We start from the raw sequence: 288,358 nt of genomic DNA on the forward strand, positions 1-288,358 counted from the left end.
AATCTGGACATAGTCTCCAGTGCTCGCAGCAACCGTAACACAGTCCCAGCTTACACTACACTCCGGTGACTGACATCAGTAACATCACCGCTTATCACAGTGATGAGTGTTGATGTCAGTAACATCATCTGCTTATTACCATGATAAGCTCTGACATTAATGATACCATTGCTCATCATAGTTGCAAGGTCTCAAGTATCTGATTGCTGCTCAAAATCTATGGAGCCTTGTTCTGAGGCTGCATAGCCTTTCATCTATATAATCGTCGTGGCAACCGCTGGACTATGTTGGAGCTGGAAATTTTTGTTTTCTAATAAGTTTGTGAACAAGGGATAGTGTCTTGTTTTTATTTATCTCTTCTTATGTCTTTCAAGTTTCCGATCCTGGACTACGTTGGAATCCTGGACTATGGCGGACCTGCTTATATTTGTTTTTTTATAAAGTGGTGAATGAGGGGAGGGAAAGTGTTGGAGAGCGTTTTCTTTTCAATAAAGTATTTTTTTGTTGTGCATTTTTTCTTTTTGGATTACTGGGTTACTAATGGGGGTGTCTCATAGACAGCTCTCTATTACTAACACCAGGGCTTGTTGTCAGCTGTGTTTTTGTTTGTTGTGTTTTTTTCCTAATTGTGAACGCACCAGGGCAATCGGGAAGAGCCGAGACGAAACGCAAGAATTGGCGCATCTAATCTAATGCTCCACTTCTGGGGCAATTGCGAGCTCATATTTTTAGGCTGTGTATAGCCCAATAACCATGGCCATTCCCAGCCTGATAATAGCTCTCAGCTGTCTACTTTACCTTTTTTTCCAGTATGCGTCACATGGACTGCACACATGTTTTTTGTACGCACGTGTGAAGAATCCTTAAGAAGCATTTTCATTGCCTGGTAATCAGGAATTCGCATACTCATTTCCAAATTATCAAATGTTTTCTTCTTTTATCAGGTGAAATAATGTTTTAGCATACTTGAAAATTATTCTCGGCAGCACATTAACGAGATGTGCCACCATGAACAATAATATTCCATGTGCACAGAATGATTATTTAAACAGGGTCTTAAGCAATTTTTTGTAACAGTTTAGTGGTGCAGTTCAATCATTATATAGTGGTAGATGTATACTGGTACCATTCATAATAATGGTCTTTGTATAGAATGTTTTGTTGAGAAGTACTAGTATGGTAATATTTTTTACTGTGTATCATGTGGAGGTACAAATTCAGCCTTGTATATTGGTATTATTAGTAATAATAATCTTTGTATAATGTGTTTTGTTGGGAGCAGTACGTGGTATTATTAGTTCGGGTATAGCAAATCTTTTAAAAACCTAGGATTGGTTTTGCCCAAGTGCATATAGAATGATTGCAAATGGGTAAAATTAGAATTTTCCTGGGAAATTCAATTTACAGAGAAGTTATTCTCTGTGAAATTAAAGGCCCTTATTAATCTTTTAGAACCCAAAGCATAATAAACATAAGATGTAAAAGAAAAAGAAAACTTATGCTCAGCTTACCTTTCACCTCTGCTGAGTTTCTTCTCCTCACCATCACCTGTATAATTGATGGAGGTCTGGATTCTTCATGCAAGACGAGGACATCTGCCTCTAATTAGGCCAGGTCAATTCTGCACAAGTGCATGAAAGATCAAGATGTCCCAACTTGTGTGTGATCTTGTATGCATACTCGGTTCTGTCCGACCCTTATCAGAGCTAAAAGTCTTGGCCTAGGCCTGAACATTTTTGAGCTTAAAGCAATGATAAGAAGAAGTGACAAGTACAGAACGAGTGATGGTGAGAAGCAGAGGGGTCGGAGAAATGAGCAGTCAGGTTAAGATTTTTTATCCTTTTGATGTCACTTTACAGTATAGAAAAATGGCAACTTTTGGCTGCCAATTTGCTTAACCAATGCAGAAATTAATTACAATAATTTTGCAATATGGCAAATTCAAGGTTTTATAATATTTGAGTAAAATTCAATTGTACTTGAATTTATTTGCTCATATCTACCAATGGGAAAAGATGTATATGTATAATTGTATAATTTACTAAACATTAAAATGCATATTAATTTTCTGGCTGAGAAATAAGTATTAAAAATAAATAAAACAAAATTAATTTATAGTTAGATGAAAAAAAATTAATTAGGTTTATTTATGTACAAGGATCAGGATCTTTATAAAATCAAATTTACTATATATTACTAGAGAAAAGAATTATTCACAGATTTAGTGTATAAAATAATTGTATTCATTTGAGAAAAGGAGTGAGACTTCCTAAGAAGCCCAGAAAATGGCTTAAAATGATTCCTTGCCGTCTCTGGAGCCTCTTTTCAGAGACTAAACATGAATGACGGGACAGAAGCTGTTTATTATCAGTAAGCGATACGGGTGCATCGTCCTCTTCTAATAAGTGGCGTATTATTTGTCTGTGTTATAGTTCTACAAACTGGGAGACGTTGACGGAGGGCGTTCTAGTGTTCACTCGATTACCTGGGTCCCACGTGGCATTGTTAAAGAGCTGTAGTAATAACAGTCCTGTCTGATGTAATTCGGAACATTACCCGCACTGGGAACGCCAACCTGTAACTTATCACATGAGTGACAAACCTAATGTTTTGTTTTCCAGTGCAGAGGTTAACACACAACAGATGAGCAATTAAGATTTCTTTTGAGAAGATTAGATCTTTCATGAGGGGAGTGGGTCAAGGTAGGGGAACTGGTTAAGATAAAAATGGTAGGTGTATGGGTTGTCTTGACTTGTCAGCCCCGGCTGCTTGGGAAATATGGAATGCCTTTGACTCAGTTGAGGTTTAATCATACTTAGGGGCTTTTGGAGCCATAAGACCTTGAGGAACATACCTGCTTTTTTCTGTTTATTCTCTTCTAAAATCAAGATGGATGTTGCATATTCAAGACATAAGAAAAAATTAAAACAAAAAAAAACACATTTTAATGAATAAATCCCCCCAAACCCACTGAATATTGGAATTAAATGGATTGGCCTCAAGCTAAGCTGCAATTACAGAAACAGAAAAGAGTGATACTGTTTCTGGGATAAGGGGGAACAGACTGTTGTTTTTAATCCTTGAGAACCATTTTAACGACTGGAAAATTAGTTCAAGGTTTCAAATAAATATAAATGAAATGGATTAGCATTAAAGAATAAAAAAGAGCCAAGGCAGACTGTGTGCGGTTACAGGGATCGCAACCATGACCAGGCCTTGGGGTGCAAGAGGCCCGTTGGTCTCAGCCTCTGCTGCAGCTGGACGTACGTCCAAGACCGCACATCCAACTGAAATGCATTGCGGTGCAGAGACCTGTTGAATCCCTGCACTGTGATACATGCTGCCGGCTAAAAAGAAGCCATCCCCATGACTGAGGCAGCGCATGACAATGACGTCATGTGTTGCCATAGAATAGACACTGATGAAAGTGGAGGAGGACAGTGCGCGACATGGGAGCCGTTGAGGTGGTGACTACAGTATATATCAGAAGGGGGACAGTATATACTATGAGGGGACCAGAAGAAGAACATATATATACCAGGAGGGGGGCAGTATATACCAGGATGAGCCCAAGAGAGGAACATTTATACCAGGAGGGGGAGAGGATTAAGGACATATATATCAAAAGGGTGTTACGGTTGCTGTGGCACTGGAGTCTATGTCCAGATTTCTTGCTACTGCACATGTGCGAGCACTGGAGACTAAGTCCAGATTTCTTGCTACTGCACATGTGCAAGCGCTGGAGACTAAGTCCTATCTTGGAGCCATTGCACATGTGCGGGTGACATCATCGCTGACACGGGGTCACATGTCTCTGACACCTTCTATGCTGATTGGCTGCTGGTAATGTGCTTGTGACACGTGGTCACATGTCTCTGACACCTTCTATGCCGATTGGTCACTGGTCATGTGCTTGGGACGCTTTGCTCGGTGATAGGCCAGCGTGACGTCATTCCTGTCGTTCTGGCAGCGGATTGGCTCTGGTGTCCTCCATCTTGGATGAGGCACAGAGTCTATATAAGACCCTGACGCACACCGCACGGCGCTCAGTCCTCTTGGTTCATGCATGAGAGTAGACGCTCTGTGCACGTTCCTCTAGGCATCTCTCTGTCTATGCTAGGTGAGCGCTACCGGCAGGGTAGCGTTCTTATACCTTACAGCTTCGGCTGCAGTCCGTATCCTTACCTGTTAGGGGAGCAGACATAGGCAGGTGCCTGAGGCACATGGTCTGGCTGGGCCTTGTGATTCTACTCGTAGGTGGACGTTGCCGCTAGGGTAACGTTCCTTATACTGCGTCTGGCAGTTGTTCGTATCCTCGCACACTAGGGGAGCGAACAGAGGTAGGAGCTTTGTGCGGCTTATGCTGCTGTCCATCTCTTTTGCACCACTAGAAGAGCGGACCTATGCAGGTGCCATATCTAGTGGTTCGTGTCCTCGCACACTAGGGGAGCGAACAGAGGTAGGAGCTTTGTGCGACTTACGCTGCTGTTCGTCTCTTTTGCACCACTAGAAGAGCGGACCTAGGCAGGTGCCATATCTAGTGGTTCGTGTCCTCGCACACTAGTGGAGCGAACGCAGGTAGGAGCTTTGTGCGGCTTACGCTGCTGTCCGTTTCCTGGCACCACTAGAGGAACGGACCTAGGTAGGTGCCATTTCACACTCACTGCCTTTGTCTCTGTGATTATTAACAGAGACCATTCCACACACCCTCCAAGTAAGGGATGAATTGCCTTATTTACTAATTATATTCCTCTGTGAGTTTAACAGAGGTATTGCACCCTGACATAGTCTGCAGCAGAGTCTTTGCATGGTGGACCCTGACTATCTGTTACTCCTTTAGGTTTTATTATCAGACAGCCCCCTGTAACAAAGGGGCCCAGGATCAAGGACATATATACCAGGATATCAGATATATTTATCAGGATGCGGGACAAATTTACTACGAAGTAGTCCAGGATAGGGGACATGAACCAGGTTGGGGGACTGCCAGTAAGGAGCCCAGGTTGGGTTACATTAGAACAGGATAGGGGACATTACTTCATATTGGCGGGAGGACAACTCATATGTCTTTATTGGATTTAGAACACTAAATGTATACATGCATATACATACATCTGACAAACATGGGGGAGGGCCCCCAATGCAAAATTGCTTCACTTGATATTAAGTAGGTATGGTTAAGAAATATAGTGACATAGGAAAATTAGAAAGATGCAGTAATAGGAAGGAAAAACACCATATGAAATACTTTTCAATTTTATCATATGTATGTGGGAAATGGCTTCCTAATTTTCAAATATAGGAATCAGAATGAATCATTGGTGAATAACATCAATTTTCACAAATAAGTCCAGGACTCCTGGACGAAGCACGCCTGTTGAGAAATGCGCGTCAGTGTGAGGGGGTCACCGCACCACTTTTGGCATTGGATCAGCTGCTTGTTGGTAATATTGGTTGATCTTTGTATGATCATTATTTTTTCTATCTTTTTATACATATGGATAATTGATTTTGTCACATACAATTTTATAACAGGCAACGTTTTCCTCTGCCATGTATAGTTTATGTAAACTGGATGTAACTTATTGAATACTATTATAGATTGTGATATCTGTTTTGTGGGTGCTGGCTCCCCATATCAATACCATCCATCATTTGGGGTGGTCCATTCGGGTTTTATGTGTTTATTAATTTTTATTTAATAAATAAAGCATTATTGAATATTTGAAATCGGCTTGCTTGTTGTTAATCGGTGTTGCTATCGTTTATGCATATAGCTTTCCATACTAGTTGTGGTAATGGTGTTAATTGTTTAATAAATTTGCAAAAATGTCTACATTTCAGTTTTTTTCTGTCAAGATGGGGAGCAGAGTGCACATTAATAAGAACAAAATTAACTTTTTTGAATTTTCCAAATGGCTGCAATGAAACAAGGAGCAAAAAATGTAAAGGGCCTGAATACTTTCTGTACCCACTCTATGTGTGGTGCACAGTGCCTGGCTTACAGCCTATTGATATTGCCCATACTATTATATCAGACAGGCTGCCCAGCCAAGAGCTGTATCTAGGCTTTCCAGCTCCCGGGGCAAGAATTCAGTTTGGTGCCCCCCCCCGGGCAGTTTGGGTGGTAGTCATGTGTCCAATAATTCATACGTGATTTGCACACCTAAGCGGGCTTCACACGGCATGATCTATCATGCGATTGCACGAGCGATCGTACCCGCCCCCGTCGTTTGTGCGTCACGGGCAATTAGTTGTGTGTGGCACACAAAGTCTTTAAACCGCCATCACATGTACTTACCCGCTGAGCGACCTCGCTGTGGGCGGCAAACATCCTCTTCCTGAAGGGGGAGGGACTTTCAGCGTCACAGCGACGTCACACAGCGGCCGGCTAATAGAAGCAGAGGGGCGGAGATGAGCGGGACGTAAACATCCAGCCCACCTCCTTCCTTTCGCATTGCCAGCGGGAGCCGTGGGACGCAGGTAAGCTGTATTCATCATTCCCGGGGTGTCACACGGAGAGATGTGTGCTATACCGGGTATGATGAACAACCGACTCTAAGTAGAATAAACGATTTTTTAAAAATGATCGACCTGTACACGATTCGCGATTCATAACCGATTTGCGATTGTTTACAGACACTCATAGGTGTCACACAAGACGACGTCGCAAGCGATGCCAGATGTGCGTCACGAAAACCGTGACCCCAGCGACATATCGCACAATAGATCGTCTCGTGTGACGCCCGCACTAGTCAGTATGACAAATAAACATTTACATTCAGGTACCTTTTAGATGACATTGTCTCTGAATCGTTTCTTTCTATTCTTCATCTTGTCCTGACGCCATGATGACTTTTCATATTCACATCTTGTCTCTGCAGATTTCCATCTTCTCCAGTCTTCTGCAGCACATCCCATCACAATGCCCCTAAAAATAGCAGAACAATTATAATACTTCTATTTAAAAAAAATATCTGCCCTACACTGCACCCCAGAATAAATAATGGCCCCTCAGTGTGTACTCTGCACAAAATATGATCCACAGTGTCCATCTTATGATACCTGCCCCACACACTACGCTCACCTTTCCATACTGAGACCACTCTTCACATCGTCCTTTACACTGTGTCCTCCTATACTGCCCAGTCTTTATACTGTGCTCTCTCATCACACACCCATCCTCACTATGGCCTCATACTTTTCCCACAAGCTATTCCCTCTACATACTGCCCCACCTACCACTACCCAGTCTCTATTCCGTGCCCTTACATTTTTCTCATCCCTAACTGTCTCCTCACTCCCTCCTTTGTGTCCATATACTTTTCCCCCCTCACTCCCCATACCATGTCACTCTTTATTCTGTGTCCTCAAAATTTCTTTCACGTTTGCTCTACATTCCCCCAATCGCTCCACATACGATGTCTGTATACATTCCCCCCTCACCCTCGCTCCCTATACCATGTCTGTATACATCACCTCTCACTCTCTCTCTCCCCATACATCACCCCTCACCCCCTATACTATGTCTGTATATATCACCCCCTATACTATGTCTGTATACATCACCCCTCACTCACTATACTATGTCTGTATACATTACCCCTCACCCTCTCTCCCTATGCTATGTCTGTACACATCACCCCTCATCCTCTCTCTCCCCATACTGTGTCTAAAGATACTTCCCCTTCCCCCCTTCCTCTGTTCACACCATACTGTGTCCACAGATAGTACTCTCCCCCATACTGTGTCTATAGATACTGCCCCCTACCCACCCTCTGTCCCCCCTCATAGTGTGTTCACAGATAGTTCCCTTTTCCCACCCTCTCTCCCCCATGCTGTGTATATAGATACTGCCCCTTCCCCACCCTGTCTCACCATATTGTGTCCACAGATAGTTCCCTCTCCCCATTCTCTCTCCTCCACACTGTGTCTACAAATACTACCCCCTCCCCACCCTCTGCCCCCCATAGTGTTTCCACAGATAGTTCCCTCTCCCCACCCTCTGTCTCCCCATTTTGTGTCCATAGATACCTCGCCCCCTCACCACATACTGTTCCTCCTCCGTGTCTTCAGCTCCACACTGGAGCACTTATCACTGACGCTCTCTGCCGCTTCTGCACTACTGCCCTGACTTCCGGGTCAGCAGTGTCATCAGCTGACCTGATCACATTACAGACATAGCTATGACATGGAAGTTAGGGCTGCAGGCACCGCTCAATTGTCCTCGCGTCTGATAGATACAAGCAGGGTCGGACTGGGGTGTGAGGGGCCCACCAGGATAATTGACTCTAGGTGCTCACACTATAACTACCGTAAACGTTTTTATTACTTGTTCATTTTCGGCTTCTCTCAGTATAACATGCGCCTTTTGGCAAACTATACAGTGTGTAGAACAGACCTGTATTGTGCCTGTGTAAGGGGTGGGCAGACCCCTTACAAGGAGGTGCAGTTTCCCCCTGAAGATACCTCACTCTGGGGTAGTTACTGTTGATGTTATTAATAAACATGATTTTACTGTGCAGTGGGGTTTCCCCTAGAGCCCGGGTGGGACGGCTGTCCCCATAGAAACAGGGCAGGAGAGAGGAGGAGCCGGCAGCTTAGAGAGAGAAGTGTGTGTGTGTTGAAGTCAGTTGATTCGGGACAGGGGAGAAGGAACATCCAGGGGCAGAGTGTGGAGCTGAGTGGGCAGAAAGAAAGAAAGAAAGAAGGGAAGAAGAGAAGAAGTGTCCTCAAGGGTGAAGCAGAATTGGTGTGGGTCCAGTCTGTGTTTGCTGGAGTGGGAGTCTAGGTGAAGTGGAGTAGCCGGGCACATCCCCACTAGAGGAGACAACAAGGAAAGATTTCCCCGGACAGGAATTGTGACCGTGCGCTACAAAATCCGTGCATTGAGCTGTCTGTGAAACTCTGTGCAATAAAGATGTCGTCTGGTTTATCTGATCCCTGCCTGAAGAGTCTTCCTGTGGCTGAAAGTATGCTCTTTTCCACCACACTCTGCCCCACAGAACAATCCCCTGTCCCAGTAGTGACGGCGGAGCCGGGAGTTGGCCTGAGAGAAAAGGGGGCCACGACTACAAGCCCCAAGGCACCCCCGGCACCCCGTTATATGTGGCGTAGTCGGCAGGATCCGGATTATATGCAAGGGGTCCCGATCCAAGAAGATGGAGACCAAGTGGTGCCTAGGGCACAGGATCCGGATTATTGGCGAAGGGTCCCGATCCCATGGTGGGAAGAAGAAGTGGTGCCTAAGGCGTTGGACCGGGCACAAGATGGCGGCAAGATGGCCGTCGTCTTCACGAGTACAGCGAGCGCGCGAAGAATTGGCGCCAAACGAAAGACCCTGAGTTGGCCGGCAAAGAAAAAGAAGTACAGAGTACGCCGTCCAAAGAGGGGAGGTGCTGGCCCTAAGATGTTACTGAAAACATGTGGAGAGGGTGGCAGTACAGAGAAAAAAAAGAGTCGCCTATGCTGGGTCGATTTAATGTGTGAGACTGGGGGTGGAGCGTATACAAGAGCGGGAAAAGAAGGCCCGCCTCCACCTTCCCCACCATCTCCACCGTCCCCGGCGCCATTACAGGAAGGTCTGCAAGAGATCGGATGGGAAGAGTGTCAGTACCAGAGACGTACACCTTAGAGACCGGTGCTGGCTGAGATTTCCCGGCCGAGAAACACGCTGGTGCCAGAAGTCATGACAGGACTGAGTGCTGACACAGACAAGGGGACACCGGCGGTGTTAGTGATCCACCAGAGTATGGTCACACACCCGGTGATCCTCGTGGGTAGTCCCCGTCCGTCCCGTTCAGCGACCCTGTCACCCCCGTCGGGGGTTGAAGAGGCAAAACCGGAGACAGAGGCGCCAGAACCACCAGTCAACTACGAACCGTTCCGGAGGCTGCGCCGCTTGCCAGGTCAGTCCCTTTCCGATTATGTGAGGGCTCAGCGGGCCGAATGGCAGCGCGCTTACCATCCCGAGTGACCCGTAACGACCGGAGGTGATGGACATGTTCGTGTTGAAGACCGGTGTTGTTAAGGAGCCGGAAAAGTTCCACAGTTTGCAACCATGTTTAAGTTACCGAGCCCGGAAGGAGCCTGATGCTGGACTGAGCCAGGGGCTCCCTCCGTGATGTTAAGGAAGACTTTATTGTTTGTCCTCCTATCTACAAAGACCGGGAGTGCTGTGAAAGCCTCCGGGCAGAAGACCAGCAAAGACCGGGAGTGCCTGCTGAAGGCCTCCGGGCACACTGCCTACAAAGACCGGGAGCTCCCAGGAGGGACTCCGGGCGCAGAACTTGGGCGCTCAGTGGTTGACTTTGTTTATGAAGGTTTTAAAGTTTTATCCAAAGTTTGCCTTGCTGCTAAATTGTGTTTTACAGGTTCAAGCCTTGCCAGGAGGCTTAGGCTTAAAGAGGGGAGGAATGTAAGGGGTGGGCAGACCTCTTACAAGGAGGTGCAGTTTCCCCCTGAAGATACCTCACTCTGGGGTAGTTACTGTTGATGTTATTAATAAACATGTTTTTACTGTGCAGTGGGGTTTCCCCTAGAGCCCGGGTGGGACGGCTGTCCCCATAGAAACAGGGCAGGAGAGAGGAGGAGCCGGCAGCTTAGAGAGAGAAGTGTGTGTGTGTTGAAGTCAGTTGATTCTGGGACGGGGGAGAAGGAACAGCCAGGGGCAGAGTGTGGAGCTGAGTGGGCAGAAAGAAAGAAAGAAAGAAGGGAAGAAGAGAAGAAGTGTCCTCAAGGGTGAAGCAGAATTGGTGTGGGTCCAGTCTGTGTTAGCCGGAGTGGGAGCCTAGGTGAAGTGGAGTAGCCAGGCACATCCCCACTAGAGAAGACAACAAGGAAAGATTTCCCCGGACAGGAATTGTGACCGTGCGCTACAAAATCCGTGCATTGAGCTGTCTGTGAAACTCTGTGCAATAAAGATGTCGTCTGGTTTATCTGATCCCTGCCTGAAGAGTCTTCCTGTGGCTGAAAGTATGCTCTTTTCCACCACACTCTGCCCCACAGAACAATCCCCTGTCCCAGTAGTGACGGCGGAGCCGGGGGTTGGCCTGAGAGAAAAGGGGGCCACGACTACAAGCCCCGAGGCACCCCCGGCACCCCGTTACACCTGCATATATCACAGGATTTCTTGTAGCATTTTATTTATTGTTGTTAATAATGGAATCTATTATATACAGTCAGACGCAGTTTTTCTTACACATGGACATTCCTTGTCCTAGGAAAACCACCGAGTCCATCAGCCAAACAATATTCAAAGAGAAGCAAAATGTTATCCAGCATCTTCACATGTAAAAGATTACTAACAATAATCCACCTCTGCCCCATCTATCTGGGAAATCCCCTATTAGGCCCTGTGCGCACACTGCGTTTTTTGCTGCAGAAAAGCTGCAGAATTTGTTCATAACCTTTCTGCAGTCCTTCTCCAGCAAAATCTATGAGCAAATCAAAATGGTGTGTGCAATGCATTTTTTTTTCTCTCCAGGTTTTGCTGCAGAATTTCTGTAGCAACAAGCAGCATATCATTAAATTTCCGCAGGTACCTGCGTTTTTGCCATTAAATAATGGTTAAAAACCGCAGAGACCAACCCACGGAAAAAACGCGGCAAATCTGCACTAAAAGTGCAAGGAACCGTGGCAAATCTGCACCAAAAACGCAACAAACCGTGGCAAATCCGCATGCAGTTTTTGGTGTGGAATTTTGCCAGAGGGTGAGGAATTTTCTTAAGAAAATGCCATTTTCCATTGCGCACAGGGCTTAAGAGTCAATATGTGGTGGTGTGACGCATTACCCTCCATACACTCTTCCATGTGGAGACTGGTGAATTCTCTTCTCTTTCCACCTTCAGACATTACATAATTATCAGGTAATGATCGGCCCCCAGTGTCTGTACTGGATGTGGACAGTCATTCTGTGGGGACAGAGGCCTAGAAAAGCCGCACTATGGTTTCCAAACTAGTCTATAGCGAGCTTTACACTCTACGAGATCGCTACAGCGATCTTGTTGGGGTCACGGATTTTGTGACGCACATCCGGCCGCTGTAGCAATGCCGTTGCGTGTGACACCTATGAGCGATTTTGCATCGTCGCAAAAACGTGCAAAATCGCTCATCGGTGACATGGGGGGTCCATTCTCAAATATCGTTACTGCAGCAGTTATGAAGTTGTTCCTCGTTCCTGCGGCAGCACACATCACTCCGTGTGACACCGCAGGAACGAGGAAGCTCTCCTTACCTGCCTCGCAGCCACAATGCGGAAGGAAGGAGGTGGGCGGGATGTTCGTCCCACTCATCTCCGCCCCTCCGGTTCTATTAGGCGGCGGTTCAGTGACGCTGCTGTGACGTCGCTGTGACACTGAACGAACCACCCCCTTAGAAAGGAGGCGGTTCGCCGGTCACAGCGACGTCGCAGTGAAGGCAAGTCCATGTGACGGGTCCGGGCGATGTTGTGCAACACGGGCAGCGGTTTGCCCGTGTCGCACAACCGATGGGGCGGATACGCACGTTGGCGATATCGGTACCGATATCGCAGTGTGTAAAGCGGCCTTAAATTGTTGGATAAACCCTTTACTAGTCCTGTGTATTCTGAAAATACTGTTCTATAGGCAGATCATGTATTTTCTTTTTTATATTTATTTATATTGAGGCCCCTCCTGTACTATCATCACATATAGAGGCCCCCCTGAAGAGTAATTACGGTACATATAGCCTAAGATGCTGACACTGGGGGTACAGGATAATAACACTGGGGGTACAGGATAATGACACTGACACTGGGGGTACAGGATAATGACACTGACACTAGGGGTACAGGATAATGACACTGACACTGAGGGTACAGGATAATGATACTGACACTGGGGGTACAGGATAATGACACTGGCACTGGGGGTACAGGATAATGACACTGACACTGGGGGTTCAGGATAATGACCCTGACACTGGGGATAAAGGATAATGGCACTGACACTGGGGGTACAGGGTAATGACACTGACACTGGGGGGTACAGGATAATGACACTGGCACTGGGGGTACAGGATAATGACACTGACACTGGGAATACAGGATAATGACACTGACACTGGGGGTGCAGGATAATGACACTGACACTGGGGGTACAGGATAATGATACTGACACTGGGGGTACAGGATAATGACACTGACACTGGGGGTACAGGATTACTCTGGCACTCGGCTGTTCACCTCAGCACCCAGCTTTTCTATATTCTGATAGCCAGCTTTCCCATGATCAAATCAAATCTTTATTTTTATATAGCGCTAACATATTCTGCAGCGCTTCAGAGAATGGGAAAGCTGGGAGCTGGGGAGCTGAAGACAAGATGGATATCAGAACATAGGAAAGCTAGGTGATGAGAAAGAGAACCTCTTTCTCTCAGCTCAGCACCCAGCTTTCCCAATCCCATCCCATGCTGTGACTGCTGCTATTCCTCTTTCCCTAATCCCTACTGATATATGGTTACTGTGTGGACTTCACTCATGTCACAAAGCAGGGACTTGTGCACACACCCTGCACCCCCCAAATCACACACACTCAACATCCCCAAATCACACACACCCAACATCCCCAAATCACACACACTCTGCACCCCCCAAATCACACACACCCTGCACCCCCAAATCACACACACCCTGCACCCCCCAAATCACACACTCAACATCCCCAAATCACACACACCCAAAATCCCCAAATCACACACACTCGGCACCACCAAATCACACACACCCTGCACCCTCCAAATCACGCACACCCAGCACCCTCATGCACTGCATATCTCAGACAGACTGGCTGTACCCCAAATTACCCCTCTCTCAAACACACTGAAACTCCATGTCCCCCACACACACACAGTATCCCTTAACTGCCCTCTGTCACAGTCTGGCCCCTCATAAGCCACTCACCCAGTGCACACACACCCCCTTCCCCCAGCACCCCTCATCTCTCATTACCGGTGAAAAGCAAGATTTTTCACAAAAGCAAGATTACAATATTTCCTTACTTTCATTACCGGCCCCGGGCACATCTCCTTCAGCAGCTCCGGACGGCTCCTCCCACACGGTCACATGGGCATGAGTCACCGCAGGTCCTGCTGCTCCACCACTGAATGCATTTTCTTCTTTTCGGAAGCAGCCTGTGTTCTGCCCCTGCCGCACTGCAGCTCATGAGCTCCAGGTCAGGACCGCCCCCTCCCCCTGTAGCTCCGGCAGCCTGCAGGACCCCCGCCGGGTGTATTAAAATGACCATCGGGACGTGTATGTAGCAGTCAGATTATGTCATAATCTGACTGCTACATGCAGTGTCATCACCTGCGGCAGCGGCTCGACGGTCTAAGGAGCCACGCGCTGCACTTCCTCTGAGTCCCGGCTGTCAGCGTGACAGCCGAGACTCAGAATAGCATGCGGCCACTACTGGGGCGGCAACACACAGCCGCCGAGGAGACTCAGAACGCTGCATCAGGTGGCTCAACAGCGCCCCCCTGACAGTTGCGCCCGGGGCAGATGCCCCGCCAGCCCCCCTAGATACGCCCCTGGCCCAGCCTTATATAAGTCCACCCTACAGGACAGTCACTCCAAGTTACCAAGCCAGCACTAAAGTTTCTGGCTGCATTCTGCAGAAAAATGGAAAAATGTGTAATGAAAAGTTGAAAAATATATATGAAATACCTGAGGTATTGTTTAATATTTTAGTCAAAATATGCAACCTTGCAACCCATGTCGAGTGTCCTCTTTGTGTTATGCGTCTCAACCCTAAATTCAAAAACAATTCACAGATATAGACAAGAAATAAAAAAAATCACATAAAAAAAGGCTGCCTTCCTTACCAACACCAATTCACAATTCGAAAGAACTACAAGATTCAGTAGGCCTTCATGATAAAGGTGGGCACATCACAGGTGCAAAATACTGATGAACCAACCACTCACAACCCTACCATCCATCTTCAGTCAACTTAATTTAGAGCCTACATGCTATCTTAAAGGGGTCATCCATATAAAAAAAAAAAATCATCTATCTAAATGTATATTTGATGGAAGTCTCAAAGGATTCTGAGAGGGAGAGTGGGATAGAAAGTAAAGATTGGGGGGTGATCCGCTTTGGATTTGTAGTGTTAATTCTGTGTTAAAAGTCTATAGGAGTAGTGGTCAAACTTGCTCACCACCACTCCATTTCATACAGGGGACTTTGAGTTCCTCCATTCTTGAGATCCACATGGGTGCTAGCAGTCAGATCATACATTTATCACTTATATGGGTCTTTAAACAGAACCCTGTGTATGGGCTGGAGTGGTGCGTAGTGCCTAATGCTGGAATATTAAATATATGCCCCACCTTGGTATCCTGCATGTACCGTAATTTTAATATGAGTGCTACATTGGATAAATCTTTGATAATCCTCAACTGGGCCCTGGCTTTGGTGCAACTCTTCTAACCTGGAAGGCAAAATTATGGAGCAAGAGCCTCCATATGTGTAATTTATCAGCAAATATTCAGAAAAGAGTTGTCACAGAATCTTACGTGTTGTTAAGTGTGCATCTGTGTCACAAGAGGTCCCTTGTCAGCTATTAGCAAACTGTTTCCAGCAGTAAGATAGTAAAAGTAGTTATTTTACTTTTCCCAAAGGAAATTGTTGAACAACACTAACATCACATGTGCCCCTGACAGGGTTTAACCTTTTCATAGCAAGAGCAAAATACACCAGGTCATTTCAGAAAGGTCCCAGTCACTCGGAAGCATCTGTAGAGATTGAGCAAGCAAAATCTGGAAACAATTAGGTGGTAAAATGTTAAATAGGAACTGATCTAAGAACTAATATTCATGTGGAAATACTGGGACCAAGTAAATATCCACAGTACATACCTAATAGCAGGAAACAAAAATATATACATGTAGTGATGATTCTCGAGGGTACTGTGTAAAGTCTGAAGTGAACCTATCACCAATGGTCAACAAGGCTGACATCTAGTGGAGGACATTGGGTCAGTGAAGAAGAAAAGTTCTAAGTTACAGATTGATTCTGCTTGGGAAACTTTCACTTTTTGTTGTTAAGCACAGTTCTACTTTTGAACATTATTTTATATTTTAAGCCTACAGATTATATAAAAATATACTTAGTGCATTAAGCAAAGTGTGCAATTACATTGGCCAATAATCATGAATGAGCGTTCTCAGGAACACTTGTTTCCTGATATTCGTCCACTGTAAACAGCCTGAGAATTACCGACAATGTAGCAAAACTTTCATTCATTGGGTGAAATAATTTTTAGGGTTGCCTAAAAATGATCATAAGTAGCGGAACTTGTCCTGTCCTAAAAATCCACGTTTTCAGTCATGTAAACTATTCCAAATGATTTAATATTTACACCAGCCCATAGACAGTATCCCGATGAATAAAAAGTATGCAATATGAGTAATATAATATCATTTTTGGCAACAATCTTTTTGCTTGGAGAATCCCACAAACTAACCACAAAATTTGGCAACGTTTATGCAAATCACAGACAAGGGTGTTTCGGGGCATTTTTGGGCACACCTGGGTAGGCCTTTGGGTGGGTCTTAAATGTTGGAAAGAATTAAAAAAAACTCACATTCTATTGATGCTCAAAGCACAAGTGCTGTGGCACACCTTGGTAATATAGGCAAAATCAAAGTCAACAGGAAGGTTCTAACTTATGTGTATGGGTATAACGCTGTAGAATTTTGACACTAAAAACTAATTGTCTCACTATGCAACGCAAGGAGTCCAGACCATATGTTAAAAAATCCAAAGTAATGATCCATGGAATATCTGGTTCACATTTCACATTCTAGATCATGATCCGATTGGTTGAAGAAAAATTCCAATGATATAACATATACAGTGTACATTAAACACGCAAAATGCCATCTAAAAATATCACTGAGCTAATGATTGAGACATACTATGAACAGTAGGAAACTTCTCTTAGGTAAAGGCCACTGGCAGAGCAAGTCCCAGAAAGCACCAAACCACCATTATTGAATCCAGACATAGTTAATTGAAATGGCATGTTTCCCAATAGCTGCATTCACGTGCTACCTATGTCTGCAGACTGGAAGCGCTTCATGAATAATGTCTACTCTGAAAAACAGGAAGCTACACGTAATTTTACATAATAAGGGCAGACAGTTCAATAGACATCTAGGTGACTCTTCTAATGAAACATGGCAAGGCTCACAGTATCCCATTATAACAAGGTTTCAAAGCAGTATGCAAAGCAAATGGCACAGGTTAATAATACAATTTCATATGTTAGGTTCAGTTCACATTAGCATTTATTGTGGACACTTATAGTATCGTATAGTCAGCAGTGTAATTTTTTTTCTGGCAAAATTTACCCCTAAAGGGCACCTTAAAGATTATATGATTTATAACTACTGATTGTTAAGACCTCATGTGGTGAGTTGGATTTTCTAAGCTGTAAAGCAGGGTGAGCAGCATGGTCAGAGGCGATGGTGCAGTTATGTGGTTGTGGATAGATGACACATGGATCAGCAGAGACATGAACTGCATGATATGCAGAACAGCATACAAACAATAGGGCAGGTAGAACCAAATGAAGCTGAGTCAGAGACTCAGGAGTACCGAAGCAGTAACAGTAATTGTAACTGTTTAGGAAACAGGTATATTCCAACAGGGATGCAGTCAATAACAGGAATATAAAAATGTATATGCAGTCTTGTCTAATCCTGCATGGCAATGGTTAATAGCAGCAAACTACATCTTGTAACAAATAAATGGTTAACCACAGGATAGCAGTGAAGTATATTGAGACACTTGAAGAGATGCATTGCCTTGACTGCAGAGTCTAGCTGTAAACAACGCTTAAAAACAGTTGTAAGAAGTTGGTAACTTGTTTTCCGAGTGATAGATGTTGACAAGACATAGTAAAATTGACTGATCTTGAAAATAATGCTGGTTATTGGTTGGAACCTAGAGGTAGAAGAGGAGATGATGGACTTCTGCTTGCAGCTGAGCCAAGTGAAGTAGTACCAAACTCCTGACAAACTTGAGGCAACTATGGACAATGCTGCATATTATCCTAGCACCTAGCCTCTGTTTGCGCAGACATTTTATGAGGAGGTTGATGCTGTTAGAGAAGTTTGCCAGGTTACCTGAGAAACCCGGCATGGACCACTAAAATAGGAAGGTGGGTATAGGAGAAGGAAGCAAGGCTAAATGCTGGAGCCTTGACAAGTAACACCCATATGTAAATTAATCCACATAGTCCTCATAGACCCCATAGAGATGTCAGGAAGCTAATGTGAATGAGTTCTACTGAAATATGACTACTGTCATTTTTATACAATTTATGTACAGTACATGAACAGTGTTTCATGCATTTGTTCATAATACACAATAGTGAATGGGATATGAGCTAACTGACATCAGACAACACAGTGTAAGGGACTGGATCAAACCTAACACATCTATAAACCAGTCGTAAATCCAGAGTGTCTTACACAGCCACACTCATTACAAGGTATATACACACACGAGGTATATAGAAAAAAAAAATGACCTCATTCACAATCAGCAGCTGGAACATCCAAGGCCTGAGCACCTCGGCCTTTGGATGTAAAACAAATGACCCCAACTTTATTCAAAGACTGAAAAATATAGACATTCAGATCCTCCTGGAAACATGGACCAAAGCTGAAAACGAATCTCTGTTGCCAATCGAATACAGGGAACTCTCTGTCCCTGCCCTGAAAAATAAAAACATCAAACAAGGCCGCTGCTCAGGAGGAATATTAATCTGGTATGAAGAAGAGCTCCACCAGTACATCAAACCAATGAAGAGAGGAGGCAGCCACATATGGATCAGAATCAGCAGCTCCATCCTCACCTCTCAGTCCGATGTCTACCTCTGCACCACCTATATACCACCGCCAGAGTCCCCCTACTTCAATCCAGACAGCTTTGAGATCTTACAAGAAGAATCCACCCATTATCAGGCCCTGGGCAAAGTTCTCATCTTTGGAGACCTCAATGCAAGAACAGGGAGAGAAAAAGACTTTCTGACCAGAGATGGAAAGCAGAGCACCCTCTACAACCGACCTCCATCCTATAAATGGTCCAAGACATCAGAAATAAAATATAAAGAGGCTCCCAACAGACTGGAAATACAGGAGATGCTCCACAACTTCTACAGCTACAAGTACAAGTCAAACCCAGAAGGAGTGAACCAACTCCAAAAGACCTCAACAAAATATTCCACACCATGGCCAAATTGTCCGACCTCAAGGAAGTCAACTACAAGAGGCCAAAAGAAAAGAAGATCAACGGTTGGTTTGACAAAGAGTGTAAAGCCATTCAAAAGACCCTGACAACAGCCTCAAACAATAAACACATAGACCCCAACAACCCAGACCAGAGGGAAGCCTATGACACCATACAAAGGCAGTACAAAACAATCCTCAGGAGGAAGAAGCAGAGCTACATCTCTACCAGACTTAGCCAACTCCAAGACGCCCTCCAAGACAACTCCTTCTGGGAAATATGGAACCACATGGACACGAAGAGCAAGAAAAAGAATGACACCCATATCCAAAATGGCAACATCTGGCTCCAGTACTTCCGAGACCTCTACAAAGACATCCCAAAAGAAGGACTAAGCCAAGAGCAGGAAAACATAACATCAAAACTAAAGGCAATGGAGGAGAAAATCAAAAATTTCCAAAACCCACTGGACACACCAATTACATTACAGGAAGTTGCAGAGAAAATCACTTCCATAAAGTGTAAAAAATCTAGTGGTCTGGATGGAATCACCCCAGAGATGCTGAAGTACAGCCCACCAGAAATTCAAGCTGCAATACTTAAACTGTTCAACATTGTGCTGAGTGCTGGTTACTTCCCTCGTACCTGGAACCAAGGACTCATTACACCGATCCACAAGAGTGGGGATAGGTATAACTGTTACATCTCGTGGCTCTCCTGAGGCAAGGACTGAGGCAGTCTCCCATTCCTTGCCTGCCACGAGCACTCCTACTCAGCAGCGCCGAAGGTCTGCCAGACTGCGCAGTGTGCAGGAGATACCTTCTCAGAGAGGCAGCAGAAGGGTGACACCTAGTGGTTCTCCTGTTACAAGGAGTGAAGCGGTCTCCCATTCCTGGCCTGCCGCAGACTCTCCTGCTCAGCGGCCCCGAAGGTCTGCGAGGCTGCGCAATGTGCAGAGGTTTACTGCTCAGGGAAGCAGTGAGATTCCCGTTATCTCTCCACATTGTGAGACCGAGGATCCCGCCTCTATTTCCCAGAGGCAGGAGGGTGAGCATGTGCAATGCGTGGTGGGTCCTGATTCGCTCACTGACGTCACACGGCTTGATGACAAGGCTGGTGACGTGGTGAATCCTGACTGGCCAGGCTGGGACGTCGTGGACCCTGATTGGGTCAAGTCCGTCATCTCCGCCTCGCGCCCGCCCTCGGGTGGAGCTGCACCTCCTTAAAAGCTCCCCATGCCATCATGGCGGCGCGCGACCGTCCTTCTATGTTTGGATGTCTGGCAGCGTGCTGCCACGCCACTGCTCAGGCATTACTGTCTCTTGTGGGCTTGGCCCTTGCTGCTCTGGCAGTACCTCGTTTGCAGGCCGTGTTCCTGCCTTGCTGCTCCGGCAGTACCCTTGTCAACAGGCCGTGTTCCTGTCCCAGGTGAGCTCCTCAAGTCTCCATTGGACTCACCTGGTTATTGAAAGCACACGTGCGTGGGCACCTCTGTGCTACCCTCGTGCCATATTCTCGTGACTTCCACTGGCACACGTTCGTGGGCACCTCTGTGATTCCCCGTGCAACAGGTACACCGAGCCGTGAGATCTGTGCCATACAACCCTCACGGGTTAGGGCAGATCGGTGTACATAGATCGTCTGTGACATTCCAGACGATCGCTAGCAGCAACCCGCTCACTCTTCACCCACCATAGCGGCGGTCCCTTACACCGCACAGTGAACCTTGACCGGCGGAAGCAGTCCATTTCCCATCTTGGCACGCTTCCCCGGGTCCCCCTCGTAACATTACGGTCGCGCCAAAGGTCTGGCTATGGCTGAAGAGCAGCAGCAGTTGCTGCGTTATGTGCAGCAGTTGGAGTCACGATTGGCAGCAGTGGAGCAGTCTTCCTCCGATAAGACTACTCTGACGACAGTCGCCACCCAGGCGGCTACCCAGGCTGTGCTATTGGGCGGAAGGTCTCCTCGCCTTGCGCTTCCAGAGCGCTTTAGCGGCAACAGCTCTGAGTGCCGTGGTTTTAGAAACCAGGTTACCACCTACTTAGAGCTGTCCGCGACTCTTTACGCTACCGAGAAGGCGAAGGTAGCCTTCGTCCAGTCCCTGCTCACAGGGAGAGCGCTGAAGTGGTCCACGCCGTTGTGGGAGCGCGGAGATCGTGTGGTGAATAACTTAGCAGCTTATCTTGGGGCCATGAGAATGGTGTTCCTCGGGCCTCAAGTCACCCACGATTCCGCGCTGCGCCTCCTACGACTTCGGCAAGGGTCTGCTTCAGTCGGGGACTTTGCTGTACACTTTAGGACACTGGCCGCAGAGCTGGACTGGCCGGATAAGGTCCTTGTCCCTGTGTTTTGGGAGGGCCTGGCAGGGTTTGTCAAAGACGCACTGGCCACACGTGAGGTGCCTGCCACTTTAGAGTCCTTGATTCAGGTTGCCTCTCGCATAGACATCCGCCAGGCGGAGCGAAGGCTCGAGGTCTCTTCAGCACCCACGTCTTCTCGGCCTAAAAAGCGTCTGACTCCCATCTTCCATCAGACAGGTTCCCCAGCCAGTCCTGTAGGCGACTCCGTGGAGTCAATGGAGGTGTCCAAGGTGGTCTGCTCTGCCCCAGGTTCTCGGTCTTGTGTCATCTGCTTTTCCTGTGGGCAGAGGGGACACATAGCTACCCTATGTCCCAAACCGTCGGGAAAAGACAGCGTCTAGTTTCTATCAGAGGGGGGACTCTAGACGCTACTTCTCCCTCTAGGTTGACTATCAGCGCCCAGTTGCAGTTCGGCACTACTCTCTTCTCTGCCCTGGCTTGCTTGGACTCAGGCGCTGAAGGCAATTTCATCTCGACCTCCCTGGCAACCCGATACTCAGTTCCCCTGGTTCTGTTGCCCAAGCCACTCAGGGTCCGGGTAGTCGACGGGTCCATACTACTCGATCCTATCACCCAGATCACCATCCCTCTCAGGATGGATGTACCATCGGGACACCATGAGCAGGTGTCCTTCCTGGTGCTTCCAGGGGGGACGGATGAGATCCTACTGGGCCTTCCCTGGTTGAGACAGCATGCTCCTATACTCAACTGGGCAACAGGGGAGATCTCATCCTGGGCAGGATCCTGTAGAGAGCACCTCGTGACTACCGAACCACCCGCTACCATTAGGTCGGTTGGGTCCTCAGGGAATACTGAGGGGCCGGGTTTACCGACACCTTATGAGGCCTACAGGGATGTCTTTTCCAAAAGGGCCGCAGATACTCTTCCTCCCCACCGGCCATATGATTGCCGAATAGACCTGAAGCCAGGCTCCGAGCCCCCTAGGGGCAGAGTGTATCCACTCTCTGCTCCAGAGACGGAGGCTATGTCCAAATATATTCAGGACAGCCTGGCGAAGGGGTTCATTCGCAAGTCTATTTCACCGGCTGGTGCAGGGTTCTTTTTTGTGCAGAAGAAGGAAGGGGATCTGCGCCCCTGTATCGATTACAGGGGATTAAATGCAATCACAATCAAGAACAAATACCCTTTGCCCCTCATTACTGAGCTATTTGATCGATTCCGCGGGGCAAAGGTCTTCACAAAGCTGGATCTACGCGGGGCGTATAATCTAGTGCGAGTCCGAAAGGGCGATGAGTGGAAGACCGCCTTTAACACCAGGGACGGTCACTACGAGTATCTAGTAATGCCCTTCGGACTCTGCAATGCCCCCGCCGTATTTCAAGACTTTGTGAATGACATTTTCCGGGATCTGTATCTTTCCGTGGTTGCATACCTGGATGACATTCTTATCTTCTCCCCCGATCTTACCACCCATCGGAGGGATGTCATCCGAGTACTTAAGAGGCTCCGCACCCATTCGTTATATGCTAAGCTGGAAAAGTGCGTTTTTGAACAGGAATCCTTGCCGTTCCTGGGGTACATAGTGTCCAGTCAGGGGTTAGCAATGGATCCGGGGAAGTTGGAGACAGTGATGAACTGGCCTGAGCCCCGCTCGCTGAAGGCGATCCAGCGATTCTTGGGGTTTATCAATTATTATCGCCAGTTCATTCCCAACTTCTCGACGGTGGCAGCACCCATCATTGCCCTTACCCGCAAGGGCGCTAATCCCAAAGCATGGACACGGGAAACGGTAGAGGCATTTCACACTCTCAAAACTCACTTCTCCAGAGCTCCCATCCTTCATCGTCCAGACATCTCCAAACCCTTCCTACTGGAGGTAGACGCCTCTTCGGTCGGTGCAGGTGCAGTCCTGTACCAGAAAAACGAACGAGGAAGGAAACATCCATGTTTCTTTTTCTCCAAGACCTTTTCTCCGGCCGAGAGGAACTACTCCATAGGGGATAGGGAGTTACTGGCGATGAAACTAGCATTCCAGGAATGGCGGCATCTCCTGGAGGGTGCGAAGCATCCATTTGAGGTTTTTTCTGACCACAAAAACGTCACATACCTCCAGACAGCACAACGCCTGAACCCAAGGCAGGCCCGTTGGTCTTTATTCTTCTCCCGGTTCCGCTTTACTATCCGCCACCTGGCCAGTGAGAAGAACGTACGGGCCGATGCCTTGTCACGTTGTATGGTTGTGTTGGAGGAGGATGAGGAGGAGCCTCGTCTTATACTACCCCCGGACAGCTTGAGGATGGTCACTCCCACTTCTTTGGACCAGGTGCCACCTGGCAAAACCCTCGTTCCCCCTGAACTACGGAACGAGGTGCTATCGTGGGCCCATGCCTCCAAGGTCGGGGGTCACTTCGGGGTCAAAAGGACCAGAGACCTGGTGACCAGGCATTATTGGTGGCCGAGACTACCCCAGGACATACAGGAATATGTGGGAGCCTGTATGTCGTGTGCTCGGAATAAGCCGTCCCGGCAGAGACCGGCAGGTCTTCTTCACCCACTGCCAGTACCGGATCGTCCCTGGGAAGTGGTGGGGATGGACTTCCTGGGAGATCTGCCCAAGTCAGCAGGGCACAGGGTCGTATGGGTCATCACGGACCACTTCTCTAAAATGGTCCACTTGGTGCCTCTCCCACGACTCCCGACGTCACGTGCTCTCGCCACCTTGTTCATTCGGCATGTATTTAGGTTGCATGGCATGCCTGACAAGGTGGTGAGCGACCGGGGTCCCCAGTTCGCGTCTCGCTTCTGGAGAGAGCTCAGTAAGCTCCTGCAGATAGAGCTGAACATCTCCTCCGCATACCATCCCGAGACCAATGGACTAGTGGAGAGGACTAATCAGACCTTGGTAACTTACCTCCGCCATTTTATATCCGCGCACCACGACAACTGGGCTAACCTCCTTCCTTGGGCCGAATTTGCCATTAACAATTCGGTCCATGAATCCTCTGGCCAGACTCCGTTCCTACTCAATAACGGACAACATCCCAGAATCCCGGTTCCGATGCCCATTACGTCACCCGATACTAGAGTGGAGGATTGGGCGACCAAGGCCCGGGAGATCTGGGATGACACCCAAGAGGCTCTTAAAAGGGCTAAAGACCGGATGGTGACAACGGCTGATGTTCGCCGCCGCCCTGCACCATCCTTCGCCCCTGGTGACCTAGTATGGCTGTCCTCTAAGAATGTTAACCTACGGGTACAGGCAGCCAAATTCGCCCCTAGGTATCTGGGTCCGTTTAAAGTACTACAGCAGGTAAACCCAGTGGCATATCGACTCCAGCTCCCTCCACGCTGGGCTATAGCCAACACCTTTCACGTGTCCCTCCTGAAACCCGTACAACTTAATAAATTCTCGGGGTCCCTGCCGGCTCAAACCGACTCCCCGTCCGACGACCCTGAGGTGGCAAAACTTGTGGAGACAAAAGTCATACAGGGCAAGAGGTACTACCTCGTGGAGTGGGCCGGTCGTGGTCCGGAGCATAGATCCTGGGAGTTGGAGGATCATATCCGCGTCCCGGGTTTGATAGCGGCCTTCGAGCACGGACAGGGGGGGGCCTAGACAGGGGGGTAATGTTACATCTCGTGGCTCTCCTGAGGCAAGGACTGAGACAGTCTCCCATTCCTTGCCTGCCACGAGCACTCCTACTCAGCAGCGCCGAAGGTCTGCCAGACTGCGCAGTATGCAGGAGATACCTTCTCAGAGAGGCAGCAGAAGGGTGACACCTAGTGGTTCTCCTGTTACAAGGAGTGAAGCGGTCTCCCATTCCTGGCCTGCCGCAGACTCTCCTGCTCAGCGGCCCCGAAGGTCTGCGAGGCTGCGCAATGTGCAGAGGTTTACTGCTCAGGGAATCAGTGAGATTCCCGTTATCTCTCCACATTGTGAGACCGAGGATCCCGCCTCTATTTCCCAGAGGCAGGAGGGTGAGCATGTGCAATGCGTGGTGGGTCCTGATTCGCTCACTGACGTCACACGGCTTGATGACAAGGCTGGTGACGTGGTGAATCCTGACTGGCCAGGCTGGGACATCGTGGACCCTGATTGGGTCAAGTCCGTCATCTCCGCCTCGCGCCCGCCCTCGGGTGGAGCTGCACCTCCTTAAAAGCTCCCCCTGCCATCATGGCGGCGCGCGACTGTCCTTCTATGTTTGGATGTCTGGCAGCGTGCTGCCACGCCACTGCTCAGGCATTACTGTCTCTTGTGGGCTTGGCCCTTGCTGCTCTGGCAGTACCTCGTTTGCAGGCCGTGTTCCTGCCTTGCTGCTCCGGCAGTACCCTTGTCAACAGGCCGTGTTCCTGTCCCAGGTGAGCTCCTCAAGTCTCCATTGGACTCACCTGGTTATTGAAAGCACGCGTGCGTGGGCACCTCTGTGCTACCCTCGTGCCATATTCTCGTGACTTCCACTGGCACACGTGCGTGGGCACCTCTGTGCTTCCCCATGCAACAGGTACACCGAGCCGTGAGATCTGTGCCATACAACCCTCACGGGTTAGGGCAGATCGGTGTACATAGATCGTCTGTGACATTCCAGACGATCGCTAGCAGCAACCCGCTCACTCTTCACCCACCATAGCGGCGGTCCCTTACACCGCACAGTGGACCTTGACCGGCGGAAGCAGTCCATTTCCCATCTTGGCACGCTTCCCCGGGTCCCCCTCGTAACATATGACCCTGCCAACTACAGAGGCATATGTGTCAGCAGTAACTTGGGAAAACTGTTCAACAGCATCCTAAACAAAATGATTATCAGTTTCCTTGCCGAGCAAAATGTCCTGAGCAAAAGCCAAGCAGGGTTCGTGCCAAACAACCACACCACGGACCACATCTACACCCTGCACAGTCTCATTCAGAGCCACGTCCACAATACAAAGCATGGGAAGATATACGCCTGCTTTGTAGACTTTAAAAAGGCCTTTGACTCAGTGTGGTACTCGGGCTTGTTCTTGAAATTGCTGGAGAGCGGAATAGGAGAAAAGACCTACGATGTCATCAAAAGCTCCTACACTGAGAACCTCTGCAGCGTGAGTGTGAATGGTAGAAGAACGGCCTATTTCCATTAGAGCCGAGGAGTCAGACAGGGCTGCAGCCTAAGTCCAACGCTCTTCAATATCTACATCAATGAGCTGGCTACTGCTCTGGAATCTTCATCTGTTCCAGGTCTCACACTCCATGATGCCCAGGTGAAATTATTGCTCTATGCAGATGACTTACTGCTGCTGTCACCAACCGAGAAAGGCCTCCAAGACAACCTACAAATCTAGGAGAAATTTAGCTCCACATGGGCACTACCGATCAACCTAAAGAAAACCAACATCATGGTGTTCCAGAAGAGAAAAAGGAGATTTGACCAGCATCCACCATTTGTCCTAAACAACTGCACTCTTACAGGAACAGACAAATACACATATTTGGGCCTGGAAATTCACCAGTCAGGGAGCTTCAAACAAGCCATAGAGATCCTGAAATACAAGGGCTCCAAGACCTTCTATGCCATCCGAAGGAAACTCTATCATCTAGCCTCCAGTGAGAGTCTGGCTAAAAATCTTCGATTCCATCATCGCCCCAATCCTCCTGTACCCAGATTGGTCAAGGTGGGATTCCAGCCCAACAGAAATATTCCACCTAGAAATCTGTAAGCACCTTCTCCAGGTCCATCGAAGCACGTCCAACAGTGCCTGTCGAGCCGAGCTGGGCAGATTCCCTCTACACCTAGCAGCTCTGAAGAGGTCATCATCATTTCAGGCTCATCTACAGAGTAGCAATCCAAACTCCCATCACCACAAAGCTCTGATACATATACGTGGGCCAGAAGAACCAGAACTCCTGGCACAGCTCTCCCAAACCCAACTGGACAAAATGACCAATCACACCAGCCTGACAAAAAACAGAATCAGGTAGATGGTAGACGAGGGCCAGGAGAGGTATGTCAATGACTGGAGGACCGACATCAACACCTCAAAGAAACTGACCACGTACCAGAGTCTACAGAGAGACTACAGACTGGCCCCATATCTGGAAAAACTCCCAGATCTCAGGGAACGCAGAACCCTGAGCCGATATAGACTCAGTGCCCACAGTCTAGCCATTGAATAGAGGATGAAACCCACTTCCTGCTACACAGCACCAAGTACTCAGCAGTGAGGGACACTCACTTCAGGAGACTCTCCCATCTCCTCCCGGATTTCAGCTCCATGAAGGAGGAAGAGAAAACATATATCCTGCTTGGGGAAGAAGAGAGCGCAGTGGAGATAGCAGCGCGGTATGTGAGCGAATGTCATAGACTTCGACAAAGAGAACTATGATAAGCCATGGACTTCCATAGCCCCCAACGTCCCCACCCTAGATGTGCCCCATCCATCCTTCTTACAGTCCCCACCCTGGATATGCCCCATCATAAGCCATGGACTTCCATAGCTCTCACCCTAGATGTGCCCCCACAGTCCCCACCCTGGATGTGCCCCATCCATCCTTCCTGCAATCCCCACCCTGGATATGCCCCATCATAAGCCATGAACTTACATAGCTCCCACCCTAGATGTGTCCCCACCCTGGATGTGCCCCATACATCCTTCCTATAGTCCCCACCCACCATCCCCACAGTCCCAGTCCCTAATGTACACTTGCTTTGGGAAAACTAATTTGTATTTGGTCCTGCCAATAAAGCTTATTTGATTTGATTTGATTTGTAAGGGCAGGTGGTTTTCAATGCACAGTTTAGATTGCTACCGCATCAGGTAACACCTGATTGTTAGGGTTTCTAAGTGTCGGGCCATCACAATCTGATATTCATGTCCTAACGTAAGATAGGTCTTTAACACCTTATGTGCTTGATTGTCTCATTTACTGGGCTGTGGGTATGAAAGATCATTCTGTCATATTGTCAGCTGCACATTCTTCATTTACACCAAGCAATGTAATGTACAATAACAATCATTTTTACCGTGGCAAAACTATCGAATGAAGTGAAGATCGAACATTTTTTTTGATCGTCGGGTGGTTGATGACATGGTTATGTGGAGTGGTATTTTTAATAAAGTGGTCGGACATTTGTCAAACATCAGCTCATCTAAATATGCCTTTAACCCCTTCATGGCCGGCCGATTTTTTGCTTTCCGTTTTTTTTTTCGCCATTCTCTTCTGAGAGGCGTAACTTTTTTTTATTTTTCAGTCAATATGGTCATGGCTGGATCCAGCGGTGGCCGCGAGTAACCTTAGTGACAGCTCAGCTGATCGCGCTACTCACCTCAGTTGCCGCGTTGAGGTGACAGGAGTGGCAGTGTCTTCTGCTGCTCCAGTCACCTTCATGCAGCAGTGAATAGGATAACTGAAGTGAGCACTAATATATATATATTATGAGTGCAAGCCAAAAAATACATACTATATAAGAATAAGGCTGCACATCAAACTTAGATAATAGTATAATGCCTCAAGCATATGGAAAAATATTGGAACATACAATGAAAAATGCTACTTGCTAATTTGAACATGTGAATAATGAATCGCATACCTGCCATGAATATTAGGAAAAAGGAGATATTTAGCAATCGCATTGATCAATGTAACTGAGCCCCAAGACCTCGTCAAGGTATATCTCTATAGGTATACCTGCAATGATTAATCTAAGATTTAGTGGCAGCTATGGGGTGCCATTAACTCTATATTACCCCGATTGCCACCGCACCAGGGCAAATCGGGAAGAGCCGGGTACAATCCCAGAACTGTTGCATCTATTGTATGCGGCAATTCTGGGCGGCTGCTGACTGATATTGTTAGGCTGGGGGGCTCCCCATAACGTGGAGCTCCCCATCCTGAGAGTACCAGCCTTCAGCCGTATGGCTTTATCTGGCTGGTTTTAAAATTGGGGGGGACCGTACGCCTTTTTTTTTAATTATTTAATTATTTATTTCACTGCACAGTATAGACACGCCCACCGGCTGCTGTGATTGGGTGCAGTGAGACACCTGTCACTCAGCGTGGGGGCGTGTCTAATTGCAATAAATCATAGGCACCGGTGGGCGGGGAAAGCAGGGAATACGAGATTGAATAATGAGCGGCCGGCTTTTTCAAAATAGTAAAAGCCGCCGGAGCAGTGTGAACGCCGTGCAGCGCCGCGCCGGTGATCGGGGATGGGTGAGTATGAGAAAGGGGGGTAGACTGACTGAGATGGACAGAGAGAGAGGGACAGAGATAGTGACCGAACGACAAAAGCAGCATGCTGCGATTTTTTTTCTCAGTCCGATCTGGACTGAGAAAAAAAAATCGCAAATGCGAGCCGAATCATTCACTAACATGTGTCCGATTCCAATGCGAGATTTTCTCGCATTGCTCTACTGTGAGAAACTCGCAAGGGAGAAGCCGGCCTGAAAGTTGTATTTGCAAAATCGTATGAGGGATGTCACACGTTTCAATTGACTAGGTACGTGCAACAAAACGTTCAATTCTAGACAAAGATACAATGTGTTTGCGATCACCGTTTTTGCGTTCAATCTTGATCGCACGTAGGTGTCACACGCAAATACGTCACGAACGATGCCGGATGTGCGTCACTTACAACTTGACCCCAACGACGGATTGTAAGATATATTGCAACGTGTAAAGCGGGCTTAAGAAAACTTAGTTTGGCATTTTGATTTTTTTCTTGTTACATCGTTTACCAAATGGGTTAACTCTTTCCCAAAACATTGTGTAATATGGTGACCAGTGCCCTACTCCCCCTAGAGTAATGTTGTGACTTATGGTATTGCATTGTTTTCTAATGTATGGTATTCTCCTGTGATACGGCTGGCTGCCACCAGGTGTTACTGGTTCCCGGGTCCCTTAGGCTATGTGCCTACGGGAGCTTGCATCTGCGGATTTTGCCGCGGAAAACCTGCAGATTTTTCTGGATTTTCCAGATAAATCCAAAGGTTTTAGCATGTACAGTCACTCCCCATGTTATCCTATGGGACATGGGGAGTGCTGTGTCCACGCTGCGGAAAGTGCGTCTGCCGAACATGCTGCAGATTTCTGCATCCGCAGGTATAATTGCATGTCAATTATTCAAGCGGAATTACCTGCGGATGTCCCGGCCCTCCGCTATGGAGATAGAGGCCGGGACGTCCGCAGGTAAGCTGCATGAATGTCCGCATGTTTCCCGCAGCTATTCCGCTGTAATCTTGCAGCTAAAAATAGCTGCGGACGCCGGCGGGCAGCAACAGGTAACATGCGCTCGTACCTGCAGATACATCCGCAGGTATGAGCGCCCGTGGGCACATAGCCTTAGCATACCTCCCAACCGTCCCGGATACAGCGGGACTATCACGCTTTGCAGAGTTTATCCCGTTGCCACAGGCGGGAGGTTCGTATCCCATGGCTCCGCCCACCCACTCTCTCTCCGCCTCGCTGCTTTTCCCTCCTACCATCCTAACACGTGTCTTGAGCATTACAGAGCAGAGCGCGCTAGTCTCTGTGCTGTTGCTGCTAAGGTAATGAATGTCCCCAGCGCTGATTCTCTCCCTCCCCCCCTTCTCCCCTCCGGTCCGGAGCCTGCGCTCCTCTAGCTGTTTCTCTGACTCCCATGTGTTTGTGTCCTGATCTATCGTGTGTGCAGTGTTTGCCTCTCAATGCTGCAGGCACACGGTAGATCAGGACATTGGGGAGAAGACAGTGTGTACTTACCACTTGTTCCCTCTCCTGCAGGTGCACAGCACTGGCCGGTAATATGCAAAGATAAAAGCATTTCCAATGCTTCTATCAGCTACCGACCACATGATCTCCTGCCTGGCAGAGCTGCTGCATCTTAGGCTAAGTTCACACCTCCGGTTTTGCAGAGCCGGCCAATCCAGCTCTAAAACCTATGCAACGGATGCGGCGACAAAACCGCATCCTTTGCATAAGTTTTTTACATGCGGCCCGTCCGGTTTTTGCCGCTTGCAGCAGGCTACTGAGCATGAGAAGTGGAAAAAACCGCATGCGGCGTCCATAGGCATGCATTGCAAATCGCGCCGAATCGGCGTGATGCGGCGTGATGCGTTTTTTTTTGCTGGACAAAAAAACATGCCAGGCACTGTTCCATCCGGCCGCCGCATCGGCTAAATCTGCCGCACAATACGGCACTAATGTAAGTCTATGCAGGAAAAACCGCAACCGGCGGCAAAAAAACTAGTTGCGTTTTTCCTGCAGAGCGCCGTATTGTGCCACATGGCAAAAACCGGATGTGTGAAAGCAGTCTTAGGTGAAGTTCACACATAAGTTTTTTCCAATCAGGCACAATCCGGTTTGTGCCTGATGCAACGGATCCGTCTCAGATTGTGAAAAAACTGATGCGACGGATCCATTTTTTTGTTTTTTTTTGTTATGCTGAGAGAGAGACAGAGACCCCACCATCACTGCACAAATACCGGCACTACCTCACACGCATCATCACCGCACACTCCTGCACTACCCAGCACGCATCATCACCGCACAGGCAGGCACTACCTCACACGCATCATCACCGCACACGCCAGCACTACCCAGCACGCATCATCACCGCACAGGCAGGCACTACCTCACATGCATCATCACCGCACACCCCAGGACTACCCAGCACGCATCATCACCGCACAGGCAGGCACTACCTCACACACATCATCACCGCACACGCCAGCACTACCCAGCACGCGTCATCACCGCACAGGCAGGCACTACCTCATACACATCATCACCGCACACGCCAGCACTACCCAGCACGCATGCTCACCGCAAAGGCAGGCACTACCTCACACGCATCATCACAGCACACGCCAGCACTACCCAGCACGCATCATCACCGCACAGGCAGGCACTACCTCACACGCATCATCACCGCACACGCCAGCACTACCCAGCACGCATCATCACCGCACAGGCAGGCACTACCTCACACACATCATCACCGCACACTCCAGCACTACCCAGCACGCATCATCACCGCACAGGCAGGCACTACATCACACACATCATCACCGCACACACCAGCACTACCCAGCACGCATCATCACCGCACAGGCAGGCACTACCTCACACGCATCATCACCGCACACGCCAGTACTACCTAGCACGCATTCTCACCGCAAAGGCAGGCACTACCTCACAGGCATCATCACCGCACATGCCGGCACTACCCAGCACGCAACATCACCGCACAGGCAGGCACTACCTCACACACATCATCACCGCACACGCCAGCACTACCCAGCACGCATCATCACCGCACAGGCAGGCACTACCTCACACACATCATCACCGCACACGCCAGCACTACCCAGCACGCATGCTCACCGCAAAGGCAGGCACTACCTCACACGCATCATCACAGCACACGCCAGCACTACCCAGCACGCATCATCACCGCACAGGCAGGCACTACCTCACACGCATCATCACCGCACACGCCAGCACTACCCAGCACGCATCATCACCGCACAGGCAGGCACTACCTCACACGCATCATCACCGCACACGCCAGTACTACCTAGCACGCATCCTCACCGCAAAGGCAGGCACTACCTCACAGGCATCATCACCGCACACGCCGGCACTACCCAGCACGCATCATCACCGCACAGGCAGGCACTACCTCACACGCATCATCACAGCACACGCCAGCACTACCCAGCACGCATCATCACCGCACAGGCAGGCACTACCTCACACACATCATCACCGCACACCCCTGCACTACCGCACGCATTATCACCGCACACGCCGGCACTACCCTGCATGCATCTTCACCGCACACAACCCGGCATTACCTCAGTGACGTCACCGCTGACAGCGTGACTCCCTTCAGTTGCTGCGTGGAGCTGATAGAGAGAGGCGGTGTTCTACTGCCGTTCCTGTCAGCTTCATGTAGTAGAGCTGAGAGCGTCGCGGGATCTCTGTGGATTACGTCGGACCTGGAGGGGTATTTGCTGATTTTAATAAAATGGTGAAAGAGGGTTTTTTTTGTCTTTTATTCCAAATAAAGGATTTTTTTGGGTGTATGTGTTTATTTACTTTCACTTACAGGTTAATCATTGGGGGTGTCTCATAGACGCCTGCCATGATTAACCCCTTATTACCCCAATTGCCACCGCACCAGGGCAATTCGGGAAGAGCCGGGTAGAGTCCCGGGACTGTCGCATCTAATGGATGCGGCAATTCCGGGCGGCTGCTGGCTGATATTTTAGGCTGGGGGGCTCCCCATAACGTAGAGCTCCCCATCCTGAGAATACCAGCCTTCAGCCGTGTGGCTTTATCTTGGCTGGTATCAGTATTGGGGGGGAACCGCATGCCGTTTTTCTTGTAATTATTTATTTATTTTACTGCACAATATAGACCCGCCCACCGGCGGCTGTGATTGGTTGCAGTAAGACAGCTGTCACTCAGCGTGGGGGCGTGTCTGCCTGCAACTAATCATAGACGCCGGTGTGCAGGGAAAGCAGGGAATACGAGATTGAATAATGAGCGGCCGGCATTTTCAAATCAGGAGAAGCCGTCGGAGCAGTGTGACAACCGTGCAGCGCCGCGCCGGTGATCGGTGAGTGGGTGAGATTGAGTGAATGAGTCAGTGAGTCAGTCAGTCAGTGAGTGAGAGAGTTTGAGAGAGAGTGAGTGATTGATTGATTTTCTGACAAGCAATGAATTTATATCACTTCTGGGCATGCTCAGAAGTAAAAACCGGATACGGTACATGCTTCCGGCATTTGAAGCATGACACCGTATCCGGCTCGCATAGACTTTCATTATGCACCATGCCGCACCCGGCGCTAGGCATTGTTTTGCCGCTGGCAAAAAACGTTCCTCTCTGCGTCCTGTGCGGCCGCCGGAGTGACGATTTTTGCCGCATCAGGCAAAACCAGGATCAAACGCAAGTACATGCGGCACAATCCGGCGCTAATAAAAGTCTATGAGGAAAAACCACACCAGATGCGTTTTTCCCGCAAGGCGCCGGATTGTGCCGCACAGCAAAAACCTGATGTGTGAACATACCCTTAGCTGCCCACCCTGTTCAGCTCTCCTCCTAGGTCCTAGCTGTCTGCACACCCTGTTCAGCCCTCCTCCTGGGTCCTAGCTGCCTGCACACCCTGTTCAGCTCTTCTCCTGGGTCCTAGCTGCCTGCACACCCTGTTCAGCTCTCCTCCTGGGTCCTAGCTGCCTGCACACCCTGTTCAGCCCTCCTCCTGGGTCCTAGCTGCCTGCACACCCTGTTCAGCTCTCCTCCTGGGTCCTAGCTGCCTGCACACCCTGTTCAGCTCTCCTCCTGGGTCCTAGCTGCCTGCACATCCTGTTCAGCTCTCCTCCTGGGTCCTAGCTGCCTGCAAACCCTGTGCAGCTCTCCTCCTGGGTCCTAGCTGCCTGCACACCCTGTTCTGCTCTTCTCCTGGGTCCTAGCTGCCTGCACACCCTGTTCAGCTCTTCTCCTGGGTCCTAGCTGCCTGCACACCCTGTTCAGCTCTCCTCCTGGGTCCTAGCTACCTGCACACCCTGTTCAGCCCTCCTCCTGGGTCCTAGCTGCCTGCACACCCTGTTCAGCTCTCCTCCTGGGTCCTAGCTGCCTGCACACCCTGTTCAGCTCTCCTTTTGGGTCCTAGCTGCCTGCACACCCTGTTCAGCTCTCCTCCTGGGTCCTAGCTGCCTGCACACCCTGTTCACCTTTCCTCCTAGGTCCTAGCTACCTGTACACCCTGTTCAGCCCTCCTCCTGGGTCCTAGCTGCCTGCACACCCTGTTCAGCTCTCCTCCTGGGTCCTAGCTGCCTGCACACCCTGTTCAGCTCTCCTTTTGGGTCCTAGCTGCCTGCACACCCTGTTCAGCTCTCCTCCTGGGTCCTAGCTGCCTGCACACCCTGTTCAGCTCTCCTCCTGGGTCCTAGCTGCCTGCACACCCTGTTCACCTTTCCTCCTGGGTCCTAGCTGCCTGCACACCCTGTTCAGCTCTCCTCCTGGGTCCTAGTCGCCTGCACACCCTGTAGTTTACTCCCTGCCTGTTCTGCACATTGCTGATCTGTGGTGACTCAGAGCGATCACGGACAGCTTCTGCAGTTTCAGTTTGCTGGATGGGTGTAGATGGGGAGTGGATATGGGTGTGGCAGTTTGTAAAATGGGTGTGGTTAGGGGTGTGGCCTAAAAATTGCCGCTGCCGTTGCGTGCCGCAAACTTTGTCCCTCTTTCCCTTCTTTGAAAGTTGGGAGGTATGCCTTAGTGTGAGGGGAGGGATAGGGAGTGACAGGGCAGCAGGGAGTTAATTGTGAGAATGGCTAATTGACACAGGAGGAGATATAGGAGAAGGAACTTCCTGGTTTAGCAGATAGGGAGATGCTGTGCAAGTGTAAGGAATTAGAAAGAGTCCAGGAGGGACAGCAGTGCAGATGTGAGCACAGAAAGTTGGAGGTGACAGGGACAGAACCTAAGGAGTGAAGGAAGCCCAAACCTTCACCATCCCGTGGTCCCTGCTACAGAAGCAGGAAGAGAGAAAGAGAGAAGAGCAAAGAGACAGAAAGTGGGATCTAAGTCCATGAATGCTCCTACCTGAGGCGTCATCTGTCGGTACCTGAGGGAAAGCAGTTGTGGCGGTAAGGCAAGTGGTCTACCCGTCCATTAGCCGAGTGTCCCACCACCATGCTGGGAGAGTGGGTCCGAAGAGGAAGGGTCAGTCACCCCACCATCAAAACAAGAAAGCCTGCGGAGACACCATCACATGTTTCTCAACGCTGGCAGGAAACTAGCCAGGTCTTTTACCGGGAAGGAACAACCACAGGAAGGGCAGTCTCCAGTCAAGGAGACCACCTATGCCAAACATGGTATCCATCCACAGACAGCTGTTTCGGGGTATTTGCCCCTCATCAGTGTGAAGTAGGAAACTGGCTAGTGGTAGCAATGCCTAGAAGAAGACTACATAAGCAAGGATGGTTGACCTTAGGGAGATCAACATCCAACACAGCGGACACACCATCCCGGTGAAAAACCTGGCTAGTTTCCTGCCAGCGTTGAGAAACGTGATGGTGTCTCCGCAGGCTTTCTTGTTGCCTGCTGCTCCTCCAAAGTGCAACCTCACGTGGACACTGTCCGGTGCAGACTGCCTATTGTTTGTCAGATGGCTCCTAACTTCCCCCTGTGGGTGCCCCACCTTCCGGGTCCTTGGCTAGTGGGCATGAGGTCCCATGTCTCGTGATGGCTGCACCAGCACCTACCCTAGCCCAGTCCCAGTGACAGAACTCCTGTGTTATGTGTTGGTTGTGGTTGTGGTTGTTACCAGCGACGACCTCCTCCCATATCCAAGATGAATACTGCGCCTTAAGTTTCGCTGAAGCTACAGGGGTGCCACATTACTAATGCCGCTCCAGTACCGCGACGCCATATTGTGACTCTAACTTCTGACTGGCTAGAAGTCAGAAGTTACATCTTAACCTCCCAATGCATTTCTATGAGAGCCAGAATGAGACTCTCATAGAGATTTAGTGAGTTGTGATCTTTGGCATGCTTCAGCAGACACTGCAGCTGACAGCAGGACACAAATCAAAAGAGACCAACTGGAGCAATAGAAGGTGAGGCAGCAGGAAGGGAAGTATAAAGGTCCAGTCACACTAAGCAACTTACCAGCGATCCCAACAACGATAGGGATCGCTGGTAAGTTGCTAGGAGGTTGCTGGTGAGATGTCACACTGCGACGCTCCAGCGATCCCACCAGCAACCTGACCTGGCGGGGATCGCTGGAGCGTCTCTGAGCTCACCAGCAACCAGTGACCAGCCCCCAGCGCCGCGTGGAAGATGCTGCGCTTGGTAACTAAGGTAAATATTGGGTAACCAACACGATATTTACCTTGGTTACCAGCGCACGGAGCTACACGTGCAGAGAGCAGGGAGCAGCGCACACTGAGCGCTGGCTCCCTGCTCTCCTAGTTACAGCACACATCGGGTTAATTACCCGATGTGTGCTGCAGCTACATGTGCACAGAGCAGGGAGCAGCGCACACCGCTTAGCGCTGGCTCCTTGCTCTCCTAGTTACAGCACACATCGGGTTAATTACCCGATGTGTACTGCAGCTAAATGTGCACAGAGCAGGGAGCAGCGCACACTGCTTAGCGCTGGCTCCCTGCTCTCCTAGCTACAGCACACATCGGGTTAATTAACCCGATGTGTCCTGCAGCTACATGTGCACAGAGCAGGAGCCGGCACTGACAGTGAGAGCGGTGGAGGCTGGTAACAAAGGTAAATATCGGGTAACCAAAGACAGGGCTTCTTGGTTACCCGATGTTTTCTGTGGTTACCAGCCTCCGCAGAAGCCGGCTCCTGCTGCCTGCACATTTAGTTGTTGCTGTCTCGCCGTCACACACAGCGATCTGTGCTTCACAGCGGGACAGCAACAACTAAAAAATGGCCCAGGACATCCAGCAACAACCAACGACCTCACAGCAGGGGCCAGGTTGTTGCTGGATGTCACACACAGCAACATCGCTAGCAACGTCACAAAAGTTGTTCGTTAGCAGCGATGTTGCTTAGTGTGACGGGGCCTTAAGACAGGAGTCACATGACTTAGATTTAAAGCACCACTCCAGCAGTGTAATAAAAAGAAAAGCTGGAGTGGTGCTTTAAATGGAAGTATACTCATGACTACAAAACAGGAGAGGGCTTGGGTATTCTGGTTACAAGTAAGCTGAGCAGCAGCACTCAATGTCAGGCAGCAGCTGCCTAAAACAAGATTTTAGGTGTATAAAAAGAGAGAGAAAATCTTGTGATCCCAATGTATTGTTACCTCTCTAAGATTCACCTGTAAGGCCGCATATAGAATATGGGATGCAGTTTTGGACTTCATATTTTAAACAGGATATTTGGGATATATTAGAGTTAGTTCATAGGTGGGCAACTAGATTATTAAAAGGGATGGAAGGTCTCTCATATGATGAGAGGTTGGAAAAGTTGGATTTGTTTGGCTTAGAAAAAAGACGTCTCAGAGGAGATCTCATTTGTATGTATAAATTAAATACATGTGTGGTCAATATAAAGGACTGGCACATGATTTATTCCTTCCAAAGACAATACTGAGAACCATAGGGCACACACTATGGGTGGAAAAAATTAGATTCAAGCAGCTAAATAGTAAAGGGTTTTTTACTGTTAGAGCAGTCAAACTATAGAATGCTCTACCCCAAGAGGTAGTAATGGTAAAGGCAGACAGTATAACAGCTTTTAAGAAAGGGCTGGATGATTTTGTCAGCAAACATATCATTGTGGCTTATAGACTATTGTCATGCTCGTCGGGCGACCATGATTTTAGTGGACCTACTGGGTTACAGCACACAGAATACCCAGAGGGGCTTGACTGTGGAACCTACCTTGGCTTCTCCAGAGCCTCTAATGGTGAGGTTGTTGTGATTCAGATGTGAGACTGGGTGCTACTCGGGAAGACTGATGCTGCGACAGCTGGCCACAGGGGTATGAACACTGGCAGTCTCTAATGCTGGGAACAGTAGCAGCAACTCTAGATGGAGATTCATCCAGGATGGATAGATCATGGATGGGGCAGCAGCAACCGATATGGACATTTGCGGCAGTGGGTATCATAGTAGGCAGCCAGCATAGACACTAATGTGACGCCCTGGCAAAACCAGATAGTCACAGATAGGCCCCCGCATAGCACCATCCCTTACCTAGGTTACATACAGCCGACCTGAAACCCTAGTCACCCCCCTCAGGGAAAGATAGGCACACCAGTGGGTGGGACCAGGCAGTAGGGAACGCCCACCTAGGGGTCTAGACAGCCCGGGGTGGGAGAAAAACAGTTGGTCTGCGACAGATGAAGTGTGACGTTCAAGTTGAGAGGAGTGGAAGCTGGGGCTAGGTGTAGCTCCAGCTGGAGGAGATGCTCAAGTTGAACGGTGCCAGGGTTGGAGCCCTGGTGCCTTTGGCTAGGTGGCAGACAGTGGTCTCCGTCAGAAGGAGACAGGAAGATGGATCGGCAAATCTGAGGTGGACCAGGACAGGGTTGTAGCCTGCCGGTACCAACACAGGAGAACTGACCCGGAAACCGTAGCACAGAGGGGGTACTCGGGCCCTGAAGCCAGGACCGGAACCAACGGCCTAGCTAATTAACCGATTGAGGGCAGGATTATAGGTTCTGTCCCAGCCAAAGTCCCAAAAGCAGACAACCACCCACAGAGAGGGATAAGGCCACCGCCAGGGCCCATAGATCCCAAGGGTCAGCGTCAGTGGGCACGGCTCCTTAGGCCCACAACCAGCCAGGAGCGGACTCCTGAGTTCCAGACCAGACAGTCCACATCACACAGAACTAGTGCAGAGGAAAAGGACAGCGACCATCAGCCCGGGTGGGGGACCAGAATGCAACCGGCCGCGGCGGCCAGCCACCAGCACCTTGGTTTACCAAAAGACTCATGTGATTCATTTACTGTGAGTAACCAAACATCCCCTCACACATCCGGGCGCACCGGCCCTTGCCATCGCCATACGCTGCACAGAGACACTGGTCCCCGGGGCAACCATTCCTACCCACGGAGGGGTTAACATCCAGCTGCCACTACATCTCCCCCGGGTGTCACACAACAGCAGCGGTGGTGTCCCACTTCACCACGGTGGCGTCACGGACTTAATACGGCTAAGCCCGTACATCTATGTCCCTTTTTATTTGGTGTGTCCGCGTGACCCCCGGGTCCGGAGGATCCTCTCGAGCAGCGGCGGCTGCTGGCACGGGGGCGGCACACTAACAGCAGCAAATGTCGTGGTAGCTGGCTGATGTGGGTGGTTGAAGCAGCACAGGATTATAATGCACTGAAACACAGATACAACAGCAGCAGAATTCAGCATACAGCATATAGATAGCAGCAGCGGCAGCAGCACTGGGGTCCTGAGAACTAGCAATGTATAGGACTTGTTGCCCAGGTACTTCCCTTAAGGGGAAAGTGCATTAAATATCTGCAACCTCTCAGTTGAGTTGAGAAGTCCCTTCCGAGTCAGAGCATACTGGCCATTTAAGAAAAGAGGCGTGTCCACGCTCACACTCTTTGGGCATTTCCAGGAGGCCTGTGTGGCATGTGCAGGTCCCAGGAGACAGCACCATGGACAGGACACAGGGCAATCACCGCAGGACAGGTGGACAGCAAGAGAGTACCAATGTCCACGCCGGGGGAGGGATGGAGGACAGTGCGGAGATGCCGGTATGGGCGTTACAATTATTTAGAGACAAAAAAATATATAATGATGGAGAAAGGTTGAATTGGATGGACCTAAGGCGGGCTTTGCACACTACGACATCGGTAACAATGTGTTACCGACGCTGCAGCGATAGTCCCCGCCCACGTTGCAGGTGCAATATCTTGTGATTGCTGCCGAAGCAAACATTATCGCTACGGCAGCTTCACATGCAATCACCTGCCCTGCGACGTCGCTCTGGCCGGCGAACCGCCTTCTTCCTAAGGGGGTGGGTCGTGCGGCGTCACAACGATGTCACACGGCAGGCGGCCAATAGAAGCAGAGGAGCGGAGATGAGCGATACGTAAACATCCCGCCCCCCTCCTTCCTTCTGCAGAGCCGGCGTGAGACGCGGTGACGCAGGTAGGAGATGTTCCTCGCTCCTGCGGCTTCTCACACAGCAATGTGTGCTGCCGCAGGAACGAGGAACAACATCGTACCTGTCACTGCTGCCAAATTATGGAAATGTCGGACCCTACACCGGTGATACGATAATGACGCTTTTGCGCTCGTTAATTGTATCAAAAAGGATTTACACAATACGATATCGACTGCGACGCCGGATGTGCGTCACTTTCATGTTTAATCTCTTTTTCGATTTGACCCCACCGATATCGCACCTGTGATGTTGTAGTGTGCAAAGCCCGCCTAAGTCTGTTTTCAACCTATGTAAATTTGTACAATAGGGAAAATAAATATTTAATACACTGCCGAGGTTGCAAGTTTTCTCACCTAAAAAGAATGGAGAGGTCAGTACATTTTATTGTAGGTACACTTTAACTGTGACAGACAAAATTAAAAAAAACCCCAGAAAATCCCATTGTATGATTTTTAAATAATTAACTTGCACTTTATTGCATACAATTAGCATTTGATACAATAGAAAAACAGAACTTAATATTTGATACAGAAAACTTTGTTTGCAATTACAGAGGTGAGACATTTCCTGTACTTTTTGACCAACTTTGCACACACTACAGCAGGGATTTTGGCCCACTCCTCCACACAGATCTTCTAGAGATCTATCAAGAGCCAGGGCTGTCGTTGAGCAACATTGAGTTTCAGCTCTCTCCAAAGATTTCCTATTGGATTCAGGTCTGGAGGCTGTCTAGGCCACTCCAGGGCCTTGGAATGCTTCTTACGGAGCCACTCCTTAGTTGCCCAGGATGTGTGGTTTGGATGATTGTCACATTGGAAGACCCAGCCATGACCCATTTTCAATTCTGTTGCCGAGGGAAGGACATTTTTGGCCAAAATTACACAATATATGACCCCATCCATTCTCACTTTAATATGGTGCAATCATCCTGTCCCCTTTGCAGAAAATTACCTCAAAGTATGATGTTTCCACCCACTGTGCTTCACAGTTGAGATGGTGTTCTTGGGGTTGTACTCATTCTTCCTGTAAACATAGAGGATGGTGTTGTTACCAAAAAGTTCTATTTTGGTCTCATCTGACCACATGACCTTCTCCCATGCCTCCTTTAGATCCTCCAGATAGTCATTGCCAAACTTCAAATGGGCCTGGACATGTGCTTGTGTGGTGCCCCTGAGGCTACAATCGTCATCTCCTTTAAGATGTAGTACTCATCCCGGGTAATGAGAGGTTAATCGCTGGTGTTTCTCAAATTCACACACCACAAACAGGTTTTTTCCCACCGGGGGGATGGCCTGGGTCACTAGACAACCACAGCGGGGGAGGGCACCACTTGGGGAAAAGGGAAGGAGCATCTTCACAGCAAGCCCTGGGCACAGCTTGGGGGGAGACACACACCTGCGACCTCGGTCCAATCTTGTTTTACTTCACACTTCTGGGAGCGCCATAGGACCCGTGGCTTGGAGCATCCAGCTCAATCCGGGTTCTCTACCGCTACACAATGTTCCAGGGTCTGCGGTGAGTGCAGGAAACACCCACCACCCGTTCCATATACCATATACACTGGGATTGGAGGGACCCTGACCAGAAGGGACTCACAGTGGGAACACCGGCGGTGACCTTGGGGCCATGAAACCGGGTGAAAGGGCCACCCCGTGACATCCCCCAGACCAAACATCACCAGGTCCGGTGACAAGTTATTAACCCCTTGCCCCATGGGTGCTACACAAGCATGAGCAGTGTGGTTTTGCGTGCCCTGCAAAATGTGAATCCATGATGGTTTAGGTTGTTACTAACGGTAATCTTTGAGACTGTGGTCCAAGCTTTCTTCAGGTCATTGACCAGGTCCTCCCATGCAGTTTTGGGCTGATTCCTGACCTTTCTCAGAATTATCCTTACCCCAAGAGGCGACATCTTGTCTGGAGCCCCACACTGAGAAACACTGATAGTCATCTTGTGTTTCTTGCATTTTCTAACATTTAAGCCAACAACTGTTGCCTTCTCACCAAGCTGCTTACCTATTGTCCTGTAGCCTATGATAGCCTTGTGCAGGTCTACAATTTTCTCTGGTGTCCTTAGGCAGCTCTTTAGTCTTGGCCATGGTGGAGAGGTTGATGTGTGATTGATTGAGTGTGTGGACAGCTGTCTTTTATACAGGTAAAAAGCTTTAAAATGTCTCATAATTGGTGCACAACTCAAGACTGTGCTCCAATAAAATGTGCAAAGCTGGGACAGGACAATAATGGGTATACAAAGGAAAAGTCTTTGCCTCAATTAATTTTTACACCACTGCTCTAGTCAACACTGTCCATCACTGTACTGTAGGATACTCCAATGGTCACAAGTTCTGATGCAGTAATATGGGCTAGCCAGAAGAGGCCCATTATATCCAGCAGAGCATGACATTGAATGAGATCACTTGTCCACATAATATACAAATATGTGATCTGTAATATATGACCTGTAATATGTGACCTGTGTGTGGTGGATATATCCAATATACTGTAGCTATCATGCATTACCTCATTAATCTCCTCTGCTATGCAAAGGTACATACTTGATATTGTATAGGTAAGATGTTAGAGTGGTGAATCAACCCTTATCAGAAAAGCACTACGTTTTTAGATATGGTTGATCGATTTGGCTACATGGTGCATAACTTATGCTGACGAATTATTGAATGAACTGAACTTATTGCTCTTCCAATATAAATAATTAGAATGCTTAAAATTTCCAAAGATTGAAATGTATAAAGCAGCTTACTACTTATCTAAAACCTTCATGGAATCTGACACCATGTTGTATGCTAGTTTTTAATATTATAAGTATTTAAACCAACACTTCTCATAGTTTAGCTATAGATGGGAATCTTAGAACTGAAGTGAAATCTATATCATTGGGACCTTATTTTACCACTGCATTTGGCAAAGCTTGTTTAGAATCCCCATTGCTTTTATCCCACTGTTTGTATTACTTTCATACTTATTCTTTTTGCTGAACGCAGGGAGGTCATTGAAGGCAAAGTTGGAGAAACCCAAATTTCAGAACATTCCTAGCCAATGCTGAAAGTCAAATACTAGACTAGGGCATTGGATACTCCAGCTTGCTATCTTACAGTAATTATATCACTCCTCCAACTCAACAGCCCATGCTCTAAAGGCCCAGTCACACACAACGACTTACCAGCGATCCCGAAAACGATGCGACCTGATAGGAATCGCAGGTAAGTCGCTGGGAGGTCGCAGGTGAGATGTCAGCCAGTCAGATCTTACCAGCGATGCAGGAACAATACAGGTCGCAGTAGCAACCTGTATAATGATCTCAGCAGTCACTGTGACCCTGTCACACAGTGTCAAACACAGCGATGTGTCCTGCCTTGGGCTTCATTTACCTCACAAAACGCTCTATGTAGACTTGAGCCTATATTTGCAGACCTTTATCATTTGACACTGTTAGATAAGATCACACTGCCCTAAAGGCCCAGTCACATACCACGACTTAAGGGTGCTTCACACACAGCGAGCTCACTGCCGAGATCGCTGCTGAGTCACGCTTTTTGTGACGCAGCAGTGACCTCATTAGCGATCTCGCTGTGTGTGACAATGAGCAGCGATCTGGCCCCTGCTGCGAGATCGCTGCTCGTTACACACAGCCCTGGTTCGTTTTCTTCAAAGCCGCTCTCCCGCTGTGACACACAGATCGCTGTGTGTGACAGCGAGAGAGCGACAAATGAAGCGAGCAGGGAGCAGGAGCCGGCGTCTGACAGCTGAGGTAAGCTTGTAACCAAGATAAACATCGGGTAACCAAGGTGGTTACCCGATATTTACCTTAGTTACCAGCCTCTGCAGCTCTCACGCTGCCAGTGCTGCCGGCTCCGGCTCTCTGCACATGTAGCTGCTGTACACATCGGGTTAATTAACCCGATGTGTACTGTAGCTAGGAGAGCAAGGAGCCAGCGCTCAGTGTGCGCGGCTCCCTGCTCCCTGCACACACAGCTAAGCGGTGTGCGCCGGTAACTAATGTAAACATCGGGTAACCATACCCGATGTTTACCTTAGTTACCAGTCTCCGCAGCTTCCAGACGGCGGCTCCGTGCAAGCGCAGCGTCGCTTGCACGTCGCTGCTGGCTGGGGGCTGTTCACTGGTCGCTGGTGAGATCTGCCTGTTTGACAGCTCACCAGCGACCATGTAGCGATGCAGCAGCGATCCTGACCAGGTCAGATCGCTGGTCGGATCGCTGCTGCATCGCTAAGTGTGAAGGTACCTTTACCAGCGATCCCGACAACGATACGACCTGATAAGGATTGCTTGCAAGTCGCTGGGAGGTCGCTGGTGAGATGTCACACAGTCAGACATTACCAACGACGCAGTAACAATGAGCGACCTGTATAACGATCTCGGTGGGCGTTACTTGGGACCCTGTTATGAGGTTGTTGGTAGGCGTCAAACACAGCGATGTGTCCTGCCCAGCAGGACATCGCCTTTGAAGAAAATGGCCTGGACCATTCTGCAACGACTAGCGATCTCACAGCAGGGGCCTGATCGCTGGTAGGTGTCACACATAACAAGATCGCTAACGGGATCGGTACTGCGTCACAGAAACAGTGACTCAGCAGCGATCTCGCTAGCGATCTCGCTATGTGTGACGGTACCTTAAGGTAATGACAATTATGGTCTAAAGCAGCCTCTATAGTCAATGTGAACAAATGGAAGTAACATTGCATGATAAATAACATTTTTAAAAAGCTATATGGAAACTTTACCAAATCTTAACAACTTTGAAGAAGGTTTTGCTTGAAGGGGTTTTCCCATGAAAAAAGTAAATTTTAAAGTTAATTTTCATCAATAGATCTTGGAATAATAATAATTTCTACAATTGGATGTGTTTAAAAAAACTGTTCCTGTACTGAGATAATCTTATACAGTTAGGTCCAGAAATATTTGGACAGTGACACAAGTTTTGTTATTTTAGCTGTTTACAAAAACATGTTCAGAAATACAATTATATATATAATATGGGCTGAAAGTGCACACTCCCAGCTGCAATATGAGAGTTTTCACATCCAAATCGGAGAAAGGGTTTAGGAATCATAGCTCTGTAATGCATAGCCTCCTCTTTTTCAAGGGACCAAAAGTAATTGGACAATGGACTCTAAGGGCTGCAATTAACTCTGAAGGCGTTTTCCTCGTTAACCTGTAATCAATGAAGTAGTTAAAAGGTCTGGGGTTGATTACAGGTGTGTGGTTTTGCATTTGGAAGCTGTTGTTGTGACCAGACAACATGCGGTCTAAGGAACTCTCAATTGAGGTGAAGCAGAACATCCTGAGGCTGAAAAAAAAGAAAAAATCCATCAGAGAGATAGCAGACATGCTTGGAGTAGCAAAATCAACAGTCGGGTACATTCTGAGAAAAAAGGAATTGACTGGTGAGCTTGGGAACTCAAAAAGGCCTGGGCGTCCACGGATGACAACAGTGGTGGATGATCGCCGCATACTTTCTTTGGTGAAGAAGAACCCGTTCACAACATCAACTGAAGTCCAGAACACTCTCAGTGAAGTAGGTGTATCTGTCTCTAAGTCAACAGTAAAGAGAAGACTCCATGAAAGTAAATACAAAGGGTTCACATCTAGATGCAAACCATTCATCAATTCCAAAAATAGACAGGCCAGAGTTAAATTTGCTGAAAAACACCTCATGAAGCCAGCTCAGTTCTGGAAAAGTATTCTATGGACAGATGAGACAAAGATCAACCTGTACCAGAATGATTGGAAGAAAAAAGTTTGGAGAAGAAAGGGAATGGGACATGATCCAAGGCACACCACATCCTCTGTAAAACATGGTGGAGGCAACGTGATGGCATGGGCATGCATGGCTTTCAATGGCACTGGGTCACTTGTGTTTATTGATGACATAACAGCAGACAAGAGTAGCCGGATGAATTCTGAAGTGTACCGGGATATACTTTCAGCCCAGATTCAGCTAAATGCCGCAAAGTTGATCGGACGGCGATTCATAGTACAGATGGACAATGACCCCAAGCATACAGCCAAAGCTACCCAGGAGTTCATGAGTGCAAAAAAGTGGAACATTCTGCAATGGCCAAGTCAATCACCAGATCTTAACCCAATTGAGCATGCATTTCACTTGCTCAAATCCAGACTTAAGACGGAAAGACCCACAAACAAGCAAGACCTGAAGGCTGCGGCTGTAAAGGCCTGGCAAAGCATTAAGAAGGAGGAAACCCAGCGTTTGGTGATGTCCATGGGTTCCAGACTTAAGGCAGTGATTGCCTCCAAAGGATTCGCAACAAAATATTGAAAATAAAAATATTTTGTTTGGGTTTGGTTTATTTGTCCAATTACTTTTGACCTCCTAAAATGTGGAGTGTTTGTAAAGAAATGTCTACAATTCCTACAATTTCTATCAGATATTTTTGTTCAAACCTTCAAATTAAACGTTACAATCTGCACTTGAATTCTGTTGTAGAGATTTCATTTGAAATCCAATGTGGTGGCATGCAGAGCCCAACTCGCGAAAATTGTGTCACTGTCCAAATATTTCTGGACCTAACTGTATATGTGCTCTGCTATGTGCTGTGTAATGGCTGTGTCTGACCGTACAGGGATATTTTCTGATCATACCACAGCTACTGGGCTGAGATAATCTTATATATGTCTCTTCTATGTACTGTGTAATGGCCGTGTCTGAACGCACACCACATCTCCTGGGTGGGGGAGGAAGTAAAGGAGTATAAAGATATTACAGCAGGAGATCATAGCTGAGTTTTTTTATGAGGTAAAACATTTCCCTGCCTGATTTAAAAAAAAATGTTTTACCTCAAAGAAATAATTATTTGTGATGCTGTGCTATAATATCTGTATTCTCTCTTTTGCATCCTCCCCTGCCCAGGAGTTGTGGTATGATCAGACCATGTCTCTGTATGGTCAGACACGGCCATTACACAGTACATAGCAGGGACACATATATAAGATTATCTCAGCCCAGGAGATGTGGTATGATCAGACCATGTTCCTGTACGGTTAGACACAGCCATTACACAGTACAAAGCAGGGGCACACATACAAGATTATCTCAGCACAGGAACATTTTTTTTAATCGCATCCAATTGTGGAACTTATTATTATTCAGGGTTCTATTGATTAAAATTGTTATTATTTATTATTATAGCCTCATTTATTCAATGGTGCTTTACATGTGAAAAGGGGTATTAAAAATGAAATTAACTTTGTTTGTGGGAAACCCCTTTAAATGTTCATAGAGCTCTATCCTGATGTAAAATTACCAGTAGTACAGCCGATATGGTAACGTTTTACTGTATTCTTACCTTATTTTTTGCACTTGTGAATTAGAGTGTGATTGGATGGAGACTGCAGTAAATAAGGACAATGTCCTTAGAACACTTTGGAATATGTTAGTGTTGTATAAACTACAGAAATAATAAGGTAGACTGCAAATAGGCAAAGTCTTTCCCATTCTTCGTTTTTTAAAAAGCTCTAAAAAATGGATGGATCAACAAGACAGTTTGTAAAATATTCTTTATTTGTATTTTAAAACATGGTGTATCAAGCCATTTAAATAGAGGAACAGACAGTGAATCTAGCTGTCTAGAAAAGAGAGCCCCTGTCTAACTTCAAGTCCTTGTTGTACCTAACTGATGTTGGCTGTGAGGCAAAACCTCTGCCAGGCTATCATTTTCATGGCTATAGTTTTCAGTTATGACTGAGCTGTGGTTCAGATAACAGTATCCGTAGCCCTACTAGGTGCAGGTGCTTACTTCTGAAAGTCTCCCTAATTCCTGGTTTCCTTTCAGCACATGTCTGTCTCACACATTGCCACGTTGTTTTCATTTAGCCGGAAAAGGCCTCTCTTCAAGCCCAGACCCCTTAGTTCTGTATGGAGGGGCATATGTTTTTTTTACAAGCTCAAACAGCTGGCGTGTCTAGAAGAACCTCATGGGAAAGGATTGTAAAAGAGATAATGGTGGTTGAGTTATTGGGAGGAGAGCTGACATTGTATCATGCTGAGTTGAACTGAGGTCTATGACTCATTTGTTAACCCTCTCATTACTAAAGGAACCTTATGAATGTAAATTTCATTCTATTATTCTATTTTAACTAGATTGATTTGATTACCATGTTTCTTAATATATAGATTGTCAAATATCACAAATTTCATTGGACTTATTTTTTTGGGTTGAGCAAAATATTGGTGCTGCCCTCATTTGAGCATTCCATAATGCCCTCCTCTTCCTCTCCACGAATATCCTTGCTAGAGGCAAAGGAGGCCAATTGTAACCTGCATTTGGTGGTACTACTGACAGCTGATGCCGGTGGTGGTGGTGGTATGTCTGCTGCTAGCGGCTTCCACATTCTTACCTATTCTTACCCATGGTATGTTTTTTTCTTTTACACTACCCCATCCATTGCAACTTTTTCTTTTACCATACATCTTACACAGCACTATAAGTAACTTTTGACAATCTTTTCAATCCGAGTAACAAGATATGCTAGATAGGTACAGTAGGTACATTATACAGAAAGGAAAATGTGGCAGCAGGCCGTAGAAGAGGTATGACGTGTTTGGTTGTAAAATCAGGCTAGTAACAGGAGACATTCATGGTTAAATGTTTCTATTTATTTATACAAACATTTCTATTCAATAAAATTTTATGTTACAAATTATGTTATGAGAAATTCCAGGTAGGTAAACTGCAAAAAACTAGCACCTACAACAAGGTGCTGTATTGGTCTGACATGTATAGATGTAAAACAATTGACTGGTTAAACAATTGTGCCAAGAAAATTGTGCCAAGAAAAAACAATTGTTTGTGACACGCACACTTAGCGAACCAGATATTCACAGTTTAACATGTAAATTTTTAGATATTTTCGTTTCTTCTTTTTAGAAAAACAATTACCTTTTCCTTCACAAGAAATACACTAACAAAGTAGAGTTGCATGTCGAAAGCATGTGGAAAAACCCCCTGTGTATGGTATAAGCAAATGGATGGGCTAGTGGTTACCATCCAGTTATAAGATGAATTCACTTTGATATTATTAAGACTGTGTTTGTGTTTTAAGAGCTTGAAAGAGGTTTGATACAGTCCAAAGAGTCTTTAGAGTATTACATGTGTGTTGTCAGGAAAATGAAGGCCTCGTAGTATTGCGATTTGCGGAAAACTAATTCAATCATTTGTGATTGTGCAATCTGGTTAATTTGAGAATATTAAATCAACTCCATTGGTTATCCCTTTCAGGGCATCGTGCTTGAGAAACATCTCTACATTTACCTATTTCTGTCCATTTTGGAGAACTTAAAGAGAAACTGTCAGCAGGATTGTGTAATGTAAATACATGGCTGTAATGGTGCTGTAATACTGATTATATTGCTACCTTTGGTGAAGAAATCCGCTTTGCGGTTGTTAAGTAATCAACATTTGCAGTTTTATACTAATTAAGTCTTCTCCTCCCTGTCTGTGATTCCTCAGGCCCTGTGCCTGTGTCTGGTATGTGAATGACAGGTCACTGCTGAGATTTCAAACAAAGGAGGCAGGTCATTCAAAAGCTGGAGGTAGGGAGAGAGACTGAGGAATCACAGACATGGAGGAGAAATCCCATGCACTGTGCACTGAAATCTAATTAGCAGAAAACCTCAAATATTGATTTAAAGAAGAACCACAAAATGGATTGATTCACCAAATGTATCAATTTAATAAGCATGACAGCACCATTACAGCCATATCTTTCTTTTTCTCTACAAATTGGGCTGGCAATCTCTCTTTAAGGCCTACCAGATTTTGTGAACAGATTCACTGTACACTTTGAGTATTTTCCCCATCAATTATTTTTCTGTCAAAAGCTGCATATATATTTTCTTGTTATCTGGAGATGCTTTGGTGTGGATTACACCATTATGGGACCGGAACAATCCTATAATCACTCTCTACCCTCCTTCCTATCTGTCTATTGTAGAGTGTTTGATAAATCAGATTGTATTCAAACAGCCAAAAATTCTGCGCTGAGACATGTACTAAAGCTGGGTTCACACATAGCGACAGCGACAACGACGTCGCTGTTACGTCACCATTTTCTGTGACGTAACAGCGACCTTGTAAGTCACTGTTATGATCGCTGCTTAGCTGTCAAACACAGCAGAAGCAGCAGCAATCATAACGACATGCGTCGCTGTGCTACATGTGCAGAGAGCAGGGAGCCGCGCTTAGCGCTGGCTCCCTGCTCTCCTAGCTACAGTACACATCGGGTTAATTACCCGATGTGTACTGCAGCTACATGTGCAGAGAGCAGGGAGCCGCGCTTAGCGCTGGCTCCCTGGTCTCCTAGCTACAGTACACATCGGGTTCATTACCCGATGTGTACTGCAGCTACAGTGCCTACAAGTAGTATTCAACCCCCTGCAGATTTAGCTGGTTTGATAAGATGCAAATAAGTTAGAGCCTGCAAACTTCAAACAAGAGCAGGATTTATTAACAGATGCATAAATCTTACAAACCAACAAGTTATGTTGCTCAGTTAAATTTTTAATAAATTTTCAACATAAAAGTGTGTGTCAATTATTATTCAACCCCTAGGTTTAATATTTTGTGGAATAACCCTTGTTTGCAATAACAGCTAATAATCGTCTTTTATAAGACCTGATCAGGCCGGCACAGGTCTCTGGAGTTATCTTGGCCCACTCCTCCATGCAGATCTTCTCCAAGTTATCTAGGTTCTTTGGGTGTCTCATGTGGACTTTAATCTTGAGCTCCTTCCACAAGTTTTCAATTGGGAGACTGACTAGGCCACTGCAACACCTTGATTTTTTCCCTCTTGAACCAGGCCTTGGTTTTCTTGGCTGTGTGATTTGGGTCGTTGTCTTGTTGGAAGATGAAATGACGACCCATCTTAAGATCCTTGATGGAGGAGCGGAGGTTCTTGGCCAAAATCTCCAGGTAGGCCGTGCTATCCATCTTCCCATGGATGCGGACCAGATGGCCAGGCCCCTTGGCTGAGAAACAGCCCCACAGCATGATGCTGCCACCACCATGCTTGTCTGTAGGGATGGTATTCTTGGGGTGGTATGCAGTGCTATCCAGTCTCCAAACGTCACGTGTGTGGTTGGCAGCAAAGATCTCAATCTTGGTCTCATCAGACCAGAGAACCTTGAACCAGTCTGTCTCAGAGTCCTCCAAGTGATCATGAGCAAACTGTAAACGAGCCTTGACATGATGCTTTGAAAGTAAAGGTACCTTACGGGCTCGTCTGGAATGGAGACCATTGCGGTGGAGTACGTTACTTATGGTATTGACTGAAACCAATGTCCCCACTGCCATGAGATCTTCCCGGAGCTCCTTCCTTGTTGTCCTTGGGTTAGCCTTGACTCTTCGGACAAGCCTGGCCTCGGCACGGGAGGAAACTTTCAAAGGCTGTCCAGGCCGTGGAAGGCTAACAGTAGTTCCATAAGCCTTCCACTTCCGGATGATGCTCCCAACAGTAGAGACAGGTAGGCCCAACTCCTTGGAAAGGGTTTTGTACCCCTTGCCAGCCTTGTGACCCTCCACGATCTTGTCTCTGATGGCCTTGGAATGCTCCTTTGTCTTTCCCATGTTGACCATGTATGAGTGCTGTTCACAAGTTTGGGGAGGGTCCTAATTAGTCAGAAAAGGCTGGAAAAAGAGATAATTAATCCAAACATGTGAAGCTCATTGTTCTTTGTGCCTGAAATACTTCTTAATACTTTAGGGGAACCAAACAGAATTCTGGTGGTTTGAGGGGTTGAATAATAAATGACCCTCTGAATAAACTTTTCTCAATTTAAAAAAAAAAAAAAAATAATAAAAAATAACATTCTTTTTTGCTGCAGTGCATTTCACACTTCCAGGCTGATCTACAGTCCAAATGTCACAATGCCAAGTTAATTCCGAATGTGTAAACCTGCTAAATCTGCAGGGGGTTGAATACTACTTGTAGGCACTGTACATGTGCAGAGAGCAGGGAGCCGCGCTTAGCGCTGGCTACCTGCACTCTTTGCTACAGTACACATCTGGTTAATTACCCGATGTGTACTGCAGCTACATGTGCAGAGAGCAGGAGCCGGCACTGGGAGCGAGGGCGGACGCTGGTAACGAAGGTAAATATCGGGTAACCAGGGAAAGGTCTTCCCTTGGTTACCCGATGTTTATCCTGGTTACAGCTTACCGCAGCTGCCAGACGCCGGCTCCTGCTCCCTGCTCGCTTCATTTCGTCGCTCTCTCGCTGTCACACACAGCGATGTGTGCGTCACAGCGGGAGAGCGACGACCAAAAATTGAAGCTGGACATTCAGCAACGACCGGGGACCTCACAGCAGGGGCCAGGTCGTTGCTGGATGTCACACACAGCGACAGCGACGGGACGTCGCTGCAACGTCACAGAAAATGGTGACGTTGCAGCGACGTCGTTGTCGTCGTTGCTGTGTGTGACACCACCCTAACTGTGTAGCACTTTATGCCATCTGATTCAGTACCCTGCTTTTAGAATTGGCTTGAAACAATGACACTCTACTTGCTATTTCCACGACGGCCTATGTAGTAGGAAAAAAGATGAAGTTGCTGGTAGAGATTTTCTTTCCTCCCTTTATGATTTAATTTCTTTTGCAAACCAAGTAGACAAATTAGCATATATTCCGTAAAACACTGTAAATGTTGCTCCAGAACCTCTTATAATAAATTCATCAAATAGCACCAAAACAGGACTAATAATTATTCTAAAACTTAACCTTTAATTATTATGATTAAATATCACAAAACACATATACATAAAAGTGCTTTAGTGCTCCAATGTGCCCAAAAACTGTGCCAAAAATGGGAATGGACATACACCAGTCACACCTTGTCCACTGTGGACAATATATGGTGGAGTAATGGTGACAAACATTGACTTCACCCATACCTCACTAACTTAATGGGAGTTCACAAAAGGTTGTTACACTCAATGGTAAATACTCCCACCAATCAATAGCATCGATAATAAATTAGCAATACCAGCATCACATCCAAAAATACTGCAAGCAATTATAATATGCTCCAAGTGTAAGATTTATATACACAATCTATCACAATATCATATGTTACCAAGAGAAGCAATGGCTCATATTCAAAATGTTACCGCGTTATAGTGGTAGCTCTCAGTAAATAGGTAACATAAAACATGTTCAATCATAAGATCAATAAATCACAGTGGTGAGGTTGTTAAATGTGGAACGGTCCCACCCATCTGTTGATGTTCCATCTTATGAGGTCACCAGCTTACTGTGTCCAGGCTCCATGCATATCCAATATGGGTCTCTCATCCCTATGTTTATTACTGAGCCCTATGTCACCCGAACTCCTGCCCTTACAAGGGAAGGCCACAGCTGATCCTCAACTGGTTATACCCTCCTTAAACTCATAGACTTCCGTACACGTTTTGTCCCTTAGAACCTCTCAGGGGAACTTTGTATATACAGTAGAATGCAGGCCATAAAGAAAGGTAATCCAATCTACCCAGACAATAACTAGTTCAGCAATGAGTTGCCCGCCCAGTAGTAGGTACACTTATAATCATTACTTTCCCCAGGTGGGACTACTCACCATCATCTCCCCAATCAAATCTGACCAGGTGTATCATATTCCCATGCTTCCCGACATAGAAACTGGACGGCACCATATTGGCCACATTTCCTATTACCGTTTCCTCCCCCGATATTCGTCACATAGACTCCTTATCAATCTAAAAAGTGGGTGTGGCTCACAGTGTCAAACTGTCCCATATCTGTTTCCAAATCACATCCACTGTGCAGTTACCATGTCGCTATGTCAAAAAACCTCTAGCGGCTGCCGGTATGCATGTAGATCACAATCCACTATTGTGTGCGCTCTAAGCTGGAATGCACATGTCACTCCACTCCCATAATCCTGCAGTACGGACATGTGGCTACCATTTCAAGGCAACTACTCCAGAAAACATAGCGCCAACAACAACTTTGAGAAGTACTTTGCTACCATTAATAATGCATTTGCCTCCTATTACCGAAGATGGGATCACTGGAATAGTTTTATACAAGGTATTACATAAATAAATATTTATAACTACTTAAAAATCTTTTTATAACATGAATCCTTTTATTCAAACCTTCAGCCATGCTTTCTTGACAATATGCTTATATTCCTAGAATGGAAGCCTGCTAACATGGATGAGAATTGTATATGTACATTGTTCTTCCTTTTACCCACTCCCACTTCACCTTGTTTTTCCTTGCCTCCACCCTCCTCCCCTTTTTCATCCCCAATAAGGTATTTACTTTACCTCCCCCTCCCCTCTCCTTTCTCTTTTCCTATAACTATCCCCCCCAGATAAAAAAGTTTTATTCATACAATAGATCCCGACATGTATTCAAATAATGGTATGCTACTCATAATAATATCTTGATTGTGTGGATTTGATATGTTATTTTGTTAACCTTATTTTAATAAAAATATATGAAAACAGAAAATATAGCGCCTTCGGCATCTAACCTTATTGGTCTTGCCGACGTCCCACAATACATCACATCTTCCATAATCACATGGTGCATCAGACATCACGGCACACACCAATCACCACCCGCTACTGTGCCTGTCCAGGGTGCTGCCTGATCGTGTGCCTCATCCACTGCACATTACCAGGAATACAGATAATATGCGCTATAACAATACTCTTAGTTGCAGACAGGCAGAACATCAATTTACCTATGCCAAACCTGCAACTACATAAACAACTTTTGACAGTTGAGGAGAATTAACCGCTTATGCTTGCAGTATTTTTGGATGTGATACTGGTATTGCTAATCTATCATCGATACTGTTGATTGGTGGGAGTGCTTATCATTGACTGTAACAACCTTGGTGAACCCCATTAATTTGGTGAAGTAGGGGCGAAGGCAATGTTTATTGTCATCATTACTCCACCATATATTGTCCACAGTGGATGAGTTGTGACTGGTGTATGTCCATTCCAATTTTTAGCACACAGTTTTTTTGGCACATTGGAGCACTAAAGCACTTTATGTATATTGTTTTGTGATATTTAATCATAACAATTAAAGGTTACTTTTTGCAAACCAAGTAGACTTACATTTTCAAGAGCAGTCAAGAGAAAAAGCTTTAGATTTCCGTATCCCACATTCTAGAGTGTCTTCAAAATCTTCTCCCATAGTGGCTGATCTGAAACATATGGAAATCGGTCAGAAGAGATTATCATCGGCTGAAAGACATTGTTATTATTGTGGTGAACTGGATCATTCTTGCATAAAATGTCCCAAACTGAAGGCCACCCAGGGAAACTACAGATCCTAGGCAAGGAAGGAGTAATCACCTTGGAATTACCTTTATCCTCCTCTAAACACAAACTGCTCCTGAATATGTCTGTTTCCTTCAGTTACTATATGTTCTTGGGACAAGTGTAAGTTGATTCTGAAGCTGCAGAAAATTTTATTGACTTGTCTCTGGCCAAAGGGCTGAAAAATCCTAATGTTTCTTTGCTGATGCCTGTGAACCTAATATCCAACAAAAGGCTCCACAAATCCCAGTCTTTCTATCCAGTTCCGGATGCAGAAAGTGATGTATCAGATTAATGCACTAGACATTGAGGATATTTCTATTTAATTTCACCAATTTCAGAAGCAGTGGTACTTTTCCATGTTACGTGACTATGGCTACATGGTCTTGTCATTGATTGATCATCAGACTGACCAGATCGCCCAGTTGCAGATCATCTTGCTTTCGTAATGATCTCTAAGCTCTACCTCAACTGCTTTTTTTGAAACTCTATTCTGCTTCCATTATCTCCAATTTGCCTATTCATTACCAGGATTTCACAGATGTCTTTTCTCAGTAGGAGGCCAAGACACTACATTCTAATTGACCATTTGATTGCACCATTTTGCCTCTTCCAGATGTTGAACCACTTAAAGAGAGAGTTTATCTTGTATCTCTCCAAAGAGACTAAAGGTCCAGTCACACATAACGAGATCGTTAACGAGATCGTTACTATGTCACAGTTTCCGGATCGTTGTTAAATCATTGGAGAGATCGTTGGTGAGATGTCACACATTCATTTTCCCAACGACTTCAGTAATGATGCAGTCACACAGCAGCTATGTAACGATTCCGACCTCAAATAGGGGCGTTTGACGTTGTAAGCCACGTAGGCATGCATATGCGTCGCCTTTTCCACACCCCTCCGCTCTGATTGGTGGCCAATACTGCATTCTGATTAGGCGGCCAGCCTAGAAGGCAACTTTGTATCGCTTCATCCTTTGTCCCTTTTTGAGCCTTGCTTTGAGGATAGAACCTGCGACTCCACCCGGATTCATTCGTACTTTGTTCCCGGTTGCTTGCTTGCTTTTTGGATCGAAGCTGCATCTGCACCCGGATTCATCCCTCCTTTGTTCCCGTGTGTTTGCTTACTGCTCTGAGCGCCAACCAGTCGGTGCAGAGGGGGCGCGAAAAATGTTACGCAACTACACGCGTACACGTCACACTTTAAGTTCTCATCTAGGTCGTTGACGAGATCGTTTGTAGGTGTCAAACATACAGATCCATCCTGCCCAGCAGGACTCCAATGAGCGAAAAATGGCCCAGGACATTCAGCAACGACCAACGATCTCACAGCAGGGGGCGGATTGTTGGTACGTGTCAAACATAACGAGATCGCTGGTGAAGTCGTTGTTTTGTCACAGAAATTGTGACGTAGCAACGATGTCGTTAGTGATCTCATTATGTGTGAAGTGGCCTTAAGGCAATGTCCACTTACATTAAAGAGAATCTGTAAAGTGGATTCATCTGAAAATCTTAATCTGTGGCTGGTGCAGGCTCCTTCTTTGAGAAAAGAAAGATTGGTCTCAGAGACTGTGCATACACTATTGATGTCTGAATAAAATCATGCTCAACGATCTTTTATCATTGCCCATCATCTTTGAATTAGTTGACAGGATTAAAAGTACTATATTAGCCACCAAATTAGACCGGGGAGTTTAAAATCTAATCTACATTAAAAAGCGCAGTGAAACAATGAATGGAATAGGCTTTGCAAATTATTACCACCAGTTCATTAAAAACGACTTTCCATTGGTCACTCCTCTTACAAGGCTAACTTGGAAGGGTGCTAATTCTCTGTACTGGTCAGATTCCACTATTCAAGCCTTCAAATAACTTAACTCACTGCTGCTGTCCTACACCATCTTGATGTCAACAAACTATTTGTCCTTGAAGTGAATGCCTCTGTTATTTGTGTAGGAGCAGTTATCTCACAAAATTCCTCTGGATCAAGAAATCATCCCTGTGGATTTTTCTTCAGGAAGTTCTCTCTAGAACAAATTTATTCCATTGGTATTGTAACGTCTTAGTCATAAAATTAGATCTTGAGAAACTGCAACATCTACTTAAGGTTGCTAAATTCTCGGTGACATCTATACTGACCACAAAATCATGATGGTCACTGCTCTTCTCACATTTTGACTTCACCCTCATCTACTATCTAGTCGAGAAAAACTGAAGCACTGTCACTCTGTCTAGTAACTTTGATTCATGTGATACCTATGAAGATGCGCCCTCACATACAATTGAACCTGAATGTCCCCTTGCTTCCATTTCTTCTGGTAATTCTCCACCTAAAGGGCATTCTCTAGTTTCAAAAGTGCTTTCTTCCACAAAGTCTTATCTTGAGTACATTTTTCTCATCTATCCAATCACACTGAAGTTAAACATTTCTGCATTTGGCCCAAATGGAGACATAGAAAAAAATTATCATAGCATCTTACCCTCAGTGTGTTTAGTTCAAATACTCACATCAAGTGGCTCTTGGTCCTCTTCAGCCTCGTCACACTTTGTTACAGATCCTACTGAGGCACAAGGCTTCTCTTCTATCCTCCCCTCCTCGGTATGAAGAGGGGGTAGCTTGTGGGTACAGTATGAGGCCATAGCGAGGAGGGGGAGTGTGATGACAGGACACACTATAAAGGCTGGGTAGTATAAGGGGACATAGTATGAGAGGACAGTATGAAGAGTGGGCTCACTGTGGAAAGGAGGGCATAGAGGGCAAGTATGGAAATGGAGGGCAGTGTGGAGGACATGTACCATAAGAGGGAAAGCATGTGTCATATTTTGTGCAGAGAACACAGTGAGGGGCCATTATTTATTCTGGCGCAGTGTAGGGCAGATATTTTCATATAGGTGTATTCTAATCATTCTGCTATTTTTAAGGGTATGATGCTGAGATGTGCTGTAAAAGACAAGAGAAGATGGAAGTCTGCAGAGACGAGTTGTGGATGTGAAAAGTAGTAATAGCATCTGGACAAGAAGAAGAAAATAAAGAAAAAACTTCAATCCAAGACAATGGCATCTATAAGGTACCTGAATGTAAATGTTTATTTGTGATACTGACTAATTCTCATCATTAGGCCTTGGTCCCATTTGCGTATCACTTCAGATGCGATACCATCGGATGCGATATGCTAATAACCTTCAGTTCCCGTTCTGCTATGAGCATCAGCCGACTGTCATGCAGCTGTAATCCGATTTTGCGATCAGATCCCATCTGTGAAGAAGAGGGAGGGGGCTCTTTCTCCTTCTTCTCCGCTGCCTGTCTCGGCATACATTGCACTGCACTCTGATGACATCTGAGTGCAGTGCGATATTATACACTCTCCCATAGACTTGTATGGGTTCGAGTGATGAGAGACTCGCTGCAAAACACAGCATGCGGTGATTCTTTTCTCATGCCGATATTCCATGAGAAATTAATCGCAGATGGACACTGCCCTATAGTTTTACAGTGGTGCAAGTGCAGTCCAATATTTTATCAGATTGCACTCGTCCATGCAAAATGCAAGTAGAACCGAGGCCTTACTGTGGTTCCTGTATGGTCTGCAGTCTGATGATGACTGATAACTCCCAAGAAGTATCTCCTTACCATTGTTAAAAGGAATCTGTCACCAGATTTTTGCTCCCCGATCTGAGAGCAGCATAATGTAGAGACAGAGACCTTGATTCTAGTGATGTGTCACTTACCAAGCTGTTTGCCGTCATTTTAATAAAATACATTTTTCTCTGCTGCAGATATAGCAGTTGTACAAAGCTCATGGATATGTTGGACTACCTGTAACTAGCCAAGTAGTCCTCTTATGATAATCTCCTGTTGATTAAACAGTGATTTTATCAAAACTACACTAAGCAGCTCAGTAAGTCACACATCGCTGGAATCAGTGTCTCTGCCCCTATGTGACAGATTCCCTTTAAGAATGTACTGGACGTTGTTGGTTCATGCAATGCACATATACAGTATATGGGTCTGACCTGACATTACAATTGCTGTACTGCTTGATTCTGGTGATGTATTTCTGTATTGATGCTGTGTTTCTGAATTGATGGGGTTATATGGATGTATTTCTGTACTTCTGGTGGTCCTGATGATAAATTTCTTTACTGCTTGTGGTTCTTGTGATGAATTTCTGTATTTCTGATGAAGAAGTTCTATACAGCTGGTGATGGTGATGATGAATCTTTGCACTGCTGGTGGTTGTGATGCTGTATTTCTGTACTGATGGGGGATCTAATTGCGTATTTCTGTACCTCTGGTGGTTCTGGTGCTGTTATTAGTTCTGATGCTGTACACAAGTAACAATTCATAAATTTTAAGATTACTTTAACAATGATGATTGATAACCTATCTTTAGAATAAAGGCCGCTTTACATGCTACAATAAATCTTACGATGTGTCGGCGGGGTCACGTCGTAAGTGACGCACATCCGGCATCGTAAGTATGATTGTAGGATGTAAAACCTCCGTGCAATTGCGATTGAACAAAAATCCGTTCATTGCATGCACGTCCTTCATTCCTCAAAGATTGAATGTGCGGTTGTGCAATGTTCCCGAGGCAGCACACATAGCAGTGTGTGACACCCCAGGAACATTGAATGACAGCTTACCTCCGTCCGTGGCTCCCGCTGACAATGCGGAAGGAAGGAGGTGGGCGGGATGTTTACTTCCCGCTCATCTCCGCCCCTCCGCTTCTATTGGCCGGCTGCAGCGTGACGTCGATGTGACGCCGAACGTCCCTCCCACTCCAGGAAGTGGACGTTCACTGCCCACATCGAGGTCGTATGGACGGGTAAGTACGTGTGACGGGGGTTAATCATTTGTGCGGCACGTTAAACAAATTGAACATGCCACACATACGATGGGGGCATTGCAAATCGCATACGATATCGTATGTGAAATTGCAACGTATAAAGCAGGCTTAAGTCATGAATGTCTGATCTGCTGGGGTCCAGACCTCCGCTGATCAGCTGCTCTTGGTGCAGGTAGCAGGAAATGCTTTTTTCTGGGTCTACTCCGTCTTCTGATAATGTGAGCAGCTGGGTACTGCACATGTTCCTTATTGATTTCAATAGGAGGCTGCTGCCACTATCAGAAGATGGAGCAGATCCAGGACTGAACACTTACGGTCACCCGTTACTGCCACCGACACCTAGAACAGTGGGGGTGCCAGGTGCCGGACCCTGGAAAATAAAACATTGGTGATCTCTCCTAAGGATATGCCATCAATGTTAAAGTAGTGGATAACCTCTTTAATAAAGTATTGTGTTATCTGTCAAGTTAAGGGTTACTACGCTTTTATTTATGTTAGGAGCATTAAAGGGGTTGTCCAAGCTTGTGATAAGTCTGCAGTCACTCTATGTGTCACTCTATGTAATTGCAAACTTCTGAATTCTCACAATGCGCACACGGCACGCTGTCAGGATTCTCCGGTGCTGGCAGTTAGCGTGGGATGTCATGAAACCGCAAGTATGTAATTTACAAACACATGGTCACGTGCTGACCAGACATGCATGGCCTTTCTCACTTAAAATGAATTGTGTGAGGCTGGACAAGTCAAATCAGAATGTGGCCAGAAATATACAAATCACATACTTGAGCTCACATAACTGTCCACGCTAGCCACTGGCATCGGAGAATCCTAAAAGTGTGCAGAGTGTGCTGTGAGAATCAGAAGCATGCAGTCACCTAGTGTCACTGCAGACTTTCATCTCAAACCTGGGCAAGCCCTTTAATTATAAAATTCAGCAGTGTAACATGCCCAATCCTAACAGCATGTAATATACTCACTGTCAGGATCCAGCTCTGCTTGCTGGCTCCAGCAGTCAACACATGACCACTTCACTCATATGTAATTTTAATACTTGCATGTGAAAATTACAGTAGCTTTTCAGAGTGGCTTGTCATCACATGACAGCAAGTATGCAAATCAAATATGAATGAGTGGTCCCCTGACGACTACCCAAACCGCGTGGTGGGGGGGAACCAAACTGAATTCTTGCCCTGGGTGCTGGAAAGCCTAGATACACCTCTGCCTATAAGGTCAAGATGTCAATTGGAAGAGACCGTCACAGGATGACAATAGGGTTGGGGTAAAAATGTGAGTGGCCTTTTTGATGAGTGTGGCTTATTGGCTTATATAAAGACATAGCTAACCAACAGTGGACATTTCAGAGGAGTTCAACATGTTCTATTGAGCACTCAGGTATCAATAGTCCCTTATACAGTATTTCTTTGATGGTGGCTGATGTTTTACAACCTGGCTGCAGCTTATGCCGGCGTCACAAGGCACGATATATCGGGCGATATGTCGTCGGGGTCACGTCGTTAGAGACGCACATCCGGCATCGTTAGACATATCATACCGTGTGACACCTCGGAACGACTGTGAACGAGCATAAATACTCACCTTATCATTGCTCGTTGACACGTCATTCATTTTCAAAAAGTCGTTCCTCCTTCTGTGCTCCGGTTGTTCGTCGTTCCCGTGGCAGCACACATCGCTCTGTATGACACCCCAGGAATGACGAACACAGCTTACCTGCGTCCTGCCAGCAATGCGGAAGGAAGGAGGTGGGCGGGATGTTTACACCCCGCTCATCTCCGCTTCTATTGGCCGGCGACTGTGTGACGTCGCTGTGACGCCGAACGTCCCTCCCCCTTCAGGAAGAGTATGTTCGCCGCCCACAGCGAGGTCGTCCGGCAGGTAAGTACGTGTGACGGGGGTAAACGACTTTGTGCGCCACGGGCAACAAATTTTATTATTTATTTATTATTATTTATCGTCCCGTGTGACGCCCGCATTAGTTTGATCCTTAGTATAGGACACCCTATTATTTCCAAATGGTTTGACATTACAACTAGAGTTGAGCGCGGTTCGTGGTTCGTGGTTCTCCAGTTCGCGGCTCGAGTGATTTTTGGGCTGTTCGAGATCGAACTAGAACTCGAGCTTTTTGCTAAAAGCTTGATAGTTCTAGATACGTTCGAGAACGGTTCTAGCAGCAAAAAGCAGGGCTTTTTACAGCTACAGTGAGCAGGAGCCATCGCTGGCAGCCTGCCACAAGCTGGTAACCAAGATAAACATCGGGTATCCAAGCAAAGCGCTTTGGTTAGTAACCCGATGTTTATCTTAGTTACGTGCAGGAAGCCCACACTTTCCCGCTCAGCTCGCTCCACCCCCTCCTGCCCGCGGCATGTACACATACATACACATACACAAACACACACACACACACACATCCATCCCCCCCCCCCCCCCGCCCGCCCGCCCGCCCGCTCGCTCGCTCGGCTTACCTGCGGTGATGAAGTCCCGCCATCCCGACCTCAGCGCTGTCACTGTCTTCCATGGCCGCCGCTTGTCACATCACCTATCGCTTCCGACCCGAGACTGACACTGGCGGTGACGTCACGGACCTCTCGCGATACTTGATGTGAAGGCGCCGGTCATTGACCTCAGTGACAGGGGCTGTCAGTGTGCTGGAGATCAGCGCAGGTAATGTACCTCGCTGACAGCAGCACTTGTCATGCCCTGCAGTGACCTGGGCTGACCCATTGATGTTAGCTCAGGTCACTGCACTGCTCTCCCAGCCAATGGGGAACATCCTGCTCTTCATTGACTGGGACAGTGTGCATCGTCATGGCAACCCCTTGGATTACACCAGACCTGGATTTGTTTTTCAATCTAATAAATTGGTTAAAGAGGGAATGTTTTGGGCAGTGTTTTTTCAAATAAAAATGTGTTTGTCGTCTATTTTTTTTTTATTACTGACTGGGTTGGTGATGTCGGGTATCTGATAGACGCCTGACCTCACCAACCCCAGGGCTTGATGCCAGGTGACATTACACATCTGGTATTAACCCCTTCACGACCGGCCGATTTTTCGCTTTCCGTTTTTTTTTTTCGCCATTCTTTTTCTGAAAGACGTAACTTTTTTATTTTTCAGTCAATATGGTCATGTGAGGGCTCATTTTTTGCGGAACGAGCTGTACTTTTAAATGAAACCATCAGTTTTACCATATTGTGTACTAGAAAATGGCAAAAAAATTCCAAATGCTGAAAAATTGCAAAAAAAGTGCGATAGCACTATGGTTTTTGAGATATTTTATTCACTGTGTTCACTATATGGTAAAACTGATGTGTGGGTGTGATGCCTCAGGTCAGTGCGAGTTCGTAGACACCAAACATGTATAGGTTTACTTTTATATAAGGGGTTAAAAAAAAATCGGAAGTTTGTCCGAAAAAAGTGGCGCACGTTTTACGCCATATTCCGTGACCCGTAGCGTTCTCATTTTTCGGGATCTTAGGCTCAATGACGGCTTATTTTTTGCGTCTCGAGCTGACGTTTTTAACGGTACCATTTTTGCGCAGATGCTACGTTTTGATCGCCTCTTATTGCATTTTGCGCAAAAGTTGTGGCGACAAAAAAACGTCGTTTTGGCGTTTGGAATTTTTTTGCCGCTACGCCGTTTACTGATCAGATTAATTGATTTTATATTTTGATAGATCGGGCGTTTCTGAACGCGGCGATACCAAATGTGTGTATATTTTTTATTTTTTTAACCCTTTAATTTTCAATGGGGCGAATGGGGGGTGATTTGAACTTTTAGGTTTTTTTGTTTTTTTTTAATTTTTTAAAACTTATTTTTTTACTTTTTTTTTTTATTTTACTAGTCCCCCTAGGGGGCTATTGCGATTAGCATTCCGATCGCTCTGCAGTATCTGCTGATCACAGCTGGAAGGCTGTAAACAGCAGATACGCTGTCTTTCTCTTTTGCTGTGCCCCGGGCACAGCGAAAGTGAAACCAATTCATGTGTAGTACAGGAGTCATCACATGACCCTGTTCTACCATGACAACTATCGGGAGTCACGTGATCGCGTCACGTGACTTCCGGTTTCGGCGGTAAGTAAAACTTTACCGCGATTGCGCTTATAATGGCGCTGTCATGTATTGACAGCGCCATTATAAGGGGTTAATCGGCACGAGCAGATAACGATTCTGCTCGTGCCTAGCAGGCACACATCTCAGCTGTGAAAATCAGCTGAGATGTGTGCCGATCGCGGCATGCTGCCGCCGGAGGACCGCGGGCAGTAAGATTATGTCATTTAGGACGTAATTTTACGGCCCGCGGTCGTTAAGGGGTTAACCCCAAATATTACCCCGTTTGCCACCGCACCAGGGCGCGGGATGAGCTGGGGCGAAGCACCAGGATTGGCGCATCTAATGGATGCGCCACTTCTGGGGCGGCTGCGGCCTGCTATTTTTAGGCTGGGGAGATTCCAATAACCATGGACCTCCCTAGTCTGAGAATATCAGGCCCCAGCTGTCTGCTTTACCTTGGCTGGTGATCCAATTTTGGGGGACCCCTACGTGTTTTTTTTTTTAATTATTTATTTAATTTAAAATAACAGCGTGGGGTGCCCTCAGTTTTGGATTACCAGCCAAGGTGAGGTTGCCAGCTGTGGTCTGCAGGCTGCAGCCGTCTGCTTTACCCTAGCTGGCTACAAAACTAGGGGGAACCCTATGTCATTTTTTTTTCATTTTTTTGGCTAAATACAAAGCTAAGCACCCCTTAGTGCCACATGAAAGGTACCAAAGGGTGTTCCACTTTTTCTCCATTTTTTTCTCCACTTTCTCTCCACTTTTTCTCCACTTTTTCTCCATTTTTTTCTCCACTTATTCTCCACTTTTTCTCCTCTTATTCTCAACTTTTTCTCCACTTTTTCTCCACTTTTTCTCCTCTTATTCTCCACTTTTTCTCCACTTTTTCTCCACTTTTTCTCCATTTTTTTCTCCACTTTCTCCACTTTTTCTCCACTTTTTTCTCCACTTTTTCTCCTCTTATGCTCCACTTTTTCTCCTCTTAATCTCCACTTTTTCTCCACTTTTTCTCCACTTTTTCTCCACTTTTTTCTCCACTTTTTCTCCTCTTATGCTCCACTTTTTCTCCACTTTTTCTCCACTTTTTCTCCACTTTTTCTCCTCTTAATCTCCACTTTTTCTCCTCTTATGCTCCACTTTTTCTCCACTTTTTCTCCACTTTTTCTCCACTTTTTCTCCTCTTATGCTCCACTTTTTCTCCACTTTTTCTCCTCTTAATCTCCACTTTTTCTCCTCTTATGCTCCACTTTTTCTCCACTTTTTCTCCACTTTTTCTCCTCTTATGCTCCACTTTTTCTCCACTTTTTCTCCACTTTTTCTCCTCTTATGCTCCACTTTTTCTCCTCTTATTCTCAACTTTTTCTCCACTTTTTCTCCACTTTTTCTCCTCTTATTCTCCACTTTTTCTCCACTTTTTCTCCACTTTTTCTCCATTTTTTTCTCCACTTTCTCCACTTTTTCTCCACTTTTTTCTCCACTTTTTCTCCTCTTATGCTCCACTTTTTCTCCTCTTAATCTCCACTTTTTCTCCACTTTTTCTCCACTTTTTCTCCACTTTTTTCTCCACTTTTTCTCCTCTTATGCTCCACTTTTTCTCCACTTTTTCTCCACTTTTTCTCCACTTTTTCTCCACTTTTTCTCCTCTTAATCTCCACTTTTTCTCCTCTTATGCTCCACTTTTTCTCCACTTTTTCTCCACTTTTTCTCCACTTTTTCTCCACTTTTTCTCCTCTTATGCTCCACTTTTTCTCCACTTTTTCTCCTCTTAATCTCCACTTTTTCTCCTCTTATGCTCCACTTTTTCTCCACTTTTTCTCCACTTTTTCTCCTCTTATGCTCCACTTTTTCTCCACTTTTTCTCCACTTATTCTCCACTTTTTCTCCTCTTATTCTCAACTTTTTCTCCACTTTTTCTCCACTTTTTCTCCTCTTATTCTCCACTGTTTCTCCACTTTTTCTCCACTTTTTCTCCATTTTTTTCTCCACTTTCTCCACTTTTTCTCCACTTTTTTCTCCACTTTTTCTCCTCTTATGCTCCACTTTTTCTCCTCTTAATCTCCACTTTTTCTCCACTTTTTCTCCACTTTTTCTCCACTTTTTTCTCCACTTTTTCTCCTCTTATGCTCCACTTTTTCTCCACTTTTTCTCCACTTTTTCTCCACTTTTTCTCCACTTTTTCTCCTCTTAATCTCCACTTTTTCTCCTCTTATGCTCCACTTTTTCTCCACTTTTTCTCCACTTTTTCTCCACTTTTTTCTCCACTTTTTCTCCTCTTATGCTCCACTTTTTCTCCACTTTTTCTCCACTTTTTCTCCACTTTTTCTCCACGTTTTCTCCACGTTTTCTCCACTTTTTTCTCCACTTTTTCTCCTCTTATGCTCCACTTTTTCTCCACTTTTTCTCCACTTTTTCTCCTCTTAATCTCCACATTTTCTCCACTTTTTCTCCACTTTTTCTCCACTTTTTCTCCACTTTTTTCTCCACTTTTTCTCCACTTTTTCTCCTCTTATGCTCCACGTTTTCTCCACTTTTTTCTCCACTTTTTCTCCTCTTATGCTCCACTTTTTCTCCACTTTTTCTCCTCTTAATCTCCACTTTTTCTCCACTTTTTCTCCACTTTTTCTCCACTTTTTCTCCACTTTTTTCTCCACTTTTTCTCCACTTTTTCTCCTCTTATGCTCCACTTTTTCTCCACTTTTTCTCCTCTTATTCTCCACTTTTTCTCCACTTTTTCTCCACTTTTTCTCCATTTTTTTCTCCACTTTTTCTCCTCTTATGCTCCACTTTTTCTCCACTTTTTCTCCACTTTTTCTCCTCTTATTCTCCACTTTTTCTCCACTTTTTCTCCACTTTTTCTCCACTTTTTCTCCACTTTTTCTCCACTTTTTTCTCCACTTTTTCTCCACTTTTTCTCCTTTTATGCTCCACTTTTTCTCCACTTTTTCTCCACTTTTTCTCCACTTTTTCTCCTCTTATGCTCCACTTTTTCTCCACTTTTTCTCCACTTTTTCTCCTCTTATGCTCCACTTTTTCTCCACTTTTTCTCCACTTTTTTCTCCACTTTTTCTCCTCTTATGCTCCACTTTTTCTCCACTTTTTCTCCACTTTTTCTCCACTTTTTCTCCTCTTATGCTCCACTTTTTCTCCACTTTTTCTCCACTTTTTCTCCATTTTTTTCTCCACTTATTCTCCACTTTTTCTCCTCTTATTCTCCACTTTTTCTCCACTTTTTCTCCACTTTTTCTCCTCTTATTCTCCACTTTTTCTCCACTTTTTCTCCACTTTTTCTCCATTTTTTTCTCCACTTTCTCCACTTTTTCTCCACTTTTTTCTCCACTTTTTCTCCTCTTATGCTCCACTTTTTCTCCTCTTAATCTCCACTTTTTCTCCACTTTTTCTCTACTTTTTCTTAACTTTTTTCTCCACTTTTTCTCCTCTTATGCTCCACTTTTTCTCCACTTTTTCTCCACTTTTTCTCCACTTTTTCTCCACTTTTTCTCCTCTTAATCTCCACTTTTTCTCCTCTTATGCTCCACTTTTTCTCCACTTTTTCTCCACTTTTTCTCCACTTTTTCTCCACTTTTTCTCCTTTTATGCTCCACTTTTTCTCCACTTTTTCTCCTCTTAATCTCCACTTTTTCTCCTCTTATGCTCCACTTTTTCTCCACTTTTTCTCCACTTTTTCTCCTCTTATGCTCCACTTTTTCTCCACTTTTTCTCCACTTATTCTCCACTTTTTCTCCTCTTATTCTCAACTTTTTCTCCACTTTTTCTCCACTTTTTCTCCTCTTATTCTCCACTTTTTCTCCACTTTTTCTCCACTTTTTCTCCATTTTTTTCTCCATTTTCTCCACTTTTTCTCCACTTTTTTCTCCACTTTTTCTCCTCTTATGCTCCACTTTTTCTCCTCTTAATCTCCACTTTTTCTCCACTTTTTCTCCACTTTTTCTCCACTTTTTTCTCCACTTTTTCTCCTCTTATGCTCCACTTTTTCTCCACTTTTTCTCCACTTTTTCTCCACTTTTTCTCCACTTTTTCTCCTCTTAATCTCCACTTTTTCTCCTCTTATGCTCCACTTTTTCTCCACTTTTTCTCCACTTTTTCTCCACTTTTTTCTCCACTTTTTCTCCTCTTATGCTCCACTTTTTCTCCACTTTTTCTCCACTTTTTCTCCACTTTTTCTCCTCTTATTCTCCACTTTTTCTCCACTTTTTCTCCACTTTTTCTCCATTTTTTTCTCCACTTTCTCCACTTTTTCTCCACTTTTTTCTCCACTTTTTCTCCTCTTATGCTCCACTTTTTCTCCTCTTAATCTCCACTTTTTCTCCACTTTTTCTCCACTTTTTCTCCACTTTTTTCTCCACTTTTTCTCCTCTTATGCTCCACTTTTTCTCCACTTTTTCTCCACTTTTTCTCCACTTTTTCTCCTCTTAATCTCCACTTTTTCTCCTCTTATGCTCCACTTTTTCTCCACTTTTTCTCCACTTTTTCTCCACTTTTTCTCCACTTTTTCTCCTCTTATGCTCCACTTTTTCTCCACTTTTTCTCCTCTTAATCTCCACTTTTTCTCCTCTTATGCTCCACTTTTTCTCCACTTTTTCTCCACTTTTTCTCCTCTTATGCTCCACTTTTTCTCCACTTTTTCTCCACTTATTCTCCACTTTTTCTCCTCTTATTCTCAACTTTTTCTCCACTTTTTCTCCACTTTTTCTCCTCTTATTCTCCACTGTTTCTCCACTTTTTCTCCACTTTTTCTCCATTTGTTTCTCCACTTTCTCCACTTTTTCTCCACTTTTTTCTCCACTTTTTCTCCTCTTATGCTCCACTTTTTCTCCTCTTAATCTCCACTTTTTCTCCACTTTTTCTCCACTTTTTCTCCACTTTTTTCTCCACTTTTTCTCCTCTTATGCTCCACTTTTTCTCCACTTTTTCTCCACTTTTTCTCCACTTTTTCTCCACTTTTTCTCCTCTTAATCTCCACTTTTTCTCCTCTTATGCTCCACTTTTTCTCCACTTTTTCTCCACTTTTTCTCCACTTTTTTCTCCACTTTTTCTCCTCTTATGCTCCACTTTTTCTCCACTTTTTCTCCACTTTTTCTCCACTTTTTCTCCACGTTTTCTCCACGTTTTCTCCACTTTTTTCTCCACTTTTTCTCCTCTTATGCTCCACTTTTTCTCCACTTTTTCTCCACTTTTTCTCCTCTTAATCTCCACATTTTCTCCACTTTTTCTCCACTTTTTCTCCACTTTTTCTCCACTTTTTTCTCCACTTTTTCTCCACTTTTTCTCCTCTTATGCTCCACGTTTTCTCCACTTTTTTCTCCACTTTTTCTCCTCTTATGCTCCACTTTTTCTCCACTTTTTCTCCTCTTAATCTCCACTTTTTCTCCACTTTTTCTCCACTTTTTCTCCACTTTTTTCTCCACTTTTTCTCCTCTTATGCTCCACTTTTTCTCCACTTTTTCTCCACTTTTTCTCCACTTTTTCTCCACTTTTTCTCCTCTTAATCTCCACTTTTTCTCCTCTTATGCTCCACTTTTTCTCCACTTTTTCTCCACTTTTTCTCCACTTTTTTCTCCACTTTTTCTCCTCTTATGCTCCACTTTTTCTCCACTTTTACTCCACTTTTTCTCCACTTTTTCTCCACGTTTTCTCCACGTTTTCTCCACTTTTTTCTCCACTTTTTCTCCTCTTATGCTCCACTTTTTCTCCACTTTTTCTCCACTTTTTCTCCTCTTAATCTCCACATTTTCTCCACTTTTTCTCCACTTTTTCTCCACTTTTTCTCCACTTTTTTCTCCACTTTTTCTCCACTTTTTCTCCTCTTATGCTCCACGTTTTCTCCACTTTTTTCTCCACTTTTTCTCCTCTTATGCTCCACTTTTTCTCCACTTTTTCTCCTCTTAATCTCCACTTTTTCTCCACTTTTTCTCCACTTTTTCTCCACTTTTTCTCCACTTTTTTCTCCACTTTTTCTCCACTTTTTCTCCTCTTATGCTCCACTTTTTCTCCACTTTTTCTCCACTTTTTCTCCACTTTTTCTCCTCTTATGCTCCACTTTTTCTCCACTTTTTCTCCACTTTTTCTCCTCTTATGCTCCACTTTTTCTCCACTTTTTCTCCACTTTTTTCTCCACTTTTTCTCCTCTTATGCTCCACTTTTTCTCCACTTTTTCTCCACTTTTTCTCCACTTTTTCTCCTCTTATGCTCCACTTTTTCTCCACTTTTTCTCCACTTTTTCTCCATTTTTTTTCTCCACTTATTCTCCACTTTTTCTCCTCTTATTCTCCACTTTTTCTCCACTTTTTCTCCACTTTTTCTCCTCTTATTCTCCACTGTTTCTCCACTTTTTCTCCACTTTTTCTCCATTTGTTTCTCCACTTTCTCCACTTTTTCTCCACTTTTTTCTCCACTTTTTCTCCTCTTATGCTCCACTTTTTCTCCTCTTAATCTCCACTTTTTCTCCACTTTTTCTCCACTTTTTCTCCACTTTTTTCTCCACTTTTTCTCCTCTTATGCTCCACTTTTTCTCCACTTTTTCTCCACTTTTTCTCCACTTTTTCTCCACTTTTTCTCCTCTTAATCTCCACTTTTTCTCCTCTTATGCTCCACTTTTTCTCCACTTTTTCTCCACTTTTTCTCCACTTTTTTCTCCACTTTTTCTCCTCTTATGCTCCACTTTTTCTCCACTTTTTCTCCACTTTTTCTCCACTTTTTCTCCACGTTTTCTCCACGTTTTCTCCACTTTTTTCTCCACTTTTTCTCCTCTTATGCTCCACTTTTTCTCCACTTTTTCTCCACTTTTTCTCCTCTTAATCTCCACATTTTCTCCACTTTTTCTCCACTTTTTCTCCACTTTTTCTCCACTTTTTTCTCCACTTTTTCTCCACTTTTTCTCCTCTTATGCTCCACGTTTTCTCCACTTTTTTCTCCACTTTTTCTCCTCTTATGCTCCACTTTTTCTCCACTTTTTCTCCTCTTAATCTCCACTTTTTCTCCACTTTTTCTCCACTTTTTCTCCACTTTTTTCTCCACTTTTTCTCCTCTTATGCTCCACTTTTTCTCCACTTTTTCTCCACTTTTTCTCCACTTTTTCTCCACTTTTTCTCCTCTTAATCTCCACTTTTTCTCCTCTTATGCTCCACTTTTTCTCCACTTTTTCTCCACTTTTTCTCCACTTTTTTCTCCACTTTTTCTCCTCTTATGCTCCACTTTTTCTCCACTTTTACTCCACTTTTTCTCCACTTTTTCTCCACGTTTTCTCCACGTTTTCTCCACTTTTTTCTCCACTTTTTCTCCTCTTATGCTCCACTTTTTCTCCACTTTTTCTCCACTTTTTCTCCTCTTAATCTCCACATTTTCTCCACTTTTTCTCCACTTTTTCTCCACTTTTTCTCCACTTTTTTCTCCACTTTTTCTCCACTTTTTCTCCTCTTATGCTCCACGTTTTCTCCACTTTTTTCTCCACTTTTTCTCCTCTTATGCTCCACTTTTTCTCCACTTTTTCTCCTCTTAATCTCCACTTTTTCTCCACTTTTTCTCCACTTTTTCTCCACTTTTTCTCCACTTTTTTCTCCACTTTTTCTCCACTTTTTCTCCTCTTATGCTCCACTTTTTCTCCACTTTTTCTCCACTTTTTCTCCACTTTTTCTCCTCTTATGCTCCACTTTTTCTCCACTTTTTCTCCACTTTTTCTCCTCTTATGCTCCACTTTTTCTCCACTTTTTCTCCACTTTTTTCTCCACTTTTTCTCCTCTTATGCTCCACTTTTTCTCCACTTTTTCTCCACTTTTTCTCCACTTTTTCTCCTCTTATGCTCCACTTTTTCTCCACTTTTTCTCCACTTTTTCTCCATTTTTTTCTCCACTTATTCTCCACTTTTTCTCCTCTTATTCTCCACTTTTTCTCCACTTTTTCTCCACTTTTTCTCCTCTTATTCTCCACTTTTTCTCCACTTTTTCTCCACTTTTTCTCCATTTTTTTCTCCACTTTTTCTCCTCTTATGCTCCACTTTTTCTCCACTTTTTCTCCACTTTTTCTCCTCTTATTCTCCACTTTTTCTCCACTTTTTCTCCACTTTTTCTCCACTTTTTCTCCACTTTTTCTCCACTTTTTTCTCCACTTTTTCTCCACTTTTTCTCCTCTTATGCTCCACTTTTTCTCCACTTTTTCTCCACTTTTTCTCCACTTTTTCTCCTCTTATGCTCCACTTTTTCTCCACTTTTTCTCCACTTTTTCTCCTCTTATGCTCCACTTTTTCTCCACTTTTTCTCCACTTTTTTCTCCACTTTTTCTCCTCTTATGCTCCACTTTTTCTCCACTTTTTCTCCACTTTTTCTCCACTTTTTCTCCTCTTATGCTCCACTTTTTCTCCACTTTTTCTCCACTTTTTCTCCATTTTTTTCTCCACTTATTCTCCACTTTTTCTCCTCTTATTCTCCACTTTTTCTCCACTTTTTCTCCACTTTTTCTCCTCTTATTCTCCACTTTTTCTCCACTTTTTCTCCACTTTTTCTCCATTTTTTTCTCCACTTTCTCCACTTTTTCTCCACTTTTTTCTCCACTTTTTCTCCTCTTATGCTCCACTTTTTCTCCTCTTAATCTCCACTTTTTCTCCACTTTTTCTCCACTTTTTCTTAACTTTTTTCTCCACTTTTTCTCCTCTTATGCTCCACTTTTTCTCCACTTTTTCTCCACTTTTTCTCCACTTTTTCTCCACTTTTTCTCCTCTTAATCTCCACTTTTTCTCCTCTTATGCTCCACTTTTTCTCCACTTTTTCTCCACTTTTTCTCCACTTTTTCTCCACTTTTTCTCCTTTTATGCTCCACTTTTTCTCCACTTTTTCTCCTCTTAATCTCCACTTTTTCTCCTCTTATGCTCCACTTTTTCTCCACTTTTTCTCCACTTTTTCTCCTCTTATGCTCCACTTTTTCTCCACTTTTTCTCCACTTATTCTCCACTTTTTCTCCTCTTATTCTCAACTTTTTCTCCACTTTTTCTCCACTTTTTCTCCTCTTATTCTCCACTTTTTCTCCACTTTTTCTCCACTTTTTCTCCATTTTTTTCTCCATTTTCTCCACTTTTTCTCCACTTTTTTCTCCACTTTTTCTCCTCTTATGCTCCACTTTTTCTCCTCTTAATCTCCACTTTTTCTCCACTTTTTCTCCACTTTTTCTCCACTTTTTTCTCCACTTTTTCTCCTCTTATGCTCCACTTTTTCTCCACTTTTTCTCCACTTTTTCTCCACTTTTTCTCCACTTTTTCTCCTCTTAATCTCCACTTTTTCTCCTCTTATGCTCCACTTTTTCTCCACTTTTTCTCCACTTTTTCTCCACTTTTTTCTCCACTTTTTCTCCTCTTATGCTCCACTTTTTCTCCACTTTTTCTCCACTTTTTCTCCACTTTTTCTCCTCTTATTCTCCACTTTTTCTCCACTTTTTCTCCACTTTTTCTCCATTTTTTTCTCCACTTTCTCCACTTTTTCTCCACTTTTTTCTCCACTTTTTCTCCTCTTATGCTCCACTTTTTCTCCTCTTAATCTCCACTTTTTCTCCACTTTTTCTCCACTTTTTCTCCACTTTTTTCTCCACTTTTTCTCCTCTTATGCTCCACTTTTTCTCCACTTTTTCTCCACTTTTTCTCCACTTTTTCTCCTCTTAATCTCCACTTTTTCTCCTCTTATGCTCCACTTTTTCTCCACTTTTTCTCCACTTTTTCTCCACTTTTTCTCCACTTTTTCTCCTTTTATGCTCCACTTTTTCTCCACTTTTTCTCCTCTTAATCTCCACTTTTTCTCCTCTTATGCTCCACTTTTTCTCCACTTTTTCTCCACTTTTTCTCCTCTTATGCTCCACTTTTTCTCCACTTTTTCTCCACTTATTCTCCACTTTTTCTCCTCTTATTCTCAACTTTTTCTCCACTTTTTCTCCACTTTTTCTCCTCTTATTCTCCACTTTTTCTCCACTTTTTCTCCACTTTTTCTCCATTTTTTTCTCCACTTTCTCCACTTTTTCTCCACTTTTTTCTCCACTTTTTCTCCTCTTATGCTCCACTTTTTCTCCTCTTAATCTCCACTTTTTCTCCACTTTTTCTCCACTTTTTCTCCACTTTTTTCTCCACTTTTTCTCCTCTTATGCTCCACTTTTTCTCCACTTTTTCTCCACTTTTTCTCCACTTTTTCTCCACTTTTTCTCCTCTTAATCTCCACTTTTTCTCCTCTTATGCTCCACTTTTTCTCCACTTTTTCTCCACTTTTTCTCCACTTTTTTCTCCACTTTTTCTCCTCTTATGCTCCACTTTTTCTCCACTTTTTCTCCACTTTTTCTCCACTTTTTCTCCACGTTTTCTCCACGTTTTCTCCACTTTTTTCTCCACTTTTTCTCCTCTTATGCTCCACTTTTTCTCCACTTTTTCTCCACTTTTTCTCCTCTTAATCTCCACTTTTTCTCCACTTTTTCTCCACTTTTTCTCCACTTTTTCTCCACTTTTTCTCCACTTTTTTCTCCACTTTTTCTCCACTTTTTCTCCTCTTATGCTCCACGTTTTCTCCACGTTTTCTCCACTTTTTTCTCCACTTTTTCTCCTCTTATGCTCCACTTTTTCTCCACTTTTTCTCCTCTTAATCTCCACTTTTTCTCCACTTTTTCTCCACTTTTTCTCCACTTTTTCTCCACTTTTTCTCCACTTTTTTCTCCACTTTTTCTCCACTTTTTCTCCTCTTATGCTCCACTTTTTCTCCACTTTTTCTCCACTTTTTCTCCACTTTTTCTCCTCTTATGCTCCACTTTTTCTCCACTTTTTCTCCACTTTTTCTCCTCTTATGCTCCACTTTTTCTCCACTTTTTCTCCACTTTTTTCTCCACTTTTTCTCCTCTTATGCTCCACTTTTTCTCCACTTTTTCTCCACTTTTTCTCCACTTTTTCTCCTCTTATGCTCCACTTTTTCTCCACTTTTTCTCCACTTTTTCTCCATTTTTTTCTCCACTTATTCTCCACTTTTTCTCCTCTTATTCTCCACTTTTTCTCCACTTTTTTTCCACTTTTTCCTCCTCTTATTCTCCACTTTTTCTCCACTTTTTCTCCACTTTTTCTCCATTTTTTTCTCCACTTTCTCCACTTTTTCTCCACTTTTTTCTCCACTTTTTCTCCTCTTATGCTCCACTTTTTCTCCTCTTAATCTCCACTTTTTCTCCACTTTTTCTCCACTTTTTCTCCACTTTTTTCTCCACTTTTTCTCCTCTTATGCTCCACTTTTTCTCCACTTTTTCTCCACTTTTTCTCCACTTTTTCTCCACTTTTTCTCCTCTTAATCTCCACTTTTTCTCCTCTTATGCTCCACTTTTTCTCCACTTTTTCTCCACTTTTTCTCCACTTTTTCTCCACTTTTTCTCCTCTTATGCTCCACTTTTTCTCCACTTTTTCTCCTCTTAATCTCCACTTTTTCTCCTCTTATGCTCCACTTTTTCTCCACTTTTTCTCCACTTTTTCTCCTCTTATGCTCCACTTTTTCTCCACTTTTTCTCCACTTTTTCTCCTCTTATGCTCCACTTTTTCTCCACTTTTTCTCCACTTTTTTCTCCACTTTTTCTCCTCTTATGCTCCACTTTTTCTCCACTTTTTCTCCACTTTTTCTCCACTTATGCTCCACTTTTTCTCCACTTTTTCTCCACTTTTTTCTCCACTTTTTCTCCTCTTAATCTCCACTTTTTCTCCACTTTTTCTCCACTTTTTCTCCACTTTTTCTCCACTTTTTCTCCACTTTTTTCTCCACTTTTTCTCCACTTTTTCTCCTCTTATGTTCCACTTATTCTCCACTTTTTCTCCACTTTTTCTCTACTTTTTCTATGGTCGGTCTACCCATTAGCTCTGCCATGCATAGTGTAGCTCTACACCTACTGCACATGTTACTTTATGATTGACATCTCTTTCGTACCAGAGCTGTCTAAGCCTACTCTGACCCCATATTTGTCATTACTATATTGTCCTTGTACTGTATTATGACATTTGTATCATGTGTTTCATTTCTTGCTGTGTTGCAATTTTTTTGCTGCATCCCAATTGTACCTCTACATTGTTCGAGTTTATGTTATTGTTCTCTCACTCTTATGTGATACTGATTATTGTCATTTTTCATGATTACATGCAGATAAGTCCAATCTGACGAAGGCTCAGGCCGAAACGTCATTTGTAACTTGTTTTGGACAAAAACATATATGCTTATGAAAAAAAAAATTTCTTAATACGGACCAATAAAGAGTGATTTTGCATTACTATCCGTTGTGACTTACTGACTTAGTCTGGGAGATATAGAGTGCCGAGGTTACTCACTAATTTTATCTATTATTACCTCTGAGCACCTATATACCAGTGAGCAGAGCTTCCTCTACAGTAGTTCTCCTGATTAGGCATGCCCTTACCTCATGAGCAGGGCATTGCAGCTTTGGTAGCAACCATTACGACATGGACTCTGCTGCTGTGGACCCGGGGAGAGTGAGTGCAGATTCATTGCACCCACACTCCTCACATGAAGGGTCCGCACTCCTAGAAAATGGGGGATACGTTCCCTGAGTGTCTCCCCCCCATATTCTAGACGGTCCAGAGTCGTCGTGGGACCCCTTTATTTTTTTTCTTACAATAAATTGGTGAAAGAGGAAATGTTTTGGGGACTGTTTTTTCAAATAAATTTCTTTTGTCGATTTTTTGTTTTTGTTAGTACTGACAGTTTATGATGTTGGGTATCTAATAGACGCCATGACATCACAAACTGCTGGGCTTGATCTCAGGTGACTTTACAGCTAGTATCAACCCGATTTATTACCCCGTTTGCCACTGCACCAGGGCACGGGATGAGCTGGGGTGAAGCGCCAGGATTGGCGCATCTAGTGGATGCGCCACGTCTGGGGTGCCTGCGGCCTGCTATTTTTAGGCTGTGAAGGCCCAATAACTATGGACCTTCCCACCCTGAGAATACCAGACCACAGCTGTCCGCTTTACCTTGGCTGGTGATCCAATTTGGGGGGTCCCCTACTTTTATTGTTTAATTATTAATATTTATAAAATAATTATAAAAAAGAGCCTGAGGGGACCTCCACATTGGATCCCCAACCACGGTAAAGCTGCCAGCTGTGGTTTTCAGGCTACAGCCGTCTGCTTTACCCTAGCTGGCTATCAAAAATGGGGGGACCCAACGTAATTTTTTTTTTTTAACTATTTTTTAAATAGAAAAAATTAATGGGCTTCCCTGTATTTTGATTGCCAACCAAGGTAACGGCAGGCAGATGGGGGTGGCAACCCATAGCTGTCTGCTTTATCTGCGCTGAGAATCAAAAATACCGCGGAGCGCTACGTCATTTTTTTAAAAATTTATTTTTACAGCACTGTGATGTCCAGCAATCAAAATACAGGGAAGCCCATTTTATTTTTAGTTATTTAAATAAATAATTAAAAAAAATATATGTTAGCTCCCACTGCATTTTTTGTATTGCTAGCTAAGGGTAATCCAAGCAGCTACTGGCTGCTAACCCCCACTGCTTGGTGTTACCTTCACTGGCAATGGAAAATCCAGGGAAGCATTTTTTTTTTTTTTTGCCAAAAAGCTACAAAAAAAGGACGTGAGCTTCGCCATATTTTTGTATGCTAGCCAGGTATAGCAGGCAGGTGCTGGAAGAGTTGGATACAGCGCCAGAAGATGGCGCTTCTATGAAAATGCCATTTTCTGAGGTGGCTGCAGACTGCAATTCGCAGCAGTGGGGCCCAGAAAGCTCAGGCCAACCGGTGGTGCGGATTCCAATCCCAGCTGCCTAGTTGTACCTGGCTGGACACAAAAATGGGGCAAAGCCTACGTCATTTGTTTTCTAAATATTTCATGAAATTCATGAAATAATAAAAAAAGGGCTTCCCTTTATTTTTGGTTCCCAGCCGGGTACAAATAGGCAACTGGGGGTTGGGGGCAGCCGTACCTGCCTGCTGTACCTGGCTAGCATACAAAAATATGGCGAAGCCACATAATTTTTTCAGGGGGCAAAAAACTTCTGCATACAGTCCTGGATGGAGTATGCTGAGCCTTGTAGTTCTGCAGCTGCTGTCTGTCTGTATGGAGAAGAGCAGACAGCAGCTGCAGAACTACAAGGCTCAGCATACTCCATCCAGGACTGTATGCAGAAGTTTTTTGCCCACCAAAAAAATGACGTGGGCTTCGCCATATTTTTGTATGCTAGCCAGGTACAGCTGGCAGCCACGGGCTGCCTCCAACCCCCAGTTGCCTATTTGTACCCGGCTGGGAACCAAAAATATAGGGAAGCCCGTTTTTTTTAATTATTTCACTTATTTCATGAAATAATTAAAAAACAAATGACGTGGGCTTCGCCCTATTTTTGTGTCCAGCCGGGTACAACTAGGCAGCTGGGGATTGGAATCCGCAGCACAGGTTAGCCCGAGGTTTGTGGGCGCCTCTGCTGCGGATTTCAGTCCGCAGCCGTCCCAGAAAATGGCGCTCTCATAGAAGCGCCATCATCTGGCGCTGTATCCAACTCTTCCAACAGCCCTGGAGCCGGGTGGCTTGTTGGGTAATCATGAGTTAATACTGGCTTTGTTTTACTAGCCAGTATTAAGCCAGAGATTCTTAATGTCAGGCACGTTTGACCCGGCCATTAAGAATCTCCAATAAAGGGTTAAAAAAAGACACCACACAGAGAAAAAATACTTTAATAGAAATAAATACACAGACACATTAGAGACTCCATCTTTATTACCCCTGTCAGCCCTCCACGATCCTGCTCTTCTGTCTTCTTTCTTTCTAGTGTAGTAGTAGTGACGATTGTAGTGAGGGGCATCACTTGGGGCTGGGGAACCTCCATCCTAACTACAATGCTCACTACAATCGGGAAGCAGCGTGCAGCCTTCACTCCGTGAGTGATCACTGCTGGCTGCTAGCGGTAACGCTGACAGACGCGTTACCATAGCAACGGTGCTCCCGGAGCCGCGGTTAGCGGTGACGTCACCGCTAACTGCGTTGCTATGGCAACGGTGATCTCCGTTAATGACCGGCTGTGTCAGCCGGTCCCTAACGGAACGGGGAGTCGACCGTGTGCTAGAGCATGTCGCCGGTACACGGCGATACACATATGTGCACCGTGTACCGGAGAGATGCACTCGCAGGTCCTACATGACGTGTCATAGTCATGTGACCAGTCTGTAGCCAATGAGATAATAGCCACGTGACTGGTCACATGGCTATTTTGACGTCACGATAGGTCCTGCTTCTCTGCTGGCAGTGCAGGTCACCGGGAGGATTCAGCGATCATCGGATGGAATAGCGGCAGGAGACAGAGTGCAGAAGGGATCGCGAGGACCGGTAAGTGTTATGGCAATGTTTATTAACTGTTTGTGTACATTTATAATGCATTTTTATGTGTTTGTGATTGCCTCCCATTATAGCCTATACGTTCGAGTTCGGTTCGTCGAACGTTCGACGAACCGAACTCGAACGGGACCCCCGTTCGGCGAACCGGCCTCGAGCCGAACCGGGACCGGTTCGCTCATCTCTAATTACAACATAATTCATTTTGTGTTAAAAATAACTAAGCCCTATTATCAGCCCTCTATGGGATATAGGACATATAGAAATGACTGCAGATGGTTAACACACAGATCCTGTGACACAATCCACAATCGTGCTTTTCAGCCCCTACTTCTCTTTTAATACTTTTGAGATTTGTCAGGTTTCATTAATCATTAGCTTTGCTCTGCTGGAGGTTTTCTTTCAGGCTTCCTTACACACATGCGTTTTCTATTTTAATGTCACAAAATTCTCTTGAAAAGTATTCCTACTGACAGTGTTAGATGACCCTAGACAGTATTTAGCACATTTACACCAGGAAGCCTGACCACCTGTCATTTCTGCATACAAACTGAAGAAGAATGAGAAATCTCAGTGATATTCCCTCTAGATAAGGACTAGTCCTTTGTGTCTTGTGAGACTGCCAGCATTGTCCTCACTGTGAATGCAGTACTGTACTGCTGAAGAAGATTGTTGTTGATATAATTTGATAACTTTTAGCAGTAATTTTGATGGGTTGAAGGAGTTTTCTTATTTATAGAATAAAAATAAATCAATATTCTATAAAGAGTAACTTTGTAAAGAAATGTAATTAAAACACCACTCCACTTTTTTTTATGTCAGAGCTGGAGTGGTGCTTAAAGGCCCAGTCACACTAAACAACTTACCAGCGATCCCAACAACGATACAACCTGATAGGGATCGCTGGTAAGTTGCTAGGAGGTCGCTGGTGAGATGTCACACTTAAGCGACGCTCCAGCTATCCCACCAGCAACCTGACCTGGCAGGGATCGCTGGAGCGTCGCTACACGTGGAAGCATGCTGCGCTTGGTAACTAAGGTAAATATCGGGTAACCAACCCGATATTTACCTTGGTTACCAGCGCACACCGCTTAGCGCTGGCTCCCTGCACACCTAGCCACAGTACACATCGGGTTAATTACCCGATGTATACTCCAGCTACATGTGCAGGGAGCAGGAGCCGGCACTGACAGAAAGATAGCCCCGGACGCTGGTAACGAAGGTAAATATCGGGTAACCAAGGAAAGGGCTTCTTGGTTACCCGATATTTACATTGGTTACCAGCGTCCGCAGAAGCCGGCTCCCTGCTCACTGCACATTTAGTTTTTGCTCTGTCGCTGTCACACACAGCGATGTGTGCTTCACAGCGGGAGAGCAACAACTAAAAAATGGTCCAAGACATTCAGCAACAACCAGCGACCTCACAGCAGGGGCCAGGTTGTTGCTGGATGTCACACACAGCAACATCACTAGCAAGTTGTGCCTCAGCAGCGATGTTGCTAGCGATGTTGCTTAGTGTGACGGTACCTTAACACTAGAAGTCCCAGAGAGGGGTCATTTAACATTTCTACCCTTGGAACCCAGAGACGGGTGGAATGACCTGAAGGATTTTAGCTAACAGCCTATAATCACCGTCTTTTGTTCTGTAATTAAGGCCATTACTGTCGCACCACAGGAGGTTGTTGTTTTTCTTTGAGTTTAGCCATTTAGTTTCTAGTTAGTTCTATTCAGTTTATCATCAGTCATTTGACCCTCTTTCGGGACTTCAGGGGAGAGCTCAAAATTTCTGGGACTTCTAGTGTGAAATCTAAAGGGCACTTTACATGCTACGATATCGATATCACTAGCGAGCGTACCCGCCCCCATCGGTTGTGCGACACGGGCAAATCGCTGCCTGTGGCGCACAACACCGCTTACACCCGTCACACGGACTTGCCTTCCCTGTGACGTCGCTGTGGCCGGCGAACCGCCTCCATTCTAAGGGGGCGGTTCGTGCGGCGTCACAGCGACATCACACGGCAGCCGTCCAATAGAAGCGGAGGGGCGGAGACGAGCAGGTGGAATATCCCGCCCACCTCCTTCCTTCCTCATTGCTGGTGGACGCAGGTAAGGAGATGTTCGTCGTTCCTGCGGTGTCACACATAGCGATGTGTGATGCCGCAGGAACGACAAACAATCAGTGGAATGCACCACCAACGATATTATAAAAAGGAGCAACGTGTAAATGATCAACGATTTTTGCCATTTTTGCGATCGTTGCTCCTAGCTGTCACATGCTGCGATGTTGCTAACGACGCCGGATGTGCGTCACAAACACCGTGACCGTGACGATATATCGTTAGCGATGTCGCAGCGTGTAAAGCACCCTTAAGTCTCATGCCACTTTTCTTATACTTATCCCCCGGCGGCTTGACCTTTTTTCAGTGTTGCTACTGTCCTGTAGCGCCAACTTGTGCACATAACTTCTGACTGCCGGGAAGTCAGAAGTTACGTCACAATACAAGTCAATGAGGGCCAGAATGAGGCTATTGTGATGGTGGTATCCATTTTTAACACACTGGGTTTCTGTTGGTGTTTTAAACATAATGGGTTTGTGTTCAAATTTCTAAGAAGATACATCCTCTACACGCACTGACCTTCAAGCTACCACTCTGTCTATGACTTGGAAGCCTCTAAAGGCCCTGTTACACACAGAGATAGATCTGTGGCAGATCTGTGGCAGATCTGTGGCAGACCTGTGGCAGATCTGTGGTTGCAGGGAAATTGTGGACAATCAGTGCCAGGTTTGTGGCTGTGTACAAATGGAACAATATGTCCATGATTTCACTGCAACCACAGATCTGCCAAAGATTTATCTCTGTGTGTGACAGGGCCTTTAGTGAGAAGGAAAGCAATGTCCAGCTCTCATAGAAGGTTTGAGCCGCACATACAGCCCCCCCATGGCAGTATGGCAGCTCTTTCTGTTCCTGTATGCGTCAGGTTACCATAGTAACCCGCTGTGCACTTTTGAGGTCATGCTCCCAAGCCTTATAGTTCAGCACAGGTGACCCAGATGGCCTGGGTAATTGGCACACTTGCCACTAATTAGAATTGCTCTGGACGTTTCTGCACAAAATGTCCAGACCTAGTAACAGGGCCGCCACTAGGAATTTTAGGACCCTATACCGGCAAGATTTTCAGGCCCCCTTAAGACTCTGCCCAGGCTCCACCCCAGCCCCACCGCTACCCTTCAAATGCACTCTCACCGCCATTCTTGGAAAAAAGCGTATGTATGTATGTATGTATGTATGTATGTGTGTGTGTGTATGTATATGTATATGTATATATATATATATATATATATATTAATTATATATATATATATTAATTATATATAATTAGAGAGAGAGAGATACAGTATATATAAACACACGGTCATGGCCAAAAGTGTTAGAACTCTTGAAGCTCTTCCAGAAAATGAAGTATTTCCCTCAGAAAATTAATAATACACCCCCTATACTGCCCCTCTCCATAATATACCCTATATACCAACCCTCTCTATAATATCTCTTCCACATTGCCCCATAATATCCCCACACACACACTGCCCTATGTATCCCCTCACACACCCTGCTCCTCTGTATAATATACCCCCACAACCTGCTCCTCTGTATAATATACCCCCACACACACTGCTCCTCTGTATAATATCCCCCCATACACACTGTTCTTCTGTATAATATCCACCCACACACACATTGCCCCTCTGTATAATATCCTACTGGTATATATGTGTTCCTCCTGATATATATGCTCCCTTCCTGGTATATATGTCACCATCCTGGGCCCTACCTGTAAAGTATATCCCTATCCTTGTTTATTGTCCCCTTTCTAGCATATAAGTACTTCTCCTGGTATATATATCCCCATCCTGGTTTCTGTCTCCTTCCTGGTATATATGTCCTCTTCTTGATATATACACCGTGTGCAGAATTATTGGGCAAGTTGTATTTTAGAGGATTTTTTTTATTGATCAACAACTATGTTCTCATGTTCTCAATCAACCCAAAAGACTCATAAATATCAAAGCTTAATATTTTTAGAAGTTGGCTTAGTCTTGATGTCGTGGACGGGGAGGACGCCGCCACTGCTGGTCACTCACTAACGCTCAGGTCCGGCGCTGCAGCGGCTGCTACTCAGTGGCTCGAGCGGTGGGTCAGATCCGGGGACTCGAGTGGCGCTCTTCGCCCGTGAGTGAAAGGGGTGATTGGTTTGGGGGATTTAGTCTGTGACGCCACCCACGGGTCGTGGTGAAAATGGGCACCACCGCTGCTGGTGATGGGGATCCCGGGAGCGATGGTAGGGAGCAGCTGGGATGTTGTTTTCCCCCTCTGTGGGTAGGAGTCGGTGGTCCTGGGGCCCGGTGATGTGACGGGGAGGCAGGGTTGGTGAGGTGTAGGGTTGCAGGGACAGCGCGGCACGGTGCCAGATGGCACGGGTGTACTCACTCAGTAAGAGATGCACAAAGTCCTCGGTAAACCAAACGGCTGGATGTTCGGGTCCCGCAGCCGGCTTCAGTGTCTCTCCCCGGACAGGTGATAGTGGCTGTCTTTCCCTGCACCTTGATGTACTTGATTGACTACTATGGATCCCCAACAGTAGTCCGCTCCCCTGTGGATGGATGCCGGAGGAGCCCGTTTGCCCGCAGGCGCTGGCCCTTCGGTCTCTAACCTTAGATGGTAGCTGTATACCCTCACAGTGTGGGCTGTTGCCTTCTATCGGGTCTTTGGATGTTAGGAAACCCCTGGGGTTCCGGTCACACTCGGATTTGACTATTGTCGGCGGTTCCAAGCCTGGTTCGGGGTCCGATGGCCCTGCCTGTGTGTGCTGGCTTCACTTCGCTCCCCGGTCGGTACTGGCGGGCCAACGCCCGACCCCAGTCCTACGGTTCCACGTTGCTTCACCACTCATGCAGACGGCCACCACCGTCTGCCAACCTTGCTGTCAGTGCCTGGGCCACAAACCCAGACACCCAAGTGTTTGCTCCTCTCACTTCAAACTCCAACACTGAACTGTCACTTTTCCCACCTCCAGGCCTGTGAACTCCTCGGTGGGTGGGGCCAACCGCTTGGCTCCACCCCACCTGGTGTGGACATCAGACACTGGAGGGAGGCAAAGAGGGTTTTGTGTTTGGCTGGTGTCACTGTCTAATGGGGGTGGGGGTGTTTGTGTGTTATCTGTGACGACCTGGTTAGTCCAGGGCGCCACATTCCCCCTTGGTGAAATGCAGACCATCCACGGGCTGGCCGTCCATCACCGGTTTTATTTTTTTTTTTTTTTCCAAAAACTGTAAAAATATAAATAACACGTAAACATTTTAAACATACAAGCATTTTTGTTAGGACACTTAAACGTTGCACATATAAACAAAACATTTTTAATAATAACGGACGGACGGACGGGTGTCTTCCGCTCTCCCACCCAAGCAACCTAGCCCTGATGCTGCCCCTAAGAAGTGGGCAGCACCCCTTGACCCCAGTCCAGGTTCAGGCTGCACTAGCGGGAACGGGTATGGTTACTCGCACACGGCTGTCACTTCAGGGGACCCCACATCGAGGGGGACCCCTGACCCCCGGAGGATGGCCACCGGTCCTGGTGGTGGCCGGGCCCCAGCATGCTCTGCTGCGGGCCCTTCCTCCAATCAGCCTCTCCGGAGGCGGCAACGGTTTCCATCCCATAAAACTATTTACATGCCCACCAGTTTGTGGGTGGCCTGCCAGTTCTCGGCCATGTCAAAGAGTAGTCTCTCATGCAGGTGGTGAAACTCAGGAAGTCCCTCTGGGGACAACTTGCCGGCAACGGCCAGAATAATCAGGTAGACAATCAGATGAAGGTCACGGTTGATTAATGTCATTCATTCACATATTTACATACTTAACATATGATACCCCTAAATGGTAGTTTCCCTGTACCTAAGCGGGGGTTGGCCTAGGTAGGGGCATGTGGACCTTCTGGGCCCAATGCTATCAAGGGGACAGAAGAGACAGTCGACTCCTTTTCCCGTCTACTGTGTGGGGCCAGCGGAGACTCAGGGGGACTGGGTACAGGTGCAGCCCTGGGCATTGGTTCACTGGCGGTTACTTCCGTCTCCTTTTCCTCCACGGGTTGTGGGAACATTATTACCGGAATAAGCACCGCGCCATTCTGTGTAGGCCAGTTCATTGGGAAATCACCCATTACTGTGTGGATCACCTCTTTTTCTTTCTCCCCGGTTGATCTGGGGGTTGGAACTTCAGCTGCCACCTTCAACGGCGATGGGCACCACTTCAGTTGATCCCTGGACACCGTGGCCGAAGTCTTCCCCTGGTCACGACTAATCTGGTAGGCCTTCTCATTCTCCCATTTAGTGGGTTGTATGACATACGGGGTCTTTTCCCACTGGTCATCAAGCTTATGGGTTTTTCTTTTTCGTTTCAGCACTACATCTCCAGGTTTAAAGGGGCCAGCTGGAGCCCGCTTGTTGAAGTACTGTTCCTGCTGTTCCCAGCTCCGACACAGGTTCCTTTCTACGTACTCCTGGACCTGTCGGTACTGCGCTCTCCGCCGAATGTCCCATCCAGCAGTCGAAGGGAGGGCTTCTGGAGCTTCCAAGCCCATTTCTAGGTCCACCGGCAACCGGCCTGGCCAAGCTCTCATCAAATACGCTGATGTACATTTGCTAAAGCTAGAAGGGATGTTATTGTACATATCGACCAGGTCAGGCAGCTTTTCTGGCCACAGGTTCCGCTCTTCTAGCGGTAACGTCTTGATGAGACCCAGGACCAGATGGTTCATCTTTTCACACATGCCATTAGTCTGGGCATGGTAAGGCGTGGTCCGAATCTTCTTGCAGCCGTACAACTGGCAGAATTCTTGAAACACCTCCGCTTCAAAAGCCGTGCCCCGGTCGGTAAGCACCCTCTCTGGGTACCCGTGCGGTCGGCAGAAATAGGCCTGGAATGCTTTAACGGCGGTGCGGCCGGTCAAGTCCTTGACTGGGACAACCACCATGAACCTTGAATAGTGGTCTACAATGGTCAGGGCGTAGGTGTACCCACTTTGGCTAGGGGTGAGCTTCACGTGGTCGAGGGCGACCAACTCCAGCGGCTGATGAGTGATGATAGGGCGTAGAGGGGCCTTCTGGCTGGCCTCGTCCCTTCTTCTCAGTGCACAGGGACCACACTCTCGGCACCAGGCCTCCACAGACTCCCGCATCCCATTCCAATAGAACCGCTCTCTCAACAGCATCTCCAGCTTCTTCCACCCAAAGTGCCCGGCATCGTCATGGTAAGCCCGTAGAACTGTGGGCACACTAGCCTGAGGAACCACCAGCTGACGAACCTTCTCATGGGTCTTCGGGTTGATCAGTTCCCGATACAGTTTCCCTTGGCCCAGATGTAGCCGGGCTCGTTCTTTTCACAGCCGTTGGGCCTCAGGCAGAGCAGCAGGGTCCAGTCTAGTGGAACCTTTTTCAATCATGGCCTTGACCATTTGGACGGCAGGCGCTTGGTCTTGGGCTTCTTGCCATCCCTGACTGGGCAGCGGGGCCAGGTTCGCCTGCTGCTGCTTGACATGCAACTGCTTGACTGGTGGCCGGGGAAATGCAGGCAGCTCTATTTCTTCGAGATCATCGCCTTCCGGCCCCTCATCCGACAGGTGGGGCATCCAGGATAGCGTGTCCGTGTTGGTGTTCTTGCGGCCGGCTCGGTACTTGATCGTGAAGTCATAATTAGACAGCCTGGCCACCCACCGCTGCTCCAACGCGCCCAGCTTGGCCGTGTCCAGATGGGTTAGCAGATTATTGTCCGTATAGGCGGTGAACTTAGCTGCTGCGAGGTAATGGTGGAATCATTCAGTAATGGCCACACCAGGGCTAGCAACTCAAGCTTGAAGGAGCTGTAATTCTCAGGGTTCCTCTCCGTGGGCCGGAGTTTTCTGCTGGCATAGGCGATCACTTTTTCCCTTCCGTTCTGGACCTGGGACAGGACGGCTCCCAAGCCTACATTACTGGCATCGGTGTAGAGGATGAATGGGAGATTATAGTCGGCGTACGCCAGGATTTCTTCCCTGGTCAAGGCCGTCTTCAGCTGGCGAAAGGACTCTTCGTGCTTCTCTTCCCATGCCAATGGGGTTCCAGAGGGCCTGCCACCCTTGGTCTCTCCCCCGAGGAGGTCTTGCATGGGGGTGGCCATCTTCGTGTATCACTTAATGAAGTGACGATAGTAGCCCACCAGGCCCAGGAACTGTCTCACCTCCCTCACCGTGGTCGGCCTCAGCCAGTCCTGGATGGCAGTGATCTTCTCGGGATCTGGGGCGACGCCTTCCGCGCCCACCACGTGTCCGAGGTACTGCACCCTGGGTTTCAGTAGGTGGCACTTAGAGGGCTTCAATTTCATCCCATATTTGGCTAGGGACGCGAATATTTCAGCCAGATGTTCCAAATAGGCCTCGTACATCTGGGAGTACACGATCACATCGTCCAGGTTCAGTAGGACCGTTTCGAAGTTGAGATGTCCCAGGCAGCACTCCATGAGCCGTTGGAAGGTTCCAGGGGCATTGCACAGCCCGAACGGCATGCTGTTAAACTCGCAGAGTCGCATGGGAGTGGCGAATGCCGTCTTCTCACGGTCCTCTGGCGTGACCGCTACCTGCCAGTACCCGCTAGTGAGGTCGAGGGTAGAGAAGAAGTTAGCCAGTCTCAATGCAGCTAGCGACTCTTCTCATGGTGCCGTCCTTCTTCTTTACCAGCACCAGTGGGGCTGCCCAGGGACCACAACTATCACGAATGAACCCCGCCTCCTTCATGTTCCTCAACATGTCTTTAGCGCATTGATAGTGTGTTGGCGGAATTGGCCTATTCCTCTCTTTGATGGGTGGGTGTAGGCCTGTAGGGATATGGTGTTGAATCCCCTTAATCCTCCCGAAATCTAATGGGTGCTTGCTGAAAACCTGCTCATACTCTTGTACTACCCGGTATACCCCCTCTTTGTGATACGTGGGTGTAGTTTCAGTACCTACGTGTAGTTCCTGGCACCATCCCTCTAACTGTGCGGAGGGTGTATGGTTACTGGCAGGGGATGCCGAGGTAGGAGGGACAGCTTCGTGAATGGTGTGAGGGTCTAAGGTAAGCAACTTGGCGAGGGTAGCATAACGGGGGAGCCTGACTTCCTCCTCTCCACAATTCAGCACTCTCCCCTTTTTAACATCAACCACCCCTCTGGCCGCCATCACCGTGGGCCAGTGTTCAAAAGGCGTGTGTTCCACCATCGTCGGGTAGTCGCGCCCCTGGGGGCCTACTGCTGCCCTACACCAGATCATCATTTCACTTCGGGGTGGCACTACTAAGGGGGCCACATCCATCACCCTCACTCCACCAATCTCTCCGCCAGTCGAGCTCACTTGCTGCCGATACAGGAGGGCCCGGATCTCACGCTGCACAGCCTTCTGTCGGCCTCCTCCTGCTGTGGCGGCCAACTGCTGCAACAGATTCAGCACCTCACTCATACAATGCTCCATCACATTGGTCCCCAAGATGACTTTCAGGGTGCGATCACTGGGTTCATTCATTACCACAATCATCCCTTGATTCTTTAACGCCGCACGTCCCACAGTCAAGGATTACTTGCTTGTAGCCCACCTGGGTGAGCGGGAGTCCATTGGCTGCGATCAGGGTCAGGCTATCATCAGAAGGGGCAAGTTTGTCAGTGCCCCAATACTGCTGGTACAGTGTATATGGTATGGTGGTTACCTGTGATCCTGTGTCCAAGAGGGCCATGAGCGGGACGCCGTCCACTGCCAGGGGGATGATGGGGCGAGCACCGACGTACCGGTCTCGCCAATCGGGGGGGTCGTTGGTGTCTACTCCTGAGGATTGGCCCTTGGCCCCAGGGGTTGCTCGTTTAATGGGCACCGCCTAGAGTAGTGGCCAGGCTTGCTTCACCTGTAACAGATAGGAGGCCCATACCGTGAGTCATTGGTCCTTCGCCGCTGCATCGAGGGGACGTCCTCCAGGCTGTCGGCGAGCTGGATCCCTCCTGGGGGCTTGACCCTCGTCGGAAGCTGGAATGCGGTGAGGATCTTGGCTAGGTCTCCATCCATACGGCGGACTTGGGCCGCTAGTTCCTCCATCATCCCGATGGGTGCTGCAGGAGCCGGTAGAGCTGGGGGGGAGGCGCCACCGTGATAGGAGAGGTCTCAGCCGGCCACGGGGTCGCCTCAGGAGCGTCTGGCACTGGGGCCTGCAGTGCCTTGATGGCCCGCTCTTTCAGTACTGCAAAGTCCAGATTGGGGTGTTCTAAGGCCCACAGCCGCAGCTGCTTGCGGTCTTCCACGGACCCCAGCCCCTGCAGGAATTGCTCTACTGGCATATTATTACTATCCACATCATTGATAGTGTCCACCCGCTTCAGTCTACGGAGGGCCGTTTGCAGGCGCAGGGCATAGTCTCTTACATTGTCTGCAGGCTGCTGTCGGCACTGATAAAACTGCATCCTCAGCTCCGCTTCGGTGCGGGTCTCAAAAGCGATTTGTAGTTTTTCGAAAATGGTAGTCACCGAGGCCCGGTCCGCGTCGGTCCAGGTCTCCGCCTCCTGCTCAGCCGCGCCGGTTAGCTGCCCTAGCACTACCGCTGCCCATTGTCTATTAGCCAAGGGATATAAATCGAGGACCGGGCTAATCTTTTTCCGGAACACCTGCAAGCATCAGGCTTCCCATCATACTGCGGTAGCCAGGTAGTACCGGGCACATAGGGCAGGGAGAACGGCATCACCTGGGCGACCGCTGGGCCCGCAGCCCTCCCCGCTCATGCGGCCGGAGCAGGGGCTATCCCGTTTCCAACCATGGGTGCGGCGGCAGCTGCAACCGCCACTCCTCCAACAGCTCCGTCGGGCGTAGACATCTTTTTCTCGTCCCCCCTTGGTTCTCTTCAGCACTTCTGTTTGTTGGGGGTGGGGCTTTGCTTTTGCGCCTTCCCTGCTCGGAGAAGACGCTTGAGCGGGAGATTTTCGCGCCAAGATGGCGGCGCTTCAAAATTTTCGGCCGGACACTGCCGACGGAGATCACAAGGCGTACTTCTACTGATAAGTAGAGGGGTTCAATTCAATCCTGTTCGTGACGCCAAGTTGTCACGGGCGAGGAGGACGCCGCCGCTGCTGGTCGCTCGCCAACGCTCGGGTCCGGCGCTGCTGCGGCTGCTGCTCGGTGGCTCGAGCGGTGGGCCGGATCCGGGGACTCGAGTGGCGCTCCTCGCCCATGAGTGAAAGGGGTGATTGGTTTGGGGGATTTAGTCCGTGACGCCACCCACGGGTCGTGGTGAAGATGGGCACCACCGCTGCTGGTGATGGGGATCCCAGGAGCGATGGTAGGGAGCAGCTGGGATGTTGTTTTCCCCCTCTGTGGGTAGGGGTCGGAGGTCCCGGGACCCGGTGATGTGACGGGGAGGCAGGGTTGGTGAGGTGCAGGGTTGCAGGGACAGCGCGGTGCGGTGCCGGATGGCACGGGTGTACTCACTCAGTAAGAGATGCACAAAGTCCTCGGTAAACTAAACGGCTGGATGTTCGGGTCCCGCAGCCGGCTGCAGTGTCTCTCCCCGGACAGGTGATGGTGGCTGTCTTTCCCTGCACCTTGATGTACTTGATTGACTACTATGGATCCCCAACGGTAGTCCGCTCCCCGGTGGATGGATGCCGGAGGAGCCCGTTTGCCCACAGGCGCTGGCCCTTGGGTCTCTAGCTTTAGGTGGTAGCTGTATACCATCACGGTGGGCTGTTGCTTTCTATCGGGTCTTTGGTTGTTAGGAAACCCCTGGGGTTCCGGTCACATTCGGATTTGTCTATTGTCGGCGGCTCCAAGCCTGGTCGGGGTCCGATGACCCTGCCTGTGTGTGCTGGTTTCACTTCGCTCCCCGGTCGGTACCGGCGGGCCAACGCCCGACCCCAGTCCTACGGTTCCGCGTTGCTTCACCGCTCCTGCAGACGGCCACCACTGTCTGCCAACCTTGCTGTCAGTGCCTGGGCCACAAACCCAGACACCCAAGTGTTTGCTCCTCTCACTTCAAACTCCAACACCGAACTGTCACTTTTCCCGCCTCCAGGCCTGTGAACTCCTCGTTGGGTGGGGCCAACCGCTTGGCTCCGCCCCACCTGGTGTGGACATCAGACACTGGAGGGAGGCAACAAAGGTTTTGTGTTTGGCTGGTGTTACTGTCTAATGGGGTTGGGGTTGTTTGTGTGTTATCTGTGATGACCTGGCTAGTCCAGGGTGCCACATTGACGTTTTATCTTATGTCTCTTGTTGAAAGGTGGTCGTTTTTCAGCCTTCCTTACCTTGGCCATGTCCCTGAGTTTGGCACACCTTGTGCTTTTTGATACTCCAGTAACGTTGCAGCTCAGAAATATCCCCAAACTAGTGTCAAATGGCATCTTGGCAGCTTCACGCTTGATTATCCTCAATTTACGGGCAGTTATTTTGCACGTGTTTTGCCCAACAAGTTTCTTGCAACCCTGTTGGCTATTTGCCATGAAACACTTGATTGTTCGGTGATCATGCTTCAAAAGTTTGGCAATTTCAAGACGGCTGCATCCCTCTGCAAGACAAGATGAGCCACCCCCCCTAGTGTTCGAGTTTGGTTCGGTTCGTCAAACGGCGGGTGCGTTCATCGAACTTTCAATGAACGTTCGACGAACACCTTCAAACCCCATTGAAAACAATGGCAGGCAAACACAAATACATACAAACACATAGAAAACACCTTCAAAGGTGTCCAAAAGGTGACAAACAACTCACAAGACATCACAAACACATGGAAAAATGACAAGTACATATACTCATACTGAAAGAAAAGAGCTGGACAAGTAAAAGGAGGAGGAAACACAGATATAGGCATGTCATGCCCTTCTAAAATCATCTAAAACACAGCAAGTGGATGCCAACAAGAGTCTCCATTTTTTATCAAAATAGGGCCCCAGACACCACTTCAGTGGCATTAGTTGTCCCCAGTAGCAAACTTCAAATGTTGATTTGCATGAAGCACAATCAAAAATCCACAAGCCTTTACTCTCCCCAGGATGACACGGGGGTAGAAAAGTCCTTGCAGATCCAAGATTTGTTCATCTTGATGAACGTTAAGGGGGCTTTACACACTGCGACATCGCTAATGCGGAGTCGTTGGGGTCACGGAATTTGTGACGCACATCCGGCCGCATTAGCGATGTTGCTGCGTGTGACACCGATGAGCGATTTTGCATCGTTGCAAAAACGTGAAAAATCGCTCATCGGTGACATGGGGGTCCATTCTCGATTATCGTTACTGCAGCAGTAACGATGTAGTTCGTCGCTCCTGCGGCAGCACACATCGCTATGTGTGACGCCGCAGGAACGAGGAAGCTCTCCTTACCTGCCTCCCGGCCGCTATGCGGAAGGAAGGAGGTGGGCGGGATGTTCGTCCCGCTCATCTCCGCCCCTCCGCTTCTATTGGGCGGCGGTTCAGTGACGCTGCTGTGACGTCGCGGTGACGCTGAACGAACCGCCCCCTTAGAAAGGAGGCGATTCGTCGGTCACAGCGACGTCGCCGGGCAGGTAAGTATGTGTGACAGGTCTGGGCGATGTTGTGCGGCACGGGCAGCGATTTGCCCGTGTCGCACAACAGATGGGGGCGGGTACCCACACTAGCGATATCGGGACCGATATCGCAGTGTGTAAAGTAGCCTTTAGTCTGTCCACATTGTCACTGGACAGACGCGTGTGCTTATCTGTCAGCACACCCCCAGCAGCACTGAATACACGTTCCGAGAGAACGCTGGCTGCGGGATATGACAAGGTCTCCAAAGCGTAAGTGGTGAGCTCAGGCCATTTTTCCAGATTGGAAGCCCAAAATGAGGAAGGCTCCAGTTGCACAGTCATGGCATTGATGTTCACTTCGAGATACTCCTATATCATCCTCTCCAGGCGTTTACTGTGTGTAAGACTTCTTGTGTCTTGTGGCCTTGCAAAGGATGGTCTAAAAAATTCACGAAATGATTCAATGAAATTGCTGTTACCACCAGATACGGTGTTGCTGGTACGGTTTGAGTGATGACTCGACAGTCCCATTGTTGGCAAGTTAGAACTGTGAGATTCACTCTGTGCACCATTGGTGTTTAGTGGAAAAGCCGAGCTAAGATTGCGTAACAGCTTCTGCTGATACTCCTGCATATGTATGTCTCTTTCTATGGCAGGAATTATTTTGCCAAATTTTGACTTGTACCGGGGATCTAAGAGTGTGGCAACCCAGTAGTCAGCATTACTTCTAATTCTGACAATCCGAGGGTCATGTTGTAGGTAGTGCAGCAAGAAGGCGCTCATGTGTCCTGTGCATCCAGGAGGATCAAGTCCTTGCTGTGTTGGTGGCGGTGAGGGGAGAATCATGCTTTCTTCCTCTGCCCTCTGCCCCCAACCTCGCATAACAGAAATGTGTGATCAAAGTCTCCCTCATCTGCTGAGTCTTCCATGCCCATCACCAGTTCGTCCTCCATTTCTTCGTGTGCTCCTGCACCTTCCTCAACAGTTTGGCTGCTGTCATGCGCCCTTGTTAATCCCTCGCCCCCACCATCCCATGCCTGCTGCCTTGGTGCTGCTGACGGTCTGGACCTTAGAGATCTTGGTATCCCTTTCGCATATGACTGCTCCTGTACTTGCTTCCCTTCCTCTTGTCCCACCACCTGACTTCGAATACTGTTTAGAGTGTGCTCCAGCATGTAAATGACTGGAATTGTCATGCTGATAATAGCATCATCAGCGCTAAACATCTTCATCGCTATGTCGAAACTGTGCAGAAGGGTGCATAGGTCCTTGATCTGAGACCACTCCGGTAGCGTGATCTGCTCCACCTCTGGATCTCATTGGCCCAGGCTATACGTCATAACGTATTGCTCCAGGGGTCGGCGGTGCTGCCACAGTCGCTGCAACATGTGGAAAGTCGAATTCCAGTGTGTCGGCACGTCGCATTTCAGCTGGTGAACTGGCAGGCCAAAAGACTTCTGTAGCGATGCAAGTCATTCAGCTGCTGGGTGTGAACGGTGGAAGTGAGCACATAGTGACCGTGCCCTCTGCAGAAGCCCATGCTGGACAACAAGGTTCAACACGTGAGCCATACAAGGCACGTGTGTCACATTGCCCCGGTGAGTGCCGCACCGAGGTTTGAAGCATTGTCGCACACGGCCTTCCCTGGCTGCAGGTTGATTGGAGACAACCATTGCTGAAACTCGGGTCTCCAGAGCTGACGACAACTCGTCAGCTGTGTGACACATTTCCCAGAGATTTCAACGTAAAGACCGCCTGATGCCATTGAGCTCTGCTGCCAGCATAGTAAGGAGGTGTGCGGTATTCCTTGTGTGCAGTTACAACGTGGGTGGCCTGACCAGACAGGCTTTGGGCAGAGGTGGAGGACCCAGACGAGGTGCAAGAGGCAGAAGCAGTTGAGGCACTTCTACATACAGAGGATTGACGCACAACTCGTGGGGCCGGCAAGACTTGTACAGCAGACCCTTCTCCATCTCTCACCTTAGTTACCCACTGTCCAGTCAGCAACATGTAACTTCCCTGCCCATGCTTACTGGTCCAAGTATCTGTGGTGAAATGCATCCTGTTACACACAGAGTTTCTCAAGGAAGCATTGATGTTGTGTGCGACATGCTGGTGTAGAACAGGCACACCTTTCTTGGAGAAGTAGTGGCGACTGGGCATCTAGTACTGTGGCACTGCGATGGACATAAAGTCTCGAAAATCCTCTGTGTCAACCAGGCGGAAAGGCATAATTTCTGTCACCAACAGCCTGCAGATGCGGAAAGTCAACCTCTTAGCTTTGTCATGGCTAGGAGGGAATGGTCTTTTACTTGTTCACATCTGAGGGACCGAGGGCTGGCTGCTGTGCTGAGACGCCGTTGAGTAGGGTGTCCCTGGCAAACTGCTGGTTTGTGAGGAAGGTGCAGGCAGAGATAGAATGTTGGCTTCATCCAAAGGTGGTGCTCTCGATGTCTGAGAGAGCTCAACACCAGCAGCTGTTTCCACTTTCAAAACAACTGACGACCTGCCAATCACACTGCCTGTTGCGGGTAAAGAGGTGAAAGGTCTGCGTCGAAAAGCATGTGTGACTGCTGTCCCCCTAGTCACCGAGGATGAAGAGCGCGCAAATGCACTTGATGGGGCAGACGGTGGTTGGCCCGTGTTGCTAGGCCACATTGTAGCACAGTGAACTTCCAACTGCGACTTATGCTTCAGAACCATGTGACGGTTCATGGACGAAGGACTCAAACTAGTGAGTTTTTGGCCTCTACATAGAGATTGGTGACAAATCTTACAGATGACATGAGTTGGCTGATCCTTTGCGATGTCAAAAAAGGACCAGGCTAGGCAAGGCTTAGAGCCCATGTGACCTGCAGAGCTACCATCACTTCTGCTCAGAAGCAGAGTTGTGGATGAGGAAGCCGTTGTTGACGTGCTACCAGTACGCCCTCTCTGTCCAGGAAGGCGCAACCTAACCTCGTCGTTAGTAGCATCCTCCTCCACCTCCTCTACTGACCTCCTCGACTGCCTGACTGTGGTTTGACAGTAAGTGGGATTTACAACCTCATCATCACCCTGTGTGTTTGCACTCCCCTCGTCCTCAGAGCCAACCTCTTCCTGCCCTGACTGAATACTTAAGTTGTCATTCCAATCAGGTATCTGAGTCTCATCAGCTTGTTCCTCATTGTCTCCATCAAGAGGAGTTACAGTTTGGGAATGAGGGTCTACATTATGCTCAGAACCTTCTTCATCTGGGCCTGAATCCAACTCACAAAGCTTTTGGGCATTAGTGCAGATCATTTCTTTGTCTGGACTCACTACAGCTTTGGAGCAGACCTCTGATTCCCAGGCTATAGTGTGACTGAACAGCTCTGCAGACTCAACCATCTCTGTTACCCCATACTCTGCAGGGCGGGTGGAGACTTGAGAGCTGGTAGAAAGCAAGTGCGATTGGGGTGACAATTCAGAGGATTGGAGTCTTTGGGATGTTGAAGTTGAGGTGGAGGAGAGGCCACTTGATGGAGCACTTGAGATCCATTCAAGCATCTGGTGTTTTTGTGCCTCATCTATCTTTGGTAGCAATGGTCGTTTCCATAACAAAAAGATCATATCAGATTGTCCACGGAAAGTAGTAGACATCTTACTTTGGCTGGAAGATGGTCTTTCTTCAGCAGATGTTACTGTTGCTTTACCACCTACCCCATGGACACAATTTTTTTTTCCCTTTCCAACAAGCCTGTTCCCCTTTCCACCAGCATTCGGCCTTTTGCCACTCATTTTGTTTGTGAACAAATTGGACACTGTTTGTTACAGTTAAACATTGTCCAGCAGAAATGGAGAAGTGGGCTATGTTTGTGGAAAGCAGTGGTACGTCAATGAGTATCACACACACTGATACTATGCCCCAAAGAATTGCCTGCACTTTTTGCAGTTAAAAATTGGCTAGTAGAAATGGAGAGGTGGGGTAGCTTTTTTACAGCAGTGGTATGTCACTGACTATCACAGATACTGATACTATTCCCCAAAGAATTGCCTGGACTACCTGCAGTTATAAATTGGCTAGTAGAAATGGAGAGGTAGGGTAGCTTTCTTGACAGCAGGGGTACGTCACTGACTATTACACACACTGATACTATGCCCCAAAGAATTGCCTGAACTACCTGCAGTTAAAAATTGTCTAGCAGAAATGGAGAACTGGGCTATCTTTGTGGAAAGCAGTGGTACGTCACTGACTATTACACACGCTGATACTATGCCCCAAGGAATTGCCTGCACTTTTTGCAATTAAAAATTGTCTAGCAGAAATGGAGAACTGGGCTAGCTTTGCGGAAAGCAGTGGTACGTCACTGATTATCACACACGCTGATATTATGCCCCAAGGAATTGCCTGAGCTGATTTAGACAGACGTCGTGAAAAACCCTTGCACAGCACTGGCACAGACCTGCCTAGCAAAAGTGGCTATAAACTGCTCTAATCTAGCCCTGAAAAGGGCTGAAATTACAAGTAGTCCCTAATCCCTGACCGATGTGTAGATTGCACTGTATAAGTGTATAGCACCCACAGCAGCAGCAGCGGGAGCGGTGACTAACACACACCCGCAGCACTGAGATAATGGCGGTGATGGGGAAAATGGCCGGGTCTTATAGGGCAAGGACATGTGACATGCACAGCCAATGAAACATGCCCTTGCTTATCTGGCAAAAATCCACTTTGCTGTGTGTTTCTGTGATTGGCTGACAGCCTGGCTTACCCCACTGGACGCGCGGTTATCACTCAGCAGCACTGATCTAAACCCCGTCCCCCCAGCACACTATACGCTGAATTTTGATAATATCATTATTAACAGTGACTGACAGTATTACAGTTAAAAACCAGCTAGTAACTAGCTACGCTTTTGGTGATTGAACCGTTATCGAATGGTAACTCGAACGGTCGAATGTTAAGCAAATCGTTCGAGTTCGTCAAACGACTCAAACATCGCCCAAACAACTCGAATTTGAAATTGGCGAACGGTTCGATTCGAACACCGCTCATCTCTGCAAGACATCTCACAATTTTGGACTTTTCAGAGCCCGTCAAATCTTTCTTCTGACCCATTTTGCCAAAGGAAAGGAAGTTGCCTAATAATTAAGCACACCTTATATAGGGTGTTGATGTCATTACACCACATCCCTCCTCATTACAGACATGCACATCACCTGATTTACTTAATTGGTAGTTGGCTCTCAAGCCTATACAGCTTGGAGTAGGACAACATGTATTGAAAGTATCATGTGATCAAAATACTAATTTGCCTAATAATTCTCCACACAGTGTATTATAATGCAGCCCCATAAACCGCCATGTATAATGCACCCCTATAGTCCATGTATAAGGTGTCCTTCAAATTTTATAATGCATCCCCATAGACCTCCATGTATAATGCAGCCCTATATTCCTTCCTCATATGTATAATTCACCCTAAGGCCCTGTGCACACTAGAAAATGGAATTTTCTTAAGAAAATTACGGACTCTCTGAAAGATTACCGCACCCGCAGTAAAAAAGCGCTGAAATACGCACCCGAAAACCGCATGCAGTTTTACCGCAATTTGCCACGGTTTGCCACAGTTTTTCCGCGGGTTATTCCCTGCGGTTTTTGACCATTATCTATGGCAAAAACCGCAGGTACCTACGGAAAAGAAGTGACATGCAATTCTTTTTGCTGCAGAAAACATGCAGCAAAACCTGTTGGTGAAAAAAAAACGCAATGTGCGCACAGCATTTTTTTTTACCATAGGTTTTGCTGGAGAAGGACTGCAGCAAGGTTATAAACATTTTCTGCAGCTAATAATGCAGCAAAACCGCAGCAATTCTGCGGTAAAAACCGAAGCGTGCGCACAGGGCCTTATAGTCCATGTATAAGGTGTCCTTCATGTTTATTATTCAGCCCCATAGACCTCCATATATAATGCAGCCCCCTAGGCTTCCATGTATAATGCAGCCCCCTAGGCCTCCATATACAGTTAGGTCCAGAAATATTTGGACAGTGACACAAGTTTTGTTATTTTAGCGGTTTACAAAAACATGTTCAGAAATACAATTATATATATAATATTGGCTGAAGGTGCACACTCCCAGCTGCAATATGAGAGTTTTCACATCCAAATCGGAGAAAGGGTTTAGGAATCATAGCTGTGTAATGCATAGCCTCCTCTTTTTAAAGGGACCAAAAGTAATTGGACAAGGGACTCTAAGGGCTGCAATTAACTCTGAAGGCGTCTCCCTCGTTAACCTGTAATCAATGAAGTAGTTAAAAGGTCTGGGGTTGATTACAGGTGTGTGGTTTTGCATTTGGAAGCTGTTGCTGTGACCAGACAACATGCGGTCTAAGGAACTCTCAATTGAGGTGAAGCAGAACATCCTGAGGCTGAAAAAAAAGAAAAAATCCATCAGAGAGATAGCAGACATGCTTGGAGTAGCAAAATCAACAGTCGGGTACATTCTGACAAAAAAGGAATTGACTGGTGAGCTTGGGAACTCAAAAAGGCCTGGGCGTCCACGGATGACAACAGTGGTGGATGATCGCCGCATACTTTCTTTGGTGAAGAAGAACCCGTTCACAACATCAACTGAAGTCCAGAACACTCTCAGTGAAGTAGGTGTATCTGTCTCTAAGTCAACAGTAAAGAGAAGACTCCATGAAAGTAAATACAAAGGGTTCACATCTAGATGCAAACCATTCACCAATTCCAAAAATAGACAGGCCAGAGTTAAATTTGCTGAAAAACACCTCATGAAGCCAGCTCAGTTCTGGAAAAGTATTCTATGGACAGATGAGACAAAGATCAACCTGTACCAGAATGATGGGAAGAAAAAAGTTTGGAGAAGAAAGGGAACGGCACATGATCCAAGGCACACCACATCCTCTGTAAAACATGGTGGAGGCAACGTGATGGCATGGGCATGCATGGCTTTCAATGGCACTGGGTCACTTGTGTTTATTGATGACATAACAGCAGACAAGAGTAGCCGGATGAATTCTGAAGTGTACCGGGATATACTTTCAGCCCAGATTCAGCCAAATGCCACAAAGATGATCGGACGGCGCTTCATAGTACAGATGGACAATGACCCCAAGCATACAGCCAAAGCTACCCAGGAGTTCATGAGTGCAAAAAAGTGGAACATTCTGCAATGGCCAAGTCAATCACCAGATCTTAACCCAATTGAGCATGCATTTCACTTGCTCAAATCCAGACTTAAGACAGAAAGACCCACAAACAAGCAAGACCTGAAGGCTGCGGCTGTAAAGGCCTGGCAAAGCATTAAGAAGGAGGAAACCCAGCGTTTGGTGATGTCCATGGGTTCCAGACTTAAGGCAGTGATTGCCTCCAAAGGATGCGCAACAAAATATTGAAAATAAAAATATTTTGTTGGGGTTTGGTTTATATGTCCAATTACTTTTGACCTCTTAAAATGTGGAGTGTTTGTAAAGAAATGTGTACAATTCCTACAATTTCTATCAGATATTTTTGTTCAAGCCTTCAAATTAAACGTTACAATCTGCACTTGAATTCTGTTGTAGAGGTTTCATTTCAAATCCAATGTGGTGGCATGCAGAGCCCAACTCGCGAAAATTGTGTCACTGTCCAAATATTTCTGGACCTAACTGTATAATTCAGGCCCCTAGACCTTCTTATATAATGCAGCACCCCCAGGTTTCCATGTATAATGCAGCATTCCCAGGCCTCTATGTATAATGCAGCACCCCATGACTCCATGTATCACGCAGCCCCCCAGGCCTCCATGTATAATGCACCATCCCCAGGCCTCCATGTATAACCAGGCCTCCATGTATAATGAAGCCAGCCCCCCAGGCCTCCATGTAAAATGCAGCTAGACCCTCTGGCCTCCATGTATCATGCAGCCCCCCAGATCTCCATATATAATGCAGCACCCCAGGCCTCTATGTATAATGCATCACCCCAGGCCTCCATGTATCATGCAGCACCCCAGGTCTCCATGTATCATGCAGCCCCCAGGCCTCTGGACACTGTATACTCACTGATTTATAAAAAAAACAAACAAAAAAACCCCCAAACAAGTACTCACCTCTCTCTCCTCGTTCCACCGCTGCTCTGTGCTCACCTCTCTCCTCCGTTCCCCCACTGCTCTGTGCTCACCTCTCTCCTCGTTCCGCTGCTGCTCTTGTCAGCATCTTCCTGTCCTGTGCTCTGTGGTCTGCATGCCTCAGCACAGCAGTCACACAGGAGTGACGTCACCTCGCGGGTGCAATGGGAGAATGATGGAGCATGGAGCGGCACGGGCCACTCGATGCTTTATCATTGCTATGTGCTATCACGGGGAGGAGGGCCGGGTGTCAGTGTCGGCAGCACCGGGTCACATAGCAGCTGCGTGGTCTGTGCCAGAACAGCGCAGCTCCTCTCTCAGAGAAAGGAGCTGGCTGCTGATCTGCAGAGTGGCCGCGGGCCCCTAACATGCCGGGCCCGTTCGCAATGGCGACCTCTGTGACCGCTGTAGTTACACCCCTGAACAGCACCATGTGCCAAACAACAGACATGTGACACACCTCAGACATATCCAGGTGGGGTATGTGGATGGCCAGTCCCACCCATCTCTACAGCCATCCATGAATCTGGCCCTGTGAATACTATAACAAATCATGTGGCACTACAAGTACCAGAAGATTCACACCACCTCTGTGGCACATACCGGCCATTAACAATTCAGCCGGTTGCCATCTTACAATGTTTAAAAACAGCCAGGTAGATGTTTTACCTGACAGTAAGCAGCAGCTGTGATCCCATGTTGTCCTGTCCATATACTCTTTTGCTTCCTCCTTTAATCAGATGATGTAATATGTTCTTGCATGATCAGACACGGCCATTACACAGTACATAGCAGGGACACATTTAAAAGATTATCTCAGCACAGGAACATGATTTTTAACAGATTCAATTGTGGAACTTATTATTGTTTGCCCCTAGCTGCAGCAGCCTTTGTATACCATTCTCCCCCTGCAGGTTTTAAAAATACAATTGATATAACTAAAAATTGACTCAAAAAATCTAGTGTGAACCATTTAGATCTAAAGTGATTGTTAGGTCCAGGAGGTGGATCCACTGGACCGTGCACCCCACCGGAGGCCTGGGTGCACGGTTACCGGAACACTAATGAGGCAGGGGCGGGAACAGCGTCCCACAGGGGACGGGTAGGACAAAGTCCCCGGTGTCATAGAGTTCCTTAAGACAGTGCAGGCTACTGGTACAGGTGCCGGGAAGTAATGACAAGCAGTGGTACTGGTAACGGGACACGGCACAAGGGGACCTGAGCACCTAGCTCATAAGACTAAGCTTCAATACACGTTGATCAGGCCCCACCCACATGGAAAGGCCTGTCTTATATACCCAGCACAGCCCTATGTCATATCCTGCTTCAGGTGTGCTGGGCCCATAAGACCAGGAGACTGGGCGTGGCCCGGTCCTATACAGAAGCATGAGTCTAGGACTCAGAGTCAGACACATGAGACTGGAGACAGGACACAGGAGAGCACGAGCGGGAGCGGTAGCTGTGACCGGTGGACACGTGGACGGGATCAGTGGTCAAGGAGCGGTGCTGCGACGGCGAGACCGGACCAGTGGGTACAGAGCGGTGCAGCGACGGTGAGACTGGATCGGTGGGTACGGAGCGGTGTCGGGATGGTGCAATCGGATCAGTGGGTAAGGAGCACTGCTGGGACATCAGGAGCATGACAGTACCCCCTTCTTTATGCCCCCCTCCCCGCGGCCGGGACATGAAGTCGCTCAGGAGAGAAGCAGCAATGTGCTTCCGGGACAGCCAGGACTAGGCCTCAGGACCGCAACCCACCCAATCGACAAGGAAGGACTGCCTACCCCGTACTGTTTTCATGGCTACAATATCCCTTACCGGAGAACCCTGGTCAGCAGCAACGGGGAGAGGGAGAGTACTGGCAGCAGGAGAGGGGGAATCGTGGACGACCGGCTTGGCAGTACAGGTGGAGGACGACTGGCTCGGGTGTCTTGGACCGGGCACAGGACGGACAATTGGAGACAAAAGAGGCGACATCCTGAGGAAGAGATGGCCACCAATGGGCCCGAGCAATAGCACTCAGGGTGTCCTCCTGACTGGCGTGTTTAGTCATCTCCGATGAATGCCCCAACTGAAGGACCTCGGGTCTGTCAGACTCTGCAACGAAGGACCTCCCAGGAGGAGCCTGTGCCAGGGGGAACGTAGTCACCGGAACAACTTTATTGTGACCAATGCCAGATTGGTTCGTCCCATCTTCCGGATTTGGTGGTATCAAAGACTCTAATGCTAGGGACTGTGGAACGATGCTGGACTGCGTCATCTCTTCTTCTTCCAGCAGCTTGACAGAGTCAGGTGCCAGGGGCCGAGGAACGGGCTGTAGACAGTTATCATGGCACAAGGGACTCCAGCGAGTGATTGTGCCAGAGCGCCAACTGATGTCAGGGTCATGGAGTTGTAGCCAGGGCAGACCCAGCAGGAGCGCGGGAGCCATTCTCCGGATGACATACAAAGCAATAGTTTCAGTGTGCAGAGCACCACCACGGAGTCTCACGGGTTCGGTTTTATATAAGATGGGTTCGTATAATGGTTTTCCGTCCACGGAGGCGAACCAGAGGGGTTTAGCAAGCGGGATGACAGGTATCCGATAACGGTCCACTGTAGCTTGTAGGATGAAATTACCCGCTGCCCCCGAATCAATGTGAGCCTCTGCCGTGAACCGGGCCTTCTCAGTCGTTACCTGGACAGTCTGTATAACCGGGACTGAGGTGATTCCGGTACCGAGGATGGCAGTTCCCACCGTCCCTTGGACTTGGGGACTACCTGGTCTCTCAGGGCAAGAGCGAAGCAGGTGTGTACCGCTTCCACAATAGAAACACAGGCCCCGGGCAAGTCGCTCTGCTTGGCGTTGCTCAGCTTGGCTCAGTCGGTCGATTTGCATGGGTTCAGGAGTAGACTCACAGGGCGGCAGTGGCGGGGGAACGGTAGACCTCTGCGGAATGGAGATGTGACAGATTGGTCGTTTCTCCCGGGATACTTCCATGGTTTGCTCTTAAAAACTGAGATCAATCCGGGTGGCTAAAGATACCAAAGCATCCAAGGTACGGGGAACATCATGACTGGCTAATTCGTCCTTGATGCGACCGGAGAGACCTTCCCAAAAGGCCGCCGTCAAGGCCTCATTGTTCCAGCCCAGCTCAGAGGCGAGCGTGCGAAACTGGATGGCGTATTGGCCGACGGTCAGGGTCCCTTGGCGTAGCTGGAGGAGCGAAGAGGTCACTGTGGTAGTACGCCGGGTTCATCGAAGGTACTTCGGAAGGCTTGCAGGAATTCTTGGATGTCAGTGGTCAACGGATCCTCATTCTCCCACAGGGGGTTAATCCAGGCTAGAGCTTCGCCTTCCAAGTGGGACATCAGAAATGCCACTTTTGCTTGGTCCGAAACAAACAGGTGCGGGAGCAACTAGAAAATGCAGGGAGCACTGGTTGAAGAAGCCTCTGCAGGTCTTGGGATCTCCCACATGGCGAGGCGGTGCAACGAGGTGGAGTTGCGAGGCCGGGGAGACAACGGGTTCGGACGTAGTCGCTGTTCGCTGCGTCGACAGGGTCGAGGCGGCGGTCTGTAGCATAAACGGTGGTCCACAGACGTCAAGAAATTCAATATACGGGTCAGGGTCTTTCGCTGTCGCACCAGTTCCTGGCGCAGTTCGCCCAGTTCAGACGGTTGTGCTCCGGCGGAATCCATGGCCTGATCAAACTGTTAGGTCCAGGAGGTGGATCCACTGGACCGTGCACCCCACAGAAGGCCTGGGTGCACGGTAGCCGGAGCACTAACGGGGCAGGGGACGGGTAGAACAAAGTCACCGGGGTCACAGAGTTCCTTCAGACAGTGCAGGCTACTGGTACATGTGCCGGGAAATAATGACAAGCAGTGGTACTGGTAACAGGACACGGCACAGGGGGACCTAAGCACCTAGCTCACAAGACTAAGCTTCAAGGCACGTTGATCAGGCCCCGCCCACATGGAAAGGCCTGTCTTATATACCCAGCACAGCCCTATGTCCTATCCTGCTTCAGGTGTGCTGTGCCCATAAGACCAGGAGAGTGGGCGTGGCCCGGTCCTCTACAGAAGCATGAGTCTAGGACTCAGAGTCAGACACATGAGACTGGAGACAGGACACAGGAGAGCATGAGCGGGAGCAGTAGCCGTGACCGGTGGACACATGGACGGGATCAGTGGTCAAGGAGCGGTGCTGCGACGGTGAGACCGGACCACTGGGCACAGAGCGGTACAGCGACGGTGAGACCGGATCGGTGGATACGGAGCAGTGTCGGGATGGTGTGACCGGATCAATGGGTAAGGAGCGCTGCTGGGACATCGGGAGCGTGACAGATTAATTTAGGAAGGAATGTTGATACTTAGGTCCAGGTTGCAACCATATTGCATTAGTGATATTGCTGTAGGCATAGTTGCAGAAATCTTACCTCCACTTTCTATGTAAGCAAATAATTAAAAAAAACGACGTGGGCTTTGCCCAATTTTTGTGTCCTCCCGGGTACAACTAGGCACCTGAGGACTGGAATCTGCAGCACAGGGTGGTTCAAGCTTTCTGGGCCCCCCGCTGTGAATTGCAGTCCAGAGTCGCCCCAGAAAATGGTGCTTTTATAGAAGCGCCATCTTCAGGGGCTGTATCCAACTCTTCCAGCGGCCCTGGTGCTAGGCAGCATGCTGGGTAATAAGGGGTTAATACCAGCTTTGTTTTACCAGCTGGTATAAAGCCCTAGATTCTTAATGCCAGGCCAATTTTGACCTGACTATTAAGAATCTCCAATACAGGGTTAAAAAAAGACACCACACAGAGAAAAAATACTTTAATAGAAATAAATACACAGACATACTTAGGGAGTCTATCTTTATTACTCCCTCTCACCCCTCCACGATCCTGGTCTTCAACTCATCTAGCTCTGCTATATCGCAAAGCAATGGGGGAGGAAGAACGCTGCTGCTCCCCATGCGTCTAGTCACGCAATGAGTGAGCAGAGGCTGCAGGTTGGTAAGCGGTGACGTCACCGCTGCCTCCGTTGCCATAGTAACCTTATGAGCAGGATACTATAGCAACGGTGATCTCCGATCAACTGATCCCCAGCGCTGCTGTTCCCCGGCTGTAGCATTACAGTGTGTGGCAGCCAATCCCTGCATGTGGGCTGACTCTGCAAAGAAAGCCAACATTCAGGGAGGGGGAATTTAGCATGAGCCCGAGCATGTGCCCTAGCATCTCGCTGGTACACAGCACTCGCCGAGTATACCGAGAGTACTGACATGCTCAGGTGAGCACCAAGTACCGGCGAGCATGCTGACATTACAGGACCTTGAATGACATCATAGCCATGTGACCAGTTTGTAGCCAATGAGATCATACAACATTTACACGTGACTGGTCACATACTATGACATCATGGAAGGTACTTTGGTTACCTGGCGGCACAGCAATGATCATACTTGGAAGCAGAAGCGGCGGGAGACAGTCTGCAGGACGCGTCGCAGGACCTGTAAGTATAATGACAATGTTGATTATTAACTGTATTCTTTATTTTACTGCCCCCCACGGCCTTTTACTCAGCCCCCAGACCGCTTTGTAGGGTCCAGCAGACTGTTACTGGCATTTCCCATTGACTTGCTTTGGACTCGCTACTCGTAACTAGTGCTGAGCGGACCCGGGCTGTAAACGTCCAGATCCGCGCAGTTTCAGGGCTATCCCTGGGCCAGACCCGGACGTGGGATTCCGGCTGCACGATCCGGAATCGGCAATTAATAAAAATGAAAAAAAAAACAATAAATAAATGAGCGTTTCATACTTACCAGACTCTGTGTCATGGCGGCACTCTGCTTCCGGGTCACGCTTTCACTTCCTGTGCTGTGCATGCAATCACACAGCTTTCCGTGTTTTCCCCGCCCACCGGCCGTCCTCTCAGCTGTGATTGGTTCCTGGCTGACGCACCCCCAGCCTGTGACAGTCTCTGCCGCGGTCATCGCTTATCGCGGCTCAGTAATGGGCTGCACTCAGAGTGGGCAGCCGTGTTCTATAGCTGCTCACTCTGAAATGTAACAGAGCTGTATGTGTCGCCGCGGGACTTCTGTGGATTACGTTGGAGCTGCAGGGTTTCTTTGGGGCTTAATAAAGTGGTGAAGGAGGAGTGTTTTGTACTTTATTTCAAATGCAGGTATCTGATGGACACCGGCGCCATCACACAAACCTAGGGTTTAGCAGATGCTGCAGTATCGGACGGCTGCGGGCTGAGGATATACCAGCCCCCAGCCGGCGTTATCTTGGCTGGATGTGAAGATTAGGGTGGACCGCACGTCGTGTTTTTTTTTTTTTTTTACTTTCATCGGAATCACACGTGACTCTGGGCACAGATACAGCGCGACGGCTGGGGCTGCAGCCGCGCGCTATAGCTGTGCTGGCGAGTGTTTACCACCGTGACCGACAATGCACTGCTTTCCCCGCCCACCGGCCGTCCTGGTGCCTGTGATTGATTGCAGTTAGCTGATACGCTGCCACTCAGGATGGGGGCGTGTCTAGCTGCAACCATCACGCGCCGGTGGGCGGGGAAAACCATGAATATTGAATTGTTGGCTCCGGACGGTAACAGCATGACCCGGAGGGAGTGTGCCGCCATGACAGCGCCTCGGTCAGTATGCCGCACTCGCTCCTAGCCCCCTAGCCCCTCCACAAACGTTTTTACCCTCCGGATTCCGGTCCCCATTGACTTATATGGGCATCGGATTCCGGAGCGGATCAGACTTTTTTCTTATATCTGTCAGTGATCCGCAGGCCCCGGATCATTGGCCGTTCGATCAACTTTACTCGTAACGAGTACCCGAGTATTAGGACCTACTCGTTACGAGTATAGCAAGTTCGAGTATTTCACTACTCGCTCATCCCTATGTGTAATGTATAAGAACTGGGACTCAGTTTGTTGCATGTAAATTACTTATTTAAGCTCACAATGCAATTACCATGTACATTGTCTTGGGAAAAAACATACTTTTTTTTTATTAGCTTTTATATCTGGTATCCTCATCATGAGATATTTTGGAATTACAAAAAGAAGAAGACAATCGTTATATGGATAGGTAAGATGAAAACACACTCACTGTAATGTCCAACACGCCTCATGTTTTCTCCTAGACTTCTAGGATTTGGGGGATTTTGTTTCCTTGATGAACGATGTTTGAGGTAATAGTAAATCTTTATTTTCGACACATTGTAGTGATCTAGAGTCTGAAACCACCAGGCTTAGAAGTGACTAAATCTCTCATTTTTTGCAATAATTCATTTTTTTGTGTAAAGAAGATGTTACGGTGCAGCTGCCTTGTGTAGTCTATCTATCTATCTATCTTTCTATTTATCTCATATTACAGTTCATCATAAAAGTGAGTACACCCCTTGTCATGCCTTTATAACAATGCATATAATTTGTTTACTTTGTCTTATGATAAAGTTGTTTTACTTATCCAACAACACCATCTGTTGACAATGTTTTCTTACTGCAACTTGTTTATCACTTGTTTCATTAGTTACTGTGCAATGTAAATTGTCCCACCAAGGCTTCTGTAGTTTCCCATCAGCCTTTTGCACTGGCCCTGCCCCTTCTTCTTTAACAGCAGCCATCATAGCCCTATGGATGCTGACATACTTCACACTCATCTCTCTCTGGGTTTCAGCTCTTCGGTTTTGTTTACCTTTACATAGCACAGTCGGTGAGTTGTTATGATCCCCTTGTTAGAGCTCATCAAATTGTCTAATGTTGCTGCTCTGTTCTGCAAGTTAATATCAAGTATTATCCTGTCAATATAGCTATTGTGTATTCGCCATGTAGTGCATTTACACCGCATGTCCTGTATCAAATGGAATGCTACAGTATGTATCTCAGATATGTTGAATGTTGTACTAATTACTTTCATTTGTTTCTTGTAGTTTTACATTGATTTCCTCAATAAAAGTTGTAAAGGACCCCCTGTGTCCAAGTCAATGCATCGATGGAAAAGAGTTTAGCTGTCTGTCAACTCGTTCTTCTTAAGTACAGAATGAGGGTGTCAGAACAGTAAAATGTCTTCTATAAAATGGGGTTGAAGCATTGACGCCGACCTCTATCAGAGAGCAGTCAAGCCGCATACAGACACGATGTCAGATAGAGGATTTGAAGTTTATGGAACATGCTTGAATGTAAGCTCGTCAGCTTCAAGGAAGTCTGTGAGCAGCGCTGCAATTGCCGCTGCCAGGGCGAAGGCAGAAGCCACCAAAGTGAGAGCTGCCTTCGCTGAACAACAGTTGAAATTAAAGAAGTAAAAAGCTCGTCTAGAAGCTGACCTTGCGAAACTCACCATAGATACGTAAGCAGCAGCAGCAAAAGCTAAAGTACAGGCTTTAGAAGAAGCAGCATGCAGCGACAGTAAAAGCTTCAGCTTAAAGCTCGGACCCAAATTTAGTCATCATGATATCTCACAACACACTTCAGACTACGTGCTACAGCATAGACAACACTCTACATTCGGCTCCAAGAGAGAGACTAAATCATGCCATTCAGCCATCAACCTTCATTCCCCAATCATCCCACATAAAGGAAGAAGGTAATTCCATCCACCTACCACCATCAGTGCCACCTGCACCCAAGTTTGTAGATTCTTACTACACAGCGAACCCCCACAAGATAGAGGACCCCAACGGTGACTATCGTGGCAATGATGCATTTTACGGCAACAATAACTCACTGAGGCCTCATCATAGCAACATGTATCCGGACTACCCTCTCAGAAATCAAGAGCTACCAGCTTTCCTCAAGTTCTTTGAATGTTGTGAGTTACTCACAAAAGTCTCTTAAAGTTTAATGACTGTCCCAAAAGTTACAGGGCTTGGAGAGCATCCTTCAGAAACGCCACGGCTGGCCTAGACATCTCTGCCAATGAAGAGATCGATCTCTTGGTTAAGTGGCTAGGAAACGAATCGGTAGAACATGCAAAACGCATCAGAGATATCAGAATCCACAACCCGAGCAAAGGTTTGTGCTTATTATGGGAGAGACTTGACCAATGCTATGGCTCTTCAGAGAGAATAGAAGAATCCCTCTTCAAAAGGTTGGAAGACTTTCCCAAAACATCTAATAAGAGCTTTCACATGCTAAGAGAATTAAGCGATCTCTTGGTAGAACTCCAAGTCGCCAAGAAGGAATGTAACCTGCTAGGCCTCGCGTCCCTAGATAGAGCCAGAGACATTAAACCCATAGTAAGAAGTTACCTTAGTCTGCAAGATAAATGGTTGAACCAAGGTTCAGATTACAAACAGCGCCACAATGTGCCGTTTTCTCCATTCTACGTCTTTTTAGATTTTGTGCACCAGCAAGCCAAGATCAGGAATGATCCCAGCTTCGACCTTTCCACCATATATCCCATCAAACTATGAACAGGTAAGCCTGCTCTAGTCAGCAACCCCAGAGGCTCCCCTATCACCCTACACAAAACTAATATATCTGCTACAGATTCATCACGCAAGACCCACAGTACAACAAAACTCAAAGGGTCACTAACAATCGACCCAGAGAGTGTCCCCTATACAAAAGGCCTCACCCACTGCAAAAGTGCAAGAGTTTTAGGGGAAAATCTCTTAAAGACTGTAGAAACTTCCTCAAAGAGAACAACATATGGTACAGATGTTGCACATCTACATCCCACTTAGTTAGAGACTGCAAAGCCAATATCACTTTTTCGGAGTGTAACAGTCAAGAGCATAGCACAGCTCTACACCCAGAGCCAGCCCCACAGAACCCCTCGCACATAGGCCAACTTACAGAGCACAACAGGGAGGAGAAAGACAGTACACCTCCTGAACTGTCACCCCAGTGCACTCAAGTTTGTGGAGAAGATCTTAACAAATCCTGCTCAAAGATCTGTCCATTTACAGTTTACCCTATAGGCCACAGAGAAAAGGCGGTTAAACTCTATGCTATACTCGACCACCAGAGTAATAGATCACTCGCCATCTTGGCTTACTTCTCTTTGAAATCGAGGGACTTAGCTCCTCCTACTCACCGAAAACATGTACAGAAGTGAATGAAGAATCTGGGAGGAAGGTGACAGGTTATCAAATCGAATCTCTGGATGGGAAGAGAGTCTTACCCCTTCCTACAGTAATCGAGTGCAATTCCATCCCGAACAATATAGAAGAAATCCCCACTCCAGAAGCAGCACTACACCATCCACATTTGATAAATATAACGCATCTCATTCCCGCACTCAATTCTCAATCCAAGTTGGTCCTTTTTCTGGGGAGAGCCATCGTCAGAGTTCACAAGGTGAGGAAACAGATAAACGGTGGTCATAACTCGCCCTACACTCAGAAGCTAAATCAGGGAAGGGTAGTTATAGGGTACGTCTACATCGGAAATGCTCACAAGCCGAACAACGTCCACTCTCTCTACACAAACACATTGGAGCATGTAGAGAGAGTGACCATAGACTCTCTTCCCCTACAACGCAGTCTAGGGCTCAATTGGGACTTAAAGTCTGATACCTTCATGTTTCAGGTCAACCTAGAGAAAAGCCCCTTCACACGATGAGGAGTTCTATCCACATCAACAGTCTACATTACCCCCTCTGATTGGCTGCACCGGTGATAATTCAAGGTAAGACCTTGCTAAGAGAATTAATTGTAGACTCGGTTGATTGGGACATCCCACTTTCTCCTGGGAAAGAAGTTCCATTGGTAACCTGGAGCGACTCTCTAAAGACAAAGACATTATCTGACCTGCATATACACAGGCCATAAACGTGTATTTCCTCAGAGAAAGTTTTTGTACCGCCCTGAGAGGGGCCCGGCCGCTTCTTCCACTTGCTTGGGCCGAGCCGCTCGAGGTCCGTGCTCGGGTTGTCGGTAGCATGAGCGCCTCTGTACCGGGGGCCACGTTGCTCTGTTAAGGGGAGAGGTAGTGGGGTGGTGGGACGAGGCTTGTAGCCGGGAAAGGCCGCGCTGTCGTCCTACGGGTCGTGACGCCACCCACGGGTCGTGGTGACGGGATGCACCACTGCTGCGGCTGGAGTGAAGGGTGGGCTCATCCGGGATCAGTGTTGCCACCACAGCCTAGATGTTAGCCCCTCCATGGGTAGGGGCGGTGTGTCCCGGGGCCCGGTGGGAGAGGGGGGGCGCTGGAGATACTGAAGCGCTGGTGTTGTTGTCGGGGTGCAGGGTGCCGTGCTGTGGTGCAGTGTCGTGCCCGGATGGCACTGGTGTACTCACGATTAATTCACACTCAGTCACTGGTAAACCAAAGTTCGGGTATGGTCAGGTCCCGCAGCTGGCTGCTCGTGTCCCCTGTGAGGTTGATGGTGGCTCCTTTCCCCGTGCACCTCTGGTTGTGGTTTGTTCAGCTCCCTTGCCTGAGCAGTGGTAACCCACTCCCCGGCGTGGAGCTGCCGGAGGAGCCCTAAGTTGCCTGCAGGCGCTGGCCCGTCGGGTGTTTGGCCTTTTGCCTTCTTTCGGGACTTTTGGTGTGGATGAACCCGTGAGGTCCAGCCAGCAATCAGTCAATTTGCCTAAACTCAGTGGCTTCTAAGCTAGGACGGTGTCTGAGTACCCGGTTTCTGGTGCTGCGGTACATGGTTGACTCCCCGGTTCAGGGCCGGCGGGCTCCAACCCTGGCCCGGTCCCCACGGTTCCGCCGGTTGCTGTACCGGTACTCCTGCAGGCGGCCACCACCGTCTGCCTGCCTGACGTTTTCCAAGGGGCCCAGGCTCCAACCCGGGTCCCTGACAGTTTCTCTCCTTCTCGCCTCCTGTCACTGTCACACCCTACAACTGTTCCAAACTGTTCTCCACTGAACTGTTTGTATTTCCTGCCTCAGGCCAGTAGTCTCTTCGGTGGGCATGCCTTTCCGCCTGACTCCGCCCACCTGGTGTGCCCTACTGGCCCTGAGGGAGGCATCAGGTCTCCCTTTCGGGTGACTGGTGTGTGTCCTCACAGGGGGGTGGGGGTTTGTGTGTAAGTGGTAGGTGTTATTACCTGTGACCCCTGGGGTCCAGGGCGTCACATTTTCTCTAGTAAGCTGTGCGTATTCAGCGATGCCTCAGTTAAAGCCATAGCTGCAGTCGCCTACTTGAAAGCTATAGATAACTCAGGTAATGTCCACATAGAGTTTGTCATGGGAAAGGCCAAGTTGACTCCATGTCCCGAATCTACCATACCCAGACTAGAACTCTGCGCTGCTGTTCTTGCCATAGAACTGTAATATAAAAAAGCAAAAAAGAATATCATTACTTAGAGCAAGATGAAATTGTAGCTGTATATTGCTCAGGCCAAAAGACTACTACTACTCCAGCAGGATACTGCTAAACCCCCACTAAATGGAGGCATCACAGGTGCAGGAGGAGCAAATCACACTCACTTCCAAATATTGAGGAGGGGATTGCTGGATGGTAAAACTGCACACTAGGGGCTTGGATAGAGCACTGTTCACACTAGCAGACGCACAGTCACAAACCCGTAGCCTATTAGGTGACGCCCATACTATTAGATCAGGCGGGCTGCCAAGCCATATCCCCACTGCGTACTACATAGGGACAGAAACTCTGATAGCAAGGCCTAACAAAAAGGGGCCTAAACTGTAGTTTAACATGACAGGACCACTCAGAGCAGGCTTCGCCGTGGTCGACCAAAGAAGCTGAGTGCACGCGCTCAGCGTCATATCCATATGTTATCTTTTCAAATTATGGAAAAATTCTTTCGGTCTAATATAGCGCAATAAGGATATATGCTGATATTAATCTAATAAAACATCTAATAAGAGCTTTCACATGCTAAGAGAATTAAGCGATCTCTTGGTAGAACTCCAAGTCGCCAAGAAGGAATGTAACCTGCTAGGCCTCGCGTCCCTAGATAGAGCCAGAGACATTAAACCCATAGTAAGAAGTTACCTTAGTCTGCAAGATAAATGGTTGAACCAAGGTTCAGATTACAAACAGCGCCACAATGTGCCGTTTTCTCCATTCTACGTCTTTTTAGATTGTGTGCACCAGCAAGCCAAGATCAGGAATGATCCCAGCTTCGACCTTTCCACCATATATCCCATCAAACTATGAACAGGTAAGCCTGCTCTAGTCAGCAACCCCAGAGGCTCCCCTATCACCCTACACAAAACTAATATATCTGCTACAGATTCATCACGCAAGACCCACAGTACAACAAAACTCAAAGGGTCACTAACAATCGACCCAGAGAGTGTCCCCTATACAAAAGGCCTCACCCACTGCAAAAGTGCAAGAGTTTTAGGGGAAAATCTCTTAAAGACTGTAGAAACTTCCTCAAAGAGAACAACATATGGTACAGATGTTGCACATCTACATCCCACTTAGTTAGAGACTGCAAAGCCAATATCACTTTTTCGGAGTGTAACAGTCAAGAGCATAGCACAGCTCTACACCCAGAGCCAGCCCCACAGAACCCCTCGCACATAGGCCAACTTACAGAGCACAACAGGGAAGAGAAAGACAGTACACCTCCTGAACTGTCACCCCAGTGCACTCAAGTTTGTGGAGAAGATCTTAACAAATCCTGCTCAAAGATCTGTCCATTTACAGTTTACCCTATAGGCCACAGAGAAAAGGCGGTTAAACTCTATGCTATACTCGACCACCAGAGTAATAGATCACTCGCCATCTTGGCTTACTTCTCTTTGAAATCGAGGGACTTAGCTCCTCCTACTCACCGAAAACATGTACAGAAGTGAATGAAGAATCTGGGAGGAAGGTGACAGGTTATCAAATCGAATCTCTGGATGGGAAGAGAGTCTTACCCCTTCCTACAGTAATCGAGTGCAATTCCATCCCGAACAATATAGAAGAAATCCCCACTCCAGAAGCAGCACTACACCATCCACATTTGATAAATATAACGCATCTCATTCCCGCACTCAATTCTCAATCCAAGTTGGTCCTTTTTCTGGGGAGAGCCATCGTCAGAGTTCACAAGGTGAGGAAACAGATAAACGGTGGTCATAACTCGCCCTACACTCAGAAGCTAAATCAGGGAAGGGTAGTTATAGGGTACGTCTACATCGGAAATGCTCACAAGCCGAACAACGTCCACTCTCTCTACACAAACACATTGGAGCATGTAGAGAGAGTGACCATAGACTCTCTTCCCCTACAACGCAGTCTAGGGCTCAATTGGGACTTAAAGTCTGATACCTTCATGTTTCAGGTCAACCTAGAGAAAAGCCCCTTCACACGATGAGGAGTTCTATCCACATCAACAGTCTACATTACCCCCTCTGATTGGCTGCACCGGTGATAATTCAAGGTAAGACCTTGCTAAGAGAATTAATTGTAGACTCGGTTGATTGGGACATCCCACTTTCTCCTGGGAAAGAAGTTCCATTGGTAACCTGGAGCGACTCTCTAAAGACAAAGACATTATCTGACCTGCATATACACAGGCCATAAACGTGTATTTCCTCAGAGAAAGTTTTTGTACCGCCCTGAGAGGGGCCCGGCCGCTTCTTCCACTTGCTTGGGCCGAGCCGCTCGAGGTCCGTGCTCGGGTTGTCGGTAGCATGAGCGCCTCTGTACCGGGGGCCACGTTGCTCTGTTAAGGGGAGAGGTAGTGGGGTGGTGGGACGAGGCTTGTAGCCGGGAAAGGCCGCGCTGTCGTCCTACGGGTCGTGACGCCACCCACGGGTCGTGGTGACGGGATGCACCACTGCTGCGGCTGGAGTGAAGGGTGGGCTCATCCGGGATCAGTGTTGCCACCACAGCCTAGATGTTAGCCCCTCCATGGGTAGGGGCGGTGTGTCCCAGGGCCCGGTGGGAGAGGGGGGGCGCTGGAGATACTGAAGCGCTGGTGTTGTTGTCGGGGTGCAGGGTGCCGTGCTGTGGTGCAGTGTCGTGCCCGGATGGCACTGGTGTACTCACGATTAATTCACACTCAGTCACTGGTAAACCAAAGTTCGGGTATGGTCAGGTCCCGCAGCTGGCTGCTCGTGTCCCCTGTGAGGTTGATGGTGGCTCCTTTCCCCGTGCACCTCTGGTTGTGGTTTGTTCAGCTCCCTTGCCTGAGCAGTGGTAACCCACTCCCCGGCGTGGAGCTGCCGGAGGAGCCCTAAGTTGCCTGCAGGCGCTGGCCCGTCGGGTGTTTGGCCTTTTGCCTTCTTTCGGGACTTTTGGTGTGGATGAACCCGTGAGGTCCAGCCAGCAATCAGTCAATTTGCCTAAACTCAGTGGCTTCTAAGCTAGGACGGTGTCTGAGTACCCGGTTTCTGGTGCTGCGGTACATGGTTGACTCCCCGGTTCAGGGCCGGCGGGCTCCAACCCTGGCCCGGTCCCCACGGTTCCGCCGGTTGCTGTACCGGTACTCCTGCAGGCGGCCACCACCGTCTGCCTGCCTGACGTTTTCCAAGGGGCCCAGGCTCCAACCCGGGTCCCTGACAGTTTCTCTCCTTCTCGCCTCCTGTCACTGTCACACCCTACAACTGTTCCAAACTGTTCTCCACTGAACTGTTTGTATTTCCTGCCTCAGGCCAGTAGTCTCTTCGGTGGGCATGCCTTTCCGCCTGACTCCGCCCACCTGGTGTGCCCTACTGGCCCTGAGGGAGGCATCAGGTCTCCCTTTCGGGTGACTGGTGTGTGTCCTCACAGGGGGGTGGGGGTTTGTGTGTAAGTGGTAGGTGTTATTACCTGTGACCCCTGGGGTCCAGGGCGTCACATTTTCTCTAGTAAGCTGTGCGTATTCAGCGATGCCTCAGTTAAAGCCATAGCTGCAGTCGCCTACTTGAAAGCTATAGATAACTCAGGTAATGTCCACATAGAGTTTGTCATGGGAAAGGCCAAGTTGACTCCATGTCCCGAATCTACCATACCCAGACTAGAACTCTGCGCTGCTGTTCTTGCCATAGAACTGTAATATAAAAAAGCAAAAAAGAATATCATTACTTAGAGCAAGATGAAATTGTAGCTGTATATTGCTCAGGCCAAAAGACTACTACTACTCCAGCAGGATACTGCTAAACCCCCACTAAATGGAGGCATCACAGGTGCAGGAGGAGCAAATCACACTCACTTCCAAATATTGAGGAGGGGATTGCTGGATGGTAAAACTGCACACTAGGGGCTTGGATAGAGCACTGTTCACACTAGCAGACGCACAGTCACAAACCCGTAGCCTATTAGGTGACGCCCATACTATTAGATCAGGCGGGCTGCCAAGCCATATCCCCACTGCGTACTACATAGGGACAGAAACTCTGATAGCAAGGCCTAACAAAAAGGGGCCTAAACTGTAGTTTAACATGACAGGACCACTCAGAGCAGGCTTCGCCGTGGTCGACCAAAGAAGCTGAGTGCACGCGCTCAGCGTCATATCCATATGTTATCTTTTCAAATTATGGAAAAATTCTTTCGGTCTAATATAGCGCAATAAGGATATATGCTGATATTAATCTAATAAAACATCTAATAAGAGCTTTCACATGCTAAGAGAATTAAGCGATCTCTTGGTAGAACTCCAAGTCGCCAAGAAGGAATGTAACCTGCTAGGCCTCGCGTCCCTAGATAGAGCCAGAGACATTAAACCCATAGTAAGAAGTTACCTTAGTCTGCAAGATAAATGGTTGAACCAAGGTTCAGATTACAAACAGCGCCACAATGTGCCGTTTTCTCCATTCTACGTATTTTTAGATTGTGTGCACCAGCAAGCCAAGATCAGGAATGATCCCAGCTTCGACCTTTCCACCATATATCCCATCAAACTATGAACAGGTAAGCCTGCTCTAGTCAGCAACCCCAGAGGCTCCCCTATCACCCTACACAAAACTAATATATCTGCTACAGATTCATCACGCAAGACCCACAGTACAACAAAACTCAAAGGGTCACTAACAATCGACCCAGAGAGTGTCCCCTATACAAAAGGCCTCACCCACTGCAAAAGTGCAAGAGTTTTAGGGGAAAATCTCTTAAAGACTGTAGAAACTTCCTCAAAGAGAACAACATATGGTACAGATGTTGCACATCTACATCCCACTTAGTTAGAGACTGCAAAGCCAATATCACTTTTTCGGAGTGTAACAGTCAAGAGCATAGCACAGCTCTACACCCAGAGCCAGCCCCACAGAACCCCTCGCACATAGGCCAACTTACAGAGCACAACAGGGAGGAGAAAGACAGTACACCTCCTGAACTGTCACCCCAGTGCACTCAAGTTTGTGGAGAAGATCTTAACAAATCCTGCTCAAAGATCTGTCCATTTACAGTTTACCCTATAGGCCACAGAGAAAAGGCGGTTAAACTCTATGCTATACTCGACCACCAGAGTAATAGATCACTCGCCATCTTGGCTTACTTCTCTTTGAAATCGAGGGACTTAGCTCCTCCTACTCACCGAAAACATGTACAGAAGTGAATGAAGAATCTGGGAGGAAGGTGACAGGTTATCAAATCGAATCTCTGGATGGGAAGAGAGTCTTACCCCTTCCTACAGTAATCGAGTGCAATTCCATCCCGAACAATATAGAAGAAATCCCCACTCCAGAAGCAGCACTACACCATCCACATTTGATAAATATAACGCATCTCATTCCCGCACTCAATTCTCAATCCAAGTTGGTCCTTTTTCTGGGGAGAGCCATCGTCAGAGTTCACAAGGTGAGGAAACAGATAAACGGTGGTCATAACTCGCCCTACACTCAGAAGCTAAATCAGGGAAGGGTAGTTATAGGGTACGTCTACATCGGAAATGCTCACAAGCCGAACAACGTCCACTCTCTCTACACAAACACATTGGAGCATGTAGAGAGAGTGACCATAGACTCTCTTCCCCTACAACGCAGTCTAGGGCTCAATTGGGACTTAAAGTCTGATACCTTCATGTTTCAGGTCAACCTAGAGAAAAGCCCCTTCACACGATGAGGAGTTCTATCCACATCAACAGTCTACATTACCCCCTCTGATTGGCTGCACCGGTGATCATTCAAGGTAAGACCTTGCTAAGAGAATTAATTTGTAGACTCGGTTGATTGGGACATCCCACTTTCTCCTGGGAAAGAAGTTCCATTGGTAACCTGGAGCGACTCTCTAAAGACAAAGACATTATCTGACCTGCATATACACAGGCCATAAACGTGTATTTCCTCAGAGAAAGTTTTTGTACCGCCCTGAGAGGGGCCCGGCCGCTTCTTCCACTTGCTCGGGCCGAGCCGCTCGAGGTCCGTGCTCGGGTTGTCGGTAGCATGAGCGCCTCTGTACCGGGGGCCACGTTGCTCTGTTAAGGGGAGAGGTAGTGGGGTGGTGGGACGAGGCTTGTAGCCGGGAAAGGCCGCGCTGTCGTCCTACGGGTCGTGACGCCACCCACGGGTCGTGGTGACGGGATGCACCACTGCTGCGGCTGGAGTGAAGGGTGGGCTCGTCCGGGATCAGTGTTGCCACCACAGCCTAGATGTTAGCCCCTCCATGGGTAGGGGCGGTGTGTCCCGGGGCCCGGTGGGAGAGGGGGGGCGCTGGAGATACTGAAGCGCTGGTGTTGTTGTCGGGGTGCAGGGTGCCGTGCTGTGGTGCAGTGTCGTGCCCGGATGGCACTGGTGTACTCACGATTAATTCACACTCAGTCACTGGTAAACCAAAGTTCGGGTATGGTCAGGTCCCGCAGCTGGCTGCTCGTGTCCCCTGTGAGGTTGATGGTGGCTCCTTTCCCCGTGCACCTCTGGTTGTGGTTTGTTCAGCTCCCTTGCCTGAGCAGTGGTAACCCACTCCCCGGCGTGGAGCTGCCGGAGGAGCCCTAAGTTGCCTGCAGGCGCTGGCCCGTCGGGTGTTTGGCCTTTTGCCTTCTTTCGGGACTTTTGGTGTGGATGAACCCGTGAGGTCCAGCCAGCAATCAGTCAATTTGCCTAAACTCAGTGGCTTCTAAGCTAGGACGGTGTCTGAGTACCCGGTTTCTGGTGCTGCGGTACATGGTTGACTCCCCGGTTCAGGGCCGGCGGGCTCCAACCCTGGCCCGGTCCCCACGGTTCCGCCGGTTGCTGTACCGGTACTCCTGCAGGCGGCCACCACCGTCTGCCTGCCTGACGTTTTCCAAGGGGCCCAGGCTCCAACCCGGGTCCCTGACAGTTTCTCTCCTTCTCGCCTCCTGTCACTGTCACACCCTACAACTGTTCCAAACTGTTCTCCACTGAACTGTTTGTATTTCCTGCCTCAGGCCAGTAGTCTCTTCGGTGGGCATGCCTTTCCGCCTGACTCCGCCCACCTGGTGTGCCCTACTGGCCCTGAGGGAGGCATCAGGTCTCCCTTTCGGGTGACTGGTGTGTGTCCTCACAGGGGGGTGGGGGTTTGTGTGTAAGTGGTAGGTGTTATTACCTGTGACCCCTGGGGTCCAGGGCGTCACATTTTCTCTAGTAAGCTGTGCGTATTCAGCGATGCCTCAGTTAAAGCCATAGCTGCAGTCGCCTACTTGAAAGCTATAGATAACTCAGGTAATGTCCACATAGAGTTTGTCATGGGAAAGGCCAAGTTGACTCCATGTCCCGAATCTACCATACCCAGACTAGAACTCTGCGCTGCTGTTCTTGCCATAGAACTGTAATATAAAAAAGCAAAAAAGAATATCATTACTTAGAGCAAGATGAAATTGTAGCTGTATATTGCTCAGGCCAAAAGACTACTACTACTCCAGCAGGATACTGCTAAACCCCCACTAAATGGAGGCATCACAGGTGCAGGAGGAGCAAATCACACTCACTTCCAAATATTGAGGAGGGGATTGCTGGATGGTAAAACTGCACACTAGGGGCTTGGATAGAGCACTGTTCACACTAGCAGACGCACAGTCACAAACCCGTAGCCTATTAGGTGACGCCCATACTATTAGATCAGGCGGGCTGCCAAGCCATATCCCCACTGCGTACTACATAGGGACAGAAACTCTGATAGCAAGGACTAACAAAAAGGGGCCTAAACTGTAGTTTAACATGACAGGACCACTCAGAGCAGGCTTCGCCGTGGTCGACCAAAGAAGCTGAGTGCACGCGCTCAGCGTCATATCCATATGTTATCTTTTCAAATTATGGAAAAATTCTTTCGGTCTAATATAGCGCAATAAGGATATATGCTGATATTAATCTAATAAAACATCTAATAAGAGCTTTCACATGCTAAGAGAATTAAGCGATCTCTTGGTAGAACTCCAAGTCGCCAAGAAGGAATGTAACCTGCTAGGCCTCGCGTCCCTAGATAGAGCCAGAGACATTAAACCCATAGTAAGAAGTTACCTTAGTCTGCAAGATAAATGGTTGAACCAAGGTTCAGATTACAAACAGCGCCACAATGTGCCGTTTTCTCCATTCTACGTATTTTTAGATTGTGTGCACCAGCAAGCCAAGATCAGGAATGATCCCAGCTTCGACCTTTCCACCATATATCCCATCAAACTATGAACAGGTAAGCCTGCTCTAGTCAGCAACCCCAGAGGCTCCCCTATCACCCTACACAAAACTAATATATCTGCTACAGATTCATCACGCAAGACCCACAGTACAACAAAACTCAAAGGGTCACTAACAATCGACCCAGAGAGTGTCCCCTATACAAAAGGCCTCACCCACTGCAAAAGTGCAAGAGTTTTAGGGGAAAATCTCTTAAAGACTGTAGAAACTTCCTCAAAGAGAACAACATATGGTACAGATGTTGCACATCTACATCCCACTTAGTTAGAGACTGCAAAGCCAATATCACTTTTTCGGAGTGTAACAGTCAAGAGCATAGCACAGCTCTACACCCAGAGCCAGCCCCACAGAACCCCTCGCACATAGGCCAACTTACAGAGCACAACAGGGAGGAGAAAGACAGTACACCTCCTGAACTGTCACCCCAGTGCACTCAAGTTTGTGGAGAAGATCTTAACAAATCCTGCTCAAAGATCTGTCCATTTACAGTTTACCCTATAGGCCACAGAGAAAAGGCGGTTAAACTCTATGCTATACTCGACCACCAGAGTAATAGATCACTCGCCATCTTGGCTTACTTCTCTTTGAAATCGAGGGACTTAGCTCCTCCTACTCACCGAAAACATGTACAGAAGTGAATGAAGAATCTGGGAGGAAGGTGACAGGTTATCAAATCGAATCTCTGGATGGGAAGAGAGTCTTACCCCTTCCTACAGTAATCGAGTGCAATTCCATCCCGAACAATATAGAAGAAATCCCCACTCCAGAAGCAGCACTACACCATCCACATTTGATAAATATAACGCATCTCATTCCCGCACTCAATTCTCAATCCAAGTTGGTCCTTTTTCTGGGGAGAGCCATCGTCAGAGTTCACAAGGTGAGGAAACAGATAAACGGTGGTCATAACTCGCCCTACACTCAGAAGCTAAATCAGGGAAGGGTAGTTATAGGGTACGTCTACATCGGAAATGCTCACAAGCCGAACAACGTCCACTCTCTCTACACAAACACATTGGAGCATGTAGAGAGAGTGACCATAGACTCTCTTCCCCTACAACGCAGTCTAGGGCTCAATTGGGACTTAAAGTCTGATACCTTCATGTTTCAGGTCAACCTAGAGAAAAGCCCCTTCACACGATGAGGAGTTCTATCCACATCAACAGTCTACATTACCCCCTCTGATTGGCTGCACCGGTGATCATTCAAGGTAAGACCTTGCTAAGAGAATTAATTTGTAGACTCGGTTGATTGGGACATCCCACTTTCTCCTGGGAAAGAAGTTCCATTGGTAACCTGGAGCGACTCTCTAAAGACAAAGACATTATCTGACCTGCATATACACAGGCCATAAACGTGTATTTCCTCAGAGAAAGTTTTTGTACCGCCCTGAGAGGGGCCCGGCCGCTTCTTCCACTTGCTCGGGCCGAGCCGCTCGAGGTCCGTGCTCGGGTTGTCGGTAGCATGAGCGCCTCTGTACCGGGGGCCACGTTGCTCTGTTAAGGGGAGAGGTAGTGGGGTGGTGGGACGAGGCTTGTAGCCGGGAAAGGCCGCGCTGTCGTCCTACGGGTCGTGACGCCACCCACGGGTCGTGGTGACGGGATGCACCACTGCTGCGGCTGGAGTGAAGGGTGGGCTCGTCCGGGATCAGTGTTGCCACCACAGCCTAGATGTTAGCCCCTCCATGGGTAGGGGCGGTGTGTCCCGGGGCCCGGTGGGAGAGGGGGGGCGCTGGAGATACTGAAGCGCTGGTGTTGTTGTCGGGGTGCAGGGTGCCGTGCTGTGGTGCAGTGTCGTGCCCGGATGGCACTGGTGTACTCACGATTAATTCACACTCAGTCACTGGTAAACCAAAGTTCGGGTATGGTCAGGTCCCGCAGCTGGCTGCTCGTGTCCCCTGTGAGGTTGATGGTGGCTCCTTTCCCCGTGCACCTCTGGTTGTGGTTTGTTCAGCTCCCTTGCCTGAGCAGTGGTAACCCACTCCCCGGCGTGGAGCTGCCGGAGGAGCCCTAAGTTGCCTGCAGGCGCTGGCCCGTCGGGTGTTTGGCCTTTTGCCTTCTTTCGGGACTTTTGGTGTGGATGAACCCGTGAGGTCCAGCCAGCAATCAGTCAATTTGCCTAAACTCAGTGGCTTCTAAGCTAGGACGGTGTCTGAGTACCCGGTTTCTGGTGCTGCGGTACATGGTTGACTCCCCGGTTCAGGGCCGGCGGGCTCCAACCCTGGCCCGGTCCCCACGGTTCCGCCGGTTGCTGTACCGGTACTCCTGCAGGCGGCCACCACCGTCTGCCTGCCTGACGTTTTCCAAGGGGCCCAGGCTCCAACCCGGGTCCCTGACAGTTTCTCTCCTTCTCGCCTCCTGTCACTGTCACACCCTACAACTGTTCCAAACTGTTCTCCACTGAACTGTTTGTATTTCCTGCCTCAGGCCAGTAGTCTCTTCGGTGGGCATGCCTTTCCGCCTGACTCCGCCCACCTGGTGTGCCCTACTGGCCCTGAGGGAGGCATCAGGTCTCCCTTTCGGGTGACTGGTGTGTGTCCTCACAGGGGGGTGGGGGTTTGTGTGTAAGTGGTAGGTGTTATTACCTGTGACCCCTGGGGTCCAGGGCGTCACATTTTCTCTAGTAAGCTGTGCGTATTCAGCGATGCCTCAGTTAAAGCCATAGCTGCAGTCGCCTACTTGAAAGCTATAGATAACTCAGGTAATGTCCACATAGAGTTTGTCATGGGAAAGGCCAAGTTGACTCCATGTCCCGAATCTACCATACCCAGACTAGAACTCTGCGCTGCTGTTCTTGCCATAGAACTGTAATATAAAAAAGCAAAAAAGAATATCATTACTTAGAGCAAGATGAAATTGTAGCTGTATATTGCTCAGGCCAAAAGACTACTACTACTCCAGCAGGATACTGCTAAACCCCCACTAAATGGAGGCATCACAGGTGCAGGAGGAGCAAATCACACTCACTTCCAAATATTGAGGAGGGGATTGCTGGATGGTAAAACTGCACACTAGGGGCTTGGATAGAGCACTGTTCACACTAGCAGACGCACAGTCACAAACCCGTAGCCTATTAGGTGACGCCCATACTATTAGATCAGGCGGGCTGCCAAGCCATATCCCCACTGCGTACTACATAGGGACAGAAACTCTGATAGCAAGGCCTAACAAAAAGGGGCCTAAACTGTAGTTTAACATGACAGGACCACTCAGAGCAGGCTTCGCCGTGGTCGACCAAAGAAGCTGAGTGCACGCGCTCAGCGTCATATCCATATGTTATCTTTTCAAATTATGGAAAAATTCTTTCGGTCTAATATAGCGCAATAAGGATATATGCTGATATTAATCTAATAAAACATCTAATAAGAGCTTTCACATGCTAAGAGAATTAAGCGATCTCTTGGTAGAACTCCAAGTCGCCAAGAAGGAATGTAACCTGCTAGGCCTCGCGTCCCTAGATAGAGCCAGAGACATTAAACCCATAGTAAGAAGTTACCTTAGTCTGCAAGATAAATGGTTGAACCAAGGTTCAGATTACAAACAGCGCCACAATGTGCCGTTTTCTCCATTCTACGTATTTTTAGATTGTGTGCACCAGCAAGCCAAGATCAGGAATGATCCCAGCTTCGACCTTTCCACCATATATCCCATCAAACTATGAACAGGTAAGCCTGCTCTAGTCAGCAACCCCAGAGGCTCCCCTATCACCCTACACAAAACTAATATATCTGCTACAGATTCATCACGCAAGACCCACAGTACAACAAAACTCAAAGGGTCACTAACAATCGACCCAGAGAGTGTCCCCTATACAAAAGGCCTCACCCACTGCAAAAGTGCAAGAGTTTTAGGGGAAAATCTCTTAAAGACTGTAGAAACTTCCTCAAAGAGAACAACATATGGTACAGATGTTGCACATCTACATCCCACTTAGTTAGAGACTGCAAAGCCAATATCACTTTTTCGGAGTGTAACAGTCAAGAGCATAGCACAGCTCTACACCCAGAGCCAGCCCCACAGAACCCCTCGCACATAGGCCAACTTACAGAGCACAACAGGGAGGAGAAAGACAGTACACCTCCTGAACTGTCACCCCAGTGCACTCAAGTTTGTGGAGAAGATCTTAACAAATCCTGCTCAAAGATCTGTCCATTTACAGTTTACCCTATAGGCCACAGAGAAAAGGCGGTTAAACTCTATGCTATACTCGACCACCAGAGTAATAGATCACTCGCCATCTTGGCTTACTTCTCTTTGAAATCGAGGGACTTAGCTCCTCCTACTCACCGAAAACATGTACAGAAGTGAATGAAGAATCTGGGAGGAAGGTGACAGGTTATCAAATCGAATCTCTGGATGGGAAGAGAGTCTTACCCCTTCCTACAGTAATCGAGTGCAATTCCATCCCGAACAATATAGAAGAAATCCCCACTCCAGAAGCAGCACTACACCATCCACATTTGATAAATATAACGCATCTCATTCCCGCACTCAATTCTCAATCCAAGTTGGTCCTTTTTCTGGGGAGAGCCATCGTCAGAGTTCACAAGGTGAGGAAACAGATAAACGGTGGTCATAACTCGCCCTACACTCAGAAGCTAAATCAGGGAAGGGTAGTTATAGGGTACGTCTACATCGGAAATGCTCACAAGCCGAACAACGTCCACTCTCTCTACACAAACACATTGGAGCATGTAGAGAGAGTGACCATAGACTCTCTTCCCCTACAACGCAGTCTAGGGCTCAATTGGGACTTAAAGTCTGATACCTTCATGTTTCAGGTCAACCTAGAGAAAAGCCCCTTCACACGATGAGGAGTTCTATCCACATCAACAGTCTACATTACCCCCTCTGATTGGCTGCACCGGTGATCATTCAAGGTAAGACCTTGCTAAGAGAATTAATTTGTAGACTCGGTTGATTGGGACATCCCACTTTCTCCTGGGAAAGAAGTTCCATTGGTAACCTGGAGCGACTCTCTAAAGACAAAGACATTATCTGACCTGCATATACACAGGCCATAAACGTGTATTTCCTCAGAGAAAGTTTTTGTACCGCCCTGAGAGGGGCCCGGCCGCTTCTTCCACTTGCTCGGGCCGAGCCGCTCGAGGTCCGTGCTCGGGTTGTCGGTAGCATGAGCGCCTCTGTACCGGGGGCCACGTTGCTCTGTTAAGGGGAGAGGTAGTGGGGTGGTGGGACGAGGCTTGTAGCCGGGAAAGGCCGCGCTGTCGTCCTACGGGTCATGACGCCACCCACGGGTCGTGGTGACGGGATGCACCACTGCTGCGGCTGGAGTGAAGGGTGGGCTCGTCCGGGATCAGTGTTGCCACCACAGCCTAGATGTTAGCCCCTCCATGGGTAGGGGCGGTGTGTCCCGGGGCCCGGTGGGAGAGGGGGGGCGCTGGAGATACTGAAGCGCTGGTGTTGTTGTCGGGGTGCAGGGTGCCGTGCTGTGGTGCAGTGTCGTGCCCGGATGGCACTGGTGTACTCACGATTAATTCACACTCAGTCACTGGTAAACCAAAGTTCGGGTATGGTCAGGTCCCGCAGCTGGCTGCTCGTGTCCCCTGTGAGGTTGATGGTGGCTCCTTTCCCCGTGCACCTCTGGTTGTGGTTTGTTCAGCTCCCTTGCCTGAGCAGTGGTAACCCACTCCCCGGCGTGGAGCTGCCGGAGGAGCCCTAAGTTGCCTGCAGGCGCTGGCCCGTCGGGTGTTTGGCCTTTTGCCTTCTTTCGGGACTTTTGGTGTGGATGAACCCGTGAGGTCCAGCCAGCAATCAGTCAATTTGCCTAAACTCAGTGGCTTCTAAGCTAGGACGGTGTCTGAGTACCCGGTTTCTGGTGCTGCGGTACATGGTTGACTCCCCGGTTCAGGGCCGGCGGGCTCCAACCCTGGCCCGGTCCCCACGGTTCCGCCGGTTGCTGTACCGGTACTCCTGCAGGCGGCCACCACCGTCTGCCTGCCTGACGTTTTCCAAGGGGCCCAGGCTCCAACCCGGGTCCCTGACAGTTTCTCTCCTTCTCGCCTCCTGTCACTGTCACACCCTACAACTGTTCCAAACTGTTCTCCACTGAACTGTTTGTATTTCCTGCCTCAGGCCAGTAGTCTCTTCGGTGGGCATGCCTTTCCGCCTGACTCCGCCCACCTGGTGTGCCCTACTGGCCCTGAGGGAGGCATCAGGTCTCCCTTTCGGGTGACTGGTGTGTGTCCTCACAGGGGGGTGGGGGTTTGTGTGTAAGTGGTAGGTGTTATTACCTGTGACCCCTGGGGTCCAGGGCGTCACATTTTCTCTAGTAAGCTGTGCGTATTCAGCGATGCCTCAGTTAAAGCCATAGCTGCAGTCGCCTACTTGAAAGCTATAGATAACTCAGGTAATGTCCACATAGAGTTTGTCATGGGAAAGGCCAAGTTGACTCCATGTCCCGAATCTACCATACCCAGACTAGAACTCTGCGCTGCTGTTCTTGCCATAGAACTGTAATATAAAAAAGCAAAAAAGAATATCATTACTTAGAGCAAGATGAAATTGTAGCTGTATATTGCTCAGGCCAAAAGACTACTACTACTCCAGCAGGATACTGCTAAACCCCCACTAAATGGAGGCATCACAGGTGCAGGAGGAGCAAATCACACTCACTTCCAAATATTGAGGAGGGGATTGCTGGATGGTAAAACTGCACACTAGGGGCTTGGATAGAGCACTGTTCACACTAGCAGACGCACAGTCACAAACCCGTAGCCTATTAGGTGACGCCCATACTATTAGATCAGGCGGGCTGCCAAGCCATATCCCCACTGCGTACTACATAGGGACAGAAACTCTGATAGCAAGGCCTAACAAAAAGGGGCCTAAACTGTAGTTTAACATGACAGGACCACTCAGAGCAGGCTTCGCCGTGGTCGACCAAAGAAGCTGAGTGCACGCGCTCAGCGTCATATCCATATGTTATCTTTTCAAATTATGGAAAAATTCTTTCGGTCTAATATAGCGCAATAAGGATATATGCTGATATTAATCTAATAAAACATCTAATAAGAGCTTTCACATGCTAAGAGAATTAAGCGATCTCTTGGTAGAACTCCAAGTCGCCAAGAAGGAATGTAACCTGCTAGGCCTCGCGTCCCTAGATAGAGCCAGAGACATTAAACCCATAGTAAGAAGTTACCTTAGTCTGCAAGATAAATGGTTGAACCAAGGTTCAGATTACAAACAGCGCCACAATGTGCCGTTTTCTCCATTCTACGTATTTTTAGATTGTGTGCACCAGCAAGCCAAGATCAGGAATGATCCCAGCTTCGACCTTTCCACCATATATCCCATCAAACTATGAACAGGTAAGCCTGCTCTAGTCAGCAACCCCAGAGGCTCCCCTATCACCCTACACAAAACTAATATATCTGCTACAGATTCATCACGCAAGACCCACAGTACAACAAAACTCAAAGGGTCACTAACAATCGACCCAGAGAGTGTCCCCTATACAAAAGGCCTCACCCACTGCAAAAGTGCAAGAGTTTTAGGGGAAAATCTCTTAAAGACTGTAGAAACTTCCTCAAAGAGAACAACATATGGTACAGATGTTGCACATCTACATCCCACTTAGTTAGAGACTGCAAAGCCAATATCACTTTTTCGGAGTGTAACAGTCAAGAGCATAGCACAGCTCTACACCCAGAGCCAGCCCCACAGAACCCCTCGCACATAGGCCAACTTACAGAGCACAACAGGGAGGAGAAAGACAGTACACCTCCTGAACTGTCACCCCAGTGCACTCAAGTTTGTGGAGAAGATCTTAACAAATCCTGCTCAAAGATCTGTCCATTTACAGTTTACCCTATAGGCCACAGAGAAAAGGCGGTTAAACTCTATGCTATACTCGACCACCAGAGTAATAGATCACTCGCCATCTTGGCTTACTTCTCTTTGAAATCGAGGGACTTAGCTCCTCCTACTCACCGAAAACATGTACAGAAGTGAATGAAGAATCTGGGAGGAAGGTGACAGGTTATCAAATCGAATCTCTGGATGGGAAGAGAGTCTTACCCCTTCCTACAGTAATCGAGTGCAATTCCATCCCGAACAATATAGAAGAAATCCCCACTCCAGAAGCAGCACTACACCATCCACATTTGATAAATATAACGCATCTCATTCCCGCACTCAATTCTCAATCCAAGTTGGTCCTTTTTCTGGGGAGAGCCATCGTCAGAGTTCACAAGGTGAGGAAACAGATAAACGGTGGTCATAACTCGCCCTACACTCAGAAGCTAAATCAGGGAAGGGTAGTTATAGGGTACGTCTACATCGGAAATGCTCACAAGCCGAACAACGTCCACTCTCTCTACACAAACACATTGGAGCATGTAGAGAGAGTGACCATAGACTCTCTTCCCCTACAACGCAGTCTAGGGCTCAATTGGGACTTAAAGTCTGATACCTTCATGTTTCAGGTCAACCTAGAGAAAAGCCCCTTCACACGATGAGGAGTTCTATCCACATCAACAGTCTACATTACCCCCTCTGATTGGCTGCACCGGTGATCATTCAAGGTAAGACCTTGCTAAGAGAATTAATTTGTAGACTCGGTTGATTGGGACATCCCACTTTCTCCTGGGAAAGAAGTTCCATTGGTAACCTGGAGCGACTCTCTAAAGACAAAGACATTATCTGACCTGCATATACACAGGCCATAAACGTGTATTTCCTCAGAGAAAGTTTTTGTACCGCCCTGAGAGGGGCCCGGCCGCTTCTTCCACTTGCTCGGGCCGAGCCGCTCGAGGTCCGTGCTCGGGTTGTCGGTAGCATGAGCGCCTCTGTACCGGGGGCCACGTTGCTCTGTTAAGGGGAGAGGTAGTGGGGTGGTGGGACGAGGCTTGTAGCCGGGAAAGGCCGCGCTGTCGTCCTACGGGTCGTGACGCCACCCACGGGTCGTGGTGACGGGATGCACCACTGCTGCGGCTGGAGTGAAGGGTGGGCTCGTCCGGGATCAGTGTTGCCACCACAGCCTAGATGTTAGCCCCTCCATGGGTAGGGGCGGTGTGTCCCGGGGCCCGGTGGGAGAGGGGGGGCGCTGGAGATACTGAAGCGCTGGTGTTGTTGTCGGGGTGCAGGGTGCCGTGCTGTGGTGCAGTGTCGTGCCCGGATGGCACTGGTGTACTCACGATTAATTCACACTCAGTCACTGGTAAACCAAAGTTCGGGTATGGTCAGGTCCCGCAGCTGGCTGCTCGTGTCCCCTGTGAGGTTGATGGTGGCTCCTTTCCCCGTGCACCTCTGGTTGTGGTTTGTTCAGCTCCCTTGCCTGAGCAGTGGTAACCCACTCCCCGGCGTGGAGCTGCCGGAGGAGCCCTAAGTTGCCTGCAGGCGCTGGCCCGTCGGGTGTTTGGCCTTTTGCCTTCTTTCGGGACTTTTGGTGTGGATGAACCCGTGAGGTCCAGCCAGCAATCAGTCAATTTGCCTAAACTCAGTGGCTTCTAAGCTAGGACGGTGTCTGAGTACCCGGTTTCTGGTGCTGCGGTACATGGTTGACTCCCCGGTTCAGGGCCGGCGGGCTCCAACCCTGGCCCGGTCCCCACGGTTCCGCCGGTTGCTGTACCGGTACTCCTGCAGGCGGCCACCACCGTCTGCCTGCCTGACGTTTTCCAAGGGGCCCAGGCTCCAACCCGGGTCCCTGACAGTTTCTCTCCTTCTCGCCTCCTGTCACTGTCACACCCTACAACTGTTCCAAACTGTTCTCCACTGAACTGTTTGTATTTCCTGCCTCAGGCCAGTAGTCTCTTCGGTGGGCATGCCTTTCCGCCTGACTCCGCCCACCTGGTGTGCCCTACTGGCCCTGAGGGAGGCATCAGGTCTCCCTTTCGGGTGACTGGTGTGTGTCCTCACAGGGGGGTGGGGGTTTGTGTGTAAGTGGTAGGTGTTATTACCTGTGACCCCTGGGGTCCAGGGCGTCACATTTTCTCTAGTAAGCTGTGCGTATTCAGCGATGCCTCAGTTAAAGCCATAGCTGCAGTCGCCTACTTGAAAGCTATAGATAACTCAGGTAATGTCCACATAGAGTTTGTCATGGGAAAGGCCAAGTTGACTCCATGTCCCGAATCTACCATACCCAGACTAGAACTCTGCGCTACTGTTCTTGCCATAGAACTGTAATATAAAAAAGCAAAAAAGAATATCATTACTTAGAGCAAGATGAAATTGTAGCTGTATATTGCTCAGGCCAAAAGACTACTACTACTCCAGCAGGATACTGCTAAACCCCCACTAAATGGAGGCATCACAGGTGCAGGAGGAGCAAATCACACTCACTTCCAAATATTGAGGAGGGGATTGCTGGATGGTAAAACTGCACACTAGGGGCTTGGATAGAGCACTGTTCACACTAGCAGACGCACAGTCACAAACCCGTAGCCTATTAGGTGACGCCCATACTATTAGATCAGGCGGGCTGCCAAGCCATATCCCCACTGCGTACTACATAGGGACAGAAACTCTGATAGCAAGGCCTAACAAAAAGGGGCCTAAACTGTAGTTTAACATGACAGGACCACTCAGAGCAGGCTTCGCCGTGGTCGACCAAAGAAGCTGAGTGCACGCGCTCAGCGTCATATCCATATGTTATCTTTTCAAATTATGGAAAAATTCTTTCGGTCTAATATAGCGCAATAAGGATATATGCTGATATTAGTTATTTAAACTTTATTAATTAGGCGCTCCTATTATTACAACGCGTTTCAGCGGAATTGCTTTCATCAGGTAAAATAGGAGCGCCTAATTAATAAAGTTTAAATAACTAATATCAGCATATATCCTTATTGCGCTATATTAGACCGAAAGAATTTTTCCATATACCCCCTCCCTATTGGGAATCGGTAATAGCTGCAAAGGACCTGCTCACATATCAAAAAGTCCAGCTGGTAGCTGGAGGATTGAAGGGAAAAAAACCCTGAATTCCATGGTGCCGGTGGAAATCAGTAGCCGACAACGTTACCCCAAATCTGGACTCCTGAAGCCTGGACACAGGATCTGTTCGGAGGAACTCCAGTCTGATAAGCTGACACTGAAGTTGTGCGGGGGCGCACAACCAACAAAGGTGAGCAATTCTAATATTTTAAACGCTAAAAGGATTCCACGGGTGCTTCTCATAGTGCGCTTGTTTATCTATCTATCTTTTCAAATTAGACATCTCAGCGCTGCCAGCATTGCTGCAAATGTGGCGCCCCTGACCTGGTCAGGCACCACTGAGTACTGCACCCGTGCTGGGGACAGTACAATACAGGTAATCCAGAAGGCTGACTGGGGTGTGGAACACAGGCGCATAGTGATCAGGTCTCACACATGTACCCATGAGAGGACCCCTGGGGATCCCAGGAGGGGGCAAGCCTTCACCTTCACTGGAATAGTGGAGGGGGTAGAGCCTCCATCTCCTCTCAAGGGGTGTGGTGGAGAGTCTGGTTGCTAGGTGGCGTAGGCAAGAACAGGAGAGGAGGAGCAGTGAGTCAGTTAGAGCAGAGAACTCCATAGGGCTCAGTGAGGAGCAGACCTGTGGGGCTGTTGCTGTCTAACAGCGCCCGCGCAGTGGCTACAGACGGGGGAGAACGGTCAACTAGGAGTGCTGCCTGAAAGCCAGCTTCAGCTAGAGAGTGCAACGGAGTGGGAAGTAAGGAGACTGCTAGAGAGCACCAGGCCCAACCGGGCGGCAGATCCCGAAGCGGGGATAGATTCAACTTTCTTCTGCTAAACCTGCCGGTGTGGGGCTCTTAAAGCCCACACCACAACACTGCAAAAGCCGCAGCCACGTAACCGCAAGTTAGGGCCCATAGGTCATAGGAGGCAAGAGGCTGGAGTGGCCTGGTCCGGGGAACAAGCATACGGCGAACGAAGGGGAGAGAGGCTGCAGCATCTTCCCTGGGTGACCCCCATAGGGACTAAAAGTCGGGGTCACCCCAAACCACCAAGGGCTAAGGAAGGCGAGTCAGTAGTCACCCTCATAAAGTCAGCCTGAAGGATACCTGGTTCCCACCTGGTTCATCTCAGCTACGCCCGGGTTACTCACCCTGCCACCTGAAGTGAGTAAAAACCCTGAAAGACATCCTGCCTGTGTGGTCATTCTGCGACTTGTGGTACTACAAACCTACACAGGGCCCTGGGGCTTGCCTCACTCTCAGGAGGCTACTACATCTAACTGCACACACCATCAGCCCCAGGCGACCCTCAACCTGCAGTGGCGGTCCCTACTGGCCGCAATACTGAGAGTGGCGTCACGATCAAAACAGAAGATTTCCTACCAGTGACGGAGATCCAGCAACGTGGAGTCCCTGAAGGTAACGCACCGACACCGACACAACACCTGCGGGGCTTCACATCTGGCGTCACGAACAGGATAAGGACTAGACCTGTTCAGACAGGTGACCATGTGCCTAGGCGGTCCGCTTGAAAAATTGGAAGCGCCGCCATATTGCCACCATGAAAAGCGCGCTGAAAAACAACAGCAGCCCGCGCTGGAAGAAGTTACCGCCCACGAAGAGGTGTGGCTACCCAGAGATCCCCTGCAGAGTTCTGACCTTGCCAGCTATGAGAGTGGAAGCGTCGAGAAACGGCGGGACAGAAAGGGAGCCACAAGCCTGCTGCTGGGAGAGGAGCTGCTGAAAGAGGCAGAGCAGAAACTGGACAGCTTGTTACAGGAGGCAGCGAAGAGTCCACTGCTGGGAGATCGTGCAGAAGACGGCGCAGAAGAAATGGCGTCTGACCGCAGGAACCCAGAACCAGGCTCCGCTGCCTGGTGGTATCGGGAGCTGGCCCAGTTCTGTGACCGACTGGAGACCCGGGTCATAGAGCAGATCAGAGAAGAACGCACGGAGCTCCTGGAGATGGCTGCGGCGGTACGGACCTACGAGGAGGGAGCCGCGCGACGCCTGCCAGACCGAGTGGCGACGACGCAGACCCCGATGCTGCTACCGGTGGGTGAGTCCAGAGATGCCCCGGCCAGCGCAAGTGCCCCGACCCCTGCTGCCACGCCCGCGGTCCCAGAAGAGGCGCCCGGCGCGGCGACGCTGGACCAGGCCGCAGCCACGCTAGAAGCGGCCCGCCAAATCCAGGCTGCTGCAGCCATGCCCCGCCTGTCCCGCAGGGCTCCGACCACCACGGCAGTGCTCATCCGTGCTGCAGGTGTGACGCTGACCCAGGCTGCCACCCTGCTGAACCCGGTCCGCCAAGACCCCAACGCAGCAGCGACGCTCGTCCGCGCCGCAAGTGATATGCTGAACCAGGCCGCAGCCCCGCCGGGTGCGGCCCGCCAAGCTACGGTCACTGCAGCGACGCCCGGCTCAGCCTGCACGGACCCCATCGAGGCTGCGACGCTAAGTGAGACCGCGGCTGCAATGCCCAGTCCGGCCCGCCAAGAACCGGCCGCAGTGGTGATGCCCACTGAAACGCAAGCTGCAACCGCGATGCTAGACCAGGCCGCCGCCATACAGGGCGCGGCCCGCCAAGAAAAGACTACCTCATCATTTACCCCGGCCTGTAAGGCCAGAGCAGACACCGCTCCCCGGTCCACAGAGGTCCCTGATAGGCAGCCCACGGTGGGTGAAGACCCTGCATATTGGCAGATGAGGGCTGACATGGAGGCCAAATTTCCACAATGGTTGGTGAGCCAGTACATACCCCCTCCGCATACCCCAAAGAGTCTCCTGCTAACTCCTGCAGCAGCTACACCAAAGAGTCCCCCACCTGGGCCGGCTGAAGAGCATCCATCCCCAGCACTGCCACAGCCGGAGTGCCAAGAAGAACTAAGGGGGAGAGGAGGCCAGGAAGCAGAAGGGTTGACTCCGACTCCAGTGCCACCCGCAGCAGATGTGTATTCAGAGCCGGAAATGCTGCCATACTCCCGCTGGGATGAGGAAGACCTGACACCGTCTGCTGACGAAGATCAGCCCCAAGACCTCACCTGGGAGTTTGTGAGCTGCCCTCTACAGAACCCAGCCCGCAAGACACGGCGCCACAGAACACAGTGTGCTCCAGCCCCACAGTCTCCAGAGCAGAAGGAAGTCACCGCCAGAGACCTACAGGAGAAACGGTCCCTGAGAAGGGCCAAAAGCCAGGCTAGAGGACCCCTGTGTTATGGCGTAGTGGAAGACTTTAATCTGAGAAGCGGCTATGGATTTATTGTAGCACCTGGCATCAAAAAGGGAATATTTGTTAACAGGAGAGATGTCAGCGCACACCTGCCTAGAGGACACCCTGGCAGAAATCTGAAAATGGGAGATTCGGTACAGTTTACCATGCACCAGGTGAAAGGGGATTGTACGCGCTTGACGTAGCCTTATGTCCCAGCAAACCCTACAGCCATCCCATGCCACAAGAAAGACAAGAAAGACAAGAAAGACAAGAAAGACAAGAAAGACAAGAAAGACAAGAAAGACAAGAAAGACAAGAAAGACAAGACAGAGATAAAGAAACAGATACAGAAAAGGAATCAGATGCAGACCAAGAAAGGAAAGATAAAGACCCTACAGATGAAACAACCACAGACAAAGATCCTACAGATGAAACAACCACGGACGACGACGGAGAGCAAGAAAGTCACAGGTGCCGGTGCCCTACATGCCCACGCCCTGGTGAAACGGAGGAGTAGAGTAGAAAGAAGTAAAGAAATACAGCAAGTTACCAGTTGAAGTTTTGACAAGTTTTGTTTGCAACGTTTAAGAAATGCGCCCACAAAAACTATTGTGAGAAATAAACTTTAAGGCTATGAACTTGCTATAGCCACAAACTCTCGCAGTGTAAATAGTTACACCAGTGGCACCACCACCAGGGCCAGCCTGTTTAGGGGCTTGGCTCGTCTGCAACCAGGGGGGCCCGTCCGTAGAAAAGGGCCTTGGCTCACCTGCGACCAGAGAGCACGCCTGTTTATGGGGCCTTGGCTCACTACCACAAAGAGGGTACCTGGTCAGCACCAACTGTGGAGGCCGCCTCTGAATCCTGCCAGAAGAGGCTGACGGCGCGGATCCACCAGGCCAGGTATACCCTGAAACCACCAGCCCATGAAAGCCGCCTCTACATCCTGCCAGAAGTGGCTGAAGTCGCGGCCAACGGGAGAGGAAGATTGGAGGAAAGGTCTGGGGAAACGGATGGCCCAGACCTGGTTACCAACAGGACCGGTGACCTGCCTCCTGAGAGGGTTTTGGGTGGGTTAACGGACTTGTGGGTGGAGGGTGGTGATGTCTGATACCTGGTGCTTTTAAAAATGTTTTGCATGTTTTAATGTTTTATGCATTTTAAAATGTTGTCTTGCAGCCCGAGGACGTGCTGGTGATAACTAAGGGGGAATGTGGCGCCCCTGACCTGGTCAGGCACCACTGAGTACTGCACCCGTGCTGGGGACAGTACAATACAGGTAATCCAGAAGGCTGACTGGGGTGTGGAACACAGGCGCATAGTGATCAGGTCTCACACATGTACCCATGAGAGGACCCCTGGGGATCCCAGGAGGGGGCAAGCCTTCACCTTCACTGGAATAGTGGAGGGGGTAGAGCCTCCATCTCCTCTCAAGGGGTGTGGTGGAGAGTCTGGTTGCTAGGTGGCGTAGGCAAGAACAGGAGAGGAGGAGCAGTGAGTCAGTTAGAGCAGAGAACTCCATAGGGCTCAGTGAGGAGCAGACCTGTGGGGCTGTTGCTGTCTAACAGCGCCCGCGCAGTGGCTACAGACGGGGGAGAACGGTCAACTAGGAGTGCTGCCTGAAAGCCAGCTTCAGCTAGAGAGTGCAACGGAGTGGGAAGTAAGGAGACTGCTAGAGAGCACCAGGCCCAACCGGGCGGCAGATCCCGAAGCGGGGATAGATTCAACTTTCTTCTGCTAAACCTGCCGGTGTGGGGCTCTTAAAGCCCACACCACAACACTGCAAAAGCCGCAGCCACGTAACCGCAAGTTAGGGCCCATAGGTCATAGGAGGCAAGAGGCTGGAGTGGCCTGGTCCGGGGAACAAGCATACGGCGAACGAAGGGGAGAGAGGCTGCAGCATCTTCCCTGGGTGACCCCCATAGGGACTAAAAGTCGGGGTCACCCCAAACCACCAAGGGCTAAGGAAGGCGAGTCAGTAGTCACCCTCATAAAGTCAGCCTGAAGGATACCTGGTTCCCACCTGGTTCATCTCAGCTACGCCCGGGTTACTCACCCTGCCACCTGAAGTGAGTAAAAACCCTGAAAGACATCCTGCCTGTGTGGTCATTCTGCGACTTGTGGTACTACAAACCTACACAGGGCCCTGGGGCTTGCCTCACTCTCAGGAGGCTACTACATCTAACTGCACACACCATCAGCCCCAGGCGACCCTCAACCTGCAGTGGCGGTCCCTACTGGCCGCAATACTGAGAGTGGCGTCACGATCAAAACAGAAGATTTCCTACCAGTGACGGAGATCCAGCAACGTGGAGTCCCTGAAGGTAACGCACCGACACCGACACAACACCTGCGGGGCTTCACACAGAGGTTACAGGAGTGAGGGAGTCAGCCTTTCGGTGCTCAAACTATGTGCCGCACACTGCATTAACTTGGTCTGCATAGCTGTTGTTACAGTCCCAGAAGGAAGCCTCCTGTAAATGTGATGTACAAAAAAGCCCACATACAGTTTGCTGAAGACAAACAAACCCAGGACGTGGATTACTTCAACCAGGTCCAGTGGTTTCATGTGACCAAGATAAACTTATTTGTTTCAGATGGTGTCAGTGTGTGCGGCAGCAACCAGGTGAGGAGTACAAAGACAAGTGTGTGTTGCTTACCTACAAGCATGGTGGTGGGAGTGTCATGGTTTGGGGCTGCATGACTGCTGCCGGCTGTGGGGAGAATCAGTTCATTGAGTGAACAATGATTATTATCAGGTATACTCAAGCAGAGCATGACCAATTCCTTTTGGAAACTGGGCTTCAGGGCAGTAAACCAACATGATAATGACTGTAAACACACCTCCAAGAGAACCATTTCCCTGCTAAAGAAACTGAGGATAAAAGTGCTGGACAGGACAAACATGTCTCCAGATCTAAATCAAATTGAGCATCTGTGGAGTATCCTCAAACAAAAGTTGGAGGAGTGCATGGTCTAACATCCAACATCTCCATGACGTCATCATGCAGGAGTGGAAGAGGATTTCAGTGGCTTCTGTGAAGTTCTAGTGAATTCCATGCCCATGAGAGTTAAGGCAGCACTTGAAATTAATGGAGGCTACACAAAATATTCACAGTTTGGGCATAATTTGACCATTTTCAGTTAGGGGTGTTCTCACTTTTGTGGCCAGAGGTTTAGACATTACACCGTGTGCAGAATTATTAGGCAAGTTGTATTTTAGAGGATTTTTTTTATTACTGATCAACAGCTATGTTCTCAATCAACCCAAAACACTCATAAATATCAAAGCTTAATATTTTTGGAAGTTGGAGTTGTTTTTTTTAGATTTGGCTATCTTAGGAGCATATCTGTTTGTGCAGGTAACAATTACTGTGCAGAATTATTAGGCAACTTAATAAAAACCAAATATATTCCCATTTTACCTGTTTATTTTCACCAGGTAAACTAATATAATGGCACAAAATGTAGAAATAAACATTTCTGACATGCAAAAGCAAAACCTAAAAAATTAGTGACCAATATCCACCTTTCTTTATGATGACACTAAACAACCTACCAGCCATAGATTCTGTCAGTTGCTTGATCTGTTTACGATCAACATTGCCTGTTGCAGCCACCACAGCCTCCCAGACACTGTTCCGAGAGGTGTACTGTTTTCCCTCCCTGTAGATCTCACATTTTATGAGGGACCACAAGTTCTCTATGGGGTTCAGATCAGGTGAACAAGGGGGCCATGTCATTATTTTTTCATCTTTTAGACCTTTACTGGCCAGCCATGCTGTGGAGTAGTTGGATGCATGACGACTTCTTCCTGTATTACTGCTTGAAGAAGTTGTCTTCCAGAAACTGGCAGTAGGTCTGGGAGTTGAGCTTCACTCCATCCTCAACCCGAAAAGGTCCCACAAGTTCATCTTTGATGATACCAGCCCATACCAGTACCCCACTTCCACCTTGCTGGCGTCTGAGTCGGAGTGGAGCTCTCTGCCCTTTACTGATCTAGCCTCTGGCCCATCCATCTGGCCCATCCATCTGGCCCATCAAGAGTCACTCTCATTTCATGAGTCAATAAAACCTTTGAAAAATCAGTCTTTAGATATTTGTTGGCCCAGTCTTGACGTTTTATCTTATCTTATGTGTCATATTTCAGCCTTCCTTTCCTTGGCCATGTCCCTGAGTATGCACCTTGTGCTTTTTGATACTCCAGTAACATTGCAGCTCTGAAATATGGCCAAACTGGTGGCAAATGGAATCTTTGTACCTTCACGCTTGATTTTCCTCAATTCATAGGCAGTTATTTTGCACCTTTTTTGCCCAACATGCTTCTTGCGACCCTGTTGGCTATTTACCATGAAATGCTTGATTGTTCGGTGATCACGCTTCAAAGGTTTGGCAATTTCAAGGCGGCTGCATAGCTCTGCAAGACATCTCACAATTTTGGACTTTCAGAGCCCGTCAAATCTCTCTTCTGACCTATTTTGCCAAAGGAAAGGAAGTTGCCTAATAATTAAGCACACCGTATATAGGGTGTTGATGTCATTCCACCACACCCCTCCTCATTACAGAGATGCACATCACCTGATTTACTTAATTGGTAGTTGGCTCTCAAGCCTATACAGCTAGGAGTAGGACAACATGTATAAAAAGTATCATGTGATCAAAATACTCATTTGCCTAATAATTCTGCACACAGTGTAAAGCCACTGTGTTGAGTTAGGAGGGTTGAATGAAAAGTAATGACTCCACCTTTGTAACTTGACGTTCGATGGGAATATTTTAATAAGTCAAATGCAGACATAATCCTTAGAATATGCTATTTAATTACATATATTCGCTTTTCCACTTAATCACCAGACAATTGAATGCACTTCTGCCAATGAACAAGAGTTCTGAAGCTGTCACGGAAGAAGTCAGTAGTTTGTTTCCATAAGCAGCCTCTCAATGTTATTCCACCTTCTTCATTAGATACAACGATCATCCTTAATATATCTGTCAACGATTTGCATGTTTAAGCCAATGGTACCTGTCACAGGTCATCCAACTCTTTCTTTGTCACGTAAGTCAGACGTTCCCGCCTTACCATCTTAAAACTTACTGGCCCAACAACGCACAATGCTCACATCAACACAATCACCATAAACGGCTGGCATTCTATGATGAATTCCCTTTGGGGTGACATATTCTGCTGTCAAAAGTTCAATGACAGCACGTTGCTTAAATCGCGTTGATCGACCGTCCGTGCAGGGTTCCATTCTTTACACTGTCAGAACACAACCGTTCATTGCTAAGGCTTCTCGTAAACTGGAGCTTTACAGAAGAGTTTACTGAACAGTCCAGTACCTGCCACATATCAGTGCTGCCATTTACTGAGGAGTAACAAAGGAGGAGGCATTACTTTTCATTTAACTTTCATATTTAGAGGGCACACGAAATGTACACTGTAATACAAGCTGTACACTGACTACTTTACACTGTATCAAAGTATCATATTATCAGTGTTGACCCATGAAATGCTATAATAAAATATTTACAAACATGTAAGGGGTGTACTCACATGTGTGATATACTATATATCTATTTTGCATTTAAATTCATTTTCAGTGTTCGACTGGGATGCCAAGGGCCCACAGGTATTGTCAACATTGGAGGCCCACTGTTCAGCTACATGCAAATATTATATTATTCTCATTCACAAATTTATATGATAAATTGGGTAGTTCAAATCAGCTGACATGTGCGGGACTCACCGCCGGCTCATGGCAGCAGCTGGTGGTAATTACCCAGACATGAGTCATGACGTACCCAGTATGTCATGTGTCATAAGGAGTTTAACTGAATGATGAGATGCTGACTGTAACGTCCTGGAGGTAAATTCACGGGACCGTGCACCGGACTCCCCCAGAGAGGCAACCAAGAGCTAACCCCTATACTGGGACTGTCTAGTTACCTCACCAGAGGGCCTAAATGCACAGCAGCCGGAACACAGGGAGTACGGGTATGGGTCTTTCAGAGATTGGCACTGGAGATGATTAATAGTCCAACGAGAACCGGAGGCAAGACAGATGACAGGAACTGGGTACAGGTGCTGAGTAGTCACTGCCGACGGGGTCCGGATCCAGCGGGACGTGCAGGCTGGAGCATCCAGGTGTAGTCCAGGTGACGGGTTCAGGCTGACGGGAGATGGCGGGATCCTCAGCAAACAGTCTCCGGGACACTTCCTGGGTAATCGGCACTCTGGGACCAGGTCAGGACGGCAGACAAGCTCTGCGGAAGAGACAGGGTTAATCTGGGTACAAGGCACAGAGGGAGCTGAACACCGAGCTATGGGAACACATTGAACAGGCACCGCCCACAGGGAAAAGGAAGTCTTATATACCCTGTACCTGTAATTAGCCATATCCTGTTCCCGGGACGCTGGCCCTTTAAGAAGAGGTGAGTGAGTGCGTGCCCTAATGGGCATGCGTGAGGCCCGAGTGCCGGAGACCAGACCAGTAAGCAGCAGGGTACGTGAAGGAGATGCAGGGGAGCCAGAGGGAGTGTCCGGGGTCGCAGGGGAAAGCCAGGACTGGCTGAAGGAAGGCACAGAGGACGTACAGGAGGGGGAGTGAGAGGGACCGCCGCGGGCAGGAGAACCGGAGACCGGAGCAGTGAGTGACAGGCGGCGACGGGACACGGGGAGCGTGACAGTACCCCCTCCCTCACGCCCCCCTCCCTGCAATCAGGACAAGATGTCGTGCAGCAGAGGAGTGCCAATGTTCTCCTGGGGTTCCCATGACCGGTCTTCGGGACCGTAGCCCTCCCAATCAATAAGGAAGAACTGCTTACACTGCACTGTCTTCATGGTCACTATGTCTTTTACCACATACACATTGTCGTGAGCAATAGGAAGAGTACAAATATCAGAGGAGAAGGGACCATTGATGACTGGCTTGAGCAAGGAGACGTGGAAGGAGTTCGGGATCCGCATCTTGGCTGGGAGCTGCAGTTTGTATGAGACCTCATTGATCCGTTTGACGACCTTGAAAGGACCGATGTACCACGGGCCCAATTTGTAAGAAGGAATCTTCAACCATATGTATTTGGAGGAAAGCCATACCAAATCCCCAGGAGAGAAACGAGAAGGGTCAAGGCATCTCTTGTCCGCATGTTTTTTAATCTGGGCGGAAGCACGTTCAAGGGAGGTTTTAACAGTACTCCATATATTGGAGAAATCTTTGGACAGGGCATCTGCAGCGGGAACATCAGAAGTCGAGGATACCGGTAATGAAACAGAAGGCTGGAGACCGTAGACAACATAGAAGGGAGAACTGGAGGAGGATTCACTGACGTGATGATTATGGGAGAACTCAGCCCAAGGAAGTAGCGTGAACCAGTCATCATGATAGACATTGATGTAGTGTCGAAGGAAGAAAGTCAGGACCTGGTTGACACGTTCCACTTGGCCATTAGATTGGGGATTGTAGGCCGAGGAAAAGTCCAGAGACACACCCAGATGTTTACAGAGTGCCTTCCAGAAGCGCGAGGTGAACTCAGTTCCCCTGTTGGACACTATATGCAAGGGAAAGCCGTGCAGCCGGAAGATATGCTGAATGAAGGCATCGGCGAGTTCCTGGGCAGAGGGTAGGCCGACCAGGGGGACGAAATGAGCAATCTTAGAGAATCGGTCCACCACGACCCAAATGACCGTATATCCAGAAGATAACGGCAAGTCCGTGATAAAATCCATGGCAATGTGTTGCCATGGAATGGAGGGAATCGGCAGAGGCAGGAGACGGCCATAGGGCAGGTTTTTGGGTGTCTTGTACAGGGCACAAGATGGACAAGCGGAGACAAAAGAGATACACGGCCATCAATAGTGACGGACAATAGTGATCCACGTTTTCTTCTGAAGGGCATGTCCGGCCACTTTCGAAGAATGCCCCCATTGAAGGACTTTTAGTCTGTCGTTTTCTGGGACTAAAGTCTTCCCAGGAGGTATCTGTGCCAGAGTGACGGGAGCCACCAGGATGACCTTACTGGGACAGATGATGGACTAGTTCGTCTCTTCCTCTTTCTCTACCGGAACGAAGGACTGGGACAAGGCATCAGCCCGCACGTTCTTGTGCGCGGGCCGGAAATGTAGTTGGAAGTCAAACCGGGCAAAGAACAGGGACCAACGGGCTTGTTGCGGGTTAAGTTTTCGAGCGGATCGCAGGTACTTCAGGTTTTTATGGTCGGTGTAGATAATAACCGGGTATACCGCACCCTCCAACAGGAACCACCATTCCTCTAGAGCCAACTTGACAGCTAGGAGCTCCCGATCGCCAATGGTGTAGTTACTTTCCGGTGCCGAAAAGATTTTGGAGAAGAAGCCGCCAGGTGACCATCTTCCCGGTGGACGACTTCTGCATGAGCACGGCCCCGGCTCTTGAAGGGGAGGTGTCCACTTCCAAGGTGAATTGTCAGGTCAACTCCGGTCTGTGGAGAATGGGAGAGGAGGGAAACGCCCGTTTCAGGGAACAGAAGGCGGCGTCGGCCTCAGGTGACCAGTCTTTCGGGTTGGCCCCCTTCTTAGTCAAGGCAGAGAGGGGTGCCGTCAGAGCAGAGAAATGGGAAATGAACTGGCGATAATAATTGGCGAGGCCTAGGAAGCATTGGATGGCCTTCAATCCGAAGGGAGGAGGCCACTTAAGGATAGAAGACACCTTCTCGGGATCCATCTGCAGGCCCGTGTCGATAATCACGTAGCCAAGAAAGGGAAGGGACGACCGTTCAAACACACACTTTTCGTACTTGGCGTACAGACGGTTTTCCCTAAGCCTTTGCAGAACGAGCTGTACGTTTTTTCTGTGGGTCGGCAAGTCCGGGGAATAGACCAGGATATTGTCTAGATATACGACCACACAGACGTAGAGAAGATCCCTGAAAACATCTTCACCAGTTCCTGGAAGACAGCCAAGGCATTTCAGAGACCGAAGGGCATTCGTAGTGCCCGTCACGGGTGTTGAATGCCGTCTTCCATTCGTCTCCCAGGCTAATATGGACCAGGTTGTAAGCTCCGCGAAGGTCTAGCTTGGTAAAGATACAGGCCCCCCTGAGCCTGTCGAATAGCTCCGGGATCAGAGGTACAGGATATTTATGCTTTACGGTGATCTGGTTCAAGCCCTGGTAGTCGATGCAAGGGCATTTTGACGAAGAAAAACCCTGCTCACGCAGGAGACGAGAATCTCCTAATGAACCCCCTCGCCAGGTTGTCTGCAATGTAGTCAGACATGGCCTGAGTCTCGGCAGGGGACAAGGGATAGATCCATCCGCGAGGAGGGGTAGTGCCTGGCAGCAAGTCAATGGCACAGTCGTAGAGTCGATGTGGGGGTAACAGCTCTGCCTCCTTCTTGTTGAAAACGTCCGCAAACGACCAATATGAGGAAGGCAGTCCCGGTAGGGACTCCGGTGCCGAAGACTGATGGACGGGCCATACAGCCTGCAGACAGTTCTCGTGACAAGACGGGCCCCAACGGGTAATTTCTCCAGAACGCCAACTGACGACGGGTTCATGAACTTGTAACCAGGGTAGGCCCAGCAGGAGTGAGTGAGCCAGTTTCGGGAGGACATATAGAGCAATCTTTTAGGTATGCAGAGCGCCAATATGGAGTTCCACGGGTTTGGTAATAAACAACACGGGTTCGGATAGGGGTTTCCCATTCACGGAAGCGATCACAAGGGGTTTTGAAAGTGGGATGACAGGTACCCGGTATTTGTTCACCGTAGCCTGTTGGATAAAATTGCCCGCTTCCCCTGAATCAAGGTACGCCTCTGCCGTGAATAGGTCTCCTCCGACGTCACTTGGACGGTCAGCGTAACCGGGTCTGAGAGGGTTCCGGTACCGCTTCCACAGTAGAAGCACAGACCCTTGGCGAGCCGCTCTGCTCAGCGTTGCTCATCTTGTCCTAGACGATCTATTTGCATAGGTTCGGGAGTAGAGTTGCCGGGTGGCACTGACTGAGGTGCGGTGGACCTCTGCGACGTGTAGGCGTGACGTGTCGGTCGTCTCTCCCGGGATACTTCCTTGGACCGTTCCTGGAAATGGAGATCAATCCAAATTGCTAGAGAGACCAGACCATCCAAGGTAGGAGGAACATCACGACCGGCCAACTCGTCCTTGATGCGACCTGAGAGGCCCTCCCAGAAGGCTGCTGTCAATGTCTCATTCCATCCTAACTCAGAGGCAAGCGTACGGAACCGGATGGCATACTGGCCAACTGTTAGGGTTCCTTGGCGTAGCCGGAGGAGTGAAGAGGCGGCCGTGGTGGTGCGTCCCGGTTCATTAAAGGTGTTACGGAAGACCTCAAGGAATCCCCGGATGTCGGTAGTCACCGGATCTTCCTTCTCCCATAAGCGATTTATCCAGGCCAATGCTTCACCCTCCAGATGGGACATCAGAAAGGCCACCTTTGCTTGATCAGAGGCAAAGAGGTGTGGAAGCAACTTAAAATGCAGTGAGCATTGATTTAAGAAATCATTACATGTCTTGGGATCCCCGGGATACTGGGGCGGAGAAGCTAGGCGGAATCTAGAGGTTGAAGAGGAAGCCACTACGGAAGCCGCTGCCGTGTTCTGATCCGACAGGGATGTGGCTGTTGCTTGGAGATTATTCAGGCAGGTGTCCACTGATGACATAAAGGCCAGCATGCGAGATTGGGTCTTGCGTTGTCGTACCAGTTCTTCTTGTAATCCGGCCAAATGGGACGCTTGTGCTCCGGTGGAATCCATAGCCTGTACAAACTGTAACGTCCTGGAGGTGGATTCAGCGGACTCCCCCAGAGAGGCAACCACGAGCTAACCCTAATACAGGGACTGTCTGGTCACCCCACCAGAGGGCCTAAATGCATGGCAGCCGGAACACGGGGAGTACGGGGTACAGGTCCTTCAGAGATCGGCACTGGAGATGACTAATAGTCCAACGGGAACCGGAGGCAGGAGAGATGACGGGAACCGGGTACAGGTGCTGAGTAGCCACAGCCGACGGGGTCCGGATCCAGCGGGATATGCAGGCTGGAGCATCCAGGTGAAGTCCAGGTGACGGGTTCAGGCTGACGGGAGATGGCGGGATCCTCAGAAAACAGTCACCGGGACACTGCCTCGGTAATTGGCACTCTGGGACCAGGTCAGGACAGCAGATGGGCTCTGCGGAAGAGACAGGGTTAATCTGGGTACAAGGCACAGAAGGACCTGAACACCTAGCTATGGGAACACATTGAACAGGCACCGTCCACAGGGAAAAGGAAGTCTTATATACCCTGTGCCTGTAATTAGCCATATCCTGTTCCCGGGACGCTGGCTCTTTAAGAAGAGGTGAGTGAGTGCGTACCCTAATGCGCATGCGTGAGGCCCGAGTGCCGGAGACCAGAGCAGGAAGCGGCGGGGAAGGTGAAGGAGATGCAGGGGAGCCAGAGGGAGTGTCCGGGGTCGCAGGGGAATGCCGAGACCGGCTGCCGGAAGGCACAGAGGACATACAGGAGGGGGAGTGAGAGGGACCACCGCGGGCAGGAGAACCGGAGACTGGAGCGGTGAGTGACAGGTGGTAACGGGACCTGGGGAGCATGACACTGTCCTTGTCTCTACACAGTGATTCAAGTGTATTTTGCCGAATACTGCTCAAATAAAGAGGTAAGTGACTCATTCCTGCTCAGTGGATTAACTTGTTTCCCGGTGGACCAGGCTGAGCCTGTCTAGAGTGGCATGAGGCGGTAGTCGTGGTCAGAGTATTGATTTCGTATGTCCCAGCACGCTACATGAAATACCTGGTCCTGGCTTGATGTGTTGACTTTTACCATGTGGGTTGGGAATCCATCCAGGACCGGATGACAATTCACATTCACAAGGAGAACAACTATCCACAACCACAACTCTGAACTGAACAGTTTATTCTCTTGGACAACTTCAGGTCCCAGGCAGAGAGCACATACAATTATGGCCAAAAGTGTTATCATCCTTGAAATTGCATGCAATCATTATGGACTTGTTTGTCTGAAACATGTCTCCTGGAATTTATACATCAAATTTGGTGTATAAATTCCAGCACCAAATCTGCATCTCTTGTCAAAAAAAATATGGCTTTCTGCCATGATATGCAGGTCAAATTGAATCTTGTTGGTCAGTTTGGCTGCGGTCACCACTCACAGCTGCAGTTCAGTCAGTGTCTGCCTGAAACCGCAGCGGGTGGTCACGTTCTGTACTGAACCACATGCTGCAATTTCAGTATGTAGTAGAGCTGGGATCGTTGTGGGACCTTGTGTGGATTATGTTGTACCTGGTTGATTGGTGGGTTAATAATTTGGAAAAATAGGGTGGGTTTTTTGCATTTTATTTCAAACCAGCTGTAGTACCCAGCATTTCCCGGGATAGTAATTGTCTTTCTGTCTCTCTCCCACTCTCTCTCACTCAGTCTCTGTCTTTCTCTCTGTCTGTCTATCTCTATTTTTCTATCTGTCTCTGTTTGTCTGTCTCTCTGTCTCTTTGTCTGTCTCTCTATCTTTCTGTTTGTCTCTCTGTCTGTCTCTTTACCTGCCTCTTTACCTGCCTGTCTCTATCTGTCTATCTGTTTATCTCTGCCTTTCTGTCTCTCTGTCTCTGTCTGTTTATCTGTGTGTCTGTCTCTGTCTGTCTGTTTCTCTCTCTGTCTGTCTCTATATCTGCCTCTCTGTCTATCTTTCTCTCTCTTTTTCTGTCTGTCTTTGTCTGTCTCAGTGTGTTTGTGTCGCGGGCGGGGAGGACGCCGCCGCTGCTGCGCTCTCGCTAACGCTCGGGTCCGGCGCTGCTGTGGCTGCTGCTGCTCGGTGACTCGAGCGGCGCCCCTCACCCGTGAGTGAAAAGGGTGGTTGGTTCGGGGAAATTAGTCTGTGACGCCACCCACGGGTCATGGTGAAGATGGACACCACCGCTGCTGGTGACGGGGATCCCGGGAGCGATGGTAGGGAGCAGCTGGGATGTTGTTTTCCCCCTCTGTGGGTAGGGGTCGGTGGTCCCGGGGCCGATGATGTGACAGGGAGGCAGGGTTGGTGAGGTGCAGGGACAGTGCGGCACGGTGCCGGATGGCACGGGTGTACTCACTCAGTAAGAAATGTACAAAGTCCTCGGTAAACCAAACGGCTGGATGGACGGGTCCCGCAGCCGGCTGTCGTGTCTCTCCTGGACAGGTGATGGCGGCTGCCTTTCCCTGCACCTTGATGTTCTCAGTTGACTACTATGGATCCCCAACGGTGGTCCGCTCCCCGGTGTATGGGTACCGGAGGAGCCCGTTTGCCCGCAGGCGCTGGCCCTTGGGTCTCTAGCCTTAGGCGGTAGCTGTATACCCTCACGGTGTGGGGGGTTGCCTTCAATCGGGACTTTTGCTATTAGGAAACCCCTGGGGTTCCGGTCACATTTGGATTTGACTATTGTTGGCGGCTCCAAGCCTGGTCGGGGTCCAATGGCCCTGCCTGTGTGTGCTGGCTTCACTTCGCTCCCCGGTCGGTATCGGCGGGCAACACCCGACCACGATCCTACAGTTCCGCGTTGCTCCACCACTTCTGCAGACGGCCACCACCGTCTGCCAACCTTGCCGTCAGTGCCTGGGCCACAAACCCAGACACCCAAGTGCTCACTCCTCTCACTTCAAACTCCAAACTCTATCTATCACTTTTCCCGCCTCCAGGCCTGTGAACTCCTCGGTGGGTGGGGCCAACCGCTTGGCTCCGCCCCACCTGGTGTGGACATCAGACACTGGAGGAAGGCAACAAGGGTTTTGTGTTTGGCTGGTGTCCCTGTCTAAGGGGGTGGGGGTGTTTGTGTGTTATTTGTGACGACCTGGCTAGTCCAGGGTGCCACATTTGTCTCTGTGTGTCTGTCTGTCTCTCTGTCTCTTTCTTTGTCTGTCTTTGTCTGTCTATTCCTCTAGCTTTCTGTTTGTCTTTCTCTCTCTGTTTCTGTCTCTCTTTCCTTGTCTGTCTATGTCTGTCTGCCTGTCTTTGTCTCTGTCTGCATCTTTCCCTGTCTGTCTCTTTCCCTGTTTTTCTGTCTGTCTCTCTGTGTCTGCCTCTTTCTGTCTGTCTGTCCCTGTCTGTCTGTCCCTGTCTGTTTCTGTCTGTATCTTTTCTTGTCTGTCTGTTTTCCTGTCTGTCTCTCTTCCTGTCTGTCTCTTTTCCTGTCTCTTTTCCTGTCTCTCTGTATCTTTCCCTGTCTGTCTCTTTCACTGTCTGTCTCTTTCTCTGTCTGTCTCTTTCCCTGTCTGCATCTGTCTTGTCTGTCTGTTTGTCTCTGTCTTTCTATGTCTTTCTCTGTCTGTCTCTTTCCGTGTAGCTCTCTCTCCTTCCCTGTCTGTTTCTTTCTGTTTCGGACGACGCTCCGGCGAAACGCGTTGGGGTGTGGGGCAGTGTGACCGGAAACCAGGCATGGCTACATCAGGTGCTTATCTTGAGGGATGAGATTCCCCATACGGTCCAAAGAGCTGGTTGAATGGGCAAATTATTGAGCAGATGGTGACTGCTCATTCACGTTGTACTCAGCCCATTTAATCTGTTACTATGGGCTAACCTCATGACTATTGTTGGGGAGCAAGGTTTGGACCTGAGAACCTTAGCGTTCATGGATCATCTATGATTATAATGTTTGGGATATGTGCAATCTGATATAAGTGCAATATGACAGTATATGATACTAGTATTTAAGCACTATAATCAAGCACTTTATCTGATTGTTTCTCTCTTTTTTGCATATACATATAATTGTGTTCATGCACCATCTGTGTCTACAATTTTGGTTTATATTGGGGATTTGTGCAATATGATAAAAGTGCAATATGTTAGTATATAACACCACCATTGAAGCACTGTATTCAAGCACTTTATCAAAGCAATCATTGTTATATGTATTTCCCTCACTGTATCCAAAAGTAGCTCCCATTGATGTATAATAATTTTCCATCATATTTATTGATACAATTGGTCTAATGTTTTTTGCCTTGTTTGTTATCTTGGTTGCACTGCCCTGTGTGTTGTTTACCTTAAACGTATAGTCTGTTTTTATATTGCACCCTCCGCACTTTGTGTATCCATAAAAATATATGTTTCTGATAATAAAATAAAGTGATATGATAAATCCACTTGGAGATTGATTTCTATCATTATATGTGACTATGAGTCGGTTGTAGGTTTATATTAATGTTGGGGACCATAGTAAAAAAAAGTATACGTGATAAGTATAACATGGACCTGGTGATTCTAATTTTAAGGTTTCTGTTTCTTTCCCTGTCTGCCTGTCTTTGTCTGTCTATCTCTGTCTGTATCTTTCTCTGTCTGCCTCTGTCTTTGTTTGTCTTTCCCTGTTTGTATGTTTCCCTGTCTGTCTCTTTCTCTGCCTACCTCTGACTTTGTCTGTCTGTCTCATTCCCTGTCTTTCTCTTTTGCTGTCTGTCTGTCTCTGTCTATTTCCCTGTCTGCCTCTGTCTGCCTCTGTCTGCCTCTTTCCATGTCTGCCTGTCTCTGTCTGTCTGTCTGCTTCTTTCCCTGTCTGTCTCTATCCCTCTGTCCCTTTCCCTGTCTGCTTCTGTCTGTCTCTGTCTGTCTCTTTCCCTGTCTGCTTCTGTCTGTCTCTGTCTGTCTCTTTTCCTGTCTGCCTCTTTCTCTGTGCCTATCTGTCTCTATCTCTGTCTCTGTCCATCTCTCCACCGATATCATATTACCGCACACATAAGCTGTCTTATATAAACAATGTCCTTTGTTCCTATAACAACCAATCAGAGCTCCTATTAATGACCTGTAGCTCCCAGCTCCATTGACTTTAATGAAGACAAGTTTTTTGGAGAATAACTGTAAAGTGCGGGGTTACATTTTCCCCTGAAAACATAGTCTACGATGTCTTCTTAGTCAAATGGGGTGTCTGTGAAAAATTTTGTGATTGTAAATGCAACGGTGCGGATTTCTTTAGCGGACATACACACATACATACATTCAGCTTTATATATTAGGTTTTTACACTCCATTAGGGGACCCAGATAGCCTCTGTGACCAATCAGAGACTCCGGCATGCCGGCAGTCTGACCACAACCAGTCAAAGACACTGTCACAGACAGTGGGCAGGGGAAGCAGTGAATATTTCTGAGATACAATTAGCGGACCCATAAGCAGTATAACAGCCGCGCACTCAGAGACTGGTAAGTGATCCCCTCCTAAATCACGTCTTAACTCCCCTCCAGCTCATCATACAGCGCCACTCTCCTAGCTAAAGTCATAATAACGTAGAAGAAAAGCATTAGAGCAACCACAAACAGTTATCGAACAAAGCCGAACATTGCCGATTTTTGATAAAAGTGCTGGGACTTATGAATACGAATGGGCAAGGGTCATGCCGAATTTGAGATTGGTGAAGCTTTTTCTAACAAGTTTGCTGATCTCTTGTCCGGAGAAATGAACCAGAGCCAAGAAAATAGTATGGTAGCCAGGAAAGAACTAGCAATTTGTTGTAGGAACAAAATCTTAAATAAGGAGAATAGTCAAAAAACAAACTGAGGTCAAAATCAGGAATGTTCACTCAGAAGACAAGGCTCAGAAGCTAGTCAGAATAAAACTGGCAGTGGATAGCAGAATTTCAGGAGTTTGAAGGGGTTGTTCACTACTTGGACAACACCTTCTCATTGCTTATGTTTGACCCCATTAAAAAAGCTTATAGTCACCTCCCGTGCTGGCGCTCTTCCAATATTATCGGCAATTGCATTCCCAGGCTCACGTGAGGTTGTGCAGCTAGCCACTCATTTCCAGTTGATAAATCATTTGTCTGAAGGTAGCGAGAGACAAGCCAGTGGGGATTGGGAGGGGGTTCATCTGACATCACAACCTTTTGTGAGTAGAGCTAATCGAACGGCCAAATACCCGATACCGGCGGATCACTGCCAGATTTTAAAAAGAGTCCTCTCTAGAATCCGGTGCCCATATAAGTCAATGGGGACTGAAATCCAGAGGTTAAAAACGTTTGTGGAGGGGATAGGGGGGTAGGAGCAAGCGTGGCATACCCACCTAGGCGCTGTCATGGCGGCACGCTCCTTCCGGGTCACGCTATTCCCTTCCGGAGCTGACAATTCAATATTCATTGTTTTCCCCGCCCACCGGCACGTGTAATTGGTTGCAGCTAGATGCGCCCCCACTGTGGGTAGCAGCGTGTCAGCTGACTGCAACCAATCACAGGCGCCAGGATGGTCGTGGGTGGGGAAAGCAGTGCAAGTGTCTGCCAGTCAGTATGATGGTAAAAAATAAACAATCGGCAGCACAGATACAGCGCGCGGCTGCAGCTCCAGCTGTCGGGCTGTATCTGTGCTGTGTATCCAGTCACACATGCGAGGCTTTGCCGGGTGCTGCCATGGCAGACTCGCGCGAGTGCCTCGCATGTGTGACTCCGGTGAAACCGCATGCGGCTTTTTTGTATTTACATAAATAATTAAACAAAAAAACGACATGCGGTTCCCCCTTATTTTCTTCCCCAGCCAAGATAAAGCCAGCTGGGGGCTGGTATTCCAGCCCGCAGTTGCCCGGTATTGTCGCATCTATTAGATGTCACAATCCCAGTGCGATACTGGCTCTTCCTGGTGGCGTGATGCAGTGCCAATCGGGGTAATAGCAGGGGCTAATAACAGTGTACAGCTGCTACTAAACCCTAGGTTTGTGATGGCACAGGCATCTATCAGATACCTGCATCACACAAACCTGTAAGTGAATGCAAATAAACACAGACACAGAGAAAAATCCTTTATTTCAAATAAAATACAAACATCCCCTTCTTCACCACTTCATTAACCCCAAATACCCTGCAGCTCCAACGTAATCCACAAGAGGTCCCACGCCGCTTCAGCTCTGCTACATCTGAATATCCCAGAGAGAGGCACGACCAACCGCTCTCTGTGATCTCCAGAGAATGAATGAGCTGTGCATTGAGCGAGGACATCACTCAGTTCATTTGCGGTCACAGCTGGAGGTTCCCACGGTCCTTCATCTGAGATCGCAGGTAGCCTGACCTCAGGTGGAGGTCACTGAGTTCACAGACCTGCATCTCCTAGCAGAAAAATTGCAGTTTTTTTTGGCCAAAAGATGCAAATTTGGTGCTGAAATTTTTTTACACCATATTCCTGCACCAATCTACACCTCCTGGCAAAAAAATGCGGTGTTTTGACACATTTTTTTTTGCCGCGGTTTTGCCACGGTTTTTGCCGCAGTTATTTTTCTGCGATTTTTGCCATGTTTTTTTGCTAAGAAGTGCACATTTGGTGCTGGAGTCATCTGCACGAGGTTTCAGCACCAAATTTCCACTTGCTAGCAGAATTTTTTTTTTATTATTTTTGGGCCAAGGGATGTAAATTTGGTGCTGAAATTTTTACACCATATTCCGGCATCCAATCTACACCTCCTGGCAAAAAAACGCGATGTTTTGCCACGTTATGTTTCCTCGATTTTTTTGCCAGGAGGTGTACATTTGGTGCTGAAATCGTCTGCACCAGATTTCAGCACCAAATTTACACCTGCTGGCAGGAATTTTTTTTCTTTTTTCAGCCTGTCATTCTCTGAACATTAGCGTGCATGTACATAGAAACACATACACACTTCTGTCAGAAGAGTGCTGCTGTGGCGGTGATGTCAGACTCGTGCGGGTCTGCCAAGCATGACATTACCCGGCACAGCCTGCCATTCTCTGAGCATCAGCGTGCATGTACCTAGAAACCCATGCACGCTCCTGTCAGAAGTGTGCGGCTGTGCTGCGATGTCAGAATCGCGGGAGTCCCTCGCATGCAGCTTTTTTTTTATTTAAGTAAATAATTTAAAAATAAAATCCGACGTGCGGTCCCCCCAGTTTTCATCCCCAGCCATGATAATGCCGGCTGGGGGCTGGTACATTCTCAGCCCGCAGCCACCCGGTATTGCCAGATCTATTAGATGTGACAATCACGGTGCATTCCCGGTGGCATGATGCAATGCCAATCGGGGTAATAGCAGGGGTTAATAGCGGTGCACAGCTGCTACTAAACCTTAGGCTTGTGATGGCACAGGCGTCTATCAGATACCTGCATCACACAAACCTGTAAATGAATGTAAATTAACAAGACACAAAGAAAAATCCTTTATTTGAAATAAAGTACAAAACGCACCCTCCTTCACCACTTTATTAACCCCCCAACACAGCCCTCCAGGTCCGGCGTAATCCACACGACGTCCCACGGCGACACATCCAGCTCTGCTACATCTCAGAGTAAGCAGCCATAGAGAAGACTGCCAGCTATGAGTGTAGCCTATTACTGAGCCGCAATAAGCGATGACCGCAGCAGAGACTGTCACAGGCTGGGGGTGCCTGCAACCAATCACAGATGGGGAAAACATGGAAAGCTGTGCACAGTACAGGAAGTGAAAGTGCGACCTGGAGTCAGTGTGCCGCCATGACACCGAGTCTCGGAAAGTATGAAACTGACGCTTATTTGTTGTTTTATTTATTTTTACTTTATTTGCCGAATCTGGATCATGCACCCGGAATCTCTCGCCCGGGTCCAGCACAGAGATATCATTGAAACCGCGGGGATCCGGACTTTTACAGTCCGGATCCGCTCAGCCCTATTCGTGAGCCCCGGGAACTTGAGTGCCAATACTGCTGGAACGGTGCCAGCACAGGAGGCAAGTATAAGCTTTTTTTTATTTTAATAGAGACAAACATGGAGAAGGAGAACTTCTTTAAATAGATTGCATCCCCACCTAGGCCACACAGCAGGGAGCAAACACTGACAAAACTTAACCCTCAATCTTACAGCCTGGACGGAATTACAAGTCACAGAAGACACAAAATTGAAACTATCAGCCGTATCAAGAGTGCCGTGCTGCCTGACGACAGAAGCAGAGACCGGAAAGGCAAGCACCGATCACACAGACACTGCAACGGACAATGAAACTACAAGTACCACTTGCCCCCAGGAACCATGTGCTGTATGTCTACTGTCATTATATCTATTTTTTGGATTCAAGGCAGAAGATTCTCACTGTGCTACTAAGTAATACATTCATATAGAGTAAAACAATTGTATGTCACATTCAGGATTTGACTTTTGCACCAAGGACAAAAACTTTCAAGTTAAACTCTTCAACTCTGCAAAAGTATTTACTAAAGAGTTAAACTTACAGACCTGTATATTTCTGAAACCATCTGTACATATTCCATTACACGGAAGGAAGCTGGAAAAACACAGGGATCTATTTAGTAGTAGGATGACACATCCAAACCCATACAGTAAGTCATGTAGAAGTGGAAAATTCCCTTAATGATTTATCATGATCAGTCCCAAAAGTTGATAACTGTTTACAATATATTTTCAACTATTTGAATTTTTTTTTCCATTTCCGTAAATCATGCCAATAGAGTTGACTTGATACAGCATGTGTAAATGCTGATATTACACAGCTACATGCTTACCATAGACCAAGGACTATCATTAATATAGGTCCTTAGTATGGCACAGTGACAAATATGTTTGAGGACACACAACACATGGTCCCAGGTGGAAAATGTCCACTACGATGCCCAGAAGTGAATGGAACATAGTTACGTGGTTCATTTACTAGCCTAACCACATAGCAGCTTCCATTTAATAACACTATGCCTCATACATGCACTTGTTTCTAATGCCATATGAAGTGTTATTGGTGGCCAGTGATGGATGGGTTTAGTGACATGCCCTCCTATGCATGTTTTGGACGTATTCATCGCACTGTGAGGTGTTTGTACTTCTGAAGTTAAAAGGGAATCTGTAAGCCATTTTTTGCTATGTATTCTGAAGACAGCATGCTCTAGGGGTTAACACACAGATTTCAGAGATGCCGCTTTTATCAAACTGTGTGCTGTTTTTTACCTGCAATGTTTGTCTTTGCTTCAGGAGATTATAATTGCCAGACTAGGTCTTCTTGGTCAGCTAGAGGTCCAGCTAATCTGACACATCTCCCCCCGTGACAAGCAGCTCACTGTCTATAGACATTGTATATAGAGAGCCTGGTGTAGGTGGGGCAGCTTTCTCAGGTCTCCTGCATTGCTAAATCTAAAAACTCTGTCACAATCGCAGCACCCGATAAACTAAGTGATACACTGTTGGATTCAATGTCTCTTTTTGTACATCATGCTACATTCAGATGAGGTAGCACAAACCTGCTGACATATTCCCTTTAAGACTTTGGTGCTGCTGTAGTACAGTGACCAGCAGAAGGGTATCCATGTTTGGAACTTTTAATTTTCAGTCTCCATATCTTATCATCCACTACATCTTTGAGCATGAGACTACCTTCATTTTATAGATGATGATCTTGGCTATCACATACATAATTTTGATTTACAACTATTTAACATATGATCAGTTATGGAGATTCTTGTTATGTCACTGCATTGTTACTGTTTTGCTTCTGGTTGTTGATTTTTTTTATTCCTCTATACTACAAATTACAACTTGTTCTTACATTCCCTAATAGCTCAGTGTGTTATTTGGTTGATTCCCAAGCAAAAGGTTACTGGTTAGTATTGGGAAGCAGCCATGAAGGAGATTTTCCAAGAAAAGAGAAATAGCATCATCATTTTCGTCAATAGCGGTCTCTCAGCCAAGAACATTGCCAAACTGCATCATGTGAGTGCCATAACAGTTGGAAGAATACAAAATGAAGTTTGTCCATTCAGCTGAGAAGTGAATGTCCAGGCAAAATATCAGAGTCAACAAGTCAGCTCATCACAAGGTCTATCAGTTCTGGTGTAACAAATACAGCAGTGGAGGTGGCTGATATGCTTCATAATAGTGAGATCACAGACGTCTATACAAGCACAGTGTGATGCACATTACACAAGCCTGGAATGGTGGCCCAAAAAAAAGGTAAAGAAGCCTCGACTTCAATATCCTCACAAGAAACGTCGGCTTGAAAAGAAGTACAAAAAGTAGACAGTAGAAGATTGGAAACGGGGAATTTGGAGCGATTAGATAACAGTTAATAGACGGCTTTGATGGGTGCAAATGGGTCTGGAAGAATCAAGGGAAAAGAGGCTAACGGATCGAGAAATTGAAGGAACTGTAAAGTTCAGTGAAGGAAGCCTGATGATATGGGTTTTTTTCACAGCCAAAGGCATTGGTTCCTTGACCAGGATCAATAGTGGTCTCAATGCTGAGCTATGTGAGTATCCTACAAGATGAGTTACTTTGTACACTGGAGTACTATGGGTATGAATAGGGCAACATAGTGTTCCAGCAGGACAACAACCCAAAAGATATGTCGAGATTGGCGAAGAAATGTTTCAGTGATAATGAAGTAGATGTGCTGAATTGGCCCCAAAGTCCCCAGACTTCAACCCAATCAAACACTTTTGGATAGAGTTGAAGTTAAAGCTATATACATTCCCAAGTGAGTCAACCAGTATGTACCAACATTGGGAAGGTATAGAAGAGACCTGGGATTAGAATTCCGTTGAGGCTTGCTTGAATCTAATTAAGAGCATGCCCAGAAGGATTCATGCAGTGTTGAAAGTCAAAGGTGGATTTACAAAACACTAACAAAAAATAAATTTTAGATTTTTAGGAGCAAAACAGTAACCATGAAATGACATGACAAGAATCTAACTAATGATGTGCTAAATAGTTGCAAGTCAACTTTATGCATGAGATAGCCCAGATGATTGTCTATAAAATGAAGGTAGCCACACGCTCAAAGCTGTTGTGCATGGTAACATATGGAGCCTGAAAGTGTAAGGTTCAAAACATTATTACCCTTTTGCTTGTTGCTCTAGTTACATTTTAGTAGTCCCTAGATTAAATGGATGTTTCTTGGATATTTGTAAAAATGATTACAAAATGGCCATACCGTATAACTAGCCAGTGCTTGGAAGTGTTGTTTGTGAGCAATACTGCATGGCATTTACAATTAAGCTTAATATGGCATAGTCAGTCTTTTTGTATACAGCGTTGTAGAAAAAACATCCTGTAAAGGCTGCCGAGGACTGAGACGCATGAAACACTAGTCAGACAGGTGGATCCCCACTAGCTTCTCCCTGCCCACTGCCCTGGAGTCACACAGGGAGAGACCTGTTACTCAAGGGAAGAGGGTGGATGTCATTAAAATATGTTTTTCTCTTAAATGCCACAACATTTCAAAATCAAGCATACCTTGCCTAAATCATACAATCAGTGTCTAACACATGCTACCCATGGATTGGGAAGCCTGTATCAGCTGTCATGTTTCTATAAAGAAAACATGACAGCTCAGGGAAGATCAATATTGTAGTGTGCATGCACGGGTGGTCTTTACCCTTTCCTCACACCTGCACATTAAAGTACTTTGATCTTCCCTGAGCAGGGCATAATAAAAGTGCGCCTGCGCTGGACCACAATGTTGCCCTGTGTGGATGACATAGACTTGTGTGAACACTGCTCGTTACCTACACCCGGGCCCCGGGACCACACCTTCCCTACCCGTGGGGGTGATACCATCTTGCTGCCCACCACCACCGGACGCTGACCCTGAGAGACAGCGGCAGTGCCACCATCCTATCACCGCAACCCACGGGTTGCGTCACAGACAATCTCCCCTGTAAATACCTCCCATTTTCACTCTGTGCGAGGATGGGCCGTTGCATAAGCTCCGGGTACGGTCACCACTCGAGCCCAGGACACGATCCCGGAACCGAGCGCCACTCAAGCAGCCCCGATGGCTGCAGCGGAGATGGCACCCGTCTGTGACAGAGACGCCGGACCGAAGAGCAGCAACACCAATTGGACCACTCCGCCCCCTAGGTGAGTATACTAAGATTGTTTTCTATGTTATACACAGTGGCCTGGGCTCTTAAATACAGGATTCTGGAATGCTGTGTATAAGAGCTCAGTGGTGGTGGCCGCAGCTTAGTCGCCAAATCTGGTGACAGGTTCCCTTTAACTTCTTACCATTGTCAAGGTTTTTGTTCTCTTTGAATAAATAGGAATAGGCCACAAAACTGTACAAAGTGCTCTAGCTATGAGTAGTACATTTGGCAGAGCTCTCTATGGGGACTTTTGTGAACTCCCATGACATTATGCGTATAACTTTTTTGAAAGATAGTAGACAATGCGGTGCTAGAAATTTTTTATTAGCAATAATTATGACCAGAGAGGAGAGACATTTTTAATATAAAAGTTGAACCAGTTACAGTTTTATTGGAGCGGAGTCCTGATGTCGGAATGATCTCATGCAGTTTGAATCATTGTTAATTTTCTAAAATTATTTCTGTCGTTCAGTCAAGATTATGAACTGATGTCATTGTAATTCTTTCTTTTTTCGACTTGGCTACTGTAGATGCAGTAAAACACTTCTGTGTGGTTCAAAGCAATCAGCGCTCAGTGATTAAGAATTACATGTTCCTGGATTAGAAATTCCTCCTTATTAAGGTTCTTTCATTGCGCTGAATTAAACAAAGTTGTTGAGATTGTGTTTTTTCTAATGCTTAACTAACACTCAGTGCTCTTTAATTAAATTTCAGCAGGCAGACTGCAGTGCATCTCCAGTCACTTTGGCTGAAATAGTAGCAAGCAGTGCCCGCCGGTCTCTCAGCTGCCCATCCCATTGCCAGATCTTGATGCTATTGAAGTGCACTTTATGAATTAATTAACAATCTATTTATCATTGGTGACTGCTGGGAGTCTGGAGCACAATATGTTCTCATCTCAGATCTATGCGGTGTGGAGCTGAATTTCAACCTTTTCATTAAAAAAAATGAGAGTACGTCATATTTTATCATAATATTTTCTTAATAAGATCATGGGACAAAAAAAAAGTTTAAACTGCCTTCTATTGTAGCACTAGAAAGCCATAACTGTTAACGAGCTCCGATGTCCATTTTCGAATGGTGAATTTAAGATCTAAATCTCAAGGCAACATGGCAGGTCAAATAACACTATAAACCTATAGATATAGGGTTAATCTGCAGATTAATATCATTATGAGGGTACCTGGTCGCTGTACTGAAAGTGTGAAACCCGGCCGAAAATAAACTTTATTTCTCCCAAGAACTGCCGGGTTCCAGTCATGTAGGTGTGACCAGAGCAACTGTAGTCGCTGCTCACAGCACTGAGAGCAGCGACGGTAAGCATACCTTGACACTGATTGACAGACAATCCAGCAATGCATTAAGGGTACTTTACACGATGCGATATCGGTACCGATATCGCTAGTGAGCGTACCCGCCCCCGTCAGTTGTGCAACACGGGCAAATCGCTGCCCGTGGCGCACAACATCGCTAACCCCCATCACACACACATACCTGCTCTGCAACATCGCTCTGGCCGGCGATCCGCCTCCTTTCTAAGGGGGCGGGTCGTGTGGTGTCACAGCGACGTCACACGTCAGCCGTCCAATAGAAGCAGAGGGGCGGAGATAAGCAGGACGTAACATCCCGCCCACCTCCTTCCTTCCTCATTCCGGTGGAGGCAGGTAAGGAGATGTTTGTTGCTCCTGCGGTGTCACACATAGCAATGTGTGATGCCGCAGGAACGACAAACAACATCGTACCTGTTGCAGCAGTGATATTAAGGAAATGAGCGACGTGTCAATGAGCAACGATTTTTCATGTTTTTGTGCTCGTTGATCGTCGCTCATTTGTGTTACACGCTGCGATGTCGGTAACGGCGCCGGATGTCCGTCACTACTGACGTGACCCCGACGATATATCGTTACCGATATCACAGCGTGTAAAGCACCCTTTAGTGTAGAGCTAGCCTTCAATCAGTTACAGAGTATGCTTACAGTGCTGTGAGCGTTTACTGCTATTGCTCTGGGCACACCTACATGACTGAAAGCCGGTGCTTCCAAGGAAAAATAAAGTTTATCTTCTCCTGGGTTGTGCCCTTTCAATACAATGGTCGGCCTCCTTTATAATACTATTAACCTGCAGATTAATCCTATAACTGCATGTTAATTGCGTTATCAGACACTACTGTACTAATACTTAAAAACCCTAAGAACGTATGCAACCAATTTTTATGGCTCCACTAAATTTTACAATAAAAAAAGGGAAATTTACAAAAAGTCTTGATTGAAAAAACGTTTTAATTTTGTGCATAGAATACAAGTGTCCATTAAATATGGGCCAAGTTCGTATAGCAAAATTGGGTTCAAAAGGAGACCAACCAGATGGTGTAGGAATGATGGTCTGAGCAGAGTCCATATTTCATATGCAAAGTCAGACCAATCTGTCTCTGACCTAAGAAATTCAGCTGCACTCTGAAATGCTTTAATATGTAAATGTAAGGGAGCAGCTGAAGCAGAAGATGCATTCAGCTAACCTCCCATAGTGTCTGCAAAGGAACACCGCCATCTGCTGGCTGAAAGTAATAGGAGCAGAAGATAACGCCATTAAACAGGAACTAAATAGTAATGTGTGTATTTCCTAGTGTGAAGAATTTAGCGGAGACGCCGGGTCAGGTAACAGTTGTCTCGCAGCTATTAAATCTAAAAAACCTGGACAATCCGAGAGGGGAGGAGTTGGCACCAGAATCCTGTTATAGAAAGGTCATATGTCAGTGAAGGGAACTTACTGCCTCATCGCTACAAAAGAGTCCTGAGAAGTCCTGAGCTAAGAGGAAGATTCGTAGCTCAAGCTGAGAGGAAGATCGGTCACCTAAGCTGATAGAAAGATCTGTTATCTGAGCTGAGAGGACGATTGGGGATCTAAGCTAAGTGAAAAACCATGACCTGAGCAAGGAGAAGACTGTGACCTGCGCCAGTAGAAGACCATGGACTGCATGCACCAGTAGAAGACTATGACCCAATCTGAACTAGGCCCGAGAGATGACCCTGCTGTAGCAGAGGACCATGTTCATGGGCCATTGCTTCCTGAGCAATGAGTAGGGACTTCAGCGGCGCTTCAAAGCACAAAGGCAGCCAGCCAGTGGATGATGTGAAGAGATCCCCTAATATGGAGCTGTGGCCTAGCAAGTAGCATATCCGACCCCACTAGGGCCTGTACACTGTATAGTATTGTTTAGATAAGCAGATGACAGTAACAAATAGTGACACTGATGTTTCCCTACTAGTGGGATCAAGAATATGTTAATGCCGACACTGACCATTAGTTAGTGGTAAGAATAATACTGTGTAAAAATACTGTATAAAGAATACTGTGATTGCCTTTCGGATATTTCTGCTTCTGATTAATCCAGTGTAAAATGGTCTGATTTACTATTGTTACTTATGCTATACCAATATCTCACATTTACTAAGTTAAGGTTTAGTCACACTGCCTCCTTATTGTCTGTGTTGTTGCAGTTGACCACCTACTTACATAAAGTTGCAATATTTGAAATTGGATATGCATTACTTCAATAGAAACTACAGTACAGACAAAAAGTTTGGACACACCTTCTCATTCAAAGAGTTTTCTTTCTTTTCAGGACTCTGAAAATTGTAGATTCACATTGAAGGCATCAAAACTGTGAATTAAAACGTGGAATGAAATACTTAACAAAAAAGTGTGAAACAACTGAAAATGTGTCTTATATTCTGGGTTCTTCAAAGTAGCCACATTTTGCTTTGATTACTGTTTGGCACACTCTTGGCATTCTCTTGATGAGCTTCAAGAGTTAGTCACCGTAAATGGTCTTCCAGCAGTCTTGAAGGAGTTCCCAGAGATGCTTAGCACTTGTTGGCCCTTTTGCCTTCACTATGCGGTCCAGCTCACCCCCAAACCATCTTGATTGGGTTCAGGTCTGGTGACTGTGGAGGCCATGTCATCTGGCGTAGCACCCCATCACTCTCCTTCTTAGTCAAATAGCCCTTACACAGCCTGGAAGTGTGTTTGAGGTCATTGTCCTGTTGAAAAATAAGTGATGGGCCAACTTAACGCAAACCGGATAGAATAGCATTCCGCTGCAAGATGCTGTGGTAGCCATGCTGGTTCAGTATGCCTTCAATTTTGAATAAATCCCCAACAGTGTCACCAGCAAAGCACCCCCACACCATAACACCTCCTCCTCCATGCTTCACGGTGGGAACCAGGCATGTAGAGCCCATCCGTTCACCTTTTCTGCGTCGCACAAAGACACGGTGGTTGGATCCAAAGATCTTAAATTTGGACTCATCAGACCAAAGCACAGATTTCCACTGGTCTAATGTCCATTCCTTGTGTTCTTTAGCCCAAACAAGTCTCTTCTGCTTGTTGCCTGTCCTTAGCAGTGGTTTCCTAAAAGCTATTTTACCATGAAGGCCTGCTGCACAAAGTCTCCTCTTAACAGTTGTTCTAGAGATGTGTCTGCTGCTTGAACTCTGTGTGGCATTGACCTGGTCTCTAATCTGAGCTGCTTTTAACCTGCGATTTCAGACCCCGTGACTCGGATAAACTATCCTCCGCAGCAGAGGTGACTCTTGGTCTTCCTTTCATGGGGCAATCCTCATGTGAGCCAGTTTCTTTGTAGCGTTTGATGGTTCTTGCCACTGCACTTGGGGACACTTTCAAAGTTTTCCCAATTTTTCGGACCGACTGACCTTCATTTCTTAAAGTAATGATGGCCACTCGTTTTTCTTTACTTAGCTGCTTTTTTCTTTCCATAATACAAATTCTATCAGTCTATTCAGTAGGACTATCAGTTGTGTATCCACCAGACTTCTGCACAACATAACTGATGGTCCCAACCCCATTTATAAGGCAAGAAATCCCACTTATTAAACCTGACAGGGCACACCTGTGAAGTGAAAACCATCTCCGGTGACTATCTCTTGAAGCTCATCAAGAGAATGCCAACCGTGTGCAAAGTAGTAATCAAAGCAAAAGGTGGCTACTTTGAAGAACCTAGAATATAAGACATATTTTCAGTTGTTTCACACTTTTTTGTTAAGTATTTCATTCCACATGTGTTAATTCATAGTTTTGATGCCTTCAATGTGAATCCACAATTTTCAGAGTCCTGAAAATAAAGAAAACTCTTTGAATGAGAAGGTATGTCCAAACATTTGGTCTGTACTGTATGAGGCACCTAGTAGAGATGAGTGAACCTGTTCGGTAAAGGTTCGTTAATTTCAAATTTGGTACAAATCTTAGCATGTTCGTTCGGGCTTGGTAACCCCGAGCACTTTCGCCAAAAGTTGGTAATGTTTGTTTTTGTTTGTTTTCTGCCCCCGAACACTGGACGCCTTTCCAAAAATGCTTTTGCAACAGCATTTTCTGCTTTTGTATAGGATTGTGGGGCTGTCTGATGTGGGACATGTAAAATCAGTGGAGGATGCAGACACTCTGAACCGGGATAACTCTTTTGTCGTGTGACGCCATTTTTTTTCTTTAAATTTTATTTGTGGATGTTGCTGCAGCCAATCAAGGTGCAGCAAATATCCTCAAGGTTCAAACAGAAGGGTTTCTGTGATTGACTGCCTAAATCACATGTCCGTGTGCATATAATTTGCAGACATGTTGCGTCAGCGCCATTTTGTGATTGTCAAACGCTAGGGAAGGTGTCGGTGCTGCTACCGGGGCTAGACAGTAAGCTTAGTTAGGTTTATGCTAGGTAGTTAAGATAAATAGGAGAGCAGTACTTTAGAATAGGACGTGCAGTGTAGGTGAGCTTAACTAGGGGTTTAATGCTAGGTAGTTGAGATAGATAAGAGAACGATAGATTAGAATAGGGACGTGCAGTGTAGGAAAAGGTGTGTGCCACATATCGACACATTTCATGATACAAATAAGGATTGGTACTTTTAGTGCCTACTAAAGAGTTGCCATTGAAGCATGTTAATAGGTATTGCTACATATTACTGCCTGCTCAAAAGTATGCAAACACATTTATAGTTATTGCTAGTTAGCAGTGCTTGGCCTAAAAAGTTGCTAGGGAAGTATCTAAAAAGTGGTTCTTGGCATTTTAATTGCCTGCTGAAAATTACACAAACACATTTATAGATATTGCTAGTTAACCGTGCCTCTCCTCCTGTAAATATTCTAGGCAACTAGCTAAAAAGTTGTCCTTGGCAATTTTAATTGCCTGTTCAAAAATCCGCAGTGAAACACATTTATAGGTATTCTTATATGTGCCTGCTGAAACTTTGGTATTAAACAAGCTAAAAAGGTCTTCTTGGCACTTTTCTGTGTCTGCTCCAAATTATGCAGTGAAACACATTTGTAGGTAGTGGTACTTTTTAGTGCCTTAACAATATTGCACACTCAGGCAGGAAAGAAATAATTAATTTTTTGTGTCAGGTGTCTGACAGGTGTGGGCGTGGGTTTGCGAAACATCTGTTTGAAAGGGGAAGGGTACATCACCTATGAGTGGTAAATCATGATGAGGTTGTCGTGGAAGGGGGAACAGGTGGGGTGTTGGAGGTGTACGTGTGGGAAGTTCTGTTAGTCAAATGTCTAGCGAGGAAACGCCAGCTCATCCTATCCCAAGACAAATGTGAAAAGCGTCTGTTACTGGAGAGCCAACTCCACTAGATATCTCTGGCAGCTGCACATCACTTCAACTTTGATATGAGGTTGATAAACAGCAAGTGCTGGAGTGGATGGCAAGTGCTGCATCAAGTGGGATCTCTTCCTCTTCCTGCACCTCAACATCACCACAGTTCATTCCTCAGAGGTGCCACCCCAATTACACTTATTTGTGCCCACATCAGAAATCGCTAACTGGCAAACTGACTGTGGGGAACCACACATGGGTGAGTCTCAAGAGCTGTTCATACATTCTATCCCATGGGAATCACAGATCCGCTCCAAAGATTCCCAGACTGAAGAGGATGAAAGGATCTGCACTAATGCCCAAAATCTTTGAGAGTTGGATCCTGGCCTGGATGAAGTAGGGTCCCAGCAGGATTTCGACCCTTGTCAACTGATGTTAACCCCCGGAGGTGGAGGTGATGATGTTGAGACTCAGATACCTGCACGTGTACTGTCCTGTGATGTTAGGTCAGGAAGAGGAGGAGTGGGAAAACAGAGCCTGATGGTGAAGTTGTAGATCCCACTCGGTGTGAACCTAGAGGCACACAGCTGTGTAGCTCAGCAGATAAGGAGGATGAGTAGCCAAGGAGGTTACGTTGGCAATTCCCAAATGGAGATTTCATTCATATGTGTATGCAACAGCAGAAATGCTGCCAAACTAGGGTGAAAATGAGTCACTGAAAGTCTGATAAAGTTGTTACAGTCTACATGAAAAAGATACCCTTTTTTTCCACCTCACACACACAGAGATTTTGAACCCTAAAGTACCAGCAAAAGGCAGGTTGTCTTCACGGAGGTCTTCCCTGCAGGTGTCCTTGATGCCGCCCCCCTACTAAATGAGCATCATTGATTCGGGATGATGCAACTCTATCTGGTAGAACTTCGAGAGACGACACCCTTTCATCTTCGTGAAGCTCAAATCCATGCACCACATTAGGTCCATCATATTTTATAAGATAAAGAGAAGGGTTTACTGGTACTTGATCCAAAAAAGGTTCCTTTTCATTGAGTTATTGGACCACTGCCCTCTTTCAAGCCATGTTGTATGCTGAATCCTACAACATTTCTTCTTGGTTGAGAAAATTGGTTTACTTGGTCCCATATTACCTCAATGTTTCTTCAAAATGCTGTGGAGAGAAAAGCGCACATAGGGTCTTATCTGGCAAACAATGCAGGCTTAGAAAATGAAAACAGGTGCTCACCTATGGAAGTTGTGACAGGCACAACTCCTATGTATGCAGAAAATGGTCAAGCAGCAGCCCCGATGATGCAACAGGGAATCATGAATGGATAAGAAAGTCGGGTTTAACACTGCGCTAAAACCATGAAGCCAAACGATGTGATGAATTCTTTGCTATATTTTCTTTATTTAGGCCAGGTCTATCTACTATCTATCTACTCATGAGGATTCCCCTCCAACGCCAAGGGCGCAGGAGATATCTGTTTCACAGTCTGCTGGTACATCTTCAAATGACAACCCCATGACCCATAAAGTCATAACAATTGATAATACTCTTAAAGCCACTCCACTGGTTCCTTTTTTGCCCCCAGTTCGTGCCAACAAAGAGAATCTGATAACAGATTTCCTCATACCCAGGGGTTCCACGAAAAAAAGAAAAAACACTTTAGAGGAGTTCGAGCAGGTCGCCGGCTCCAGCAAAAAAGAAATCAGATTAATTTAGATTTGAAAATAGCTAATAATACCAAAAACATCTTTAACCTCTCCAGTTATGAGTTGAATAAATGGGAAATATCAGTACTCCAAAAAGGCCTCTCCTATTGCCCTTCATATCATTCCAAGGACTTTGATGTGTTTTTAGATGTCCAAAATTATATCAGAAAATTGACTCTAAAGAGGCATTTTTTATTAAATAGTAATACTCCCCCCATTAGTGACACGAATACTCTTCCAACAGATCTCCCCTTTGTCCACACTATTGTCAAACCCAAATCCAAATTCTACCCCACAGGGAGCAAAGGTCATCACATCAAGACTTTTAGTGACTTAGTTTTGACAGACCTCAAGGTGTTCATGAATACCAAAAGAAATTTGCAGCATAACCTCTCCCATAAAGAGAGATTGGCACTCAAAAACCTAAAAAATAATCGAGAAATTGTCATCAGATCGGCCGATAAAGGGGGAGGCATTGTCGTCCAGAACAGGGGCGATTATGTAAATGAGGCTTTAAGGATACTCTCTGATCCCTTATACTATCAGACAGTAGAATGGGGGAAATATGATTCTGCTGTCATAGCCTATAAGGGTTTAATACAAAAAGCCGTTGATAATAATATTTTGAATTCATCTGAAAAGAGATTTTTACAGATTGATAGTTTTAATGTAGCATTTTTTTACCATCTGCCTAAATTGCATAAAAATCCGGTAAACCCCCCTGGACGCCCTATCATCTCAGGCATCAATTCACTCACAGCAAATTTAGCGGCATATGTGGATCAATTACTGCAACCGTATGTGATGGATTTAGGGAGTTATCTGAGAGATTCCTCCCATCTCATAAACATAATCAAAGATATTCCTTGGAAACAATCGTATCTCTTTGTAACTGTTGATGTTTCCGCATTATATTCAAATATTGCCCATGATTTGGGTCTTTTCAGTCTATGGTTTTTTCTCACCAAAGATAGCAGATTTCCTGCAATCCAAAAGAGGTTCCTTTTGGAGGCTATGAGCTTCATTTTACATAACAATTTCTTCACGTTCCTAGATAAACTTTACCATCAATATCTGGGTACAGCGATGGGATCAAAAGCAGCTTGTTCGTATGCAAATTTATTTATGGGACTATTCGAGAACCTCCATATACTGGATGGTAGTCATGTAAACAGTATTGTTGTCTACAAAAGATTCATAGATGATCTGTTTTTTATATGGGATAATGAACAAAACAATATTGATTCCTTTCTTGCTTTGTTAAATGAAAATACTTGGGGTTTGAATTTTACATCAACTGTCCATGATAAGACAATTCATTTTTTAGATCTGACACTTTATCATCAAAACAGCCGTATTCTTACCAAGACTTATTTTAAACAGGTGGACACTAATAGCTATATAAATTTCAATAGCGAACACTATGATAAATGGTTGCTCAATATACCGGTAAATCAATATAAAAGGATAAGGAGAAATTGCACAACAGATGAGGATTTCTCTGATCAGGTTGCCATTTTAAAAGAGCGGTTTTTGGAGAAAAAATATCCCCGTAATTTAATCAAAAAAGCCTTCACTACCACAAGATCTTTAAAACAAAAGGATTTGCTTGTTTCTAGGAAAGTTTTCCAATCCGATAATAAAGCAGACGGCGCGAGCCCGATTGTTAATGATTTTGCCCTCAATTTTATTACTACTTACAGCAGTGACAATTTTAGATTTAAAAAAAAATTTTCAAAACACTGGGATATACTTTTAAATGACCCCATTTTAATGGGCATTTTACCCTCCCAACCGGGTTTTACTTTTAGGAGAGCTCCTACTATTAAGAATATTTTAGCTCCCAGTAGACTTAAAGATACTAGGAGCTCTAACACTACAACCCCTGTAATGGGGTCATTTAGATGTAATGCAAAAAACTGTCTCTGCTGCAAGATCATCGGTCATAATAAGATATCGTTTTGTTCGCACGTGGGTGCTGAGATTTTCCCTATTAAGGATTATATGACCTGCCAGACCGACCATGTCGTTTACTTATTGGATTGTATCTGTGGTAAGCAGTATGTGGGGAGGACTTGCCAGGCATTGCACAATAGGTTAAATTCTCACCGACATAACGTCAAGATTGGATATATGTTGCACAGTTTATCTAGACATTGTGCTTTATTTCACAATAAGATGATGTCCTGTACAATCACCCCTATTGAACATATTCCCTCAGATATACCAAATAGATTAGAATTATTAAGCAAAAAAGAGACCTTTTGGATCCATAAGCTCAGTACTCTAAAACCGCATGGGCTCAATGAATTGACCGATCTGTTTTATTAATCCTCGCTTATTATTTTAAAAAAAAAAAAAAAAAAAAAAAAAAAAAATTTTTAAAAAATTTTTAAAAAATTTTTTTGGGGATTTTTTTAATGTTTTATGTGAAATAAATTCCCAACAAATATTTTTTGGATATATATTATATATATTTCTTTTACATTTTCTAATGCGGTCTGCATAAACATGAAGTTTTTATACACCCAGTTTTTATCCTAATATAATAAGGACATTTTAATTTTTATATATGTATTTTTCCCCATTTTATTAAGATACTCCAAAAATTCCTTCCCCCTTCCCCAGCTTTCATTATAAGGTGGGATTGTATGTTTTTATATACAACTTTTCATATATATCCCTTTATCTGTTGGTTGTGATAATTATTTTATTTGGTTTCAGCGTGTTTCTTAAAGGTTTTTACTCTTTATATTATATTCATATCTATTGTATGTATTTATTTAAATGTGATACCATCAAACACTGTTTTTTGCCCTTGGATGGATGAATACAAAATTTGATCTTTATATTTGTTTCACTCTCCAGAAACTATCTTCTTTATTCTTTTCATATTTGATCTACCCCCTTTTTTCACTCACTGTATTTTGTTCCAGCCCGTTCTCTATGCCGACATGAATTCTTTTCACCCTGCTCCTTCATGCGCACGCATGCGCAGATAATTTTTTTCCCACGCTTTGAACTCATTTCACCCCTTTCAGCACTTCACATAGCACGTTGGAGGTTTTTTTTTTTTTTTTTTTTTTTTTTTTTTTTTTTTTTCCCTATGCCCGTGTGTCCTATTTTTCTTTCACTTTCTTGTACCTCACAAAACCCCTTTTTTTCACTGCTGGATTATTTCCAGTATCATACATACATATATTTTTGCACCTTTTTGCTGATTGTTTTGTCAGCGACCTGACACTATATTTTTATGTATTTTTAGGCGTAAGCTTTACAAATAAAGCACATTTTTTTACATTTGTTTCTATTAAAGCAAAAATCCGTGTGTCCCATTTTTCTTTCACATTCTTGTACCTCACAAAACCCTCTTTTTTTCATTGCTGGATCATCTCCAGTATTATACATATATATATATTTTTGCACTTTTTTGTTGATTGTCTTGTTAACGACCTGACACTATATTTTTATGTATTTTTTAGGCGCAAGCTTTACAAATAAAGCACATTTCTTTACATTTGTTTTTTATTAAAGCAAAAACCCGTGTGTCCCAACCCCCCTTTTTTTCACATTTTTGTACCTCGAAAAAAACCCCCCTTTTTTTCACTGCTGGATCATCTCCAGTATCATACATATATATATTTTTGCACTTTTTTGCTGATTGTTTTTGTCAGCGATCTGACACTATATTTTTATGTATCTTTAGGCACAAGTTTTACAAATAAAGCACATTTGTTTTTATTAAAGCATAAACCCCCCTTTTTTTTACTGCTGGATCATCTCCAGTATTATATACATATATATATTTTCGCACCTTCTTGCTGATATATTTTTGCACCTTCTTGCTGATTGTTTTGGCAGCGACCTGACATTATATTTTTATGTATTTTTAGGCGCAAGCTTTATAAATAAAGCACATTTTTTTACATTTGTTTTTTTATTAAAGCAAAAAATTTTTTACAGACATATGCGTACACCCCTCTGTTTTAACCCCTTCCAATTCCTTTTTTTTTTTTTTTTTTTTTCTTCTTTCTGTTTCTTCCATTTTTTTCTCCACTGCTTTCTGTTATTCATACACGTGATGTTCAGCCACTCCCTGACTGACATCACCTGTGTAGGTGTGGAGCCTCTTTTTCAATATATATGTATCCCCAAGTAGCAATTGGTATCATGCTGTTTTTTCCTTTGTCCTGATGAAGAAGGCGGACATGCCTTTGAAACGCGTAGACCTGGCCTAAATAAAGAAAATATAGCAAAGAATTCATCACATCGTTTGGCTTCATGGTTTTAGCGCAGTGTTAAACCCGACTTTCTTATCCATTCATGATTCCCTGTTGCATCATCGGGGCTGCTGCTTGACCATTTTCTGCATACATAGGAGTTGTGCCTGTCACAACTTCCATAGGTGAGCACCTGTTTTCATTTTCTAAGCCTGCATTGTTTGCCAGATAAGACCCTATGTGCGCTTTTCTCTCCACAGCATTTTGATTCTTACACCGTTTTTTGGCTTTGAGACCAAAAATCCTTTCCAGTGGAGTGCAGCTGCAAGGGTTTATTCTAACCATCATCAGTATGGATTACTTCGACAACCGCTTATCCTCTAGAGAGAGGCTTATCCAACGTACTGTTGGGCAACAAGAAGATTTTGATATAGACGTGGACCCACCATCTCCTTTTTCTGAGGAGGACTCAGCAAATATGAGAAAATTATTCCATTGCTTGGAAGATATCCTAAAGGAGGAACTTCATTTCAGCCTTGATGCGAGGTTCCTCTCCATTTACATGGAAGAGAGACTCTGTCCCAGAGGCTTAAGGATCCAACATACCTCACCTTTCCCCCAGGACTTGTCTTTCACCACTGAATGGGATAAACTCCTAATGGACTGCATGCAAGGTATGCTCCTTTGTTTATACAAAAAAAGGGATAGCATAGCCACGGCATGCATTGATAAAATTTCTGCTTTATATAAGGACTTAATTCGTTATAATTCACATCCAGAATATAAGTACCTTAATTCTGACATTAATACTCGCCTAACCCAGCTGGAGCATGATACTATCATTCGTAAATCTAAAAAAATCCAGAGAGACAGGCAGGACTGCGTCTCTAAAGCTCATACCAATACTACAATTAATTCCAGCCCAATGAGAATACCTAAATCCAGGAGGCATAGTTCTACTAACAGTAGAAATTTTGTTAATAGTAAATTTCATAAACCTTTGAGATCAGATCCTTCTAAGGACCGTGATCTGGCGAAAACTGCAGTAAATCCATCAGCTGCCACAATTTCATTCCTCCCTAAAAAAACTTATAGGAAAATTCCTGACACTATAGATCAGTTAGCGAGTGAGGTTTTTTCACGAGTGGGCACTGCACAAAATTCCATTTCACCTGGTAAATCCCAGTCCACCAAAGACACCAGTGTGCCCCCTTTGGAACCCAACCCCAGGGATCCAAATGAGATACGGGAACATTTAGCAAATATTAGGCTTCAGATTGAGAAAATCAGAAAGGAGAGGGACCTCTCTGAGTCCCAAGGGTTAAAAATTTCAGCATCAAATACTGGGAATACACAGGACTTTGATTTTATAGATTTACTCAATCTATCTACTCATGAGGATTCCCCTCCAACGCCAAGGGCGCAGGAGATATCTGTTTCACAGTCTGCTGGTACATCTTCAAATGACAACCCCATGACCCATAAAGTCATAACAATTGATAATACTCTTAAAGCCACTCCACTGGTTCCTTTTTTGCCCCCAGTTCGTGCCAACAAAGAGAATCTGATAACAGATTTCCTCATACCCAGGGGTTCCACGAAAAAAAGAAAAAACACTTTAGAGGAGTTCGAGCAGGTCGCCGGCTCCAGCAAAAAAGAAATCAGATTAATTTAGATTTGAAAATAGCTAATAATACCAAAAACATCTTTAACCTCTCCAGTTATGAGTTGAATAAATGGGAAATATCAGTACTCCAAAAAGGCCTCTCCTATTGCCCTTCATATCATTCCAAGGACTTTGATGTGTTTTTAGATGTCCAAAATTATATCAGAAAATTGACTCTAAAGAGGCATTTTTTATTAAATAGTAATACTCCCCCCATTAGTGACACGAATACTCTTCCAACAGATCTCCCCTTTGTCCACACTATTGTCAAACCCAAATCCAAATTCTACCCCACAGGGAGCAAAGGTCATCACATCAAGACTTTTAGTGACTTAGTTTTGACAGACCTCAAGGTGTTCATGAATACCAAAAGAAATTTTCAGCATAACCTCTCCCATAAAGAGAGATTGGCACTCAAAAACCTAAAAAATAATCGAGAAATTGTCATCAGATCGGCCGAAAAAGGGGGAGGCATTGTCGTCCAGAACAGGGGCGATTATGTAAATGAGGCTTTAAGGATACTCTCTGATCCCTTATACTATCAGACAGTAGAATGGGGGAAATATGATTCTGCTGTCATAGCCTATAAGGGTTTAATACAAAAAGCCGTTGATAATAATATTTTGAATTCATCTGAAAAGAGATTTTTACAGATTGATAGTTTTAATGTAGCATTTTTTTACCATCTGCCTAAATTGCATAAAAATCCGGTAAACCCCCCTGGACGCCCTATCATCTCAGGCATCAATTCACTCACAGCAAATTTAGCGGCATATGTGGATCAATTACTGCAACCGTATGTGATGGATTTAGGGAGTTATCTGAGAGATTCCTCCCATCTCATAAACATAATCAAAGATATTCCTTGGAAACAATCGTATCTCTTTGTAACTGTTGATGTTTCCGCATTATATTCAAATATTGCCCATGATTTGGGTCTTTTCAGTCTATGGTTTTTTCTCACCAAAGATAGCAGATTTCCTGCAATCCAAAAGAGGTTCCTTTTGGAGGCTATGAGCTTCATTTTACATAACAATTTCTTCACGTTCCTAGATAAACTTTACCATCAATATCTGGGTACAGCGATGGGATCAAAAGCAGCTTGTTCGTATGCAAATTTATTTATGGGACTATTCGAGAACCTCCATATACTGGATGGTAGTCATGTAAACAGTATTGTTGTCTACAAAAGATTCATAGATGATCTGTTTTTTATATGGGATAATGAACAAAACAATATTGATTCCTTTCTTGCTTTGTTAAATGAAAATACTTGGGGTTTGAATTTTACATCAACTGTCCATGATAAGACAATTCATTTTTTAGATCTGACACTTTATCATCAAAACAGCCGTATTCTTACCAAGACTTATTTTAAACAGGTGGACACTAATAGCTATATAAATTTCAATAGCGAACACTATGATAAATGGTTGCTCAATATACCGGTAAATCAATATAAAAGGATAAGGAGAAATTGCACAACAGATGAGGATTTCTCTGATCAGGTTGCCATTTTAAAAGAGCGGTTTTTGGAGAAAAAATATCCCCGTAATTTAATCAAAAAAGCCTTCACTACCACAAGATCTTTAAAACAAAAGGATTTGCTTGTTTCTAGGAAAGTTTTCCAATCCGATAATAAAGCAGACGGCGCGAGCCCGATTGTTAATGATTTTGCCCTCAATTTTATTACTACTTACAGCAGTGACAATTTTAGTTTTAAAAAAATTTTTTCAAAACACTGGGATATACTTTTAAATGACCCCATTTTAATGGGCATTTTACCCTCCCAACCGGGTTTTACTTTTAGGAGAGCTCCTACTATTAAGAATATTTTAGCTCCCAGTAGACTTAAAGATACTAGGAGCTCTAACACTACAACCCCTGTAATGGGGTCATTTAGATGTAATGCAAAAAACTGTCTCTGCTGCAAGATCATCGGTCATAATAAGATATCGTTTTGTTCGCACGTGGGTGCTGAGATTTTCCCTATTAAGGATTATATGACCTGCCAGACCGACCATGTCGTTTACTTATTGGATTGTATCTGTGGTAAGCAGTATGTGGGGAGGACTTGCCAGGCATTGCACAATAGGTTAAATTCTCACCGACATAACGTCAAGATTGGATATATGTTGCACAGTTTATCTAGACATTGTGCTTTATTTCACAATAAGATGATGTCCTGTACAATCACCCCTATTGAACATATTCCCTCAGATATACCAAATAGATTAGAATTATTAAGCAAAAAAGAGACCTTTTGGATCCATAAGCTCAGTACTCTAAAACCGCATGGGCTCAATGAATTGACCGATCTGTTTTATTAATCCTCGCTTATTATTTTAAAAAAAAAAAAAAAAAAAAAAAAAAAAAATTTTTAAAAAATTTTTAAAAAATTTTTTTTGGGATTTTTTTAATGTTTTATGTGAAATAAATTCCCAACAAATATTTTTTGGATATATATTATATATATTTCTTTTACATTTTCTAATGCGGTCTGCATAAACATGAAGTTTTTATACACCCAGTTTTTATCCTAATATAATAAGGACATTTTAATTTTTATATATGTATTTTTCCCCATTTTATTAAGATACTCCAAAAATTCCTTCCCCCTTCCCCAGCTTTCATTATAAGGTGGGATTGTATGTTTTTATATACAACTTTTCATATATATCCCTTTATCTGTTGGTTGTGATAATTATTTTATTTGGTTTCAGCGTGTTTCTTAAAGGTTTTTACTCTTTATATTATATTCATATCTATTGTATGTATTTATTTAAATGTGATACCATCAAACACTGTTTTTTGCCCTTGGATGGATGAATACAAAATTTGATCTTTATATTTGTTTCACTCTCCAGAAACTATCTTCTTTATTCTTTTCATATTTGATCTACCCCCTTTTTTCACTCACTGTATTTTGTTCCAGCCCGTTCTCTATGCCGACATGAATTCTTTTCACCCTGCTCCTTCATGCGCACGCATGCGCAGATAATTTTTTTCCCACGCTTTGAACTCATTTCACCCCTTTCAGCACTTCACATAGCACGTTGGAGTTTTTTTTTTTTTTTTTTTTTTTTTCCCTATGCCCGTGTGTCCTATTTTTCTTTCACTTTCTTGTACCTCACAAAACCCCTTTTTTTCACTGCTGGATTATTTCCAGTATCATACATACATATATTTTTGCACCTTTTTGCTGATTGTTTTGTCAGCGACCTGACACTATATTTTTATGTATTTTTTAGGCGCAAGCTTTACAAATAAAGCACATTTCTTTACATTTGTTTTTTATTAAAGCAAAAACCCGTGTGTCCCAACCCCCCTTTTTTTCACATTTTTGTACCTCGAAAAAAAACCCCCTTTTTTTCACTGCTGGATCATCTCCAGTATCATACATATATATATTTTTGCACTTTTTTGCTGATTGTTTTTGTCAGCGATCTGACACTATATTTTTATGTATCTTTAGGCACAAGTTTTACAAATAAAGCACATTTGTTTTTATTAAAGCATAAACCCCCCTTTTTTTTACTGCTGGATCATCTCCAGTATTATATACATATATATATTTTCGCACCTTCTTGCTGATATATTTTTGCACCTTCTTGCTGATTGTTTTGGCAGCGACCTGACATTATATTTTTATGTATTTTTAGGCGCAAGCTTTATAAATAAAGCACATTTTTTTACATTTGTTTTTTTATTAAAGCAAAAAAATTTTTACAGACATATGCGTACACCCCTCTGTTTTAACCCCTTCCAATTCCTTTTTTTTTTTTTTTTTTTTTCTTCTTTCTGTTTCTTCCATTTTTTTCTCCACTGCTTTCTGTTATTCATACACGTGATGTTCAGCCACTCCCTGACTGACATCACCTGTGTAGGTGTGGAGCCTCTTTTTCAATATATATGTATCCCCAAGTAGCAATTGGTATCATGCTGTTTTTTCCTTTGTCCTGATGAAGAAGGCGGACATGCCTTTGAAACGCGTAGACCTGGCCTAAATAAAGAAAATATAGCAAAGAATTCATCACATCGTTTGGCTTCATGGTTTTAGCGCAGTGTTAAACCCGACTTTCTTATCCATTCATGATTCCCTCAATGTTTCTTGTGAGAAGTCCCTTTCTTTATCATATTTGCAGAAACATTTACATGTGCTGCATCAGCTCTTGATCGTTGAGCTGCATCCTATACAAATGGAGTCTTCTTCATTCATTTGTGTATGAAAGGGCAGCAAGGCTGCCAGAGTAGGGTGCAAATGAGGCACTCAAAGTCTGATGATGTTGTTACAGTCTACATGAAAAAGATACCCTTTCTTTCATCTCACAGGCAGAGAGATTTTTGTCTGTAGTGCCAATCCTCTGGGAGCAACAGGCCTACATCAGCCACTCAGACATGTCTTCATTTTTTAAAATTGAAATCCCGAGCCACTTACTTCCCTGTTCTTTGGGAAGGGAGGAAATTGATGCTACTTTACTGCTGTCTGCCTGAAAGGATTTATTTTGAATGTCGAGACTACAAGATAGATATCAAAGTTATGTCTGGTGGGTACTGCTAGTTTTCTGATCACTGCAGCATGTCTCTATTTTTAAAATTGAAATGCCGGGCCACAGCATGTGGGTTGCATGGACCTCCCTGCTCTTTGAAAGCCCTATGGGGAGAGGGCCAATTGATGCTACTACAGTCATAGGAAAAAGTTTGGGCACCCCTATTAATGTTAACCTTTTTTCTTTATAACAATTTGGGTTTTTGCAACTGCTATTTCAGTTTCATATATCTAATAACTGATGGACTGAGTAATATTTCTGGATTGAAATGAGGTTTATTGTACTAACAGAAAATGTGCAATCCACATTTAAACAAAATTTGACCGGTGCAAAAGTATGGGCACCCTTATCAATTTCTTGATTTGAACACTCCTAACTACTTTTTACTGACTTACTAAAGCACTAAATTGGTTTTGTAACCTCATTGAGCTTTGAACGTCTTAGGCAGGTGTATCCAATCATGAGAAAAGGTATTTAAGGTGGCCACTTGCAAGTAGTTCTCCTATTTGAATCTCCTATGAATAGTGGCATCATGGGCTCCTCAAAACAACTCTCAAATGATCTGAAAACAAAGATTATTCAACATAGTTGTTCAGGGGAAGGATACAAAAAGTTGTCTCAGAGATTTGAACTGTCAGTTTCCACTGTGAGGAACATAGTAAGGAAATAAAAGAACACAGGTACAGTTCTTGTTAAGCCCAGAAGTGGCAGGCCAAGAAAAATATCAGAAAGGCAGAGAAGAAGAATGGTGAGAACAGTCAAGGACAATCCACAGACCACCTCCAAAGACCTGCAGCATCATGTTGCTGCAGATGGTGTCAATGTGCATTGGTCAACAATACAGCGCACGTTGCACAAGGAGAAGCTGTATGGAAGAGTGAAGCAAAAGAAGCCATTTCTGCAAGCACGCCACAAACAGAGTCACCTGAGGTATGCAAAAGCACATTGGGACAAGCCAGTTACATTTTGGAAGAAGGTCCTGTGGACTGATGAAACAAAGATTTAGTTGTTTGGTCATACAAGAAGGCGTTATGCATGGAGGCAAAAAAAACACGGCATTCCAAGAAAAGCACTTGCTACTCACAGTAAAATTTGGTGGAGGTTCCATCATGCATTGGGCTGTGTGGCCAATGCCGGCACCGGGAATCTTGTTAAAGTTGAGGGTCGCATGGATTCAACTCAGTATCAGCAGATTCTTGACAATAATGTGCAAGAATCAGAAACGAAGTTGAAGTTACGCAGGGGATGGATATTTCAGCAATCAATGATCCAAAACACCGCTCCAAATCTACTCAGGCATTCATGCAGAGGAACAATTACAATGTTCTGGAATGGCCATCCCAGTCCCCAGACCTGAATATCATTGAAAATCTGTGGGATGATTTGAAGCGTGCTGTCCATGCTCGGCAACCATCAAACTTAACTGAACTGGAATTGTTTTGTAAACAGGAATGGTCAAATATACCTTCATCCAGGATCCAGGAACTCATTAAAAGCTACAGGAAGTGACTAGAGGCTGTTATTTTAGCAAAAGGAGGATCTACAAAATATTAATGTCACTTTTATGTTGAGGTGCACATACTTTTGCACAGGTCAAATTTTGTTTAAATGCGGATTGCACATTTTCTGTTAGTACAATAAACCTCATTTCAATCCAGAAATATTACTCAGTCCATCAGTTATTAGATATATGAAACTGAAATAGCTGTTGCAGAAACCAAATTGTTATAAAGAAAAAAGGTTAACATTAATAGGGGTGCCCAAACTTTTTCATATGACTGTATACTGCTGTCTGCCTGAAAGGATTTTGAATGTCATGAGTACAAGATAGGTGTCAAAGTTGTGTCTTGTGGGTAGTGCCACTTTTCTGGAAGCAAGAGGTCTATACTGGTCACTGTAGCATGTCTTCATTTTTAAAATTACAATGCTGGGCCACAGCCTGTGTGTTGCGTGGACCGCACCTTCTTGCTCTTTTAAAGTCCTATGGGGAGGGGGCAATTAATGGTACTGTATTTCTGTCTGCCTGAAAGGATTTTCAATGCCAGGACTACTACATAGGTGTCAAACTAGTGACTTGGGGGTAGTGCCAGTCTTCTGGCAGCATAGGGCCTACACCGGTCAATGTAGCATGTACCTCCCTGCTCTTTTAAAGCCGTATGGGGAGGGGCGGCAATTGATGGTACTGTACTGCTGTCTGCCTGAAAGGTTTTTAAACATTTCTGTTGAATTTTAAAATTTAAAGGCCAGGCAACATTCTGTGAGTCAACACAATTAGGCAGTGCTTCAATTAATATACAGTTAGGTCCACAAATATTTGGACAGTGACACAAGTTTTGTTATTTTAGCTGTTTACAAAAACATGTTCAGAAATACAATTTTAGATATAATATGGGCTGAAAGTGCACACTCCCAGCTGCAATATGAGAGTTTTCACATCCAAATCGGAGAAAGGGTTTAGGAATCATAGCTCTGTAATGCATAGCCTCCTCTTTTTAATGGGAACAAAAGTAATTGGACAAGGGACTCTAAGGGCTGCAATTAACTCTGAAGGCGTCTCCCTCGTTAACCTGGAATCAATGAAGTAGTTAAAAGGTCTGGGGTTGATTACAGGTGTGTGGTTTTGCATTTGGAATCTGTTGCTGTGACCAGACAACATGCGGTCTAAGGAACTCTCAATTGAAGTGAAGCAGAACATCCTGAGGCTGAAAAAAAAGAAAAAATCCATCAGAGAGATAGCAGACATGCTTGGAGTAGCAAAATCAACAGTCGGGTACATTCTGAGAAAAAAGGAATTGACTGGTGAGCTTGGGAACTCAAAAAGGCCTGGGCGTCCACGGATGACAACAGTGGTGGATGATTGCCGCATACTTTCTTTGGTGAAGAAGAAACCCGTTCACAACATCAACTGAAGTCCAGAACACTCTCAGTGAAGTAGGTGAATCTGTCTCTAAGTCAACAGTAAAGAGAAGACTCCATGAAAGTAAATACAAAGGGTACACATCTAGATGCAAACCATTCATCAATTCCAAAAATAGACAGGCCAGAGTTAAATTTGCTGAAAAACACCTCATGAAGCCAGCTCAGTTCTGGAAAAGTATTCTATGGACAGATGAGACAAAGATCAACCTGTACCAGAATGATGGGAAGAAAAAAGTTTGGAGAAGAAAGGGAACGGCACATGATCCAAGGCACACCACATCCTCTGTAAAACATGGTGGAGGCAACATGATGGCATGGGCATGCATGGCTTTTAATGGCACTGGGTCACTTGTGTTTATTGATGACATAACAGCAGACAAGAGTAGCCGGATGAATTCTGAAGTGTACCGGGATATACTTTCAGCCCAGATTCAGCCAAATGCCGCAAAGTTGATCGGACGGCGCTTCATAGTACAGATGGACAATGACCCCAAGCATACAGCCAAAGCTACCCAGGAGTTCATGAGTGCAAAAAAGTGGAACATTCTGCAATGCCCAAGTCAAACACCAGATCTTAACCCAATTGAGCATGCATTTCACTTGCTCAAATCCAGACTTAAGACGGAAAGACCCACAAACAAGCAAGACCTGAAGGCTGCGGCTGTAAAGGCCTGGCAAAGCATTAAGAAGGAGGAAACCCAGCATTTGGTGATGTCCATGGGTTCCAGACTTAAGGCAGTGATTGCCTCCAAAGGATTCACAACAAAATATTGAAAATAAAAATATTTTGTTTGGGTTTGGTTTATTTGTCCAATTACTTTTGACCTCCTAAAATGTGGAGTGTTTGTAAAGAAATGTGTACAATTCCTACAATTTCTATCAGATATTTTTGTTTAAACCTTCAAATTAAACGTTACAATCTGCACTTGAATTCTGTTGTAGAGGTTTCATTTCAAATCCAATGTGGTGGCATGCAGAGCCCAACTCGCGAAAATTGTGTCACTGTCCAAATATTTCTGGACCTAACTGTACATCAGAGAACGCAGTGACACAGCTGCAGAGTTGTGGAACACTATCCAGGCCGAGTTTGATAAATGCCTGTCTCCATTAACCTGGAGTCAGGGAAGGCCATGTGCGATTATGGTGCAAACCTAGTGGTGGCACTGCGCCTGGGCGACATCACATATGCAGTGCATGTGTGACGCCCTGGCCGGGCCAGGTAGTCACAAATAGGGCCCTGCACAATACCTTCCCTCACAGCTAACAGCAGCCGACCTTCAAAACCCTAGTCACCCCCCTCAGGGCTAGAGAGACACACCAGGGGGTGGAACCAGGTGGTTGGAAGACGCCCACCGAGGAGTCTAGACAGCCCGGGGCAGGAAAGTAAACAGAAAAGTGTTGGAGTTCAAGAGGAGTGTGGGCTGGAGCTGTGTCCAGCTCCAGCAGAGGCAAATACCCCAAATTGAATGGAGCCAGGGTAGGAGCCCTGGTGCCATTGGCTAGAAGGCAGATGGCGGTCTCCGTCTGCAGGAGCCGGGAAGACGGCTCGGTGGAACTGAGGTGGACTGGTACAGGCTTGTAGCCCGCCGGTACCGACTCGGGGAACCGACTCGGAAACCGGATCACACAGGGGGGTACTCGGACCCTGAAGCCGGGACCAGAAGCGACTGGAACCAGTTAATTAACCGATTGAGGCCAGGACAAGAGGTCCTGTCCCACCCAAAGTCCCTATTAGAAGACAACAGCCCACCGAGGGGGATAGAAGGCCACCGCCAGGGCTCAGAGATCTCACGGGCCAGCGTCTGCGGGCAAGGGCTCTTTAGGCCATATCCAGCCGGGAGCGGACTTCTGAAGTTGCAAGCACAGGCAGTCCACCATTCTAAAAAGGTGCAGGAGAAAGACAGAGACCACCAGCCGGGTGGGGGAATCAGAACGCAGCCAGCTGCGGGCACCGACCACCATCACCTTTGTTTACCAGAGACTAGTGTGTTTCCTTAATAGTGAGTACACCAGCACCCTGCGGTCGCCCATCTCCCTGCACCAAACCCCAACGGGTCCCGGGGCCACCACCCCTGCCCACGGAGGGGTTAACAACTTGCTGCGTAACATCTCCCCTGGGTGCCTCGTAACTGCAGTGGTGGTGTTCAACCTCACCACACACCGTGGGTGGCATCGTGAACTTAATACGGCTCATCCCATACATATACGTCCTACGTCCACCATCGCCCACCCTTTTCATGTAGAGTGTCCGCGGGATCCCCCGGGTCCGGAGACCCTCGAGCTACCCACCGGAAGGTCCGGATCCGAGCAGCAGGCCAATCTAGTTGTACAAAAAATCTAGGGCACTGATGTCCTGATGCACTGCTGCAAAAGGCAGGATTGCTGTGTGCTCAGTTTTTAAAATTGAAATGCCAGGCTACAGCCTATTTGTTGCATAGACCGTACCATCTTACTGTTTTATGGCCCTATGGAGGGAGGGGGGGGAATTGTCTACTGTCTACTTGAAAAGATTTTGAATGTTGAGACTACAAAATAGGTGTCAAAGTTGTGTCTTGTGGGTAGTGCCAGTTTTATGGGAGCGAGAAGTCTACACCGGTCACTGTAGCATGTCTTCAATTTTGAAATTGAAATGCCGGGCCACAGCCTGTGTGTTGCATTGACCGTGCATTCCTACTCTTTTAAAGTCCTATTGGGAGGGGGCAATTGATGCTACTGTGCTGCTGTCTGCCTGAAAGATTTTTAAATATCAAGACTCCAAGATGGGTGTCAAAGTTGTCTCTTGTCTATACTGGTAGTGGTATGGGAGCACCAGCCCTACAACTGTGCCTCACCCACCTCTATATTTCTTATGTCAATAGTCTAGGAAGCTAGTGACTATGCAAAAACATTGGTGCTGCACTGTAAAACGTATTTTTACTGTTTTGGAAGCTTTCTGACTCCCCTAAAGGTGTTTTCTCTGCCTTACGTTTGGCTTCTCATTGAAGTCAATGAGGTTCAGAAAGTTTCAAAGTTCGGTTCGATAACGTATCGACAAAAGTACCACTTCTTTGGTTGTGTTCGGCAAACCGAACCTTCAGAGATTCGCTCATCTCTAGTACTTAGATCACAAATTGGCCAATTCATGAGAGACCAATAGCCAGCGACAAGGCGAACCCCTTTGTTGGGACCCTAACCTTATATTCCTCTCCCTGGCTGAAATCCTGTAATGTTAAGGGCAGGCAGCATCCAGCTCTAACTAAAAATGTCCTGGGCTGATTAGAGGAGTGCTCAGTCATAGAGGATTGTACTACAAATACCTAAAAACGGATCAGCACCTCCAAGAATCTGGAGGTCTATGGTTACATACTAAAAACAGTCTGAGGAGTCTACAGTGGTGTAACATTTAATTCTCTCTGCCTCATCTTCTTGATAACAGAAGGTACAAACAGTTTTTCATTGTTCATTAAATGTCACAGCATTTTAGCAGGCTGCACAAACCCTTTGAATATCACATTTCTAAAAATATGGAACCAATTATGCCTGTCGGAATGAACATCTACACTGCAGCTCTCCTTTTTCTGATTCACTCCTGTATATAACCGGAAGCCCTTCATAAACTTATCTGGAAATGTTTTTGTTTTTTTAATATGATTTTCCATAAAAATATGTAAATTAGAAGTAGCTGTTGATTGAAAAAAAAATGACAAGGCGATTACCACACTTAGGGCCACTTTGCACACTACGACATCGCATTTGCGATGTCGGTGGGGTCAAATCGAAAGTGACGCACATCCGGCGTCGCAGTCGATATTGTAGTGTGCAAATCCTTTTTGATACGATTAACGAGCACAAAAGCGTCGTTATTGTATCATCGGTGTAGGGTCCGGCATTTCCATGAATTGGGAAATACCGATGTTACGATGTTGTTCCTCGTTCCTGCGGCAGCACACATCGCTGTGTGAGAAGCCGCAGGAGCGAGGAACATCTCCTACCTGCGTCCTGCGGCTCACGCCGGCTATGCAAAAGAAGAAGGTGGGCGGGATGTTTACGTCCCGCTCATCTCCGCCCTTCCTCTTCTATTGGCCGCCTGCGTGTGATGTCGCTATGACGCCGCACGACTCGCCTCCTTAATAAGGAGGCGGTTCGCTGGCCAGAGCGACGTCGCAGGGCAGGTAAGTGCATGTGAAGCTGAGGTAGCGATAATGTTCGCTACGGCAGCTATCACCATGATATCGCAGCTGCAACGGGGGCGGGGACTATCGCGCACGGCATCGCAGCATCGGCTTGCGATGTCGTAGTATGCAAAGTGCCCCTTATTCTGCAGCAAATTAGTCTCAGGCTTCTTTCACACATCCGTGCAAAGTGTGTGTGTTTTGCGTTTCGAAGGTGCGTATGGCCCTCCTTATGCCATGATATTAGCTAGCACACGGAGAGCAGGAGCTTTTTACTCACCTGTCCTGTGCGCTGCTGTCCCTGGCGCAGCTGTCTCCGGCGCTGCTGCTTCTGGGTCCCTGGTGCAGTGAATATTCAATGAGCATAATGAGCGGGGGTGAGAAGCAAGTGGCAGCAGGGCCGAAGACACCAGCGCTGGAAACAGATGAGTATAGAAAATCATTTTATTTCAAAGACACATGTTTTCATCAGTACGTGTCACACTGATGTCACACGGATCACATTAGTGTGTGGACCATGTGACATCAGTGCTGCCGAAGAAAAACGGACTTTTCTCCATATGGACACAAGTGTGTTGATTTTAATGGGTCTGCGTATGTCCATTTCTCCGGTATGTATAAAAATGGATGTCATACTTACCGGAATCACGGACATGTGAAGGAGGCCTAAGGGAGTGGCCTACATGGATTTCATATGGTAAATGTTTAAATAGTTGTACAAAACGTTTTTAAAAATGGAAATAGTAGCAATGAGGCCAGCATATTAAGCAATCCTCCACTGCAGACGTTAAACATTAACTCATATTACTAACATATCGCTATCATACATTGTGCCTTTTTGTTTTCTACTGCGTTGATCATTCCACTTTGCAGCTCCTTTTCTTCATCATTTCTGTCCAACCCACGGAAGAAGATGGGCAATGAGGGCTTAATTTAGACTTTTGACAGGACTTCCTATGGGTTGGCTATTTTGGAAAAGAAGAGGTAACAAAGTGAAGCTTGCTGTCATTTTGAAAAAAATCACTGGTTTTTTTTCTACTACAGAACTAGCAGTTATTTGAATGTGGAGCAGTATAACCCCGCCCACACCACTGATTGGCAGCTTCCTGTACATATAAAGTGAACACAGAAAGCTGACAAATTAGTGCAGATCAAGCAGTCCTCTAATGATAATCTCCTGCTGCTTAAACAGTAATTTTATCAAAACTACAGTAAGCAGCCCAGTAACTGAAACAGCGCTGGAATCAGGATTTCTGCCACTATATTATGCTGCTCTCAGTTTAGGTGCCAAAAACCCGGTGACAGATTCCCTTTAAATATGGGATCAAAAAAATGAACTCACTTTTTCCCTGTGCAGCAGAAGAAGTGGAAGGGTATGTATGACTACAGTCTCCATGGCAGATACATGGAGGCAGATATTGAGTACTCTGTGCCTTGTACTGGGGCGATGTGGCTGACACTGACAGCACTCTACATGATACCCATTTGATCTTAATGGTGGCCACTGAGGAGTCCCAGGCACTACCATGGTTTAGTTTTCAGGACCATGGAAGAAGAGCATTACCATAAAATGTTCCCAAAAATAATTATAAACAAATATCATAGTTACAAAATAATGTAATACCATAATTAATTAAAAAAAATAATGTATTACTAACACTTATCAAATATATTATTTTACCCGGTATTTCCATTCGACCTAATGATCAGCTGCCGTTCCACACACCATCACCCAACACATGAAGAACTTTACACATTCCTTAATTTTGAGGAATTGGAAGCTGGAAAACCTAGGTAATCAACTAACCCCATTCTCAATTTTAACACTCTCAAAAAGAATCACAAATAATGTAAGGTTAATAATCATTGGACTGAAATCTTGGAAATAAATTCAAATCTAAAAACCTGGCAAGGCCCCGGCCACTGCTGGCAAGTGTTTAGGCCGAGCTGAGTAGCATTATTTTAAGAAGAAAAAATCAGATCTGTTATTAACATATTCCCAGAGTAGAAATGTCCATGCGTTTTCTGCCAGTAAGTTCATTCATGCCAACAAAGGATGAGCTCATGGCATTTAAAAGAAGGGAACGTTCCAAAGTGAAAAATTAAACGAAAATATTTCAAAGCCATAGACACTTTACACCGTTAAAGAGCAGGTGTTGTGCTAGCGGTAATAAAAACACAATACTTCATTCTTCCTGCGGAAACAGTCATTGTTAATTGCGTAATACCAAGATATTCTTACATGCTAAGCAAGTGGGTTAGAATTCATCCCATTCAGACAGACTGAAGATCCTTTTATTTTTATAAACGATAATTCAGATTTCTGGTGACTCGTAATTGCTGGAACATACAAAAAGGAAGATCATTTCCACTTTAACAGCATGATTAGTATTCACTGAGGCAGTTTATGTCATTTTGATTGGTTGCTTCTTTTATTTAAAGCCCACTTTACATGCTACAATATATCTTACAATGTATCGGCGGGGTCACGTCGTAAGTGACGCACATCCGGCATCGTAAGGTACATTGCAGTGTGTGACAGGTACGTGCGATTGTGATTGAACGTTAAAACATTCATCGCATGCACGTCGTTCAATTCCTAAAAACTGAACGTCAGATTGTTCAACGTACCCGGGGTAGCACACATCGCAGTGTATGACACCCCGGGAACGATGAACAGATCTTACCTGCGTCCTGTGGCTCCCGGCCAGCAATGCAGAAGGAAGGAGGTGGGCGGGATGTTTACGTCCCGCTCATCTCCGCCACTCCGCTTCTATTGGCCGGCTGCCGCGTGACGTCGATGTGACGCCGAACATCCCTCCCACTCAAGGAAGTGGATGTTCGCCGCCCACATCGAGGTCGTATGGATGGGTAAATTGGGTGTTATGGGGGTTAATCGTCTGTGCGGCACATTCAACAAATTGAACGTGCCACGCATATGATGGGGGCGGTTACGATCGCATACGATATCGTATGCGAAATTATAATATCTAAAGCAGGCTTTAGGTTTCGTGGTGCCTGAAAAGATGAAACTGCCTCCCTTCTCCATTATGATGCTGGATTTTGTCAGCAGGTTTCAGGTATATTTTCCTCTCTGTGCCCCTTTCAATGAATCTTGATCTGATTCTACAGCCTCCTGTTTGGTAATAATAAATAAATAAAGACAGGATAGTAACAGAAAATAAGATTTCTACATTATGATAGCAGGATTATTTACTGTATGAGCAGTAAAACTATAGGATTCTCTGCCACCCTTGGTGATGTTTGATTCATTAACCTCTTATGGATATGACCTGGTTTGTTACTTAACTGCACAATTTTTTTATTTTCTTCTTTTAGGCTTTGTGATAACTAAACATCTTTTCTTTTACTGTCTATATAGCCTTGATTTTCTTGGGATTGGGAACAGTGGTATTTTTGTTTTTCTGGGAACATTTACTATATAGTTTAACTCTTTTTACTTTGTTTTTAGGAAGGTAGAAAAGCAACTTTCATTTTTGTTTTGTTTTTAAGGTTCTTATGACGCCATATAAATGGCACAATACTGTATATTATATATTTTTAGACTTTATATATATTGTTCACATTTTTATTTTTTCTTTTCTGGTTTAAATGACCCATAGCAATTCAGTAGTAGAACTCTATGAAGACTTGCATTTTTGTAGGATGACTTGTTGTTTTTATAGAAACCATTTTGTTCTACATACAATTATTATATCACATTATATTTTTTGGGAGGGGGTTTTTCACGGTTCACTGTGCGAAATAAAAAAAAATGCACATTTTAGCATATAAATACCATACAGTATATGTAATTATTCCTGATGAAATAGAGGATATCTCTCCAAAACACATTGAAATGACTCACTTTTAGTAATATATCTGGGATAGCCTTTCACAAGGGCGGCGCAGCATCAACAGTCAGTCTTTTCTTTGGTTTCTTCAGTATATATGTCAAGGGAGGAATTTGCGTTGAAGACTGCTAATGGAGCCTTCGTTTGGGATATCCAGAGACGGTGCCGTATTAGCTGTATATCAGTGCCTACATATCAATGTATATAAGACAAAGAACACAGAAATGCTCTCTTTTCAGCCAGCGTCATCAACTGACTCGTGTATTCTATTGTTCAAGCATTAAACACATCACTTCAGGCTGAAAGATAATTACAAAAACTTCTCCATTTGCTCACACATACTGATAAAGAATAATTAGGGGGGAGTGCGTATGGGCAGCATTGGAAGAATGCATGAGATCATACATCATCCCAAATAATACACTTTGAAGACAGTAAGCAACGATAAAATTCTGTAAAAATGATACATGGGAGTATGGGATCACCCGCCTCATCCTACAAATACTACATTCCTTCTCCTGTGAATTTTACTGATAAAGCTCCCAATTAACTTAATGAATATCTCCTTTGTTCATTTATACTTTGGCTAACTTTTTCCAATATAAAGCTTAGAATTATACTATAGGTCCATGCGATGGCTACATAGACAGACAGATAATTATGCATCTACATCTACATTTTGATTATTTATATACACAGATATTCTTATTACGTTTGAACAAACAAGCTATTACTCAGTGCCACCTCCACAGTCCCCCCTTAATAAAATATCTGTGAATATTATTAACCTTAAATTTTAAAATTTTTACTATTGAGATATATTTTATTATTTGGGACTTATTTGTGACTTATTGCCCTTGGGAGTTTAATTATATTTATTTCTATATATGCGGGCTTTTCATGAGATCGGTTTAATTTAACACTACAGACTTTAACGCCCCCCTTAAGTACTTATTTTATACATTAAAAATAACTTTTTGCTCTATAAGGGCTATTAGAATTGGCGTTATTACTCTTATTAGGGCACATTATCCTGATTAAGAAAGATTGAATCTAAACCTTATTTAAAAATTAGCACACAATTAAAAAACATAAAAACAAAAGGACATTTGCTACAATTGTCTATGGTTCTTCTTTCCGGATATGAAACAAAAAGGAAGATGCTTGGTCAGTGCTAGTCCACTTAGGGCCACTTTGTGAACCTGAATAATCTGCTCTTGATAAAAAAAACAACAAAACATGATGAGGCTTCATGTATACAGTTTATGGTGCAGACTTGGAAAAACCTTCTATGATAATGGGTAGAATAGCGGCCGCTTTCTGCTTCGGTTGTGTCGGGTCCATTGGTTTCTGAGATGTGACGTCAACTCGCGTGTCACTGCCAGTGCTCAGCAGACTAGGCCGGAGAGACGTCAGCCTGATGGGATAGGCTCTTCCAAAACTTTTCCCGAGATGAGAGAATCCATAGCTAGCATTTTATATTAAGGAAAATCACTGAATATATTAATATGAGTTAGTAGGAGACAAAAAAACATTTGTAAATGGTTATATTACATTAACCAAACCACATTTTTCGGTCTATGAAATGGTTGAATTAAGTATTTTTGACTACTCAATTCGTACCCTCAACAGTCCCTCCTTTACTCACTTCTGCCATTTCCAAATACTAAGGGTACTGTGTTCCCTTAGGAAAAGAGGAAGAAAGATCTGTTGGGAAATCCTGCCTGACTGAACGTTGAGACATGGGTGAAGAGGGGAATGGGATTTCTTCACCGGTTTGAGACCAAGGACCCCTAGGCGAGTCCTCACCCTTTGTAGTTGGACTTTCCCATGTTTTAAGGTTCTCTAAGTCCTCTCTTCTAATTGTTTCTGCAATGATGGTTTGGGACTGTATAGGTTTTTTGTAAAGGATAAAATAAGCAGGACGCTCAGTGCAGCTCCGGTGGATCGACCCTTCTGCAATGTGGGGCGTGAATCCATGTTGTCCTGCCGTTGAGCTTTATCGAAATTTCTGTGTCCTTTTAGTATTAATCAGCCTCCTGACCGAAAACCATATACTACTAACTCTGATTTAGGATCTGGAATTAGAAAATACACTTGTTTATTTCTCTAATTAGTCAATCATATGAAAATTATACATGCTTTGCGCTAGACCAAAAAAAACTTTTTATGTTGGAACCTGTTTATTACTAAAGAGAAACACAACACACACTAAAGAGAAACAAAACACGCATTGATTTACAACTTATTAGTTGTTTTTTTTACATACCACTTGCATTATGTGGATTTTCAGCAATGACATCGTTTTCTGCACTGGAAAGCCTCTGACCAGACCTGGAAAGAAATCTACACAACATGCACAGACTTGCATACAACGTGCTGATGATATACATCTATAATCAGTTTGCAGTCTCTAAGAATGGGTAGAGCAGGTGCAGGGTGTTTCTACGGACTCTTTACAGTTTTCCCTCATTGTTTTAAGAACGTGCTTCACATAGACTGGGTGAGTTTGCCTGCCTGGGTACTGAACCCTGGCGTCACCAAAGCGCACACTAATATCCAACTTTCACAGATGTTAGTCCATGTTACTTGGGCCATCATTAAGAAGAGATCTCATGGCAGAGAAAGCTTACCGCCCTTCATCCACAGACCTTCCTCAGTCAGCCGGCTCCCTGCATCTCGCACTCCAGTCCTTATTGGTTTACTTGATCCTGTAGGGATTTAAGAACACAAGGAGTGACAGAAGTCACTGACGTGACAAATGTCACCGAGGCATGGTCTTTATGCATGGTAAAGGACTCAGGAATTACAGCAGGGACTAAAACTTAACTTTTACTAGTACATAGATAAAATCAGTAATAACAACAATAAGGTGCTTGTGCATAAATTGTGCAAACAACAGCAAAGTGCCACATGGCAGCGCATAGGCTTGATCTCACCCAAGCTTCATCCATGGGCTGGACTGCACATCGGTCCCAAGGTGAAAGGTCACAGGCCGGAAAGATCAGGTAGACAGGTATATTACAAACCCTGTTGTGCCCCGTGAATTAACTTCCGCCCTGACAAGGGCAGCACCCAAGTAGAATGTCTGCCCCACAACCAAAAAACAAACAAACAATTCCTCCCGACGCGTTTCCCTCTCAGTAATGAGAGTTCCTCAGGGAAGGCAGAGGAAAAAATTGGGAGAGATCAACCTGCAGTGGCAGGGATCAACACAGGCCAACAAGGTGATGGACCTATGTGTGCTAGGCAAATGGTGGCGCCTCAACTCTAGGCCCGTTCACTGCTTCTTGGTCAGCTGTACATGTGCGGGGATCTCCATCCGATTCCATCATCTCAGATCTAGACTTTCTTTTCGGCGTACCTAGCTTATTTGGCAACAGGAAAGATCTATATCCTACATACATTTTGACTATCTTACCTACCTCTGCTCCACCCATCTAGAGGGACACTTACGTCACTTCCTCCTGTACTGATAGGAGAGGAGGGAGTGGCCTAAATGTAACTACCTCATGTTGTGCAAACCGTAGCATATCCAGTGCAGAATCGACCACCATCTGTTTCCATCTATAAAAACAAAAACTAAAAGAAATATGCATTAGATCATTCTTATAACAGACATGTATTCCTACATTTATAATAATCCAATAAACATGACATAACTGTTGCAAAAGAAAGGCCAGCTTTAAAGCCTGCTTTAAAACCTATCCAATATGTCTGCTACTGGAAAAATGTAATAGATATCTACTTCCTCCCATTTTATTTTTTGTTTTTTATATACTACTTTGGCAAAATATATAGGTCTATAACAGTAAACAATATGATTAACCAACCGATAAATATAACTTATACTCTACTGGGAAATTTTGAAACCTTACAACAGGGTTCATAGATATTCTGTATCTACAAAAGAAAAGGAATGTAATCAATATTGGCAGTTTGTATGCAAAAATAATACAAAACAAAAACATAACGATAAAAACAAAAAAACCCCTAATTTGTATATTTTAAGAAATATACTTTTCCCTGCAAAATTAATTTAATTATTTAGATATTACCAGAATACTAATGATAATTTCTTGTCAAATTTTGAACTCTAAGGATTAAATAAAATTTACTTCACCAGCCGGAAAAAGTACGTTAGTATATGAAACACATTTAGTCCTGCAAATCTCTGCAGAAACCATTTTTTTTTCTCATTCTACTTCGTCAGTTTTGTTTTTTTTTACAATTTGTGATAAGTACACTCTCCCACATATCTCTGCTGCCTTAGCAGGCTTATGGCCCCCCTTGTCCTTCAGAATACACGATGTTAGAATGGCTGGTGGGAAAAACAGATACAAGAAAAAAAGCCATGGGCAGAACTTTCATTACAGGAATATATAAAATATATTTTTATACCGTGTCAGCCAGCAGAAACAAAAGTACTACAGAAACATATATTACAGAAGCCTTAAGATTGATGGAGTGGAATGGAGAGCATCATTAAAGCCGGTAGCTTGGGACTGGAAATCACTGCAGCAAAAAAGCAAGCAGTCCGGGGCTCCCCTCTGTGTCACTAGGGAAGATTGGGGCAGACTCGTGGGTGCAGCCTGGACTGTGGGCAGCATCTTGGAAAGTCTCCTGGGACTGATTTAAAGGGATACTGTGATACTCTGGGAAAAGGCACACCTGGCTTCACGTAGATCATTACTGAATCTACAAGGAACACGTTTATTGTGGATTTGTGTGCTGCAAGTTTTGGTTATGGTTTCGAGGGTACCTGGCCAAGCACTGAGATTTGTGGGTGTGACACTTTCTTTGATAGTGACCGGGCTGACCACAACGCCAACAATTCTGTTGCTGGCTCTGCTGGTTTTGTTGATTGGGAGCTACGTATACGGGGTATGGGCCCTGTCGGGGCATGGGCTGTGGTGGGGGCTGCACCGGCGCGGTTGTATACACAAATTGATCTTGAGCCCATCTTTTCAAAGTGGCACAATACTGTTGTCCACTTTGGAAAGTGGTGTCATCAGTGCCTGGGGCATTGTGAAATGGGGTTCCATTAAGGGCCAAAAACTGTCTCCTGTTTTTATCTTCGTGAGATTAACTAGGTCCTTCCGAGCAGCTGAATATAACTGGTGGACCTGTAGCATCTTCCTATAAAATTGCAGAGGGTTAATTTCGGGATCTGGCAGGCAGGGGATTAATGCCGCTGACTGGATGGGGTTGAAAGGGACATATTTAAATGAGGGCTGTTCCTCGTCAGGTTCGGGGTAAGGCTCACTATGTGTCCTATGGGAAAAAGGGGGATCCAAGGGGAGGGGATTGGTAACTGGGGAGTGTGACGGCAGACTGGCCGGTAAGGGGAGAGACGGCATTGAAGATACAGGAGGGTCCAGGGGTATGGGTGTGGGTAACAGCTCCTGAGACTGTTCGGTTGTTCTCTGGTGTACAGGAGGCACATAGTAACCTCCTCCGGGAGTTAAAACAGGGAGGATTGGGACAGGCTTATGGCCGTAATTCAGGTGTGGGCGGTGAGCTGCACAATTATTACAACGATCTCTCCAGTCTGTGTTTTGGTAGCCACACTGGTAACATGTGCAGCTGGCTGGGTCGTATGGGGGCGGTTTCTCAATTGGTACTTCTGGATAGACGGGGGCAGGAGTGGGCAGAGTCAATGTGGGGGTTATGGGGGATAGCTCTACTAACTGTGAGGTGGATGCTGGAACAGAGGGAACTAATGCTGGTGTGGGCAGTACAGGAAGAGTTAAGGAATTCCAGCTAGTAGGTGGGATCTCAGCATCTATGAGCAGCTCTGAAACAGGGGGAATAGAATGGAGATCAGGTTGCGGGGCAGCAACAAAACAACTTGCCGGAGGACCCCCAGATCCTTCCTCAGACTCTGGTAACATAGAAAAACACAACATCTCCTCGCTCATCCTCTTCTTTGACCTCAATATATCTTTCTGATAGCAATATCTGCATTATTCTGTTAAATAATTCAGCATCCATCAACAAATAATACTCTGAAAATCTACGGGGCATGATGCACAGCTGAACTCTCTCCAGCACGTGCCCCTCACTAAGGAATGTTTACTAAATCCATTCTGTGAATTCTCAGGTTTATCAATCTTGTCTTCTCCGTTCTAAACATTTTTGCTATGTTGGTGGTGTCTGGATTACACTAATATATGACTATGCGGTGTGCGTTACAGCCCGGCTGGAACTTAAGGCTACACCTCTATACTAGCTGGCAACTCCTCAGCTATATAGTAATAAGGGTATCCCGCATCACGGAGGAGGGGTAAAAAATGTATTCCCTCCGGACTTGATCAGCTGCACCAATATTTTTTATTGTCCTAACTCACTATCTTCGGTCACGTGAAAATCTTCCGTGTCACGGAGGAGGTCGTACAAGAATGCATATGCACATACAAACAAGTCCCGGCCTCCGGACTTGGTCAGCTGTACCAATATTTAAACGTCCTAACTCGCTATCTTCGGTCTCGGGAATCCCCCCGCGTTTTTAATTACAGACCGGGTCAGTCTAACTAGCTATATCCAGCCACCACAATCTTTCCTGCCCTAACAACCGTCCTCTGGATCCCGTGTGACACTTAATCCACATCTCAGGGCTGGGATCGTGCTCTGAGCCCCAGCGGGCAACACCCCTGAGTCACAATCAGGAACCTTTTAACACCGATAAGGACACACAGCCCATCACTCCCTCCTCTCCAAGAACAACCACAATGGTAGTGAATACAAAATATGTAACACTCACCTAGGGTTGTAGGGGATCAGCCTGCTTGGAGTGGAGGGAGGTCTCAGTCCGTGACATCCAAACGATCGGTATTTGCAGGTCGGTAATGCGTCCTTGAAATGGCTCCACATTGAGTGCGCCAAACCGTCAAGGGAGGAATTTGCGTTGAAGACTGCTAATGGTGCCTTCTTTTGGGATATCCAGAGATGGTGCCGTATTAGCTGTATATCAGTGCCTACATATCAATGTATATAAGACAAAGAACACAGACATGCTCTCTTTTCAGCCAGCATCATCAACTGACTCATGTATTCTATTGTTCAAGCATTAAACACATCACTTCAGCCTGAAAGATATTTACAAAAACTTCTCCATTTGTTCACACATAATGATAAAGAATAATTAGGGGGGAGTGCATATGGGCAGCATTGGGAGAATGCATGAGATCATACATCATCCCAAATAATACACTTGGAAGACAGTAAGCAACGATAAAATTGTGTAAAAATGATGCATGGGTCCATGCGATGGCTACATAGACAGACAGATAATTATGCATCTACATCTACATTTTGATTATTTATATACACAGATATTCTTATTACATTTGAACAAACAAGCTATTGCTCAGTGCCACCTCCACATATACAGTAAGTAATGGGGAGATGAAGGAAGTTAATTGTGCCCTATGATTGTACTACTGTCTAGATGGATAATGCCAATGGTGATATTGGTTCTGCATTCAGTGGCACCCACATTCTTAGCCATGGTATGTGTTTTTTTTCCTTTTACACTACCCTATTAATTGCTACTTTTTCTTTTACTATACATTTTGAACAATACTATAATAAACCTCTGAAAATCTTTTCAACTCCAGTAATTCAACCCCATGCCAACAAGGACCGAACAAGAAACACTTAGTAGGAACAAGTACATAAAGCCTAATACAATAAACGTGGGTTGGTATAGATTGAATAGGTGTCAAATTGGACTGGTAAAACAGTTGTGAAAAAACAAACACACACAGTTGTATCTCAATGTTTTTAACAAAGTTTACTCCCGCTTCCCAAAAAGCATGTAACAAGAAATACAATGTAAATATATGTAAATAAAGCAAAATCCATCAGGAAGCTGCAGTATAGTTGCTGTGCAGCAGGCTGCAGTATAGTTGTTGTATCTACAGTTGTCAAATTGGACTCTTAAAACACTGCATAAAAACACAAATGTGCAGTTAAATGTATAGATTGGTTTAGAACGTAACATGAATTGCCAGGTATATGAACAGCATATTGTGACTAGAGTTGAGCGCGGTTCGCGGTTCGAGGTTCTCCAGTTCGCGGTTCGAGTGATTTTGGGGGCTGTTCTAGATCGAACTAGAACTCGAGCTTTTTGCTAAAAGCTCGATAGTTCTAGATACGTTCGAGAACGGTTCTAGCAGCAAAAAGCAGGGCTTTTTACAGCTACAATGTGCAGGAGCCATCGATGGCAGCCTGCCAGAAGCTGGTAACCAAGATAAACATCGGGTATCCAAGCAAAGCGCTTTGGTTAGTAACCCGATGTTTATCCTAGTTACGTGCAGGAAGCCCACACTTCCCCGCTCAGCTCGCTCTGCCCCCTCCTGCCCGCGGCATGTACACACGTACGTACACACACACACACACACACACACTCTGCACACACACTCTGGACACATGGTCCCGCTCGGCTTACCTGCGGTGATGAAGTCCCGCCATCCCGACCTCAACGCTGTCACTGTCCTCCATGGCCGCTTGTCACATCACCTTCTCTCGCTTCCGACCCGAGACTGACTAGTGGTGACGTCACGGGCCTCTCGCGATACTTGGCTGTGAAGGCGGCGGTCATTGAACTCAGTGACAGGGGCTGTCAGAAGTGCAGGAGATCAGCGCAGGTAATGTACCTCGCTGACAGCAGCACTTGTCATGCCCTGCAGTGACCTGGGCTGACCCATTGATGTTAGCTCAGGTCACTGCATTGCTCTCCCAGCCAATGGGGAACATTCTGCTCTTCATTGACTGGGACAGTGTGGATCGTCATGGCAACCCCTTGGATTACACCAGACCTGGATTTGTTTTTCTTTCTAATAAATTGATTAAAGAGGGAATGTTTTGGGGAGTGTTTTTTCAAATAAAAATGTGTTTGTCGTCTATTTTTTTTTATTACTGACTGGGTTGGTGATGTCGGGTATCTGATAGACGCCTGACCTCACCAACCCCAGGGCTTGATGCCAGGTGACATTACACATCTGGTATTAACCCCATATATTACCCCATTTGCCACTGCACCAGGGCGCGGGATGAGCTGGGGCGCAGCACCAAGATTGGCGCATCTAATGGATGCGCCACTTCTGGGGCGGCTGCAGCCTGCTATTTTTAGGCTGGGGAGAGTCCAATAACCATGGACCTCCCTAGTCTGAGAATATCAGACCCCAGCTGTCTGCTTTACCTTGGCTGGTGATCCAATTTTGACCCCTACGTGTTTTTTTTTTTTAATTATTTATTTAATTTAAAATAACAGCGTGGGGTGCCCTGAGTTTTGGATTACCAACCAAGGTGAGGTTGCCAGCTGTGGTCTGCAGGCTGCAGCCATCTGCTTTACCCTAGCTAGCTACAAAACTAGGGGGAACCCTACGTCATTTTTTTAAAACATTTTTTGGCTAAATACAAAGCTAAGCACCCCTTAGTGCCACCTGAAAGGCACCAAAGGGTGCAAAATTGCAAAATGCAGGACAGTGGGACATTATGTGTCTTTCTGCCATTGGGTAAATTTATGCATTTACCCTCCTTCAGTGTTTTTGCAGTACACAAAAAAAACGGAAGGCACACGGATGACAAACAGATGACATACGGATCGCCTACGGAACGGAAACGGATGCCACACGGATGCACCCGTGAAAAAAAACGGACTGTTTTTTGCAGACCGCAAAAATGGATCGGTCGTGTTAATGTAGCCTTATTCTGATCTGCCGTTTATAAACAGCAGGCAGAAATAAGTGAATAACGCCAAATCTCCGGGGTTTCAGGGCTAGCTGAGACCCTGGAGATCATGATTCAGGACGGTTTTTCCGGTCCCCGCTCACGTGATCACAGGTATACACCGTACACCGATGATCACGTTACAGTAAATGACAGCGCCGGTAAAAAATTATTTATCTCCCATCTGGCATGAACAAACACTTCTCCACTTTTTCTCCACTTTTTCTCCACTTTTTCTCCACTTTTTCTCCACTTTTTCTCCACTTTTTCTCCGTTCTTTTTCTATGGTCGGTCTACCCATTAGCTCTGCCATGCATACTGTAGCTCTACACCTACTGCACATGTTACTTTACGATTGACATCTCTTTCATACCAGAGCTGTCTAAGCCTACTCTAACCCCATATTTGTCATTACTATATTGTCCTTGTACTGTATTATGACATTTGTATCATGTGTTTCATTTCTTGCTGTGTTGCAATTTTTTTGCTGCATCCCAATTGTACCTCTACATTGTTCGAGTTTATGTTATTGTTCTCTCACTCTTATGTGATACTGATTATTGTCATTTTTCATGATTACATGCAGATAAGTCCAATCTGATGAAGGCTCAGACCGAAACTTCATTTGTAACTTGTTTTGGACAGAAACATATATGCTTATGAAAATTTTTTTTTTCTTAATACGGACCAATAAAGAGTGATTTTGCATTACTATCGGTTGTGACTTACTGACTTAGTCTGGGAGATTTTGAGTGCCGAGGTTACTCACTAATTTTATCTATTATTACCTCTGAGCACCTATATACCAGTGAGCAGAGCTTCCTCTACAGTAGTTCTCCTGATTAGGCATGCCCTTACCTCATGAGCAGGGCATTGCAGCTTTGGTAGCAACCATTACGACATGGACTCTGCTGCTGTGGACCCGGGGAGAGTGAGTGCAGATTCATTGCACCCACACTCCTCACATGAAGGGTCCGCACTCCTAGAAAATGGGGGATACGTTCCCTGAGTGTCTCCCCCCCATATTCTAGACGGTCCAGAGTCGTCGTGGGACCCCTTTATTTTTTTTCTTACAATAAATTGGTGAAAGAGGAAATGTTTTGGGGACTGTTTTTTCAAATAAATTTCTTTTGTCGATTTTTTTTTTTGTTAGTACTGACAGTTTATGATGATGGGTATCTAATAGACGCCATGACATCACAAACTGCTGGGCTTGATCTCAGGTGACTTTACAGCTAGTATCAACCCGATTTAATACCCCGTTTGCCACTGCACCAGGGCACGGGATGAGCTGGGGTGAAGCGCCAGGATTGGCGCATCTAGTGGATGCGCCACGTCTGGGGTGCTTGCGGCCTGCTATTTTTAGGCTGTGAAGGCCCAATAACTATGGACCTTCCCACCCTGAGAATACCAGACCACAGCTGTCCGCTTTACCTTGGCTGGTGATCCAATTTGGGGGGGACCGTACTTTTATTGTGTAATTATTAATATTTATAAAATAATTATAAAAAAGAGCCTGAGGGGACCTCCACATTGGATCCCCAGCCACGGTACAGCTGCCAGCTGTGGTTTTCAGGCTACAGCCGTCTGCTTTACCCTAGCTGGCTATCAAAAATGGGGGGACCCAACGTCATTTTTTTTTTTTAACTATTTTTTAAATAGAAAAAATTAATGGTCTTCCCTGTATTTTGATTGCCAACCAAGGTAACGGCAGGCAGATGGGGGTGGCAACCCATAGCTGTCTGCTTTATCTGCGCTGAGAACCAAAAATACCGCGGAGCGCTACGTCATTTTTTTAAAGATTTATTTTTACAGCACTGTGATGTCCAGCAATCAAAATACAGGGAAGCCCATTTTGTTTTTAGTCATTTAAATAAATAATTTAAAAAAAAATATATGGGCTCCCGCTGCATTTTTTGTATTGCTAGCTAAGGGTAATCCAAGCAGCTACTGGCTGCTAACCCCCACTGCTTGTTGTTACCTTCACTGGCAATGGAAAATCCAGGGAAGCATTTTTTATTTTTTTTGGCCAAAAAACTACAAAAAAAGGATGTGAGCTTCGCCATATTTTTGTATGCTAGCCAGGTATAGCAGGCAGGTGCTGGAAGAGTTGGATACAGCGCCAGAAGATGGCGCTTCTATGAAAATGCCATTTTCTGAGGCGGCTGCAGACTGCAATTCGCAGCAGTGGGGCCCAGAAAGCTCAGGCCAACCTGTTACGAGGGGGACCCGGGGAAGCGTGCCAAGATGGGAAATGGACTGCTTCCGCCGGTCAAGGTCCACTGTGCGGTGTAAGGGACCGCCGCTATGGTGGGTGAAGAGTGAGCGGGTTGCTGCTAGCGATCGTCTGGAATGTCACAGACGATCTATGTACACCGATCTGCCCTAACCCGTGAGGGTTGTATGGCACAGATCTCACGGCTCGGTGTACCTGTTGCACGGGGAAGCACAGAGGTGCCCACGCACGTGTGCCAGTGGAAGTCACGAGAATATGGCACGAGGGTAGCACAGAGGTGCCCACGCACGTGTGCTTTCAATAACCAGGTGAGTCCAATGGAGACTTGAGGAGCTCACCTGGGACAGGAACACGGCCTGTTGACGGGGGTACTGCCGGAGCAGCAAGGCAGGAACACGGCCTGCAAACGAGGTACTGCCGGAGCAGCAAGGGCCAAGCCCACAAGAGACAGTAATGCCTGAGCAGTGGCGTGGCAGCACGCTGCCAGACATCCAAACATAGAAGGACGGTCGCGCGCCGCCATGATGGCAGGGGGAGCTTTTAAGGAGGTGCAGCTCCACCCGAGGGCGGGCGCGAGGCGGAGATGACGGACTTGACCCAATCAGGGTCCACGACGTCCCAGCCTGGCCAGTCAGGATTCACCACGTCACCAGCCTTGTCATCAAGCCGTGTGACGTCAGTGAGCGAATCAGGACCCACCACGCATTGCACATGTTCACCCTCCTGCCTCTGGGAAATAGAGGCGGGAGCCTCGGTCTCACAATGTGGAGAGATAACGGGAATCTCACTGCTTCCCTGAGCAGTAAACCTCTGCACATTGCGCAGCCTCGCAGACCTTCGGGGCCGCTGAGCAGGAGAGTCTGCGGCAGGCCAGGAATGGGAGACCGCTTCACTCCTTGTAACAGGAGAACCACTAGGTGTCACCCTTCTGCTGCCTCTCTGAGAAGGTATCTCCTGCGCAGTCTGGCAGACCTTCGGTGCTGCTGAGCAGGAGTGCTCGTGGCAGGCAAGGAATGGGAGACTGCCTCAGTCCTTGCCTCAGGAGAGCCACGAGATGTAACATTACCCCCCCGTCTAGGCCCCCCCCCCTGTCCGTGCTCGAAGGCCGCTATCAAACCCGGGGCGCGGATATGATCCTCCAACTCCCAGGATCTATGCTCCGGACCACGGCCGGCCCACTCCACGAGGTAGTACCTCTTGCCCTGTATGACTTTTGTCTCCACAAGTTTTGCCACCTCAGGGTCGTCGGACGGGGAGTCGGTTTGAGCCGGCAGGGACCCCGAGAATTTATTAAGTCGTACGGGTTTCAGGAGGGACACGTGAAAGGTGTTGGCTATAGCCCAGCATGGAGGGAGCTGGAGTCGATATGCCACAGGGTATACCTGCTGTAGTACTTTAAACGGACCCAGATACCTAGGGGCGAATTTGGCTGCCTGTACCCGTAGGTTAACATTCTTAGAGGACAGCCATACTAGGTCACCAGGGGTGAAGGATGGTGCAGGGCGGCGGTGAACATCAGCCGTTGTCACCATCCGGTCTTTAGCCCTTTTAAGAGCCTCTTGGGTGTCATCCCAGATCTCCCGGGCCTTGGTCGCCCAATCCTCCACTCTAGTATCGGGTGACGTAATGGGCATCGGAACCGGGATTCTGGGATGTTGTCCGTTATTGAGTAGGAACGGAGTCTGGCCAGAGGATTCATGGACCGAATTGTTAATGGCAAATTCGGCCCAAGGAAGGAGGTTAGCCCAGTTGTCGTGGTGCGCGGATATAAAATGGCGGAGGTAAGTTACCAAGGTCTGATTAGTCCTCTCCACTAGTCCATTGGTCTCGGGATGGTATGCGGAGGAGATGATCAGCTCTATCTGCAGGAGCTTACAGAGCTCTCTCCAGAAGCGAGACGCGAACTGGGGACCCCGGTCGCTCACCACCTTGTCAGGCATGCCATGCAACCTAAATACATGCCGAATGAACAAGGTGGCGAGAGCACGTGACGTCGGGAGTCGTGGGAGAGGCACCAAGTGGACCATTTTAGAGAAGTGGTCCGTGATGACCCATACGACCCTGTGCCCTGCTGACTTGGGCAGATCTCCCAGGAAGTCCATCCCCACCACTTCCCAGGGACGATCCGGCACTGGCAGTGGGTGAAGAAGACCTGCCGGTCTCTGCCGGGACGGCTTATTCCGAGCACACGACATACAGGCTCCCACATATTCCTGTATGTCCTGGGGTAGTCTCGGCCACCAATAATGCCTGGTCACCAGGTCTCTGGTCCTTTTGACCCCAAAGTGACCCCCGACCTTGGAGGCATGGGCCCACGATAGCACCTCGTTCCGTAGTTCAGGGGGAACGAGGGTTTTGCCAGGTGGCACCTGGTCCAAAGAAGTGGGAGTGACCATCCTCAAGCTGTCCGGGGGTAGTATAAGACGAGGCTCCTCCTCGTCCTCCTCCAACACAACCATACAACGTGACAAGGCATCGGCCCGTACGTTCTTCTCACCGGCCAGGTGGCGGATAATAAAGCGGAACCGGGAGAAGAATAAAGACCAACGGGCCTGCCTTGGGTTCAGGCGTTGTGCTGTCTGGAGGTATGTGAGGTTTTTGTGCTCAGAAAAAACCTCAAATGGATGCTTCGCACCCTCCAGGAGATGCCGCCATTCCTGGAATGCTAGTTTCATCGCCAGTAACTCCCTATCCCCTATGGAGTAGTTCCTCTCGGCCGGAGAAAAGGTCTTGGAGAAAAAGAAACACGGATGTTTCCTTCCTCATTCGTTTTTCTGGTACAGGACTGCACCTGCACCGACCGAAGAGGCGTCTACCTCCAGTAGGAAGGGTTTGGAGATGTCTGGACGATGAAGGATGGGAGCTCTGGAGAAGTGAGTTTTGAGAGTGTGAAATGCCTCTACCGTTTCCCGTGTCCATGCTTTGGGATTAGCGCCCTTGCGGGTAAGGGCAATGATGGGTGCTGCCACCGTCGAGAAGTTGGGAATGAACTGGCGATAATAATTGATAAACCCCAAGAATCGCTGGATCGCCTTCAGCGAGCGGGGCTCAGGCCAGTTCATCACTGTCTCCAACTTCCCCGGATCCATTGCTAACCCCTGACTGGACACTATGTACCCCAGGAACGGCAAGGATTCCTGTTCAAAAACGCACTTTTCCAGCTTAGCATATAACGAATGGGTGCGGAGCCTCTTAAGTACTCGGATGACATCCCTCTGATGGGTGGTAAGATCGGGGGAGAAGATAAGAATGTCATCCAGGTATGCAACCACGGAAAGATACAAATCCCGGAAAATGTCATTCACAAAGTCTTGAAATACGGCGGGGGCATTGCAGAGTCCGAAGGGCATTACTAGATACTCGTAGTGACCGTCCCTGGTGTTAAAGGCGGTCTTCCACTCATCGCCCTTTCGGACTCGCACTAGATTATACGCCCCGCGTAGATCCAGCTTTGTGAAGACCTTTGCCCCGCGGAATCGATCAAATAGCTCAGTAATGAGGGGCAAAGGGTATTTGTTCTTGATTGTGATTGCATTTAATCCCCTGTAATCGATACAGGGGCGCAGATCCCCTTCCTTCTTCTGCACAAAAAAGAACCCTGCACCAGCCGGTGAGATAGACTTGCGAATGAACCCCTTCGCCAGGCTGTCCTGAATATATTTGGACATAGCCTCCGTCTCTGGAGCAGAGAGTCGATACACTCTGCCCCTAGGGGGCTCGGAGCCTGGCTTCAAGTCTATTCGGCAATCATATGGCCGGTGGGGAGGAAGAGTATCTGCGGCCCTTTTGGAAAAGACATCCCTGTAGGCCTCATAAGGTGTCGGTAAACCCGGCCCCTCAGTATTCCCTGAGGACCCAACCGACCTAATGGTAGCGGGTGGTTCGGTAGTCACGAGGTGCTCTCTACAGGATCCTGCCCAGGATGAGATCTCCCCTGTTGCCCAGTTGAGTATAGGAGCATGCTGTCTCAACCAGGGAAGGCCCAGTAGAATCTCATCCGTCCCCCCTGGAAGCACCAGGAAGGACACCTGCTCATGGTGTCCCGGTGGTACATCCATCCTGAGAGGGATGGTGATCTGGGTGATAGGATCGAGTAGTATGGACCCGTCGACTACCCGGACCCTTAGTGGCTTGGGCAACAGAACCAGGGGAACTGAGTATCGGGTTGCCAGGGAGGTCGAGATGAAATTGCCTTCAGCGCCTGAGTCCAAGCAAGCCAGAGCAGAGAAGAGAGTAGTGCCGAACTGCAACTGGGCGCTGATAGTCAACCTAGAGGGAGAACCTGGGGCAGAGGAGACCACCTTGGACACCTCCATTGACTCCACGGAGTCGCCTACAGGACTGGCTGGGAGACCTGTCTGATGGAAGACGGGAGTCAGACGCTTTTTAGGCCGAGAAGACGTGGGTGCTGAAGAGACCTCGAGCCTTCGCTCCGCCTGGCGGATGTCTATGCGAGAGGCAACCTGAATCAAGGACTCTAAAGTGGCAGGCACCTCACGTGTGGCCAGTGCGTCTTTGACAAACCCTGCCAGGCCCTCCCAAAACACAGGGACAAGGACCTTATCCGGCCAGTCCAGCTCTGCGGCCAGTGTCCTAAAGTGTACAGCAAAGTCCCCGACTGAAGCAGACCCTTGCCGAAGTCGTAGGAGGCGCAACGCGGAATCGTGGGTGACTTGAGGCCCGAGGAACACCATTCTCATGGCCCCAAGATAAGCTGCTAAGTTATTCACCACACGATCTCCGCGCTCCCACAACGGCGTGGACCACTTCAGCGCTCTCCCTGTGAGCAGGGACTGGACGAAGGCTACCTTCGCCTTCTCGGTAGCGTAAAGAGTCGCGGACAGCTCTAAGTAGGTGGTAACCTGGTTTATAAAACCACGGCACTCAGAGCTGTTGCCGCTAAAGCTCTCTGGAAGCGCAAGGCGAGGAGACCTTCCGCCCAATAGCACAGCCTGGGTAGCCGCCTGGGAGGCGACTGTCGTCAGAGTAGTCTTATCGGAGGAAGACTGCTCCACTGCTGCCAATCGTGACTCCAACTGCTGCACATAACGCAGCAACTGCTGCTGCTCTTCAGCCATAGCCAGACCTTTGGCGCGACCGTAATGTTACGAGGGGGACCCGGGGAAGTGTGCCAAGATGGGAAATGGACTGCTTCCGCCGGTCAAGGTCCACTGTGCGGTGTAAGGGACCGCCGCTATGGTGGGTGAAGAGTGAGCGGGTTGCTGCTAGCGATCGTCTGGAATGTCACAGACGATCTATGTACACCGATCTGCCCTAACCCGTGAGGGTTGTATGGCACAGATCTCACGGCTCGGTGTACCTGTTGCACGGGGAAGCACAGAGGTGCCCACGCACGTGTGCCAGTGGAAGTCACGAGAATATGGCACGAGGGTAGCACAGAGGTGCCCACGCACGTGTGCTTTCAATAACCAGGTGAGTCCAATGGAGACTTGAGGAGCTCACCTGGGACAGGAACACGGCCTGTTGACGGGGGTACTGCCGGAGCAGCAAGGCAGGAACATGGCCTGCAAACGAGGTACTGCCGGAGCAGCAAAGGCCAAGCCCACAAGAGACAGTAATGCCTGAGCAGTGGCGTGGCAGCACGCTGCCAGACATCCAAACATAGAAGGACGGTCGCGCGCCGCCATGATGGCAGGGGGAGCTTTTAAGGAGGTGCAGCTCCACCCGAGGGCGGGCGCGAGGCGGAGATGACGGACTTGACCCAATCAGGGTCCACGACGTCCCAGCCTGGCCAGTCAGGATTCACCACGTCACCAGCCTTGTCATCAAGCCGTGTGACGTCAGTGAGCGAATCAGGACCCACCACGCATTGCACATGTTCACCCTCCTGCCTCTGGGAAATAGAGGCGGGATCCTCGGTCTCACAATGTGGAGAGATAACGGGAATCTCACTGCTTCCCTGAGCAGTAAACCTCTGCACATTGCGCAGCCTCGCAGACCTTCGGGGCCGCTGAGCAGGAGAGTCTGCGGCAGGCCAGGAATGGGAGACCGCTTCACTCCTTGTAACAGGAGAACCACTAGGTGTCACCCTTCTGCTGCCTCTCTGAGAAGGTATCTCCTGCACACTGCGCAGTCTGGCAGACCTTCAGCGCTGCTGAGCAGGAGTGCTCGTGGCAGGCAAGGAATGGGAGACTGCCTCAGTCCTTGCCTCAGGAGAGCCACGAGATGTAACACCAACCTGTGCTGCGGATTCCAATCCCCAGCTGCCTAGTTGTACCTGGCTGGACACAAAAATGGGGCCAAGCCTACGTAATTTGTTTTCTAATTATTTCATGAAATTCATGAAATAATAAAAAAAGGGCTTCCCTTTATTTTTGGTTCCCAGCCGGGTACAAATAGGCAACTGGGGGTTGGGGGCAGCCGTACCTGCCTGCTGTACCTGGCTAGCATACAAAAATATGGCGAAGCCCACATAATTTTTTCAGGGGGCAAAAAACTTCTGCATACAGTCCTGGATGGAGTATGCTGAGCCTTGTAGTTCTGCAGCTGCTGTCTGTCTGTATGGAGAAGAGCAGACAGCAGCTGCAGAACTACAAGGCTCAGCATACTCCATCCAGGACTGTATGCAGAATTTTTTTGCCCACCAAAAAAATGACGTGGGCTTCGCCATATTTTTGTATGCTAGCCAGGTACAGCAGGCAGCCACGGGCTGCCTCCAACCCCCAGTTGCCTATTTGTACCCGGCTGGGAACAAAAAATATAGGGAAGTCCGTTTTTTTTAATTATTTCACTTACTTCATGAAATAATTAAAAAACAAATGACATGGGCTTCGCCCCATTTTTGTGTCCAGCCAGGTACAACTAGGCAGCTGGGGATTGGAATCCGCAGCACAGGTTAGTCCGAGCTTTCTGGGCGCCTCTGCTGCGAATTTCAGTCCGCAGCCGTCCCAGAAAATGGCGCTCTCATAGAAGCGCCATCATCTGGCGCTGTATCCAACTCTTCCAACAGCCCTGGAGCCGGGTGGCTTGTTGGGTAATTATGAGTTAATACTGGCTTTGTTTTACTAGCCAGTATTAAGCCAGAGATTCTTAATGTCAGGCACGTTTGACCCGGCCATTAAGAATCTCCAATAAAGGGTTAAAAAAAAGACACCACACAGAGAAAAAATACTTTAATAGAAATAAATACACAAACACATTAGAGACTCCATCTTTATTACCCCCTGTCAGCCCTCCACGATCCTGCTCTTCTGTCTTTCGCGTTCAACAAATGCAGCTCTGCTACATCACTGCTGCATGGGGGAGGACGCTGCTTCCCGTGGAGCATTCACTCCGTGAAAGCTGCACGAGAAGCAGCGTGCAGCCTTCACTCCGTGAATGATCAGTGCTGCTAGCGGTAACAGCGGTAACGCTGACAGACGCGTTACCATAGCAACGGTGCTCCCGGAGCCGCGGTTAGCGGTGACGTCACTGCTAACTGCGTTGCTATGGCAACGGTGATCTCCGTTAATGACCGACTGTGTCAGCCGGTCCCTAACGGAACGGGGAGTCGACCGTGTGCTAGAGCATGTCGCCGGTACACGGCGATACACACATGTGCACCATGTACCGGAGAGATGCACTCGCAGGTCTTACATGACGCGTCATAGTCATGTGACCAGTCTGTAGCCAATGAGATAATAGCCACGTGACTGGTCACATGGCTATTTTGACGTCACGATAGGTCCTGCATCTCTGCTGGCAGTGCCGGTCACCGGGAGGATTCAGCGATCATCGGATGGAATAGCGGCAGGAGACAGAGTGCAGGAGGGATCGTGGGGACCGGTAAGTGTTATGGCAATGTTTATTAACTGTATGTGTACATTTATAATGCATTTTTATGTGTTTGTGATTGCCTCCCATTATAGCCTATTGGTTCGAGTTCGGTTCGTCGAACGTTCGACGAACTGAACTCGAACGGGAGCTCCGTTCGGCGAACCGACCTCGAGCCGAACCGCGACCGGTTCGCTCATCTCTAATTGTGACAGTAGGTGCAAAATGTACTGTTGTCAAATTGGTCCAGTAAATCATATACCGTATATGAAATCAGAAAATTCCATGGTCAACTTTTTTTCCCAGTTTTTTTCTATTTTTTTAAGCAAAACTTTGATTTTTAAGAGATGTAAATGAACTGAGTGGTAGTTCTATGATCAAAAAGACAAGAGAGCTTATGTCAATCTTAATATGCCAGTTGAATTAGGGGTGCTTCACACATAGCGAGATCGCTACCGAAATCGCTGCTACGGCACGGTTTTGGTGACGCAACAGTGACCTCATTAGCGATCTCGCTGTGTGTGACACTGAGCAGCGATCTGGCCCCTGCTGCGAGATCGCTGCTCGTTACACTCAGCCCTGGTTCTTTTTCTTCAAAGGCGCTCTCCCGCTGTGACACACAGATCGCTGTGTGTGACAGCGAGAGAGCGACGAAATGAAGCGAGCAGGGAGCAGGAGCCGGCATCTGGCAGCTGTGGTAAGCTGTAACCAGGGTAAACATCGGGTAACCAAGGTAGTTACCCGATATTTACCTTAGTTACCAGCCTCCGCAGCTCTCACGCTGCCTGTGCTGCCGGCTCCGGCTCTCTGCACATGTAGCTGCAGTACACATCGGGTTAATTAACCCGATGTGTACTGTAGCTAGGAGATCAAGGAGCCAGCGGTGTGCGCGGCTCCCTGCTCTCTGCACATGTAGCGATGTTATGATCGCTGCTGCGTCGCTGTGTTTGACAGCTAAGCAGCGATCATAACAGCAACTTACTAGGTCGCTGTTATGTCACAGAAAATGGTGACGTAACAGCGACGTCGTTGTCGCTGTCGCTATGTGTGAAGCACCCCTTACTCTCAGATGTCTGGCTATAGGCAGATCTTCATAAGCCTGTTCATAAATCTATGGGTCTGGGCCCGTTCATGTCTTTTAAAAATTAAAATTCTAAATAACTAATGAGATATTAAAGCAACCAAAGACACACTAAATCGACTTCATTCTAAAAAACAAATTAGTGCTTTATGTTCACTAGCATGGGACTCTTCTATTACTATAAAACCACCAGATAAAGGGGGCAATATTGTCATCTTAGATACACAACAATACCAAGAGATGTATCACACTCTCTTACAGTGATGGGCAAAGGTGTAACAATGTTTTGAACTTTTGACTTTCCGGCTCCATATCTCACCATCCACTACAGCTTCGAAGATGAGACAACCTTCATTTTATAGACAATTATACTGGCTATCTCATATACAAATTTGACTTGCAATTATTTAGAATATTATCAGTCATGGAGATTCTTGTAATGTTACAGTATTGTTAATGTTTTACCTCAGTCTTTTGTTAACTTGAATCTTAAGCAAATGGTAACTGGTTTGAATTGAGGAGCAGCTATGAAAAAGATTTCCCAAGAAAAGAGAAATGGCATCATTCATCTCATTGATAGCAGTCTCTTGGCCAAGAATATGGCCGAACTGCATCATGTGAGTGTTATGATAGTTGGAAGAATACAAACTTAAGCCAGTCCATCCATTGAAAAGCCAAGAGGTGGATGTCCAGGCAAAATACCAGAGTCAACAAGTTGTCTCATTACAAGGTCAATCAGTCCTGGCAAAATGGTGAAATGTTTACCCAATTTGTTGAATCAATGAACAAAAACACTATTGGACTGCATCTCATGTATGACATGGATACTTGCAAGTTACCATTCTTGGATCATGATATTTTAAAATGGTATATTAAACACTAAGATATATCACAAACCTACATCAACTACTCCATTATTAAGATGGGCATCAATATCTGTGATTGAGATGTAACTCTGCTCTGACAAGAGAGATATCCTAGGGAAGGCAGCAGTCTTCAGAATTAGGGTTCAAGCAAAGGGTTACCCAGATCCGGTCCTCAGATAGGCCTGAAAAAACATATGTCAAAGACAGTAAAGTAGTAAAGCCCAATATTGAATAATGAATCCAGTATACAATACACCAAAGGGTATGAATACAGACACGATTTGCCTGAAAGACCAGGCTGAAAGGGGGAATCACAAGTGCATGATCGCAATGGATACATAATTACCTAGGGAGACAAGTGTCTTGTCTGGAAAGCTCCTACGCGTGTTTCGACGTGCAGTCTTTTTCCAGGGAGAGAGAACTCTCCCTGGAAAAAGACTGCACGTCGAAACGCGCGTAGGAGCTTTCCAGACAAGACACTTGTCTCCCCAGGTAATTATGTATCCACTTTGATTGCCTTACTATAATTGCGATCATGCACTTGTGGTTCCCTCTTTAAGCCTTGTCTTTTAGGCAAACAGTGTCTGTATTCATACCCTTTGGTTTATTGTATATTGGATTCATTATTCAATATTGGGCTTTACTGCTTTACTGTCTTTGACATATGTTTTTCACTCCCTCTAGTTGGCCCAGTTATTGTGCGACTGGGTCATTTTACTAATATTATTACCATTACTTGATGTTTTTTTGCCCACACTGTTTGCCTATTGACAATTACAGTCATGTCTTTGGCCCCTGTTTTACCTTGTCTTATATATTGGGGTGTTCTCACCTTTTATCATTCTCATTTACATTGTGCATGTATGCATTATTTAATACCTTGGCAGGAATCTTGGTAATGTATTATACTGACCTGTTGTGGAACAATTGTCTTTTGTCTTCACTACCCTGTTTATATCATGCCCACTAAAATGGTATTTTCTGTTTATTGAATTGTGTAATAAAAATTGAACTATTTTAATGTCAGTTGCACATTTTTTTGTATGATGCTTTATCTACATATGTGTAGATAACTGGATGTGTAGATATATATCTGTATATGTGACCTTTTATGTTTCCGTTGTATTATCAGGTTCACCCAAGAAGCTTTGCCATAGAAACCAATACTGCCTTGTCCTTAAGCATCATTTGCATACACAGTATATCACAAACGTAAGTACACCCCTCACATTTTTGTAAATATTTTATTATATATTTTCATGAGCTAACACTGAAAATGACACTTTGACACAATGTAAAATAGATATTATGCAGCTTGTATAACTGTAAATTTGGTGTGCCCTCCAAATAACTTAACATACAGCGTACACTAGAGCTTCATAGGAGCAACTGGAATCCTCTTCCATCCTCCATGACGACATCACGGAGCTGGTGGATGTTAGAGATCTTGTGTTCCTCCATCTTCCATTTGAGGATGCCCCACAGATGCTCAATAGAGTTTTGGACTGGAGTCTCGGTTGACAAGTCCAGCACCTTTACCCTCTGTTTCTTTAGGAAGGCAGTGGTTATCTTGGAAGTGTGTTTGGGGTCCTTATGATGCTGAAATACTGCCCTGAGGCCCAGTTTCCCAAGGATCATGTTCTGCTTCAGTTTTTCAAAGTACATGTTGGCATTCATGGTTCCCTCAATGAACTGTACTTCCCCACAGCTGGCAGCACTCATGTGGCCCCAAACCATGACACTCCCACGACCATACTTCACTGTAGGCAAGACACACTTGTCTTTATACTCCTCACCTGGTTGCTGCCGCACACGCTTAACACCATCTGAACCAAATAGGTCTATCTTGATCTCATTAGACCACAGGACATGGTTCCAGTAATCCATGACCTTAGGGCCGCTTTACACACTACGACATCGCTAATGCGATGTCGTTGGGGTCACGGAATTTGTGGCGCACATACGGCCGCGTTAGCAATGTCGTTGCAGCGATCGAACCGCTCGGATCCGGGGATTGTTGCTGTGGCTCAAAGGTCTCCGGATCCGGGGGCTCACGGCCACTCTCAAATGAAAAGGGGGCTATTTACAGGGGAGAGAGAGTTTGTGACGCCACCCATGGTTTGCGGTAAATGGGAGTACCGCCACTGCCAATGGGAGTACCCGGGGGAGATGGAGTGGGGGCAGTCAGATGGCATTCCCTCAAGGGGTAGGGGAGGCCCCGTGACTCTAGATGCTGAAACGCTGATGCAGGGGAGCGCAGGGCTAGTTGAAAGCAGGGGAGGACCATGTACTCGCTCAGGTTAGTGTTGGTGTTGCCGCCACAAAGCAGACTCTGACAAGGTAAACCAAGTCTCTGGGTGCCGCTGTCCTCTTGGGGGAGCCCATCCGGGTATCTGTCCCCTATAGTATTGCCGGGTGGTCCAGAGCCTGCCTCCGTGCACAAATTAGAAGTGTTTTGGTGGCCCGTTGGTATAAAGCTGTCCGGGCCCTGCTCCCTACTGTTGGTAGTGGAGCTGTGCTCTCAAGGGCTCACGCTTGGGATTTCTGTGGGCTGCGTGGGTTGGAAAGCCCTATCCCCCTCGTTGCGCTAGTGCCCCTGATCTCTGAGCTTCTTGGGGACAGTCCACAAAGTCACTGTCCTCCGCTGGTTAATTGCCGGGTTGCCTGAAGCTACTCCCCGACCTAGGCTCCAGTACCCCGCCGTGCTTTCAGTCCCAGACTGGTTATTAGACTCGAGCTGCTGATCGTCCTCCAAGACCAGGTCTAGGCACCCATCTTCAATACCCTGCGAAAGGGTTACCGACTCCTCCGGACCCAGACCACCGTCTGTGACCCAACCTCTAACACTCAGGGAGCCACATGCTCCCCCAGCTTCTCACTATTTGAGGGCTACCACTCTTCTGTTCTACTTACCTCCCACCAGTCTACCTGACCCCTAGGTGGGCGGCCCTATTTCAGCTCAGCAGCCCACTGGTGTGTCTGACAGGGTGTAGTGTGAGGTGTGGTTGGGATTTGGATGCGGATGGAGGCAGTACTATAGGTTGAGAACCCTTGAACAATGAAAAAGAAGAAGAAAATGTGCAAAAAGTGGGATCACCAATGTAACAAATAATATCATTTATTTGACACAAAAAAACAAAACATGGACATACATTAAACACAATTAAAAAAGCACAAGCTTATATAAATGCACATATTTAATGTCAATGGTGTGTGGCACCAAACACACCCCACGCCCTCAGCAGGCCAAACAACCCAATATACAATATAAAAGAGGACACAACCTGGCAAAAGGTTCAAGCAGTAGAAATAAAGCGCGGCAGGTGAGTGAGACACAATATAAAAAATGCCCAGACATAAATAAGGTGAAAAACTAGCTAACAATACATTGCAATAAAGTGCATGAATGAGCTGAGACACAACAATCACCTGTCACAAGCAAAATATGTTGAACCGAGAGATGCACGGGCGGACGCCGATAAGAGTAAGGGCTGGAGGCAAGGAAAGTGCATGGGAGGGGGTGGGGTGGTGACCCCACGCGTATCGCTACAGCAAGGTGTAGCTTCCTCAGGGGAAAGTGAGGAATGCCATGATTAGCATGTCTTAAATACAGATGGTAATTAATTGATAGATTGCTTACCAGCATGGAGATAGAGGGCAGAGAGGAATCACCATGCAGACCAAGGGACGCCGATGGACGCCGCCATACTCGCCACGTGATCTGGTCAGGTGTGTTCATGACGTGAGGGTACCAACCACTGCGCAAGCGCCGGATCCATGACGCTCGTAAACAAGGAGCCTCACATGCGCATGCGCAACGCTACAAGCAAAAGGAGCGCACGTAATTCAATCACATGACTACATGCCATGTGTATGTCATTCATCAGACGCGCATGCGCGGACACAGTCGTATTGCATGCAGTACAAATATCTGTAGAGCATCAGACACATATAAAAAGAAAAAAATACGCATTCAAACACGTGACATACGTATTGTATGTCACGTGTTTGCATGCGTATTTTTTTCTTTTTATATGTGTCTGATGCTCTACAGATATTTGTACTGCATGCAATACGACTGTGTCCGCGCATGCGCGTCTGATGAATGACATACACATGGCATGTAGTCATGTGATTGAATTACGTGCGCTCCTTTTGCTTGTAGCGTTGCGCATGCGCATGTGAGGCTCCTTGTTTACGAGCGTCATGGATCCGGCGCTTGCGCAGTGGTTGGTACCCTCACGTCATGAACACACCTGACCAGATCACGTGGCGAGTATGGCGGCGTCCATCGGCGTCCCTTGGTCTGCATGGTGATTCCTCTCTGCCCTCTATCTCCATGCTGGTAAGCAATCTATCAATTAATTACCATCTGTATTTAAGACATGCTAATCATGGCATTCCTCACTTTCCCCTGAGGAAGCTACACCTTGCTGTAGCGATACGCGTGGGGTCACCACCCCACCCCCTCTCATGCACTTTCCTTGCCTCCAGCCCTTACTCTTATCGGCGTCCGCCCGTGCATCTCTCGGTTCAACATATTTTGCTTGTGACAGGTGATTGTTGTGTCTCAGCTCATTCATGCACTTTATTGCAATGTATTGTTAGCTAGTTTTTCACCTTATTTATGTCTGGGCATTTTTTATATTGTGTCTCACTCACCTGCCGCGCTTTATTTCTACTGCTTGAACCTTTTGCCAGGTTGCGAACTCTTTTATATTGTATATTGGGTTGTTTGGCCTGCTGAGGGCATGGGGTGTGTTTGGTGCCACACACCATTGACACCAAATACCGTATGTGCATTTATATAAGCTTGTGCTTTTTTAATTGTTTTTAATGTATGTCCATGTTTTGTTTTTTTGTGTCAAATAAACGATATTATTTGTTATATTGGTGATCCCACTTTTTGCACATTTTCTTCTTCTTTTTCATTGTTCAAGTTTTTCAAAATGTGCCAGTGGTTTTCTTGATCCCTACTTGATTCTTATATGCTATTTGCATCTGGTGCCCTCCCACACTTGAGTGTTTACATAGGTTGAGAACCCAGAACCATGGAAGTTTGAGTCCTGCACTAAGAGGTAAAGAGAGTGCAGTACCCTGTGACGCCCTGACTAGTCCAGGGGCATCACACATCATCTGTAGATGAGGATTCTTTCTGGCACAACAGCCACAAAGATCAATTTGATCCAGTGTGTGGTGTATGGTCTGAGAACTGACAGGCTGACCCTCCACCCCTTTAACCTCTGCAGCAATGCTGGCAGCATTCATACATCTATTTTGAAAAGACAACCTCTGGATATGATGCTGAACATGTGAACTCAACCTCTTTGGACGACCATGGCGAGGCCTGTTGTGAAGCAAAACATCTTGTTAAATGCTTTATGGTCTTGACCACTGTGCTGCAGCTTAGTATCAGGGTGTTGGCAATCTTCTTATAGCCTACGCCATCTTTATGTAGAGCAAAAATTATTTTTTTCAGATCCTCAGAGAATTCTTTGCCATGAGGTGCCATGTTGACCTTCCAGTAACCAGTATGAGAGAGTGTGAGCGCAGTAACATTAAATTTAACACAACTGCTCCTTATTCACACCTGAGACCTTGAAACACTAATGAGTCACATGACACCAAGGAAGGAATATAGCTAATTGGGCACAATTTGGCCATTTTCACTTAGAGGTGTACTCACGTTTGTGGCCAGTGGTTTTAACATTAATGCCTGTTTGTTGAGTTATTTAGAGGGTACCCCAAATTTGCAGTGCTATACAACCTATACACTAACTATGCTACATTGTATCATAGTGTCATATCTTCAATGTTGTCCCACAAAAAGATATAATAAAATATTTACAAAAAATGTGAGGGGCGTACTCACTTTTCTAATATACAGTAGTAAACCCATTTCACACCCCTTATACTGATGTCTGAAATGGTCACAGTCCTATCTCTGCGCTGCTAACATGTGATTGATGACGTCATTGAATGGGCCTTCATCTAGTATCTGATTCGATGGTGGTAACTAGGGGCGGGTCTATACATGCTTGTTCCGCTTGTTTTCAGCAGACATGCTGCATTCCACCTCTCTTGAGGCCCTGTCACACGCAGCGATATCGCTAGCAATATCGCTAGCGAGCGTACTCGCCCCCCGTCGTTTGAGCATCACAGGCAAATCGCTGCCCGTGGCGCACAATATCGTTCAGAGCCGTCACACGGACTTACCTGCCTAGCGACGTCGCTGTTGCCGGCAAACCGCCTCCTTTCTAATTCGTGCGGCGTCACAGCGGCATCACTAAACGACCACCCAATAGAAGCGGAGGGGCGGAGATGAGCGGCCGTAATATCCCGCCCACCTCCTTCCTTCCTCATTGCTGGCGGCCGCCGGTAAGCTGTAGTTCATCGCTCCCAAGGTGTCACACGCAGAGATGTGTGCTGCCTCGGGAACGACGAACAACCTGCGACCTCAACAATCAACGATTTTTTCAAAATGAACGACGTGTCAACGATAGACGATTTGGTGAGTATTTTCTATTGTTAATGGTCGCTCTTTGGTGTCACACGCAATGACGTCGCTAACAATGCCGGATGTGCGTCACGGAATCCGTGACCCCGGTGATATATCGTTAGATACGTTGTTGCGTGTGACGGGGCCTTTAGAATGAGGGATATGTTTGCAGTTCACGATCCGGAAGGGATCTAACACGCTCAGCCATGTGGACACATAGTTATGGGCATATAAGGCTGTTGTCCATTGCACTGTGCTTCATGCCCAAACTTTATATGCAATTCCCTAATATATCTTTCTTTAATCCCCCTGATTTTGCAGTTACACTCCACTCATGAATCCTCAAGACTGAAGAAGAAATGCATAGGTAAAGTGTTTCTGGGGTCAGGCAGTGCCACACTAGAGTGCTGCAGGAGCTACGCACAAGGCATGACTGGGCAATATAGGATTTGACCCTACAGTACGGCCTATCCTGCCTTTTCTGCATTGGTAAGATTCCTTTTAGGAGAATGATTGGGTGAGGCCTAACCTTTTTTAACTTGGACTGTTTTTTTTATCACTTGCACTTTATTTATCCATTTGTTCTATGTATCTATGTCTATCTATCACGTACATAGTTTAGTAGCATTATTAAACGTTATATTTTATTATACCTTGTCCATGCTAAACTATACTACTATGGATCTGCCTTTCAGAACATGTTTCATAATGTTTTTCTTTTTTAGGACAATCTTTATTTTTGTGCCGAAACAGTCCAGATACAATTTTGTTTTTCAGTTTTTCATTTTCCATACTGTTAATATCAATTGTGTCCTTAACCACAGAAGTTTAAAAATAATGGAATATTCCTGTGTGTTGTCAATGTCCAAACAAAACTTGGATGCTAGAAAACCACACAAGTATAAGTGTGGGAATTATTGTGGAAGCTTAACTGATTTGCCATATTGTGTAAAGTTGCATGGTCAAGTTTTTCCATTTCACAAGCCCTTAACTTCAAGCAAGTTATGAATTAAAGATTAACTACACACCCAAGGATATACCCCCAATCTTGCTTCTTACACTTTATGAATACAAGCTTTTTTTGGTACTTTGAGTCAGTAACATACTTGCTGCAAGTCTATGAAATGTTGTAAAAACCATAATCCGCAAGTTCTAACCTTATTACCATGTCCTGCATGTTAATTAGATTAGAACTTGCAGATTATCTTTTTTACAACATTGCATATTTTGTAGACTTGCAGCAAGTATGTAACTCCTCTAATTTGTCCACATTCCTCTATTACTATTTCTATGAACAAAAAGTCTCAGAGTTGAAAAAGGTAAAGCATTCTATAAATCTCAGTTGCTATACAATGACGAGCAAAAGGGTAACAAAGTTTTGAACTTTTGACGTTCAGACTCCATATATCACCATCCACTACAGCTTTGAGCGTGAGACAGCCTTCATTTTATGAATAATCGTCTTGGCTATTTCATACCTAAATTTGACTTGTAATTATTCAGCATAGGATTAATTATGCAGATTCTTGTCATGTCATTGCATTTTTACTATTTTGCTCCTAGAAATCTAAATTTAAATTAGATGTTAGTATTTTGTAAATCCACCTTTGGATTTCAACACTACCTGAATCCTTCTGGGCATGCTCTCCATCAGATTCAAGCATGTCTGGACTGAAATCTGATTCCAGGTCTCTTCTACACATTCCCAATGTTGGTGAATATTGGTGGACTCACTTTGTATGTATGCAGCTTTTTCTTCAAGTCTGCCCAAATGTGTTCTATTGGGTTGAGGTCTGGGGGGCCCAATCCACTGTCACTGAACCATTTTTTCACCAATCTCGACTTATGCTTTGGGTTGTTTTCCTGCTAGCTCACTATGTCGTCATTTTCATACCCATAGGACTCGAGTGTATGAAGTATATCATCTTGTAGGATACTTACATGTTGCTCAGCATTGAGACCACCATTGAGATTGGTCAAGTATTCAGTGCCATTGCTGTAAAACAACCCCATAACATCAGGCTTCCTCCACCGAACTTTACAGTTCCTTCCATTTCTTTCTATCTTCCAGACCAATTTGCATCTATTAAAGCCTAATCTATTGATTTTCATCTCATCGCTGCAAATCACCCTTATCCAATCTTTTACTTTCAACTTTTTGTACTTTTTTTTACAAACTCAAACCGATGTGTCTTATGACCATACTGAAGTTTAGGCTTCTTCAGCTTTTTTCGGCCCACCATTCCAGACCGGTGTAACATGCATCGCACAGTGCTTGTATGGATATTTGTGATCTCACTATTATGAAGCATATGAGCCACCTACACTGCTGTGTTTGTTGTCCCAGAACTGATTGACCTTGTGATGAGCTGAATTGTTGACTTGTTGATATTTTGCCTGGACATTCACCTCTTGGGTTTTGAGTGGATGGACGGACTTCATTTCATAGTCTTTCAACTGTCATGGCACTCACATGATACAGTTTGGACATTTTTATGGCCAAGACACCACAATTTCTGAATTATGCGGTTTATCTTTTATAGGGAAATTTTCTTCATGACTGCTCCTCGATTAAAACCAGTGACCATTTGCTTGGGAATCAACCTAACAAAACACTGAGCTATTCAGAAATGTGAAAACAGGTTGTAATTTATAGTATGTGAAGGAAGCTGCCGGCCTTAGGATGCTCGAGTGCTGCACTCCCTCGCTAAGGAGCCAATGTGTGTGGATGTGACTTTGGGTGGGGTGCATGGGTGGGGTGGGGTGCTTACTGGTTTCTTCAGACCGTTGACCATCACCCCGCTGGTGGTCATCATTGTAGACACTTAGTAACACACGCGACACCAGTGCTCAATTAACCAACCAGAAGGTTCACTTTATTCTTCACATCTGTATGACAGACATGGCCTTCCTTAGCTTCCTTCCTCTAAGTGTGGGGTACTACTTCTTGACCTGTTTCCCTCCGCTATCTTGAATCTCATCCTCAAGCTCCGGGGTCTGTGTCTACTTTCCCCTGACACTGCACACCTTCATCTGATTCTGGGTCCTGGCGGCTCTCTAGCCGGACAACTCTCTAAGCCCGCTGTGGTGAGCCATAGGCTCCGGACGTCTCAAGGCTACTTCAGGGTTCCCTGACTGGCCTTAGCACTGAGGCCACGTCTTCTCAAACTTGAACCCTATTCTAGACTGACTCTTCTCGACTTCCAACCCATTCTCTTGCCCACATTTGTCACTTTCCCTTTACCCCTATCTCTTCCATTCTGCCACCATCACAGGGTGGACCACCAGCTCTGACTCCTGTCAACAGGGGAAAACCAAAGCACAAACTAACTGCAAGCCCACAGGGGGTAAAGGCAATATGTGCTCAGGGAGAAATAAAATACAGGGAGGAAATAAACAATGAAGATATTTCCATAGCACACCAAACAGCACTCCGTAGTTCACCACCAATAGCTGGATCACAACGGACAATGACCGGTATCTCTCAAAATGTAATCACCATCTTTTAAAGGGCAGAGGCATCTGTGATAGGTCTTCAGTAACCTGTGACCCTAGCAGCAAATAACAGCCCATCAGGAATTAACTCTTGCTAGACCTATCACCAGTGAGCACAAAACTGGTTGACGCCCGGTTCTGACTGAGCAACTTAAAGCACCAGGTGGCATATTATCAAATTCTGCAGTTTGAACAGGTTCAGAAGTCACCATGACACCTGGTGAGTACAGAGCAGAACACAGCATGGCAGTAACCCTCCCTCTACGAGGGGCCTCTAGACCCTCAGGATCCTCTGGACCTGTTTCTCAGGATGACGGTGATGAAAAGACCTTACCAATGCTCGTACCCAAGTCCTCTTCTCAGGACCATAAATCCGCCAGTGCACTAGATACTGCAGAGAACGACAAGCGACCTAGGAATTAATAATTGTAGACAAATCAAACTCCAAATAACTGTCCACCAAAACTGAGGGTAGAGGGGTGAAAAGGGGAATTTCCAAACCCACAAACCTCTTCAATAGAGACTTATGAAAAGCATTGTGGATTTTATATACAGAAGGTAAGGCCAGATAGAAGGCCAACGGGTTGATGATGGCAAAAATTCTGAATGGACCTATGTAACGAGGTCCTAACTTAAGTGAAGGTATCTTAAGTTTGATATTTTTGGTGCATAACCACACCAAATCATTCACGCACAGGTCCAGATCAGGCAGACATGCACAGTCAACCACAAGCATATACCTAGGACCCATGCTACGCAGGTGCTGCTGAATCTTTCTTCATGTAAAAGATAATGCTGACCCTAACTGGTCCTCTTCAGGTACCCTGGAAGAGTGACCGTTACGCAAAGTACAGAATTGAGGATGTTGACCATAGACAGAGAAGAAGGGAGACACACCAGAAGACTGATGACAGTGGCTATTAATAGCAAACTCAGTTAGAGGAAGAAATGAAAACCACTCCTCCTGGTTATCAAAGACAAAACAGTGCCTTGACTCATGATCAGCCCTGGTCTTATACCCCTAACCTCCACCATTGACAGGACTCTGCTATACCATGAGTGTTAGCATCATCTAAAGCGGCGCTGAAAAACTCTGCCCTGGGGTGGCACTGGACTAGTCTTTTCACTGGCTATGTACCAGATTTTTAAAGTTCCAGGGTTGAAGAGAAAAGTGTAGCTGGCTACTGTTTTAGGCCTCGGTTCCATTTGCGATTAACACGGACAAGTGCAATCTGATAAAATATCTGATTGCACTTGCACCAGTGTAAGACAATGAGCAGTGTCTATCTTCTATTTTTTTTTCATGCAGCATTGGCAAGAGAAAAGAATCACAGCATGCTGTGTTTGGCAGCAATTCTCACATCACACACACTCATACAGAGTTATAGGTGCGTGTGAAACATTGCACTGCACTCGGATGTCATCCGAGTGCAGTGCAATATACACACAGACAGGCAACAGAGAAGAGGGTGAAAATGCTGTCTTCCTCTATTCGTACCTGTGATTTATCACAAAATTTATGACATAAATGGAAGTTGATTCCAGGTTGTGGCAAACAAACAGCCCAAAAATGTGACAAATTTATTAAGAAGAGGGCACTTTTTCATAAATCTTGTGCACTTTTCTCCAGCTTGTTTCTGTTTAAGGCTGGCGTATAAAACTCTGGTCTTAATAAATTCCCTTCCTACATCAGCAATTTTCCTCCAGCAAAGCACATATGCAATGTCCACAAATGACAAAGTGCACTTAAAAGGAATGAAGAAGCACAACAAGTTTCTTCCAGAAATAATATGCTGAATCGTAACGGGCAGACATTGCCAATGTGAGCTAACCTTCTGGAGAGCGGCCGTAACTTCTGCATACACTAATAATATAATATGAAAACTGCACTAAGTCTCTTACCACATTATATTTGTATTCATAGGACATTGCAATATAAAGATGATTATTATTACACCTGCACCTGAATAGTCCCATATTGTACAGTACAGGGGACTGTATATATGTTTAGACTTTGTATGTTCATGGAAGCTTTAAATACCGTCAAATAGTAATTGGCACAATATGAATAAATTTGTTTTTCTTCTGATGTAATTTTTGGATTAACTATTTTTATATAGAGACAGCCAAGTGGTCACCACCATCTTATTTTAAGAAGTGAGAAACGTAAGTTGCCATGAATTTCAAAATATGGTTTATTCTTGAATATAATATATTTTGCAACCTGCAGCTCCAGGACCCCAGTGCAATATTCAGAAACTGAATGCCTATCATCATGAGGCCATGTGCACACGATGAGTATTTGGTGCGTTTTTACTTTAGAATTTGTTAGCCAAAAAATACTTGTGCTGTGAAATTGTTAAAAAAACACAATTCTGACATTTTTTGTGATTTTTTTTTGCTGCATACACTATTATCTAATAATTATCAGAAAATATGATTCTGTCCATCAGTAAGATTATGTTGATACCAAACTTTTTTTTTTATTATGTTAGTGGTAAAAAAAATAAATATAAAACAATTTTCAATTTTTATTGAGTTGCTATTTTCCAAGACCCCTTTTTTAATTATTGGTCGCCACAGCTATGTGAGGGCTTACATTTTGCGGGACAAGACATAGCTTTTGTTTATATCATTTTGGCATCGATATGACATTTTGCTAGCTTGTTATAGCATTTATTGTGGTATTGCAGTAACTAAAAAAAAAAAAAATTGGTGTTCTTGAATTCTCTCTATTTACAGTGTTTACCGATTAGGATAATTATTTTAATATTCAGATAGATCAGATGTTTCTTAACACGAAGATACCAAACATGCTTTTGTTTTTATTTTTTTCTTATCTTTTTTTGTAATGGGGGGAGGTGTGATTTGAACTATGATTTTTTTTTTTAAACTTTTTTTTATACTTTTAGGCTAGGGCCCCACTTTGCTTTTTACTTGCTTTTTACCTGCTTTTTCAACTGCAGCGTTTAATGACAAAATGGATGTGTTCTGCTTTTCAAGCATAGTCTGTGGGAATTTGGTTTTCTAAACCCCACTATGCAGTTCAAACTGCAGCCTTTTTGTTGCAGAACTTTGGTCAAAAACTCAGCTTTGCAGTGCAAAACCCAAATGGCAAAAACAATTGACAAAATCTCAAACCAGGTTCAATGTCTTCCTGCATTCCCAAACATCCCACATGCAAACCTGTCTCATTCAAATGCACGTCATCCCATTTCCAAAAACTCCTCCTGCCCAGATTCCAGGACAGAATTACAAACAACCACCTCATTCTGATGCATAAACTTAGTCACCACCCTATTGACCTTAGTCCTCGCCATGTTCACACTAACAACCAAACGAGCCTCATACCATATTTTCCTCAGAATAATATCAGACCATACTTTACGAAGTCTTAGAAACATAGCCCAGAACTTCAACAAATCAAAACATAGATCCCTGATCAGCTCTTGAAAAGGTCTATACCCCAAATTATTACCCCCTACATGAAGCACCATCACTAAGTCAAAGAACCCACCACGCCTTCAATTACCAATACCCAAATAATACAAGCGACCCCAATCTCACAACTAGGCTAGCAAGACATAAGAATGAAACTATGCCAATGCCCACCTCTCTATCCATTTCACAACTTCCCAAGTCACTCTGTGACGCCCTGGAGTCCCAGGTAGTCACACATAGAATAGGCCCCCACATAACACCATCCCTCACAGGGATATACCAGCCAACAAAACCCTAGTCACCCCCCCAGGGTAGGACAGGCACACCAGTGGGCAGGACCAGGCAGACGGAGAACGCCCACCTAGGGGTCTAGAGAGCCCGGGGGCGGGAAAAATGCAGATTGATTAGGTTTGGAGTTCAAGGTGGAGGTTCCAAGTTGGAGTAGAAAGTGTGAGAAAAGTCTGAGAGCAGAGGCGTCGGGGTTGGAGCCCCAGCATTCTGGCTAGGTGGCAGACGGTGGTCAGTGTCTGCTAACCAAAGAAAGTCCCAGTGGTCAAAAAACACCAGTAGATAGGATGGGAGGAAGACCACTGGTAAAAAAAGAGACCAAGAACAAGTACTTAGTGAAATACAAAATCCATTTTTAATTAAAGTGCATGTGACACAAGGACAGACAGTAATGACAAAAGGATCTAAAATTCGTCAGACACACAGAATTGCACAAACACCACCAGCAGATATAGTGAAGCTGCTAGAGCCAAAGGGTTAATATCAAAACCAGAGGCGAGGCAGATAGGGAAAGCATATAATTAAGAGTAGGCAGATAATAGTCCCCAATGTGTTTACTCTCCCTTTGCAAGCGCTAGGGTGACATGTCAACTAGATATACAATTTAAGGGAAATTACCTTGAGACATGATTGAAAATACTAGCAGGCAGGCAGGCTGGTGGCGGTGGGCGTGGCCTCGACGAGCGTTAGATGGAGAACGCCCACCTAGGGGTCTAGAGATCCCGGGGGCGGGAAAAATGCAGATTAATTAGGTTTGGAGTTCAAGGTGGAGGTTCCAAGTTGGAGTAGAAAGTGTGAGAAAAATCTGAGAGCAGAGGCGTCGGGGTTGGAGCCCCAGCATTCTGGCTAGGTGGCAGACGGTGGTCAGTGTCTGACAGGAGACGGGAAGACGGCTGCCGGAGATCCGAGGTGGACTGGGACAGGGTAGGAGCCCACCATTACCGACACCAGAGAACCGACCCAGAAACCATGCACAGAGGGGGTACTTGGACCCTGAAACCAGGACCGGAATCAGCTGCCTAGCTAATTAACCAATTGAGGGCAGGATTATAGGTCCTGTCCCAACCAAAGTCCCAAAAGCAGACAACAGCCCACCGCGAGGGATAGGGAATCCGCCAGGGCCCGGTAGATCCCAAGGGCCAGCGTCAGCGGGCAAGGCTCCCAGCAAAAGTACCGGGAGCAGACTCCCGTGTTCCACACCAGGAAGTTCACCACACCACAAACACAGTGCAGAGGAAAGTGACACAGACCATCACCCCAGGTGAGGGACCAGAATACACCCAGCCGCGGAACTCCAGCCACTGGCACCTTGGTTTACAACGCACTTGTGTGATTTCTTCAATAGTGAGTACACCAACATTCCCGATCCGTCCGGGCGCGCCGGCCCCTGCAATCACTATCCTTAGCACAGAGACACTGGGCCCTAGGGCATCCATCCCTACCCACGGAGGGTTAACAACAGCTAGCTGCCATCCCAACGCCCCGGGTGCTCCCTAATAGCAGCAGGGATACCCCATTTTACCATACACCATGGATGACATCAAGGACTGTATACAATATCCCCACATACCAACAAACCTCTTTTTATTTCGAAGTGTCCGCGAGACCCCCGGGTCCGGAGACCCCTCGAGCCACACCGCAGATCCAGATCTGAGCAGCCCGGCAGCTGACGTCGGGGCGGTACAACTCCTTTCAGGCCAGGGGTTCCCCGGACTGGGGACCCGTGGCAAGGACTGCCGGGTAAGGAACTTTTTACCCGGCCCATGTGGGCATCACCCGGAACCGTTCCTGGACTTGGGAGAGGGGTGTGCACCAGTTTTAGCGGTGGCACCAGGGGGCAGGTTTTATTGGGTGACGGGTGCCATGGGAAATTAATTTTGTTTGCAATGTTTAAGAATTGTGCCTCCCATGAGGGAAGAAATGTTTTGAAATGTTTAATGTTTTTATTCTTGTTATCCCTTTCTTTTTGCATTTCAGTTGCAGTTCAATAAATTTCAGTGGCCGGACAGCCCGCGGACAGTCTGTATTAAACCAAGGGGGAATGTGACGCCCTGGAGTCCCAGGTGTTCACACATAGTATAAGCGCCCACATAACACCATCCCTCACAGGGATACACCAGCCAACAAAACCCTAGTCACCCCCCCTCAGGGTAGGACAGGCACACCAGTAGGCGAGACCAGGTGGATGGAGAATGCCCACCTAGGCGTCTAGAGAACCCGGGGCCAGGGAAAGTGCAGATTGATTAAGTTTAGAGTTCAAGGTGAAGGTTCCAAGTTGGAGTAAAAAAGTGTGAGAAAAGTCTGAGAGCAAAGGCGTCGGGGTTTGAGCCCCGGCGTTCTGGCTATGTGGAAAATGGTGGTCAGTGTCTGACAGGAGACGGGAAGACGGCTGCCGGAAATCCGAGGTGGACCAGGACAAGGTAAGAGCCCGCCGGTACCGACACCGGAGAACCGACCTGGAAACCGTGCACAGAGGGGGTACTTGGACCCTGAAGCCAGGACCGGAACCAACGTCTTAGCTAATTAACCAATTGAGGGCAGGGTTATATGTCCTGTCCCAACCAAAGTCCCAAAAGCAGACAACAGCCCACCGCGAGGGATAGGGCATCCGCCAGGGCCCGGTAGATCCCAAGGACCAGCGTCAGCGGGCAAGGCTCCCAGCAAAAGTACTGGGAGTGGACTCCCGTGTTCCACACCGGGAAGTTCACCACACCACAAACACAGTGCAGAGGAAAGTGATACACACCATCACCCTGGGTGAGGGACCAGAATACACCTGTCCCGGAGCTTCGGCCACTAGCACCTTGGTTTACCACGGACTTCTTCAATAGTGAGTACACCAACATTCCCCGGTCTGTCTGGGTGCGCCGGCCCCTGCAATCACTATCCTCAGCACAGAGACACTGGGCCCCGAGGCATCCATCTCTACCCACGGAGGGTTAACAACAGCTAGCTGCTATCCCAACACCCTGGGTGCTCCCTAATAGCAGCGGTGGTGCCACACTTCACCACACACTGTGGGTGGTGTCATGGACTGTATAAAATATACCCACATACCAACAAACCCCTTTATATTTCGAAGTGTCCGTGAGACCCCAGGGTCTGGAGACCCCTCGAGCCACACCGCAGATCCGGATCCGAGCAGCCCGGCAGCTGACGTCGGGGCGGTACAACTCCTAGCAGCCTCTATTGCAGCCCCAATTCTATATGAATAACCCCTATAATGTGACTGAATTAACCCATCAAATTACAAACACCACTTAAAAATGTCTAGAAATTGATAAGACAAAAATAACCCATCACAATGAACCAAAAGAGGGGACATATACCCATCTTGCACCAAACTCCTGTAGACAGGGCACTGGACCAGTAAAGACCCGAACAAAGATTTAATACATTATCATTGTACAAATCTACACCCTACTTGAACAACCCATCCTCTTACCAATTTGGAAGGCTAACCAGCTTTTCTAGCCTGAAGGCCCAAAAAAGACAAAGATAAAAGCCAATTTATACAGTTTATTTTCCCAGTCTTTCTTGTACACCACTTCCACCTGTCTATCAAAGAGCTCTAGCAGTTCATGAAAAACCCAGGGACATTTGTCTGCCCCCATCCAACACCTGTCTTAAACCCTCAACACCAGGGCCACTTGAAACTATATAGTGATATCTTTGAATTTTTGTAGTTTTAGGCCCAAAAGGCAGCTCTGCCATATATCTCTTCCAACTTAGAAATTGACCAATCCTCCTCCTGATAATGCCCCCTATCAACAACTATAGCTCCTCTTCCCTAATCATATCTATGAAAGAAGTTTTCCAATTCTCCCAAAAATTTAATCTTTTTGCCAAAGATGTATATGTCAATCTCCTCATTGCTCAAATGGCAAATCTCAGAATTCAACCAGACATTTTAGACCTGATTCCGCCACCACTGACGTTAGTCCCCGAAGTGCTTCCATTGTGAATGAGAACAATGAAATTTTTGCACCAGCTATGTGCTCAGCCTTGTAAAACTAACTCATTATTCATAAACCATGAATAAGACTTTTAACCCCTTCAGCCCCCAGCCTGTTTTCACCTTAAAGACCCGGCCATTTTTTGCAATTTTGACCAGTGTCACTTTGACAGGTTATAACTCTGGAATGCTTCAACGGATCCTGGCGATTCTGACATTGTTTTTTTGTGAAATATTGTACTTCATGTCAGTGGTAAATTTAGGCCGATATGTTTTGTGTTTATTTGTTAAAATTTCAGAAATTTGGCGAAAATTTTGAAAATTTTGCAATTTTCAAAATTTGAAATTTTATGCCCACAAATCTGAGAGATATGTCACATAAAATAGTTACTAAATAACATTTCCCACATGTCTACTTTACACCAGTGCAATTTTTGAAAAAAAAAAATTCCGTTAGGAAGTTAGAAGGGTTCAAAGTTCATCAGCAATTTCTCATTTTTCCAACAAAATTTACAAAAAAATTTTTTTTAGGTACCACATCACATTTGGAGTGATTTGAGAAACCTAGGCGACAGAAAATACCCAAAACTGACCCCATTCTAAAATCTGCACCCCTCACTCTGCTCAAAACCACATCTAAGAAGTTTATTAACCCTTTAGGAGCTTCACAGCAACCAATGCAATGTAGAAGGAAAAATGAAAATTTTACTTTTTTTACACAAAAATGTTACTTTAGCCATAAAATTTAGCATTTTCAAAAGGGTATCAGGAAAAATGCATCATAAAATGTATCGTGCATTTTCTCCTGAGTACGCAGATACCTCATATGTGGTGTAAATCAAATGTTTGGGCACATGACAGGGCTCGGAAGGCAAGGAGCGACATTTGAATTTTTGAGTGCAAAATTAGCTGCACTCATTAGCGGACGCCATGTCAGGTTTGAAGACCCCCTGAGGTGCCTAAACAATGGAGCTCCCCCATAAGTGACCCCATTTTGAAAACTAGAGCCCTCAAATAATTTTTCTAGATGTTTGATGTGCACTTTGAACCCCTGGGGGCTTCACAGACGTTTATAACGTTGAGCAGTGAAAAGAAAAAAAAAAATTTTACCACAAAACTGTTGCTTCAACCAGGTAGCTTTTTTTATCACAAGGGTATCAGGAAAAAATGCACCATAAAATGTATTGTCCATTTTCTCCTGAGTACGCAGATACCTCATATGTGGTGGAAATCAAATGTTTGGGCACACGGCAGGACTTGGAAGGCAAGGAGCACCATTTGAATTTTTGAGCGCAAAATTAGCTGCTCTCATTAGCGGACACCATGTCGGGTTTGAAGACCCCCTGAGGTGCCTAAACAATGGAGCTCCCCCACAAGTGACCCCATTTTGGAAACTAGAGCCCTCATGGAATTTATCTAGCTGATTAATGAGCACTTTGAACCCCTGGAGGCTTTTTTTTTTTACCACAAAATTGTTTTTTCAAAAAGGTAACTTTTTTTCACAAGGGTATCAGAAAAAGTACGACGATACCTCATATGTGGTGGAAATCAATTTTTTGGGTGCACGGCGGGGCTCAGAAGAGAAGGGGCGCCATTTCACAGCAAAATTGGTTGGAATTATTAGCGGACGCCATGTTGCGTTTGGAGACCCTCCTGAGGTGCCTAAACAATGGAGCTCCCCCACAAGTGACCCCATTTTGGAAACTAGAGCCCTCATGGAATTTATCTAGCTGTTTAGTGAGCACTTTGAACCTCTGGAGGCTTCACAAATGTTTGTAATGTTCAGCCGTGAAAATATTTTTATTTTTTTTTACCACAAAATTGTTTTTTCAACCAGGTAGCTTTTTTTCCACAAGGGTATCAGGAAAAAATGCACCATAAAACGTATTGTGCAATTTCTCCTGAGTACACAGATACCTCACATGTGGTGGAAATCAATTGTTTGGGCGCACGGCAGGGCTCAGAAGAGAAGGAGCGCCATTTCACAGCAAAATTAGTTGGAATTATTAGCAGACGCCATGTTGCATTTGAAGACCCCCCTGAGTTGCCTAAACAATGGAGCTCCCCCACATGTGACCCCATTTTGAAAACTAGACCCCCCCATATCCAAAAAAAATAGTTTGGCGAAATAAAAAATACGGACGTCAGTAAAAAAAAAAAAAAAGAATAAAAAAAATATGAGCGCCTGCCACTAAGACCAGTGCCAAATGTGAGAGCAATGCACGAGTCTCGCATCGCATCATCCGCTCCAGTCTGGAAGCAAGCAACTGCGCTGGATAATGCAATGCGAGAGGGCGCGGCGGCAGATGGAGGGGCGGCAGATGAGAAAGGGAACAGCGGATGGAAGATGGGAAAGGGCGCAGCGGATGGAGGAGCAGCAGAAGATGGGAAAGGGCGCAGCGGATGGAGGAGCGGCAGAGGATGGGAAAGGGCGCAGTGAATGGAGGAGCGGCAGAGGATGGGAAATGGCGCAGCGGATAGAGGATGGGAAATGGCGCAGCGGATGGAGGAGCGGCGGAGGATGGGGGGGTGAGATTGGGGATAGCTACCTTACAGGATGGATCTAGGCAGCAGGATCACAGCAGACAGAAGAGGCAGCTGATGAAGGAGGCAACAGATTGAGGAGGGTGAGAGGGGGCAGTAGATGAAGAGGATGGGAGAGAGCAGGCAGAAGATCGGGGAGGGGGGCAGAGTCTGATGGGAAAGAGCGATGGCACATGAGGGGGGGAAGTAGCACATGGAGGGGGGAGGCAGCAGGGGAGGCAGCAGATGGAGGGGGGAAGGCAGCACATGGAGGGGGGGGAGGCAGCACATGGAGGGGGGGAGTCAGCATATGGAGGGGGGGCAGCACATGGGGGGGAGGCAGCACATGGAGGAGAGGGCAGCACATGGAGGGAGGGGAGGCAGAGGCAGCACATGGAGGGGGGGTAGGCAGCACATGGAGGGGGGAGGCAGCACATGGAGGGGGGGAGGCAGCACATGGAGGGAGGGGGGAGGCTGCACATGGAGGGGGGAGGCAGCGGATGGAGAAGGGGCAGCCGATGGAGGAGGCGGCGGCCGATCTGGAACAGTGGCGGCCGATTCGGGGGCAGCGGCGGCTGAAAAAGGTGGGTGTGACGGCGGCGGGGACAGTAGTGTGGCTAGTGGTGGCGGCGTGGACAGTGGCAAGCGTGGCGGGGACAGCGGCGTGCCTGGCGGTGGTGATCGGGGACAGCGGCGGGGTGATTGGGTACAGCGGCATGGCTGGTGGTGGCGGGGACAGCGGCGGTGACAGTAGCGGGGACAGCGGCGTGGCTGGCGGTGGCAGCGGGGACAGCGGTGTGGCTGGCGGTGGTGATCGGGGACAGCGGCGGGGTGAGCGGCATGGCTGGCGGTGGCGGGGACAGCGGCGTGGCTAGCGGGGACAGCGGCGTGGCTGGCGGTGGCGATTTGGGACAGCGGCGGGATGATCGGGTACAGCGGCGTGGCTGGCGGTGGTGGGGACAGCGGCGGGGACAGCGGCGTGGCGATTGGGGCAGCGGCGGATCGGGGGCAGCGGCGGGGCAATTGAGGACAGCGGCGGGGCGGGGACAGTGGTGGATCGGGGGGCTATAACTTACCGATGGGCGACCGCTCTCCTCAGCTTTCAGGGACGGACACAGGTCACCCGCACCAGATCCACGGTGATTGGACAGATCGGTCACAAGGCCGGTCTCTCCAATCAGAGCTGGGGGCGGGTGAAGCACTGATCACCCAGCTCCAGCCAATGATCAGAGCTACAGCTGCTCTGATGAGGGCTGGATTTCAATGTTCCAGCCATTTTCAATGGCTGGAACATTACAGTGACTGTAATTAGCTGAGCGGCATTAATCAGCCAATCACAGTCCCTGTAGGTTCGAGGAGTAGGCACCACCCCTCCTGAGGTCAGGCAGAGGTCCCCTCCTTCCCGAATCTACTACTTGATTACACCAATCGCACTCACGAGTACGTCAAGGGTCGTTAAGGGGTTAAAATCAAAATGCATCGGTCTTTGTGCCTAGCAGTAGTTTGTTTAGTGGCACATGTCTCACACTTTTTGAATAAATATGTTATCACTATGGATTTTCGATACAGGAGATTTGGATTTTTTCCTATGCTTTATTGAAGCCTGGAGATGGGTAGCTATGTGCAAACCATTTCCATTTGGAACACGTGAAATCAAGATTGGTGTCTACCCTGCATTCCCTGAACAATTTTCAGGTGCCTTTTCCCCAGTAACGCTAGCCAAAATAACATATGCTTAATAGCAAATTCAAAAAGAGATGAGGAAACTAATGGATCTCTTTTTCTCCTCATCTTCCTTGTTCATTGTGTTTTACTCTGTCCAGATTAAAGCATTCTAAATGCAGAAGTATATGTCAGAATATTCACCTTTCCAATTTCTTTCCCCTCACTTTCTGTTTTAAATGCGCAACCAAAGGCCCCTACAAGCATGCTGATACTGGAGAATAATATGACCTTGTGTCATGTGCCCCAGCTGCAGCCAATAAGTGGTTGCTGATTAGCTGCAGGCTACATGTGAGGGCTAAGCCACACGGCGAGAAAATCGGTGCGAGTGGAGTGCGATAAAACATCGCATTCCCCTCGGACCAATTCTAGCCTGTGTGACAGCACACATGAGCGATTATTTTCTCAGCCCTAATCGGACCGAGAAAACAATCGCAGCATCCTGCAATTGTAAGCTGAGACTCTTTCTCTCGCACCCATTCAAGTGAATGGGGCGAGAGAAAAATCGCACTGCACTCGCGGTACATCGGTGTACCGCTAGTGCAGTGCGAGAATGGCTATAGCCGGCTACGCAGGAGAGTGGGGGAGAAATCCCTCCCTCCCCTCCTGACTGCCGGCCCGCCCCCCGCAGCTGAGGTCTGCTCGCACGAACGGACCTCAGTTGCAAGGATACATGCATGACACTCGGCTCTGCTGTACTGCCAGCACGAGCCGAGTCTCATGCAAGGGGATCGCAGTAGTCCCCGTGTGGCCCCAGCCTGATACAGCAAGTTATAACACCACCAGGAACAGCAGCACTCACATCACTGAAAAGATGTCGCTGAAGGAGGAAGTGTGAACTGGTTTTGTTTTAATTGAGGTCCTGAAGTGATTAAACTGGTTTTCTGGTTTTGTCCAGTAATGGAACACATGTCTATATACTTCCAATAGGTGGCGCTGTGCTAGAGTTTGTCTCCTTTACTGGAGAGACAATTTGAATATTTCCCAGAGGGGCATTGCAGCTATAAGTCCCCTTACCTGGCAGCCAGACTGGCTTGCAAAGTCTCCTTAAGGAGAATAGTGTTCCCCCGTGGTCCCCACATAGCTTTCTCATGAGCCAGATCAGACACCCCCATACTTTGCACTGACGAGGGGCAAGCACCCCGAAACACTGTGTCTGCAAATTGGGATTCTGATCTGGCTTTTCTTTCATAGTCATATTGCAAAGGATTGTTGAAAATCCACTTGTGACTTTTAGGATCGCTACTTCCAATAGGTGGCGCTGTGCTAGAGTTTGTCTCGTTTACTGGAGAGACAATTTGTATATACATACATACATATATACATATATATACATATATATATATATATATATATATATACCGTGTATATATATATATATATATATACTGTGTATATATATATATATATATATATATATATATATATATATACACGAAGCCTGCTAAATCTGCAGGGGGTTGAATACTACTTGTAGGCGCTATATATATATATATATATATATATATATATATATACTGTATATATACAGTACCGACCAAAAGTTTGGACACACCTTCTCATTCAAAGAGTGTTCTTTATTTTCATGACTCTGGAAATTGTAGATTCCCATTGAAGGCATCAAAACTATGAATTAACACATGTGGAATGAAATTCTTAACAAAAAAAATGTGAAACAACTGATAGTGTGTCTTATATTCTAGGTTCTTCAACATAGCCACCTTTTGCTTTAATTACTGCTTTGCACACTCTTGGCATTCTCTTGATGAGCTTCAAGAGGTAGTCACCGGTAGTCTCTCACAGTCTTGAAAGAGTTCCCAGAGATGCTTAGCACTTGTTGGCCCTTTTGTCTTCACTCTGCGGTCCAGCTCACCCCAACCCATCTCGATTGGGTTCAGGTCTGGTGACTGTGGAGGCCAGGTCATCTGGCATAGCACCCCATCACTCTCCTTCTTAATCAAATAGCCCTTACACAGCCTAGAGGTGTGTTTGGGGTCATTGTCCTGTGGAAAAATGAATGATGGTCCAACTAAACGCAAATTGGATGGAATAGAATGCCGCTGCAAGATGCTGTGCTAGCCATGCTGGTTCAGTATGCCTTCAATTTTGAAAAAATCCCCAACAGTGTCACCAGCAAAGCACCCTCACACCATAACACCTCCTCCTCCATGCTTCATGGTCGGGAACCAGGCATATAGAGTCCATTCGTTCACCTTTTCTGCGTCGCACAAAGACACGGTGGTTGGATCCAAAGGTCTTAAATTTGGACTCATCAGACCAAAGCACAGATTTCCACTGGTCTAATGTCCATTCCTTGTGTTCATTCAGCCAAACAAGTCTCTTCTGCTTGTTGCCTGTCCTTAGCAGTGGTTTCCTAGCAGCTATTTTACCATAAAGGCCTGCTGCACAAAGTCTCCTCTTAACAGTTGTTCTAGAGATGTGTCTGCTGCTTGAACTCTGTGTGGCATTGACCTGGTCTGTAAACTGAGCTGCTATTAACCTGCGATTTCTGAGGCTGGTGACTTGGATAAACTTATCCTCCACAACAGAGGTGACTCTTGGTCTTTCTTTCCTGGGGCTGCCTATATGTGAGCCAGTTTCTTTGTAGCATTTCATGGTTTTTTCCTCTGCACTTGGGGACACTTTCAAAGTTTTCTCAATTTTTCGGACTGACTGACCTTCATTTCTTAAAGTAATGCTGGCCACTCATTTTTCTTTACTTAGCTACTTTTTTCTTACCATAATACAAATTTTAACAGTCAATTCAGTAGGACTATCAGCTGTGTATCCACCAGACTTCTGCACAACACAACTGATGGTCCCAACCCCATTTATAAGGCAAGAAATCCCACTTATTAAACCTGACAGGGAACACATGTGAAGTGAAAACCATTTCCAGTGACTCATCAAGAGAATGCCAAGAGTGTGGAAAGCAGTAATCAAAGCATAAGGTGGCTACTTTGAAGAACCTAGAATATAAGACATATTTTCAGTTGGTTCACACTTTTTTGTTAAGTATTACATTCCACATGTGTTAATTCATAGTTTTGATGCCTTCAATGTGAATCTACAATTTTCAGAGTCATGAAAATAAAGAAAACTCTTTGAATGAGAAGGTGTGTCCAATTTCTTGGTCTGTACTATATATATATATATTGACAAGCAAAAGGGTAACAATGGTTTGAAGTTTTGACTGTCAGGCTCTATATCTCAACAACTAGTACATCTTTGAGCATGACACTGCCTTCATTTTATAGACAATCATTTTGGCTATGTAATACATACATTTGACTAGCAAATATTTAGCATTTGATTAGTTATGCAGATTCTTGTCATGTCACTGCATTGTTACCATTTTGCTCCTGGTGTTTGACAAAAATGTTCTTCCTGTATACTAAAGATTCTACAAATTGCAACCGGTTCTCACATTCCCTTATAGCTCAGTGTTTTATTAGGTTGATTCCTGAGTGGAAGTTCACTGGTTCGAATCGAGGCACAGCCATGAAGAATGATTCCCAAAAAAAGAGAAACAGCATCATCCAGCTCATCGATAGCGGTCTCTGGGCCAAGACAATTGCAAAGTGCATCATGTGAGTGCCATCAGAGTTAGAAGAGTACAAAATGAAGGCCATCCATCCATTTAAGAGCCAAGAGGTGCATGTCCAGGCAAAATATCGGAGTCAACAAGTCGGCTCATCACAAGGTCTATCAGTTCTAGAGTGACAAATGGTGGATAGTATGCTTTATAATTGGGAGACCACACATGTCCATGCAAGCACCGTGCTACCCCCCTTGAAGAAGGAAGCACCGAAACGCCAGCATCGGAGAGCGTCACGATCCTATATCAGCGTCTGTTTGCCATTTGCAGCTATCAGGTAATGTGCCTGTTTGTACTTCCTTGTTCCCAACAGTGCTCCTAATACGGCGTCAGTGTACAGATCACAGGCTTTGTTTTGCCTGTGTCTCTGATTAGGGCATTCTGCCTATCCAGCAGTAATTATCATACTGGCACCTGACAAGGCTGCAGTGTTTAATTACCTCTAATCTTATTACATGACTAAGGTGGCTTTACACACTGCAACATCGCAAACGACATCGCTGTAACGTCACCGGTTTTGTGACGTTACAGCGACCTCCCCAGCGACATTGCAGTGCGTGAAACACATCAGCGACCTGGCCCCTGCTGTGAAGTTGTGATCGCTACAAATCGTTCAGGACCATTCTTAGGTCCTTTGTTTCCCGCTGTGCAGCATGATCGCTAGAAAGTCTCAGTGTGTAAAGGGGACTTTACAGCAACTTCCCTTTCAAAAAGCTGCTTTACAACGTCCCCAACAACCAGCTAGGTCGCTCTGCAGGTCCGGATCGCTGTTGCGTCGTTGGCCAGGTTTGCCTGTTTGACAGCTCACCAGAGACTTTGTAGCGATCCCGGCCAGGTTGGGATCGCTGGTGGGATTGCTAGAAAGTTTCAGTGTGTAAACCCAGCTTAAAGGCCCCTTTACACACTGAGACTTTCTAGCGATCCCACCAGCGATCCCAACCTGGCCGGGATCGCTACAAAGTCTCTTTTGAGTCACTGGTGAGCTGTAAACAGGCAGACCTGGCTAACGATGCAACAGCGATCCGGACCTGCAGAACGACCTAGCTAGTCATTGGGGACGTGTTAAAGCAGCTATTTGAAAGGGAAGTCGCTAACAAAGTCGTTGTAACGGTGTCAAACACACCAATGCATGCTGCTTAGAGGGAAACAAAGTACCAAAAAATGGTCCTGAAAGATTTGTAGCGATCAGCAACCTCACAGTGGGGGACAGGTCGCTGATGCGTGGCACACACTGCAATGTTGCTGGGGAGGTCGCTATTACGTCACAAAACCGGTGACGTTACAGCAATGTCGTTAGCGATGTTGCAGTGTGTGAAGGGGCCTTAATAGACTTGCATATCATTATCCTTGTCACAGCCACTGTCCCTGGTATCACTCAATAAGGGCTCTTTTTGCTCTCTGATTTACCCCTTGTCCTGGAGTGCTAATACATTTCTGCATATATATATATATACTTACCAGCTGTAGTACCCGGGCATTGCCTGGGATAGTAACTGTCTCTCTGTCTCTCTCCCAGTCTCTGTCTGTGTGTCGCTGTCTGTCTGTCTCTTTCCTTGTCTGTCTGTTTCTATCTCTCTGTATTTGCATCAGTCTATCTGTCTCAATCTCTGTATCTGTCTGTCTCTCTCTCTGTCTCTTTGCCCGGCTGTCTCTTTGCCTGGCTGTCTCTTTCCCAGGCAGTCTCTTTCCCGGGCTGTCTCTTTCCAGATTTGTCTCTTTCCAGGTTTGTCTCTTTCCCGGGCTGTCTCTTTCCCGGGCTGTCTCTTTCCTGGGCTGTCTCTTTCCGAGGCTGTCTCTTTGTCCATCTGTCTCTTTGCCAACTGTCTCTTTGTCAATCTGTCTCTTTGCCCATCTGTCTCTTTGCCCTTCTGCCTCTTTCCAGGGCTGTCTCTTTCCAGGGCTGTCTCTTTCCAGAGCTGTCTCTTTCCAGAGCTGTCTCTTTCCAGGTCTATCTCTTTGCCCGTCTGTCTCTTTGCCCGTCTATCTTTTTCCAGGGCTGTCTCTTTCCAGGTCTATCTCTTTGCCCGTCTGTCTCTTTCCAGGGCTGTCTCTTTCCCAGTCTGTCATTTTCTGTCTCTCTCTATCGTCTATCTTATCTTATACTAACAGTTTATTTTGTTCCTATAGCAACCACTGACAGTTGCTATTTATAGCCTATAGCTCCCAGCTCCATTCAGTTTAATGGCTGCAGGATTTTTGTAGAGTAACTGGAAAGCATGGGCTACATTTTCCCGCCCAAACATAGTCTATGACATTCCCTGAGTCACATGAGGCATCTGTGCAAAATTTTGTGATTATACATGCGATGGTGCGTATTCTTTTAGCAGACATACATACATACATACACACACACGTACACTGAGCTTTATATATTAGATATCCTCCATCTTGTGAGTTCATCATCTGGGGAACTTATCATCTACCCACCCCTCCCCCCCTCTCTTTCTAAGTACTGGTAATACCATTAACTCCCTCCAGCCTTCTATGGAGTTTTGGCTGCCTTTTTAACCATTCAAATACCAATATATATATACGTATACAGACATTTTTATACTGACTTCTTATCTTCTTTTATCTACTTATTTTGCACCTTGCACTTTATGATTTTTCAGTAACCATAATCCCTGGACACATTCACGTATTAGTCCAGGATTTGTTTATCTATACACTAGTCACTTTATGATTAACTGAAAAGGTACTTTACAGTATCTATACATTTATTGGTTTGAGTTATAACTTGATGAACTTCTATATGGTTGTATTTAGTATCCTTAATCCTATATAATATTGTGATATATTCTTCAGTCTTATTTATATATATATATATATATATATATATATATATATATATATATATATATATATACTCCATATTTATATTGCACTTTGAGACAGGGATGATATGATTGTATGGATTGTGACGCCTATTGTCCAGCTCCGGCTGTGTCTTTTCTTTTGAGATTAAATGGTTTTCAATGAATTAATAAAATATTTTGTATGCATTATAGACCTTTGTATTAGTTTTTTTCTTTTTTGGTTTTATTAGTAATCCCTGAAGTGGTCTCATGGTCCTATGTACCCTTGAACCCCTAAAAGCAAAAAATATATAAAAAATACACATAGATGAATATATAAGATACATATATATATATATATGTATATATATATATATATATATATATATATATATATATATATAGTCATATGAAAACGTATGGGCACCCCTATTAATGTTAACCTTTTTTCTTCATAACAATTTGGGTTTTTGCAACAGCTATTTCAGTTTCATATATTTAATAACTGATGGACTCAGTAATATTTCTGGATTGAAATGAGGTATATTGTACTAACAGAAAATGTGCAATCCGCATTTAAACAAAATTTGACCGGTGCAAAAGTATGGGCACCTCAACATAAAAGTGACATTAATATTTTGTAGATCCTCCTTTTGCAAAAATAACAGCCTCTAGTCGCTTCCTGTAGCTTTTAATAAGTTCTTGGATCCTGGATGAAGGTATATTTGACCATTCCTGTTTACAAAACAATTCCAGTTCAGTTAAGTTTGATAGTCGCCGAGCATGGACAGCCCGCTTCAAATCATCCCACAGATTTTCAATGATATTCAGGTCTGGGGACTGGGATTGCCATTCCAGAACATTATAATTGTTCCTCTGCATGAATGCCTGAGTAGATTTGGAGCAGTGTTTTAGATCATTGTCTGGCTGAAATATCCATCCCCTGCGTAACTTCAACTTCGTCACTGATTCTTGCACATTATTGTCAAGAATCTGCTGATACTGAGTTGAATCCATGCGACCCTCAACTTTAACAAGATTCCAGGTGCCAGCATTGGCCACACAGCTCCAAAGCATGATGAAACGTCCACCAAATTTTACTGTGGGTAGCAAGTGCTTTTCTTGGAATGCCGTGTTTTTTTGCCTCCATGCATAACGCCTTTATGTATGACCAAACAACTCAATCTTTGTTTCATCAGTCCACATGACCTTCTTCCAAAATGTAACTGGCTTGTCCAAATGTGCTTTTGCATACCTCAGGCAACTCTGTTTGTGGCGTGCATGCAGAAACGTCTTCTTTTGCATCACTCTCCCATACAGCTTCTCCTTGTGCAAAATGCGCTGTATTGTTGACCGATGCACATTGACACCATCTGCAGCAAGATGAAGCTGCAGGTCTTTGGAGGTGGTCTGTGAATTGTCCTTGACTGTTCTCACCATTCTCCTTCTCTGCCTTTCTGATATTTTTCTTGGCCTGCCACTTCTGGGCGTAACAAGAACTGTACCTGTGCTCTTCCTTTTCCTTACTATGTTCCTCAAAGTGGAAACTGACAGTTTAAATTTCTGAGACAACTTTTTGTATCCTTCCCCTGAACAATTATGTTGAATAATCTTTGTTTTCAGATTATTTGAGAGTTGTTTTGAGGAGCCCATGATGCCACACTTCATAGGAGATTCAAATAGAACTTGCAAGTGGCCACCTTAAATACCTTTTCTCATGATTGGATACACCTGCCTATGAAGTTCAAAGCTCAATGAGGTTACAAAACCAATTTACTGCTTTAGTAAGTCAGTAAAAAGTAGTTAGGAGTGTTCAAATCAAGAAATTCAGAAGGGTGCCCATACTTTTTCACCGGTCAAATTTTGTTTAAATGCGGATTGCACATTTCCTGTTAGTACAATAAACCTCATTTTAATCCAGAAATATTACTGAGTCCATCAGTTATTAGATACTAGAAGGTGGCCCGATTCTACGCATCGGGTATTCTAGAATTTACGTATTGTGTAGTTCATGTATGATTTTTGTTATATATATAGATGTTGTTGTGTGTAGTTACTAAGTGTTTGTGTAGGGGCTGTACATGTTCTGTGTGTTGTCTGGGTGTGACGGGGGGTGAGAGCGGTGTTTTATGTGTGTTGCGTGTGTTGCGTTGTTTGTGGAGTGCTGTGTGTCTGTAGCGTTGTGTGTGTGTTGCGCGGTTTGTGTGTGTGTGGTGTGTTTTGGGGGGAGGTATGTTTTGTGCAATGTGTGTGTTGTGCGGTATGTGCGTATATTTGTGTGTGCCGCGGTGTTTGTGTGTTGGGTGTTGTGTGTGTGCAGCGTTGTCTGTGTGTGTGGGTGTCTGTGTAGGGCAGTTGTTTGTGGTTCCCAGTGTGTGTGTGTGGTGTGTTGTGCAGTGCGCGTGTGTGTGTGTGTTGGGGGGAGGTGTGCACTTCCCATCGTGCTCCATCCCCCATGCAGCGCACTCCCCATCGTGCTCCATCCCCCATGCAGCGCACTCCCCATCGTGCTCCATCCCTATGCTGCGCACCCCCCATCGTGCTCCATCTCCCATGCTGCGCACTCCCAAATGTGCTCCATCCGCCATGCTGCGCACTCCCAAATGTGCTCCATCCGCCATGCTGCGCACTCCCAAACGTGCTCCATCCGCCATACTCCGCACTCCCCATCGTGCTCCATCCCCCATGCAGCGCACTCCCCATCGTGCTCCATCCGCTATGCTGCGCATCCCCCATCGTGCTCCATCTCCCATGCTGCGCACTCCCAAACGTGCTCCATCCGCCATGCTGCGCACTCCCAAACGTGCTCCATCCGCCATGCTGCGCACTCCCAAACGTGGTCCATCCGCCATACTGCGCACCCCCAAACGTGGTCCATCCGCCATGCTGCGCACTCCCAAACGTGCTCCATCCGCCATACTCCGCACTCCCCATCGTGCTGCATCCCCCATGCTGCGCACTCCCAAACGTGCTCCATCCGCCATGCTGCGCACTCCCAAATGTGCTCCATCCGCCATGCTGCACACTCCCAAACGTGCTCCATCTGCCATGCTGCGCACTCCCAAACGTGGTCCATCCGCCATGCTGCGCACTCCCAAACGTGCTCCATCCACTATGCTGCGCACTCCCAAACGTGCTCCATCCGCCATGCTGCGCACTCCCAAACGTGGTCCATCCGCCATGCTGCGCACTCCCAAACGTGGTCCATCCGCCATGCTGCGCACTCCCAAACGTGCTCCATCCGCCATGCTGCACACTCCCAAACGTGCTCCATCCGCCATGCTGCGCACTCCCAAACGTGGTCCATCCGCCATGCTGCGCACTCCCAAACGTGGTCCATCCGCCATGCTGCGCACTCCCAAACGTGCTCCATCCGCCATGCTGCACACTGCCAAACGTGCTCCATCCACCATGCTGCGCACTCCCAAACGTGCTCCATCCGCCATGCTGCGCACTCCCAAACGTGCTCCATCCGCCATGCTGCGCACTCCCAAACGTGCTCCATCCCCCATGCTGCGCACCCCCCCATCGTGCTCCATCCCCCATGCTGCACCAGCATCAGCCTCTATACCCGCAGCATCAGCCTCTCTGCCCGCAGCATCAGCCTCTCTCCTCCCAGCATCAGCCTCTCTACCCTCAGCATCAGCCTCTCTCATCCCAGCATCAACCTCTCTGTCCCCAGCATCAGCCTCTCTTTCCCCAGCATCAGCCTCTCTCTTCCCAGCATCAGCCTCTCTCCTCCCAGCATCAGCCTTTTCTGTCCCCAGCATCAGCCTCTCTCCTCCCAGCATCAGCCTTTTCTGTCCCTAGCATCAGCCTCTCTCTTCCCAGCATCAGCCTCTCTCATCCCAGCATCAGCCTCTCTCCTCCCAGCATCAGCCTTTTCTGTCCCCAGCATCAGCCTCTCTCCTCCCAGTCTACCCCAGCCTCAGCCTCCCCCAGCCTCAGCCTCTCTCCTCCCAGCATCAGCCTCTCTCCTCCCAGCATCAGCCTTTTCTGTCCCCAGCATCAGCCTCTCTCCTCCCAGCCTACCCCAGCCTCCCCCAGCCTCAGCCTCTCTCCTCCCAGCATCAGCCTCTCTCCTCCCAGCATCAGCCTTTTCTGTCCCCAGCATCAGCCTCTCTCCTCCCAGCCTACCCCAGCCTCAGCCTCCCCCAGCCTCAGCCTCCCCCAGCCTCAGCCTCCCCCAGCATCAGCCTCTCTCCTCCCAGCATCAGCCTCTCTCTTCCCAGCATCAGCCTCTCTCCTCCCAGCCTACCCCAGCCTCAGCCTCCCCCAGCATCAGCCTCTCTCCTCCCAGCATCAGCCTCTCTCCTCCCAGCCTACCCCAGCCTCAGCCTCCCCCAGCATCAGCCTCTCTCCTCCCAGCATCAGCCTTTTCGGTCCCCAGCATCAGCCTCTCTCCTCCCAGCTTACCCCAGCCTCAGCCTCCCCCAGCATCAGCCTCTCTTCTCTCAGCCTCCCCATCCCAGCCTTCCCCAGGATCAGCCTCTCTCCTCCCAGCCTCCTCCAGCACGCCGTGCTCCTCTGCCGACACTCACAGATCCGATCGCATACACTCACACACACACACACACACACACCCCCGATCGCATACACTCACACACACCCGATCGCATACACTCACACACACCCGATCGCATACACTCACACACCCCCGATCGCATACACTCACACACACCCGATCGCATACACTCACACACACCCAATCGCATACACTCACACACACCCAATCGCATACACTCACACACACCCGATCGCATACACTCACACATACCCGATCGCATACACTCACGCACACACACATTGACGATATTACACATATGCGCTCATACTCACAAAATCCGGAGATACCACATGCTTCTGGCCATGTGATCCTCCGGCAGATCCTGGAAGCTCACAGCACAGTATCGCCGCCGAGAAGCAAGCGATATCCCAGGATGTTGTGAGTATGTGGATGCGATGTGATGTGTGTGTGAGGTGTGTGTGAGAGTGAGTGTGATCTGATGTGTGTGTGTGTGTGTATGTTCCGCCGCTGCAGGACCTTGATGTGTGGATGCGATGTGATGTGTGTGTGAGAGTGAGTGTGATCTGATGTGTGTGTGTGTGTGTGTGTGTGTGTGCTGTTATGTGTGTGCGTGTGTGTATGTTCCGCCGCTGCAGGACCTTGATGCGCTGGTAACTATGCTACCATGGTTACCAGCGTATCTCGTACCCCGCTCGCACGGGAGCCCACACCAGCATACTCCGGCCAGCCCCAGCAATGCGAGGTTATGTGTCGGCTGGTTTGGCGGCGTACGCTGATGTGGGCTACCAGGGGGACAGTACTCACCTGGTAGTCGTGGCTCCGTGACCGTGTCGGTTCGGAGAATGCATGGGGGGGCGGGGCCAGAGCTAGCGTGCATTGCGTGAGGGGGGCAGGGCGTGGCCGAGTTGCCAATGCCTGCAGGGTGCCGGGGCGAGAGGCCAATCTGTGGGGGGGCGGAGCCTGGGCGAGCGGTCGGCCAATCCGTGTGGGGGCGCAGCCTGGGCGAGCGGCCAATCCGTGCGGGGGGGCGGGGCCATGGTGAGCCCAGCGGCCAATCAGCTTTGTGTCACCGTAAGGACACAATTTTGGAGCAAGACAGACAGACAGACAGACAGACAGAATAAGGCAATTATATATATAGATATGAAACTGAAATAGCTGTTGCAAAAACCCAAATTGTTATAAAGAAAAAAGGTTAACATTAATAGGGGTGCCCAAACTTTTTCATATGACTATATATACAGTTAGGTTCAGAAATATTTGGACAGTGACACAAGTTTTGTTATTTTAGCTGTTTACAAAAACATGTTCAGAAATACAATTATATATATAATATGGGCTGAAAGTGCACACTCCCAGCTGCAATATGAGAGTTTTCACATCCAAATCGGAGAAAGGGTTTAGGAATCATAGCTCTGTAATACATAGCCTCCTCTTTTTCAAGGGACCAAAAGTAATTGGACAAGGGACTCTAAGGGCTGCAATTAACTCTGAAGGCGTCTCCCTCGTTAACCTGTAATCAATGAAGTAGTTAAAAGGTCTGGGGTTGATTACAGGTGTGTGGTTTTGCATTTGGAAGCTGTTGCTGTGACCAGACAACATGTGGTCTAAGGAACTCTCAATTGAGGTGAAGAAGAACATCCTGAGGCTGAAAAAAAAGAAAAAATCCATCAGAGAGATAGCAGACATGCTTGGAGTAGCAAAATCAACAGTCGGGTACATTCTGAGAAAAAAGGAATTGACTGGTGAGCTTGGGAACTCAATAAGGCCTGGGCGTCCACAGATGACAACAGTGGTGGATGATCGCCGCATACTTTCTTTGGTGAAGAAGAACCCGTTCACAACATCAACTGAAGTCCAGAACACTCTCAGTGAAGTAGGTATATCTGTCTCTAAGTCAACAGTAAAGAGAAGACTCCATGAAAGTAAATACAAAGGGTTCACATCTAGATGCAAACCATTCATCAATTCCAAAAATAGACAGGCCAGAGTTAAATTTGCTGAAAAACACCTCATGAAGCCAGCTCAGTTCTGGAAAAGTATTCTATGGACAGATGAGACAAAGATCAACGTGTACCAGAATGATGGGAAGAAAAAAGTTTGGAGAAGAAAGGGAACGGCACATGATCCAAGGCACACCACATCCTCTGTTAAACATGGTGGAGGCAACGTGATGGCATGGGCATGCATGGCTTTCAATGGCACTGGGTCACTTGTGTTTATTGATGACATAACAGCAGATAAGAGTAGCCGGATGAATTCTGAAGTGTACCGGGATATACTTTCAGCCCAGATTCAGCCAAATGCCGCAAAGTTGATCGGACGGCGCTTCATAGTACAGATGGACAATGACCCCAAGCATACAGCCAAAGCTACCCAGGAGTTCATGAGTGCAAAAAAGTGGAACATTCTGCAATGGCCAAGTCAATCACCAGATCTTAACCCAATTGAGCTTGCATTTCACTTGCTCAAATCCAGACTTAAGACGAAAAGACCCACAAACAAGCAAGACCTGAAGGCTGCGGCTGTAAAGGCCTGGCAAAGCATTAAGAAGGAGGAAACCCAGCGTTTGGTGATATCCATGGGTTCCAGACTTAAGGCAGTGATTGCCTCCAAAGGATTCGCAACAAAATATTGAAAATAAAAATATTTTGTTTGGGTTTGGTTTATTTGTCCAATTACTTTTGACCTCCTAAAATGTGGAGTGTTTGTAAAGAAATGTGTACAATTCCTACAATTTCTATCAGATATTTTTGTTCAAACCTTCAAATTAAACGTTACAATCTGCACTTGAATTCTGTTGTAGAGATTTCATTTCAAATCCAATGTGGTGGCATGCAGAGCCCAACTCGCGAAAATTGTGTCACTGTCCAAATATTTCTGGACCTAACTGTATATATATATTCTATATAGAGTGTATTCTGGGGTGTGATACGGGCGTCATCACTGAGGGTAAGAACGCACTTTACATTTCCACCTGCGTTTCAGCTGCTTTTTAGGTGCGTTTTGAGAAGCACCTTTTTCATGCCAAAAGGCATGTGTTTTGATTTTATAGCAAAGTCAATGGAAAGTGGTGATTTTCAGACCGCACTTTGCGTTTCTAAACGCTGCGTTTAATTTGCATATTTTGTGGCAAAAACCGTGCGTTCAAAGAAGCAGCATGTCAGTTGTTTTTGCCATTTTGGCTGCGTTTTGCTAACATTGAAGTCAATGAGAAATGGCAAAAAACAAGATTCCTTCAAATTCCTGCGTTTTACCTGCTTTTTATGTGCAGAAAATATGCTTTTTGGACATTAAAATAATGATTTCATATGTCCCTTAACACACACATAGTCCGACAATTAAATTAATAAAAAATTATAATTTCTTGCTATTTTTGCAATAAATAGTATATTACCGCTATAATTTTAATCTATATTTCTATTTTCTTTATTATTTCTTAAAACCTATTTGTTTTCTTTTTTTTCTCTTTTTTCATTGTGTTTGACATATTAAACTTTATTTAGCAGTGTCTTGATGTTCAAAACGCATCTGTCAAAACGCAGGTGAAAAAGCATCCAAAAAGCGCTGAAAACGCATCTAAAACGTGGTAAATACGCATGCGTTTTCAGCGCTAAATTTCTGAAAAAGGCAACTTTGGTCAAATCAATTAAGCCCAAAACGTGCGTTTAGAACTGCAAGTAGGTGAACGCAAAGTGCGGTCTTAGCCTTAAACTGTCTTTTGTGATGTTAAGCACCGTGCTGTGCAGGTTACACAAGTCTGGAATAGTGGCCTGAAAAAGGTGAAGAAGCCCTGACTACAAAATAATCATGAAAAGCATTGACCTAAGTTTGCAAATAATTACTAAAAGTGGACAACAGAAGATTGTAAACGGGTGATTTGGAGCGATGAGACGAAGGTCAATAGACTAGGCTCAGATGGGTGCAAATGGGTCTGGAAGAAATAAAGGAAAAAGGGGCTAACTGATCGAGAAATTGAAGGAACTGTCAAGTTCAGTAGATGAAGCCTGATGATATGGGGTTGTTTCACAGCCAAAGGCATAGGATACTTGCCCAGGATCAATGGTTGTCTCAATGCTGAGCTATATGTGAGTATCCTAAAAGATGAGTTACTTCGTACACTCGAGTACTAAGGGTATGAAAAGGTTCACATAGTGTTCCAGCAGTAAAATGACCAGAAGCATACTTTGATATATTAAAAAAAAATGTACAATGACAATTAATTAGAGATGCTGGATTGACCCCCACAGCCCACAGACCTCAACCTAATTGAACACATACCATTGGGAATGTGTAGACTAGACCCAGGATCAGAGTTCGCCCTAGACACACTTGAATCTGATCAAGAGCCCAGAAGGATTCAGGCAATGTTAAAAGCCAAAGAACATTTACAAAATACTAACAAAATGCTAAAATTTTAAATGCCAATCCCGGACATACACACACACACACACACATACATACACACACACATACATACACACATTCAGCTTTATATATTAGATTATATCTAATATATAAAGCTGAATGTGTGTATGTATTTGTGTGTGTATGTATGTGTGTGTGTGTGTATGTCCGGGATTGGCATCTGCACCGTCACAGCTACAGCCACAAAATTTTGCACACTCACACTTCTGGACCCCGAGAGCGTCATAGGCTATGTTTTGAGGGGAATTTTTAACCCCGCGCTTTACAGTTATTCACCAAAAAACCTGCCTGCCATTAAAGCGAATGGAGCTGGGAGCCACAGTGCAGCCAGAACTTCAGAAGAATGCGCAGCCACGCCCTTAAATGGAATGTTTGCGTGTCACAATGCAGCCAGGGAAAGAGACAGACACAAACAGGGAAAGAGGCAGACACAGACAGGGTAAGAAACAGACATAGACAGGGTAAGAGACAGACACAAAGAGACAGACACAGACAAAGAGACAGACTGACAGGGAAAAGAGAGGGAAAGAGAGACAGGTTAAGATACCGACACAGGTAAAGAGACAGACACAGGGAAACAGACAGACAGGGAAAGAGAGGAAAAGAGACAGACAGGGTAAGAGACAGACAAATACAGGTAAAGAGACAGACAAAGACAGACACAGGGAAAGAGACAGACAGGGAAAGAGAGGGAAAGAGACAGACAGGGAAAGAGAGGGAAAGAAACAGACAGGGAAAGAGACAACGATAAATAGACAGACAGGGAAAGAGATTGAGACAGACGGAGAAAGAGACAGAGACAGTCAGAGACAGACAGGGAAAGAGACAGACAGACAAAGAGAGAGAGAGAGAGAGACAGAGAGATATACAGTTAGGTCCAGAAATATTTGGACAGTGACACAATTTTCACGAGTTGGACTCTGCATGCCACCACATTGGATTTGAAATGAAACCTCTGCAACAGAATTCAAGTGCAGATTGTAACGTTTAATTTGAAGGTTTGAACAAAAAAATCTGGAACCCATGGATATCACCAAACGCTGGGTTTCCTCCTTCTTAATGCTTTGCCAGGCCTTTACAGCCGCAGCTTTCAGGTCTTGCTTGTTTGTGGGTCTTTCCGTCTTAAGTCTGGATTTGAGCAAGTGAAATGCATGCTCAATTGGGTTAAGATCTGGTGATTGACTTGGCCATTGCAGAATGTTCCACTTTTTTGCACTCATGAACTCCTGGGTAGCTTTGGCTGTATGCTTGGAGTCATTGTCCATCTGTACTATGAAGCGCCGTCCGATCAACTTTGCGGCATTTGGCTGAATCTGGGCTGAAAGTATATCCCGGTACACTTCAGAATTCATCCGGCTACTCTTGTCTGCTGTTATGTCATCAATAAACACAAGTGACCCAGTGCCATTGAAAGCCATGCATGCCCATGCCATCACGTTGCCTCCACCATGTTTTACAGAGGATGTGGTGTGCCTTGGATCATGTGCCGTTCTCTTTCTTCTCCAAACTTTTTTCTTCCCATCATTCTGGTACAGGTTGATCTTTGTCTCATCTGTCCATAGAATACTTTTCCAGAACTGAGCTGACTTCATGAGGTGTTTTTCAGCAAATTTAACTCTGGCCTGTCTATTTTTGGAATTGATGAATGGTTTGCATCTAGATGTGAACCCTTTGTATTTACTTTCATGGAGTCTTCTCTTTACTGTTGACTTAGAGACAGATACACCTACTTCACTGAGAGTGTTCTGGACTTCAGTTGATGTTGTGAACGGGTTCTTCTTCACCAAAGAAAGTATGTGGCGATCATCCACCACTGTTGTCATCCATGGACGCCCAGGCCTTTTTGAGTTCCCAAGCTCACCAGTCAATTCCTTTTTTCTCAGAATGTACCCGACTGTTGATTTTGCTACTCCAAGCATGTCTGCTATCTCTCTGATGGATTTTTTCTTTTTTTTCAGCCTCAGGATGTTCTGCTTCACCTCAATTGAGAGTTCCTTAGACCGCATGTTGTCTGGTCACAGCAACAGCTTCCAAATGCAAAACCACACACCTGTAATCAACCACAGACCTTTTAACTACTTCATTGATTACAGGTTAACGAGGGAGATGCCTTCAGAGTTAATTGTAGCCCTTAGAGTCCCTTGTCCAATTACTTTTGGTCCCTTGAAAAAGAGGAGGCTATGCATTACAGAGCTATGATTCCTAAACCCTTTCTCCGATTTGGATGTGAAAACTCTCATATTGCAGCTGGGAGTGTGAACTTTCAGCCCATATTATATATATAATTGTATTTCTGAACATGTTTTTGTAAACAGCTAAAATAACAAAACTTGTGTCACTGTCCAAATATTTCTGGCCCTGACTGTATATATACAGAGGGGGAGACAGACAGAGAATGGGAGAGAAACAGAGAGACAGTTACTATCCCGGGCGTTAATACATTCTATTTATACATTCTATCCCGGGAATGTTAATACATTCTATTTTGTTAACAACAGTTATTAAACCCGGCGAAGCTGGGTAGTACAGCTAGTATAATATATAATGCAGGTTTAAGTTGTGAATCTACCTATTAAATTAATAAGCGGAGGCTCACATGCCTGATCAGATCCAGATGTCATGTCTTTATATATGGCTTGCATCATTTAACAGACAATATACTATGCGGTTGAAAGTTGGAAGCTCCAGAGACTGAAGGCTTCTAAAGAACTAGATCACTATCAGCTTTTAAAAGACATGGTGACTGAGATTAGCCCGAGATGTAAAAATAACCCTGACACCATAGTATAGTAGTGTATCATGCAGTGTCTGTGTGTGCAATATCAGGTAGTAATTAGTGTATTGGTCATTGTGATGCACAAACCTTAAAAGGGTTGTTTCATCTTATTCATATTTTTTTGCTGTTTAAACAGCAACTACACATGCTGCAATTCTGTACAGATGTGACGCCCTGTACTAGCCAGGTAGTCACAGATAGACCCCCGCACTACACCTGTCACCCAAAAAGGTGTCATCAGCCAACCATTAAAACCTAGTCACCTCCCTCAGTACTTGATGAAGACACCAGGGGGCAGAGCCAGGTGGTTGGCCGCGCCCACCGAGGAGTTCAGAGGGCCTGAGGCAGGAAACAGTTAGTTGAGTTGAGTAGTCAGTGTGGAAGCAGGCCTGTGCCCAGGTCTGCAGCAGTCTAACAGGTGCCGGGGTTGGAGCCCGGGCACCTATGGCTAGGAGGCAAATGGTGGCCTTAGCCTGCAGGAGCCGGGAAGATGGCTCGGTGGAACCGTGGTGGACCAGGACAGGGTAGTGGCCCGCCGGTACCGACCCGGGGAACCGACTCGGAAACCGGAGCACACAGGGGGGTACTCAGACCCTGAACCGAGGTCCGGAATCCACTGGACTGAGTTAATTAACTGATTGCGGTCTGGACTATAGGTCCTCCCCCCCCCCCCCAAGTCCCGACTGAAGACAACAGCCGAACGAGGGGGATAGAAAGCCACCGCAAAGGCAGAAAGATCCCACGGGCCAGCGTCTGCGGGCAAATAGGCTCTCCCGACATTCACAAAGCCGGGGAGCAGACCCCATCGCTGAAGCGCAGGCAGCCCAAATACACAACATGGTGCAGGAGAAAGGCCAAGACCACCGAACCTGGTGGGGGACCAGACGCAGCCGACTGCGGGCACCGACCACCATCAACTTTGTTTACCAGAGACTTGTATGTGTCAATAACAGTGAGTACAACAGTGTCATCCGGCCGCGCACCGCCCTGCACCGCCCAGCTACCCCCAACAGGTCCCGAGGCCACCATCCCTGCCCACGGAGGGGTTAACAACTTGCTGCATAAACATCTCCCCCGGGTGCCCCGTAACTGCAGCGGTGGTGTCTACCTTCACCACATCCCATGGGTGGCGTCACAAACTCAAGCACGGCTCCGGCTGTGCACCTACCTAACCCCCACCAAAAAAGCATCCCCTTTCAGAGCGAAGTGACCCCAGGTCCAGAGGTGCTTGAGCCACCCACCAACGAGCCTGGATCCGAGCGGCTCGGCTGCAGCCGAGAGCGGGGCAGTACACAGATATGTTGTCATTACTCAAAACCACAAAAACACAAGACATAAGAAAAGTGACTTAAATAAATCACAAATGAGGAATCGTGCCCTTCCGGTTACATGTACATTAACCACCATGAGCAGGCTGACCCTATCGTTTGTATTGAAACATCTAATGAGTGAATGCAAAGGTTATTATGATGGGAGGAGGAGCAGGGTCAGATGTATTGTAAATGGTGGATCCTGTGTTTTGATCTGTGTATAGAGGTTTCAGCTGTCCTTTTAATCCTCTATGTGCTGATAATTAGCCTTGCTGAAAACTCTTCATGAAGGGAGAGGAAGTAGAAGTCTAAAAAAGCCCCAGTGGCCAATGTTAAAATTACACGTTTAGTCAATTGATCTTGGAAGAAAAACAAGTTCCACAATTGGATGTGATTACATTTTTGTTTCCTGTGCTGAAATAATCTTAATGTTTCCATTCTATTCACTGTGTAATAGCCGTGTCTGACCATATAGGTTTGATCATACTACATCTGACCCTTTCCTGTCATGGAATCCTATTGGCCACATGATCACATCACGGGGCCGCTGATGGCAGCGGGGAACACCGTAATCCCCTTCTGCACATTAGATCACGCTCTCAGAGTTTCATAGTGCAATCTAAGGAGTTAAATCCTATCATAAATCCACCTGCGCCTGTTAGTTGCACATGTTTGCTGATCAGATCCGCAGACATGTTAGGCGAATAATACGGGTTGGCCACGCGAGCCCGCATTAAAGGAACAAACACAGCCAAACTCGTACAGGTACATCCTTGGTCGAGGTGTACCGCCCGGCTCGCAGCAGCCGAGCTGCTCGGATCCAGACCTTCTGTGGGTGGCTCGAGGGTCTCCGGACCCGATGGTCTCGCGGTCACTCCGATCAAAAAGGGGGGTTATAGTGGTGGATGTAGGACATATATGTACGGTCTGAGCCGTATTAAGTTCATGACACCACCCACGGTATGTGGTGAGGTTGGACACCACCGCTGCAGTTATGGGGCACCCAGGGGAGATGTTATGCAGCAAGTTATTAACCCCTCCGTGGGCAGGAATGGTGGCCCTGGGACCCATTGGGGTTTTGGTGCAAGGAGATGGGCGACCGCAGGGTGCTGGTGTACTCACTATTGAAGGAAACACACGAGTCTCTGGTAAACCAAGGTGATGGTGGTCGGTGCCCGCAGCCGGCTGCGTTCTGGTCCCCTACCCGGCTGGTGGTCTCTGTCTTTCTCCTGCACCTTTGTAAGATGGTGGACTGCCTGTGCTTGCAACTTTAGGAGTCTGCTCCCGGCTGGATGTAGCCTAAGGAGTCCTTGCCCGCAGACGCTGGCCCGTGGGATCTCTGAGCCCTGGCGGTGGCCTTCTATCCCCCTCGGTAGGCTGTTGTCTTCTAATAGGGACTTTGGGTGTGATATAGAAGGGTTAATAGTTTCTATATTTCTTCATTAAAGATATTTTATTGTTATTAGTAAGTATATCTGGTGGTAGTTCATAGTCATTATGGAGCCTTCGGAATAAGAGACATGCTCAAGGATTATTTTGTCTCTAAATGTTCTTCTTATCTTCTTCTTATCTCATATGCATGACTCTACATTTTTGCTTTGCTAAAACTTAAAGGTCATATGAGCAACTTGTAAAGTCCAGCTTAGAAGCCTTATTTGCAATATCACATTGATCTGTAAATGGTATAAATAAAGTGTACTTTGGTTAAATAAACAGAAAATTGATCATGCCCACATGGATGCTGGTCTTTTTCTCCGAGCGCTCGATCTTGATTAGGTCTGAAGAGGCCTAATTGAGAAGACCTCACTGGTGATCCCATAAGCTGACTTGTGACAAAACAGAACAGCTACAACAGTTTTTGGTGACCAACGTGGAGCCGTGGCCAACCAGCCTATTCGGAAGAAGTTTTGGGGACTCTTGAGACAGTGAAATTTCAGCTGCAGCAAGGTGAGAAGCTTTATTCTTACACTTCATTTCACTCTCTCTGATTTCCCGAATATTCTGGGTAAGGCTGTACACACGGTTCAAGAACTCTGGCATCACCAGTGAGTATTGTTTTTTTTCATGCATGTCTGAATGAGAGTTGAAATATAGAGTAATAAGATAATCTGTTGTCCGTCCATTAACTGATTGCATAGATTGCATAGCACGGAATTTGGGACAGTCTCTGTATAATTACATTTGCTGTGTTGCTGTGTTTTGTGTTTTGCTTTGGTCATCTTTGCATCTTTGATGGGCAATACACTGGTCTAGGGATATGTGTTCATAAGTGGTTTCATATTAATGCCTAGATAAAGTAGGCAGGCAATAGGTTGTTGTATATTGATGAGAAGCCTCTGAATAACAAAGTGACAAGTAATTGAGATAAGAGACTTGGTGAAATAATATGTATGTATAAGTCTAATGGTTATAGGTCATACTGTGGACTGTGAAAAGATGTTCCGGTTGTGAAATGTCACAGGGCATAGCCATATAGAGTATTTGAGTGGATACCTGACATATGTATGTTTTCCCATCAGTGTCAAGAGCGGTTTAGATAATTTTATTTGCATGTGAGGTTAACTGATCCTTGGAAGGTGTATTGTTACATATGCTTCTGGAATCAATGAATGAGTAGGACAAGTTGTCCTGGGATCTGTCCTTATAGTGAGATATTGTGTGTTTCTTCCCCTCAAAATGGGGATGAAGGTTTTATAGTAAAATAGAATATTAGTGCTGTGAAGGTATATAAGTAGTCTCAATTTTCTGCAGGGATTGTGTATTATACCAGTGGGTATTAGGATTGTGTTTTGGGAAGCTGAATCCGGACGAGATAACACTCTTGCTAAACAAACTGTGCGCTGGCTGACATTCTTTTGGGAGGGGTCAAGTGAACAGCTGCGCGATTTTCTGCCCTCTGTGAGAAGTCAGCTGTGTTAATTGTTTTGGTTTAACTCTTACGTTCGTTGCTGGAATACTCTGTAAAGGACCAGCATGAAGTACCCAACTGCACATCAGGTTTGAAGAAGTGGGTTAGAGAGCCGTGTGGCCTTCCCACTTACATGGAGGTGGTCTGGCAGGTGAGAGGACTATCACACCTGGTCCTTCCTGCTTTAGTCATCTGGTCTATTGGGTGAGAGAGGTTTTTAACCCTTCCCAATACGCCCTACAAGTGTAGCAGGTGAGAGTGAATGCTGATTGAGCCTTCTTGCTACCACTTGAGAGCCCATTCTGACTTGCCAGGAGACGTGTGGCCTGTTAACAAGGTTCAGGGACACTGAGAGGGCATTTGCAGAAAGGTGGGCTGTGTGGGAATAAGTTGAAGCCATGGGCAACTTGTTCAGTGTGCAGTGTGGGGCTCCAGCAGGATCCAAAACAGCCAAACAGATAGTGCAAGAAAGAGAAGGCAAAGAAGCAGTGAAAAATGTCAGACTAATACTCAGAAAGGCAGACATACCAGAGTGTGGGTATTTGTATGTTGAGAAATGGCACAGATTCAGGGAAGAGGTGCAGCATTGTGGATGTAAAGAAATAACAGTGGGATGTATTATTATATTATTGTTATGTAAAGTGTATTATAAATGTTTTAATGCACCAAGAGCAAAAACTGTGACTGCTACCGCCCCACCTTCACATGATCAGAAACCCAGACCAGATGAATGGACTTGTAAACATTGTAGTCAGAAAAACCCAGACTGGAGAGGTACTTGTGCTACGTGTAGTGTTACTCGCCCTAAGCAGATTGCACTAACTCCTGTTCGAACCAGATCACATTTAATGACAGAGGACGCTGACACTGAGACAGAGGTAGTGAAGGAATTGAGTTTTGGGGAGGAAGCTGGACATTACTCTGACGGTGAGGAAAGAAAACAGTTATCTGACCCTGAAGACCAACCTTTCCCTCTTTCCCTGACTGACGTAATACAGCAGGAAGGGGAGAGTATAGAGACGTACTTTTGGAGGTTACAGCTGAAGTGGGCAGACGTGGGGTACAAAGTCAGAACCTCCCTTAATGACAAAATACTGATGAGTATATTCGTTAACGGTATGAATAAGGTTTTACGAGAAGCAGTACAGACAGCCAGACCTGAGTGGAGAAACATGGACCCAACAGACCTTCTGCAAGTAGCTAAGGGGGTTGAACTGACAAAATGCAAGCGACCAGTTATGTATGCTAGAGCACAAGGAAGACAGTGGAAGCAGAGAGGGAGGGCACCAGGTGACCTAGCGACCGTACAGTGCTGGAATTGTGGACAGAATGGACATTACGCCAGACAGTGCAAAAACCCCAAATAGGAGAGGGAGCAGACTGACTCTCCCCCTTCCTTCCCTCCTCCTTTGCCTCTGGCCTAGGAAACTGGTGACCACGAAGGGACTGGAGGGATTGGTGTTTGAAATTCCCTTGATAAAACAGTATCCCTTAAGCCCAGCCAAATCAATGGCCCTGACCAGAGAATACGTGCAAGCAGGGGCTCTAGTACAAAGGTCCCCCCCTGTAACACTCCCTTGTATCCAATCAAGAAAAAAAAGGGCCCAAAGGTTCCCCTGACACGTACAGAATGGTGCATGATTTGAGAGCTGTCAATGCTGTCACAGAGTGTAACACCAATTGTTCCAAACCCACATACCTTACTGTCACAAATCCCAGGGACCTCCAAATGTTTTACAGTAATTGATTTGGCAAATGCCTTTTTCTCTGTGCCTCTACCCCCTGACTGTCAGTATCTTTTTGCCTTCACACATGAGGGGAAACAGTACATGTGGACAGTCCTCCCGCAAGGAGGAATGAATTCACCTACCATTTATTCTACAGCTATGGCAGGAATTCTGGAGCGGTGGCAACCGCCTCATCCACAGGTTACGCTATTGCAGTACGTGGATGACCTTTTGCTCTGCTGTCCAGACCAGACGTCCTGCAGAGAAGCCACAATTTCTTTGCTGTGTTTTCTGGCAGAGAATGGTTGCAAAGTTTCACGTGAAAAATTACAGTACTGTAAGCAAAAGGTAACATTTTTGGGTCACTGTATCTCTGAAGGTACGAGACACCTGACTGAGGAGAGAAAACAAGCAGTCCAAAATCTCTCCTTACCCAGGTCCCACCGGCAACTGCGCACCTTTTTGGGCTTAGTGTCATACTGCAGGCCTTGGATAAGGTCTGCCTCGCAACCCCTCTATGATTGTCTGTCATCTGACCCCTTTGACCTCACTCAGGAAGCTATTGATTCCTTTCATTCCCTTAAACTACTCATTGTATCTGCCCCGGCCCTGGGTATTCCAAATTACGATCAACCATTTTTCTTGTTTTGCACAGAACAGGGAGGGCATGCGACAGCCGTCCTCACACAGCAACATGGTGACAAACAAAGACCAATAGCTTACTACTCAGCGCGATTGGACCCAGTTGTCAGAGGGTCTCCCACGTGTGTCCATGCTGTAGCGGCTGCTGCAGTACTGCTAGGAAAGGCTTGCGAGATCACATTGACATTTCCCTTAGCAATTTACTCCCCGCATGACATTCATGCTATACTTGTGCAAGTCCAACCGAAACACCTGTCTATAGCCAGACAGCTCAGACTTGAATGTGCCCTTCTGATTCCTGAGTATGTCACCCTCAAGAGGTGTAATGTTCTGAATCCAGCCACCCTTTTGCCAGTAGATTCAGAAAAGGGGGAATTGGTGACAATGGTAGCAAGTGAGGATGAATACTTTGACATGACGCACGAGCATGGCTGCATAGAGCTGATGAGTCAGGAGACAGCAGGTTTTCCACATGTCTATGATACACCTATTACTAATGCAGATTTTGAGTTTTTTTTTGTAGATGGCTCCAGATACCACCTGGATGGGAGATTCTACACTGGATATGCTGTAGTATCCTCACATGAGGTAATCCGAGCTGAACCACTCCCGCCGCACATGTCCGCGCAGGAGGCGGAGCTTACAGCGCTCATTGAGGCGTGTAGAGCGGGATCAGGTAGGAAAATTAATGTTTATTCAGACTCAAATTATGGATTTGGGATCTGTCATGATTTTGGCCCTATCTGGAGAAGTAGAGCTTTTCTTACGTCAGCTGGTAAGCCTATTAAAAAAAAAAAAAATGCAGAATTGGTAAACCGGTTAATGGAGGCACTAATGTTACCAGTCCAGGTTGGCATCATTAAGGTGAAAGCACACACAAAAGGTGACTCACTGGAGGTAGCGGGCAATAGAAGGGCGGATGCAGCTGCGAAAGCAGCGGCAAAGAGGCCTAGGGATCAGAGGATAGTGGCAGGGAGCCAGCAAGTCCCAGCCACAGTGAGTCTGGATGTCCTGAAATCCCTCCAGCATCAGGCTGCCCAAACAGAGAAGGAACACTGGGGAAAATGGGAGCTGGGCTGAACTCGAATGGAGTATGGGAAAGTAAGGATAGGTTGTGTTTACCAAGGTCCCTGTTCCCTATGATGGCACAAGCAACACATGGCCCCACTCACGCCTCAAAAAGTCACATGTGTAACCAGGTGAATGCCTTCTGGATCGCTCCTGGCTTCAGTTACGTAGCCTCCAAACACGTACAATCCTGCATTATCTGCGCACAACACAACCCAGGTAAAACAGTAAAAGTCCCTAAGAAAGCAACACCCAGACCGCTCTACCGTGTCAACGACTGCAAATAGACTACATACAACTACCCAAGGTAGGAGTGTATGAATACGTCCTGGTATGTGTAGATCTCTTCTCAGGATGGGTTGAGGCCTATCCAGTAAAATGTGCAAATGATAAAACAACTGCAGAAAAACTGATGGAGGAACTAGTCTGTCGGTATGGCATCCCAGAAGCCATAGAAAGTGACAGGGGTACACACTTCACTGGAGAAATAATGAGGGACATTATGCAGGCCCTGGGAATAGAGCAGGCGTCCATACCCCTTATCATCCACAGAGCAGTGGAAAAGTAGAGAGATTAAACGGGACACTTAAACTAAAAATTCAAAAGGCCATGGCAGAGACAGGAAAGAATTGGGTAGAGTGCTTATCCCTGGCACTCTTTTCAGTCAGACACACTCCATATAGAAAGACAGGCTTGTCTCCTTTTGAAGTCCTGTTTGGTAGTGCCCCAAAAACAGGTCTCTACTTTCCACAAGTGTTACAGATGCAACACGGCACTATGACAGCCTACGTCCAGGCCTTACAGGAAAGACTTAATGTGGTGCATAAACATGTCTTTTCATCCATTCCAGATCCCAATGCAAGTGCAGATGTGCATCAGCTGAATCCAGGTGATTGGGTGGTCGTGCGCAGACACGTGAGAAAGAGCCTAGATCCACGCTTTGATGGCCCATTCCAAGTCCAGCTGACCACATCCACCTCAGTGAAACTTGAGGGAAAGCCCACCTGGATCCACGCCAGTCACTGTAAAGAGGTCACTCCACCGGCAGAATGACAGTCTTGCTAATTATCCTGCTAGGTGTAGCAGGGTTGCTGCGCCAAACAAAGACACTGAGCGAACTTTTAAATACGGACTGGGATAATAAACTCATTCGCCACCATATTTCTCTTACTGAGGACATGGAAGGAGAAAAGCCAAAAGACTGTTGGATCTGCACACACAGTCCTATTTCTTCAAAGACTATGCCATATTTAGCCTTACCTCTGGAACCACAGGAGGTGTTGATATCAGACTGTATACACAATGAAACCTGGACTCTATCGATATTCTGGTGAAAAGATGTATTTGCCACCTTGACTATAGCTGGAAAGGTCACTAATCCCTGGTTCCAGCTAAATATCACACAGCCTAGGCGACAGTCGTGGTGGATGGAATACAATCCGGACATTGAGGGTGCAGTTACCAAAGTAAAGACTAAGATCCCTCATTCAGGCCCCATTACCTACGATGGATTATGGTTCAGTATTCAATATAATGATGTTGCTATCTGTGGAAAGGACAATGATTGTTTCCGTGTGTTTGTGTCTATGTGTGTATCTACATACATGGTCACCAGTTTTTGTCTGTTCTCCTATTATATGTATATATGTATATATATGGATGACTCCAGCGAAGACTCCTGGTGAGGAAATACGTTTTCTTTTATGAATCCAGCTAATTGGTTTAAGGGCCTAGCAGGTTGGGTTTCTGGCATTATACAGTCCTGTATGCAAATATTGTTATTCTGTCTATTGCTTTATATAGCTGTAAAAGCATTGATATATGCGTTAGCTAAACTACTGAATAATGTATGTTCTACGAGTTTCTAAGAGTTTCAGTATTGAACCCTCTGTAGTTTACTACGGACCCCAAATGGCCTCTACTGACGGGGAGTAGGTGTCCACACTGAGGGTGGATGGGTGAAGTGGTAGGAAGACCCCTCATGGGTACTAGGCCCATGAGCCAGCAGCTCCTGTTTGGACGCCTACTGACCCTGTAGTGAAGGTTATACCATTTACAAAAGGGGGAAATTGATATAGAAGGGTTAATAGTTTCTATATTTCTTCATTAAAGATATTTTATTGTTATTAGTAAGTATATCTGGTGGTAGTTCATAGTCATTATGGAGCCTTCGGAATAAGAGACATGCTCAAGGATTATTTTGTCTCTAAATGTTCTTCTTATCTTCTTCTTATCTCATATGCATGACTCTACATTTTTGCTTTGCTAAAACTTAAAGGTCATATGAGCAACTTGTAAAGTCCAGCTTAGAAGCCTTATTTGCAATATCACATTGATCTGTAAATGGTATAAATAAAGTGTACTTTGGTTAAATAAACAGAAAATTGATCATGCCCACATGGATGCTGGTCTTTTTCTCCGAGCGCTCGATCTTGATTAGGTCTGAAGAGGCCTAATTGAGAAGACCTCACTGGTGATCCCATAAGCTAACTTGTGACAAAACAGAACAGCTACAACAGGTGGGACAGGACCTCTAGTCCTGGCCTCAATCAGTAAATTAACCGGTTCCAGTCGCTTCTGGTCTCGACTTCAGGGTCCGAGTACCCCCCTGTGTGCTCCGGTTTCCGAGTCGGTTCCCCGGGTCGGTACCGGCGGGCCACTACCCTGTCTCAGTCCACCTCGGTTCCACCGAGCCGTCTTCCCGGCTCCTGCAGATGGAGACCGCCATCTGCCTCCTAGCCACTGGCACCAGGGCTCCTACCCTGGCACCGTTCAATTTGGGGTATTCGCCTCTGCTGGAGCTGCACCCAGCTCCAGCCCACACTCCTCTCCAACTTGAACTCTAACACTGAACTGACTACTTTCCTGCCCCGGGCTATCTAGATTCCTTGGTGGGCGTCTTCCAACCGCCTGGTTCCGCCCCCTGGTGTGTCCATCTAGCCCTGAGGGGGGTGATTAGGGTTTTAGAGGTTGGCTGATGTTACTTGTGAGGGAAGGTGTAGTGCAGGGGTCTATCTGTGACTACCTGGCCCGGCCAGGGCGTCACAATGAAGGGGTTGAAATCCCTCACTACGAGATGAAGCATACCTTTTTGCTAAATAGAGATATTTAAAATACTATATATTTTTCTAAAGGATTATTTATTTTATGTAGAGTCATGGCTAAATGTGCTAACAGACTTGAAATTGTTCCAGAAAATGAATTATTTCTACCAGAAATACTGTATATTGCAATTACATGTTTTGTCTTACTCATGTGCATTTTCTTTGTGTGTATTGGAACAATACAAAAAAAACAGAGAAAAAAAGGAAAATGGACATAATTTCACACAAAACACCAAAAATGGGCAGAACGAATCTGTTGGCACTTTTCCAAAATTGTGGGTAAACAACTTTGTTTCAAGAATCTGATGCTCGTTCAAATTCATCTGTGGCAATAAAAAGGAGAGAAGTTGAATCAATCTTTGCATTGTTTGGCTGTGTGCATGGGTGTACCCAGCGAGGGGCAGGGGGGGGCAGCTGCCACCCCCTAGAAGCAGGGGCATGGTGTAGTGGGCCGGTGCCTGTAGTGGGCTGCTGTATCTGCAGCCACCACCGGCGCGCTGCTCAGCACTGTGTGCATGCCGGACACACTAGCTGCAGCAGGTGGCAGCGCGCTGTGCTTTGCCGACCCTGCTGTGTGCTGTGTGCCCGGCATGCACACAGTGCAGAGGAGCGCGCCGGTGATTGCAGCTTCCTCTTTCTTCTTATTCAAATGTATTTGCATCTTTCAGACGTAAATACATTTGAACAGCGCGCCAGGACTGGGCCCCGCCCCCCGACGTGCAGCAACGTGATGCGATCAGCACATTGCTGACGTCATCACAGTTCTGTGGGCGCCGGGACACAGGAGACATCAGGATCAGGAAGCTCCTTGGAGGAGCCGAATAGACAGGTGTAATTGATGGAGATGTGTGGGGAGGGGCTGAGGACACATAACGGGGAACATTTATGAAGGAGACACAGCTTTGTGACAGGCAGAGGAGGAGCACTGTATTCCGAGGGAGCAGGGGAGGCAGGAGTGTGTAGTGATGGGATAGTGTAATTTGTGTCTGAATGGGGTGATGGGGGGTGCAATGTATTATGTCTGGGGAGAGGGTAATGGAGGGTGCATTGTATTGTGTGTGGGGGGAGGGGAAATGGACGGTGCACTGTATTGTGTGTGTGTGTGTGTGTGTGTGTGGGGAGGGGTAATGGGGGGTACATTGTAGTGTGTGTGTGTGTGTGTGTGTGTAGAGGGTGATGGGGGTGCATTGTGTGTGTGTGTGTGTGTAGGGGGTGATGGGAGGGTGCATTGTGTGTGTGTGTAGGGGGTGATGGGGGGTGCATTGTTTTTTTGGTGTGTGTGTGTGTAGGGGGTGATAGGGGAGTGCATTGTATTGTGTGTGTGCGTGTTTGGGGGGGTGGTAATGGCATGGTAATTGTGTGCGTGTGTGTGTGTGTATGTATGTAGTGGGTGATGGGGGGATGTATTGTATTGTGTGTGTGGGGGAGAGAGGGCTAATGGAGCGTACATTGTATTGTGTGTGTGTGTTTGTGTATGGGTAATGGGTGTGTGTGTGTGTGTGTGTGTGTGTGTGTGTGTGTGTGGACAGGGGTGCGGAGTCATTAATCGAGCTATAATTACATTTAATTCTCTTAAAATTTTTGTTTCATTCACCTTTTCCGTTCTAATATTTTACAACCTGAACGACCATGGCTTGCCCCCCCCTAGTTTTGATCCTGGGTATGCCCATGGCTGTGTGTGCCACACTAAGTATATAGTATATCATATTCCTACCCCTGTCTGCCTATCTGGTATTTCTAGATGTTAGAGTATATGGGCTCCTTCCAGGTATTAATCATTTATGTCATGTGATAGGGGCATGTTTGAAATGCAGCCCAAACATTCTAGCATCTACCAGGGTCAGGAAGGCAGACAAGTGCAGATAGCAAAACCCGACCCACATATTCCCTTCCTGTTGCACCTGTCAATCAAATAGCAGTGCATTGCTGGAACTTTACTTGCACATATTTCTGAAATAAAACCTCCAATCTCAGAAGAAAAGGTATGGTTACTTTCAGCATCCTAGTGCCAGTATAGCACTGGCTTTACTTTATATATGAAAATCATGATGGTTGGTTCTCTTTAAGGTTAGTGTGGATTTTTTTGTTAGATTTTAATGGCTTTGGAATGCATGCGGTCAAATCTACTCCAAATCTGCTGCAAATTTGACATCTAATACATGCACATTTTGCCACAGATTTCACCCAGTTTTTAAGACCTCATTTCCAGATATCTTCTGAAGTCAAGGTATTAAAATCAACTCTGGCTACACTACTTATTGTGGCTTTCAAATATTTCTGTACAATTTATTACATGAAGCAACACACCTCTGTAATGTTTCACCAGCTCAATAAGACCGGCCATAGATCACGAATAGAAGTTACATCTGAAGAGCATGACACACAAAAGAGCACATTCAAAGTGAAAAAACACTAAGCAATATGTCAAATCCAGAACAGAATAATAGTTTATTATTTAGTGGAAAGATGCTTCAATGTTACACTCATCATGTGCTACACAGGGGCCTAAACACAGCATTAGATTTCTCCAGTTCTTGGCATCCCTCACCATGTTCCTACAATCTTCAGCTCTTCAAATGGAAAACTCTGTTTCTTGCCCATGGAAAACTATTCCTTAATAAAATAAGAAATTATAGACAATTTCACAAAATAACAAATAGAATGTGTTGTAAAATCCTCTGATGAATTCTCTCAATAGGGCAAGAATTTCCAGTATTGTAAATTTAGAGATGTAACAGAGCTAAACTTGTCATTTATATACAGTTGGGGGTTTCCCATGGTCTACTATCTTCACTCAATATGTTACAATGGACAACAATTTTTTTTTAAGTTTTGCTTCCTTGAATATGAGACACCATTATGATATACCCATTCGAGCAGAGATATAACTTCTGATAGTCTGTATCACCTAGAACTGTTGAGAAACATGAGATAAAGGTTGTACTGATTAGTAGAGATGAGCCACCCCCCTGGTGTTCGAGTTCGGTTCGGTTCGTCGAACGGAGGCCCCGTTCGACGAACGTTCGACAAACCGTTTGATGAACCACTCGAACCCCATTGAAAACAATGGGAGGCAAACACAAACACATAAAAACACATAGAAAACACCTTCAAAGGTGTCCAAAAGGTGACAAACAACTCCCAAGACACCACAAACACATTGGAAAGTGACAAGGACATATACTCATGCAAAAACAAAAGAGCTGGACAAGTAAAAAGAAGAGGAGACACAGATATAGGCATGTCATGCCCTTCTAAAATCATGTAAAACACAGCAAGGGGACTCCAAGCAGAGTCTCCCTTTTTTCCAAAAAGTGAGCCACACACACCACTTCAGTGGCAGCAGTTGTGCCCCAGTTGCAAACTTGACATGTTGATTTGCATCAAGCACATTCAAAAATACGTCAGCCTTTACTCTCCCTAGGATGACACAGGGATAGCAAAGTCCATGCTGAACCATGACTTGTTTATCTTGGAACATTTTTAAAAACACAGCAAGGGGACTCCAAGCAGTGTCTCCCTTTTTTCCAAAATTGGGCCACACACACCACTTCAGTGGCATCACTTGTCCCTGAGTTGCAACCTTGACAGGTTGATTTGTATGAAGCACATTCCAAAATATGCCAGCCTTTACTCTCCCCAGGATGACACAGGGGTAGTAAAGTCCTTGCTGATCCATGACTTGTTCATCTTGATCAGGGGTGGGGAACGTTTTTTCAGCCGGGGGCCATTTGGAAATTTCTGCCAACCTTCGGGGGCCGCACAAAATTATCAATGTGAAAATGACCCTGCTATATTTGGTCAAACAATTAATTAACTTACCCCTACTGTGGCGACCGGAGCGGCTTCTCTTTGGTGCAGCTGTGATGTTTGGTGATACTAATCATGTTGCTTCTCACAGCTGCTTTTTCATTTTTGTCTGGGTCTGGAGCGCAGTCAACTATTTGTGATAAGATTGGTAAATCATATACATCACATAACAGATGCTGTATATACATCACAGGAGACACTGGGGGCACATACATCACACAAGGGGCTGGGGACATGTATATGCCCCCAGCCACTCCTGTGATGTAAATGGCCCCAGTCCCTCCTGTGATGTATATGCCTCAGCCTTCCTGTGATGTATGTGCCCCCAGCTCCTCTTGTGATGTATATGCCCCCAGCTCTCTTGTGATGTATGTGCCCCCAGCCCCTCTTGTGATGTATGTGCCACCAGCTCCTCTTGTGATGTATATGGCCCCAGCCCCTCTTGTGATGTATGTGCCCCCAGCCCCTCTTGTGATGTATGTGCCCCCAGCCCCTCTTGTGATGTATGTGCCCCCAGCCCCTCTTGTGATGTATGTGCCCCCAGCCCCTCTTGTGATGTATGTGCCCCCAGCCCTTCCTGTGATGTATGTGCCCCCAGCCCCTCCTGTGATGTATGTGCCCCTAGCCCCTCCTGTGATGTATGTGCCCCCAGCCCCTCCTGGGATGTATATGCCCCCAGCCCCTCCTGGGATGTATATGCCCCCACCCCTCCTGGGATGTATAAGTCACAGGAGACGGTGAGGACATGCACATCACAAGAGGGGCTGGGGCGCAGACGCCACACAAGAGGGGCTGGGGCGCAGATGCCACACGAGGGGCTGGGGCGCAGACGCCACACAAAAGGGGCTGGGGCGCAGACGCCACACAAGAGGGGCTGGGGCGCAGGCGCCACACAAGAGGGGCTGGGGCGCAGGCGCCACACAAGAGGGGCTGGGGTGCAGGCACCACCCAAGAGGGGCTGGGGCGCAGGCACCACCCAAGAGGGGCTGGGGCGCAGGCACCACACATCAGGGGCTGGGGCGCAGGCACCATACATGAGGGGCTGGGGCGCAGGCACCACACAAAAGGGGCTAGGGCGCAGGCACCACACAAGAGGGGCTGGGGCGCAGGCACCACATGAGGGGCTGGGGCGCAGGCACCACTGGGGGGGCACAGATATCACTTGCGGAGCCCTGACACTAGTGGGGGGGAGGGACACACAAACTTGGGGTGATACACAGCGTTAGGGCGCACACAGCACTTATGGGAGGGGGGCCACAAAGCACTGGACATGGCACACAGCAGCAGAGGGCTGGCGCTGGACACACAGCAGCGCCGTACTCACAGCACCGGAGAGCAGGCACCGGAGAGCAGGCACCAGACAAGCAGCTTCGATGGCCGGGGGCGGGCACGCAGCTCCGAAGGCCGGGGGGCGGAAACGCAGCTCAGAGGGCCGGGGGGTGGCACGCAGCTCCAAGAGCCAGGGGCGGGAATGCAGCTCAGAGGGCCGGGGGATGGCACGCAGCTCAGAGGGCCGGGGGCGGGAACGCAGCTCAGAGGGCCGGGGGGCTGCACGCAGCTCCGAGAGCTGGGGACGGGAACGCAGCTCAGAGGGCCGGGGGCGGGAACGCAGCTCAGAGGGACGGGAACGCAGCTCAGAGGGCTGGGGGCGGGAACGCAGCTCAGAGGGCAGGGGGGCGGCACGCAGCTCCGAGAGCCGGGGCGCAGGAACGCAGCTCCGAGAGCTGGGGACGGGAACGCAACTCAGAGGGCCGGGGGGCGGGCACGCAGCTCAGAGGGCGGGCAACGCAGAGCACTAAACCCGCCCACAAAGTAAGTTCTCCCTTGCTGGCACTGGCCAGTGGGAGAACGCATTGGTAAGCACAGCAGCACGTGTGCGGATTTAAAGGGCCGGCGGCGCACAAGATGGTGGTAACGGCTCCGGCACTGCCGCCCCCGGGAATCTACCTGGGGGCCGCATGAAAGGGCATGGCGGGCCGTATACGGCCCGCGGGCCGGAGGTTACCCACCCCTGATCTTGATGAACGTTAGTCTGTCCACATTGTCACTGGAGAGATGCGTGCGCTTATCTGTCAGCACACCACCAGCAACACTAAAGACACGTTCAGAGACAACGCTGGCTGTGGGATACGACAAAATCTCCAAGGCGAAGGTGACGAGCTCAGGCCATTTTTCAAGATTTGAAGCCCAAAATGAGCAAGGCTCCAGTTGTAAAGTCATGGCATCGATGTTCATTTGGAGATACTCCTGTATCATCCTCTCCAGCCATTGACTAGGTGTCAGACTTCTTGTCTCTTGTGGCTTTGCATTGGATGGTCTAAAAAACTTATGAAACGATTTCATAAAATTGCTGTTACCAGCACCAGATACGGTGTTGCTGGTACGGTTTGACTGATAACTTCACTGGTGTTTGGTAGAAAAGCCGAGCTAAGATTGAAAAACAGCTTCTGCTGATACTCCTGCGTCCTTTTCTATGGCAGGAATTATTTCGCCAAATTTGGACTTGTACCGGGGATCTAATAGTATGGCAACCAAGTAGTCATTACTTCTAATTCGGACAATCCGAGGGTCATATTGTAGGTAGTGCAGCAAGAAGGCACTCATGTGTCTTGCGCATCCATGCGGACCAAGTCCTTGCTGTGTTTGTGGCGGTAAGGTGATAACCGTGCTTCCTTCCTGTGACATCTCCCCCCAACCTCGTTCAATCAAAATTTGACCAAGGTCTCCCTCATGTGCTGAGTCTTCCATGCCGATTGACAGTTAATCCTCCATTTCTTCCTGGTCTCCTGCACCTTCCTCAACATTTTGCCTGTTACCATGCTCTTTTGTTAATCCCTCTCCCCCACCGTCCCATGCCTGCTGCCTTGGTGATGCTGAACGTCTGGACCTTGTAGATGTTGGTATCCCTTGCGCATATGAATCCTCCTGTACTTCCTCTCCTTACTCTTGTCCCACCCCCTGACTCCGAATAGGGTTTAGTGTGTGCTCCAGTATGTAAATGACTGGAATTGTCATGCTGATAATGGCATTGTCAGCACTAAACATATTCGTCGCCATGTCGAAACTGTGCAGAAGGGTGCATAGGTCCTTGATCTAAAACCACTCCATCAGGGTGATCTGCCCCACCTCTGCATCTCGTTGGCCCAGGCTATACGTCATAACATATTGCACCAGGGCTCGGCGGTGCTGCCACAGTCGCTGCAACATGTGGAGAGTCGAATTCCAGCGTGTCGGCACATTGCATTTCAGACGATGAACCGGCAGGCCAAAAGACTTCTGGAGCGATGCAAGTCGGTCAGCTCCGCCTGTTGAACGGCGGAAGTGAGCAGAGAGTGACCGTGCCCTGTGCAGAAGCCCATCTAGGCCAGGATAGTGGGTTAAAAATTGCTGGACAACAAGGTTCAACACGTGAGTTATACAAGGCACATGTGTCACCTTGCCCCGGTGTAGGGCCACACCCAGGTTTGCAGCATTGTCGCACACGGCCTTCCCTGGCTGCAGGTTGAGTGGAGACATCATTTACTAAACTCGCTTGCAAGAGCTGACCACAACTCCAAAGCTGTGTGACTCTTATTTCCCAGACATTTCAAGGTAAAGACCGCCTGATGCCGTTGAGCTTTGCTGCCAGCATATTAAGGAGGTGTGCGGGATTCTTTGTGCGCAGTTAAAACGTGGGTGGCCTGACCAGGCAGGCTTGGGGCGGAGGTGGAGGACCCAGATGAGGTTGAGGAGGCAGAAGCAGTGGCAGAACTTCCACATTGACGCACAAGTCGTGGGGACGGCAAGACTTGTACAGTAGACCTTTCTCCATCTCGCACCATAGTTACCCAGTGCCCAGTCAGCAACATGTAACGCCCCTGTCCATGCTTACTGGTCCAAGTATCGGTGGTGAATTGCACCCTGTCACACACAGAGTTTCTCAAGGAAGTGGTGATGTTGTGTGCGACATGCTGGTGTAGCGCATGCACACCTTTCTTGGAGAAGTAGTGGCGACTGGGCATCTGGTACTGGGGCACTGCGACGAACATAAGGTCTCAAAAATCCTCTGTGTCCACCAGGCGGAAAGGCAGCATTTCTGTAGCTAACAGCTTGCAGAGGGTGAAAGTCAACCTCTTAGCTTTGTCATGGGTTGGAGGAAATGGCCTTATAATTGTCCACATCTATGGGACCGAGATCTGGCTGCTGTGTGGAGACGATGTGGAGTAGGGTGTCCCTGGAAAACTGATGGTCTGAGAGGAAAGTGCAGGCTGAGACATGATATTGCCTTCATCCAAAGTTGGTGCTCTTGATGTCTTGAGAGAGCTCTACAACAGCACCTGTTTCCCCAACCCAAAACAACTGTTGATTACCTGCCAAGCAAACTGCCTGTTGCGGTTAAAGAGGTGGAAGGTCTGCGTAGAAAAACATGTGTGACAGCTGTCCCCACAGTCATAGAGGATGAAGAGCGCGCAGATGCAGTTGAAGGGGCAGGCAGTGGCTAGGCCGCATTATAGCACAGTGAGCTTCCCACTGGGACTTATGCTTGTTATTCATGTGACGGTTTATGGACGAAGTGGTCAAACTAGTGAGTTTTTGGCCTCTACTTACAGATTGCCGACAAAGCCTACAGATCACATGAGTTGGGTGATCCCTTGCCATGTCAAAAAAGGACCAGGCAATGCAACTATTAGAGCCCATGCGACCTGCAGAGCCACCCCGACTTGTGCTCAGAGACAGAGTTGTGGCTGAAGATGCAGTTGTTGACGTGCTGTCTTTGTCCAGGAAGGCGCAAGCTAACCTCATTGTCAGTCTCATTCTCCACCACCTCAGCTGGCCTCCTCGAGTGCCTGACTGTGGGTTGACAGTAAGTGGGATTTAGAACTTCATCATCAAGCGTTGTGTTTGTACTCCCCTCGCCCTCAGACCTAACCTCTTCCTGCTCTGACTGAATAGTTAAGTTGTCATTCCAATCTGGTATCTGAGTCTCATCGTCTTCAGTATGTTCCTCACATTATCTCCACCAAGAGGTGTTACAGTTTGTGAATATGGGTGTACATTATGCTCAGAAACTTGGTCATCAAGGGCCTGAATCAGACTCACAAAGCTTCTGGGCATCACTGCAGACCATTTACTGGTCTGTACTCACTGTAACTTGAGAGCAGACCTCTGATTCCCAGCCTATAGTGTGACTGAACAGCTCTGCAGACTCACCCATCTCTGTTACACCATACTCTGTAGGGCGGGTGGAGACTTGAGAGCTGGGAGAAAGCAAGTGCGATTGGGGTGACAACTCAGACGACTGTTGTTTTTTGGATGTTGAAGTTGAGGTGGAGGAGAGGACACTTGTTGGAGCACTTGCGATCCATTCAAGCATGTTCTTTTTTTTGTGCATCCTCTACCTTTGTTACAGTTGTTCTGTTCCGTAGAAAAGGGAGCACATCAGATTGTCCACGGCAAGTAGTAGACATCTTACTTTTGCTTGAAGATGGCCTTTCTTCAGCAGATGTTACTGTAGCTTTACCACCTCCCCCACGGACACAAACTTTTTTTCCCTTTCCAACACGCCTGTTCCCCTTTCCACCAGCATCTATCCTTTTGCCACTCATTTTGTTTGTGACCAGATTGGACACTTAAAATGTCGTACCAAAAATGGAGAGGTGGTGTACAATGCAGAGGTGGTCTAGTTTTATTGACAGCTGAAGAACCAACCCTGACTGTCCCTGACAATGCAACTATGGCCCTAAAACTGGCATCACTGTTTGCTCTAAAAATAGCGTAGCAAAAATGGCCAGGAGGGTAGAATGCAGAGCTGGTGTACCTTGCTTGGCACCAGTGGGACACTAAGTTAGTATAGCACACACTTTTTGGATGCCACTAAGTGTCAGCACTGTTTGCTATAAAAATAGCGTAGCAAAAATGGGCAAAAGGGTAGAATGCAGAGGTGGTGTACCTTGCTTGGCACCAGTGGGACACTAAGTTAGTATAGCACACACTTTTTGGATGCCACTAAGTGTCAGCAATGTTTGCTATAAAATAGCGTAGCAAAAATGGACAGGAGGGTAGAATGCAGAGGTGGTGTACCTTGCTTGGCACCAGTGGAACACTAAGTTAGTATAGCACACACTTTTTGGATGCCACTAAGTGACAGCACTGTTTGCTATAAAAATAGCGTAGCAAAAATGGGCAGGAGGGTAGAATGCACAGGTGCTGTAGGTAGCAGGACAGCAAAGGAAGCCTCAGTTTCTATCCCTGCCAATGAAAAAATGCAGCAAGGACTTGCCAGAGCTGATGTAGCCAGACGCTGTTATCTAAAGCCCTGCACAGCGTTTGCACGGACCTGCCTAGCAACAATGCCTATGAACGGTTGTAATGCAGCTCTGAAAAGGGCTGAAATTACAAGGAGTCCCTAATCCCTAAAGCGCTGTGTAGATTGCACTGTATGGCTATAGCGCACACAGCAGCAGCAGTGGGAGCGGGAGCGGTGACTGTCACCCACCCACAGCAGAGAGATAATTGCGGCGACGGGGAAAATGGCCGGATCTTATAGAGCAAAGACATGTGACATGCACAGCCTATGACCCATGCCCTTACTTGTCTGGCAAAAATCCACTTTGCAGTGTGTGTCTCTGTGATTTGGTGACAGCCTGGCCCGCCCCACTGTACGCGCGGTTAGGGGAAAAAAAAATGGCGATCAGCATTCTTTCAGCACTCAGCAGCAGCACTGATCTAAACCCCGCCCCCCCCCCCCGCACACTATACGCTGAATTTTGATAATAGCGTGATTCACAGTGACTCTCACTATTACAGTGAAAAGCCAGCTAGTAACTAGCTAGGCTTTTTGTTGATCAAACCGTTCTCGAACGTAACTTGAACTACCAAACTTTTACCAAATCGTTTGAGCTCGTCAAATGACTGGAACACCCCCGAAATTACTTGAACATGAAATTGGCGAACCTCGAACATCGCTCATCTCTACTGATTAGCATACCTGTAGCATTAGTTCTTCTGAAGCAAAAGTGTTTTGCTGCTGATTTTTGTTTGTGCTCAACATCCAGTGCATCACATATTAGTGTCCAATAATTGTAAGTCAACATTGATGGATTCCAGTAGCTGTGATTCTACTATTATTATTATTTATTATTATAGCACCATCTATTCCATGGCACTTTACATGTGAAAGGGGTATACATAATAGGGACAAGTACAATAATCATAAACAATACAAGGTACAGGCGGGCACAAGAGGATAGAGGTCCCTGCCTGCGAGGGATCACAGTCTACAATGGATAGGTGAGGATACAGTAGGTTAGGGTAGAGCTGGTTGTGCAGCGCTATATCAGACTGAGGTTTACGGCAGGTTGTAGGCTTGTCGAAAGAGGTGGGTCTTCAGGTTCCTCCACTAAGATTTTCAGGGGCGAATTCAAAATGTGAAGGCAGAAACTTAATTTTCAAGGACATGTTGCACTCCATCGCTGTGTAAGCTTCAAAATGTTTGTAAACCAATTCAATGTAGTTTGGTGCTCGATAGTTGCCAAGGACATTCTCGGAAAACATCCTTGAATGATTTCCAAGCAATTTTCTGAGGCTTCACCAGCAGCTCTTCCAAGTGCTTGTCATTCATGATGTGTTGGATTTTGTGAACCAACATAATGCCTTCCTTAGTCTTGGCATCGGTTATTCTTGGGAACATTTGTCTCAAATAACGAAATCCTTCTGCTTAGGCTGCTTTCACACTACGTCTTTTTAACATGCGTCCTGAACGTTTTTTTAACGCAGAAACGGATCCAGTGCAAATGCGTTTTCATTTCAATGCATTTGCAATGGACTCGCGTTAACATGCGTTCACCTGCGTTTGCGTGCGTTATAGTGAGGATCCAGCGACTTGCAGTTTTTTAACATCTTTCAAAAACGCTACTATGTTTTTGAGCTGCGTCCAACTTCTGCAAATTGCTGGATCCTGACTAAACAGCACGCAAACGCATGTGAACGCTGGCATGCTGATAGGCAGGATCCTGCTTGCTCTACTCAGCATGCCCAGAAGCCAGCCTCCGTGATCAGTCTATCTCTCTCCTCCCTCTGTCTCTCTCCCCCTCTCTCTCCTCCCTCTCTCTCTGTCTCTCCCCCTCCCTCTCCCCCACTTGAGAGCTGCGGACACTCGTAACCAAGGTAAATATCGGGTAACCACTTATCTTAGTTACCCGATGTTTACGTTGGTAACGTGTGTAGGGAGCCCGGCTCCTAGCAGCTGCAGACGCTTGTAACCAAAGTAAATATCGGGCATCCAAGCAAGTATACCCGATGTTTACCTTGGTTACGAGCCTCGCAGCTGTCTGATGCCGGCTCCAAGTCTGGCACGTTTAGTTCCCCTCACACCCGATCACATGACTCCAATGCCCGCCCCTAAACATCCAGTGACAGGATCCTGCAAAATAAGACATGCGTTTGCATGCATTTTTTGCTGTAAAAGCAGGATCCGCTTTTGCAGCAAAAAACCGTTCAGGACGCATGTTAAAAAGACGTAGTGTGAAAGCAGCCTTACTTGTTCATTGCTTTCACAACATTTTTCTGCCCATTAGTCAACTGGTTATGGATTGGCCATTTCCTTCTGCTGTAATGTGACTGCTTTCACGGCTTTCCCATTTGCAAATGAAACAGCAGTACTTGGTATATCCGAGCTGCAATTCAAGAAGCAGTGGCACAACTTTTAAATCTCCACAGAACTTTCAGTTGTAGTTGCTGTTCTTGATGTGTTTTAACAACAGTTCCACATTCTCGTATGTTTCTTTTACATGTGCTGCATAGCCATCAGGTATTGAAGGATGAATATTACCATTGTGCAACAAGACAGCCTTGCGGCTTAAGGCTATGTGCGCACGTTGCGTTTTTTCCCGCGGAAACGCTGCGTTTAGAACTGCAGCATTTCAGTGCCAAATTGCATGCATTCAGCTTCCCCAGCAAAGTCTATGAGAAAGCCGAAAAATCAATGCACACGCTATGTTTCTAAACGCAGCGTTTTGGATGCCCAAAATCGGTGCAGAAAAAAAAGCAGCATGTCACTTCTTTTGTGCGTTGTAGCTGCATTCTCCACCCATTGAAATTAATGATGTGGGTCAGAATGCAGCTACACCGCAGTTCGCTGCATTTTTGTTGCAGTCCGCATGCTTTTTGGGCATACAGAACGCAGGCATTTACCTGGAAGTGAGGTCAAGAGGTTTCCTGTTGACCTCACTTCCTGGCAAAGTTCAGGAAAGCCGGTGTCGCCAAAGTGCCCACCCCGACCCCCAACCCCCTCCCAAAAATCCAAGACGGCCGCATGCACAGCAGCGCACCGGCCGCCCTACTCCTCTGTTTCTGTCACATGTGCCATAACACATGCGACAGAAAACTGCTCCCCAGGCTCTGCCAGGTCACCCCCTATTTTCCCCCGGTGTCTCTCGTACCTGTCTCAGCGCTGATCCCCCACGGCCCCCTCCTCCTTCACAGTGCACGCCGGTCACATGTGCAGAGCAGCTGACAGCTCAGCTTCCTGCCTTCAGAGACGCTGGCTGCTGCTCGCACTCTGCAGCTGTGACTCGGGGAGAGTGGGTGCAGATTCTTTGCACCCACTCTCCTCAAATGGAGGGTCTGCACTTCTAGAAAATGGGGGATACGTTCCCTGAGCGTGTCCCCCCATATTCTAGAAGGTCCAGAGTCGACGTGGGACGTCCAAAATGGATTACAGCAGACCCGATTTTTTTTTTCTTTTCAATAAATTGGTAGAAGAGGAAATGTTTTGGGAGTGTTTTTTCAAATAATTGTTTTTTTTTGTTGTCAATTTTTTTTGATATTACTGTCAATTAGTTATGTCTGGTATCAAATAGACGCCGTGACATCACTAATTGCTGGGCTTGATGCCAGGTGACATTACACATCTGGTATCAACCCCATTTATTACCCCGTTTGCCACCGCACCAGGGCAACGGGATGAGTTGGGGCGAAGCGCCAGGATTGGCGCATCTAATTGATGCGCCACTTCTGGGGCGGCTGCGGCCTGCTATTTTTAGGCTGGGAAGAGTCCAATAACCATGGCTCTTCCCATCCTGAGAATACCAGACCCCAGCTGTCAGCTTCACCTTGACTGGTGATCTAATTTGGGGGGATCCCACATTTTTTTTTTAATTATTTTTTTTATAAATTAAAAAAAACAGCTTGGGGAGCCCTCCAATTTGATCACCAGACAAGATGAAGCTGTCAGCTGTGGTTTGCAGGCTACAGCTGTCTGCTTTACCCTAACTAGCTATCAAAAATAGGAGGGACCCCACCTCACCTCATTGATTTTAATTTTTTATTTTTTTTTGGGCTAAATACAAGGCTAGGCATCCTTTAGTGCCACATGAAAGGCACTAAAGGGCGCCAGCTTAGAATATGCAGGGGGGTGGAACGTTATATATACGTTTGACATCCATTGACGCATTTTTGGTTGTGTGCCCACAATCAGAGTTTGCAGCGTTTTGGGCGCAGAGTGTTTTCCCTGTGTCCATAATGCTGCGTTGTGAAGTAGAAGCACAGTGGAAGGATTTTTAGAAATCCCGTGCCCACTGTGTTTCTTTTCTCCGCAGCATACACTGACCTGTGGCGCAGCTTCCCGAGCCTCAGCATGTCAATTTATGCTGCGGAGACAAGAGTGTTCTCTGCAGGTAGAATAGAGCTAAAGTCCACAGCAGCCTGAACCCAAATTGTGGGCATGGGCAGCTGCGTTCTCCCGTGGACAACACTGACATCTCTGCATGAAGGCTGGCACTGTGTACTAGACGCCGTGTCACTGGATCATGTGGTCAAAAATGCACTTGAAGAGAACGCATGGAAAACGCATAACAAACGCATGAATAACGCATGCGTTTTCGATGCGTTTTTTTCCAAAACGCATTGTTTACAATTGTCCCCTCTGCCAGAGGGTGCGTTTTTTTTCTACACTGAAAAAAAAGCAACGTGCACACATAGTCTAACACTTGTGAGCAAAATAAGAGACGCCACTGTTTCAGCTCATGCTCAAAACTCAGAGCTGCAAACAACCTATCAATGCCGGTACAAAAGTACAGGTCATAAAACTTGTTCATAAAACTGTGTTAAGTCAAAAGACAGAAATATTTGTACCAGGTGACAGCAAATGCCATCATTGAAGTCTTGAAGTCAGTAACAGTGCATTTACTTTTGACAAATGTAAGTCCTGGAACAAGACATTCAGTTCTGGCTGTGTTATAAGATGAGGCTCAACAGACATATATGTTTTAAAATCTGAATAAGCATTGTTCCCCATTTTTGACCCATGGACTGCAACATCTTCATCGGCTGCCTCCTCTAGGCTCCATGTTTCTGATGGCTTTAGTACTGGAAGAGTGTCATCGTGGGACTTGCAGGAGAATAACAATCGTGATTGTAGGGTCGCAACTGAGTCCGACGATGGGGGGTCCTCCAACCCCAGCACCTGCTTCAACTGGATGTACGTTCAAGGGCGCACATGCGGCTGAAATGCATTGCAGTGCAGAGACCTGTCAGACCCGTGCTGCAATACAAGTTACAGACCAAACGGTGCCCGGCAACTAACGTTGGTGGTACCTAGACTGGGGGCCATGACAATGACGTTATGCATTGCTATAGCATGAATACTAATGTCAGCTGCCGGCCACTCCACACTGGCTACAGAGGAGGACACCGCGTGACTTGGGAGCCGAGGAAGGTGAGTAGAATGGGTTTTCTGTCTTGCATTATATACCTTTTAGGTAACAGGATGTCACTTCCAGGCAATGGGACGCTATCACTTTAAGAAAGGGGGTGTGGCCTCGCGCACAGCCTAAGATCACTTACTGCAGACTTACGTGTGGCCTGCAAGCAGGAAGAAGCTGCAGCACAGCGCATGACCCGGCACTGAGAGCAGACCCCAGCAGAACCCAAATCAGGAGCAGAGCCTGTAGAGCCGAGAGACAGGTAAGAGGAAGGACACCGCTGCCGGAAGCTGGGAGAGGGAGTGCGCATGGGGACCTCGCTGGGGCTGGGCAGGTGAGAGGAAGAGCGCCCCCCTCGGGACCTGACAGGAACGGGCGTTACACCAGGAAGGGGACATATTTACCAGGATGGCGACATATATACCAGAAAGAGCCCATTAAGGGGACATATATACCAGGAAGGAGACATATTTACATGGATTGGGACATATATTTTCCAGGATGGGCCCAGGAAAAGGGCATATATAGCAGGAAGGGGACATATATAACAAGGAGGGTTACATATTTACCAGGATGGGGACATAAATACTAGGGGGGACTCAGAATAGGGACATATAGCAGGATGGGGACATTTATAACAGGAATGGGACATATTTAATGGAAGGGGATAGGGACATTTTTACCAGGATGGGCCGAAGATGGGGAACATATATACCAGGATGGGAAACATATATACAAAGATGGGACCCAGTATAGGGACATACTGTATATACCAGGTAGTGGATATATTTACCAGGATGGGGACATATATACCAGATTGAAGCATATGATGGGGCCATATATACTGTACCAGTATGAGGCCCTTAATAAGGACATGTATATCAGGATGGGGACATATATAACAGAAAGTTGCCTAGGATAAGGACATATATACCAAAATAGGGGCATATATATCAGTAAGAGGCCTAGGATAAGGACATATATATCAGGATAGGGACATATATACCAGGAAGTGGCTTAGGATGGAGGCATATATATCAGAAAGGGGCACAGGATAAGGACATGTTTACCAGGATAGGGACATATATACCAGGATAGGGGCATTTATACCAGGATGGGGCCTAGGTTGGGGACATATACAGTATACCAGCATGAGGACTAGGATTGGGGACATACTTACCAGGATGGGTCCAAGAGGGGGCCATTCACCCTAATGGGAAACATATTTACCAGTTAGTAGCCCAGGATGGGGGACATATTTGCCAGGAAGGCGCCCAGGATGGGAAACATTAGAAAAGGATATGGGACATTACTACATAATGGGGAAGGGCAACTCGTATGTCATTATGGGATTTAGAATTCTAAAAGGGTCCAAACATCTGCACAGTCCCTAACGTTTATAGCTGCTTTAATGTGAAATAACTTGTAGAATGATAGCAAGCAGATTTTAGAGCTTCTGCAGGCAGCGTCCTAGGTATGTCTAGTCTGTAACAATTCCTCTAAAGTTTTGCAACTTCAATAAAATGCAATGAATTCATACATTTGCTTGCCTATAAATTACAAAACAACCCTTATATTGTGGATAATACATGAACAGCCTGAAAATATGTTAAAAAAATAGCTCAGACTGAAAATTTCAGAAAAATCGTACGTGACAAGAAAATTTCAAGCTGATTTTCATGATCAGCGGCTCAAATTACATAATATATACTCAAAATTGTTCAAGAAGCAAAATCTTCGTTGTCCAGTGTTATCATAGATAAAGTGACTATCACATTTAATCAGTCTTCTCTAGATTATATATGACTCTCTAAGGCATCATTGGGCAAGATGAGGAGGGGTCTCACTGTAGTTGAAAATTATGAGGTTCATACCCTATGAACTTTTCTGCATTTTTTTCACATTACACCCACAAAATAAAACGTATTTTATTGGGATATTTTGTGATATACCAGCACAAAGTAGCAACTATTTGTGAAGTTTAAAGTAAATGGTACATGGTTTTCTAAATATCTTTATAAAATAAATCTGAAAATTGTGACTTTCATTTGTATTCAGTCCCCTGTAATCTAATACCTCTAAATAAAATCTTTAGTGGCCAAGTGCCTCCAGAAGTTACCTAATTAGTAAATTGAGTCCACATGTGTGTCATTTATTCTCAATATCGCTGTTCATTGGAGGACTCAAAGGTTTGCTTGATAATAGTAGGAATCAAACACCATCATGAAAGCCAAGGAAGACACCAGACAGCTCAGCGATAAAGTTATGCAGGAGAGTAAAGTGGGTTAAGATATTAAAAACAAAATTGCCCAGTTCTGAACATTTCATGGACCACTGTTCAAACCATCATCTAAAAATGAAAAAGAGTATTAAACAACTGTAAACCCACCAAGACATGGCCATCCACCTAAACCAACATTCCGAGCAAGGAAGAACTAATTAGAGAAGCAGCCAAGATGCTCATGGTCACTCTGGAGTAGCTGCAGAGATCCACAGCTCAGGTGGAAGAATCTGTCCACAGAACAACTATTAGCTGTATTCGCCACAAATCTGACCTTTATGGAAGGGTGACAAAAGAAAGCAATTTTTGAAAGCAAGACATAAGAAGTCCCATTTATAGTTTGCAAAATGCCATGTATGGAACATAGCTAGCATGAAGACATGAAGAAGAAGGTGCTCTAATTAGATGAGATGAAAGTTGAACATTTTGTGCTAAATATACAATGTTATGTGTGGCGGAAAACTATAACTGCATATCACCCTGAAAACACTATCCCCACCGCCAAACATGGTGGAGGCAGCATCATGCTGTTGGGATGTTTTACTTGAGCAGGGACAGGGAAGCTGGTCAAAGTTAATGGGAAGTTGAATGGAGCTAAATACAGGGCAATCCTGGAGGAAAAGCTGTTAGATTGTTTTGTTTACCTTCCAGCAGGACAGCAATCCTTAACATACTGCAAGAGCTGCAATGGATGGTTTAGATCAAAGCATATTAATTTGTGAATGGTCACAGTCCAGACCTAAACCCCATTGAGAATCTGTGTCAAGACTTGAGAATTGCTGGTCACAGACGCCTCCATCCGATCTCACTCTCTCTCTCAAAGGAGAATGAGCAAAATTTTCACATCTACATGTGGAGAAGTGGTATAGACATAACATAAAAGACTTGCAGCACCCATTGCAGTGAGAGTTGGTGCTACAAAGTTACACTCAGAGGGGCTGATTACATATGCATAACACAAATTTGAGATATATTTATCTAAAATATGTAAAATACCATGTATCATTTATTTTACTCTTCACAAATACTTGCTACTTAGTGATCGTATAGCCCATAAAATCCTAATAAAATACATCTAATTTGTGGGTTTAACATGAAGAAATGTGCAAAAAAGTTCACAGGGTATGAATACTTCTTCAAGCACTAAGAATATAATATTATACACATATTTCCCGATCAAGTAAAAGCATTTTTAGTATTGCGATTCGCTATATTTATTTGCTCCAAATCAAATTTTGTGGGAACAGTCAGCTAAGCTGGTAAAATTGAATTTCAATGATCCTCTTAACTCTATTTGAGTCCCCAAAGAAGCTCTAATAGACTATACAACAATTTTCTGCTATCTAATTCCATATGAAATCAGAGGCATATAAAGGCTGAAGTATGGCTCCATTGTCTTCTATCTGTACAATAGTATGGCTCCATTGTCTTCTATCTGTACAATAGTATGGCTCCATTGTCTTCTATCTGTACAATAGTATGGCTCCATTGTCTTCTATCTGTACAATAGTATGGCTCCATTGTCTTCTATCTGTACAATAGTATGGCTCCATTGTCTTCTATCTGTACAATAGTATGGCTCCATTGTCTTCTATCTTGTAATCTGTTTCAATATGGCTGTGTGCCTGGAAGCTTATAAGGAATATATATATTCGCCTTCCTACCTGCTCGGTACAGACAACTTTCATGACATATTCTGAAAGTAGAAAAAGTACCCATAGTCTATGTATATACATTTAATCCTCCTCTTCTCTGGTATTGAGAAGGGTCTGCTCCTTCCATTAGTGTTTTGGTGACTATTTTCTGCATACCTTTCTTTGAGGCACAGACGGGATGACATCATTCTTCCAAACACGTTCATCTTCCAGTTTGTTCTTCCTGGAGCTGGGCTGTGGGTGTCCTGCTGCTGGCGAGACATCTGGACGGATTTTATTAGTGGAAGAAAGGAAGGAGAGAAGACTGGGAATCACTATTCATATATTGCTTTTCTTAACAGTTGCACAGTGGGTTTCTTACAAGTGGATCTACATTCTTCTCCAAGAAATACCTTCAAGCCAGTTAATAAAGTAAGAGTGTGACCATACCCTTACACAAATCACTTCATTAAACCCAGCACCTTAATAATATTCTTGCATTCTGTCATAAGAAATGTTTCTTCCATATTAAGACCAGGGCAGAGTAATACCATCAAATCTTTATGTCAACAGACCAGGTGCAGCTGTCCAGGGAGCAAGACGTCCAACGAGACTCAACTCAGACCTCAGTATTCAAATAACAGTCTTCATCCTAAAAGCCTTCAGTCAACATTTCATCTCAGATCTACCTTGAGAGCCTTGATCTGCATGGTGGTAAAGTCATTAGGATTGTCTCCTTGTAGCACGGGGGCTGAGGGTTTGATTCTGAACAAGACATCGTCTGGGTCAAGACTGTAAAGTCTCTCCAACAGGACGTCAGTTGTTTTCTTAGAAAAATGTCTCCAGTGTGTTTACACAAATATAACGTTAATAGAGTAATGCAAATTGATTTAAGAGCAACCTGTTTTGTACTAGGAAGTAAAAAGTTGCTGGCAAATTGCAATGATGACAAGAATTTTGACCATGTCAGAAACTGTTGCATTAATCAAGACACCAGTTTGACGTCTTAATGGGTGCACAATTCGACCTCAGTCCCATATATGGTCTCTAATGCCATTTTCAGTGGCTCTAAAGCGGGGTTTACACGCTGCGACATGGCTAGCATTGGCTAGCGATGTCGAGCGTGATAGCACCCGCCCCCGTCGTATGGCCGGTATTGTGTGATCGCTGCCGTAGCGAACGTTATCGCTTCGGCAGCGTCACACGCACATACCTGCTCTGCGACGTCGCTCTGGCCGGCAAACCGCATCCTTTCTAAGGGGTTGGTTCGTGCTGCGTCACAGCGACGTCACACGGCAGGCGTCCAATAGAAGCGGAGGGGTGGAGATGAGTGGGACGTAACAACCCGCCCACCTCCTTCCTTCCATATTGCCAGTGGACGCAGGTAAGGAGATTTTCGGCGCTCCTGCGGTGTCACACATAGCGATGTGTGCTGCCGCAGGAACGACAAACAACAACGCTAATAAAAAGAAAACGATTTTTTTTGTTTCAGGATGACCTCTCCGTGGCAAACGATTTTGACCGCTTTTGCGATCAGTTACGATCGCTCATAAGTGTCACACACTGCGATATCGTTAATGATGCCAGATGTGTGTCACAAACACCGTGACCCCGACGATAATTCATTAATGATATCGTAGCATGTAAACCCCGCTTCAGTCTTTTCTGAGTCCCTACTATTTTTTATTATTATTATTATTGTCACTAGAGATGTACTGTCAGGGCCAGGTGGACGGGCAGACCCAGGAGGTGGATCCACTGGGCCAAACTCCTAGATGGTGGTAAGGGGTCCGGCAGCTGGAGCACTATAGGCAGCAGAACAGTCCGTGCACACGAGTATAACGGAGAAGTCCCTGGGACCACGGAGTCACTGATGGTAGTCCGGGTGACGCAGCTCAGGTTCGGAAGCCGAGAAGATGTCAGGCGGGGTCCGGAACCTTTGGAGCGAGATGACGGGTCACCGCAGGGATCCGAGATGGTACGGACTGTCAGGATGGCAGATGGACAGCGTTCGGGGTTCGGGATTCGGCAGGACTGGATGGCGAGGCAGGCACGGCTCTACAAGAGAGATAGGTGAGTATATCACAGAGACACCAGGAGACCTGACTCCTAGCTTAAGAAACACGAAGATCAGGCCCCGCCCCCTTGGACATTAAACCCCTTTATACCCTGTACCTGTTTGCATCATTTCCTGTAAATGGACGCTGGCCCTTTAAGAAAGGGTCAATGACCGCGTGCGCGCCCTAATGCGCATGCACGCGGCCCGAGTGCCAGAAGCCAGAGCAGGAAGCTGCGAGGAGGAAGCAGCAGGGCCGGGCTGGGGCTGAGAAGCCGACGGGCGCCGGGAGCGGGGACCAGGACGCCGGGGACGCGCCGGCAATGGCTGCTGGAGAGCGGGGAGCGGCGGTGACCGGACCGAGGAACCGGGAAGCGAGGCAGGGGAGCCGGGGAGCGTGACAGGTGAGCCGGAGGACAGCGCAGGGGACCCGGGGAGCGTGACATGTACAAATCTTCTGAAATTTGAATTTGCAAGTTTTCCCAAAAGATGGATTTATGGCAAATTAAATCGCAAGTGGTCCAATCACCCTGAAAGATTTTTTTTACTTTATCCAAAACTTTTCAAGTTCTTTAAAGCACCACTCCAACTGGTGCTATCAAAGTCCCCAGCTCCCTATCTTATACTTTCCTTTCTGCTGCTTCATCTTCTATTGCTGCCACTTGGGTTGGTCTCAACGATATCCGATCTGCCAACTGCTCCAGTATTTAATGGATCATACTGGAGGTCACAAATGAATGCATCTTTATGGGAGCCTCGTTCTGGCTCTTATAGAGATGCATTGGGAGCTTCTGATGTGACTTTTGACTTCCATTCCAAAGTTACTGTCACAAGATGGCATCGCAAGATGGTAAAAGTTGAAGCCGCCGGAATTACAAGCGGCCAGGGACTTAGATTTAAAGCGCCACTCCAGCACAGAAAAAAATGCTGCAGTGAGGCTTAGTAACGTCATATCAATAGTTGAAGAAAGAACTATTAGTGGCACTCACCCAATAAAATTTTCTTCTTTATTGTTTAAAACAATCAATGCTCAGGATGGGATGCAGGGAATGTTTTGATCACTGCATGCCCTCCTGAGCATTGAATGTTTTAAACAATAAAGAAGAAAATTTTATTGGGTGAGTGCCACTGGTATTTCTTTCTTCAACTATCGAAAGTACAGCCTCTCTCTATTATTACGGTTGAGCACCACTCATATGTAATCTAGCAGTTTGACCTTTTTTTGGTCGGGTTTCTCTTTCTTTAAGTCGAGCTCTCTACGTGACCTGGTGGTGCCGGACATTCCTTTCAATATATTGACTTAGTAATGTCACAGTGACCTCAAAATACATGGCTTTGGGTAAATGGATTTAAATTGTTCTTAATAGCTGCCCTGTCATACACACTATCTGCAATATTTGTGCACTGTTTTATTGCTTTGTTTCCACATCTTTAATACTGAGCATTTTTTCACTATCCAGGTTTACAACAAAATGGATTCTGCATTCCCTACCTCTGTTTTTATACAGACTATGAAAGTCCCTCTTAACTGTCTGTGCTATACCATATGATGTAATAGCTGCAAGGTATTTTGGAGGTACCCCACCCAGTCACGCCCGAGGATATGGGAGGCTTTTCTACTTGACACAATGTTCTGTAATGTTGCAGCAGTTAGTGGTTTTTAATTGTTCGAATTCAAAAAGCTCACATGCAACAACTGATATAGCCGTGCATATGTATGGCCATCTTGACTCCCTTGTCCTTAGGGTGCTAAATGAGTAAGAGACTACCAATCTTCAGGTAAGTGAAAGTGCCACGATTGCACTCCCCATTTATCAGATATTTATGACAAATTCTGTCAAGATGGTAATAATATCCATTTAGGTTTTATTGGAACCACTAAGTACAATCTAACTATGTGGCCCTCAGACCATAATGGGTTGTTCACTCTTGAGCAAAAGAAAGTGCTCTAAAGTCAATTTAATTTATATATACGACTTAATATTCTATGTAGTACAGCATGCATCAATCAAGATTGGGATGGAAGTGTGAACCCAACACTTTTTAATATTATGTCAATTTCAGTTTCAATATTTAGTTTGTTAATATCAAAATATATCTTTATATTGATCTTGTGTTTGAGACTGAGCTACAAAAAAAGCAATGAAATGTTAAATAAATGTCTGCCTTCAGCCACCACTAGGAGGAGCTTTCTCTATACTGAGTCATCATTGCATTCAATGTAAAATGGCATATAGAAAGTCCTCTCTAGGGGCCACTGTTGGTAACCAGCATGTTATCAATTACGTTTATGCCTATGTGGGGAATATAGTGCTTGAAACACAGACCTATAATGGTATATGATGATATTTTAACAAATTAATCAATACAAAAGAACTATGGTAATGTAGTGCATAATATGTACTGTTGGAATGCAGCACCCCACAGCCATTATACCTGAATATTCATGTTGGAGAAAAAACACAGTTTGCTGCTACATTACAAAAACTTTCATAGAGTTGTCGTTATAGGGGTTATTCACAAACAAAGTACATTTTTGTCAATAGATGTTAGAATAAAAATAAGTTCCATAATTGGATGTGCTTAAAAAATTGTTCCTGTGCTGAAATAATCTTATATATGTGTCCCTGCTATGTACTGTGTAATGGCTGTGTCTGACCGTACATAGACGTGGTCTGATCATACCACATCTCCTGGGCTGAGATAATCTTATATACAGTGCCTACAAGTAGTATTCAACCCCCTGCAGATTTAGCAGGTTTGATAAGATGCTAATCAGTTAGAGCCTGCAAACTTCAAACAAGAGCAGGATTTATTAACAGATGCATAAATCTTACAAACCAACAAGTTATGTTGCTCAGTTAAATTTTAATAAATTTTCAACATAAAAGTGCGGGTCAATTATTATTCAACCCCTAGGTTTAATATTTTGTGGAATAATCCTTGTTTGCAATTACAGCTAATAATCGTCTTTTATAAGACCTGATCAGGCCAGCACAGGTCTCTGGAGTTATCTTGGCCCACTCCTCCATGCAGATCTTCTCCAAGTTATCTAGGTTCTTTGGGTGTCTCATGTGGACTTTAATCTTGAGCTCCTTCCACAAGTTTTCAATTGGGTTAAGGTCAGGAGACTGACTAGGCCACTGCAACACCTTGATTTTTTCCATCTTGAACCAGGCCTTGGTTTTCTTGGCTGTGTGCTTTGGGTCGTTGTGTTGTTGGAAGATGAAATGACGACCCATCTTAAGATCCTTGATGGAGGAGCGGAGGTTCTTGGCCAAAATCTCCAGGTAGGCCGTGCTATCCATCTTCCCATGGATGCGGACCAGATGACCAGGCCCCTTGGCTGAGAAACATCCCCACAGCATGATGCTGCCACCACCATGCTTGACTGTAGGGATAGTATTCTTGGGGTCGTATGCAGTGCCATCCAGTCTCCAAACGTCACGTGTGTGGTTGGCACCAGTCTCATGTGGACTTTAATCTTGAGCTCCTTCCACAAGTTTTCAATTGGGTTAAGGTCAGGAGACTGACTAGGCCACTGCAACACCTTGATTTTTTCCATCTTGAACCAGGCCTTGGTTTTCTTGGCTGTGTGCTTTGGGTCGTTGTGTTGTTGGAAGATGAAATGACGACCCATCTTAAGATCCTTGATGGAGGAGCGGAGGTTCTTGGCCAAAATCTCCAGGTAGGCCGTGCTATCCATCTTCCCATGGATGCGGACCAGATGACCAGGCCCCTTGGCTGAGAAACATCCCCACAGCATGATGCTGCCACCACCATGCTTGACTGTAGGGATGGTATTCTTGGGGTCGTATGCAGTGCCATCCAGTCTCCAAACGTCACGTGTGTGGTTGGCACCAAAGATCTCGATCTTGGTCTCATCAGACCAGAGAACCTTGA

Source organism: Anomaloglossus baeobatrachus, chromosome 5 (genome assembly GCF_048569485.1).
Source record: "Anomaloglossus baeobatrachus isolate aAnoBae1 chromosome 5, aAnoBae1.hap1, whole genome shotgun sequence".
In the NCBI taxonomy this organism is placed as follows: domain Eukaryota; kingdom Metazoa; phylum Chordata; class Amphibia; order Anura; family Aromobatidae; genus Anomaloglossus; species Anomaloglossus baeobatrachus.